We start from the raw sequence: 288,358 nt of genomic DNA, 5'->3' as shown, positions 1-288,358 counted from the left end.
AACACCACTCCCAGATCTGTCACTCTCCTCTCTCGAATATCATGCAGTATCTGTCTCTTATCCTTTCAATCTCACCATTGTTACACTCTATCACCCTCCAGGTCCCCTCGATCACTTCACAGTTGAGCTGGACATGCTTCTAAGCTCCTTACTGGAAGATGGTACCCCTCTCCTTCTATTGGGCGACTTCAACCTGCCTGACTCATCTCAGTCGGTCCCAGTGGTCTCCCTCCTACAATCGTTTGACCTGACTCCCACTGCCATGCCTCCCACCCACAAAGCAGGCAACTCCTTGGATCTCATATTTTCCCATAACTCCAGCATCATTAACACCACGGTAACTCCCCTACATGTATCTGACCATTCCTTCATATCCTTCTCACTAACTCTCATGCTTAACCGAAAGGTCTTCACCCCAACTCAAACTGTCTCACTCAGACGCAACCTGCCCTCCCTATCCCCCTCCACCCTCTCCTCTGACATACTATCCGCTCTACCTTTGAGTGACACCTTCTCTGCTCTCCCCACAGAGATGGCAACCTCCACCCTCCTCTCAGCCCTTGCAACCTCCTTCGACAAGCTCTGTCGCCTCGTTGAGAAACCTGCCCGCTGTTCCCCACCCAGTCCATGGCTGACAGATCCAGTGAGAGAACAAAGACAGGTCCTGAGAGCGGCTGAGAGGAAGTATAGAAAGTCACGCCTCACTGCTGACATCGACACATATCACAACCTCTTGTTAACATTCTCCAAAACCATTACTAATGTCAAAGCTTCCTTCTTTCACCATAGGATCGAGGCCTCTGCCAAGAATCTTCGCAGACTGCATGCTACCATGTCCTCCCTCCTCACTCCCCTCCCACCCCCTCCCCCCTCATCTTTCTCTGCCGAGACTTCGCGATCTTCTTTGAGGAAAAAGTGAACATCCGCAGCTCCTTCTCCCAACCCCCACCCATTCCAAATGCTGAATCGAGAACCTCATCCTTCACTCTGTCATCTTTCCCTCTCATTACAGAAGCCGAGACCCTGACACTGGTAACGTCGAACCGTCCGACTACATGCCAGCTGGACCGGCTACCCTCCCCACTCCTCCAGACCATAGCACCAGACATCCTCCCATTCCTAACTGCAACCATCAACTCCTCACTCAACTCGGGGTGGTCCCCACCTCCCTAAAACAAGCCAGAGTCACGCCGCTCATAAAAAAACCAACCCTGAACCCCACCGTCATAGGCAACTATCGTCCTGTCTCTCTTCTCTCCTTCCTTTCTAAAACACTTGAACGTGCTGTATCCAACCAACTTACTGCTTATCTCTTACAGAATTACCTCCTAGACCCTAATCAGTCTGGCTTCCGGACTGGCCACTCCACAGAAACGGCCCTCATTGCGGTCACAGAGGCACTTCACTTAGCAAAAGCGAAAGGCCTCTCTTCTGTCCTGATTTTCTAGATCTATCTGCAGCCTTCGACACAGTCAACCATCAGATCCTCCTCGCGGCCCTCACAGGAATGGGAGTGGCTGGCTCTGCGCTGACATGGCTGACATCATACCTCAATGACCGCTCCTACCAAGTGTCATGGAGAGGGACCCTGTCGGCCACCCGCCCCCTGCGTACGGGTGTCCCCCAGGGCTCGGTCCTAGGATCCCTTCTTCAAACTCACGGCCTGCGGGCCATTTGCGGCCCGCAGGATGATATTTTGCGGCCCCCTACTTGACATCAAAGTTTAGTGTTAGTGCGGCCCGCGCGCAACCTTTTGCCGACCCGTTGCGCAAGTTGGGCGTTTTATTTATTTTATCACTTGTAGGCTACCATAGCGCAGGCTCATGGCAGCAACGTTAGTGGTTGAAACGTGATTCCGGAGTGATACCAAGTGGAAGGAAATATATCCTGTCATCATCAGTGCGTATAGCAGGTATCCTCGACATTCTCCCCTATCTCCTCTGCAAGCTCCTGTGCGGCTGCACTGCTCCAACTGTCTGTGTCTGTCTACTGCTTTGGTCCAATCATATTCAGCGTCCCGTCACCATTCCCCCCCCCACCCACAGTCTGCGAATCAGAGGCAGAGTAGGGCGGGTCTTCACGGAATGCATGTTGTCTCTTTCAACGGGTCGGAGTCAGAGCGAGAGTTGACAACGCATCTACAGTAGTCTAATCTGCAGGTACTGTAGCTAGTAGCATAGTTTTGCCAGCAGGCAGCTAGTAGAAAATGTTCAAAGATGGCCAGTAAAATAAAAGTCAACAGTGAAAATCGCTGCAATTCAAAGGTGAATGGTCAATGGACTGAAAAATATGCGTTCATCCTCCCTCCAACCAGCACAATGTGCCAAGAAACGGTAGCTCTTGTGAAGAGTGGCAATTTGAAACGCAATTTGAAACGCCAATACGAAACAAAACACAGTTATTTTGATGCAACCTTTCAGCACTAAGAACCACAAAAATAAATGGAATGAAATCATCATATCAAGCTGCAAGCAGAATTATTGTTAAAGTTATGTCACAACAATAAAAAGCAACCAAGTCCTCACTCAGTGGCATGGGTGTTGGCTAAACACAAGAAGCCATTCTCTGATGCATACATAATAAAATAATGTATGACTGAAGTGATGGAGACCATGTTTGAAGGCAAACAAAAGCAAATCCTCCTCAGATCGCACAGCAACCAGAATAACTGAAATACTGGCTGATGATTTCATTAAACAGCTTTGTGATAGAATAAAAAAAATGCACAGTGCATTTCCATAGCTGTGGATGAGTCCACTGACACCACTGAGAATGCTCAGTTGCTGGTGTTTGTGAGGTTTTATGATGAGGCAAAGGGGTAGTTTGTTGATGTATTAATACATTTTTGGAATACTTGAAACCCTTTTTTTGTGGAATATTTGATGCGGCCCAGCCTCACCCAGACTCTACCTCCAGCGGCCCCCAGGTAAATTGAGTTTGAGACCCCTGCTCTACAACAAATCACTGGGTAACATTATCACGTCTCATGGCTTCTCGTATCATTGTTATGTTCAAGTTCAAGTTCAAGTTTCTTTATTAGTTGTCATACATCTTTCTGTTTCGCTCCAGAGACTGTGCTAGGCAAAAATAGATAATAAAATAAGTATAGCAAGAATAAAATAGAAGTCAAGTACGTAGACAAAAATGTTCAGTATATACATATATACAATGCTCTATGTAGAGTAGAAGTAACTGAGTTACCATACAATATACTATACAGTGCAAATCAGAAGTGGGATGAGGTACAATTTAGGTACAATATAATTTACAGTAAGGTGTAATGAGGTATGGGTTGTAGTGCAAATTCTTTACCGATAAATATAAAGTGTGCTTAGCAGGGGCGGATTTAGGATTGTAGGAGATCTGGGGCTTAGCCCAGATCGGTGCCTGTTTTTTTATTTTTTTTATATTTTTTATTTGTATTTATTATTTTTATTTTGTATTTTTTGGCAGGCAAGGGGTGGTTTGGAGGGGGTCAGGCACAACCCCCTCCACGGCAGTTTTTTTTTATTTTATTTAATGAACCTGTACGTGCAATTTCCTGCAATATAGAGCCTTCAATCTTGACCAATAAAGCTGCTCTTTTCACTATAAAACTCAGTTAACCATAACGTAGTTATGGTTAGATTTATATATTGGGGGGGATATATCATATTTTTCATATGATCAAAAAGTGGTGGAGCAAGAGCATACCTTTGCTCCCCCAAGTTCAATAGTGGGAGAGCAGAGATGCTCCGAATGCTCTTATGGCCAGGCGTCTATGATTCACTGATACAAAGTAAAATAGTGCAGTGCAATAAAATAGTTAGTAAAATAGAATAAAATAATGCAATAGTGCATTGCAATAAAATAGTTATCATCGTATTCTTTCGGGAGGCCGGTAAGGAGTGCATTACAGTAGTCGAGTTGGCTTGAGATAAAGGCATGGATCTGGTTTTCAGCGTCCTTTTGATTTATAAATGGCCGTACTTTAGCTATGTTTCTAAGGTGGAAGAATTAAGTTTTTGTCAACTTGTTGATTGTGATTTAAAGCTTAGGTCTGAGTCTACCATAACACCAAGACTTAACTCACTCAAATACAGTTAGCAGCTGGATAGACCACAGATGGAAATTAGCTTCTGATAAATCTGGTGCAAAATAATATTTTTTTTATAGATTCCCAGAAAACATTCGGGCTTGAGCCCAAGTAGCCACCCCCTAGCCCCGCCCCTGGTGCTTAGGTGTGCTAAAGTGGTTAAAGTGGGTGCTGCAGTGAGTTGTATGTTTAAAGTGAGTGTGTGCATGTGGATGTGTGTGCTGTGAGTGCATTTGATGGTTGTTACATAGTGTTATTGTTCGTTGAGCATCCTGATGGCCTGGGGATAGACGCTTCTTCTGAGTCTTTCTGTGCTTGCCATGAGACTCCTGTATCGCTTGCCTGACCGCAGCAGTTCAAAGAGGCAGTTGTTTGGGTGGCTCGAGTCTTTGATAATTCTCAATGCAGACGATACTCAACTCTTCCTCTCCTTCCCTCCCTCAGATATCCACGTCTCTGAGCGGATCTCGGCCTGTCTGTCTGACATCTCCGCCTGGATGACGACCAACCACCTCAATCTGAACCTAAGCAAAACAGAATTGCTCCACCTGCCGGCCAAATCCTCCCCCCTGACCGACCTTTCCATCACAGTCGAGAATGCAGCTGTGACCGCGTCCCCGACCGCCAATAACCTTGGTGTTGTCCTCGACGACCAGTTGAACTTCTCTGCTCACATCGCAGCGAGAAGCAGAACCTGCAGATTCCTCCTGAGCAACGTCAGAAGGATCCGCCCCTTCCTGACAAAAGAAGCCACCCAACTCCTCGTCCAATCAACAGTAATCTCCCACCTCGACTACTGCAACGCACTGCTCGCTGGCCTCCCGGCCACTGCCACCAAGCCTCTTCAACTCATTCAGAATGCAGCGTCCCGCCTGATCTCAAACCTACCGAAGTCGGCCCATGTCACCCCACTTCTTAGGGACCTGCACTGGCTCCCCATCAGTGGCGTCGTTAGCCCTGGGCTTCCGGGGCTTTAGCCCCGGATGTTTTTCTCCTAGCCCCGGATCTAAAAAAAAAAAAAAAAAAAAAAAATGTTTACATTTTTTTTTTTTTTTTTTTTTTTTTTTATGTCAGCATCCCCATTGTCTTTGCTGAATGTTTGTTAGTGTTTGGTATTTTTTGTTGGTTTTTAGTACTTTTAAACATTTTTAGTAAGTAGTTTTCATTTGATCCTATAATTTTTCATTCACCGATTTGTGGACTTTTTTTTAGTGTCCTGAAAGGCGCCTTATAAATCAAATGCATTATTATTATTATTATTATTATTATTATTATTATTATTATTATTATTATTATTATTATTATTATTATTATTATTATTATTATTATTATTATTATTATTATTATTATTATTATTATTATTATTATTATTATTATTATTATTATTATTATTATTATTATTATTATCATCATCATCCAGGAGGGAAAAGACACTTTGGATAGTAGGGACTGCATCTCTGCCTGTCCTGACCAGGAAACACTTTGCAACTGTGATCTCCTCTGGCAATAGTTGGATATTGTAATGTGTGGCGAGGGGTTGCAGCAATTCCACTGAGAGAAACTGGTCTGAGGCTGGATAACATGCCTGTATGCCTCTCATAAGTTGTTATCCAACTCATGAGAACCTGCTCTCAAGCTCTGGATAGAACAGTCTCTGTCTCAGCTGATCTCCTGAGCTGAGGTCTGAGCTTGTGCCACAAGATGCCATTACATATGGCCTTTGTCCTGTCATACATGTCCACTGCCATCTCTGAGGTGCGATAACCTTTGAGTGTGTCCTGCACTGTGCTTTTAAATAGTACAGATAGGTATTGAAGATGTGCACTTTAACGCAGCAGCACCTGGAGCCTCCATACCCATGTCCAGTGTCCACTGACAAAGACATGCTCATGATACTGTGATAAACTATAATAAGCTTTAATCGAACCCTGGTTCATTTCCTCGGATAGTCCGGTTGGTTTGGGGTGGTGTGAAAGCTCATTCACTCTTGCAAGTGAACCCTGCATTTGAGATGTGAATGCAAAGCGGACCAAAGGCAGGAAAATACCCAAAAATCTAATATCTTTTTTATGAGACTTTTTTTTTCGATTGCTTAAGCATGATTTTTAAAACGGGGCCCGGTGTTTCAAAACACACAATTAGCACAACCACACACACAATTATCAGAACACCTCAGATCCTTTGCTAAATTAAACACTTGTCAAAACCATACACTAATTTAAAAAAACTACATTTTGTTACTATATGAAACACACGTTTTATATGACTTAATTCTGTTTGAACCAGTTACTCACACTGCTGTGCTTAACCTAAAACACATTTAGCTATTCTACTTCTCAGTGATTAGAGTACTGTAAGTGAAGTACGCAGAGAATGTGCAAATATACAATAAATTCACCAAACACTACACAAGACCAATGCTGTAGACTGATGAAAATATTATTTATTTATCTACATATACCCAAATCAATGATGCAGACTGCTGGAAAAAAAACATTTTCTCTCCATATACCCAAATCAATGATGCAGACTGATGAAAATATAAATTTGCTCGCCATATAACCAAATCAGTCAACATTTCAACATGGAGAATCACAACAAAACATGTCCCAGTTTTCATGCTACTATGTGCATAACACTGTAAGCTCAGCAAATATCAGACAAACATAAAATACTGTATCCAGTAGGCCTACAGGTTAAAATTACAGTAAAACAAAAACAATTTTGAAAAAAATTAAATAGAGTACAGAAAATACTAGACATTATCTCTTTGCCTAGCTGGATCTGGCAAGATACTTTTTTGCTCTGTGTATTGTTTTGCAAAAAGTGTGAGGCTGACATTGTGCTTATAGAGGTGCAAATCTGGGCCTATGTTTTGCTCCTTGAGTGTAATGTTTTGATAATTGTGTAATACTTTTGATTTGAGTGTTTATGCAATTGAAGAAAACTGTAAAGACTAGAGATTAACTGTTTATTTCTTTTGTACATAGGCTGTGCATATGTTTGTTTGTTTGTTTATTTGCTTATGTGTATGATTCTTAACTGTTTTTATTTTGTTATTGGTGTATATGTGTGTATGTATGTACAGTATATGTATATATATATATGTGTATATATGTATATTTGTACTCCTGTTGGGGCCTCTTGGACCAGATCAATGTTTTATCTGGCTAAATAAAGGTTAAATAAATAAATAAGAAACTGATGATTTGGTCCTGTTAACTTTGAATTTTCTATGGGGACTGCCCAGATCCCTCTCATGGACATGGACCTCACTTTGAGAACCTCTAATGATTCTAGTTCTTCAGTATTCATCTCTAATTACTCTAAAATTGCGTATTACTGTGTTTAAAAAAAAAAAGAAAAAAAAAAGGGGGGGGGGGGGGGGGAAACCCCCCTCCACCCCCCTGGGCTGAAGCCCCCAATGTTTTCTAACCCTAAAAACGCCCCTGCTCCCCATTGCTGCACGAATCCGCTTCAAGGCCCTCGACCTAGCATACCGCGCGGCAAAGGGAACTGCTCCCACCTACCTCCGGTCAATGGTCTCCAACTACACACCCTCAAGACCCCTACGCTCTGCATCTTCTGGCCGCCTCAGACCTACTCCTATCCGAGCTCCGGGAGGGTCATCAAGGAGAAGCCGCCTATTCTCAGTCCTTGCCCCACAATGGTGGAATGAACTACCCACCCCAGTTAGAACAGCCGAAACCCCTCCAATCTTTCGCCGTCGACTAAAGACGCACTTCTTCAACCATTATCTGAAATAATTTTTTTTATAAAAAAGATATCTAACCCTAACTAACCTTACTGTCATGCACTTGTCCTAATAAACTAACCTACACTGTAGCACTCAACACTTTGATGAACATTGTTACTCAGCTGATAGAGTTGTGCCCTTCCTGATGACTTGTCGTACAGAACTTGTAAGTCGCTTTGGATAAAAGCGTCAGCTAAATGACTAAATGTAAAAATGTAAATGTAGTCGATTCCCCAAGTGAGCGGCACGAGGATGCAAGTATGTGAAACAATGGGCTCGGGAGGGCTGTCCCGGTCAGAGCGGTCAAAGCGACGGGAGAGAGCGTCAGCCTTCAAATTCTTAGAACCTGGACGATAAGACAGACTGAAGTCGAACCTGTTAAAAAAGAGCGCCCACTGGGCTTGGCGAGGGTTCAGGCGTTTGGCCTCCTGGATATAAGCCAGATTTTTGTGGTCTGTCCAAACCACAAATGGATGCTCTGACCCCTCCAACCAGTGACGCCACTCTTCTAAGGCTAATTTCACTGCTAAGAGCTCCTTGTTACCCACAAGGCCACATCATAATTTCTCTCTGCCGGCAGGAGTCACAGAGAGAAGAATGCACATGGGTGCAGCTTCTAGTCGTGAGGAGATTGTTGGGATAACACTGCCCCAACCCCTACATCTGAGGCGTCCACCTCGACAATAAAAGGCAGAGATGGGTCTGGATGGATGAGGATAGGTGCAGTGGTGAACCTTCTCTTGAGCTCCGTGAAGGCCTCTTCAGCCTGCTGGGACCACCTAAATCGAGGGGAGGTTCACTTAGTCAATGCCGAGAGAGGGGCGGCGACGGAACTGAACAGTCCCTGCAGTACCTGTTTGACATGACCCACATGCTCCTGATAGCTCTTATATAATATCAGGATGTCATCCAGATACACGTAAACAAACATCTCAAGCATGTCCCTGAGAACGTTGTTTTCAAGTGCCTGGAAGACCGCAGGGGAGTTGGAAAGGCCAAAAGGCATGACGAGATATTCATAGTGTCCTCTGGGGGTATTAAAGGCTGTCTTCCACTCATCCCCCTCCCGTATACGCATCAGGTTGTAGGCATTTCTAATATCCGCCCCCTGCAGGCGTTCAAATGCCGTGGACATGAGAGGGAGAGGGTAGCGGTTTTTAACAGTGATCTTGTTCAGGCCAGGCCCCTATAGTCAATACAGGGTCTGAGCCCTCAGTTTTTTTTCCCCACAAAGAAAAACCCAGCTCCTGCCGGAGATGAAACCAGCCTCGAGAGCCTCCTCGATATAGCTATTCATAGCGATGGTTTCAGGCCCGACAGGGAAAACAACTGACCCCTGGGGGGGTGTCGTTCCCGGGAGGAGGTCAATGGCACAATCATAGGATATATGGGGGGCAGGACGGAGGCACTTGCTGAAGACCGCGTTCAGTTCAGTATACTCCACTGGCACCCCAATGGGACTGGGGTTGCAGATGTCGTCTGCGGTCTTCCCTATGGAACAGGAGGACCCACGAGTGGAAATGTCAGTAGCCATTGAGGCCTGGAACAAGGACCTAGTGGAACTGGGTTGGGTGTTACACAGTGAGATGCACACGTGGGACCCCACTTCTGTACCCCTCCCAAAATCCAATCCATATGGGGATTGTGTTTAGCAAGCCATGGTTGCCCTAAAATGAGAGGTAATTCGGGGGAGTCGATAGGGAAAAACGCAATTATTTCAAATTGTGTGCCAATGCACATTGTTACGAAGGATCAGATTAAACCGAGTATATATATTTATTTGTTGATATATATTGAATAGTATTTGTATATCGTTTGATATCCCTTGTATATTCCTTGTACATATACACGGAATATCCCTTTAGCCTACTATAGCCCATAATAGTTCATTCTCCTATTGGACAAAGGACCAGGCGCCAGGGGACCAGCCCCCGGAGTCAAGTTCAAAGTTACCGACAAGACATGTCTGTACTAGCCCCGGCCCTGCCCAGGGATACGGCGACAGAAATGAGAGTGGCACTATTTGTTCACCGTGCATATAAATATGGCGTAAGTGAATACAGAGGCACTTAGTCAGAAACTTAGTAACCAAAGTGAAGCCTCACCCACGATACGACGTGCGGTGAAGTATGGCCTGTTTGGCCCCAGAATAGCATTGAGACCGCGTGCGAATTAATAACTGAATTGTCAGAGTTTGGCACTGTACCGTCGAGTGCGACGTATTTCTATTAAGTTAATAATAGTCTATTGTGTATGGTGCATCGTGCGGTTAGAGTTCTAGAGTGACCAGCATCTCCAACGCTTCCTCGTGTTAGCTAGATTCTTATCCAGGCTGGGCCGACCACATGGCGCTTTCATCCGAGGAGATCTAGGCGAGGACCGAATGGACATGTACACTGGATTACCTACCCGACGTCTGCATAGCCCTGTGCGGCTGGAATATATATTTGCTTTGGTACTGTGATTTGTGGAGCGGATAATCGCCGACGCCTGTGAGTGTTGGATTTACCCCCGAGAGGAGTCAAGGTCGAGTCGGCGCTCAGAGAGCCTGAGGCCGCCTAGCTTTCTTCACTGTGGAGCTACAGCCTACAAGAGAACCAAGCTGTATTCGTCTGCGGATCAAGAGTCTATCGCACTGTCTTCTGTACTCGAAGTCTCCCTAGATATCGTTGACCAGACGTTCTACTACCGACAGCTCTCCTACCCCCCCTGCCGGCTTACAACCGGGAGGACCCCTTCCAGTATATCCCGCTATATCATTAAGTGTACCATAGATATAATTCCCTAAGAACCAGGTTGTATACTTGCCTCCTGCGTAACCAGAGAATGGACATTCAGTGTTGATTTGCCTACGAGTACTCATTTGCCTTACAAGTGCAATCAAATGTAATATAAGTATCATATGTACCTTTTGCTCCATTAAATACTTGATTAATACCTTTGACTGGAACCGATTTCATTGTGGGAAGTGTTCATCATATTCATATATTGTGTACTGTATGGCCAGTAGTTAAAGTACATAAAGCGGTAGTGGTTTAATGATACCATACTTATCAATACAGTCAGGGAATTGTACCCCTCAGTTACAATTGGTCCTTCGAGCCGGAGGGTAACTAGTGTAATATTAATATAGTGGTATTAATATTGAAATGGCCTATGATGAACACTCCACAAAACGGTCCTCCTAAAGTAGATCGCCCGCAGCGTAGACGGCAGCCACCTCAGTACTTAGAGGATTACGCTGCCAGTATACTACCTAGCCTTCTACAGACGGTAAACGCGGTAAAAGTAGAAAGTTAAATTATGTCCGACCCTATCAACCAGGATACCCCGACCACAGAGGCCCTAGTGGGTTCTAATGTAACTGACCAAGCTCACGGTGGGGACCAGGAGGGAACCGACACGACTTTACCCCCCGCCAAGACCGAAGAAGTAGTCCCCGGAGAGCTCCGGGAGGAAGACAACCCTCCAGAGATGGAACTCTGCACGGTACAAGATGAGGAGAGCGCCGCGGAGATAGAGCTCCAGGACTCCCCGCAGGAGAACGCATCTCCAACGAGTACTGCCAGGAGCGGATCACCTCAACCAGCGTCTTCCCCCAGCGAGGCGGACAAGATGCTGGCACAGGCGTTCCTCGCCAGCCTAGCAGCCTCAACAGAGCGCGATCGACTCCAAGCACAGACGCTTAGTGAGCGCGAACATTCTTCCATGGAAAGAGAACGCATTCAAGCGCAGCAACGGAGCGACGAAGATCGTATACGTCTAGAGATTAGACGCCTTCAGACGGAAGAGAATATGGCAAGAGACCGGGCCGACACCCAGCGTGCCGCTGCCGGTGCCCAAAGAGAAGCAGAGCGCGACAGAATACAAGCGCAGCTAATGGAGCAGCTGATCGCCAGGGCAACACCCCCTCCCTCCGCACGGGGTTCCAGGGCCTCGTCAAGACACGGGTCAAGGGCACCCTCCCCTAACCGATCAAGCGACCCTGAACTCGACCACCAGAGAGAGCCTATACCCCCCTCCGAACCCCTTCCCCGACCGGTCCCAGTGAGACCCAGCTACAAGGAAGGAACGGTGTACACCGCGGAGAGGCTAAATAGACGACTACAGGATCTAGATGACCTGACAGAAGAAGAAGAGGGAGAGGAGGAGAGTCAAGCCCGACAGCAGCACAGTACTCCACAGGACCAGGAGGTCCAGTACAGCCCAGGCTCTACCCCCGCGGCTCTGCGCTACAGACCCCCGACTCTATTCACGGGTGAGCATGACGCACGACCAGTCCCGAGGAATAGCACCTGGATACGCGGGCCATGGTACCCTGCCGGTACCAGCCCACCGAGAGGCGTAAGAGGAGACTCGCCTAGGAGGCCTCTCTTCCAACGCTCACCGATGTGCCAGCCATCTACGGCGTCATACATTGGCACACCGACGTTTCCAGACTTCACCCATGAGAACCGAGCACAGTACACGGAGTTACGGATGTGCTTAGAGACAATGATGGTTGACGTAGCTGATGAACGCCACAAGTATGCTATCCTATTGAAGCACCTCAAGGTGCCCCGAGCGCACAACATAGCGCTGGCCTATGCCACCTCTACTACCCCATACACAGCGGCTCTAGCAGCGCTCGACCAAAGATATGGACGCATATGGGATTACGTAATACAAGAGATAAGGAATATTGACCGCCTACCCCCAGCAACAGACAATCGCTCACTAGACGACCTGTCTATCAAAGTACAATCCCTGGTAGGGATGCTGGGGGCGCAACGAGAAAAGGGTATGCACAAACTATACGCAAACTCTAATGTCGAGAGGATTTTAGAGAAGCTGCCGCCCGCCCGACAAGAGCGCTTCAGGCGGCAAAGAGACCACCGTGATCCTAACGGTCCCGAGCCATCCCTCCTAGACCTAGCCGACTTCCTGGCGAGAGAAGTCAGCAGCCTACGATTGGATACGTTTGTGCGGAGCACACCAAGCTCCAGAGAGGGACCTAGGAGAGCAAACGATGGCCGAAGATTGGTGACTGTCATGCACCAATCAGAATCAGTACCGAGCAGCAAGAACCACAGTACCCCCTCGATGAAAGAGAAGTGGAAGATGGTGTGCCCGTACTGCGAAAAGGAACACTGGTTGTCACAATGTGACATGTTCAAGAAGATGACCGCTGAAGAAGTGAGTCAATGGATAAAGTCCAACCGACGCTGTTACCGATGTGCGCGCAGTCACATGGCAGCCGATTGCCGCTTGAAGAAGAGGTGTAGTCGGTGTGACGGAGCCCACCTAGATGTCCTACACGACAGTAACAGAAGAAAGCCTGCACCTTCCAGCAGCACAAAGGCAAGTGTTATGTACATTGACCCCGCTAGCAGCGGGGGCGCCCAGGTGCTCTTAAAGGTGGTCCGCGTAACACTGAGTTACCAAGATAAGGTCATGGACACTTACGCCGTCCTTGACGACGGGTCAGAGAAGACCCTTCTCCTCGCGTCCGTTGCGGCCCAGCTGGGGCTGCGGGGGAGCGAAAACCAGATGACGATTCGGACAATAAGAAGAGATCTAAAGACGATAAAGGGCGAGAATGTCTCCTTCACTATCGCAGCAAGCGGGCAGCCAGAGAGACGGTATAGGATTACTAATGCTTTCACCAGCCAAGAAATAGGCCTATCACAGTACACCTACCCCATCGCCAAGCTGATGGATAAATATGTGCACCTGCGCCAACTACCTATCCCGCTCATAGACGGTGCCACCCCGACCCTGCTGATAGGCTCCGACCATGCAGACCTCATAGTCCCGATAGACCGGGTCCACACAGGACCCAGAGGCTGTCCTGCAGCAGTCGAGACCCGCCTAGGATGGACATTACAAGGCCCCCTCGCTAAGTCTCTTAACCGAACAGCAGCCACTAACTGCCTCCACTCCAGAGTGACAGAAGAAGACACCACTCTCCTACAGCACGTCGAGAGGCTATGGACACTAGAGACAATGCCCTTTAAGAACGAAAAGAAAGACATTCGTTCCAAGGAAGACATTTACGCTATAGCCCTCCTCGAGCAAGGGACAAAGAGAGTCAACGTCAACGGAGTGATGAGATACGCAACTCCACTCCTGAGGCGAGAGGGTATGCCTACCTTTCACGCCACAAAAGAAGCGACGGAGCGGTATCTATTGAACACAGAGCGGCGCCTAGCCAGAGACCCCGCTCAAGAGACTGTGTACCGCGCTGAGATTAACAAGCTAATCACAGCGGGACACATAAAGAAAATTGACATTAAAGAGGCCGATCAGACGACCGAATCATGGTACGTGCCGCACCACAAAGTCCACCACAGCGGCAAGGATCGTATTGTGTTCAACTGCAGCTACCAGATCGGATCACAAAATCTGAATAAAGAGCTCTTGCCCGGCCCAACACTCGGCCCCTCTCTACTAGGCGTGTTACTACGTTTCCGCCAGGACCAGGTGGCCATCAGCGGCGACATCAAAGGGATGTTCCTGCAGGTGAGACTAGTGGAGGAGGACAAGCCCCTGCTGCGGTTCCTATGGAGAGAGAGGATCGGGGATGAGCAACCAGCCATCTATCAATGGGAAGTCCTCCCTTTCGGAACCACATGCAGCCCATGCTGTGCTACGTTTGCACTGCAAAAACACGTCGCAGAGGACCCAGCAGCAGATGAAGAGGTCCGACAAAGTGTAGGAAACAGTTTCTACGTGGACAACTGTTTGCAAAGCGTCTCGACGCCAGAAGAAGCCGAGGCTCTTCTACTCAAGCTCCGCGCCTCCCTGATCAAAAGCAGCGACCCGCAAGTATTGCGCAGCCTCTCCCCCGAGGACAAGGCAGCGAGCAGCGAGACCTGGATGGCGACCATCCCAAGAGAAGCCCAAGAAATGACACTAGGACTAGTCTGGCGCTTCAAAACAGACTCGCTCCATTATAGACACAAACCCCTGACCAAGGAGCAGGGAAGGTCGACGGCACTACCGACCACCAGACGGAGTGTATACAGAACACTCGCCAGACAATATGACCCGTTGGGATGTATTCTACCTTACACCACCAGGGCAAAGATGATTGTAAGAGCGTTATGGGACAAGGACCAGGGCTGGGACGACCCCATACCCGAACACCTTGCATCCACATGGAGAGAGTGGGAGACGGAACTCCGCTCACTCCCAGGTGTTAACATACGCCGCAGCTACTTCCCACCCACAGTGAGGCCAGAGACATGCAAGATGGATCTACACGTCTTCAGCGACGCCTCCGAAGTAGCCTACGGTTCGGTGGCTTACTTGCGTGCCCGAGAGGAGGGAGGAAAAATACATACTGCTTTCATCCTGGCTCGCTCAAGAATAGCCCCACGAAAGCAACAATCTATCCCGCGTCTAGAGCTCTGCGCAGCCCTAGCAGGAGCGCAGCTCGCCACGTTAATCCAACGTGAACTCACCATTCCGGTGCAAAGAACAATCTCGTGGTCAGACTCCACGACAGTACTCACATGGATCCGGTCTGATTCGTGCAGATACAAGGTCCTCGTGGGAGTCAGAGTCACAGAGATTCAAGAGTTAACAGAAGTAGCGAGCTGGAGGTATGTGGACACAAAACACAACCCAGCTGACGTCATCACCCGGGGAATGTCCCTGGATGACCTCACCCGTCACAACCTATACAGTGACGGACCAGAGTTTCTCAAGCTCCCGGAAGAAGAGTGGCCTACACCCACCCCACGGGAGGCGAGTAAAGAGGAGGCCGAAAACAAGAAATCTATGTTCTGTGGATTGAACACACTCGTCTCCACAGACCCCGACATAGACGATTGCCTCACCCTAGAGAGTGCGCAGCTAAAGACATTTCTGTGGCACCACCCAGAGGTTCAGCCCACTACTGACATTTCAGCAGCTGACTACGAAGAAGCAGAACTTCTTCTACTACAACGAGCCCAGAGAGACTCGTTCCCCGATGAGCTAGACTGTCTACAGGGAGCAAAGCCCGTCCCATCAGACAGCAGACTGCTCCACCTAGCACCCGAGAGCGACGCCCATAGTCTCATCAGAGTGGGTGGTCGTCTGCGGAGAGCCCCAGACTTACCGGATGACGTCAAGTACCCGATAGTCTTGAACAGCCGACACAAGGTCACAGAGCTGATCATAAAGAAATACGACGAGGATGTGCACCACGCAGGGGCAGAGAGAGTCTTCGCGGAGATCAGACGTCGTTATTGGATACTGCAAGGGAGAGAAGCAGTGCGGCGCTTCCAGCGAACCTGTCTAGACTGTCGTAAGTGGCGAGCACAGCCCAGTATACCCCGGATGGCAGACCTACCTCCCTGTCGCCTCCGACTCGGCGACAAGCCCTTTCACTCCACCGGTATGGACTGTTTCGGCCCGCTGTATATAAAGAAAGGAAGAGGAACCGAGAAGCGGTGGGGTATTGTATTCAAATGCATGACCACCCGAGCGATACATATCGAACTCCTTCCAACCATGAGCACAGACTCATTCCTTATGGCCTTCCGAAGATTCACATCACGGAAAGGAAAACCGTCTACATTATTGTCTGATCACGGGACAAACTTCAAAGGCGGAGAAAGAGAGCTGAGAGAGAGCTTCCAAGCTATGGGCCCAGAACTTAAGACCCACCTCGCTCCATCCCAGATTGACTTCCAGTTTAATCCCCCGAACGCACCTCACTTCGGTGGAACCTGGGAACGAGAAGTACGTTCCATCAAGACAGCCCTGTACGCCGTGCTTGGGGCCCAGACCGTAGCGGAAGAAGTCTTAATGACAGTCCTCACGGAGATCGAGGGAGTATTGAACTCAAAGCCCCTCGGTTACGTCTCAAGTGATGTAGCAGATGTCGACCCAGTCACCCCCAACACACTCTTGATGGGGCGGCTGGACCCCGCGCTACCCCAGACAATGTACAGGCCTGAAGAAGCGAACGGCCGAAGAATGTGGAGGTACAGTCAAGTATTGGCTGACAAGTTTTGGAACAGCTTCCTACTCCACTACCTACCGTCTCTACAGACCCGCCAGAAATGGGTAAAAGAGAGAGACAATTTGACAGAAGGAACAGTCGTCATGATTATCGACCAGTCACTACCCCGAGCTATGTGGCCGGCTGGCCGCGTAAGCAAAGTGATCACCGGTGCCGACGGAAAGGTCCGAGCAGCTGAAGTGCTCGTCCAAGGGCGGACCTACACCCGACCCGTGGCGAGGCTAATAGAACTGCCAAGGCTCCCCGATACCATCGATGACGACCATGACCCCATGACTTTGTGAATTGACTGACCCTCACAGCAGACATTGAGTAGTGGACAGTGCGGTTAATCTGTCTCTGCTTAGCTAATTAGGTGGGACTAATTAGGGGGCGGCTGTTACGAAGGATCAGATTAAACCGAGTATATATATTTATTTGTTGATATATATTGAATAGTATTTGTATATCGTTTGATATCCCTTGTATATTCCTTGTACATATACACGGAATATCCCTTTAGCCTACTATAGCCCATAATAGTTCATTCTCCTATTGGACAAAGGACCAGGCGCCAGGGGACCAGCCCCCGGAGTCAAGTTCAAAGTTACCGACAAGACATGTCTGTACTAGCCCCGGCCCTGCCCAGGGATACGGCGACAGAAATGAGAGTGGCACTATTTGTTCACTGTGCATATAAATATGGCGTAAGTGAATACAGAGGCACTTAGTCAGAAACTTAGTAACCAAAGTGAAGCCTCACCCACGATACGACGTGCGGTGAAGTATGGCCTGTTTGGCCCCAGAATAGCATTGAGACCGCGTGCGAATTAATAACTGAATTGTCAGAGTTTGGCACTGTACCGTCGAGTGCGACGTATTTCTATTAAGTTAATAATAGTCTATTGTGTATGGTGCATCGTGCGGTTAGAGTTCTAGAGTGACCAGCATCTCCAACGCTTCCTCGTGTTAGCTAGATTCTTATCCAGGCTGGGCCGACCACATGGCGCTTTCATCCGAGGAGATCTAGGCGAGGACCGAATGGACATGTACACTGGATTACCTACCCGACGTCTGCATAGCCCTGTGCGGCTGGAATATATATTTGCTTTGGTACTGTGATTTGTGGAGCGGATAATCGCCGACGCCTGTGAGTGTTGGATTTACCCCCGAGAGGAGTCAAGGTCGAGTCGGCGCTCAGAGAGCCTGAGGCCGCCTAGCTTTCTTCACTGTGGAGCTACAGCCTACAAGAGAACCAAGCTGTATTCGTCTGCGGATCAAGAGTCTATCGCACTGTCTTCTGTACTCGAAGTCTCCCTAGATATCGTTGACCAGACGTTCTACTACCGACAGCTCTCCTACCCCCCCTGCCGGCTTACAACCGGGAGGACCCCTTCCAGTATATCCCGCTATATCATTAAGTGTACCATAGATATAATTCCCTAAGAACCAGGTTGTATACTTGCCTCCTGCGTAACCAGAGAATGGACATTCAGTGTTGATTTGCCTACGAGTACTCATTTGCCTTACAAGTGCAATCAAATGTAATATAAGTATCATATGTACCTTTTGCTCCATTAAATACTTGATTAATACCTTTGACTGGAACCGATTTCATTGTGGGAAGTGTTCATCATATTCATATATTGTGTACTGTATGGCCAGTAGTTAAAGTACATAAAGCGGTAGTGGTTTAATGATACCATACTTATCAATACAGTCAGGGAATTGTACCCCTCAGTTACACACATCTTAATGTGACCCATAGTTTCCTCCACTTTCCTGGAAACCAAAGGATGACCATCCAACGCAGTGATGTCAAGGGGAACAGGTAGGTAAAATAAAGGTATGTGAAGATTACGGGCCAGGGTCAAGTCAATGAAACAACCAACCGCTCCCGAGTCCACGAAAGCAGGGAGGCTGTATTTATTTCTACCTAAGGACAGTTCGACTGATACGAATGTGCGGTTATCGCTTGCTGTGGGGATATGATTCTGCCTCAGCAGAACCTCCCCAAGTTCTGACGAGTTCACTAATTTCCCTGGACGGGTCTTCCCTGCATTGTGGGGCATCTGTGAAGATAGTGACCTGTCTCTCCACAATTCAAACAAGCCCCACTGCTCATCCGCTTCTCTCTCTCTGCTCGAGAGAGCCATGAACATCCCAACTGCATGGGCTTGTCACTCCCAGGAGAGACGCGGAGCAATTCGGTGACTTCCTGAGAGCCGGTAAACTCCACTCCCGATGTGAAGCCTGTGAGCATGCTCTTTCTCTCTCGGTTGTGTTCACGGATTCGGCTATCTATCTTAATAGCCAACGAAATTAACTCCTAAAGCGTGTCGGGAACGTCCTGAGAGGATCATTCATCTTTGACTCTCTCTGATAAGGCATGGGTAAAAGTTGCCATCAGGGCCTTGCTATTCCACCCTGATTCAGTGGCTAGGGTACGGAATCGAATAGAGAATTCTGCCACACTGACTGAGCCCTGACGTAAACCCATCAGACGCTTAGCCGCATTGTGGCCACTTACATCATGGTCAAAAACTGTCTTCATCTCTGCTATGAAAAGATTGGCATCGGCACAGGCCAGAGTCTGCCTATCCCACATGGCTGTAGCCCACGAGAGGGCTTCAGTAGAGAGAAGATAAATGATATAGGCTACTCTGGCTCTCTCTCTGCTGAACATAGAGGGTTGTAATTCAAAAACCAGAGTGCACTGGGTGATAAACCCTTTACATCTCCCTGGAAGCCCATCATAACGGGCCGGTGTAGGCATCCTCGGCTCGGTACTAGGACTATGGAGTGGGACCAGAGGTGCTTGTGGAACCGGAAGAGTAGGAGTTTGTACTATTGGTGGAATCTGGATATGGTTGAGTATTTGTTTCAACATCTCAGCATGTGTGTTCTCTTGTTCTGTGATAGTGCAAAGAATATGCTCATGACAGCCTAACATGGTTCCCTGTGCATTAATAGCACGTCCCTGTGCTGATATTTGGGAACCAAGTGCAAGGGTATCTGCTGTGTCCTGTGATGGCTTGTCCATTCTGTCAGGATTGGGGGGGGGGGGGTGTAGGACACACACGCAGACACACAAAAAGGGGAATCTTAAAGTTACCCCAGAGGGGCAACCACTGGAATCGCTGAGCGATGAGAGAGGGTGGGGGAAAACACAAGAATAAAATTTAAAAAAAATGTAACACAGGACAGTATTTCTTATTGTGGCAATAAATAAACATGCATTTTTTGCATAAAGCAAGCATTTGATAAGAGTATTAAAACTTGAAAAAATATCAGTTTAAGGTAGATTTAGAACATATTAAAAAGATGCGATTAATTTGCGATTAACTGGACAATCATGCGATTAATCAGATTAAATATTTTAATAGATTGACAGCCTTAGTGTAACGATGCATCGATTAATCGAAATGCATCGATTCTAATGTGTTCGATTCGATGCATCGATTTGATGTTAGAATCGATTATAATCGAAATAAAAAATAAAGAATTTGAAATGTCATGCTGAGTGAATCAGTTCCCCAGCCACATTTGTGTATTAAAAATTATTTGGGGAATTAACTGATAAAAAAGTTATCGAAAATGTATCGAATAGAATCGTGGTCAAATGAAGATATTTCATGATGCATTGAATCGTTGCCTGAAGAATCGTAATCGAATCGTGTAACACCGGTTCCTGACAGGCAGCGAGCGAGCGAACTGGAGACAAAATCGCGCGCGACACTGTCCTGATATGACACGGCGTGTGTCCGAGTGTGTCTGTGTGTGTGTGTTACCTGGAAGAACAGGGGGCAAAGCAGCCTGCGATTCTTGACCAATAAAAAGTGTTTAGGGGCGGGACTCGGCCGCGTAATCGCTCAACTAGAGACACAGCGAGCGAATATTTGAGGGGGGAACGACATCGCCGCTCAGTTCGCTGTCGCTCGCGGCAGATCAGGATAGTCTGATTGAAACTAATAAATTTTAATCATTTTCGCAATCACGCTCGCTCGCGTCGGTGCCTGGAAGGGGTGTTGCTTCCCAAAGCTTGAGGACTTCTTCATGGACCGCCTCCTACCAGAGCTCATCTGTCAGCACCCTCTGCTGGCTGAGGAAACTTTAATGTGGAAAAAGCAAGCGGCCCAGCTTTGGCAAAATTATCACATGCATTGACTACTGCCAACACTTTCATTATCCCTCGTGTAAATGTCACCAGAAAATCCAAAAACTGGAAATGTGGATGTAATGTATGAAATATAATGCACATCCATCTTATTTGACTGTGCCCCGATAGCGATAGGAATACCAGAACTGAAACAGTTCACCACAATAACCATCCTTTCAAAAACATGAAAACATCTTGGTCCGGACTATCGGACCAGAATTCGATAGTCCGGTTTTTCGGGTTTGTGTGAATGCGCGTCGAACTCGGTCCGCGGACCAAACACACGAACTCTGGTCCGCCCAAAAACATAGGTCTCGGTTCGCTTCATCGGACCAAACGCGGACCAAATATAGGAAGTGCTTATTATTATTATTACCACTGCGCGCGGCATTCACTGCAAAACAAGCACACTGCATCTATCTATCTATCTATCTATCTATCTATCTATCTATCTATCTATCTATCTATCTATCTATCTATCTATCTATCTATCTATCTATCTATCTATCTATCTATCTATCTATCTATCTAACTGTGCATCTTGGGTAGAAGGAAGAAAAAAGCGGCTTATTATTATTATTATTATTATTACAGAGGCACGCTGCATTCACTGCAAAACAAGCACACTGTACACATATAGGCAGAAGACCAAATAAAACAGCTACTTGTGGGCACTCATAAAAACAACGCGGTGTACAAGTTGTTTAGCGAGAGGATGGTAATGGGCTTCAATAGAACAATGGATCAATGCCATGTCAAAATAAAAAACTCCACCTCCGCTGATCTGGAGGGCTCGCAGTCCACACACACATTTCCACTCTCTATTGTCCAATAGACAAGCGCCATTTTCGACCGCGTGACATTGTTCAGAAAGTTTTGGTGCGCCTGACAAATTGCTGTGTGAATGCAGACGAACCAAATGATGAATGCAACAATGTTGCAACTTCACCACCAGAACCGCACAGAGTCCACCAAAACTATATGTGAAAGCACCCTAAATAATTCATCTCAAGACAGAATTTATTGAGTAAATAGATTAATTTAATATCAATTTTTTTTTAATTGTTTGTAGGGTTGAACAATATATCACAAAACTATGACACTATAAAAAAGAAATTCGATATCGTGCAGCCCTAATTGTCAGTGAAAATTCAAACTTGTTACATGTATACATTTCATTAAGTTATTAACTTTGTCCCTCTTCCTAAATCACAAGCACACTATTAGAGTTGTTTTAAGTCACTTATACAATTCTGGGAAGCTTTGCAAGCATTGCAAGTATTGTTGATTGTTGATTTTTTTGTTTGTTCGTTTTATTTTGCAAACTTTAACTTTTTTGAATTTGTTTTTGAATTAGGGGTAGGTTGCTCTATAAGCCTTTTGGCTTCAAACCTATCCTTTTCGCTTGTTTATTTGTAAAAAAAAAAACATTCGAAATAAAATAATTCATTCATTCAGAAGCAGTCACGTATCTCCTATGCACCACAGTGTTCCTGAGGTTGGTGATGCCTGCACATATGGTGTCACCGAGCATATCAACTTGGGTGATGGATACAATGGCTGCATTTATAGGGTGCTTTTATCCAAAGCGCTTTACAATTTGTTCCTCACGTTTTACCCATTCACTCACACATTCACACCACCGACGGCGGAGGCAACCATGCAAGGTGCCAACCTGCTCATCGGGAGCAGTTAGGGGTTAAGTGTCTTGCTCAAGGACACTTCTAACACGCTGCCCAGGAGGAGCGGGAATCGAACCGGGAACCTCCAGATTACCAGACGGGCCGGGTATTACAGCGTTCAGGTTTTTGCATTGTTGTCCACTGTCCAATTACCATTTCCATGTGAATTATTACCCTCGACAACTGACGTGAAGTCTCCACATTACAACCCGACAGTTGCTTCTTCCCCTTTGTGACGCTTGGTATTATTATAATTTTTTATTTTTGTCCCCCTCCTTTTTCCTCCAATTTTCGCCCATCCCAATGTTAGTCGTTATGCCAATTCCCAATCCCCTTCCTGGTCGCTGCGCACCTACCCCCTACAGTCGGTCTGGGAGAGTGGAGGCTATCACATGCTTCCTCCGTCACATGTGTAGCCAATCAACCGCTTCTTTTCACCTGGCAGCGCGGACTCTCACTGAGAGGGTGTAACGTGTGGAAGGATCACACTACCCCCCTTAGATCCTTTCCTCGCTGAGCAGGCGCCCCGACCGAACTGTAGGAGTTGCTGTTTACAACGACCAGGACCCACCCACCAGCTTTCCCACCCCGAACACTGCCAATTGTGTTAGTATGAACGACCAACCAAGCTGGTAGTGGTAGCAACACCGAGAGCTGGGCTCGAACCCAGCGTCTCCTGCGTTGGTGGCGAGTGCCTTGCCCACTACACCACCTAGCCGCCCCGGAAGCTTGGCATTATTAATGTTGCGCCAACAGCAGCCATATATCCTCCCGCACAAGAATCCGCAAGAAGAACTCATCCCCATGTTCTAATTTGAACAAAAAGCCAGACTCTAATGTGCTCAACTTGTCCCCATCCCTTTGACAATAAAGATATTGATCCTGCTGGGGTTACGCCTATCAAATATTTTATCGTGTTTTGGTGTTTGACCAAGTTTCAACCCTTGCATTTAGATCGACAGGTCGCTCTATGAACACTTCCGTACAGTCTAATACAACAACAATTCTTAAATGTAGGTTTAAATGAGTTTGGCATGTTAGCTCGAATTGCTAACCGTCGGTAGTGTGATAGTAAAGGGTTAACCTTCTGTAGTGTGGCAGTGAAAGGGTTAACAATTGTTTGTATTGAGCCGTACTGTATTGTACCCATTCTGCAATCTGTTAATAAAGTTTTCAATCAATCAATCAAACCACCCACGTTCTTTACAGTTCAGTCAGTATTTGTGAACACGTACCACTCTTTCCTAAAGCTACAAATCTGAGAGAATCCTCCAATCGGTGATGTCACTGGGATGTAATATCTGGGGCTGCTCCAGAGACAATAAATGGGGCTGACTTTATGAGGCCATAACATGTTAACACTATCACACATTTGGTCAACTTATCATTCAAGCACTCAGTTGTCCCAACGGCCTGGAAGGTGGCAGTTGTGACCCCAATCTTTAAATCTGGGAACAAAACCGACATGTGTAACTATCGCCCAATCAGCATCCTTCCCATTATATCCAGAATAGCTGAGAAATGGGTTGCTAAATTACTGGTTGACCATCTGAGCCAGGGTTCAACCCCCCTGCACCCCATGCAGTTTGGGTTTCGTGCCCATAATTCCACTGAAACAGCCATAAGTGTGTTCTTGGAAAAAGTCAAGGGTCTGCTGGACAGAAATTAGTGTGTTGGTGCCGTATTTTTAGACCTTAAAGGGATATTTCATTTTAGTAGAACATGTCAAACATCTGCAGTCTTACCTTTATTTAAAGAGTCGTTCATTTTCACAAATACTGACTTGAATTGTCCCGGGACACAGGGAGAAAAGCCCCCAGGGTAAAACCCCCCCGGACTTATTTTCTCCCAAAACACTGTTTCAATGCTTTCACAGTATGACACTAATCTACACCACCAAGCATTTATTTGCGGAGTTTGGGTGTACTTTGTTGGAAAATAGTTCCTAAACTGCTCACAAGGTCTGTGGATTATCTTGTGTAACCATGTCCTGATTTCTGAAAATTAAGATTGCTTTGTGGTTTTTTGGGGGTTATTTGAAAAAATATATATAAAAAGGTCATATACTGCGACAAACATTGACATACTGAGTGTATACCAAGCAGGGCTTCTGCCTAGACGTTGCCGTTTATGACAGCATTATAGATTACATCTTTAACTAATGTAACCTGGAAAATCCTCAGAAAGTAGACAACTACATCTACCTACATTCAAAAAGAAAATCCATACCACTTCCAGTTTTTCCAGAAACATAGCTATAACCTTCCAGGCTTGGAAAACAGTATTTTCCAAATGCATGATTGTTACACAGTTAAGTCTGATATATATAATAGGCTACTCTTAATAGCATGTAGTCATTGTGTTCTGTACTGGTTAGGTTACACAACTCTGAACCACTGAATCTTGAACAACTCAAAATGTAAAATCACGACTCCTGGTGGATAGCTACATGACAATCTTGCATCTTAAAACAAGCCCTCAAAACAGTATTTGAAAAGATTACAAATAGGAATCCTATTAACTGTCAACAAAGGCTTTCTTTATTGAGAGAAAGTGTTTACTGAGCTCGAAAACACGAAGATCTTCATGTTCTCGGCGTCCTCCTCACCCAGTAGATGAAGACCTGGTGGACAGCGCCGAATCTGACACACTCTGCCATGGGAAAAAATCGATACGTAATAGTATCGCGATACTTTGCGTGGCGATACTGTATCGATACAGGGACGCCAAGTATCGATATTAAATTATTCATAAAAAAATATATATATATATTTGTATAAGGAAGTTGCATTGTTCATTTCAATACCTGTAATAGTACAGTCGTCTACACACACACACGTGTGCATTCAGTTAAGTTGGAATATGACTGTAATACAAACAGTTCAGTTTGTCAGGTACATGCAACACAGATTACAGTGTTTACATCTGTCTGCTTGAGAAAATACCATGTTCTGCAATAAAAATGATTGAAGTGAGATGAACAGACTGAACTTTATTTTATTAGATAAAACATGTTGACAAAGTTTTACTTTGCAGTTGAAAAAGAGTAATAAATTAAATTCGATAAAAAAAATAAAAATAAAAACAATTTGCAATACTCAGCGTATCGTATGGTGATGCAAGTATCGCAATAGTATCGTATCGTGAGGTCTCTGGCGATTCCAACCCCAGTCTGCCATCACCTCACCCTCCAGGTCGGCGTCGATGCCCTCAGGGCCCACCATGTTGCGGACTCTCTGGAAGAGATCTTGTATCTCAATGGGATATTCCTGGATAAATAAAGGATAAATAAATAAAAATCACTGCGGACTGGGAGGAAAGCAAGGCAAGGATTCAGTTACCATCACTTACTTAACGCTTTCACTACCACACTACAAAGGGTTAACAACCTTCAACAGCCTATTTTAATTTAACCCAACATAAATACAATAATTTCACATAGGAAGGGCTTTAAAAAGAATGGGCCATGGAAACGGAATGAGAAACAACCATATTGAATGAAGTAGCACCATGACAATAACACCATAAATATTGTTATATTTTCAAATATGGTATGGTATTTTCAGTTACACACCCTAGCCGTACCCAGTATTTAATCACATATACCATTGCCATTTGCTGGGTGCCTTTTATGGTGTGGGAGGAAACCTATACAAACATGAGGAAAACATGCAAACTTGAACCAAAGAAGCAAAAGGCCTTCTTGCTGTGAACCAACTGTGTCTGTGGTAAATGGTGCGTTTATATAGCGCCTTTATCCAAAGCGCATTACAATTTGTTCCTCACATTTTTTTACCCATTCACGCACACATTCTCTCAAGGACACTTCCGACACGCTGCCTGGAAGGAGCGGGAATCGAACCGGCAACCTCCGGATTACCAGACGACTGCTCTACCTCCCGAGCCACTACCCTAACAACCAGCAGGTAGAACACGGTGCCTCGTTCTACCCACAGGACCGTCCCCAACACAGCTTACCTCCATCAGAGCCATATCCTCCATCACCTTTCTGACCACGTGACCACGTGATCTAGCACTGCCTGCCATTTTTTTTTTTTTTTTTTTTGCCCAAGTAGCTGGGGCGCGGCTGACACCCCCAGGACCGACGGCCCGGCCACAGCCTCCTGTCCCGTCCCGGCCTGCAGACCCTCCTCCTCCTCCTCCTCCTCCTCCTGCTGCTGGTGGTTGAGGACACCGGCCATGATTTGGTAAGTTCTAGTAAGACAATGTGCCAAGCTCATAAGTTAAGTTAGCTGTTAGCTTAGCTACCATACCAGGCAGAGATGGACACATTACCCGTCAACCGTTGAACAGCTCGTTTTCTAGGATATGGAATTTCGCGACATAAAACGTTAACACGATTTACTACAATGAAAACACATGTATAGTAAGTTATAGTAAGAGGTAAGACAATGTGGCACAAACATATAGAGAACCAGGGGCGGTTCTAGCATCAGACCTTTAGGGGGGCTCAGCTCCTAGAGCAGTAGCATAATGTCACTGTTACGACCCTGGCTCAAAGGCCTGCAACCTATGTGCAAACCAACACCAAAACCCCGTGCTCAAACTCAAAATGCTATTCTATCAAGGAATTACTGGTGTAAACTAAAGTACAAGGAAAGAAGACCGTGATAGCTATCTGTTACCCAACACTCCTCTAAGCACAGACCCTGCATGTGTGTTACCAGGGCTGGTTTTAAAGCTGCCAGCAGGTAGCCAATCAGCAGCAATTAGCTAATTGGCAGCCCTCACCTGCATGCCCCGTGACACAGGAGTGATCAGGCCTGCATGCACAGTGACACAGGAGTGATCAGGCTCCTAGTACATAACACCTCCCCCACCAAACTGGTTGCCCAAGAGGCAACCACTACACAACAACCCATAAACAAAACAAAAAAACAACTGTGACCCATTAGTTGTCAAGGCCACTACCACAACAGCGATAACGGGTACCACAAACACCGGTACTATGACCGTGAGAGGGCGTCTGCTAGCACGTTGTCCCTCCCACGAATGTGGCGAATATCCAGGTTATACGCTTGGAGGAACAAACTCCATCGCATCAAACGATGGTTCGAGTTCACCATACTGCGAAGAAAAACCAAAGGGTTATGGTCTGTATACACAACAAGGGGTAAACTGGAGGATCCAACGTAAACATCAAAATGGTTCAAGGCAAGAACCAAAGCGAGCGCCTCCTTCTCTATAGTAGAGTAGTGCAGTCTGGCTTATCAACAAGCAAGCAGGGGGAGTTCCACGCACTAGAACTGGGCTCCGCAATGCCATGTCTCACCATATAGTCTACTTCCTTACTCAAGATCCGTCGTTTTTCCGGATTCACCCTGTAGGCATGTTGCTTAATTGGCCCTGCACTACCAACATCAATGTCATGCTTGAGTACATTAGTACGACTAGGGACATCCCACCCTGTAGGCGCACCACATCCGTACGCTCAGGAAGTGGCAAGTACGACAGGTGTGAGTCCAAGTCACCTAGTATCTGGGTGTTTGGCAACCTGCCCTGAGAAATCTCCTTCGACACAGAACAGTCGGCTACAATAGGAGATGCAGAAACTGTTAGAACAGCCACAGGCTTGACCCCTGACTGGTCAATCTGAGCCCTATCATTGTACGCCTTCAACATATTGACGTGACATAATCTACTCTTGCGCCTGCGGTCGGGAGTCTTAATCAAGTAGTCGACCTCACCAACTTTGCGCTCAATGGAGTATGGCCCACTGTATTTAGCCTGTAATGCAGACCCAAGAATAGGCGAGAGAACCAACACCTTGTCTCCCGGTGAGAACACCCTATGTCGGGCCCGCCTATCATACCACACCTTCATTTTTCCTTGGGCTACCTTTAGGTTCTCTTTCGCTAGTTCACATGCTCTACTAAGCTTAAGCCTGAAGTTACACACATAGTCCAACAAATTAGTAGAGGAAGGAGTCTGGTCAGCCAACCACTTTTCCTTCAGCAGTTTCAAAGGACCCCTCACTGTGTGTCCGAACACCAGCTCAGCCGGGCTGAATCCAAGAGACTCCTGGGTTACCTCCCTAGCAGCAAACAGAAGCAAAGGGATTCCATCATCCCAGTCTTTTTCGAACTCCGTACAATATGCCCGCAGCATTGTTTTGATAGTCTGGTGAAATCTCTCCAGCGCCCCCTGGGACTCTGGATGATAGGCAGAGGAAGGGCAATGCTGGATAGACAACTGCTGGAGGACCTGAGCAAAGAGACGGGACATGAAGTTAGACCCTTGATCTGATTGAATAACCTTTGGTAAGCCAAACGTCGAAAATAAACCTAACCAGAGCTTTGGATATAACTGGGGCTGTGATCTTGCGTAAAGGAATGGCTTCAGGGAAACGGGTCGCTGCACACATAATAGTCAAAAGGTACTGGTTCCCTGTCTTAGTTCGAGGGAGGGGACCAACACAGTCAATGAGGATCCGCTCAAAAGGTTCCCCAACGGCAGGAATAGGCTGCAGAGGAGCCTGAGGGATCTTCTGGTTTGGTTTACCAACAACCTGACACACATGGCACGAGCTGCAATATTGTGCCACATCTGACTTCAAACCAGGCCAACAAAAATGTCTCAGCACACGGTCATAAGTCTTCCTGACTCCCATGTGACCAGCAAGATCGTGATCATGTGCTAGATGCAGTATATCAGGACGATACATGGCTGGAACAACAATCTGAAACACACTGCCCCAGTCATCCAGACTGGACAGGTTAGGTGGTGTCCACTTTCTCATGAGCACGTCATTGCTAACAAAGTATCCTTGAGACGTATCTATCATTGCATCCTCTAAAACCGCCTCTTCAAAGAGGGACGACAAGGAGACATCCTTGTTTTGCTCTAGTACCAACTGCTCATGAGACGGTATCACCTTACCAAAACCCTCATCAGGGCCACTTCTCAACTCAACAAAGAACGTGTCACTAAGTGTCATATCACAATCTGAGTTAACAACATCCTGGGTGTCACATTTGACCTTTGACATTGCGCGTGTCACAGCACACACAGGAAACACTCCTGGATGCTTCTGTGCGAGCTCATCAGGAACCTCAGAAACTACAGGGACGGGAATTACAACTGGAGTAGCCAGCACTTTGCCACCGGCCAAATCGTTCCCTAGAATGAAGGACACCCCCTTTATGGGAATGTGAGAACACACTCCTACAACAACATTGCCTGATATTAAGGGAGAGTTTATCGAGACCTCATGCAAAGGAGTATTCACAAAGCCTCCTCCAAAGCCCTGAACAATGGCACCGGAATGCAATGAAGAATCTTCCGGAAATGGCAAAATCCCATCCAGAATGAGAGACTGGAAAGCTCCTGTATATCTCCATATTGTAATAGCCTGCTTTGATCCTAATGCACCAACCAGTGAAACAAATCCATCCATCATAAACGTTGAGGAGCCCTCTAGCTCCCTGTCTGCACCTTTGATACTTCGCACCCCACCCTCTAATGTCGGCATAGGTGTCCTGTCCATGATTTCTACCAGAGCCACAGTTTTTAAATTTTTTTGCTTAAGCACAGGGCACCCAGCAACGATATGACCAGGCTCCTTACAGTAAAAACAGATAACCCCCTCTGGGAATGCACTAGCAGAGCCACCTTGCCTAGGAGTCGAAGTAAACCGACCAGCAGACACGGGTGCCGGGAACCGGCTCCCCTGAAAAGGACGCCTACTACTCCTGGACTCCACACGGCCCTCCTCTACAAAGACAGATTTGTGTGTCAACAGCGTCGCCTATCTTTGATACCTTATGCTCATTTAGATGTGTGGAAACGTTATCAGGAACACACCTTTTAAATTCCTCTAGGAGAACCAACTGCTCGCCGACAACAAACTATCATTACACATGGGCAAAACAGAGTCCATTCTCTTCGGTTCAAATAACAAACTCAGCAAAACCGACGGCTTCTCAGTTACAGTGGGTGACAATATTGTCACAAGGAAAGATGAAATTACCTACCTGGGTTCCATCCTAGAGGCTAATCTTTCCTGTGACAAAATGGCATCCAATGTAATAAAAAAAGTCAATCAACAAACTCGATTCTTGTACCGGATCTCCTCCCTGGTAAACAAGAATACCCTGAAGACTCTGGCAGGAGCACTCATTCAAGGGTACTACGACTATGCTTGCACCTCATGGTACCAAAGCACCTCAAAGGCACTAAAAACCAAATTACAAACATCTCAAAACAAACTAGTCAGACTACTGCTTGACCTGACTCCTAGAACCCACCTCACCCCTGCACACTTTGCCAACCTAGGATGGCTTAGAGTAGACGACAGAGTACAGCAACTTGCAATGGGCCTGGTCTACAAGATACACTACACGACCAAGGTACCCATGTACATGTCAAAATACTTCCCAAAGGTCAGTGAATACCACGATCACAACACCAGAGGGAGCTCCACAAATCATGTAAAACCCAGATTCGGCTCAAACAAGGGACTAAACACGTTTCGCAATTATGCCACAACAATGTGGAACGCCCTACCCAAAGCTGTAAAGGAATGTGAATCACTACCCACCTTCAAAAACACTCTCAAAGAACACCTACGGGAGACTGCAATTCAAAACTGGCCCCTACAAATGTCCTAACCCAGTTGTACAATAAAGACCAAGCATGGCTTTGTCAGTATTCCACAGCCCCACCCAACCCCACCCCACCTACCCAACCTCCTCCAATGTACAGTTTCTATGTCAAATGCATGTCAGTATTCCAATGTACAGTGCCCCCCCCCCCCCACCTCCAATGTACAGCCCCACCCCACCTACCCAACCTCCCCCAATGCACAGTTTCTATGTCAAATGTATATACACTCTTTTTCTGGATTTTTTTAGTATCACAAACAGTACTGTATTTGAAAATCTGGTATGTCATAAATGTATAGATGTAGCAGTACTGAATCTAGAACATCTAAAGCATTCTTTGATATAGGGAACATTCTGGAATAACAGCAATACGTGGCCAGACATTCTACCAGAAGCCCTTCGGGGGAATAATCAACAGCATCTAGCTGCAGAACCGCAGAACCATCATAGCAGCGGCCGGCTGAAATAACATTCTACACAACGGATCATCGCCCACCCCTGGTCAGGGGAAATGCTGCGTATACGTATTTAAAAACTGCTTTTTAAGATCTAAGTTAATGTTCTCTTCCTTTTACTTATTTTTTTTTCATCCGTTTTCTCTGATTTATTGAGGCTCTCTCTTCAGTTCAATACCTCCATATTATTCATGGGTTACTATAAATTACACAAGTTCATATAAAATGTAAGTGATTAGGGCATGATAATTGAAGCTTATTTTTGGTCTTTATTTTTAGTTTTATCTTATTTAAATTTTTATTTTACGGGAAAGTGGCCAAGCCACAGTCGACATTCTACTTATGGTAGAATTTAGAGTGTTAGATCCTATGGTATACATAGGAATGTTAAGGATAATTGGATCATTCTGGGATATCCGGTGGTGCAAGGGAGGGAGTCATACGCAAAGGTTGTGTTCATGGAACACAATCCTGTACGACTCTCGGTGGGAGGGAAGGGAAGGGGATTTTTATTTGTATATATGTATGTTTTAAGCTCGGCTCTCAACGGGACCTCACTAGTGGGATGTATATCTATTATTGCCTCGCACTCCAGAAGCATTACCAAAAATTACACTACAACATGTATAGATTATGGCTAGTTTGAATATAATGATATGGAACACCGGGGGAATAAATAACCAACTCAAACGCAAAAGCGTGCTCACACTGATGAAAAAAGTACATGTGGACATTGCTCTGCTAAGCGAAACGCACATTCTAGAGAAAGACATAGATAAATTAGCGGACAACACATATCATAATATTAGTCACTCTTCTATTGGTACGAGAACTCGGGGTGTAGCCATAGTCGTTAAACGTAAGTTGAATATTGTACTAAAGGGAGTATGGTCTGATGTAGAAGGTCGGATAACTATAGCTAAGATTGTACATAAGAACAGGAAAATAGCGTTGGTAGCGGTATACGCCCCAAATTTGTACGAAGAGGATTTCTTCACTACACTAACCAATGCAATGTTAGACATTCCCGATTACTCATTTATAATAGGTGCGGATTTTAATGCCATCTGGAACCCAAGGATGGACAAATCTTACCTCGCCTTTTCCAGCGAACAAAATAATTCATCTAAGGCATTAAAGGATTGGTCGAAGATTACAGGTGTAAATGACTTATGGCGATTACTTAATCCCACGACCCGAAAGTACTCTTGTCGATCTGCGAGACATAATACATTATCCAGAATAGATTATGTCTTTGCATCACAGAGAATATTTGATAATTATGAAGTGGAAATGATACCCAACGCACTATCAGATCACTGTTATTTACTCCTTAAAGGTACATTTGGTATACTATCCTCCCAAGCCCCAAGATGGCGATTTAACTCGATGCTGCTTAATAACAAGGAATTCATTAAACAACTCAAAGAAGCTCTTATAGTATTCCAACGGGAGAATGCAAACTCGGTGCAAGACCCCAGAATATTATGGATGTCGGTAAAGGGAATGATCAAAGATTTCACGGATAGCTTTTCCTCCAAAATGCGCAAGAATCAATGCACAAAACTGGCTGAGCTGGAAACGCTTTACTCAACGTTATTTAATTCTCTAAAATACAACAACTCAACTCGACTAGAGAATCAAGTTAACGTACTAAAAATAGAGATCAATGCCATATACAGACAACAATCGGAAATACAAATACGCAGCACAAGACAACAGCAGTACTCCCATGGTTCCAAACCTAGTCACCTATTAGCCATGCGATTAAGAATTAATGCAAAATTTGCAGATATAACTACCATTAGAGCACAACAAGTACTTGAAACAGACCCTGTAAAAATAAACGATACATTCAAAGAATTCTACTCCGACTTATATAAATCAGAAACGACCTTCGATCAAAACAAAATGGACACATATCTTAATCAAATTATTCTCCCTAAACTTTCAGAGGATGACGCTAAACAGTTAGAAACACCGATCACACTAGAGGAACTCAAGAAGGCCATAACCGCAATGCAAAGTGGTAAGGCCCCTGGAAGAGACGGTATCCCATCAGAAATGTACCTTTCCTGTTGGGACATAATTGGACCCTTATTACTAAATATGATCTTATACTCAGTCAAGGAGGGGAACTTCCATAAGAATGACAATATTGCACTCATAACAGTCCTCCTTAAAAAAGACAAAGACCCCAACGAGTGCGGTAGTTATAGACCTTTAAGCCTCCTCGGAACCGATATCAAACTGTACTCTAAGGTATTAGCCATCAGATTACAAAAGCATATGACGTCTTTAGTTCACCCGGACCAAACTGGCTTCATAAGAGGCCGCCTGATCACTGATAACATAAGACGAATACTGCACGTACTAGATGCCGACAAGGATGACACCATACCTAAGGCGATGCTGTCCCTGGATGCTATGAAAGCCTTTGACAGGCTGGAATGGTCGTATCTATGGGCAGTATTAGAAAGGATGGGGTTAGGAAAAGGATTCATTGATATGATTAAAGTATTATACAAAGACCCATCGGCCATGATTACAACAGGCACAATCATCTCCAAAATCTTTCCGGTATCACGCTCTGCCAGACAGGGTTGCCCTCTTAGTCCCGGACTATTCAATCTATCATTAGAGCCTTTAGCACAATATATAAGACAATCCCAATCCATAGAACCAATCGTAATCAAGGGCACACAACAAAAAATTTGTTTATATGCGGACGACGTAATATTGTTCATGCAAAACCCCAACACCACATTGCCTCATCTGCTCAAGGTGATTGAGGACTTTGGTGATTTATCGGGATTTAAGATAAATTGGCCGAAGTCGGCTTTCCTTCCACTTAACACCCCTGCAAAAAAAGATATAACCCTCCCAGGAGAGATACCGATGGTAAAACATTTTAGATGCTTGGGAGTGGAAATATTCCCCACCATAAGACAAACGGTGAAGCACAATTACACAAAAATCCAAAACAAAATCAAAGACGACCTTGATAGATGGGCAAAACTTAAAAACACAGTACAAGCACGGATATCAATAGTTAAGATGGATGTACTACCTAGAATCAACTTCTTCAGTTCAATGCTACCGTTACCCCCTCCAGAGGGTTACTGGAAAAGATTACACTCCTCCACATACAAATTTATTTGGAATAACAAACCACCACGTATAAAAAGATCCACCGCACAGAGAAATAAAGCAGATGGTGGCATGGCATTTCCAGATTTTTTCCAATATTTTAAGGCGTACACATTAAGACCATTGACAACATGGTTTGACCCCCAAGCATTAGTATCCTGGAGAAAATTAGAAGAAAACATAGTAGCCCCACATAGACTGAAGGACATAGCATACACTAAACTACCAATCAAGCACTGTGAACGAAAATTTGACCCCATAATTACTCATGCGATCCGGATATGGCGTGAATCACAAAAGAAAAATCCTAACCCACATAAATGGCACAATCATACTCCCTTATTCAATAACAATGCACTCTTAATTGAAAAACGACCTATAAGATTCCCTATATGGGAAGAGCAAGGCATACACTCATTAGGGGATGTTTTTAACAAACAGGGTTTTTGTAGTGATAAAGAAATACACAAAAAAAATTATCTCACCAAGTCCACATGGCTTTTTTACAACCAGTTACAGCTATGTTTGAAGTCTCACGGTGTTCCATTAGACATACCAATTGAACACCACAGATACCACAAATTCTTCTACGAAAGAGAGACATCGAGAGGTTTTGTTTCAGAATTTTATCATCAATTACTAACGTCCTCGTATGAAACCCTCCAACTAGACTCTGTCTGGAGGAGGGATATACCAGACCTGGAAAATGACTTTGATTGGCAAGGAGCCTGGGCAAATGTCCGACTTACATCAAGGAACCCGGATCATCAACAAATCAATCTTAACTATATTCACAGGACATACTTGACTCCTATAAGACTGTGCAGAATGGGGCTTAAACAAGACTCCAAATGCTCCCAATGTACAAATGGGGACGAAGGGACATTTATGCACATGTATTGGGACTGCCCACCAGTTAAGGCATTCTGGAAAGATGTGACCCAACAATTATCAAAACTCGTATCTTGGAATATACCTGTACACCCCTCGGTATTACTATTGAATGATGTTTTTGAGTTTGCAGTGAATCCACAGCTAAAGAGATTGGTTTTATCGGGTATCACAGTAGCTAAAAAGCTGATCGCATCACGCTGGTTTCAACCGGAAAAAATTTGCCAGAAAGTTTGGTTTCTTACATATCTCGATGTGATTTATCAAGAAATATCTACAGCAAGAATTCTGGGTCTCAATGAATCCAAAATGTCAATGTGGTTAGAAGTGGTGGAGAGAATAAAAGCTAGCTTATAATGGTAGTGTCTGGTTAGGTGCGAGGGATAGTGGAGGTACTTCCCAAGGTGGGGTCCGGGAGGGGGGGGGTTCGAGCTGGAGCATATGTGTGTAGGTTTTTAGATAACAGGTATTAGGCGTATATCTTATATAAGACAATTAACTAAAATGTGATCTCATTGGATGTGCTCTGACAATTAATGCTTGTATATCTTATCGTGTGTTGTCATGTTTGTTTATGTGTTTGTTTAAAAAATAATAAAAAAAATAAAATACAAGATGTAGCAGTACTGTCTATCTGTATGTCGTGTGTGTCATATGATGAATTGAAAATGGGGGACCCTGATGGAAACAAGACGAAAGTCTTTCTCAGGTCTGCATCCTCTTAACAATTGTATGTATTGAGCTGTACTGTAATGTACCCATTCTGCAATCTGTTAATAAACTTTTCAATCAATCAATCAATGCTCCCTTGACTCTGCTTTTTGCGAGGTGCACCACCGGTCAAACAGGTTCTCCTTCTCTTTTCCGAATTCAACATACGACTGTCCCTCCGACCTGCGATAGCCTCTAAAACGCTGACGATAGGCCTCGGGGACCAACTCATAAGCCCTCAATATGGAAGCTTTAACAAGCTCATAATCAGCGCTTTGTTCAAGGGACAGAGCAGTATAGGCTTCTTGTGCCCTACCAACTAAAACACATTGCAGCAGCAGTGTCCAGGCTGTATCAGGCCACTTCAATGTGGTTGCCACCCGTTCAAAAAGGGGAAAATATCTTTCCACGTCTTTCTCAAAAAATGGAGGCACCATCCTAATATTCCTGCCTACATCAAAACCGGAACGTGACTCTGAATGATGAGCACCCGCCTGTAATGCAGCATGCTTATACTCAAGCTCCTTCTGCGCACGCTCGTGCTCCAGCAACATTTGTCTCTCCTTAAACTCATGCTCCTTAAATTTAAACTCATGCTCCTTAAGCTCACGCTCATGCTCACGCTCCTCTCTCCTCTCTCTCCCCTTAAGCTCACGCTCCTTAAGCTCACGCTCCTCTCTCCTCTCCTCACGCTCTTGGTGTAGCTGCCTTTCCTTAAACTCCAACTCTCTAATCCTCCACTCACCCTCTGCACCAGGTAATAGCGGAGACGCGTCAGACAAAGGAGGCTCCTCCACCCTCGCCACAAGCACCTGCTCTCTAATGAGTAACACCCTTAAAGCACTCAAGGCAGTTGGCTTCAAACGTTTCTCACTTGCAGTAAGTTCTACCCTGTAGTGTACAGCAAGTTCTAGAAGTTGTTCCTTGGAAAACTTCTCCAACATGTCATGAGACGGGTGATCAACAAAGTCCTTGATGGAAGCCATCGTTACTGTACCAGTCACCACAAGCTACCCACTTTACTTTACAATCACTAAGAACCACTAACGAACCACGAAGAACCATGAAGAACCACAAAGAACCATAAAGAACCACTGAAGAACCACTGAAGAACCACTGAAGAATGCTAATGCCAATAATAACAACCAGAAGGGAACGCGGTGGAAATGTGAGCTCTACGGAGCGCACCTTTCTAGTTTGCAAAAAAAAAAAAAAAAAAACACAACCACCCTGAAATAAATAGACGTGTCATACACGCAGGAGGTCAGGTGCTAACAGGTATGCTCACCAAACACTCAAACAAACAAAATAAATTCAACAAACAAATCCAAACAGGTGCGCCTTCTAACCTGATATGACTACATATGCTTCTACATCTAAACTGCAGTCAAAACCGGCCCACCACATGTCTACCCTAAGAAACACTAAATCAGGCCCTACCACACTACCTGTGTTTTCTGGCCCCCTAATCTACCTACCCTTAAACTAATGCCCTGTAGACCTAACCATCTTCAACCACACCTGCTACCAGTCAAAGATCATACTTGACCATCCACCCGTCCAGTACATGGTACGGTACCAGACAAGTAGATGGTGCTAATCACTTCCCTGACTGCCCCAGGAGTATGTGGTGCACAGGAAGCTAACCAACAACCAGAAAATAATGTCCCTATCTACATGTGGTGCCCACTAAACTATATATTTTAACAGCATAAGTAGTCACATCAAATTACAAACAAATAAGGCATACTCACCTGTTTGATGAAATGGCTCAAGCCCCCACGTTACACAATATGTAACGAACACCACCCAAACCATAGCACCATGACACCCCGTGTAACACAAAAAAAAACCACCAAACAAATTTCTAGGGGTAAATATCCCGGACGAGCGCCCAACTGTTACGACCCTGGCTCAAAGGCCTGCAACCTATGTGCAAACCAACACCAAAACCCCGTGCTCAAACTCAAAATGCTATTCTATCAAGGAATTACTGGTGTAAACTAAAGTACAAGGAAAGAAGACCGTGATAGCTATCTGTTACCCAACACTCCTCTAAGCACAGACCCTGCATGTGTGTTACCAGGACTGGTTTTAAAGCTGCCAGCAGGTAGCCAATCAGCAGCAATTAGCTAATTGGCAGCCCTCACCTGCATGCCCCGTGACACAGGAGTGATCAGGCCTGCATGCACAGTGACACAGGGGTGATCAGGCTCCTAGTACATAACAGTCACTAAATGCCATGGTCAGGCAAGGGAGGGTGCAGGGGGTAAAGGGGGGTTCCCCCCACCTTGGTGGATTTTTGTGTCAAATCAGTTATGCAATAGTCAATTTTGGTGAGTTGTTTCTATATAATTCACTTATGACATTTAGGTAACATTAATGAACAACTACAGTATTAAGGAGACTATTTTTTTTTTTTTTTTTTTATTCCAGTCGATCATAATGATCATGATCATATTACGGAGTGCTCAGTGCGTTCGAGAGAGAGAGAGAGAGAGAGAGAGAGGGAGAGAAAGATAGGGAGAGAGCAGTAGCGGCTGGTACAATCGCAGCCTGGTGGGTCGCAACCCACGTTAGGTCGAGTTGAAAATGTAATGCTCTGAGATGCTCTGGAGCAATCTCTCTCTCTCTGTCTCTCGGATCAATCCAATAAAATAATTAACACATGTATGTTGTCATTTTAAACAACTCACCATTCATTCATTATGCATTAAGCAGCTAAATTAATGTTATAGTTCACAACACAGCAGCGCGTTTTGAATCGCTAGCCTATTATCATCTCAGCAAGCACAGTCAATAATTTCCGTAGCCGCATTTCTCGGAGACAGCTGTGTAGCGAGAGCGAGAGAGAGAGAGAGAGCGAGAGAGACTTACTGTTTAGTCAAACGTCCAGGGCAGGAGGGCTTGATAAAGTGTATAATCCACTGTTGATGTATTCCAGACCACTGTCCACTGTCCAGACTGCATCCGCCATATAGCTTGTTAGCCAAGTGTTAGCTGTTAGCACCACACAACACAAGTACTTGATTTCTTTGTCCATTTCCGCGTCGAACAGACTGCAAACTACCTGGCGTTCTATCGCCATGCTCTAAGACAAACTCTAACCTTAACCAACTTTGAAAGAGTGCCTAAGCTTAACCGTCGAAAGAACTTGCAGTCACGCTCTAAGACAAATAGCTGCATCTCACAACAACACAACTATCTACCAACCTAGAAACTGGCGTCGGCCAATCAGAGAGCGTCTCCGCGAAATGCGGCTACGAAAAAAATAACTGACGTCGGCCAATCAGAGAGCGTCTCCGCGAAATGCGGCTACGGAAATTATTGACGCTGCTATGGCTGCTGGCTTAGACCGCTTCAAATCGCGCTCGGTTTCCAACATAATACATCATATTTCAACGCACAGTGCGTTACGCACTGATTGGCTGCGACGGATACAGCGATGACGCACTCAGAGCGTTATTGCGTCTAGCCCGGGCGAGAAATACGGCTAGGAGCCGCTAGGAGAAATGCGGCTATGCTCAGTGAGTCACTTCCTGTTCAGGAAAACGAAAAAAAATTATTTGATATATTAACGTTATATTGTGCATTGGAAACACAAACATACTTAAAATGAGTAAATATTATTCATTTTAAACATGTTTATATTATTTATAGGGCTATAAAACAAAAAACAAAAACAAATATCTTGTTCTTCTCTCATTTAACCAGGGTTCACCAGGGGGGTCGGCGCCCGAGCGCCCCTAGTGGCCAGCCGCCACTGGGAGAGAGAGAGATAGAGAGGGAGAGAGAGACTCACATTTTCGTGACATTACACACACTTCTGCAGTACCTCCCGCCGTCCCTCTCTCTCTCTCTCTCTCTCTCTCTCTCTCTCTCTCTCTCTCTCTCTCTCTCTCTCTCTCTCTCTCTCTCTCTATCTATCTCTCTCTCTCCCTCCCTCTCCTCGCTAGTTCTCTGCCTGTCAAACCCCGTTTGAGGAAGTGTTGGGTTACACTATGCCTACGTCCCCGACACACACGCAGTCAAGTTTGTGTGTCCCCGACGAGGGAGGGAGATGGCGCACACACATTACACACACTTCTGCAGTCCCTCTCTCTCTCTCTCTCTCTCTCTCTCTCTCTCTCTCTCTCTCTCTCTCTCTCTCTCTCTCTCTCTCTCTCTCTCTCTCTCTCTCTCTCTCTCCCTCTCCCTCTCGCTCGTTCTCTGCCTGTGAAAACCTGTTTGAGGAAGTGTCGGGTTACACTGCACTACAACCATAGAGGGGGCGTTACTGCAGATCATGCTATGTGGATGTCACAGAAACCGTCAAATCAGAACAGTTTAGTTGAGTGAGGGAAGATCTCGTGAACTCGAGACTAGACTGATGAGTCAATATGGTAATTAGAGACACAATGAATGAATGAATGAATGAATGAATTATTTTATTTCGAATGTTTACAAATAAATAAACAAACAAATAATTTTTCGAACATTTTCACAAATAAACAAACGAAAAGGATAGGTTTGAAGCCGAAGGCTTATAGAGCAACCTACCCCTAATAAAAAAAATTCAAAAAAGTTAGTTTTCAAAATATAAAAAAAAAAATCAACAATCAAAAATCAACATAAAACGATCCAGAAAAGAACAAAAAAAAGTTAAAGTTTGCAAGATAAAACAAACAAACAAACAAACAAAAAATCAACAATCAACAAAAAAAAACGTTCCTGAAATGAACAGACCCATTGATACTAACCTGTATTACTATAAAACCATGCTAAACACAGAAAAAAGGCATTTATAATGCATGTCTCCTTTAAATCAACTTTCCAGCCCCCTGTCAACTGGCAAATGATGTCAACTGTCAACCTGAATTAACATTCAGTATTCAATATGGTCTGATATTAACATTCAGTATTCAATATTGTCTGATTCAATATTAACATTCAGTATTCAAGTAGAACAGCTAGCTAGCTGTTGTGGACACTCACCTTTCCACAGCAAAACGGCAAGGCAAGGCACCTTGGTTGAGAAATGCAGGCTTCAATCTATGTTGTTTAGTCTATCTGTTCAGTACTGTTCAGTACTGTTCAAAGATGGACAATGAGATCTTCTTCTTCTTCTTCTTTAGAATTTCCGGCAGTGTAGACGCATCGTGGCGTATTACTGCCCTCCGCAGTTCTTTTGACGAGCTCTTCTTCTTCTTCTTCTTCTTCTTCTTCTTCTTCTTCTTCTTCTTCTTCTTCTTCTTCTTCTTCTTCTTCTTCTTCTTCTTCTTCTTCTTTCTTCTTTTGAATTTCCCGCAGTGTAGATGCAACATGGCGTATTACTGCCCTCCTCAGTTCTTATACTACGCTAGTGGTTTGGTTAGGCCTCTGGTAAATCAACTTTTGATTATTTACACTCTTCTTCTTCTCATCTAACTTCTGAGAGAATTGTATTATATAGAACACAAATGTTCCAGAATGTCCTATTATGAGATCATACTGTGACATTACAAATGTTCTAGAATGTTCTATTATGACATCATACTGTGACATCTCAAATTTCTAGAATGTTCTATTATGACATCATATTGTGACATCACAAATGTTCTAGAATGTTCTATTATGACATCATACTGTGACATCACAACGGAACATGTTTGAAGTACCATTTGAATAATATAAATAATGTTTGGTAAGGCTGTCCCCGAAGCCTGTTTTTGGGATTCAAACTTCATCAGGGTTCTTCGAACGGGCGTTCGAACCTTCGTTTTTAATTAAAAAAGTTTAAAAAAAAGAAAAGAAAAATATATATATATATATTTATATCCTCAAACTAAATCCTAAATTTGAATAAAGTGATTCAAACTTCGTCAGGGTTTTTCGAACGGACGTTCGAACCTTCATTTTTAGTTTAAAAATTTTAATTAAAAAAGAAGGTTTGAACTTCTTCTTTTATTATTTTGTTAGTGATGTAATCAAAAATAACACTTGGACCAAAAAAAACGATAATATACGATAATATGTGGGTGGCACTTTATCGTTGCTATTGTAGATAACTGTGGCAATTCTAGTTAATACATGTAAAAAAAATTATTCATCGATAACCCAAAAAAAAACATTATCTACTTGAGGAGAGAATGTGTATATCTGTGTTTTAACTTTGTGTACACACTTACCGCCCATAATGGGAGTAGGTATGCGTTAAATAGTTTCTGCTTGGGGACAAGTCTTGGTTTTGGGGAGAGTAATACTTAGGGTTTCCAACTTGCTCTACTTCTAGAAACAAAACAGTGAACAAAATGTGTATTTTAGCAGCTTTAGGGGCTACAGGCGTGTAGTTCACCAAGATAAGAATAGATAAGAATCTATTATTTGGGAAACAGAAAATACTCTGTTACACTATAACCACTTGTAGGGCTGGGCGATATGGCCAAAAATGATATTGCGATAACGATATCGATAACAATATCATATCACGCGATATCCATAATTATCGATATTGTTATAAGTATTAATTTTTTTAAACAACAGATGTATGTTTATTTTGCAGCAATTCTTTGTCGTTGCCGCCATCTTTAGTGTTACAGCCCCTCACACTCCAGTTCTCAGGCTGCAGCTGGTTTGAAAGCGAAAGTAAACAGGCTTCTCTGCTGGCTGTGGCACCACAGGAGTTGAATAGTACTGGCTCTGCTAGTTTCTTTTCTATCTTTTGGCGCTTTTTTGGTGGACAAACCACCGCACATGTGCACCGTGACTCGTGACTGGAGACTAGCTCTGCTAGCACACATAGCCTACTGTGTACAGACGGTTTCAAACTGTATTTTACATTAGAAAGCAAACAAAATAAATGGACAAGAGAAAAATAAATCTCAATTTGGTCAGTATTGTCATTTGGACAAGCAAAGCCATTACTTTAAGTTGCAGGCAAGAAAGACAAGTCTGTCCACTGTCTCTGGGTTTAACAAAAAAAAATAAAAAAATCCAATTTCCCCAAGTCCCCAGCCCTTCTGTGGGTGAATGTATGTAACAAGTTCCCAAATTCTTCTTTCCCCTATTATTCCATGCACACTTTATTCATTGTTTTAAATTATTATTATCTTTTAAGTTATTTTGTGCATCACTCTGTTTGTTTTGAATTTAATGCAAATTTGCAATGCATGAGGGTCATCCTTTTGTGTTAAATGGCTGCTCAAACAAAAAAATGGGGATGAATCAAGTGTAAAGTTCAACACACTACTGTGTTAGTAATCATTACTATGTAATGTTACAGTTAGTAAATTGGTATGCGCATCTGTTATTTAAAAAGAAAAATTACAATGCAGTTTGCACATCTTAGTTGAAGATTCTGGACAGTATTTCTTATTGTGGCAATAAATAAACATGCATTTTTTGCATAAAGCAAGCATTTGATAAGAGTATTAAAACTTGAAAAAGATCCGTTTAAGGTAGATTTAGAACATATTAAAAAGATGCGATTAATTTGCGATTAACTGGACAATCATGCGATTAATCAGATTACATATTTTAATAGATTGACAGCCTTAATATATAAATATAAATTAAAAAATATATATTTTTTAGTCCATTCATGCTGAGCGAATCAGTTCCCCAGCCACATTTGTGTATTCAAAAATTTTTGGGGAATTAACTGATAGAAAATGTATCGAATCGAATCTTGGTCAAATGAAGATATTTCATGATGCATTGAATCGTTGCCTGAAGAATCGTAATCGAATCGTTGTGAGGTCGAATCGTTACACCCCTAATATGACATTGACAAGGTTAGAAATAATGATTTTTATTTTGAAATAAAGATTACAGACAGAACACCAGCTGCCTGCTTCTTCCCTAAATAGTTCTTGCATAATTTGGAGGTGTGCTTTGGGTCATTGTCCTGTAGGAGGAAATTGGCTCCAACCAAGCACTGTCCACAGGGTATGGCATGGTGTTGCAACATTGAGTGATAGCCTTCCTTATTCAAAATCCCTTTTATCTTGTACAGATCTACCACTTTACCAGCACCAAAGCAGCCCCAGACCATCACATTACCTCCACCATGCTTGACAGATGGTGTCAGGCACTCTTCCAGCATCTTTTCACTTGTTCTGCGTCTCACAAATGTTCTTCTGTGTGATCCAAAAACCTCAAACTTCGATTCGTCTGTCCATAACACTTTTTTCCAATCTTCCTCTGTCCAATGTCTGTGTTCTTTTGCCCATATTCATATTTTCCTTTTATTGGCCAGTCTCCGATATGGCTTTTAATTTGCCACTCTGCCTAGAAGGCCAGCATCCCAGAGTCGCCTCTTCACTGTAGACGTTGACACTGGCGTTTTGCGGGTACCATTTAATGAAACTGCCAGTTCAGCACCTGTGAGGCGTCTATTTCTCAAACTAGAAACTCTACTTGTCTTCTTGCTCAGTTGTGCACTGGGGCCTGCCACTTCTCTTTCTGGCAATCTTTCTGGCAATTCCTCACATGGAATAGCCTTAATTTCTAAGAACAAGAATAGACTGTCGAGTTTCATATGAAAGTTCTCTTTTTCTGGCCATTTTGAGAGTATAATCGAACCCACAAATGGGATGCTCCAGATACTCAACTAGCTCAAAGGAAGGCCAGTTTGATAGCTTCTCTAACCAGCAAACCCATTTTCAGCTGTGCTAACGTAATTGCACAAGGGTTTTCAAGGTTTTTCTAATCCCCATTAGCTTTCCAACGCGATTAGCGAACACAATGTACCATTAGAACACTGGAGTGATGGTTGCTAGAAATGGGCCTCTATACACCTATGTAGATCATTCCATTAAAAGCCAGACGTTTGCAGCTAGAATAGTCATTTACCACATTAACAATGTATAGAGTGTATTTCAGATTCATTTAATGTTATCTTCATTGAAAAAAACAGTGCTTTTCTTTAAAAAAAAAGGACATTTCGAAGTGACCCCCAAACTTTTGAACGGTATAGTGTATACAGCCAGGTGCAGCTCAATAAATTAGAATATCGTGGAAAAGTCAACATATTTCGCTGTATTGATGCAGTCATTTGTCCAAAAGGAATGAATGAATGAATGAATGAATGAATGAATGAACACTTTATTTAACAGATTGCCGAATGGGTACAATACAGTACGGCTCAATACACACAATTGTTAAGGGGATGCAGACCTGAGAAAGACGTTTGTCTTGTTTCCATCAGGGTCCCCCATTTTCAATTCATATAGACATTTATGACATACACAACATACATGACATTTATGGCATAGGGACATATAGGTATTTAGTACTGATACATTTGTGACATAAACGGTATTCAAATATACAGTACTGTTACCCCTAGATCCTGACAGAGTATATACATATGATGGGGAGGGGACTGTACATTAGGAGGGGGTGGGTGGGTGGGTGGGAGAGAAATATATATACGGCGGGGAGGGAATATATACATGCAGTGGGGAGGAGACTGTCTATTAGGAGGTGGTGGGGGTTTGGGGCATTTACGGTGGCCAGTTTCGAATTGCAGCCTCCCGTAGGTGCTCTTTAAGAGCGGTTTTGAATGTGGGTAGGGATTCACATTCCTTTACAGCTTTATAGGAGCCCCAACCAAGTAATGAGTGAACATACATGAACATACTTTTCAGAAGGCAGACATTTCTATATATATATATATATATATATATATATATATATATATATATATATATATATATATATATATATATATATATATATATATATATATATATATATATATATATATATATATAAAATGTATTTTTTATTGGTGATACAGAAGTTTGGGCTTTCATGAGCTGTAAGACATAATCATCAAAATTAAAACAAATAAAGGCTTGACATATTTCACTTTGTGTGTAATGAATCTATAATCTACAAGAGTTTCGCTTTTTGAATTGAATTACTGAAATAAAATAACTTTTCCACGATATTCTAATTTATCGAGCTGCACCTGTACTGTATGTGTGTAAATGTGTCAGAACCAGCTGGTCCTTTCCAGGCATGTATATTACAGTGTGTTGTGGTTTCGCACCACGCCCTAGACACCTTGTCTTGTCTTGCCTGCTGGCCTGCAGCTCCACGCCCAGCCCCGCCCCCCTCCGCCTCCTCCATTGTTGAGTGACGCAGCCTGGCTGGGAGGGACACCGAAACAATACTATCCAAACTTTCAGGGAAGCTAGTTGTTGGGAATACTTCAGCCATTTATCTTCTGTTGTTTATCAACTTGACTTCTCGTTTCCATTCGGTTTAAAACAGGATCTAAAGAAGGGCTACTTTATAGAACAGCTAGTAGTAGTAGCCGTTGTTACCGAAGGAGTAAACTTTTGAGCCAAAGAAGGAAGGAATTCTCTCCATTCCACCATTTTGAACTTTTAAAAAACTCCCCGTTTCCAGTGGATTGTTTTTTTTGGGTAAGTTTACACAATGCGTGTTTTCTTTTCGTGAAACTGGGACACGTATAGTGTTCTGGGAAATAATAAAAAGTTCAACCGGACTTCCAAATATAATAAATTCCAGTGCCAACTTTGTTAGCTATGTTGCGTTAGCTTAGCAACCGTTGTTTGGCTAAATTAGCTTGGGTGGCTAACGCTAGTAAAGAAGCGTAGTTCAGTTTTCGAATGGGGCCAAGTTAGCTGACGTTAGTAACGTTAATGAGTCATTAATGGCATATGAGTGTCGAGCGTTTAATCCGCGGCTCCGCTTACTGTTACTGAGCTACAGTGCTTATTTGTTAAGCTAGTTAATCACTAGGTTAGTTGCCGTTAGCGTTAGCCAGCTAGCTGTAGTCGTCGTACCACACTACGTCATGTCGGGTTCGATTGCGATCGGAGATGGGGAAACGCGTGGTCTCCGACCTACTTGTTTTCGAGCTCCAAAGTCAGTAAAAACACGAATGCTTCACTGGTAAACCTTTTGGCAGGTTTTCCTAGAGTTGTGGTGTTTTATTTTTGATTGTATTATATAGTTTTGCGACTAGGAACTCCCCGAGTTGACGCGCCGTCGTATTTGATTGTGTCACAGTAGGAAGGCGGAATTTCCCGACATGTAGTGGATCTGTAACTTAATGTAACTGAGGATTCCGTCCCAGTAGCTGCTGGTCGGCTGAACAGGTCAGGTGTGTTCAGGCCCAGAGACACCACTGTCGGCTCATTCTCCACTGGACGACGGATAGACTATTTAATACTGTTTTATTTTTATTTATAGATGTAGCAGTACTGTCTATATGTAAGTCGTGTATGTCATATATGTTATGATGAATTGAAAATGGGGGACCCTGATGTAAACAAGACGAAAGTCTTTCTCTGGTCTGCCTCCCCTTAACAGTTGTGTATTGAGCTGTACTGTACACATTCTGCAATCTGTTAATAAAGTTTTCAATCAATCAGCGGTTGCGAGTCTGAAACTCCGACCAAGTTAATAGCATAATAACAAGATCGCGTAATCTGTACGCTGCGTTACATCCGCTATCCTCCTGATGATGGGAACTGTCCCGTTCCCAATAAGTAGTAGTGGCGTCGTAGTTTCGGCGTTTTAATCATTTTAAAGTATACGATAACTTCATAATCCTTTTAATTGTGGCATGTATGTATGTTTTTTTTTTTTAATGTCAACAATCGACCATGTCCATGTTAAATATTAAAATAAAACAGGGCGTATACTTTTTTTTGCCACACCCTCCTCCACTCACACTGGTGGTTGGCAATACTTTTTTTTTTTTTTTTTTTTTTTTTTTTTTTTAATAAATCCTCAGCGACTATACTTTGTTAATAAATCAAGTAACGATATACAAAAAACAACAAAAGTCCCAAAAGTGTTTATCTATATCTGTACATATCCCTTACCTACTTGTACTAGTTATGACTGTTATGTCGCCACAGTGGCTCAGGAGGTAGAGCAGTCGTCTAGTAATCGAAAGGTTCTGGGTTCGATTCCGGCTCCTGGCTGTATGTCGAAGTATCCTTGAGCAAGACACCACTAAACTGCTCCCGATGAGCAGGTTGGCACCTTGCATGGTTGCCTCCCCCATCTTTGTGTGAATGTGAGGCATACGTTGTAGTGCTTTGGATAAAAGCACTATATAAATGCAGTCCATTTGCCATAGTGTCTTTATACCTGTATCACTGTACTGTACATATTAATACTACAACTCTACATCTCTGATTAGCACTATTACTCAGTAGTACTAATTTGTGTATTTTATATCTAGTTTAATCACATGTACATTGTATATTACTATTGCACTTTACTGTCCCATTTGCATTCTGGTTGAATGCCAAACATCTTTTTGTTGTACTGTACTTGTGCTGTATAATGACCGTGCATTACAATCTAATCCAAACCGCTCACACTGGTTGGCAATCCTTTATTTTTTGTAATATTCAGCAATTATACTTCATTCACAAATCAAGAAGGAACTGTTCAAAACAAAAAAACACTAAAGTCCCGAAAGTTTTTGAAAGAAAAGTTCCGGTCTCTTGTCAGATTTCTTTTCAGCATTTCCAGGAAATGCAGTAGCTTTGTTAACACAACTCATCTCCTCAGCTGAAGTGGCTGAACCCTGCGGGCCTGATGATTATCCCGCTCCTTCATGTGTGATGGCTAATCAATAGAGCTGCAGTCACTGTGTGAAAAGAGAAATGGAAAATGGGCCACTGTTGCTTTGCTTATGGCCGTCAATCTCATGGTATTGGAAGGACCTCTTAACAACTGATACATATGGCTACAGCACTGTCCACCTCTGAGAACGCTGGGGACAGAGAGAGCCTGGCTGGTCTGATCTGTTGTTTGTTGTAAATATCTACCACTTGCCCTTTTGCTGAGTCGGAATCTGGTGTAAAGAGGGTGGGGGGGTCATTGAGGACGCCTATCGTGATGTGCCGTCAAAGCCATTTTACAGCAAGTACTGTTTTTTCTGAGGCCATTAAACATTATTTAGTCTGTGTTCATTTTACTTCTGAAGAGGAACTTGACTTGAGTCATGGGTCCTATTGTGTCTTTGTCTCATGCATAATATTTCCCATTTCATTCTGCCCAGATTCAGTGAGAACATGTCGACCATCAACACGGCCAACATCAACTTCAAATGGGACCCGAAGAGCCTGGAGATTCGTACTCTGGCTGTGGAGAGGCTGCTGGAGCCCCTGGTCACCCAGGTAATGTGATGTAACGTACCATTCAGTTCAGTTGTTATTTTTTATTTCGGGCTTTGGACACATAACAACGGTCATTCCATAAATCGTCAGTTTTACCAGCTGCTATTGCAGCATTGTCCGAAAAGGGCTAGGGAGAAGCACTAGGCTTGTCAGGCCCTACCCCTACCCCATTACAGCACCACAAGGACCATTTTGCGCATGTCTTTGTGTTCATTGGAGAGGATGTTCCCTCTGGTCAGAGCCGTGCAGCATGCATGGCTCAAAAGCAGGGCTCTACGCTAACCTTTTTGTGCTCCAAAATAAAAAAACAATTAGGAGCACACAAAGAAATTTAGGACCACAGTGAAAATGTTTCAAGTAATACAGTTTATTAAAGGTCCTGTGTCTTATAAATGGCCTTTTCCAGTGTTTAGCATTGTTTTATAGCAATGGGGGGTTAGTATCAATGGGTCTGTGTCTCTAATGACCATTTTGGCGGATTGCTCTAATTCAGTTGAGACAATCTCCTCCCCCAGTGAATTAGGTCATTCTGATTTGACTGTTTTGCGGATGTGAATAAGGCACTGATCTGCATAACTAACGCCCCCTCTATGGTTGTAGCGCAACCATGCAAGTGGAAATACCTGCACTTCCTCAAGCGGGTGCAGACAGAGAGAGGCAGAGAAAGAGCGAGTGAGAGAGAGATAGAGAGGGACAGGAGCTTCTGTCGGGGAAACAAACACACACGCATTTACACACACAACCTGACCAGCGTGCGGGGAAACACAAACACACACGCATTTACACACACACAACCTGACCGGCGCGCAGGGAAACACAAACACACACGCAGAGATGTTCCGATACCATTTTTTTCCTTTCCGAACCGATTCCGATACCTAAGCTTTGGGTATCTGCCGATACCGATACTGATCCGATACCAGTGCATACATTAAAAAATTAAAAAAGAATTATATAAATTATTATTTTTTTTATACAGCTACTGTTTTTTTTAGTAATAACTAGAAAGTAATGGTATTTATTCAACAACAGGTGATTGTATAGATTTGTATTGTATCATTAATCAATGAGTATGGGGCTGCAGCACTGCAGATATACCCTACTCCAATGATCCACATGGACATTATTCGTTGCTGCACTTGCTTCCAGAAGGCTCCGTTGAAGTAGCAGAGGATCTGTTGTGATTTGTGCACAATAAATATTCAACATTCTCTTTTGAGACTCCGCCTCAGACTCTTATCATTTGGCACTAAAAGCTAAACATTGTCACCGATATGGCTGTCCGCAACATGTCATTAATTGTGTACGCGAGGTGGTTCAGTGACGACGCTAGGTTAGCTAGCATGAGCTACCGGGAGATGGAAAGACTAACATTACTGGTGAAAATGTGATTTACGTTGGAATACTCCTTTGCCAACTTGCTATACTTTGCTTGCAGGTCTGCAGCCATTATTGCTGGATTATGAATAGCCCCAACTTTAGCCAAGGTAACGTTATGGCTAAACCTTTAATGCTAGCTTTCGGTTAGCTGTTCAATGCTAATAACACAACCAAGCGAGCCCATCAGAGCTCCCCGTCAACACTGCTCTGTTGGGAGGATGGCATTTAAGAAAGTATCTGCTGTTAAAATGACAAACAGCATTGACACTTTAATTCACGGTCGGTTAAACACACGTTTGTTTTATAATGCTCACAGCAGGCCCCAGTGTTGTTGATAAATTACGTGGTATCGGATCCCAAAATTAGAGGGTATTTGCCGATACCGATACCAGCATTTTAGGCAGTATCGGCGGCATTTCCGATACTGGTATCGGTATCGGAACAACTCTAATTTACACACACACACAACCTGACCGGCGCGCTGGGAAACACAAACGCACACTCATTTTACACACAACCTGACCGGCGTTCATGGAGGGTCTTCTTCCTGGTAGAGAGAGAGAGAGAGGGGCCACACGCAGGAGTGTGTGTAAATGTGTGTGAGCGAGCGGCTGGTGGAGGGTCTTCTCCCTGGGATATCACTATCAAAATATTAGGGGTGTAACGATTCGACCTCACAACGATTCGATTACGATTATTCTGGCAACGATTCAATGCATCATGAAATCTCTTCATTTGACCACGATTCGATAAATTTCCCCCCCAAAAAGGTTGAATACACAAATGTGGCTGGGGGAACTGATTCACTCAGCATGAATGGACTATAGGCCAATAAAAACAATACACACACAAAAAAAACATAAAAAAAAAAAAAAATTCCCCCCTGATAAATTTCGATTATAATCGGTTCTAACAAATTCAAAAATCATCGTTACACCCCTACAACATATCTTTGACTCCCACACGCATGCCCATATTCCGATCCGTGCAATAATATTCACAGCGGTATATATTGTCATTTGAAACAAGTTACCAATGCATTGTCCCCTCAATCTTTCTACCTCTCTCTGTGCCAGTCGCAGACTGTGGGCGACTGTCACTCAAAACGTTTATGGGCGGAGCCCACCCCAAACAGCTTGGAATCTTGAAGTCGAATTTTTTTGCTTTTGAGTAATTGATTAAAAATATAAAACAATGAATTTTTTTTTTGAAAATAACTTTACAGATGTGTTACATAGACTCACAGGAATTGTGTAAAGTTGCCCAAATAGTGAAAGGAATAGCAATGCATGTCCCCTTTAACACTTTGATCGCCATGGTTAAATTCATAATTTACCATCCCTAGCCAGCTCTATTTGTCTATGGAGAAGTTCCCCTTCTTTGCAGGGCTATAACTTTTTAAATTCTATTGCTAAATTGACATTATTATGGCCCATTCAATGTCCTATATCCATTGTTCAGGGTGTAGCAACGTTATACTTTTTCATTCACATATTCATACTAAAATATGGTCTAAAGTATAAGTATGTTTTTATCGTTTTCTGCAGCTTTCTCCAGAACTTGATTTATAGCCCCAAATGCATTATATTGATGATCAAATACAGTTTGGTAGCGATCGGTGCCAGATGAAAAATTTCAACTGGAGGTACTTCTAGAAGTTACTACGTATCATCTGATATTGACTGGATGGGCAGGGGGTCGTTTATAATTCCGTGGGCAACGTTATATCATTAGTCTAGTGTGGGTCATATGGTCATCAGAGCAGTTTATATGGAACACGTTAGAAATTAACGCTGGATCTTACAGGGCTGTACACTGCGATGATCTCGTCGCAAATTGCCCCTTAATTTGGCCGTTGCGAGTTGGAAATATTATTTGGGAGCAACGTTGCGAGTTGTGATTTCAACCCTTCATTCGCATTTCACTCCTAAATTAATCCATACAAATTGGATACATTTTTTAAAAAACATTAGCCTACAACCAAGGCTGTACAGTGTGACACAATGTCGTGGTGCTATGAAAGAATCTGTCGGCAATGAATGAACTTACTGCGATCACCGATAGCCTGAGTGAAAAAAAAGATTTGCGTGTGGAGTGAATCTGGGTCACGCTATATACTTGGTACTTGTAGTCTATCGTGCGATTAAAGACCATGTCCCTATCTGCGTAGTCTATACATCCAACACCAAATCCCATAATTCCTAGCAAAACTAAACTGAATGTGGCCTCTCTTCCTTTCAATATGGGCTATTGCATCGCCAAAGAAGCACCTCATTTCAATACATTTAAGACGCAAATTTTGCTCTGCAAGAACAACGGAGTGGATATCAGTCCATCTTATGACAACCACGTCCGATGTGGAGAGATGATAAGATGATGATGATTGACGTGATGATGTGATGATTGATGGACGGGGACACTTCTAACGTTCAGGTTCAGCTATGCATTAGGTGAGTAGTCCTACCGTAAGAGCCTCATACGGGTCAATTAAACCTTTTTGATTAGTCTTTCCTTCCAGCTAAGTTGGACTGAACATTTCACTGTCAAAAGCGCAAATGTAAATAATGTTGCGTCGCAACACGGTTTTCAAAATAAAGGTCACATATACAAATACCTCTCAATTCTTATTAAAAAAAGTCCTGGATATACATAAACATTAACATTAGGCAGGAGGAACATATTTTTTTAATAATGGTAAAATAGTTATTTAAAAATGTGCCCCTAAAAAATATTTTTTGCCCCTAAATTTCTCATTTAGGGGCAAGTGTGCCCCTAGTGAAAAAGCTTAGCGTACAGCCCTGTCTTACCGTATCTTCCTCGCGCCGTTGGACGATCAGCTTGGAGTAGACAGTTTTCGATTATGGGATGTTGATATAGATGAACCATTTCCAGGTTGTATAATACTATATACGTCCAAATAACGTTGTTTATTGAGTTAGGGCGAGCGATTGATTATCCAGTGTGTTGAGATGGAGTCCGGCTAACGATCGCGAGTGCCCGGACGAAATATGGATGAGCACTTCCTGTTGGCCGATCTGCCGATCGGCCACCAGATGGCGCTCTTGAACCATTATACAGTTGAGTGGAGCTCACCAGTACATCTCATGTCTCCGGAGGAGAAATATGATTTCGATCACAGATTTTTGAAATATTGATATCAAAGACGAGTTACGGCGTCTTCAGCAGAATGAGCATGGCGAGCAAAGACGAGTTACGGCGTTCCCGGCGATTAAAGTGTTAACAAACAATTTATTATATGCATAATATACTGTGCGCAGGGAACAAAATAACTAGACGCCATTCGCCAAATGCGTGTAGATTTACCGTCTGGCGTCTAAAAATAATAGTCTGCCCGCCAGCTGGCGTGTAGTTCATATCGATACTCTTATTTTGAAAATCCTGTGCGGGTCTCATTGCCGCCCCAAGCGCAGCTCCAGTCATAATATCTGGGCTCCGGCAGCTAGCAACGTTCAGGTTCATATGATACTCTTATTTTGAAAAACCCTTAGCAACTCCGCGAGTCATATGATATCCGCCCACTCCGTGTTGTTTCTTGAAAACAGAGCAGCAGCGTTAAACACAGCAGTGCGCCTACAGACACGAAATAAGTCCGTGGTGTTTTTTTTCTTCTCACGAGTCCAATGCAGCTACATGCTTTGCACCGTCGCCATTCCTTTATGCCCACATCGCCCGAAATTAACGTTTATGTACCAATCACTACAACCAACGTAAGCTAACAAGCTAATCCTGATGATCAGACGAGACAGAGCCATAGTGAACAGCACTGAGGAAAGGAAAATGGGGGGGGGGCACTCTCCCCTTCCCTGTGTGTGTGTGTGTGCGTTTGGAAAGACGACGGAGTCACTAGTCAGGACTAGTCAGGACTAGTAAACTGAGGATTACTGAGGATGGACAGATAATGTTGATATTCAAATTAGGGGTGGACGGTATGGTCTAAAATGTATATCACGGTATAATTTGAAGCATAGACGGTAACAGTATATATCACGGTATCATCGTTTTTGATAAAACATTTTTTTATATTTTATTTTATAATTTTTTTTTTTATAAAATATATATATTATATAATTAGACTTGTACTTGTATTATCTGCGAGACATCGCCACCACGCAACAAGCTCCACTGTCTGTGTGTACTCTAGTAGCCTCCAGCTACGGCCAGGATTCTCCGGAGCTGCACCTGGACCTATACTCGAGTAGCCTCGAGCAGAGCTACGGCCAGGATTCTCCGGCGCTGCACCTGGACCCTATTGGTATAACGTTACTTAACTGTGCTCAGCAAGCCCTCAGCTCGAATACGCATCGAATCAGTGTTATAAGACATTGATATCAGGAGCTATCTGTAGCTACTGCTAGCCGGATATATAACGTTAATACAACGCCTCAGTGAATTATTTAGTTCAATGGGACATTTCGTTTTGAACAGTGAACTAACTTGCGCTAACTTGAGCTAACAGCTAACAGGTAGCATACACGTCTCTACTAGACATTGTGGAGCGTTTGTTGATGTCAGGAGCTATCGGTAGCTGGCCGACTAGATACCGTTCGGTTAGACAATGCCTCATCATGTATTAAACTAAAAGTGAATAGTTGACTGGGTCATTTTGTAACGGTAGCTAAGCTAACGTTAGCTCAGGGAGACGCCGCCGTCCTCCCGTGTCCCGTCCCACTAGACTACTAGACCCGTGTTTACATGCGTGCGGTAGGGGCTGGCACGCCCACTGCGCGAAGCCTCCTAAATAACTTTTTCCAGTTCGCACATATCTATTATCTATGACTAATTCTATCTATTTTTAGGGGCAAATGCGAGTGAAATAGTCGCGCTGTGGTTACATGACGTCATTGCTATTTTAGAGCTGCCCTACCGGTTACACGGTATAGTCAAAATCCATACCGTAGAGCAAATTCATACCGTTTATACCGTTTATACCGTCCACCCCTAATTCAAATATAAAAAAGTTTTGAGAGGAGTGGAAGTTTGAAGACAGACTACAATATGATGCGGGGGTGGTGAGTTGAAACACAGTGTGTATGTGTGTGTGTCCCAACCCCACTTCTATGTTTCAATAAATTATTTGCATTTAAAACTATTAACGCTGACTCATTCCTTCAGTCCACTCAAAATTATGCTAATATTCCTTATGTTGTTCATGATATTAATTGAAAATAGCATAGAGTATTATATGTAATAATAACACATGGCGATATACTAAAAAGCTATTTATAATTTTTGGCTGGTAAAAAATCTGCCCGGCTGGTACTTTTAAAAATCTACCAGCCAAATGGCTGCTAAGTCAAAAAGTTAAGTTTGTTCCCTGACTGTGCGTGTGCATACTAAGGGACAAACATCTGTGCAAATAGCACATACCACCAAAATCACATTAGTGGCTAATGATTAGCCCATGCCTACTAGACGCAAAGGATATTGGTTGTCAAGCTGCTTGTGTATGTTGTAGTGTTGTCACAATACCAACATTTTTACTTTGATACAGATAGGAAAGATAATGGAATATATTATTAGATGACGGAACATGGACAATTCTTTATACAATTATTTAATTCATTATAATTTAAACGCTATTGAATAATAGTTAATTAATAGTAATTAATACAATTATTCTCTTACAGCTACTGAGCTATATACTATAGCTACTGTCCATCAATATCTTCCTTTTGAATGAAATAGGTTCAGGAGATGTAGAGAGAGGGAGAGAGCGAGACACACACACACACACACACACACACACTCATATATTATTAGATGACAGAACATGGAAAATTCTTTATATAATTCTTTAATTCATTATAATAAAGAGAGGGAGAGAGACTTTCCTATTGGACCTGTTGCTTGCGTGTTCTGAGCTAACAGTACAGCTTCAGGCAGGAGTCTGACTGTGTTCTTTTTTTTATATTTTATTTATAGCATTTTCAGCTTTTTTGGTCAATGCAGGACCTTTTGGCCACGCAGGACAGACAGAGGAGAGAGGGTGAAACCGGAGGAGAAGAGGGGAAGACATGCGGCATATGGCCACCGGGTCGGGGAATCGAACCCGGGGCGACCGCTTTGCGACTCGGCACGCTATGTGGTGTGCTACTGGAGCGCCCAGTCTGACTGTGTTCTGAGCTACAGCTTAATCTTAAAGTCGCCAGATGTCTACTGTCTTCCAGGCTTTATTGAGTATGCTTAGCATGGTTACTTTCAGGAAGTGGATTTATACTCCCAAAAATTACAATAAAAGGCGTGACAGGCCTTCACAGGCATACTCTTCAACCATGGAAGAGGTACATTTAAACCCCCATGTGGACTGCGCTGTTTACTTTTGTCTGTTCTCATCACAAATGATGTAACACCCAACCAAGTTATATGCGGCATATTGCTGCTGTTGACACTAATAATACACAATGTGCTTTTTACCCCCATGACAAGGGGCCATCGCATTTTACTTACTGAGGGTAGTAGGGTTAGTAGCTTCTGTCTGATTGTGTAGAACTGAGGGTAGTAGGGTTAGTAGCTAAATCTGTTGAAGTCCGACATATTTAATCTCTCCAGTCATAATGTCCGGTGAAAATTATTCCCTCTAAGCACAATTTGATTATTTGAATTGTATTAAAATTGGCTAAAATTAAATAGCCTATGCGATGAACGAAACAATCATTACATTTGTTTCATCGTTGCTTCACCAAGCAGGTCTAATAATGACAACGATGTGTCAGCGGGAGCTTGGTGCTGGATTTGCGAGAGCATGCAGCTGCAGAGCCGCAGAGCCCAAGTGCTGTGCCCACACAGTGCAATACTCCAATTCAGCCATTGGCAATTCAGCTGTTGGGTGGGGGGCGCTGCTGAGCGGTCCCCAGACCGTACCTGAAAACACTGCTGGCTCTGCAGCTGCATGCTCTCGCAAATCCAGCACCAAGTCGTTGGGAGGTGGAGATGGTCATCACGCAAACCCACGATAATGTTGCTGTCTCTCTCTGCCAAATTTCTCAGTTCTTCGCTTGATATAATTAATACAAATGTCCAATATAACGGAATTCGTTAGCTCATAAAAATGTGATTATAACAGACTGCTGTTTATTAATGTCGGGCAGACTGCCCACCGACACCTCAAGTCGGCAGCAGCACGAGGGAGTCTCGAGGGACTTATTTTATTTGGAATATATTAATGACTGTATATACGCAAAAGTAGCCTAGTTTTAAGTTAAAATATTATAAATCTACATGCCTTGAGGATGTCATTCTTTATATAGCCTGCCTATCAATTGTTTTTAAGCTCAATAAACTCTGACCGGAATTGACCCCATTTGTCCGGTAGATTGAAATCTACCGGACACTGAGACCGGCAACAATTTCTTTCTAACGGAAACCCTGGTTGGGTGAATATGCGTATTATATATATATGTTCTGGCCGATACCGATATTTACAGATGTCGATATCTCTGTATAGAAAACACTTTTTTATGATAATCAAATAAAGAGCTAAATATACATTCCCTGAGATCCATAGATGTCCCTAGATACCAAGAACATGCAAATAGACCTTGTAGATGTGGAGCAATCTTCCATTTACTTGGGTATGTACTTTTAGGTGAATATTCAGAAAATATGGCTAGGGCTTAAGAGGACTGTTGGAGTTGATTCCATGAGCTACGGGCATCATGGTGAAATGCCATTTTTAAGGCAAAGATCTCCTTTGGGTCGCCTGTCTAGAATACTGGTATCATCATTTGATGTAAACTAAGATAAGATATTACTTTATGGTCTGTTGGTACAGACATTTGGAACATAACAACCATGTTACAGAGTAAACAGACATACAGACCAGACATCAGAGAAACAATGTGATGTTTCTGATCTTTTGGCTCAACTATGACCAGAAAGTCAGTGGCATGATTTCAACCTGGGGTCGGTCTATTAGACTCTGAATCAGCTGTGTGTTTTTTATGAAATTTGACTGTTTGCGCTTGTATCCTTCAATAGGTCACGACTCTGGTGAACTCCAGCAACAAAGGCCCGTCTAACAAGAAGAAGGGGCGCTCCAAGAAGGCTCATGTTCTGGCCGCCTCGGTGGAGACCGCCACCATGAACTTCCTGGACAAAGGAGAGAAGATCGCCAAAGAGAGCCAGTTCCTGAAAGACGAACTGACTGCCGCTGTGGAGGATGTCCGCAAGCAAGGTACTGGAAAATACTTATTTTAAGTTAGACGTGTGCACGGAGTACATTTTGATATGAGGGTTTTATTTCACGTCATAAATAGATCAATACAGTCTGTGTTAATTAATGTTGTTTCTTTTTCAAATGTAGAGTAAAGACCCTAACCCTGTCAAAGCAGCAGTCAAAGTGTATATTTTCAGCACTACGTTTGTTTACCAAGGATTTTAAGAAAATGTTTATATATTTAACAAAATGAGTTTATAAAAATCTCAGTGCATTGCATTGGAAACCGGATGATTTATACGCGAGGAAACGACTCCGTCATGAAATCGTAGTAGTCCTAAGAAAGAGGAGACCTAGGGCTTTCGATGGATGTCGCAATCTTGTGAAAAATGGCGGCGCTATGGACATTATACAAAAGTAACTGTACTTATAGTATATTTCATTCCGTTTTTGCTGCCCTGTAACGGGTGCCTGGTGGTACTAAATCCAGATTTAACTCTGCCATTGGAAAGAGGAGATTTGGCACGATCCATAGATGTATGACATGGCCATAATAAGGTCATTTATAGGCCTGATATTCTATATTCATATTTCAAATTGCATGTGTCCGGATGGCAAAATTCAGTACTGTTGTATCTACTAAACCCCCTGTAAATCATTTGCCCTTCATTAATTTGCTTAGATCTTTTGTACACTTGATCTCAAGAAGGTGCTGAATGAGCTCAGTGGCAATTTTTCACGTCTGGTCAATGACGTGTTAGCGTGGTGTTATTCACTGTCAAAGATGGAAACAAAATTAATAATAATTTATATTCTCCTTTGGTTCATTACAATTTACTCAAGCATAGTAACAGACACAATATCTCCGATACTGGCAATACATTCCTGAGGTTCATAGATGTCTCTAGATACTAAGAACATGCAAATGGACCTTGTAGAAGTGGAGTAATTTTCCATTTACTTGGGTATGTACTTTTAGGTGCATTTTCTGAAAATATGGCTAGGGCTTAAGAGGTTAAAGATAATGGCATGCAATATTACATCATATTGCATCATCATACCTGCAAACTAGTGACCCTTAGGTGACCTTTTTGATCCAACATTAGGTGAATGTTTTCTGAGTTTTTTGTGTGTTTGTCACTTTTTTCACTCCATGAGTATGCATCTATGTATCATAAATTGTACCGGAACTGGGGGACCCTGATGTAAACAAGATGAAAGGCTTTCTCTTGTCTGCATCCCCCTTAACACTTTCAGTGCCCACCACGTGATGAGACATTTTATCAGCCCAATGCCTGAATGCCCACCACGACAATTAGCGTTACATTTTTTAATAGCGATCTGAATTCATATTTCATCAACCGAGTCTCCCGTTGGTATGCAGCCCCTGTAGGAGCTCAGATGTGAAAAAACCGCCCCTATCGTCTCCCAGATGGTAATGCACCCTTTTGGAATCGACTCAATGAAAATGGATGACAAAAGAAAAATCCGGAATCCACATTTTACTTCTCAGGCATGTAACCCGAGTTGATCGGATTCATTGTGGAGCCTCAGAACAGCGTGGAATACATGTGTACAGTATGTAGCGTTGGATCAATAAAACCGCTAGATTTTTGGAATGGCGATCAGGAATTGGAATGATATTTTTGGAGAACATCTGATCTGAGGTAAATAATCTATTTGACAAGTCTTGGGATAATCAGAGTTGTATTCGCTGAGATCTCAGCGTTTGCCCTATGTGTGATCTGTCTGTGTGTGCGCGATCGCTTTAAGGAAATCAGAGAATCGATTTTTTAGATCGCCTATATAGCGTGCATACGTACACATTAGGGGTGGACGGTATGGTCTAAAATGTATATCACGGTATAATTTGAAGCATAGACGGTAACGGTATATATCGCGGTATCAGGTTTTTCTTTTTGCCTGATAGGCAGGCTATATAAAGAATTACATCCTCAAGGCATGTCGATTTATAATATTTTAACTTAAAACTAGGCTACTTTTGCGTATACAGTCATTATATTCCAAATAAAATAAGTCCCGAGTCGAGACTCCGTGCTGCTCCCAACGAATCCCAATAGTATGCAACTGCAGAGCCGCAGAGCAGGGGCGCTTTCAGGTCCGGTCACAGGCCCGCTCAACAGCGCCCCCCACCCAACGGCTGAAATGCCAATGGCTGAATTGGAGTATTGCACTGTGCAGGCACAGCTGTCCAGCTCTGCAGCTGCATGCTTCTCGCAAAATCCAGCATCCAGCTCCCGCTGCCCAGCCGTCGTTATCAGAACACTACACACATATCATAATGTTCACAGGAAACTGTAGTTGATCACCAGGTATGTTTTATTAACGTAGAATAATTCATATAAGAATTAGATTTTTTCCTTACCGCACAAATTTGCGAAATATTTCCTACCGCCGCGGTTACCAAAAAAAACTAAAAAATTTGAATGCATTTTTTTTATTATTTTTTTATTTTTTTAGTAGTCTACTCTTTATAGCATATAGCCTGCCTCTAGTCTAAATGTCTATCTTTAGAGGATGACTTTGCAGCATGAATATTGTTTGGGATTCGGCAAGCACGCATTCGTTATTGAAAGTGAAACACGGATTCGAAGTCTCCCCTCTGGTCGTGCGCCGTTCACTCGATGTTGCGGGCAGCGGTGCTAGCGCCCGGCGGTTACCCCCCCCCCCCCGACCCTTTCTTCTTCTTATTATAAAGTTACTACTTATGATTAACAAAGGCATTCGATGTGTGTTCTATTATGATATGTGTAGTGTTCTGATAACGACTATTGGTGAAGCGATGTCGAGATTCATTTGGTTTGGCAGTGGGAGCTAGATTTGCGAGAAGCATGCAACTGCAGAGCCGCAGAGCTGACAGTTGTGCATGCACAGTGCAATACTTCAATTCAGCCATTGGCAATTCAGCTGTTGGGTGGGTGGCGCTGCTGAGCGGTCCCCAGACCGGACCTGAGAGTGCCGCTGACTCTGCGGCTCTGCAGTTGCATGCTTCTCGCAAATCTATGTATGTTCTTCATTGGGAGGCGGGAGATATAATAGTCATCACGCAACGTTTATATTTCACGATAATGTTGCGGTCTCTCTCTGCCAAATTTCTCAGTTCTTCGCTTGATATAATTAATACAAATGTCCAATATAACGGAATTCGTTAGCTCATAAAAATGTGATTATATAACACACTGCTGTATTTAATGTTGGGCCGACTGCCGCGCATTGCTTTGGTTGAGAGTATTATTATAAAAAACAGCAGTGATGCGGTATTCAGCTAAACTCGGTAATGCGGTAACCGCGGCAGCTCAGCCTCCTTAGCCAAATTGAAATTACCAAACTATATGGCAAGGTCCATGAGCAAGTGGAGAACAACTCGGTACAATTAAACACTATGCAACGACCACTGCAAACGTCGATTGAATCGTCAAGTAACGTTAACATCATTGCTACTGCTGTGACTAGCTGCTCTACCGGTCATAAGGTATGAAGGTATAGTCAAAATCCATACCGTAGCGCAAATTCATACCGTTTATACCGTTTATACCGTCCACCCCTATGTGACATCATCAACTACGGCAACTTAGGACGCTCAAACCTCAAACTCAAACCTATTACTCATCACGCTATCTCGCTCTCTCTCTCTATGTTGTCAAACATGTACACTAAAGTTAAGTTATGTTGGAGTTTTATTGTGTTTGCGTTGTTTGAGGGAAAGAAACCTCCTGTCCTGCTGTAGTTTTTATTTTCACTTTGTGCCCCTTGATTTTATTGTATTGTATTAAGTGTTTTTCAGAGATGGAACTAACTTGAGAAAAGGGTTTGCATTTTTCTATTGCAGTTTTGCACAATAAATGTTCTTAAAATACTTAAAATACCTCTGTACAGTAATAGCTGCCATACCAGTGTTTTACCCCTGCAGAAGCACCGTTACGTCTATCCTTCAAATTATACTGTGATATACATTTGAGACCATACCGTCCAGCCCTGTGTTGTAGTACTCCAGTCCGAGTCCTGGACTGATTTTCAGGACTCGTGACTTGACTTGAGCACTGATGACTTGGACTCAAGCATTGGCTGCATTCAGACTGAAGGTGCAGACTCGGACTCGGACGTGTTAATTGATAAATACAATATAATAATATGCCCTAATCAGACTAAGGTAATGGGGACTCGACTCAGGCTCTTCTTTGGTGACTCGGACTCCAGATTTAGTGACTCAACTACAACACTGCTAGGATGGATGCGAACCTAGGGCATTGCCATGTGTCCTATCATGGTGAGCCACCAGGACGCCACTACCTTGGATATTTTTCACAGTAATCTAAAGCCTCAAACTATCAATCCCTTGCATGTTTCTAGGGACCAGTCTGGCCTCGGCCACCTCTCCCAAGTGCGTCTGCTCTTGTAGCTCATTGAGTGGCATCCGGGTCTTGTGTGTCACGAACCCCAATTTTTCTACTGTAGCTGTTGGAACGTCCTCATTACCTCGTGGCGGTGGAGTGCTTTCCTATTGTCTTCCTCCGCACTGAGTGTCGTGAAGTGCAGCAGGTTAATCAGGGGGTTTAACCCTGTCAAGTTGTTCAGCGCCTCATTCTACAGATCCCCCCCCCCACCTTTTGCATGTATTTTCTTAAAGGCGTGTTGATATTGATGAATACCTAATGAGTCGTTCTGATGGGAATTCTTCATTTAAATAATGTTGAGTGTCTTCCTCCGTCATTTAAATTGGAAGCCCTGCAGGTAAATGTGCAGGGACGGCAGTTCCAGCGAGCGGGCACAGCGTTTTATGTAAATCGTTATCCGTCAGGCTGCTACTCCTAGGTATAGTACTTGCTTACTGTGAGCTTAAAGTGGGAAATAGACTTGGAAAGAAGAACTTGAAGGGGGAAGAAACGCCACTAGATGGCAGAGTAGTATCACAAGCTAGCTCTAACCGGAACCAAACCCTCTGTTACATATGTGTGCTTTTTGACCAAAACTGGACATTTGGAGGTGGTTGTCATGTAGCTATTTAGAAATGAAGTCGATGGACAATGCAATTATTTTTATTGTATCTGTGTACCCATTTAAATGGCTCATTTCCACCTGTGCTGTAGGATGGTACAGTATGGGTTAGAGCTGCCGCGGTATTGATTATTTCCTTACCGCACAAATTTGCAAAATATTTCCTACCGCCGCGGTTATTACCGCATGCACAAAAAAAAAAAAAAAAAAAAAAGTTTGAATGCATTTTTTTTTTTAGTAGTAGTCTACTCTTTATAGCATATAGCCTGCCTCTAGTCTAAATGTCTATTTTTAGAGGATGACTTTGCAGCATGAATATTGTTTGGGATTCGGCAAGCACGCATTAGTTATTGAAAGTGAAACACGGATTCGAAGTTTACCCTCTGGTCGTGCGCCGTTCACTCGGTGTCGCGGGCAGGGGTGGTTACCCCTAACCCCCCCGACCCTTTCTTATTATTATTACTATAAAGTTACTACTTTATAATAAAGGCATTCGTTTTGTGGCATTAACATTATATAGTTATACGTTCAATAACATCAGCGTATTTACCGGACAATAGCAAGGCAAGCAATACTCTATTCATATCTCAGTTCCTTTCTTTGCTCAGAGCGTGCTGAGTTGTCCCATTCTGCGGTCTGTTAATAAAGTTTTCAATCAGACAAGTGTATAGAACGAAGGGCTTTTATTATAACATTCGTTGCAGACAGTAAAATCATTATGTCTCGTTTAGTACTCCTTAGGAGCGATCGTAGTCCTCTCCGGCGGAGAGTTAAAGCTAACGTTATTAGCCGTGTTGTGATGATCTGACATTCAGGAAGTAAAAACCTAATACGCGCTTGCCGATTAGTGGTAACACACTGCATGACGCTACAACGTGTGACGCGTCTCTCTTCTGACCAATCAGTGGTCTGCAATGTTTCACGTGACTTTTCTGGTACCCAATAGGGTCGCTTGGAACCTCGATAGATGAGTAGGGTATATCTGCAGAGCCGCAAGCCCAACGAGAGGAGGGTAATTTATTATTATTATTATAAAAAACAGCGGTGACGCGGTATTCAGCCTACTCTGCGGTGGCCGTGATGTAACAGCGATACCGCGGTAATGCGGTAATCGCGGCAGCTCTAGTATGGGTAGGCCGTTTGCCAAACTGTACCTGGCTGTTTTACCGGTGTTGTATTTCCAGTACACACATACACTCGTGTTAGTAGGAGGAGCTGAGACAATAGAGGGAGGGGTTACCCTGGCGTACACTTTAATATTTCATGTGAGACACAACAGATGGAGTTGAGGCTATGCTGTACTTTCTTGTCAGCATGTGGTTTTGGACTAACCGTAGCTATTTAGTCAAATGCAAAAAGAGTGGACGCGATTGAGTGAATGTCTGTTCGCCTCCGTTCATTTCGATGCGACTCAATTGCAGATCAAATTTGAATTAGCAATTGCATGTCTTATTTCTAGCCTAAAATGTTGACATTTGAGGTGATGGGTTGTCACATTCCCCATAGGCTCATTCTCTGGAGACGGGATTTTAATGAGTTTCAAAGCCTTCTTGATGACGAGATGAAAGCATGCATAAGGATCGTTAAATACGTGACCTGCAAACATTTCACTTGCTTAGTTCATACAATCGAATTGTAACTAAGATATTTGCTGGAAAAACGCTTGTGTACAGATCACTAGGTTTATCGGTTTATAATTTGCTGCATTTCATGTTGCGGAGCTGTTAACATCAACATGGGGTGACACCATTGAAAGTGGAAAAAGGTAAACGAAGCGAGAGCATAGATTTTGGCATGGTACGGCAGGGTAGTGGGAATGAGCCATAATATGTGACAAAGATAAAGCCAGGTAGCTATCCAGCATCACCACAGTATATGTAAACATAGCAACAGGCTTATGAAAGTTGGCAGCACCTTTCACTTTAGAAAAGTAACATACGATAAAACTCTAATTAGCCCAGGCTTTTAACCACTGAACTCAACAGGCCTATATTTGCGACAGGCCTGGGACATGCCTTTTAATTCCTGTTGCACAATACCCTTGCTCGGAAAAGATGGGAAATACTACAATTTTTTATTTAAACCAGTATGAATATTACTTGTATAAAACCGACATACCAATTACAAATCATTAATTTGATTTAGCTCTAAGCCACCACGCTAGTAAATGTAGAGAGAAATGAGACTTTGTTTTCAGTTGCCTCTTGCTGTCCAGTTCAGCACTGGACAGCGCTCAGCCCCCACACACGCACAGGAGCTAAGTTAACAATATACTCGTTATCACCATACATAACGCTTATATTGAAACACGTTGACATTAGGGCCGTTCTTTCAACCTAAAAGTGCACTTTCTTCAACCTCGAACCTAAATTCCTTAGCGACCCGTGTTACCAACGTAAACAAATTGTACAGTGCGCATATTCGAGACACAGATATGAAACGAGTCATACAGAACAAATAATGTATAACGGAGACTGAAATTAGACCAATGTGACTCACAAACTCACGACAGTAGTACACAACTACACATACAGACGCACACAATTTTATTTGCATTGATTAACTGATAATCAAAACCCAGCTTAAGCCGTTAAACCCCTGTAGTGAATCACCGAAGCCAATACGCACACGCAGTCGAACTGGAACGGTTTACCAAACATACACTCCCGGCATTCATAACTTGTACGTTCATCTTCCATACGCTTAACCATAACATAACTTACTTACCCAAACAACGTGTCCCCGGGTTCACATTCATGCACGAATCCATTTCAAAACGTTAGAAAAACGATACCCGAATCCACAATCATCCAATGTCTGGAAGTGGACCCATGGTCCATTCCAACTTAATAAATGGACGGCCACCGGTCCATAACCGCATTCTATAGAAGAATAAGTCTTTATTTGTCGTGCAGATTAACACACACATGCGAGATGGAAGACTCACAGGAACATGCGCGTGGCTCTGCTGAGCTCTGACTGAGAGGGGAAAGACAGACTGCCCTGCCCTGCCCTCTGCTGGCACGTGCTGTGCACTACAAGCAACACATCTGTGATTTGGCGCACAGTCTGTGACGTCACGGTATTGAAAATCATACCGACGGGATTTCGAAATACCCTGGTATACCGTAATACCGCCATACCGCCCAAGCCTAACTCACACACTAGTTGTCATTTACTTTGACTTGTAATACTTCCATCCCTCACCACACAGTCTGTCCCCTTTACCATCAGGTTGTACTTTTTTCTGTGTGCTGCCATGATGATCAGCAAATGTAACTGACATTTGAATACAAGGACAAAAAAGTTAAATCTGCTTTGCAGCATCAATGGCAACCAGATAAACCATGTATACCCAGCTTCTAATTGAGACCAGCCTTTATTTGTCAAAACGTGTAGCCACACCCGGCCAGTTATTTTACTTTTATAAAAAGTTTATTTATTTGTATCTCGAAGCTTCGAATTAAAATCGAATCTTGACCCCGAAGCTTCGAATTCAAAAAAAATAAAAATCGAAGGTCAGCCCTACTAATGAGCCCCACTTGGTTTGAAAGATCTACTAATAACCGAGCTAGCCTACCTACCCCTGTCCTAAACTAGCGTAGTCTTATACCGTACTTTTCGGACTATAAGCCGCGGCTTTTTTCCCCATTTTTCGACCCTGCGGCTTATATAACGGTGCGGCTTATATGTGACTCAACGTGACCAAACTCGAAAATGTAAACATCTAAATATTGCTTTTTTGACTGCATTGAAATGTTATTTATCTGTTCCCTTATTTGCTAAACTTAATACAACTTGTAAATGAGTTAATGCTTGTTATTTGTCCGACAGTATTGTGTCCCAATGCTAATTACATATGGTAATTAAACATTAAAACACCTGCGGCTTATAGTCCAGTGCGGCTTATATATGTACACATCATTCAATTTAGCTGCTGCGGCTTATAGTCAGGTGCGGCTTATAGTGCGAAAAGTACGGTATACGCTATACGCTTTTAAAGTGACCAACGTCATGCTACTGTAAATGAAGAGTACTCTTGTGGTTTGGTTTCCAATGCAATGCTAGATTAATGTTGATACCAATTCCCCAAGCTCTTTTTTTTTTTTTTTTTTTTTTTTTGGAAAACAACAAAAGTCCATCCAATTACTTGGCCCTGGGGTGTCCAACCAACCACCTCCAGATGATAACGTGGCCAGACCTCAGAATCGTTTGAAATTAATAATATAATTATGAAATCTGTAAAGGGCAGACATGCGTGATTCAACAGGACTGAGATGCTACTGCAGGAAGTGCATGCTACCTCAGTCACTGAGGGAATGAGAAAAAGGTCAAGTCAAGTGTTCCTTTATTAAAACCCTTGGGGAAATACAGGTGTCGTAGCACGGGGAGTGGGGAGGGGTTAATAATGGTAATGGAATGAATTCAATCAGTTAGTGATAATAGTAAGTATACATGGTGGTACACAATGTAGTAGCACACTGCCAGGGTCCGTGCAGTGTTAAGAGTCAGACGGTCCTAACAGTTCTCAAGTTCTCCAGCCGTTAGCTCTCCAACTCTTGGCAGCAGCCCATACCCACCGCCTTGGAGCCCGGTGGCTACTGGCATGAAGGACTGGCCGAAGCGGGTGGTTCACAGCCAATTGACCATGTCGTAAAGGCGCAACCAACCATGTGATATTTGGGCCGATTGCATACAGGGGCAGGTCTGAACAGCTGCAAACAACGGTGAACTGCCGCCTTGAATTGGTGCTGGAAGGCTGCGCACACTGCAACAAAATAACTGTTTGAAAAACGCAAACAGTTCTACTTTGCCGTGATACTTCCTGCTTAGAGAGGAATTACCACACATGTTAGTGAACAGCTTGTGCATACCCTTTTGCCAGTCCCTTGACTACCAGAATTACGATGTTTCTATTTTCTGCTGTTTCCAAGGAAATTACAAAGGAGAGCATAACACCTCCGTAAAGGGACGGGGGAGGAAAGTGTACAGATGTCATTGATGATCTCAGATGTATTTAAATGGCTCTATCCACCGGCCTGGTGGGACTTAACTGACACACATTCAATTTCAAATTTAATTTCATGCCTCCTACGACTCAGGAGTCAGGGAGCCAACCGTCAAATCGGCATCCAGTGAAAACATCATTTAGCCATAGCCTCATCCCATATCCCCACCTGCCCAGGTCCCATTTGTTCCCCTCTGACCCGATATCAGGTTATCCTTTTCACAGTCCTAGGCCACCGAGCGTAGCGGCAGTGACTCGAGGCTGGCTGTTATCACACGTTTGAAGTGATATCTTTGTCGCTGTGTCTGTTTCTTTCCCAGACATTCAGCGTTTGAGATGTGCAGTGCATGTCTGCGCTCTGGGGTTAAGTTTGGAGGTAGACAAGGTGTCAGGAGATGGACAGTACTTTGTTCCCTGCCCGGGAATGTCACAGTGGCTTTGGTATGCTGTCATTGGGCAGGAATCCAGTGACTGTTGTTAGCTGGTGCCGAGGCCTCGCTGTCCGTTATGCCACGCTGCTCAGCCGAGCGTGCCTAGACTGATAATGCTGCCATTGAGTAGGACTAAACCCTCCCCTGGATTCAGAAGGCATTTTCCAGCCAGCTACGGCTTACCAGCTGTTTAAATGGGAGAGAAAGAGAAGAGAAAAAAAGGCTGATATAATTGTTTGGGGAGGACTATGCCTGCGTATTAAAGCTGCATGTTAAATGCTGTTTGTATGGGTTTTCTCCTGAATGGATTTCGATTTTATTAGGTTTCCCGCGCCTGTCGACATCTTTTCCCTGATTATCATGATATCTCATTTATTTTTAGATTTATTTTTAACTTTGGGCACCAGTAGGCAAACTAGGCATTTTGCCTAGGAGAGGTACTCGGAATGCTAATGGCGTCTTCCTCTCATTCATTTCCCCCACTCTATTTTGACAGTTGTATCTAGCTCTTGTCCTCTTATTTTCTCTGTATCCATGTTGTCCTGCTGCTTGTGTGCCCTCTTTCCTCCTCTCCCATCATCCACATCCTTCGGTGACCTCACCACCCGGCCCATTGTGGGAGAATCCTTTTAGGGTTGGCCTAAAACACTGGTCCTTTGGCGGACCAATTTTTTTTTGTGCAACCACCTAACAATAACATTCTACATCAGTAACAATAACCACAAACTGAGGAAAGAAATTATGAAATTGTCCATTTCCCTTTGCTAGAACAATAACATTACATACCAATACAGTTCAATAGACAGACTGTGCTTTTTCAAAGATGGTGAGAAATGATAATTGCGTGTCAATTAAGGTCCGTGCTGGTCTGTCTATTATGAAATGACAATTGCACGTCATTGGAATTCAGGTTATTTTCTAACTGGCGGGTCTTAAGGTACCGAAATGTGGCATCAAATCGATCTAACGTGAATCGGTACTCTGTAGTACCGATGTAATTCGGTCGGTACTCTGTAGTACCGATGTAATTCGGTCGGTACTCTGTAGTACCGATGTAATTCGGTCGGTACTCTGTAGTACCGATGTAATTCAGTCGGTACTCTGTAGTACCGATGTAATTCAGTCGGTACTCTGTTGTACCGATGTAATTCGGTCGATACCCTTAAAAGTACTCTGGGTTCCGTACACAACCCTAGACTTGACGCCAACATTTTTAAAGCATCTACCTCCAATAATGTCTCAGCTGAGTAACAATGTCCTCTCCCAGCAAATTACCTTTTTGCTATAGGTTTCTAACCAGAAAATGTAGCAACCATCCCCAGAGGAGCGTCCTGCAAGGCGTTAGTCATCCTTACTCATCTCACTTTCCTGTACATCAGTGTAACCTCACAGATTTACTGGGCAGAACAAGCAGCTTCCTCGTCTTTGGCCGCGGCAGACAGTGATAAATAAGACTGTAATGGCCTAATAGGACACATGAATGACACATTTCAAAGTTGTAAATCCAGTGTTCCCTTTCAAGAAAGCTGTCTGGGTGTTTACTCTGTTTCATATTGTGAGGCTACAAACCTAATTTGTGTGCTCAGTGAACTGTGTAGGCCTGTCCACTATAGGACAAAGAGTGGTGCTGGACAAACCAGACAGCGAGGCTTTGTCATGGATTTGACCTCTTTTCGGAAGGGTGTGTGTGGATGGGTGGGTGCCTCGGTGGGTGCATTGCTAGAAGCAGTAGTCACTGGGTGTTGGAAATAGAAAAAATGTATGCAGCATAGTATCGCAATAGTATTGACATAAAAACAATAACTATGTTTTATATTTAATATTTCTATATATTAATGATTTAATATTTGTATATGATTTAATATCTTAATATTTAATCATATTTGTAACAATTATTTTTATATTTTCTTGACTGCTTGACAATCTCATTTTGCTGCAATAAATTTGTGAGCAGACCTGAAAACCTAATGTTATTAGAAGCAGCAGATTTATATATATTTGTATTGCAGATGTTGAAATGGTTTGGGGAATTTGCAGTTGGAAAAATTATTTGCAATATAATGCAAAATCGTAACTATCATAATTATTATGACTCGTATTATGATATGTCATCGTGGGGCCTCTGGTGAATTCCACCCCTAGTCGGAAGTGTGTGCGCGATTTCTTATATATATATGTGACACGCTGACCCCATCCAGGCAGGGGGAATGCGTCAGATTTCCCCTTTCCCTCGCTTCTCAAACGAAGACTTTCTAATGCAATTAACTTGAAGCCTGCAACCAACTGTGGCTGCTCACGGGCATTATGAGTCCCCGCACTGGGTCGAGAGTGGCCCACGCTCGGGAGGAGGAATATGAAGATAAAGGAGGACACAGCGTTTCTTTGGTAATGTAGTTGTGGCAGACTCCCAGGCCTGACAGATTAGCTGTAGCATGGCAGACTCCCAGGCCTGACAGATTAGCTGTAGCATGGCTAAGTTTGCGTGTTGCGTCTCGCCGGGGAACCGAGTGTCACTACTAGAAATAATTTATGGCGTTTGCAGATGGATGGATGGAAGGAGTTTTTAGTTGGTTTATAGATGACACGAGGGAAAACTGGTTATGGTGCAGGTATGTTGATGTGTGAATATGAACCCTCCGACGTGGAACCAAATGCAAGGATTTAGCCCCGTGTTGTAGGGGGACACCCGTCAGAAAGGTGGTCATGACTGGTCACTGTTGGATCGTAGAACAGGTGTAGGGCATGGAGTATACTTTATATTATCAAGGTCGTCATCTACGCCGGGCCCTCACGTCTGATGGTACAGTTCTGAGTAAAACACTCTTCTTCACTACTTGCTCGACCCACTGAGTGCAACACCTACTGTCGGAGTGCAGCTCGATCACCGTGAAGGGAACCATCGCAGCACTCCACCAGCAGTCGTGTCGCTGCACTAAGGTGTTCGTGGACACAGTCCTGTCAGACATTTCTCTCCCCCTCTGTTTATTACTGGCGAGACATTTCACACTAACCTTAAAGGAATAAGCCAAAATGATCAGACAAGAAGATGGACACCAATTTCCCCCTCTGTGTGTTAAGTAGAAAGCTATCCGCCCGCAAGCTAGTCTATCTTAGCTTAAATGAGTGGAAGCAGATACGGACCAGCTAGCCTAGCTGTTGGCCAAAAACACCTATTGCAGAGTTCTAAGCTAGGCTGGTCGTTTGTATCCACTTCATTTAATTTGCGTTAGGCTAGCTTGCAGCCCGATAACTTTCTATTGAACACACAGAGATGAAATTGGTATCTATCTTCTTGTCTGACTCTGGAGAAGGCGGTAAGTGCATTTCCCATAATGTTGGCGTGTTCCTTTAACCTGTCTAAACTCATGAAGAAGTTGGGATGTGATATGACACAGCTTTGTCTGTTTCCTTCTGGTTTCCCTACTTGGAGGACACCTCACAAAGTTTGCAGACATGCAGCATTAGGGATGGGAATCGAGAATCGAATCGATTGGGAACCGGTTCCTAATTGTCAGATTCCTGGAATCGCATGCCTCCGTGACTATGCCATGATGTTTTTCCGACAGTTGCGCATTTAAAAACAATAACGTTAGCGCCACGCATGCAGCCATAGCGGACTCTTTGATTCCTTGACTAGGAAAACCTAAAGGGCTCGATATTGTTATTTATACAGGTAGGTTATTGCTAACAAATTCTCTTTTGCAATAACGACCAGTTCAATAGATCAAATAGTTCTCAAATACATTATTACACATAAGTGTATAGTTAATTTATTTTTTACAGTTTTTGTATTTTTCTGACATGGGGGCTCAACAATAAATGATAAATGACGATCAGAAATGTCAAGTTGCATGTTGTTACGCTAATCAGCTTAGTTCTGTTGCATTTCCAATTTATTTATTGAAATGATAAATGTATCAGAAAGCGATAAGGGAATCGATAAAGAATCGGATCGATAAGCAGAATCGATAATGGAATCCTATCGATAAAATCTTATCAATTCCCATCCCTATGCAGCATTGATTGTTTTGTTGCTCATCAAGACTAGTGTAGAGTAAGATTGTGGTTTATTTAGCTAACATTTTCAGGTTAATGTTGTCTGGTTCTACCTGTGGTGCTGCTCAACTGTATTTATTTATTCAAATTCAAAATGGTACTAAGGCTGGACAATATGGCCAACATATATCACCATATTTCTCTTACTTTTTAAGGTGTAACAGTATTTGACAGCACTTCGTCTTCCAGTCCAAATTACAATGATTTTTGTCATGGTGCAATAATTCCATTTAAAATGGTCTATTTACTTTTACTTTTTTCAATACTCGCTGCAAGAACATTTCTTTTATGAACAGTATCTTTTTTTACATTGGGTCCATTGCATGGATCCACGATGGTATACCTTCATATTTGGTCTACCTCCAGTCCAAGTTGGTTCCTGAAAGTGTAGAGAAACAGGAGCTGGACAGTTTTAATTAGCACGGCCACTTGGTACTGAACAAGGTTCTCTTAAAACGTCTTACATTTTATATCAGGATTTTAGGCCATAAAAAGTCTTAAATATGATTTTCATAGGTCTTAAAATTAACTGTATTAGGAAGTTACTTCTATGTTGTGGTAACTTTTGTATCACGTTTAAATGTGTTTACTTTAGGGGTGGAAATGTCCAGGCTGCAAAGTAAGCAGTATGGTAATAGTCTCATCAGTTCCCCCCCCAACAATTCACATGGAATGACTTTTTTTATTTTTACCTACTTTTTCTCCTCCTTTTTCTGTGATTGCTCCTTTTTCTCCCTCCCCTGTCCTGGTCGTTGCTCGCGTGTGCCCCCCACTGGCCGGTCGTAGGGAGGATAGAAGCCCATCACATGTCCCCTCTGATGCATGTGGAGGCAGCCTAGGGCTGACCTTCAAAGCTTTTTTTGGCAATCGAAGCTTCGGGGCCGAGCTTCGATTTTAATTCGAAGCTTCGAAAAAATAAAATAATAAAATAAATAAATAATTAATTATAATATTATTTTCTTATTTTTTTATCTTATGTTGTGGGACTTGTACAGCACTTTGGTAAACTTTGTTGTTTTTAAATGTGCTCTATAAATAAAGTGGATTGGATTAATTAATTAAGTAGCCTCTTTCGTGACTGACGTAGCCAGTGCTGCCTGGGTGCAGTGGGGCTGCTCTCACAGCCAACGACATGACATTACATAATTATGTTGCAACCTTCGTCTATCAAGCAAACAATTATATAAATATTTATATGTAGTTGATGGAGACAAAGGCAGAATTCGACTTAATTAAGCACGTTTTATTAAGACATATTTTTATATGGGTCGGGACACTTTAAAAAAGCAGCACAATGAACACATCTGTCCCACATAGTCTTAAATAACAAACGGCATTGCTTCGCTTCTTCGTCGACATGTCTGCTGCACATGTCCTTGTTGTTTTCAACACAGATAATCTCCACGTGCTTGTTGTAGAGAGGTGGAGTCGATGCTCCGCTTACTTTCGTTTCATTGGAATGGAGGCGGGAAGGCGCCGCTTACTTTCGTTTCATTGGAATGGAGGCGCAAGATTTTTTGGAGGGGGGAAACTAAATCACTTTTTTTTAAATAAACTTCGATATTTTTTTTAATGTTCGAAGCTCGTGCCATCGAACGAAGCTTCGAAGTATTTAAGACAGCCCTAAGGCCAGTCACTTCTTTTCACCTGCCAGCGCGAACTCTCATTTGGCGAGGTGTAACGTGTGGGAGGCTCACACTGCCCCCGCCATTTTCCTGTCTTTGCTGTGCAGGCGCCCTGACCGACCTGTAGGAGTCGCTGTTTACAATGACTAGACTACCACCCATCGACTCCCCTCCCACTCACTCTGCCAATTGCCAATTGAGTCAGTATGACGGCCGGTCCAAGCCGGAGGCAACGCTGACAGCCGGATTCGAGACCGGTGTCTCTTGCGTTGGTGACGAGCGCAATGTCAGCTGCGCCACCCAGCCGCACTTATGGAATTACTTCTTTCAGTCATTTTCCTTAATACATTTTTTGCAGGTATAGCTATATGTAGAAACCGGTATTACATTGTATTCAAAGTGGTCTTAAAAAGCTCTTTAAAGTTTTACATTTTACTTGCTGAAGTATTGGTTTTTCTGACATCTCTAATTATTTGGTGTCAAAGTTCACTGTTCACATGTTTTGTTCTTTTGTTTTAGTTTCTTTAAAAGGTTGAGAATCGCTGGTGGACTGCTATCTATCTTCGGTTCACATAAAATGCCACACCTCATTACAAGAGAACTTTATTATCAATTTGGGAAAATATTGTAGTGGAAGATCAGGCTTCACACAATGTGCTCTGAAGATGTAAAGTAATGTAAATGTGATATATATATATATATATATATATATATATATATATATATACAGTGCAGCTGTTGCTGTTCATAAAGAATTTTCATTAATTTGTCAGTTTATTTAATTGAACCCCCCTCCCTGTATTCTTTGACTGGCTTGTTGTAACCAGTTGCTTTATTCGGTTAGGTGTGTTTTAAACACAGGCTAATTGTGTAGAACCACAAATTGGCAAGAGCAACCAGAGATCGCCGCCAAACTGTCTCCTCAGTGAGAACTCAGCCAGTCCCAGGAATACTGCTGGATACATTTAAATGATATGTTTAACAAGCAAATGACAGTGAAAATGTATGAATATTTGGTGCAGAGCCAGGCAAGCAACAATCACCATTCTTCTACCAAACTATTTTTAATAATCACTCAGTCCTGTCTTCCAACACTGCTTCTACCAAACTAATGTTTTAATAGAGAATCAAGCCTGTCCTCCAACACTGCAGTTAATATGGTAATTATAAGGCCCCCTTGAATTTCCCCAAGGGGATTGATGAAGGAACACTTGACTTGTAACACATGTGATGTTTCTGACCTGTGAATTGGGACATCTTCTCTCTGTCTCAGGTGACTCAATGAAGTTGGCTTCTGCAGAGTTCGCGGAGGACCCCTGCTCCTCTGTGAAGAGGGGCAACATGGTCCGTGCCGCCAGGGCCCTCCTCTCAGCCGTCACTCATCTGCTGGTGCTGGCGGACATGTCGGATGTGTACAAGCTGTTGCTGCAGCTCAAACTGGTGAGGGAGATGTCCTGCTCTGTGAACGGGCCTTAGAGGTGCTATTCTCTTGTTAAAATAAGTGTTAAATAGCTCTTCATTCCAACAGCCATCACTGATGTTTTCTACAGAACATTTTTTTTCTGGTATCCCGTTCCCATTTTTATTCAAATCAGGAGAGAGAACCCTAGCTATTTTCTTTACTTATTTAGAGAAATCTTGCCAAGCCAGATGTGCTTACTGCACTGGCAGATTATTTTACTTGTTTCAAGCACATATTAGCTTACAACTAGGGCTGTCAGTTTATCGCGTTAATTAGATTAATTAATTACACAGCCAATTATGAAAATGAACTCAAAATTAATAAAAAAGAAAATAAAATTTCTTTAACCCATTCCGTGCCAATCACTATGATAGTCTGGTTTAACTCGCCATCGCTTGCGTGCCAATCACGAGTATAGTCGGGTTTTAATCGTTATTTCTTTTATTAGCGATATCTATTCATTTTCATCCATCCAACCTGACGTTATCATTGGGAATGGGTCTGAGCTCGCAAAAGGGCAAATACGCCACCTATCGTCTCCCGGATGGTATTGCACATCATTGGATTGGATTGGCTGGGGATGTGCATCAGAAAAAAAACTCCGGTCTGGGTTTCCCTTCTCGGGCATGCAGTATCGTGTTACCACATTGACTGGGGAGGCTGGGAGCAGCGTGGATTATGTGTTTTGGACTATAACGTTGGATCAATGGACGCAATCGATATTTGGAATGGCGATCAGGAATTGGATTAATCTTTTTGCAGAACATCTGAGGTAAGGACTCTATGTTACCAGTCTTGGGTTAATCAGATGTTCCTTTCACCTCCATCGGAGCGTGTGTGTGTGCATGCCATTAGCGCGGAGCAAGACACGGATAAGCGATTTTCAGCCCGCTTCTCTAGCGTGCATAAGGAGTCAGGACACATATACTATCGATAATCTAGCGTTTATTTGAAAACGATTCATAAATCAGCCGGAAAATTACGACGTGTTTTGTGTATTCCACTAAAGGGCTATTATCGTGTCTTTCTCTGGATTTATTTTATAAAATTTCTTTATAAATGTCATTCATTCCATAAGAATGTAGAATAAACATTTACAAACCTTTTTTTTAAATGGTCCATTTGCATGTTCTTGGTATCTGATTCTAGGGACATCTATGGATCTCAGGGAATGTATTCCCAGTGTCAGAAATACTGTGTCTGTTACTAGGCTTCAGTAAATTGTAATGAACCAAATGAGAATATCAATTAAATTCTTTTTTTATTGAATTATTTTTGACTGTGAATAACACCATGCTAAAATTGACCAGACCTGACAAATCTAAGCAAATGAATAAAGGGAAGATGATTAAACAGAATGTTTTGTAGATACAGTAATGAATTCTGCCATCCGGACACATGCAATTTGAAATATGATTATAGAATATAAAATATCAGGCCTAAAATGGTTATGCGATAAAAATGTGATTAACACATAGGGTGCCACGCCCCTTCCGGGAAGTGCATCTGGCCTTGCCGTCCATTAACTCCATGTAAACGCTCACATTGTTTGTAGAGCTAAACCTATATTTTATATTATAGCTATGGATCTAATAACACTGTCGATTGTCAGTGAGTTGCTTCTGGTCAACATGCAAAAAATTGATAATTTTTTCATCCGTACATTTCCGTTTTATACCGTTTTGAATATGAATATAGTTTGGGTGATTCTTAGTAATCCCAGGAAAAATACGCGATAATAGCGTTCTAATGGAGTGCAGTAGCTGCCACAAGGCGTTAGGCGGCGGTATTGACCGTCTGCAATCTCAGACACACTCAGAACAGCATGCACAAGGTGCCCTGCTGAATTATGAATGGCAATAGCGAATAAAAGAAATACCATGAGAAAAACGTAGATCTATGTTTTCGGCACTCAACCGTCGGGCCACAGAAACGTAGATCTACGTGAACGGCACCCAAAGTGTTAATTACAAATCCTGTAATTAATTAGATATATTTTTTTTATCGCCTGGCAGCACTACTTACAACTATTATTAGCTTTTTTATTTCTTGTTTTTTTTATTACCATTATTTGCAGTGCATGTAGTTCTCTCTCCTGATTGGATAAAGTGGGATGTGGATAAAACGGGACGCCAGAAAATGTGTTTTGTGTTTACTGTAGAGTGGAGGGACTGAGAGGCCATGTTACTGACCAAACACTCTCAGTGATGGCTGTCGGAATGTAGAGCTATTATTTTAACATGTAGACTACTTATTTTAACAAAAGAAAACACTTGCAGCGCCTTTTAAACCTTGAAGTTCTTCTTACCACGACCCTCAACTAATCAAGTCGCATGGATTCAGTTCTATTTATATTACCCCAAGAGCAAATTCTTTCTTCTAATTGTTGAACATGTTTGTAAATGGAAAAGGTTGTCCTCGCTATTGAGAACAATCACCTCGCTCTTCCTCTCAAGTTTAGCTTTGCACGTTGACTTTACAAGGCGACCTTGAACAGGGAAGTTATGTGGTCCATGAGCCAACAGAAAATGGCCTTTGCTGTTCGCCAGAGTTTTGGCGTAACTCTTTATCGCAGTGAGTAACATGTTGTTGATGCAATCGCACGGCCACAGATAGTGAGGTCATTATGTGAACTGTATCACCAGAAAATACAAGCCTGTCAAGAAAGGGTCAGAATGATTGTGTACTGCTCAAGTTTTGATAACATCCAGCTCGCTGACCATATAGAGAAACCAGAGTCGAAAACTAGAAAGCGTTGGGCTACTCCCCCATACTTGAGGTTTCCAAACGTCCACAAATATGCCTGGTATTATAGGGCCCTCCCTGCCATCCAGTTATTTTTTAAACGTTCGCACACAGGCTCAGCTCCTCACATGAAGCACTCTTTCACTTTGCCTCCTTATCTTATCAGAATGCTGTTTATAGCCGCAGACTTCATTATCTTCATGTCCCACTGTTCCCCGTCAGTCAGTCAGTAGAGCAAGAACACTGATGCCACAGGGAACCAAATTGGCAAATGTCCAGATGGACTTGAGTTGTTTGAGATGAGCTGAGAAAGTGTTGAGTGTGTAGCTGCTCCCTCTGTTGTTTAACAGAGATAGTGTGTGAATGTTGAATTCTCCACGGTGACATTGAATACGGCTGGACACGTTTTGGCTTAATTGACTAGCCCTAAAGGCAATTATTCCTCATGTTCCTATCTTGCTGAAGGAATTTAGCTGCTGGTCTGACATGAATTTTGACAACATTGTTAATAAAATATGTTTCGTGATCCTCTAAATGGTTGAAATACAGGATGGTGTTGCAGTAACGTCATGCTTCCTGGTGGCTGGTTCCACACATGTTATGTTCTGCTGTGCAGGCTGTGCGTTTTATGGCACATTTTAGGGATCCTGCATTCAATCAAATTCGTTGTCCAAAATTAAGTCTGACGTATGAACTAGGACCGTTGAACTAAAACATCCGCACTGTATTGCTCCACTCGCATGCATCACGCTCTGCTTTTTAAGATAAGATGTTCCTTTATTGATCCCCTTGGGGAAATTCAGGCGTTATAGCAGCATGGGGGATGGGAGGTACACGTATGGGCAGGGTAATGGAAGAAAGACATAAATATATAGGCAATAAAATGAAATCAGAATTTAGTAATATGAGACAAATAAACGGTCTAAACAATATAATTTAAAATCTGAATATAAAAATACGAGATCCATCTACCATGGCTGTGTAAACAGTATGCATGGTGTGACTGGACGTATTCTATAATACGTATGTGCACAGCCACAATCTATGTGGCCAAATAAATGACGTGTCAGGCCATTAATGATTTTGTAATCAAGAGAAATACTATCTGTATTTTATTACCCGTTGCCAGATTTATTTGTAGCAACCCAACGCAATGTCACACAGACCCACTGCAAATGAACATGTTTCCTTCTTCTTACCCACTCAGGTGGAGGAAAACCTGGTGAAAGTGCGCAACGCGGGAACGGAGCAGGACCTGGGGATGCAATACAAGGCCCTGAAGCCAGAGGTGGACAAGCTCAACATCATGGCTGCCAAGAGACAGCAGGTAAACGTACAGTCCATCCATAAGGGAGGCGGAGACTGAGCCGTGACAGGTTGGGCGGACGAGGAGAGTTGTGGTTTAGATGCTGGGGCTTTGTTAAGAGGAGCGCTGGGATGCGTAGCCGGGGTTTTACCTGAATAGGTGTTATCTGGTAGCTTACGTGATGTGCATCACAGAGGAATGCACTATTCAACCCACGGAGTGAGCGAGAGAGAGCGGGGAGGTAGGGGGGATCGTGTCCCATGCTTTCACTAGAAGATTAGATGCTATAAGCATGAACAATCTCCTTATTACCAGTCGGGGAGAGGGGGGGGGCGTGAGGGCAGGAAGGGCAGTATACGGTCTGGATGCTGCACGGGTGACAAAACCCATTACCTTGAGATGAGAATTGGTTCCTGTTTTTCCCTACTATGGTGTAAAGCAGTCGTCAACAGTGAAGTGCATTTCGTGATGAATTTTCCAGGTGACATAACTGAGTAATGGGAGGAGCGTCACTTTGTGGTACAGATACAGCAGAAATGCAGCCTCACAATGCTAATTATTGAGGAGATAAGAGGCGCCGTGAGCGGCTTTGTTCTACAGTTTCCTCTTACAAGCAAATTACCAGACCGTGAAACCAAGATTAAGGATTGGTAGGCTGTAGGATGAGCGAGACGCCAAGAGACGGCGACTGCTACGTACACAGAACGGGAAGAGGATATTCTTTTCTCCGTAATTTTTTTAATAAGGATATCAACCATGCTGATGAAGAAGAAGATTACTTTATTGTCATTGTACACGAGGCAATTTAAATTTGTCGCATATCCCTCCACATAACACACAGTCCTCATATCCCTCCTAGTTACACATACACACAGTCCTCATATTCCGCCTAGTTACACATAACACACAGTCCTCATATCCCTTCTAGTTTCATACACACAGTCCTCATATCCCTTCTAGTTTCATATACACACAGTCCTCATATCCCTTCTAGTTTCATATACACACAGTCCTCATATCCCTTCTAGTTACACATACACACAGTCCTCATATCCCTTCTAGTTACACATACACACAGTCCTCATATCCCGCCTAGTTACACATACACACAGTCCACATATCCCTTCTAGTTACACATACACACAGTCCTCATATCCCTTCTAGTTACACATACACACAGTCCTCATATCCCGCCTAGTTACACATACACACAGTCCTCATACTCCTCCTAGTTACACATACACACAGTCCTCATATCCCTCGTAGTTACACATACACACAGTCCTCATATCCCTTCTAATTACATATACACACAGTCCTCATATCCCTCCTAGTTACACATAACACAGTCCTCATCCTTTCTAGTTTCATATACACACAGTCCTCATATCCCTCCTAGTTACACATAACATACACGTTTCAAGTTTCTTTAATAGTTGTCATACAGAAGTCATACAGTCCTCATATCCCTCGTTACACATACACACAGTCCTCATACCCCTTCTAGTTTCATATACACACAGTCCTCATATCCCTTCTAGTTTCATATACACACAGTCCTCATCCCTTCTAGTTTCATATACACACAGTCCTCATATCCCTTCTAGTTACATATTATACACAGTCCCCCACACATGCATTTTATCAGAGGTGAGAGTGCATGGTCGCCCACAGTGCAGCACCTCTGGAGCAGTTTTTTGTGTTCAGTGTCTTGCTCAAGGACACTTAAGCAGAGATGGTGGACACCGTAGATGTAATACCAGCCACCCTTCATTCACCAGCTCAGAGCTGGAATACACCCTCCTGTTGGGGACGCGTCTATGCCAAATACAACGCAGTTCGGTTTCCGGTTTCCTCTGATTGGCCACTAAGCCCACGTGACCGCACGCTAGCACGCCCCCCTTATCGCCCACTGCCGCGCTGTGAAGCGGAAGAGCCAGCGGGGCGACGCGAGGCGGTGGTTTCTCCCCGGCTCCAGCTCCAGCAGCAGCGGCCGTCTTCTCTCCAAGGCGGCTCGTTCTTATTAATCCCCCATTGTTCAGGTCGACATGGTCGCACAAACACCCGTTGGAGGAGTAGTGGGGGAGAAGAAGAGGAATATTTTTAAATAGCAAGAATTATCGACTGGCAACTCTGTGCTCGTCAGACATGTTAATGTCATGTATATTGTGTATGTCATAAATGTCGATATGAATTGAAAATGGGGGACCCTGATGTAAACAAGACAAACTTCTTTCTCTGGTCTGCATCCCCTTAACAATTGTGTGTATTGCGCCGTACTGTTTTGTACCCATTCTGCAATCTGTTAAATAAAGTTTTCATTCATTCATTTATTTCTCCCCCACTACTCCTCCAACGGGTGTTTGTGCGACCATGTCGACCTGAACAATGGGGGATTAATAAGAACGAGCCGCCTCGGAGAGAAGACGGCCGCTGCTGCTGGAGCTGGACCGAGTCAGCGGCGCACGGAGCCGGGGAGAAACCACCGCCTCGCGTCGCCCCGCTGGCTCTTCCGCTTCACAGCGCGGCAGTGGGCGATAAGGGGGGCGTGCTAGCGCGCGGTCACGTGGGCTTAGTGGCCAATCAGAGGAACCCGGAAACCGAACTGCGTTGTATTTGGCATAGACGCGTTGGGGACGGGGATCGAACTAGTGACCTTTCGGTTACTGGCTGGCCTCTTTAGTGCGCAAGCTACCTCTAGGTCAGGGGTGCCCAACCATTTTTGAACCAAGATCTACTTTTTAATTTACCACCTAGCCGAGAGCTACCAGCCAAAATTGTATATTGTAAGCCGTCATTTAAGGCTTTATAAAAGCAGCATAATGAATACAAATCTGTCAGTGCCGAGTCCGACCTCATCTTAAATAACAAACAGCATTGCTTGTTGTAGTTAACAAGGAGAGGCAGAGTTGATTTTGCAAAAAAAAAAAAAAAAAAAAAAAAAATATTATAATCTAATTTTATTAATCAAGATCTACTTGAAATCAGCCCGCAATCTACCCATCGATCGCGATCGACTGGTTGGGCACCACTGCTCTAGGTGGTGCGTGACATGAAAAGGCTAATGGCGTTATTTTACTAATAAATATATAACTAATATACATTATTTCAAATGGGGATTTTCACTGTGTAAATCATGAAATTCAAGAAACGTTTTAATAAAAAACGTACGTTTTAATAATAATAATAAACAATGTCTCGGGCGAGGTGCGCTTCGTCTGTGCTGATGCGCTCCGCTCTGCCTGGAGTCTGTCTCCTCAGGTCTCCTATATGCAGGCTTAAAAGCGGGCCGATGACAGTAGCGAGCGCAAGCCAGTGCGCGAGCCAGTGCATTAATAACTTCCTGCCAAAAGCGCGGGACCAGCGCGGGATTGTGGCACTTACAACATGCAGAGCTGGCTAAAAACAGGGAAACTGTCAGGTGAATCTAAAGTCAATAAAAGTAATGAAAGAGGACAGGAGGAATTGGAGGCGAGAGCACCGTTAGAGTGGAGACGGAGAGTGATGATGACAGCTGGAGCACAGACACAACAGCCCGGCCCTCCACCAAGAAAACAGGGTAATAATGACAACGATTATGATATGTGTGTAGTGTTCTGATAACGACTATTGGTGAAGCGATGTCGAGATTCATTTGGTTTGGCAGCGAGAGCTAGATTTGCGAGAAGCATGCAGCCGCAGAGCAGACAATTGTGCGCGCACAGTGCAATACTCCAATTCAGCCATTGGCAATTCAGCTGTTGGGTGGGGCGCGCTGCTGAGCTTCCCCAGACCGGGATGAGAGCGCTGCTGGCTCTGCAGTTGCATACTATTGGTATGTGCTTCGTTGGGACTGGGAGGCGGAGATATAATAGTCATCACGCAACGTTTATATTTCACGATAATGTTGCCGTCTCTCTCTGCCAAATTTCTCAGTTATTCGCTTGATATAATTAATACAAATGTCGAATATAACTGAATTCGTTAGCTCATAAAAATTTGATTATAACACACTGCTGTTTATTAATGTCGGCCGACTGCCCACAGACACCTATTTGATTTAAAGTCAGCAGCAGCACGGAGTCTCTGGACTTATTTATTATTTTTAATGTTTGCATTCGGGGGTGCGCGAGCTAGGTCGGCAGGTGACAGGGGGTGCACGGCCAAAAAAGTTTGGGAACCGCTGCTCTAGGCCATCCTGCCATCAAAGACATTGAACACGTTCTATTCGGGCACAAGCGGGAGAGGAAGCTGTCCGTGCGCTCATGGAGGAGAGGGAAGGTTGCCAGCTGTCCTACATAATAAGCAAAGTGTTGTTTTCCTTCTGAGTCAACACTGAGCAGCACCATGTGTTCTGCAGGCACTACTTGAGTGAGAATAACAGTATTATGGCACAGGCACAGTAAGCGTGTGAAATTCACTACGGCGTTGAATTTACCGCTTGCGTACTGCACGGCTGGAGCTCTCCAGTTGTTGTCTGTTGTAGCAGCGACGCCAGGCACACTGGTGTGATCACGTTGCGAGGGCCTTGCCCATGCTTGCAGTAAAACAGGAATGGAGTCCAGGCAGGCTTTCCCTAGGATTTTCAAACAAGATGGCGCTGAGTCGCAACTAGAGGGTGGTCCGGAGGGGGGCTGTTCCCACCCCTCCGGGAGGCAAAATAATTGGCCATAAAGAATGCCGTTTTCTGTCATTTGCTGCAACTTAAAAACATAATTTCAATAAAATGGCGAACACAAGGTTAAGTTCCAAATAAGTTGTTTATTTAAGTACTGTGTATAATGGTTGTACAATAGTTTAACGTTGGACACGAGAACACACGCATACACGCATGCACACACACACTCACACTCACACACAGAGGACCGAGCAATCACAATGCTGCATCTGTTTTTAAGCTGGCCCCAAGCTTTCACGGCAAAAAATACTAAAACATAAAAAAGAAAACGCATGGTGGCGCTGCTCTATTTTCCCCAGATGCTTATTCTGTGTCCAGAATTGCATTGCAGCTGTACTGGGAGAAAGCGAGGAACAGGTATGTTTACAAAGTTGGGTGTTCCACCACTGCACTTTGAAAACACATTTCTTCAACAACAAATAAAGTAAACTTTACCATAGCATAGAATTGCAGGTTTTCAAGATGGTACATTTCTATACGACAATGTGTACGGTGGTTATCTGATTTGTTGATTATTTTATCTACCAAATGCGTAGACGATGTCAACAACAGATGCTAGTAACGTCCCATCAGAGTTTCCGTTATCAATACGGCCGATGTGATGTAGGCAGCATACAATAGACCCACCCGTATTCACACGGACGAGATGATATTCTCCTGCGATTCGCTCGCACAATTGTTCCTGGTATAGCCGGTAGAATCTTCACGGGCTGCACACACGCGTCACGCACGCAGACCTTAGTGTGGCCCCGGTGCTGGGTTCCGTACAGACCAGGAGCCTTGATGCTCGCCCAGTCTCTCAGCCAGATCCTTTTATCGCTCCATGTCTCTGACGCACTGTTGCTGCCTTATGCAGAAATCATAACTGGTTTAATCATACATTGTTACTAGAGAGCAAAGGGTTGTAAAAAATAAAAATAAAAAAAAGCATCTCTCTCCCTCCTTTTCTGGCGTGTCTGCTGTGTGTGTGTTTGTGTGTGCATCACTTGTTAGCTGTAATTCTGTAGAAAAATTGTCTCTTCAAGTCAGAAGGAAAATCCTTGTCTTGACAGTATGACGGATCATTTGAAGGCATAGCAGTTGAATTGCTAAAAGTGTGTCACATGGTTTTCATGCCTCTTGTGTGGCTGTGACCAGAGGCGTTATCTTGCCATGTTGTCTGTCCGCCTGTATGTACGTTTTCTCGTGAAGGTGATGTGTTGGGAACGCCTTGGGGGGATCTCTTAAAATTTGCCACAAACTTGCACTTGGACTCGAGGATAAACTGAAAAGATTTTGGTGGTTCGATGTCACTGACCTCGCGTCCGTCCCATTATCTTGGTACGCGATGTCTCAGGAACGCAAAATAGTATGAATTTAGTTTACACATTATTATTAATATTATATTATTATATATATATTAATATAAAAATATTGACAAATTCTATGTTGGCATTATTATAATTAGCCAGGCTATGATGAGACTTAGTGACGAATGAGTGCAACATTTAGTGTGAAGTTGATTGGATGAACGGTTCTCGAGAAAGCTGCAAGCAGCGATACTGGGGGCCAAGCAAACAGCCAGTTCCGAACAGGCACGCCAAGTGTACTGCACTGGTTTAATATAACTATAGATATACTAAGCCTGATGAAACGCATGACGACACTGGTTTAATATAACTAGATACTGAGCACACAATGAAGATGAAGACATCTACTGGTCCTGCCTGATGATGAAGACTGGCTGCTGCTCAGGCAGATTTATGGCTATTGGAGATTTAGGGCTTCTAGGGGCCTAAATACAAGCTTAAGAAACCCTGCCAACTCAAATATTGAATATAGAGAGAATGAAAATGTATATTACATTGTGTCCCAGCTCTGGAAGAGCTTGCGCTTGTTCAATTATGTATATGACGTTGTTGTGCCAAGTTTCGGCCTGACAGCCCAGTTCATTGCAGTTGACAGCATATGTTAGGCAGGCAAAAATGGCCCAAAAATATTCTGGATGTCCTGAAGTCATTTAAGAACCTTTGGAAATTATTGTTCTAATCAACATATATCCAGAAATAATTTATATGTAGCAGAGTAATGAATTCTTATAACAGAAATGTATGGTTATGGTACGTAGACTCATGTCCTGAACATAGATGACGTGTTGTATATGTTATGGTACGTAGACTCATGTCCTGAACCTAGAGGACGTGTTGTATATGTTATGGTACGTAGACACATGTCCTGAACCTAGAGGACGTGTTGTATATGTTATGGTATGTACTATGTAGACTCATGTCCTGAACCTAGAGGACGTGTTGTATATGTTATGGTATGTAGACTCATGTCCTGAACCTAGAGGACGTGTTGTATATGTTATGGTACGTAGACTCATGTCCTGAACCTAGAGGACGTGTTGTATATGTTATGGTACGTAGACACATGTCCTGAACCTAGAGGACGTGTTGTATTTGTTATGGTACGTAGACTCATGTCCTGAACCTAGAGGACGTGTTGTATATGTTATGGTACGTAGACTCATGTCCTGAACCTAGAGGACTTGTTGTATATGTTATGGTATGTAGACTCATGTCCTGAACCTAGAGGACGTGTTGTATATGTTATGGTATGTAGACTCATGTCCTGAACCTAGAGGACGTGTTGTATATGTTATGGTATGTAGACGCATGTCCTGAAGCTAGAGGACGTGTTGTATATGTTATGGTATGTAGACTCATGTCCTGAACCTAGAGGACGTGTTGTATATGTTATGGTACGTAGACTCATGTCCTGGATGTGTTGTATATGTTATGGTATGTAGACTCATGTCCTGAACCTAGAGGACGTGTTGTATATGTTATGGTACGTAGTAGGGTTGCACGATTCTTGCTCAAATGTGAATTGTGATTTTTCTTTAAGAATTGAGATCACGAGGCGGTTAGGTGGCCGAGCGGAGATTGCGTTCGTCACCATCCCCGGAGCTGTGAGCTGGATTCGCCTGTTCGAATCCAGCTCACAGCTCCGGGGTTGTCACCAGCTTGGCTGGCCGTCTGCACTAATACAATTGGCTGTATTAGAGGGTGGGAGAAGCTGGCGGGGTGGGTCCGGGTCGTTGTAAACAGCGACTCCTACAGTTCGGTCGGGGCGCCTGCTAAGCGCGGATAGGACTCGAGGGGGATAGTGTGGTCCTCCCACACGCTACGCCCTCTCGATGAGAATCCGCGCTGCCAGGTGAAAAGAAGCGGTGATTGGCTGGACGTGTGTCGGAGGAAGCACGTGGTAGCCTCCACTCTCCCAGATGATCTGACTGTGGGGGGTAAGTGCGCAGCGACCAGGAAGGGACTGGGAATTGGCACACGACTAACATTGGGATGGGAGAAAATCGGAGGAAAATGGAGGGGGAAAAAAGACCAAAAAAAAAAAAAAAAAATTGAGATCACGATTCTCTCACACGATTCTTATTTTTTTAATAAAATCATTTATTGCGCTCTTTCTTAAACAGACAACATAACATATATCAAAGTGCTTGACTTAAACTTAAGTATCTTGTAACATACAAAATAACAAGTCAGAGTTGTCATCATTTAAAAAAGTTAAGTAAAAAAAGACAAAAAGGCGTCACAATTTAGAAATGAGATTGCATAGGTCTATGAATCGAGATCGCGATTTTTTTCTGATTAATTGTGCAGCCTTAGTACGTAGACACATGTCCTGAACCTAGTGTTGTATGTTATGGTAAATGTGGGGAAATGGCAGATCTGTATGTTAACCGACCGTGGCTAACCTGGCATGGAGTTTGTAGTTGAGCCTTATTAACAGATTATTAACAGATTATTATCTCTGCCAGGTGGAAGCCTGGAGCAGGTCATGTGTTTGGTCGCATGCAAATAGATTATCAATGGTAAATTGACTGTGTAACTTGAGGACCAGGGGAGTGCAGTGGAAAATTTGTTGACATTTGCCAAAATGGTGGCTCTGTAACAACAAACTATGTTTTATATCTCGAACTGTTCATCCAATCAGTTTCACACTTTGCGGGTGTATTACTGAGGACCCTAAGTAGTGCAGTAAATTATTTTTAGAATGGGAGCTATTCATTATCTATGTGCCGGCCACCTCTTTATACACACATGTATGTTCATTGACGACTACTGCATCCCGTCCTCTCTATGAAAAGGTAATAATGTAACACTGGGACCCGTACGACAATGCATTAGATCGCGATGGTGTTAGTAATAGCCTGATTATGACTTTGTGGCCTGTTACCGCAGGGGACAGAAACAAATCTAGGTCATCCAGTGCAGGCTCTGTCACACTTAAGTGTCTCCATAACAGGCCCCCTTTGTTCCATCCCCCACCCTGTTTTTCTTCCTTGTATAAATGATGCCCCTCCTGCTTCCTTCTTGTGCTCCCTACTTGTGTTCCCTTCTTTTGCGCCCTTCTTGTGCTCCCTTCTCTTGCCCCCTACCGCACCCCCCTTTTTCTATATCTGTTCCACCATCTTCATCTTACCGCTCTCTCTGTCTCCCCCTCTCCCCCTCAACCCCTAAACAATAGGAGCTGAAGGATGTCCACCACAAGGACCAAATGGCGGCGGCGCGTGGGGTCCTGCAGAGAAACATCCCCATGCTGTACACGGCGTCCCGTGCCTGCTTGCAGCACCCTGACGTGGCGGCCTACAAGGCCAACCGTGACCTGATCTACAAGCATTTGCAGCATGCCGTCTCAGGCATCTCCGACGCCGCCCAGGCGACCGCCAGCGATGACTCTGCCCTGAGCCAGCCAGCTGGAGAGCTCGCCTACGCCCTCAACAACTTCGATGTAAGTCAGGTGGCCGAATGGCTACTAGGGGTGGGGGGTGGAATCCATACAGAAATATATAGGAAATATGTTGTGTTCCGATATAATATCGATACAGTGATGGCAAGTATCTATATTTAAGAAAATAAATAATAACAATAAAATAAATACATGATATGGTAACGTGTGGTCTCTGGTGATTCTAGTATGGTAATAATATGGTATCGTGATCTCTGGTGACTAGTATGGTGATAATATGGTATTGTCGGTCCTCTGGTGACTAGTATGGTGATACTATGTTGTCGTCTGCCCTCTGGTGACTCATGGTGATAATATGGTATCGTCGGTCCTCTGGTGACTAGTATGGTGATAATATTGTATCGTCGGTCCTCTGGTGACTAGTATGGTGATAATATTGTATCGTCGGTCCTCTGGTGACTAGTATGGTGATAATATGGTATCGTGATCTCTGGTGACTAGTATGGTGATAATATGGTATCGTGATCTCTGGTGACTAGTATGGTGATAATATGGTATCGTCGGTCCTCTGGTGACTAGGCCTAAAAGAAACGATGGTTTGGTTCCGGTTGCCGACCGACCCTGCCGATTTAGGTGCGACCCAATTTATTTCATGAGTTTAAACATTTTCTTTTTAAATACATTTTTTTTTTATACACAATAAAGTTTCATAAAAATCTTAGTCAAACCTTTAGTATTATGGGTATTAAACATGCTGGCAGAGTACATGCATCCATGTTGTTGTGAACATTTTAATTAAATAAAGAAATTCCCTATCCATAGTCGCCGTGGGAAAAAATAAAATAAAATAAATTCCCTACCTACCTACCCATGGCCTTAACTGACAACCAACAGGAACCAAACAATATTTTCTTTTATGCCCTAGTATGGTGATAATATGGTATTGTGGTCGGCCGCTGGTGACTAGTATGGTGATAATATGGTATTGTCGGTCCTCTGGTGACTAGTATGGTGATAATTTGGTATTGTGGTCGGCCGCTGGTGACTAGTATGGTGATAATATGGTATTGTCGGTCCTCTGGTGACTAGTATGGTGATAATATAGTATTGTGGTCTCTGGTGACTCATATGGTGATAATATAGTATTGTGGTCTCTGGTGACTCATATGGTGATAATATTGTATATAGTCAGGCCTCTAGTGACTCCCAATCCTAGTGGCTACTTAACAACCAACTGCTCTTATCCCACATGTCCCCATTCCCATATCTAGCAGATAATTGGATGAGTTCAGAGGAAACCCTATTAACCAACAATCAACCCTCTCGCTAGGCTTGGAGATCAGTTTAGCCCCACAAGGCCAGTAGAGGTCATGCTTCAATTGAATGACTTGAGGACGTTCATTGAATTGGTTGAAATAGAAGTGGGTTTATTCCAAAAAAATATTTAAAGCTCTTGATTTGAAACGATTAAACTAAATTAAACATGAGATGACCCATCCCCTGGAAGGATCCTTGTTGGAAGTAGGGCAAGATGTTTTAATTTGATTTTTTATATATAATCTTTTTGAAAGGGAGTGGGCTGTTCATTTGGATGCATCAGAAGGCCCAGCAGTGGTTTGTTAAAGGGAATCATGCTGTAATCAAAACTATTCACCTTCTATATGGAATATTTTCGCTTGACTTTCTATTGAAGGCAGCTACCATGCAGTACCATCTTTGGCCACAGTATCGATGGCAATGAAATGAGAGTTTGTTGGGTTAGTGGGGGCAGAAGAAGAATTCTCAAAACTGGGCTGCCAGTGAGGAAAAGAAACATGGCAACCTTGTAATAAACGTTTCTCTTATTTCTGAGTTTATGTCGGAGCTGTATATAATGTGAGTCCCTCTGTCAAAGCCTATTTATGGCCACTCTGCATGCAGCAGGTAAACATGGCCTGGAGGGTAACAAGTCCTACTTTTCATTTAGTGTTCTAATCATTACTTAATGATGAGATAAGACCTTCAGAGATTAACCAGCTTTCCACGTAATCCTTAACACCCCTAATTACCACTCGCCCATTAGTGTTCTGTGGTCATAGCAACATCCCTCTGCTGTGATAGGATGTATGGGACCTTTACATCACAGCTAATGGTCTTTTCTAATTTGGGAAAATAAAGCACATAGGTGATATGTCCTGCTTGATATACTATTTGCTTCAGCTTACTGCAGATAATGCACCTCTTCGTACCAGGTTGTGTGGGTCCCTGCATGATAAAAGTGGGATCCGGCTGAGACATTTTGGTTTTGTGTCAAGGCTACCTGTGTTGATCTTTAGTCTCAAGTGTAGTCAGCCAGTATAGTCTCCATTAAGAGCACTCTTTGAACCTCTTAGGCTAAATGGATTTGTTTAGGATAAACCCCTTGAGATGTACCACCTCGTTTTCAAGTGAAGAACAGACGACAACAAATGAAATAACAGCATTAACTCAATCAGCGCCAGAGGGCGCTGTGTACTGTGTGGTAAGAAGGCCAACGCTTTAAAGTATGGGAATACATGGTGGTGTTTGCAGGGCTAAAACTATATTATATATTATAGCTATGGATATAATACTATAGTCATTTGACATTGAGTTTCTTCCGGTCAAGATGCAAAAAATAGATAATTTTTCCATCCATACATTCCCGTTTTATACCGTCGTGAATATGAGTATAGTTTTAGGGCGGTCTAGGGTAATTTTCAAAAGGCTGAGGAATAGCCTTTAGCGTGTATTCTACTCGAAGCGTTGTCATTTCTTGCCTGGACTAGCTACTGTTCTCAAATCAAATCTAGATTATCGGTATTATGTTTCGTTTTTTTATGCTTTGATCGTCACCAACGGAATACGTTACACACACCAATTACACACATACGCTCGGATCGTAGTGAAGGAATTCTTGGATCAACGCAAGATTGATACCATATAGCCCTTACCTTGACTAGGATGGACTCCAAAAAGAATATTCCAATGATCTGATCGCCATTCCAAGTATTGATGTCTATCGTGTTGCCAACATAATCCACCAAAGAACATGAACCGGGAGTACTTGATTCTCCTCAATCCATGCGTTATAAACGCTTGTCCTGCCCGACAAGGAAAACTCTGCTTTAGATCGACGCACAGCCCAAGACAGAGAGTTTCAAAGGATGTGCAATACCGGCCGCAAGGCGGCAGGTGGCAATATTGGACGTTTGCGATCTCAGACTCATTCCCAATGATAACACAGGCTCCCTTGATGGATTATGAATGGGAATATCAAATAAAAGAAATAACGATAGAAAACCCGGCTTTTCTCGGGTTTGGCGATAGCGTTGGCGCGTTAACCCGACTTTATTAGTGAGTGGCGTCCAATGAGTTAACAATAAAATAACGTTGACAAAAAAGGAAAGTAAAAATATATTTAAAAGGAAACATTCAATCTGTCAGACTTTACTGTTGTTTTTCCAGATATTCTATTGATGGGTGGTAAAGGGGAAGCCATTTCTTAAAGGTTTTATGATGACACAAACACTCATCCTTTTTATTCGCCTATCACTCAATCTCCAGGAGCCCCCTGGGATCCCAATAAAGAACCACTTATTATTTATGAGGTTACATTGTCTCAATTGGCTCTCGTCTCAATTGGTCTGCCCATTGGAAGTTCATGATATAATAATATTAGATGCGCTGCATTGATTATACCATTGCATTATTTTTTGCTTCATAGGTAAGTGGTTTTTCCCAAATCTCTTGATGTTAGCAGATGCAATGGTATAATATCCAGATGGTATAACCAGATGCCTTCCTGGTTCCTGGAGTAAAAAGCTCCTCTTAATAAAATTAAAGCGTAGATATTAGGGGTGTAACGTGACACACAATTATAAGGGGTGTAACCCTACATAAAATGAAAGTTGCATATCTTAAATAAAAACCAAGACTGTCGGTTGATACAATTTTGAAGTGCACGATAGGCTTGCGTTAACACTAATACAAATAAATATAACAAAATGTCTCTGCAGGGGCTATGGTCATAAACCAATGCATGAAAAAATGGTTAGCGAAATTAATCATAAGTGCATCTTCAATAACAAACCCATGGGACAATCTCTGTCTACCTAATATCAGCATAATTAGCAAGCATAGTGTAGCTCAACCTGTGTACTTCATGAAACTTGACTTCATGACACGGAACGCTGTGAAAGACTTCATCAGTTCAGTTATTCTTATTTGTACTTTATTTTACCGCAGGAGTCAATTAAGGGTCACCCTCATCTTCAATGATGCTGAGGATACACGATGGCATCATCAATTACAGAACTATCTTTGATTTTAATGATAAGAAAATGATTATGATGCTTCTGATGCCAAGCAAGAAGCTATCACAAGAAGATGGTTAAAACCAGAGGTACCCACAGTGGACGAATGGATGGACGTAATTCATGACATATACATAATTTTAGTTGAACTGTTAAAAGAACATTATGTGAACTTTATTATTGCACGATAACCTAAGAATTCTATTCTAACCTTTGTGATACATGTGACGAAATCTCCCCAAGTTCACTCGCTAGCTTGTTGACTTATTTTCAAATATAAAAAAAAAAACATTGGGTCATAGGAAAGGACTTGATGGACATTTTCACATTCCACAAACAAGTGGAGAATTGATGGACATTCTCCCATTTCACAAACGTGAAGGATGTGAAAGGATAAAAGGACTTGATTGTTTTTAAGAAGAATTTATGTATTGTGAATGTAATAACTGAATGAAGAATGCAGAAACCAATGACTACTTAAAAAAAAGAAGAAAAAAATAAAGAATTACAGAACAATCGCTCATTTAGTGTAAACAGTAAAACAAGAGCATTTGTACATTCAAAAACACAACAATATAGTACAAATAAATAAGACGATGAGACGGTAGTAGGTCAAGGAAAACAATTACAAGTTGACAATGGTTAAACTACTTGGTTTAATCCAAAAGTTTGTTAGAGAACTTTGTATAATAAAATAAGATATTCAGAGAATGTCTGGTCACTCGTTATTCTCCCAGTTTCCCTGTCAGGGGTGATCTGGAACATAAACGCACCAGGCTGGATGTCGAAGCTTTGGAAGGGTTGGGGTCAAAAAGAGTAATGTCATTTAATTGTGTTAAAATAAATACCGGTATCTGTGTTAAAGGGGAACAATAGCAATTCAGTAGGTACTACAACATGCACTGTACTCATGCCTTTTACTGAGAACGCACTTCAAAGCCTTGTGGACCAGAGGCAATAAAGCATCTCACAGAAATGACACTTCCATCACCATAATGATAGGTATGGTATTATAATGGTCGATGACCATGTGAATAACACGCCTCTTGTTATGGCCAAAACTATCAAGTTTCGACTCGCATGTCTATTCAAAATTAATTCAGTAGTCCACTGGAAGAACATTTTCGGGACCAGCATATCAGAAATCTTAGATCAAACGTTGGATCAAAAAGGGTGTATTTCTTGGCCAAAAAAAACATTATTATTATTAACCCCGCATCACACCGCCCAGCTCAAAAAAGCCCACCTTTTTAAAAGTAGCCTAAGCATAAAAGTAATTCGAAATGATCTGCATTTATAATCACAACTATGGTTACATTTCTGCTTTTTATTTATATCTCACAATGATGATGGTCACCAATGTTGCACATTATATAGAATATGGCTAAATCAACCACTCAATAGATTAACTTTCTATTGTTTCAATACCATCGATATACACCTTCAACCTGGGGATTGATTGATGGCTGTCTGCACATCCTGAGAGGATGACAGCCATGGGGGTTTATGTTAAACAGCTTAGCTTTATAAAATATAGAGGAGTTTTTTTCTCCAGCCAGACAGATGGTATGTGTTATAAAAAGCATAAAAAGATGAAGATGAATAAATGTACGCAGAGTGAAAGCATTACAGCATGTCGGATCTCTTGCATGGCTAATGTCCTGGTGACTGTGCAGAACACTTTCAAGACCTGCTTAGTTTCAAGTGCAAGGCAAATTTAAGGAATGAGTCACACTATTTTCTCTATCTTGCTCTCTGTCGTGCGCTCTCTCTCTTTCTCTCTCTCCCCCTCTATCTCGGGTGCCTGTTGCCATGGTGATGTGACACGCAAGCAGAGGAGGTCAGGCGAGATGGAACGGAGGGGGCTGGTGGTGGCTGTGATGGAGGGTTGGCCGCCTAATAACCCGGAATTCAACAACTGAATTGTTGAATATTTTAGCGGCAATATGGCATTGATGGTAATGCAGAGTTCTTTTTTTTTGTCACCGGGGGGAAAATATTGCTTTTCTTTCTCTCGGTGACGCCAGCGTCACCGTGACACCGCACTGCTGCAGTGCTTCCTCGGCATGTCAACGAGCTCCCTCCCTCGGCGAGCTTTGCCCCCGTGAATTCAGACGCAAACAAGTGTTCTCTCTCCCTCTCATCCCGGAGACGTAGCAGATGAGAGCAGGTTACCGTGCGCCAGACTACGGCACTCCTGTGATTCTCACGAGAGACTGCAGAGGCTGTGGAATCTAATGCCTCCACAATAGAGTTATATATTCATAGGCTCATCTGTTGAACTCCTCGAGTCCACGGTCGGACCGCGAAGCCGCCTCTCTAGTTTTTCACTCTGGTCTTTGTTCATTATGTCCTTTTGACTGGTGATGGAAAGAGCCGGGGGTTGAGACATCAGGCTCATCGGCTAGATAAACCTCCCCGACACACAATCTGCTTCCCCCTATGGATCCCCCACTGATGGGAGCAAACGAACCGACGGGCAAGCACTCAACAGAGCCTGGAAGCATCCTTTCATTTTTTTTATTTTTTATTTTTTTATATATGTATATATATATATATATATATATATATATATATATATATATATATATATATATAACCGGTCATCTCATTAGCAGTGCCAAGCATTCCCTGACTGAAACAAGTCCTCTCCCTCGGAGACCTGTACAACTTAAGTCCATCTAATTTCCCCTGGTTTAATTGATTGTGCCAGGAAATGAAAGAGTGTGGTTTCACGCTCCCCTCGTTTTGTCAAATCTATTTAATTGTGTTACCCCCTCAAAACCGCCATCCTGGTTTTGCTGAAAGTACAGGCCAAGGTATTGCCTGTAGGCCTTGGGGCTCAGACAATAACGCCAGTTTAGCCATCAAACTTTTTCCTTCTAGGATTTTACAGCCGGCCTGTCAGAGTCTGTCAGCTCAGCTCTCCTTCTGCTCCCAGACCCCTCTCTCCATGGGCCATAGATGGAGAGCCTGGTATACTTGGATGTTTTTTTTTAGCAGGCTTTCTTCTCTCCTCCTGTGTAATTTCCCCTCCTGTCCCTCTTCTCCTTCCAGAAACAAATCATTGTGGACCCCCTGGCGTTCAACGAGGAGCGTTTCCGCCCCTCCCTGGAGGAGCGCCTTGAGAGCATCATCAGCGGTGCTGCCCTCATGGCTGACTCATCCTGCACGCGCGACGACCGCAGGGAGCGCATCGTCGCCGAGTGCAACTCCGTCCGCCAGGCTCTCCAGGACCTGCTCTCTGAGTATATGGGCAACGTAAGTACCTCGCCGCCTTCACGTCTCCTTCCCTCCTCAGCACTGTGTGTGGGAGAGGTCAATGGCCCAAACCACTCACTCCAGCCGTGTCTTTCGTATGTTTTAACGGCTTTCTCACTGTCGGCTTAGTCTGTTGAGCTCAAGTCTTGGAATTGATTATTTTATTTTCACACCAGAGAGCAAACATAGGCCCAGGCCTTCTGTGAAATTAATCTGAAATCATTTGTCCCAAGACATCTGAAACAGGTGATTAGACCACATGTGCTTTTGGATGCAGACGTTGGCACTACAGGTTGCAAAACCCTGCATTGTTAGTGTTGGTTTCATTAAGTAGCTTTGACTCCTTCGAGTTAAAATAAAGGTTACAAACAGACTGTAAAGGAGGTGGCATTAAGTGACATTTTTTATTTAGGAGACCATTTAGGTTTACCATGACTAGCTTTTACTACCTGAAAGATAGGGATGGATGGATAGATAGAGGATGGATGGATGGATACAGTGGATTGATGGATGGATAAATGGATCAATAATTTAAAAAAACAAGTTACAATTGTTGCTTTTATTGCTATAAATATCATTACTACTTCACCTAACGAATATTAAAGAATGATAACAGGTGTTCTAATTAACAGTGCTTAATATTAGAGATGAAATTACTTTAAAATGGAACATCTGGTTTTGGCAGGACATACTGGTGTCAATTTTGAAAAAAAACATTGGCAAATATTCAAACCTAGTTCCCACCCCTTAGCAAGTACATCACCTTCTTTTTCTCAACCCCATACATGAGTGATAGATGCTGAGTGCACACCTCCATCCTTCCCTCCCTTTCTGCCTCTCTCACTTCTCATTCCACTTCCATCCTACTGTGCAAGTACAGTGTATTTATTCCTCCTTTCAGAATCACTACATGTAAGGAATGTGTCTCAGTGAAAACGGTGCAGAGTCACAGTACAGACACGCATTGTACAGAAACAAGACCACAACTCTAACACAGCGCACAGGGACAAACAAAGACTTACACATACAGTATGGCTTCCCATACATACATATTGGGTACATCCGTTTTGCCATAGCTTGCGGCTGTGCTATGTTACAAGACAAGCACACCTTACAACTGGCTCGCTAAATAAAGTCAATCTGACTGTCGGCAACACATGTTAGCCCTTAGGGCTTCGAACAGTACAAGGACATGTGACGGAACAGGCTTACCTCCAAGTAATGGCCGGCACACACCGGCGTAGGATGATTGAAGCCCCCTTTGTGGCGTCCAGCGTCCTGGGGCTGCTGTTTCTAATGCGGCAGGGAGGTCTGTCAAACAGCTCTGATGCACAATAGTTTAACATTGAACACAAACACACACATTATGCACACACACACACACACACACATTGGAGGACGGATCGATGCATCCGTTCCTAAGCTGGCCCCAAGCTTTCACTGCAAAAAGCAAACGTTTAACTTTTTTTTAACACATGGTGGTGCTGGCGGATTGTCATAGTGGTGCCGCGCCCCTTAGGGAAGTCCATGTCCACTGCCCTCGTACAATTACTACTTCACTAACTTAGGCTACTTTTTATTTGATGCTTTACAACAATGCAGTGAAGCATAGAGAAAAGGAAAGAGAGATGAGAGAGTGACTATAGCGCAAGATTCATAATGGGTGTTGAATGTGGTTATTTGGCACACGTGAGGACCGTTGCCACGGTACGTAAATGGTCGTCATATCAAGCCTACGTCTGCTGTTCTTTTATTTACTAGTTTAATCCTTAATACATTATGGAGACGTTGGCTTAATGCATTTATCTTTTGAGGGTTCTTGGCAGGAGAAGCTTTAAGAACCGTTGGCATTGATATGAATTGGAGACGACGGAAACGGTGTCTCTGGCAGCACTCGCAGTGGTAATGGTAAATGGACTGCATTTATATAACGGCTTTTATCCAAAGCGCTTCATAACTTACTCACATTCACACACTGACATCGGAGGCGACCATGCGAGGTGCCAACCCGCTCATCAGCAGCGGTTAGGGGTTAAGTGTCTTGCTCGAAGACACTTGTGTGCGCTGCTCGGGAGGAGCCGGAATCGAACCGGGAACTAGGGTTGCTGCAGCGATGTGAAATTTCCCATGACTTATAAACTCACAACACCGGTGACACCAGACATTTTACAAAATGACGCTCAATATCCGTAGAGCACTTACTTTGATGTTGAGCGTTATGTGGCTACATTGCACCACCATGGCACCATCACATCTTTTCAGACGTGTACGGTCTATCTGTCTTTTTCTCGATTCCTGTCCCTCTTGCCACTCTCTCTTCGTATGATAGATATATTGTGGTCCAGCTAATTCACACTTGAACACATGAACACAGAACCAAAATTTGGTTTAGAGTGCTATTTTATTATTAACCTCTGTTTTAGATTTGAATATAATCCTGAAGGGGTATGCTTTTGAATTGTGTGAACAAAGCAACAGAAGTCCTCTGAACTGTGTTTTAACCCCTTTAGACATACAACGCCTGCTAATAATGCGTTATATTATAGCTTCTATGTACACACAAATGTGTTTCCCAGTTTCAATGGGTTAACAATCTGAATTGATATATGTACAGTACATCACTGCCTTCTTTAAATCCACGTATCAATCTAAATAGATCTATAATTTCACCCCTAGTTATTTCTCCGTTTTGACGTCCTCGTTATGTTTCTCTGGGTTTACTTTTCTCTCTCTAAACCCTGTCGTCCTCTCCCCGTTTAGCACTCGCCCCCGAAACCACCTCCTCCTCTGTTTTCCACTTTTTCCACACCGCTGGGTGTCAATGCAGTACAGGCACCTGCTGCCAGTGCTTAAACAATCCTGTGGAGAGCACATGACTTTTCTTCCCAGCGCTGTTTTATTATTATGCTCCTCGGCTCAAAAACAGCCACCCACACATTCACATAGTTAGACCGTCAATTCAGCATGTCTTTTCCCCACACACATTTGTAATGCATTTATCAAGCCATTAAGGAACAAGAATTTTCCAGTCTCACACTAATTGCCCACCAAAAATCTATTAATCATTAAGTAGGCATCATTATTCTCTGAAAAGGACACATCTACAAAGTTAGATAACATGTGATCAATCTCTGAAGAAATGTGCTTTGTTCAATCAATTAACCTGGTCTCCTGCCAAGCCCCACCTAAACTTGTAAGGACGGACGCTTTCAATAAAGAAAAGGCGAGGTCTGCATGCTGAACGTCTTATCCCCCGTATTCCTTTTGAGTTCAGCATTACTTCTTGACTAGGCACACGCTAGTTCACAGGGTTAAGTGAATCGCCTGTTCCGCACACAGTATTTCTCGTTTGTGTATTCGACCAAGTGTGTGGCCGTACGGACAGTGATGTCGCGAGAACTTAACTCCCGAAGCTGCTCGACTCGCAGGACTAACTTTACTTCAAACCTCCCTGGGTTTGTTTTGTTTTTTACCTGATCACAATTGATTTGTTTCCCACCAGACCAAGTGCACTTGTAATCACTGTATAAAAGAATCTTGGCTAATCCTTTTAAATAAGCCAGTGGAATCTTTTAAGCTGTCAAGGGGAGTGAAAGGCGATGTTCCTCATAATGAAAAGTTGGAATGTGTCACAGCCTCCCTAAGGGATCCCTGCCAGTAGAGCACAGGCTGTTGTCAGAGGCAAGGGTTGGTTGTGCTCTGGGAGGAAGCGATGTACCTTGGCACCATCACATCTTTTCAGACGTGTACTCTGTGGCTGTCTATCTGTCTTTTTCTCTTCCTGTCCCTCTTGCCACTCTCCCTCTGCCTATAATGGAAGACTTGAATTGTAATCCCTGTTCCTGAAAAACCACACCCATACCAAACCATTACAGGGCTGTAGCTCTAACTTCTTGTTATAATGGAATGATTTATTTGAGAGACTGGTCCAAAGCGGCATCCTTCCATTCGTTTTACTGTTCCTGGATCCCCTCCAATTTGCATATAAGCAAATGAGTGGTGCAGATGATGCAGTGGCCTCTCCTGCTACAACACCTGGCAAACATGGATTTTAACTCCACCTTTTAACACAATCCAGCATCATCGGGTAATCAAGAAACCACAGCACCTCTAAGTTCTATCACCACTAACCCACTGGATCCATGACTTCCTCTCCAACAGACCACAAGCAGTAAGGATTGACAGTTCACTCAACACTGGTGCACTACAGAGGTGCTTACTCAGTCCATTTATCTATGTCCTCTATACAAACGACAATCCATCCACCACTACCCTCTACTTCAAATATGCAGATGACGCAACCATCCTCACACTGCTCCGTAACAATGACTCTCTGCTTACCAACACTCCATGTCCCAGTCTATAGACAATGACTTTCTCCACCTTACCATCTCAAAAACGAAAGAACTGGTCCATCCCGCCAGTCTCGCCATCAAATGAGAGGAGGTGGAGGTGCTTCTATCAGCATACCATGGACATTTACAAATGCTGTCAACAGAGACTCACAGCCATCTGTAAACCAGGGTTTCCGTTAGAAAATATTGTTGCCGGTCTCCGTGTCCTGGAAGATTTCAATCTCCCGGACAAATGTGAGAAATTCTGGTCAGTTTATTGAGCTTAAAAACAATTAATAGGCAGGCTATATAAAGAATGACATCCTCAAGGCATGTAGATTTATAATATTTTTACTTAAAACTAGGCTACTTTTGCGTCATTATATTCCAAATAAAATAAGTCCCTCGAGACTCCGTGCTGCTGCTGACTTGAAATCAAATAGTTGTCGGTGGGCAGTCGGCCCGACATTAAACAGCAGTCTGTTATAATCACATTTTTATGAGCTAACGAATTCCGTTATATTGGACATTTGTATTAATTATATCAAGCGAAGAACTGAGAAATTTGGCAGAGAGAGACGGCAACATTATCGTGGGGTCCGGTTCACTGAAACGTTCAACGAAGCGATAAACGAATCCCAATAGTATGCAACTGCAGAGCCGCAGAGCCAGCGGCGCTCTCAGGTCCGCTCTGAGGACCGCTCAGCAGCGCCACCCACCCAGTGGCTGAATTGCCAATGGCTGAATTGGAGTATTGCACTGTGCGGGCACAACTGTGAGCTCTGCGGCTCTGCAGTTGCATGCTTCTCGCTAATCCAGCATTAAGCTCCCGCTCCGCCATTCTCATCAGCAAACCACAGGTCGCGCTGCAAACTTGCTGTGCGCGTGATATGATATAGGAAGTTAGGAACACACATCGTTGTTATTATTAGACCTGCTTGGTGAAGCAACAATGAAACAAATGTAACTATTTTAATACAATTCAAATTGTGCTTAGAGGGAATTATTTTCACAGGACATTATGACCGGAGATATTTAAATATGTCTGACTTCAACAGATTTCCCCGGGAAAAAAAACGGTAATTACCGGACAACGGAAACCCTGCTGTAAACTACGATACTGGTCTGTCCAACCCTCCAATCTTCTTCCCCTCCTGTAATTGTAGCATTATTGAACCAGTTCTTCAGTTTGGTGCCGTCTGTTTTTCCCATATGCTTACCGTCACCAATAAAAAAGAAACTCTTAAAAATAACTAATTTAGCCAGCAAACTCATTGGTATTCCCACCCACAATTTATCGGATTGTGTCACCTTATCCCTGATCCGCAAAGCACTCACAATCATTCATGACCCAGACCACCCACTCTACCAGCACTTTATCCCCCTTCCTTCTGGCCGTAGGTATAGACTACTCCTATGCGGAAAGACCCGTTTAAGCTTTAAATAAGTAACTCCTAAGTGTTCCTGTAAATCCTGTATTTTGTATAATTGTGTCTTACCTGTTTGTGTTATGTATGCACCTACTGTGACATTTGTTTCCTCCTTGTGGACAGAATAAACAGTCTCTCCCCTTTTCCCTTCTATCTTTCATTCACGTTCACCCTTTGGCCTGCAACATCTGTGTTTTAACCACCCCCTGACTCCTCCCTGTAATTTAACAGTGGAATTGCTTTTTCGTTTGATGCCAGACAATGATATCCAGCGAGCCAGAGAGTTTTTATTGCTCTGGTAATGCCTTATTTCTTACCATCTATGCACTTAAACTTTTTTTATTTCATCTTCTGCTGTCATGGGGTGACTTTTGGGCCTTTTCTTTTTTTTGTATTTCTTTTTTACATCTGAAGTGCACAGCTTGCCTATTTCCTATGTGAAATGTTAAAAATGGAGCTGTGACTGCGTTGGATGACAGTGGGAGGTTTGATGGTACACACTATGCTAACCTACTATTGGAGCGTGTTTATTTGTGGGCAGGGCCACACATACAGGAATATTCTATTAGGCTAATTGTTTCATTCACGGAAATGGTGATACTCGGTGCATGTAAACTTTAACGTTTGTCATATTGCAGTTAACACTTTGATTGCCACGAGTATGCCCATCCTTATACCCAGTCTGCCACCGCTGTAAGCCTATGGAGATGTTTACCTTCTTTGCAGGGCTATAACTTTTGAAATATTATAGCTATATTGACATTACTATGGCCCATTCAACATCGGGTATCTATCGTTCCGGATGTGGGAACGTTATATTTTTTCATTCATACATTGTTGTGTTAATACTGTCGATAATATAAGTATGTTTTTAAGCTTTTCTGCTGTAATTCCAAAAACGCAAGTTATAGGCCCTGAAGCATATGATAGATTATCGATTGGCGTTTCTTTCCTATACACGCTATATTAAAAAATTCAAATGTATATGATCGGTATACATTATGCTTCATCATGCGTGAAGGAAAGGGGGGGGGGGGTCGTTTATAATTCCTTGATCGTCAGTAACGGCTTTATTTAGTATGGGTTGATACATTGATCAGATGGATTGCAAACAAAGAAATGGACAATCAAGCTGAAAATAACGTTAGATTCCTCTTACCGTTCGCCGATGAGACTGGAGGAAAAATATTCCAATTATTTGACATCGATCTGCTAGATCCATTTCCCGTTTGTATGACGCAATAAATGCCGAAATCATATAGATTATTGCGTTTTGAAAGCAATCCCAATGCACTCGATTGTGTCTCTTGATCCACATTACAAGATATTACTGCCTGAGGAATTTCCTCGATGCACCAGCGCCACTTCCGGTTTGGCTTGGAGTGTTAACTCGCCCGATCATCCACCAGGCGGTGGTATTGAGGCGTTGCAATATCAGACGGGGTGCAGCTGCAGTCCCGCAGGGAGGCTGGATGAATTATGAATGCCATGGCGAAAAAATGAAATATTGATCCCAACAACAAATTATCACGTTGTTGGCGTTCAACGCATGGCGGGCAATAACGAATTATGACGTTGTTGGCGTCCAATGTGTTAAGCTCTTATTCCATTTTTTTTTTAAATGTGGAGTAATCATTAAAATAATTATACATCCACAGATGTATTTTAGAAAGGTGCTGAATAAAAGCATTGCTTTTCATAAAAAAAAACATTGATTAATGAATTTATCATTTAAAAAAAAAATTGGCACGTCGAGATGAATGTTGTTTACTTGTTGCAGGCATGTATCCCCTCCCTACTCCATCTCCCCACATGGTTGGATTGGCTTGAATGAATGACATGCTGGTGCTCTAGTGCAACATCTAGTGGCTGAATGTTATCTATAGCACCTTTAAACAAAACTAAAGACATTTAACCAAAAAGAAAGACAAAGAAGAAAGCAATTATTATATAAATATTACATAGTACCTTTATATATATAAATAAAAAAGCCCAAATCTGCCAATTGTGATTGTCTATATGGGTGCATCCTTACTGACTGTACCTGTGGTAAAACACACCTCAAACCAGCGTGACGTGTGTGCAATCATCACGAGAAACAGCTGTCAATAAAAAGTGTTTATAATTTAACCCCAATCGGCCTTCATGCAGGCAGACCATAATATGGCCTTATAGAATGTAGTGATTATATCTGGGGGAATGTTTGCAGCTTGATTGGAAAGATTGGTTGGTGAGTTGTGTTAATTGTAGAGAGGGCAGCATAGTGTTATACGATGATGGCTGTTAGAATCACAGCTGAGGCTCCTGAGCCTTTTCTCTCTTCCTTCTGCTTTCCTGTTCCCTTTTGCTACTAAGTCACGCTTAAAGGGGCAGCTCACCCAAAATAACAAAACCCACATATTTCCCTCCTTACCTGAAGCGCTGTCTATCCATCCAGATTGCTTTGGATCAGTTTTGTTGATATCTGCCATGGAGACGTCTGCCGTCACTCAAGTACAATAGAGCTGAATGGCACAAAGCACCAACATACATTGTGTAGTTCATTTTCATTTTGGTACTATTTTCTTCTGTGGAATACGGACCAGCTAGCCTAGCTGTTGGCCAAAAACGCCTCACCCGGAATTACGCTAGTCTAGAGGTCCGTATCCGCTTCCATTCATTTGTGCTAAGTGAGGCTAGTTTACAGCCGAATACCTTTTTACTGAACCCACAGAGAGGAAATTGGTACTTATCTTCTCATCGCGTCTTAGTGCATTTCCAATAATGTTGACATGTTCCTCTAAGCCAGGAGTTCTCAACCTTTCTGTTGCCAAGGCACCCCTGTGTTCAATAAAATATTCAAGGGCACCCCTACATACGATAAAGACTTTTCCAGTCCTGTCTTTTTTGCTACAATGATGACAAGTGCTTGCTTTCAAAATAATGTTTATTTAAGAAACCGGGAAACACATTTGTGTGTATATGCCTATATAATGCATTATTAACAGGTGTTTCAGGTCTAAATGGCTTAGTACTGTTGACATTACACTGCTTGTAGTAGTAAATCAAATAGCATATTTCTTTAAATAAAATTACAGAAAATTATCACAAGTGCTATCTGTTGCAGCTGCACACTTTTCCATAAAAATAGCATATTTTGATAAGTGTGACCATTTCTCAAACTGAAAATCATGTATTTTTTTTTAAATACAGAAAAGGATCACTAAAGTGCTATCTGTTGCAGCTGCACTGTTCTCCATTAAAAATAGCATATTTGGATACGTTTGACCATTTCTCAAAAACAGAAAATCATGTATTTTTTTTTAAATACAGAAAAGGATCACCAGGTTACCATTTCTCAAAAAATATAAATAAATACAGAAAATAAGCACTTGTTCACTCAGTGGACATTTCTAGCTCAATGCGAGGTCTGCTGCTGCTGGCTAATAATACGGTCAATATACGTGGGGAGATCTTTGACAAGGCAACACGCATGTCATCCTCAAGGCTCAACTTGGCCCTATATTTTGTTTTCAGAGCTGTCATGGATGAAAAGCCAGCTTCACACAGATATGTGGTGCTGAATGGTATCAACACCTTAACTTCTGCATCATGAGATACTTGGTACTCAGCACCACACTCTGAAACGAGCTCTCCAGGTGGTATCAGATGAGATTTCAATTAGTTCTTCCAAGAGTTTGGATGGAGATGTCAGGAAGCTTTGTCTCAATGTTGTCTGTAAAGCTTTTTTTTTTTATCCAGAGTAACTTGGTGATCCTTTTCTGTGTTTTATTAAATAACGATTTTCAGATTTTGAGAAATGGTCAAACTTATCCAAATATGGTATTTTCATGGAAAACAGTGCAGCTGCAACAGATAGCACTTTAGTGATAAGTGGTAATCTAAAAAGAATAATAAAAAATTAAAATTTTTATTTTTTTTTTATAAATCTCAAGGCACCCCTGGCAGCTCTCTGCGGCACCCTAGGGTGCCGCGGCACCCCTGTTGAGCACTGCTGCTCTAAGCTATTGGCCATTTACATACCTTCAAATTGCAATTGAGAGAACCTCTGGATGGACCCGTCATCCCACTGCTGGCAGTGTCTCAGGGGGTAGAGTGGTCTTCTGGTAATCTGAATCTTAGGGTTAGCAGCAGTGTCTCAGGAGGTAAAGCGGTTGTCTGGTAATCTGAAGGTTAGGTCTAGCAGTGTCTCAGGAGGTAGAGTGACCGTCTGGTCATCTGAAGGTTAGAGTTAGCAGTGTCTAGGGAAGTAAAGCGGTTGTCTGAAGGTTCTTGGTTTGATTCAGTCCCCTCACGACTTCATGAGGAAGTCTCATAACATCTTGACTGTTCCCAACAAGCTGGTTGTCGCCTTGCATGGCTGCCTTCGCCATCGGTGTGAGTGAATGGGTGAATGTGAGGCATAAAATGCAAAGCGCTTGTTAAAATGCACTATATAAATGCAGTCTATTTACCATTCATCATCCCTGACCACTGCAACCTTGTCAGAACTCATTCATGAAAGGACCTGAATCTGCTCCTATTCACCAATTCCAACTTTTTTCCGCCCTGCAATTCTTCCCCATCTTGATATTCCCCTCCCTCTGTGTTCTCTCGACACCATCGCACACACTTTGCTTTCTCCCTGCTGAATCCAGTCTCCCGCATTCCCCTCCTCTACCGTCTCCTTCCCTCCCTCTTGCGTCCTCCTCGCTCCACGGCTCACTCTGCCCCCCTCCTCTCACTCTGCCTTTTTGCCTTGGGCATCTACAGTGACTTGAGTCCTGTTTTTATCCCCGTTTCTCTCTGCTGGCACAGTTGTGTCTCTCGTTGAGCCTGTTTTAGCCTGAGTGGATTATCTATTGTGCCTTGCATACCTGAACCCGTTATCTGAGTCCAAACCCCACTGAATGAAAAGATGATGGTTCTCAAGTTGCCATAACTGATCAGTCTTTCCTTCGTTAAGACAGACATCGCTTTACGAGTATCTGCCATGTCTTGTATTAGGGATGTCCCGATTGCATTTTTTTGAATTTTTTTCAGAAACTGGCGAAGCGAGACCAGCCCCTCTGAGAATGTGCTTCGTACGAGAAATATTCAAAGTTTCAATCTGTTTGCACATTAGTATACATTCAGGGGCGGTCGGGTGGCGTAGCGGAGATTGCGCTCGTCACCAATGCAAGAGGCTGCGGTCTCGACCCCTGGAGTCAGCATTGCCTGCGGCTTGGGCCGATCGTCATACTAACTCGTTTGGCTGAGTTAGCGGGAGGGAAGTCGTGGGTGGGAATCTGGCGTTGTGGACAGTGACGCCTACAGGTCAGATCTGGGCACCTGCTCAGCGAAAGGCAGGAAGTGGTGAAGACAGTGTGACCTCCCACGTGTTACACTTCACCAATGAGAGTCCTCGCTGCCAGGTGAAAAGAGAGCCGCTGGCTGTCTCCGCATGTGTCTGAGGAAGCATGTGGTAGACTTCATGCGCACAACAACCAGGTAGGGGAGGGGGGGAATTGGCATAACGACTAAATTGGGATGGGGAGAAAAGCATAGAAAAATCAGGCGGAGAAAAAGAGGATTAAAAAAAAAAACATTAGTATACATTCACAGTGTTTGACTTACGTAATGACGTTTGCTCCATTTTGGTCTGAAACGCAGACAATAATCCTCACAAAGCGAATGTTGACGTTATCCAGGTGAATGTTCTTCATTCAAGCGAGGCATTGCAATCAATACAGCTGTTTGGCAAAGCACCAGCCGCGAGTCCCCCATTCCTTTGCTCGCTCTAGTCACATAACGTGACGTATTAGATTGGTCGTGTTGAACGTAAGCTCTGTTCTTTCCTCCATGCGGAACGTCCACCTTGCAAACATTGCAACTGGCTATTGGACTGGCTTCGGTTTCCAAACTTCTGACATTTTGTGTAGCTGCTCCGAGTCATCAGGTGGACCTGCCGGTGTTGCGGGAGCGACGCGTTGTGAGGTCTGCTATTTTCGGCATACGTCACTGTCGTGTGACAGTTTGTTTTGGCAAATTATTCTGCTCTGTGTGACGATAAATAAATGAATGATATGTAATTTAAAACAAACTAAGGCATCAGTATGAGTTTAAGACGTGAACATGGTCATGTTTGTTGTATAAAAGAAATATATATATATTTTTTTTTCTTACTCCCTACTTGATGGAGCGCCGAGTGCCAGGCGGATGCAGATAGGCTACATTAATTATGATAAATAAATTATTAAAACTATTCGGTACAGCCCTAATTATTTGGTACTAAACTCCCATGGCCTGAGGGATGGACTAGGTCCATGGCCAGGTTAGAAACATGAGGAACGTTTAGTACAGTGGCTCCAAATTGATTTTAGCCATTGTTTTCTGTTTGCTTGTCACGTGAAATGGGGATAGGCCTATTATACAACCAAAGTGAGAGTGGGTGAATTTATCTAGTTGTAATCTCATCTAAATGTATAATTAAAACAAATTACACCACACACAATGTATCAAGGGAAAGATTTAATGTCCCTGAGGCTTTCTGTATATTTACGGCCTCCATAAATCACTGGTCTGTCACTAACAGGCTGTCCGACCGCTTTCCCCAGACCTGGTCCTGATCTCTTGCTGTTGAAGTCTTGCCTTTTTGATTGGCTTTGCTGGTAGGTAGATGAGATATGGGCCCCTGTGCTGTGGTAATTATACCAGCTAAAGCCAAATTTATGGTTCTGCGTCAAACTGTCCCCAGAGCACCGTTGGAGGTGTCTTCTGTCCCTGTGTAGACCCAAGGAGCCGACAGGCACCTCTCCAAAAATGTAATTGCGAGTACGGCAACGCAGCACCGCAAGCTCTATGATTGGCCTGCTCACCATGAGCCTCCAATCTCCATATTTACCTTGATATGCAAGGACAGCATTGCTCTCTTGTGGACAAGATTAGCAAGGACTGTCCACACACACGTGTGTGTGTATATATATATATATATATTAGCTGAGAACGAAATAATAAAGTAAGATAAAATAATAAACAAAACTCTCTTGTCTGAAAATGAATGGGAAGAAGCAAGATGCTTATCAGGTCCTACCTCTTATTACTATAATCCCTTGACTGTTTTTTTTTTTTTTCAGTCTTTCGATATAGCAACCACTTCATTAGTCCTACATAATCAAGTGCACCTTCAAACAGTGTTCAAATGTCTTCCAAAAAATATGAATATAATATTAACGTTATTAAACACCAGGACATGGATTACAATTAAGATGATGGTGACAAGGCAATAATATCTAGCTATGATCAGTCCTCTAGCTGTCACAATGTTACGGCTGTCCAAATTTACTACATACTTCACACGGAGCTATGAATGCTCACACCCCCGCAACCACAGCCCAGAGAATACCAGCGATAGTTAAATGTGGAAGCATCTTGGCCTTGAGGGATGTTTTGGCACCCGAATCAGGGAAATGAGTGGTGCTGTGGCTGTCAACCGGTCCACCCTTTCTCAATCATACTGAGCTTGTATCGTACAAATGCAACAATTATCGTACATCTAACACTAGTGTGTGAGCCTGTAACATCGGAATGAAATTCAGATCCAACTTTCAGACCAGACGTTGCAAATCAAATATGACTTAAGATCCAGCAATAGTATAGCAATCTTACCACTAGAAATATTTTAGGTTCAACTTTAACACATTGAGAGCCACACCCCTATGCCCAGATAACACCTTCCGTGCCAGCGCTTTAGTCAATGGGAGGTCGGGGATATCTTACATTATGGCTATGGGTCTAAAACACCCCTCGCTTATCAATGACTTGCTTGCAGTCAACATGTACGAAACTGATTGTTTTTTCATTGGTACATTTCCGTTTTATACCGTTTTGAGTATAGTTTCGGAGAGTTCTAGTAATTTCAGAGACATTTCGGGATAATAGCCCTTTAGTGGAATACACAAAACATGTTGTAATTTTTTGGCTGATTTATGAATCGTTTTCAAATAAACGCTAGATTATCGATAGCATAACAGTGTACTTATGCACACTAGAGAAGCAGGCTGAAAAATCGATTATCTATGCCGTGCTTAGCGTTAACGTCACACACACACACACACGCACACACACACACACACACACACACACGTTGTGAAAAAACGCATGGCGAGTTAAGATGACTAATCTCGTCATTGGCACTGAATGGGTTAATGACAATGTGTCACATAGTCATATTTTTCTTCTCATGACACAGGATGCAATCTGCCCTGCAGCCAAACAAGGCTCTGTTTCTTTTCCTGGCTCACTTGCTTATTCCTAAACAGCCTTTTGTGCGCACGTGAGCAGATGTAATTCTGCAGCACAGTGTTCCCGTTAGTCTGCATACGTCTTTTTTGCGTTGGGAGTTTTTGTTCCTCTTGAGCAGTGAAAAGTTGGAATTTCTGAAATGGACCCTTAAATCGGTTAGGGCAAAACTTTTTGGTTTCTTTTAGAACAGAGGGAAGCAAACTATCTCTACTTCGATTAAATTGTTCACTTGCACAATGTGCCAAGTACATTAAGGTGGCAGCATACTAGATTAAAATCGCTTTCAATAAACATCTCAAAGCGGTCAAGACAGCTTGCCAACGGCTCTCATTTCCTGAGGGGACAAAGGAGGTTTGGCATGAACGCCAGCATCCTATCAAACTTCTATAGGGGCACCATTGAGAGCTTGCTGATGGGCTGCATCGCGGCCTGGTACGGGAACTGTTCTGCCCACAGCAGCAAATCACTACAGAGAGTAGTGTGGGTGGCACACTGGCACAGCACATCACTGGCAACAGACTCCCGGCCACCCAGGATATCATTCACCAGTGGTGCCTGCAGAAGGCCCACGGCATCAAGGACCACAGCCACCCAGCATGCAGACTGTTCTCCCTGGCAGACGATTCGGGAGAATGGCAGCACGTACCACCAGACTTTTATTTCCATCAGGCATCTCGACTCATAAACCTAAATATTCCACTTTGCATTTCTGCTTACCTACCGTCTACACAGTTTACATAATGATGCACTATTGCTGAGGGTAGGCAGAGATGGTGGAATGACGGGCCGGGAGTCGACCATCTTTATGCTCCTGATCCATCATAACTTTGATAATCGGCTATAGATTACTTCCTCTTGCTACAAAGAAATTTGATTACTTAGTGAATGGGTGACAGACATTCACACACAATGAGCATCACTTCCTGTGTGGCATTTCACAGCCCTTGGTAGTTATCGTCTATGGGTCTGACCTTATTGAAATTTACTGAGGTGCTGATGATATGCGTAGCTGGAAAGGGTCGCTGAGCTGCACTGGAGATTTATGTCCTGTCGCTCCGGCCTGCCTCCCTGTGGGGAGGAGTGTATGCAGCTAAGAGAATAGGCAAGATCCCAGCCGTTTGTTTTGTTGATATATGAGGCAGTCACTTTCATTTTGCATTTGCCATTGGTGTTCACCGTCAAAGATAAAAAAAAACATTTATATTCTCTTTTTTTGGTTCATTACAATTTAGTCTGCATAGTAACACAATATTTCTGACAGGGAATACATTCCCCGAGGTCCATAGATGTCCCTAGATACCAAGAACATGCAAATGGACCTTGTAGAAGTGGAGCAATCTTCCATTTACTTGGGTATGTACTTTTAGGCACATTTTCTGAACATATGGCTATGGCTAGGGCTTAAGAGGTTAAGCATGGGGGTGTGGTTAACACAGACCAATGCAAGAGTTCATTGACATAAGTCTTTACGACAATTCTTTTTCAAATGTATACCGGTAGTCTGATTTGTGTTATGCCACGCCCCTTTTTCTTTCATTTGTAAATGTCCCCCCTAAACTTCCAGGATTTATGCCAGGTACTTATGTGGACATAGCCCACACGTTTTATGATTAACGGCTATTTCTATTTATGTGCTGAGCCACATATCTTCAAAACACAAGCGCGTCTGATAAGCTTATTCCAATATTGATCCACAGAAAATTTGGTAGCATCAGACTTGTAAAAAAATAAAATAAATAATAATAATAATGTAGATATATATATTGGACAGTAAAGACAGATGGATGAATGTACCGAGTTTCGTGTAAATCAGACTTACGGCGTTGGAGTTATGCCCTTTCAAAGTTCCACATTTTGACCTTTAATTATAGCACCCCCCATCTAGCCAATTGGGGTAATATTCCAGGACTCTGTTTCATCCACCACAGCCTTTTCCTTGGGGAGTTATGCTCAGCACGCGCACACAAAACAAAAAGGTGTTCCACCTGGTGGAGATAACACGTTACTGCTCCACGGAAACCTGTAACCTGTCAGTTGTCCATCATTGAAAAGTTGAGGGCGGTGGGACACAGAACATGGCTGTGCATAAACGCTGGCCAGTAAAGCTGAGCATGAACTAAGCGCATACAGAGACGGGTGCCAGATAAGATACACTGTAGGAAATCATACAATCAAACTCCAAATAAAAGCCTCTTTTATTTATTAATACATTTATTTGATTCCTGCTTTTGTAGAGGGGCGCCCACTCATCTTGCAGGACTCTGACACAAACAAAACCATCATCTGTAGTCCAATACCTACATTGAAATAACCACTCTCGTTCCTATTAGCATCACAATCCTCAATGTAAATTCAGTTTCTCCCCTTGTAGATGGACTTAGATAAGTGGTAAGACTGCTGATTTTTTACAATTTCCCTTTAAAGGGTGCCTGCCAATGTTCCAGACCTCTTCCACAGCAGCCAAGAGAAGCTATTTTTAACTACAGTCTGATCTCCATATAAATGTGTTGCTCATTGCTGTTGTGTAAGATGCCAGTTCTCAGGCTGACTTGAAACGGTAGGGGAAATTATAGATAAGCCCAGCATTACCCTCTGCCCTGAGCGGTCCGTCCACACTGAGGCGGTCCTGTAGGTAAAATAACAACCCTTCCATGTAGGGCTGCACGATTTTGGGAAATAATCTAATTGCGATTATTCTGACAGATATTGCGATGCGATTATAACGTATTTAAAAAAAAAATTACAAGAAGAATGTTGCTGCTTTCTGTAGTCGGGTCCCAACTGCAAAATTACTGTATTACCCTGTATTATACACTTTTACTATCATGTAGACTATTCTGCTTTGTGTTTACATGTGATGTATTGTATACATGCACATTTATTATGTTCTTGTGTGATGTATCGCACATTTTATTGCTGTGTGATGTATTGCAAATGTTATTGCTGTCATCTTGGCCAGGTCTACCTTGCAAAGGAGATCTTGTATCTCAATGGGACTTCCTGGTTAAAAAAAAAAAAAAAATTTAATTGCAGGCTTGGCGATTTGATAATTGCATCATTCCAAATCGCGATTTCGATTAAAAAACGATTAATCGTGCAGCCCTATGTACTTGTTTTGAGTTACCACTTACCAGTTAATGCTACTACTATGCAGGTGTAGTCGTATTTAGTTCAGTCTCTTATCACACCCATTAACAGGTTGCAGGAAATATGTCGGAGCCTTATGTCAATGACGAGTGTTTGTGTTATGTTATATATGACCATATGCGAGTAGAACTGAAGGAGTGGGTGTGTGTGAAAGGAGAGGTGTGTTAATTTAAAGCCATGTGGAGGCACATTGGAAATATATTTTTCTTATTTCATGTTTTATGTGATTTATGGTAACAATGGAGTTAGGCCAAACCATAACTGCCTTGGGGTTGAGCCCAGGCATACAATGACACCTGCTTTGTAAAGAAAATTCAAGAGAAACATTTGCTTTTTAAAATATAAACTTTACTAAAATGACATCAAATTTATAATTGCATATTTCCTCCCAGATTCAAGCATTTTCCCTGCCCCAATTTCATATTCATATAAGGATTTATGTGACCTTTACAGGCAATCAATAACTGGCTGTGTGCTGCAGCTTCTAGTATTTTGCCGTGGTTCTCAAAAGGTTGAGCATATCCATTGCCTTTTCAATATCCTCCAGCATTCCAAAACTTTAATTTGTTTAGACGAGTGGTGACGAGATCTCTTGGATATAAACCGGGCCGTTGCATTATTGAGTGAGACTGTGAATGGTCCCGCATCAGCTCTTAGCGTTGCGTCACTGGTGTATGGATAATGCATTGATAATGTGTTTCCTACCCTGCACAATCCGTTTCTCTGTTTCCTGTGTGTCATAATGGAATATCCACTGACATTTCACCAAGTCCACTGCTGTTTGTTTTATCTAGGCTGGGATCTAACATTAAGGAGAGACTGAAAGACATGAGAAAAGAGGAGGGGGTGATGATGGGGAAGGAAACAGTTTGGAGACGGAGTGAGTCTTATATAGAAACAGACGATGAGCAGCCGGTTAGTTAATCACAGAGCCAGGTCAGAGGTTTAGTCACAGAGCCAGGTCAAAGGTTTAGTCAGAGGTTTAGTCACAGAGCCAGGTCAGAGGTTTAGTCTAGGGCTGGGCGATATAACGATAACGGTAAATATTGCGATATATTTTAATAATCGATATCGTTTTTTTATTTATTTATTTTATAACGTTTAATTTAACGAATTTTACATTATCAAACATTTGATGGCAAGATTTGATCACTTGAAGAAATTATGCAATGAGTCAATAATTTGACAAATGTTTCTTCTTAAAATTCTTAAAATTACTTCTTTCTAGGGACTTTGAACAAGAGAGGCAGTATGTTTGGTAAAATATACATTTAATAATTTCGGGGGTGGGGGGGGGTGTTCAATTTCCCTGATGACATCACTGGTGGCCATATTCAAACTAATTTACTCTCAATAACTGGCAAACTAATGAATGTGTGCAAGTCCATGTAAAATAAAATGTTTTTATCTTTTTTTAATATATATATAAAAAAAAAGATTTACAATAAAGTTTCATTAAATCTTAGTAAAAAAAGTGCAGTCCATGTCAATAATGAATATATAAAAAGCAAGTATTTCACAATATTTGCACAGCTCTCTGACGTCAGGATATTTAGTGAGTAGTTTAGGGGTGGCATTTTTAATACTACTACCATTGTACTTTTGTAGTACAGTGTCTTTGTATTTTAAGTAACCTTTCGTATATGGATATTAAACAGTAAACACACCTCAATAGCTGGTGATAATACTAGTAGTCTATTACCCATATATTACCTCAATAGCTGGTGATAATACTAGTAGTCTATTACCCATATATTACATCAATAGCTGGTGATAATACTAGTAGTCCATTACCCATATATTACCTTAATAGCTGGTGATAATACTAGTAGTCTATTACCTGAATAGCTGGTGATAATACTAGTACTCAAATACCCATATATACCAGAATAGCTGGTTATAATACTAGTACGCTATTACCCATATATTACCCGAATAGCTGGTGATGATACTAGTACGCTATTATCCGAATAGCTGGTGATAATACTAGTACTCTATCAAGTCAAGAGTTCTATTACCCGTGCCTTTCCTTAACTGCTAACTACTGTCAACCAAATTCTTGACTGTCACTTTATCAAATGTGACTTTGACTTTCAGCTAAATGTAACGGTTTAATAGTTTTTGCAGCCTATTCTGTAGAGGCTCGTCTGTAGGGGCTTGCTTGTCTGCGCCTCTGTTGCCAAATGACACGATCATCCTTTGCAATCATGAAAAGACACAAGAGAGAAGATTCTGACGACATAAATTGGGTATATTTATGGCGGAGGCCCGAAGGGCTTCAAGTGGGGTGTGCATGCATGTCCCCACAAAAGTAGACCAATCACAGCTGATGTTTTCACTGACATCACATCTTGAAATGTTGACCAATTAGAGCGGATGATGTCACTGACATCACATGTGAAAATGACTAGCCCCGCCAGCCAGACAGCAATTTAGAGCTGCCTATCAGGCCATGACAAGAATCCATTCCATTCATGGAAATAAATGGGATAAAAATGTGTCAGACAATCGTTTTGTCTGCCAGAAACTAAGCTACATTCACCAGCAACACACGGGAGCTTTGCCATGTCCCCTTTGACAATAGAAGTAGATATAATTTAGCCATGCGCTAATCACAATTAGCATTGCCTGTCGGTGAATGTTTGCCACTCAATATTTAGGCTACACGTGTTGTCTTGTATAAAAGATTTCACAAACCAATACAATAATTAGCATGGCATGCAGATTAATTCACGACAGCTACTGTAACTAAAATCTGTAACTGAAATATTGCACTAACGTTTTTCCTATTTCTATTTTGGATTTCAGAGGAACGCGGCAGCTAGCGAGTTTATTTAATGTTAGCTGCTTCCTCACGGCGATTGCTGCCTACGCCGTCATTAGACTATTGGTCTTGTTTTGTGAAAAGTGACTGCGCTCTGTGGCAACGTTACCTGCGATGATGTACTCGACAGCAATGTGGGTGCCATCCCTCTCAGCCACCGATATATATATATTTTCTGTAAAACCCAGTATTGCCGGGTCTGCATCTAGACATTGTTTTCCTCCTCCCCATGAGGTGGGTACTATCAGCCTGACTTAAAGTGAGTCTGAAGGTCAATGATTGCTACACAGTTGGCAGGCCGTGCATGGAGTGAGACATAAAGCACCCCTGACAAAAGGTTATATAAAGAGAGATGGCAGAGTTCTCCATCGATTGGGAGGGAAAAAGTGAAAGTAGCTTTATATTCATTTGTGGAGTAATTCACTCTTTTCCAGAGGTTGGCGGATCCCTTGTTGCTCTAGTGCTCAGTACAAATGTCACCTCGGGTCTCTTGATGCGAGGTGGAATATATTTCAAGTTTGTTTTGGCTCGGCTCATTGGTTCCCTGATTGGTGTCTGAAAGACTGGCTGGTTTGGTTTTAGAGCATGTTTTTTGTTCTGGTTTACTTTAACTTTAGCAGCTGGTAATATTTTTTTTCTGCGATCTGTCGGTCGTTTGGCCCACAAACATTTCCTCACAATTGGGACCTGGCTGTTCTAGGGGGAGATGTGAATATTTAGGCTGTTCTAGGTAATCCTAGTAAGATGTGAATATTTAGGCTGTTCTAGGTAATACTAGTAAGATGTGAATATTTAGGCTGTTCTAGGTAATCCTACTAAGATGTGAATATTTCAGAGTCAGATGTTCCCCTTTAAAGCCATACTTCTATATTTCGAACACATAATGTGCAGGTTTGAAAAATGACATAAAAGCCACGAGCAGTGTGTTTTTAGGATGTGGGTGTTAAGATAAATTACATTGTGCTTGAAGGTGAGACGGACTCAATGAATTGATTGTGTTACCGTGAAGAGACATCACTGGGAAGCAAGCTACATCTATGCATGCCACACACACACACACACACACACACACACACACACACACACACACACACACACACACACACACACACACACACACACACACACACACACACACACACACACACACACACACACACACACACACACACACACACACACACACACACACACACACACACACACACACACACACACACACACACACACACACACACACACACACACACACACACACACACACACACACACACACACACACAGAGATGTGTGTGGACGTGCTGTATTCCCATGTCCCTGACCTTGCCTACAGGGAATTACTATGTTCAAAAGGAAAGGATTAAATGACAAAAAAAAGAAGAGATTTCTTCACCTTCATAATTGCAGTAAACAAAGACTGCACAGTGAAAATACCTCAAAAGTAAACGTCCTTTTATTGAGAGCCTGCTTGTTTTATCCTCCCAAGGGCAACGCCTGATTGGAATAAGAATAGCTTTTGGGGGCCATTGTTGAGGATGTTCACCACATACTTAAAACATTTAGCATCAGCGTTTGGTGCAGGGTTGTTCTTTTGAGACTCCAGATTGCATGACCCACAGGGACAAAGAAGATGACAAACATTAAGATCTCTTGAGAGAAGCAATTTCATCATTTACCTGGTCGACATATATACCGTAATTCCTCTAATAGTAACCCCGGCTTGTATTTGTTTCAACTGTAGCGGGTACCAGGCTTGTATTAGGAGGAGGCCTGTATAAGAGGGAGGCCTATATTTAAAATTTTCAAACGGATCATAATGAATAAATCAACATTTTGTGTCAGTTTGAACCCAGTAAAATGTACTGGGTTCATTTATTGAAACCAAGTACTGTATGAAATAGTGCAATTACAGGTGGTCACTGGTCATTTCAACGTTTTCAAAGTGAAATCAAGTAACTAGCTCAGTATGCAGCTCAGTATATTAGTAAGGCCGGCTTATAATTGCTTAGCTCAAGAGCGCACCCGGCCATTAATAGAGACCCGGCTTGTATTTGAGACCTGGTTACTATTAGAGGAATTACGGTATATATATATATATATATATATATATATATATATATATATATATTGGGGCTGTCAAAGCAATTATTTAAAAGGAAAAATAAAGGCTCACAAAAACAACCCCTTCTATGTGGAATCAAAACAGTGTCACAACTCCAAGCCAACTGAATTGAGTCCAATATTAATCTCTTGCCAACCATTTACCGACTAATATACTTTAGTACAGTACAACTGAAGTTTTGTCTCCCCCTCTCACACAGTACCATGTGAGAGGTTATTTTCATTGTCTGGGCCAGGGTTTCCGTTAGAAAATATTGGTGCCGGTCTCCGTGTCCTCCAAGATTTCAATCTCCCGGACAAATGGGAGAAATTCCGGTCAGAGTTTATTGAGCTTAAAAACAATTGATAGGCAGGCTATATAAAGAATGACATCACCAAGGCATGTAGATTTATAATATTTTAACTTAAAACTAGGCTACTTTTGCGTATACATTATATTCCAAATAAAATAATTCCCGTCGATAGACTCACGTGCTGCTGCTGACTTGAAATCAAATAGGCGAATTTCCTTCTGTGGGCAGTCAGCCTGACATTAAACAGCAGTCTGTTATAATCACATTTTTATGAGCTAACGAATTCTGTTATATTGGACATTTGTATTAATTATATCAAGCGAATAACTGAGAAATGTGGCACTACTGACTAGAGAGAGAGCGAGACGGCAACATTATCGTGTGGGGTTCACTGAAATCTAAATGTTGCGTGATTTGCCGAATCCAATGACTATCTCCGCCTCCCAACTCAGCGATACGCTAATCCAGCTGCAGCTCCTGCCCACCATTCTGATCAGCAAACCACAGGTCGCGCTGCAGCAGCGTCACACCCCAAATTAATCTCGACATCGCTTCACCAATACTCGTATCAGAACACTACACATATAATGTTCACAGCAAACTGTAGTTTATCACCAGGTATGTTTTATTAACGTAGGTTGAATAATTCATATAAGAAACACGATAGCGGAATCTCTCTTACCTTTCTCCACATGTTAAAAATGCCAGGAACTGGTGATACTTGCTGTGCGCGTGAACATATCCCTTGCTGACGGTACGTTTTTATTGATATATCATTGGGATCCCCCTCCGAAATTGGTCAACACGTCACCACGCATTTTGGCCGGAGCTTAAAAAAAAGTGTTGATAGAATTTGACGTTCTGAGCGCGGTGGACACCTTACGTCTGTGTTTATAATGAATGAATGGTAAAACGGATTATATTGAAACATAGTGCGAGTACTCACAACAACTATTCACACGATTTAAAATAGCCCATATTTATTTTGTCATACACAATGTTTGTATCCATTGGTTTATCTAATGAAGACCGTTGTGCTTAGAGGGAATTATTTTCACAGGACATTATGACCGGAGATATTTAAATATGTCGGACTTCAACAGATTTTCCCGGTAAAAAAAACGGTAATTACCGGACAACGGAAACCCTGGTCTGGGCATATATATATATATATTGGGGGACACGCATACATACAACAAATACATGTCAATACGTAAAATGTTTTCAGAAATGTTTGTCTGAAGTCTGTCACCAAAATGGCATTTATTTTTCTTGATATATAATATGAACTGGTATGACTGAAAAAATTATATATATTATAGTTAAACGTGCAGTAAGTGAGGTGATTTAGCTTCTCTAGTCACTTGGATGAACATATGCCAATATATGTATAACGTTAGTACTTACATGTTTTGATGATAAGTCAAGTCACGACGTATGATTTTGCCTGCAGATCTCTGGCAGAGTTTGTGTACTGTCTTGGGGTCGTCCTTTACCCTCTCGAGATGATCCCACACTGGATTTCCTTCCCAATTACTAACGTTACCAGAAGCCTTTTAAACGCCAGTGTCTGTCCCTGAATGACTGACTTGACTGTCGCTTCAAATAAAAATTCCTCTACCATTTCATACATGGTGACGTTCTTTTTTATGTTCCCTGCTATCAAACAGCCAACGAAAACGCTTGGTCGACTATATGGGGGAAGCCCTAATTGGTACATTGTATTAAAGGCCCCATATCACCCTTGGATGTGATTTATGTGGATGTTATTATATGTCAAACTATTATTGGACTCATTTTACAGTGTCTTGACAACAAAGGGTTTGGAAATACTGGAGAGACGATATCTAATGATAAACAGAACATTGATGGTACATACGTGTGCACACACACACACACACACACACACACACACACACACACGGTGCTTGATACTGTCACAACAAAACATCTTGCTCCTGAATTGCAGTGATTTATCCGTTGGCTCATCTTGTATTGTGACACTCGCCCTCATTTAAAATACCAGTTCCTGCTCGGTTATTAGTAAATATTACTGTTGTGTTGTTCATTTGTAATACAATTCATGTATTTTATTATGTGTAAGTGATACACAACAGTCATATTTACTAACAATATGATTGCATCATATGATAATATGCAATTTCTGTAGCACTTAAGAATTTATGTGCACTGTTTCACTGTATGCATGAAATGGAATTTTGCCCAGTGTTTAATGAATAATGTTTGCTTTCAGTATAGCTTCAGGTTACATAATCTTAGTAGGTTTGAAATACAGTGTTTTATTTATGACTCATAACAAAATGTGGATAGGCTTCAAATCTTTCAGATGGTCCTGACTTGAATTCTCTGAGTAGCATTATTTCTAGGGGTGGGACGATACATCGATCCAGATCGATATATCGATCCATTATCAATGATCCAATAGGATCGATGAAACGTGAAAAGATCGATTCATATTGCGATACTCTTATTTTGAAAATCCCCTGGCGAGCATATCCGCCCGGCCCCAACAACAGTCAAATGTATCTAACATGCTTTGCATCCTCGCCATTCCTTTATGCCCACGTCACGTTAAAGACCGGAATTAACGTTACGTTAGCGTAAGCTAACTAAGCTAAGCTGATCAGAGCCATAGAGAGAACAGCAAAGGTCCATTAGTGGGGACTGGGGAAGGGGGGAGGGGCATTCTCCCTTTCTGTGTTTGTGCGTTTGGAAAGAGGGGCTTTAGGTTGCGTGTTGTGAGTTCCAAAAATGTTTACTTAAAGTTTAAAGCTTAATATATCAAAACGTGGCACTTTACAGTGAACAGGTCTATTTGTATTAAAAACAATGGATTGTTTTGTTTTTCATTTAAATGTCTGGAAGAGCTCAAAAATAAAAATGTCATGATATTGCCGTTGCCTTTTTTGAGTTGATGTAACTGATTGTGTTAAATGGGCATATAATATCGTCTCATATCAAACGCAGGCACCTGAATCGAATCGTATCATGGCAGACTTTGTGATATCGGCAAATATCGTATCATTGTCCAAATAATCGATATTGTATCGTGATGAAACTGTTGATTCCCACCCCTAATTATTTCTATAATGTCCTGCCTGGGCAACATACAATTTTAACAAATGTACTATTGTTGCATAGAATATGATATTTTTGAAGATGCAAATGCACTTTTAGACAAAAATGCACATTTCTAAAAATAATAATTACTCTGTTGGATTTCTTAAGTGAGATCTTGGTACAGTGTTAGGGCAACAACACCGTATATCAACCATCCCTTTTGGTACAAAATGTCTGCCTCTGAAAATACAAAACACGGATCTGAGATAACGTTACAGTCATCACCAAAGTAATAGTATATTTATCATATAGCACTTTTTGTGACTTAATTTTAGATGATGGCAGAAGAGAAGTGTGGTGACTTGTGGTTTCAGAACCGTCCTACAGTAAGTACCTATTCAAATGTTTCTGTTAAAATAAGCAGAAATTCCTCGTTTGGCCAAATGCTCTCACTGCAAAGCCTGCTAGTGCAAAGACTGGAAAGAAATTGTTCAAACTATTGAGAGGACAAATATATTTTCCTACTTCACATCATATGTGCGTAATGGAAGCAACTGTGTCACATGAGACTGCTTACCATTCTGGCAAATGGATGTTTATCTCACCGAAGGCTCTTTGCTCATTTATCCAAATGGTTTAAATTAACTTATTGCAAGTGTTTATTTCTGCATTCAACACTTTATCATGTTTATCACTTTCTTACTCGGCTGTGAATCCCACTGGTAATTTATTATAAATGGCTCAGAACATCTTCCCTCTTGTTTTGCTCTAAAAGCTGTTATTGTTTCAAACAGTGCCACTGATTTGAACAACAACTGTAATTTAAGCTTTATCATCTAAAATGGTTAGATTACGAATGATCTTGTGACATAGATTCCTGGTCAACATGGGGATATTAGTAATTTGGCTCTCTATTCTTTGTGTGGGTTATTATCATGCAATAATAATGACTCCCAGGTTGCCTTTGTTTGGACACACTTGTCTGGCTTGTTTTGAGAGCCACCATTCAGGAAATAAACTACACCAACTGCTGGTTCTAGGCCTACCAGTGCATATCTTGTGGTGCACGCACACACGCACGCACGCACACACGCACACTAGCAAGTCAATGATTTCCTCCACATTTAGCATCTATGCTAAGATTTTCAAATGGCTTGATCATATTTTCCAGTGAAACAACTTAAACTGTGCAAGAGTTCTCCTTATCCTGATGTGAAACACCTTAAACTTTACAAGACTTCTCCTTATCCTGACGTGATACACCTTAAACTGTACAAGACTTCTCCTTATTCTGATGTGAAACGCCTCCTTCAATAGGCTTCTCTTGTGTTCATTATATGTTGAGTTCCAATATGCTTTTGTGTTTCCTAGCATTAGTAAGAGGCTTTACTGAAATTATACTTTGAAGTTCTGTTGTACAATATCCAAAACTATATATATATAATTGCTATATAAAATTTAATAATTTAATAATAATTTATCATTCATTACCACCCGCACTTTGTAGGATTTGGCAAATGGAATATTTAGGTTATAATTAATGGCTGTTCTCCGTCCTTCATTTCTTGCACTTAATACAATTTTGCTGTATCAACAAATGCTTAAATATTCCTTGCTCTGCTGGGTTTTCTTCAAGGTGCCCTGTAGGCCATTAGGCACAGTTCAAGGCATTATATCCATACAGGTTTACAATGAACCAGTTAAAATGTATTAATGCATAACACGCCCACACCATATCTCCTTTCAATATTGATACAGTGGCACTTAGTTACTCCTACCCATCTACGGCTAATTACTAACCTGAGCTAAGTCGTATGTTAATGCTTTCCACTGTAAGTGCTATTTCAGATCTTCTGAATAATATAGTTTGCTCCTGGGTGGGAGTTTTCATTACACTGATATATCATGAACATGGGCGGTTTTGATAAAAACAAATACAAAAAAAGAAGATACTGAATGTGACTCTGATGCCATTCAAGTCACACTATTTGAATTTGGCATCATATTGTATTGACTGTTATGGGCTCGACAGACAGTAAGTAGGCCCCATGCACCGGGGGAACAACATGTCTCAAGGCAACAGCAACTTTGAAGCTCCAAAAGCAACAATCAAAAGAAAGCATTTTCTACTCTGCAGTCGCGTCACAAGCGTGCATGTAAACATGTACAAGCACAGAAATCACAATCGCTACTGAAAACGATGGGCACACTTGCCATGTGGTCTATTGTCTGTCGAGCCCATTACATTAGGGGTCATCTGTTCATTTCCTGGAGGCCTAGTGTCTAGTGACGGGAGGACGGTGTGGGAGAGAGTAGTTATTTTACAGATCAAATTGACTGGAAGGCAATAGTTTGCGGAAATGTCGAAACAAATGGTGCAATTTTCCACTTCGCCATGCATAGTGTTATGATTGACACAGCGGCAAATCAGGTAGTGGCTGTGCAGTTGGACGACGCCCAACAACACCGGCTCTGGACTTTGAGGCATAAGGTAGAGATTTTGAGGACACTTTCCAGACACGGCATTGCCTGCAATCTTAGATGTGCCATTGGCTTTTGTAAGAGCAAGGGACCCAGGGTACAATAGATTCATAGCCAGACCACGAACACAGTGGCTCACCCTTAACACTTTAATCGCCAAAAACGCCGTAGGACGTCTTTCCCCGCCATGCACATTCTGCCAAAGACGCCGTACCACGTCTTTGATATCAATATTTCAAAAATCTGTGATCGAAATCATATTTCTCCCCCGGAGACATGAGATGTACTGTTGAGCCCCTCTCAACTCTCCAACGGTTCAAGAGCGCCATCTGGTGGCCGATCGGCGGATCGCCCAGGGCGGAAACAGGAAATGGAAGCTGGTGCTCATTTCAATTCGGTCCGATCACTCGGTAATAGTCTCAGGACTCGAGCTGATCACAACGGATAGCAATCCGTTACCAATAACTCGATAAACAACATGATTTGGACGTATATACTATTATACAACCTGGAAATGGATCGCATATTTCTACATCCCATAATAGGAAAATTTCTGTTCCATGCTCATCGCCCAACGGCGCGAGGAAGCTACGGTAAGAGTCAGCGTTTTTTTTTTTTAACGTGTTCGATACTAACTGCTCTAATGATCATATCACCCACACTAGATGAATCATCTAACGTTCATCTAACATCAAATGATCCGTAGTAACTTCTAGATGCACGTCCATTTGAAGATTTTTATCTCGCGCAGATTCCTATCAAACTATTTCATCATCAATATAATGCATTTGGGGCTATAAATCACGTTCTGGAGAAAGCTGCAGAAAACGATAAAAACATACTTATACTTTAGACCGTATTTTAGTATGAATATGTGAATGAAAAAGTATAACGTTGCTACACCCTACAACAATAGATATAGGACGTTGAATGGGCCATAGTAATGTCAATTTAGCAATGCAATTTAAAAAGTTATAGCCCTGCAAAGAAGGGGAACTTCTCCATAGTAAATAGAGCTGGCGGAGGATGGTAAATTATGAATTTAACCCTGGCGATCAAAGTGTTAACACTATCAGTGCCGACCTTGTTTACCTTTTTTTACCCCGTTGAATGCCATCACCCACTTCAATGTTAGCGTTAAAAACGCCTGATCTATGTTTTAAATTATGGCTGTGTCTAATCTGCCCGTCGCTTATCAATGACTTGTTTGCAGTCAACATTGTCGAAACGGATTGTTTTTTTAATCGGTTCATATCCTTTTTATAGCATTTCGAAAAGCTATTGTTCTCTCCAAAATTTTCGGAACATTTTAAGATTCCGTCATAAACGACATTTATTGGAATATTGTCATTTGTCTGCCTATTTATGAATAGTTTTCAAATAAACGCTAGATTATCGATAGTATATGTGTACTTATGCACGCTATAGAGGCGAGCTGAAAATCTATTCTCTCGTTTCCTCAAGATCACGCACACACACACAGACACACACACATGGGGCAAACGCTGTTATCTCAGTGAATACAGCTCCGATTACCCCAAGACTGGTAACATAGACTCCTTACCTTAGATCAGATGTTCTCCAAAAAGATTATTCCAATTCCTGATCGCCATTCCAAATATCGATCGCATTTATTGATTGATTATTGGCTGCTGTAAATATATATTCCAGGCTGCTTTCCGTCTCGTGATCAGATCCCTCATCATCAGATCCATCGCCAGCACAATGGAGCCAGTTGGCTCCACCTCTACAGATCCCACAGGGATCTCCCAGTCTAATGGACTGACCTGCAGTTACACAGGGATAGACGATAGGGGGTGCTTTTTTCCCATCTGAGCTCCTGGAGGGGCTGCTGTACCAACGGGAGACTCTGTTGATGAAATATCAGATCGCTAATAAAAAAATAAAACCACAAATCGCGTCGTCGACACTCGCCGGGGGGCATGAAATAACGAGTTATGTCGTCGCTGGCATCCAAAGTGTTAAGTGAGGGTGAGATTAGATTGACATTGACACACTTTAAATTTAAATCATGATCATGTCAAATAGTCTTCACTCCCAAACTGTTTAAAATGTCACATGTAAGCCTGTATAGGAGTTAAGTAAGTGGCTTCTGGATTTGAGGTAACCATACTTTATTATTATAAGTAAGTCATGGCATGCTGATTCCTTTTTAACATGGATAATCAAAGCTGTGACCTCTCACTTTTCCCTTTTTTGGAGGAAGGCAATAACATTTTTTTAAAACATTATTTTTGTAAGTTGTTGATTTTGTCATAAACGTCTGCCTCGCTGCGATCAAGACAGATATTACCCATTGTTTATTAAGTGCTCGGTTTTTAGCGAGCTATCACCACTGGTCCAGGGTTGGCACTTGCAAGGGGATTTCTCGGTGGAAGATGGATGAACCACGCCAGAATTGGCACCCTCCTCACACACTCAGGAGGAGTTCAGTAAAGAGCTGATGGACAAGCATTGTGCCTTCGCTGCGAGTGTTGGGAGACATTTGCCCTTCAGGAGTCTCCATGGGTATCCTTTTATTAGCTGTGCAGTGTGCAAAGGCAGCCAAAATAACTTCTTTGTGTAATCAATTCAGATTCTCAACTTTACAGACTCGAGCTGTGTGTGTTTCAGTTCAGATACAAATTAAAAAAATATATATTATAAACATAATGCAAACGAGAAGCAAGCTAAACGAACCAAATTGCAATATGATCGTACATATTCTCCAGGTCAGTTCATTCTGTCCTTTGCCCAGCATGTCTGTGCATATGCTGCCCTTACTTTATGGCCATAAATGGCTTTGGCATTTCCAAAGGATCAATAACTCTACGTGACATGGGTTTTTGTGACTTGCAGGATATGTGCTGTGGTTCAGAAAAAGGATGAGAACCACTTAATTTAAAGATACATTTCACCGTAGTAGAACATCTAGTGCCACAAATTTAGCAGAAACATTTTAATATATGTTCATGGTGGGGATGTTAACAATTAATCGAAGATCGATTGATTGATCATTAAGGATTTACTTGAACACGTGCCATTTACTCTATCTACTATCAAACAATGATATGTTACAATGTTGTCTGTCTATTATTATTCCATTGTAGCAGTCAGTCGAATGGTGTATTTTCAAAGCATGTTTCAATAAACAGATATATAACTATGCGCAATATAACTATGATGAGGATGCAACTACCTGGAAAATAAGCGAGGGAAGAAAACAACAGCAACTGGCAACATTAACACAATAATTGCCAAGAACGAGTATACTCGTTATTGCCCGCCATGTGAATATCGCCAAAAACAAGCTCGTTTTTGGGATCGTTATTCATGGGTTAAAGCGCTCCGTCTTGTGACGGATTTTCCGTCAATTGGCTACCTGGTATAATATGATTTGTAGATGCAGGGAACAAAATAAGCAAGCGCCAATGGCGTGTAGATTGACCTTGTTGGCTGGTAAATTACGGAGGCTACTGCCACCCTGGCGTATAAAAAAATTGGGAGCCAACTTTCTGAATTTTCATAAAAGAAATCGCTTCTGTTGTCGGCAGTCACTTCTATACGCGACATGTCCGTGTGTGTGTCCATTAGGGCTGCACGATTTTGGGAAATAATCTAATTGCGATTTTTCTGACGGATATTGCGATTGCGATTACATTTCCGATTATTATAATAAATAAATAAAGCAGCATGCCCAAAACAGATTGTTTTTTCAGCCGTACATTTCCGTTTTATACCGTTTTGAATAGTGTGGTTTGGGTGCTTTTGAGTAAATCCAGAAAAAATACATTTTAGTGTAATCCAGTCATCACGTTGTATGGCCATTCCGCCCCCCCCCCCCCCCCACCACCACCGCAGTCAACGGTAATAAGCACATACACCTACACACAGATAGCTTTGATCGCGGTAGAAATAAATATCAGATCAACGCAAGGTTTCATATATAGTGTTTTTACCTTGTCTCTGATGTTTTCTGGCGCTGAACGCATGGCGGGCAATAACTAGTATACTCGTTTTTGGCGCAGAACCAGTTAAAGTTGACACAAATGCGTTTTAATGTCATTGTCTAGGCCTCTACATTTCTATGTTTCATATGCCATGCAATGTTGTGAGAATGCAATATGCCGCTGCTGTGGAAATAAACCTTTTGATTGAGGAAACGAATACATTTGTTATTGTTTTGTAAATTGGGTATTTTTAGTTACTATTAATTGATCGTTAACGTTATCAATTATCAAGTAAGGAACATGCTTACATTTTGCAACCCTAGTTCATGGCCATTTGATCCAACAAGCTATATATGAACTGCTTTACTAACCTGCCCCCACCCACTCCCTTCAGTGCAACAAGCAAAGTTACATGAAAATAATTTCAGATAAAAACAAAAACAAATGTTATCTCATACACATGCATACTGTAGTTTGTTTGTCAGAAGTATGACTTTTGGGTGACATTTTCAAAATGGAATCTTTGTAATCACTATGGATACCCACTACCCAGTGCTGACAGCATTTTCTCCAATACACTTCAATGACCTTATGCCTCACTGAAGATTGTATGCCATATTTCCTGGTGTAGTATAGATTACTTACCATAGTGTCTTCCATAGAAATAAATAATACAATTTAATCTATTCTAATGAGCCACCCTCTTGTCATTCTTCCTATGAGAATAGATGTTGCACTTTTCAACGTCTTCTCTTAAGTCACAGTTCTGAAGGTTATTCAACCCATAATTCAGCCCTGTAACTGACTTTGAATGAATTGGCACATTCCTAGTTTATATAAATGCTCTGATTGAGGTGTCCATCACCAACATGTAATTTCTTTAGAGGTGGGAATCAACAATTCCTTTTTATTCTTCCATCCAATGATTTGACAAGATAATATATTTCTTTATTGATCCCCTTGGGGAAATTCTAATTCAATTTGATTATGAAATTATTCTCCATGCATCATGATTTTTTATTAGATCCCATTCAATATGTTATAATTTGTATTTTTACATTTAGTTCACTGCATAATATCTTTGAAGAATTGTTGTTACATGTCATGGTTAAAAAACAATAATTGTTCAATATAATATAATTTTACCTGTTTCTGTTGGAGAATTTGAATAAGCACAGTGCCAAGAAAAATAACTCATCAAATCCAGACAATTGGACAAAGGAAATTGATTATGGAATTGTGTGCATCAATGTAGAATTGCCTAAAGTAAAATTGTGATTATTACATAAATGTATTATTTCTCCCACCCCTATTATTTTTCTTATCTTCTGAATAAACCTTTTTAATGTAGAGTGGCAATTATCTGTCACTAGGATATTTTTCCAACGTACAAGCAAAGATGCAGTTGGTATCGTCCCTGGTTGTCTGACAATGTCTAAAAGATATCCAGTTGGCTAAACCAAAGGTACAGGGCTTTTTGAATCCCCCAATGACCTGGTGAGGAATGGCGTTAAATGTCTTAGGCAGTAAATACATTAGTGAGGTATTTGCTGATGAGAGCTCAGATCAATATGTCCTTCCTAGTAAGCATTTTCTAGATTTATTGGAGGTCTCATAATGAATACCTGAGGCATACTTGGCCTCTAAGTCCTTGAACCCTCTAGGCTGCCGGGGACATGGGAGTCAGACTCATCAGTTCAGTGCCTTCCCTGTCTTGGTGCAGACTGCAGGTTTATTGCCAAAGCTAGCCTCCCATTGGTCTGATGAAAAAACAGCAATTCAAATAGACATGGTCCTTACAGGTAGGCAGCTGTGTGGCTCTCAGATTTATCTTGTACTCCTCACACCTCGGTCTTATTACTCCAGACAGCTGCAAATAAATTGCCTTCAAGTAAATCTTGTTTCTTAGGAAGCTTGTCTGTCTGAAGGTTAGGGGTTTTCATCTGCTCCACTTCCCAACGTTGATGGTTAGATCTTTGGACTCAATTCTCCTTGAGTAATTGGAAAATGAAGAATTCACTTATTTTAAGGACATCCTGATCTGGCTTCTTTTGGGCTGATATCAATCACAAATGTCTTGAAAACAACAATTGCATGATTCCGAACACTGATCTACAGCAAAGAACTACAAGATTTAGAGTGCTACTTTGGTACTTTAGGTGTAGACACTTTGCTTATGTAGTGTGAATTAGGCTAATAAACTACAATCAGGTTTGCTAAATACAATTGTTACAGTTAAACTCTAATGAGATAAACGTATTTTGCAAACATGAAGTAGTTGAACCATGTGCTGCCCATTAACATCATTATCTGCTGTGCGAATGTAAGCCTGCACTTTCATTCTGTCTTCAATACATGTTCCAAATGTAAACCGGAAATGTTGGAGGCATTAAGGTAATTTCATGACAACTAGCGAGCTCGGTACTCTTAAGCTTTGTTATTGTAGCAAGGTCGAGACTGCGCTGTGCCTGTGTAGGCATTTGGGACATCTTCAAAGCCAATTACCATGCAAAGCCAATCACAATGCTACACTGCAGCCCAGATACAATACATTGAATAGATTAACACTCCAGACCAGACATTGCCTGCACAATTTGGGTTTGGCTTTGCAAAACAACTCTGAGACCACCGATCTAAGAATCTCTGGTAATGAACAGCAACTGATTTCCAATCGGCAGCCAATCAATTGAAGAATCCCTGCTCCTTTTGCTTTGGATCATATCCCACTTGTGATGTAATTGGGTGCAATTAAGATGGTTTTATATTGCTGGCTGGCAACAGTGCATCATTCATAATTTTGGAACATACAACCCTGCTTGGACAGAGGTCATAAAGGGACAGTTCAGATGTTTGGAGCACTGGCTCTATTTGATACTTACCAGTGATGTTGTTGATCGTCAGAGTCCTTTCTCAGCGCAATCCATGCTTTCATGCTCCCATCTAGTTGGCCTCAAACCAATGCGAAGTCAATGGGGTCAAGTTCCTGTCTGTACAAGCTGCACAAAATTAATTCTACTGTACTCTGCTTGTACAGACCGGAGCTTGACCCCATTGACTTCGCATCGGTGTGTGGCTAACTAACTGGAGCACGTAAAGAGCTGAGAAAGTACTTTAACGATCAGCAACATCACGTAGCAAATAGGGCTAGGATCGCAAAATATCAGAACTGTCCCTTTTTCAGTAGTTAAAGGATAGGAATTCTTCTTGCTTCAATGAAGAACTATAACAGTCCTTCCAATATTGATGAATGAATTATAACAATCGATTTGTCAGACAGACCGAAGATGGCTAATGAACATTATTCTTAATGTGCCTCAATGCCCTTTCCTTGGCAACAGTGCAACAGATGAGCGTGGCATTTCAGTGTTTATTAAATGTTAAAAACTTTGTAGAAAGTTTCAAGTTTCTTTAATAGTTGTCATACAGAAGTACAGAATACTTTCATACAAAATGCTTCTTACTGTTACGCTCCAGAGACTGTGCTAGACAAGATAGTATCAAATAACATAGTATAGCATGTAGTTTAGAAAGGTGGTATCCTCCTGTTGACCGAGGTATCTTTTTTCCCCATGCTCAAAGGGACTGAACACACAACTGATGGTTGGGTAGGATTAGAGACCTATAAAAGAAAATGCATGATTTAATATACTCTCAGGCCACTATGCATCAGGCTGTATCTGTTATTTTATAGGCTATATATTATAGCCAGATTCTAAACGTTGTTTCATATTCAAAGAAATTAGATCTCTGTAGGGCACCACAAGGTCAAAGCTCCTTTTCATATAGTTATAGGTGTGAAGTCCAGCAATGAACCATAATGATGTGCAAAGATGGTGGCCTCCAACAGTTAAATATTTCCAAACACCAGTTCAGAAACGCCTTATGCCTGCTGCTGAGTCGCAATATGCTGGTGTGGGAGCGTCAAATTTCATTCAGTCAAATTACATTCAGTCACTCAAATTACATTCATTGCTGAGGCTTTTTTTTTTAATATATATATAATTATATATATCTTGTCCCTGAACAAGGCACTGAAAATAATTTATTATCTGAACAATGGTCTCTTAGAAAATATTCATGACTTTTGTACTTTGATTGTACGGGTAGATAGATTTGTCCCTAAAGCTACATTCATGTGGCCTGGATCACCCACGTCACCCATATGAATACAAATATTTGAATAACAATACTAATACCATTCAGTTGAGTCTTCTCTGGTGTAATGATGTCAGATGTAATCTGCCAGCTACACTCATTTATAAACATAGAGTAGCCTAGCAACTAAAAGCACCACCTTTATTCACCCTTTAAAAATAAATATACATTCAATGCATTTTGGGAAATACTGGCCGCTGTTAGCCTAGTTTAGCACAAGAACTGGAAGCAGGGGAAATCTGTTTAAAGCCTATTTAAAATGTTGTCTGTCCAGGAGTCATCATCCTAATCATTTTACAAAGTTGGCCATGATTACATAAGCAGCAGTTCTATGTTTTGTTGATGAAAGTTATGACAGGGCTTTTGAGATGCTGCGTGCAATCATTACGCCCAGCAGTTGTTCATCAAGAAAATATAATAACTTATAAGTTGTAAATACACAAGATACAATGTGTAAATAAGACAGTTTGGGAGTTGTTGGAAGGTGTATTTCTGCACTTTTGACATAACTAGGCTAACACAAACACATACCCCCTGCCTCCAGTTCTTGTGCTAAGATAGACTAGCATGCAACTGGATCTCTTTCTGTACCAGTTGTACAGAGATGGAAGTCCCCAAATGTAAGGTTCATCTGCATTCCCCCCCCCCTTGCACTACTGCTAACAGACCAGGTAGTTCACTACAGTAGAAGCTAGCCCTCTATGATACAGTGCTAAATGTGTCTATAGTTACAGACAATAAAACAAAGTCCAATCAGATTCCTTGGCTTGGGTGTCCGACCAACCTGTGCAGATGATCACAGGTCCAGACAATCACTTTAATTTAATCATTGAATTATGGAATACAAAACTTAATAAAAACATAACCTTTATGCATTTTTTATGGCACTGCTCAGTTTGTGAACAGTCAGTCACTGATGATACCTGCCCATATAATTAGTAGTCTGCACAAGCATGTTTTTTTTTATCCAACGTGCGTTATTGCTAATTGTAAATAGACTAAATCTATCATAGCAAAATGCTCTACTGAAATAAAAAACATTACTCGCATAAAACATGTCAAGCAAAGGTTGAATCATTTTGGGTGCCATGGTGGCTTTGCAGGCTAAAGCCCTACCGTGCTGTGCCACTGGTTTGAATCTGCCTCGTGACCTTAGTTGAATGTCACTCACACCTACTCTTTGCTCCATCTTTCCCATACTGTACGATGAAGCAGATACGCCTTAAAAATAGCCTTGGAGTTACCAGTTGTGTTGTGATTTAGTAATAGATGCCGTAACAAATAGCCTTGGGTTACCAGTTGTGATTTAGTAATATATGCCTTAACAAATAGCCTTGGAGTTACCAGTTGTGATTTAGTAATATATGCCTTAACAAATAGCCTTGGAGTTACCAGTTGTGATTTAGTAATATATGCCTTAACAAATAGCCTTGAAGTTACTAGTTGTATAGTGATTTATAACCAATGAGTGCACAAGGGGGAACAAGGACACAGAAAATAGATTTAGTAACATGGTAGTGAATGTAATTGAAAGATTCCATCCCTACATTGAATCAACTGAAGTTGCCTTTGTCCTGTTCAAGGTAACATTGATTTATCAGTAGGATAAATGGCAATAAAATGGTTGCACTGCAGAAACCTAAAGTCAATACCATTTCTTTGTTATTTTGGCTCAATATGAAATTACTATGAAGAGCAGATGTTTTTTCTTGTCTGTTCCATTAGAGCAGTGTTGCAACCCTAACCATTTGCATCCTTTGTCAAATCCTTTGATCAGCGAGAATGAAAGATGACTACCTTGGGCCGGCTAATGAAAGGAAATGCTGCTTCCTTAATACACTTGTGTTCTTAGAATGCTGGGGAAGATTTAGTCTCCTAAGCTCCCGTCTCGGGGCATTTCATCAAACACTGAAAACAATTAAAAATTTTAAAATAAAAACAATGAAAGAAAGACACTTTCATCTCGTGCTAACATAACTGCCAAATTGACTTCCGGAGAAAAATGAGCTGAGCTTAAAATTCAGTTTTTCTTTGACAGCTTTTTTGGCTTTGCTTCTGTGGCCTCCCTGGTGGATATCACCATAGCTTTTAATTGGAAAATACGCTGGATGGCAGATGACAAATGTGGAACTGCTTATAGGATAGAGGAATCTTATCAATCCTCCTTTCAGAACTCACAAAACCCCTTCTCTTTCCATTATGTCACAATGGGAAACCCATTTCAATCGAGAGGCGCCAGTCAGTTCAGAAAAGAGCCCTCGATAGTGGATGGGGATGAAGTGGCTTAAGAAAAGGTCGAAGGTTTATCAGCAGCAATAGAGGGACTTAAAGAAGCGGTTGTTCTAGAAAGTGGTCAAAGCCCATTCTTTTGTTAGGTTTTTATCCCAATTTAATACGTAAAAATATATTAATAATGTTAATGTATTGTTATTTAAAATACTGTCATAATTTGAACAAGGCATACATAGTGTTCATAAAGCTGTTTAGTTAGTGCCTATGTTTTACTGCTATAATGTTAGGAGTCAGATAAAAAATTTATACTTTAAAAAAAATGTCAAATGATTATTTTTGATGAAATTGTGCATTTTTAAGGGGACATATATATATATATATAATATAGTTTTACAACTTCATCAAATCTGTGGAACATGTTGTGTTTTGAATAAGAAGCAAGTCTATATCTAGGTCATTTTAGCTCTTTCTTTCCTTGTATTGAACACCATTTTTGGTGTGTGTAGCAACACACCGCATTTCTTTTTATTAATGATTTCCTTCCCTGCCTGGCTTCCCCGCACCAAAAAGTAAAATACTTTCACAAAACAAACTGTACTTTAGGTAGGCAGTGTTCCTGACTACAAAAAGCACAGCTAATTGATGAATTAAAGTTAATGTATTGCAACAACACACATGTGCAATATGTAGTAGTTTGTTAAAATGTGTTAATCAGATGATTTCAAACCCTGGCCAAATGGCAAGGAGTACCTATGTAATTTCCCCCCAGTGCCTAAATCAAATCAAATCAAATCAAATTTATTTGTAAGGCCCGACAAGTAAATGTCTCCATGGGCCGGACACGTCTTCTTTAACACTTTGAGGACCGTTCGTCGCTGTCCAATATGGTGCTGGAGGACAGAGGTTTGTCAACAATAATATTTCAGACTCTCATACAAAGCCAATATATGTCTCCTTTAAATGACTGCCTGCAGCACTGACCGGAACTGTAATGCCCATAATTTCTTATGTATAACATGTCTTTGCCCTTTCACCAATGAGACAGGTTGCACTAGTCGCTGCACTTAGCAGTGTCTTTCAAACCTCTACGTCTAAATTGGGGCAGTGGTATGTGCACATTCTGAAAGGTCTTCATTCACAGTACCACGCAGAAATGCACAACAAATAGGACAAGTCAGCCTCTAGCAAGAAATGTGAGGTAATTCCTCCCATCTCTATTTTGTTTAAATCATGAGTCAGTGGCTTAGATACTCATTTTCATCCAGTGTCAATCATTGTGTGGTTATCGGGTCTAGCAGCACCATTGAACCCCTTGGGCTTGCGATGGTTCTTACAAATGTCCCTACATTTGATGGAAATTATTCAGGCATCATCTAATCTTGGTTTATACAGACAGGAAAGTGCCAGAGCTGGATTGGAATCCAGATTCCTGAATATTTACTTGGAAAATATTTTCAAGCCCCACCCGTTTACCCCTGTGTCCTAAAATGTAGTAAACCCATTTTAGGACACATTGGTAAGGCTGTGAGAAGATGCAAATGTATTTTTTTGCAGTAAATAAATATACCACCTGCTAGGATTGGAATGAGTCATTCATTTTCTAATTATCCAGTTAAAATAGAGCATTAAGTTGGCTGGTGCATTATGGTTGGTCTAATGATGAATATGTTGACATACATAACTTGCAATTACAAGGCAAATCCCTCAACTCATGATACCTTCAATACCAAACCCATCATTATTAATGGGATCTACAAGTTGGAGGTCATTATGCCTAGACGCACAGCTCGCAGGTGGATGCCTCCTTTGTGACCTGGGTTATTGATTACCTGGCAGGAATACCACAGTTTGTCAGGTTACGTGTTTCTGAGACGGTAGTGAGTAGCACAGGGGCCGCGCAGGGGACTGTTCACAATTTATACCAAGTACTACTCTTGAGTCATGCCACATGCAGAAGTTATTGGGTGACACTGCTATTGTGGGATATGTTAGTGGTGGACAGGAGGGAGTACAGCGGCCTGGTGGTCAAGGACTCGGTTGGAGTGGAAGAACCCACCTCTGACTGAACACCACTAAGACCAAGGAGATGGTGGTGGACTTCTGTATGCCCAAGGCCAGGTCTCTCCTGTTTCCGCTTGCCATTGTGGCGGGTGGAGGTTGTGTAGCCATTTGAATTCCTCAGTGTACACTTGGATGACAAGCTGGACTGGTCGTGGACGCTGTTTACAGGAAAGGGCAGAGCCGGCTCTTTCTCTTGTGGAGGCTCAGGTCGTTCAACTTCTGCGGCAAGATGCTGTGGATGTTCTGTCGGTCTGTGGTGGCCAGTGTCCTCCTGTCGGTTTGTGGTGGCCAGTGTCGTTCTGTGGTGGCCAGTGTCCCTCTGTCGGTCTGTGGTTGCCAGTGTCCCTCTGTCGGTCTGTGGTGGCCAGTGTCCCTCTGTCGGTCTGTGGTGGCCAGTGTCCCTCTGTCGGTCTGTGGTGGCTAGGGTTGGGCATCGTTGGGATTTGAACGGTTCCGGTTCCGATTCCGATTCTCCATATCGATTCCTGTTCTGAACGATTCTCGATTCCGATTCTTTGAGGTGCAGGTCACAGCTTATTTCGCAGGAGTTTTATTTTTTTTGTAAAACTTTACATTTTTTTCATACTATTCACATTTTCAGTTGACTTGATACAGTTTAATTTGGTTGCTGTACTGTAACTAGGGTATTAATTTTTTTAAGAATCGAAATGCAGGTATGTTACTTCCGGTTCCAGAACCGGAAGTTAGGAACCGGTTCCTAATTAGAACCGGTTTTCGGTGCCCAACCCTAGTGGTGGCCAGTGTCCCTCTGTGGGTCTGTGGTGGCCAGTGTCCTTTTCGGCAACGTGGAGGATGCTTGGCGCTTGGGACTGTGGCAGAGAGAAGGATACTGAACAAAGTTCAACCACCCCACCCCCACAGCACACTGGGCCTAACAAAAATAATGGTTGGTTTCAGGTTGCCGACCGACCCTGCCGATTTAGGTGCGACCCAATATATTTTATGAGTTTTTAAAAAAAATTATATATTAAAAAAAAAAAAAAAGAAAAAAAATCTGTTTTTTTTTTTTTTTTTTTTTTTTTTTTTTTTAGAATAAAGTTTCATAGAAATCTTAGTCAAACATTTAGTATTATGGATATTAAACATGCTGGCAGAGTACATGCATCCATGTTGTTGTGAACATTTTAATTAAATAAAGAAATTCCCTATCCATAGTCGCCGTGGGAAAGAATAAAATAAAAAAATAAAATAAAATAAATTCCCTACCTACCCATGGCCAAACTGACAACCAACCTGAAACCAACTATTATTTTTGTTAGGCCCTGGCCAATCAGAGAAGCTGTTTTAGTCATAAATGTATCTCCCTGGAAGGGAAGGAACGCCTCAAGAACTCTTTTGTTCCCAGAACAGTCGACACACAGTAGGGGGTTGTCCCTCGACCTGGGTCACTGAGCACCATGGACACTGTCTGATAGTGTGGCTAAAGGTCACTCAATGTTTTGCACCATGGACTTATTTTCCATACTGGTACCTGTATTGTCGTACCTTGCTGTTTTTGCACATGTACTACTGTTTTATCCAACTGTTAACGGCTTGATTCAGTATTCAGTCTCCAGTATCTGTCAGTGCTTGTATTTATATTTGGCTCATGCTGAACTTCTCTTCTCATCTCAGCCATTCCCATTATTTATTTAGCTACCTGTTTATATATCACGACTGTATACTCTATATAATATGAACTGAGCTGTTGTTATAGTTTTGTTTATGGCTCCGTTTCATAGGCCTTCGTCTTGTTTATTACCTCAACTCTACTTCTGGTGCATTGTTGTACTATACCTTTGCTATGAGAGCTACTGGACATCTGAATTTCCTTCAGGATGAATACTATTGTCCCCATAGAATATCGACTTTACCAATACTTCATACTTTTGGTATGAATATGGAAGTCCCCCCCCCCCCCACACACAACTCCTCTAAAGTTTTACAAATCTAACCAAAGATGGAGGCGTCAAGAGATTGCTATCATTTGAAGGATCAAACAGAGTCGGGAGCATCCATCAGTTAACAAACACTCAATAAATTGTAACCGTTTTATTTAAAAAATATATGTTTTAAGGGGGGAAAAAGATTATTTTTTTTGTTTTCAGTTTGCCACATCTTATCCACTATACATATATGAAATTGTACATATTACAATACAAAAAGAACAGGGAGCAGAAAAAGCATTCATTTTGCACAAAGAGTTTCGGGTAAGAAGAAAGAGGGGTAAGAGTTTTTTTTCGTTTTTTTTTCTTTTTCGACAGAGGGGGAACAGGGCTTAGAGTATGACAAGAGGAACCAAAAAACAGTTGACAAAGAGCCAGAGTGCAAAGGGATGCATATTTCTACAAATTGTGTGGATCTTTCAGTCACTTGGTACACGGTTTGTATCTTTAACAGTGAGATGTCAAAAGATTTGACAGAACTTTCATAAAAAGAAATGTAATCCATACCTAACCCCCTCATTCTTTGCCTTGATCAGAAAATGAGGCTTAGTCACAACGTCCGCTCAATGAAATTAAGAAATATTCAACTCAGTTCTGACTTTTGAACATGCAAGACAGATTGGAAGGGCAATAGTAAAAGCAGTATGAATCCATTAAGTGAACTGTGCCGACCGATTTAATGGATCGCCTATTTTTGTTCTTGAATCGTTGCGATGTAGTTTTAACAGTTGGTATTTTTGTATTTAATGGTTACACTTATTCAATCGTTACACCAACTTTTTCCTTTTTAAAATGTTGTGTGTCTTTCCTATCGTTTTATCTCACAAATGTCAAGATGCCAAGTTTCTTCCGGCTGTATTTCTAGGAAGCTGTGGTCACGTGAGGAATGTGGAGAGAGATGCCTTGACAGTTACTAGATTATAGATGCTGCACAGAGAGGCTTCTGTAGAAAAGGCCTGCTTACCACAGATGGTGCCACACTCCTACGCAGAGCTGCCTCTATGCCTGTACGTCACACAGCCTGCAAAACAGCTCTGCCCCAAAGTGCTGTGTAACTACCAAATCTGGACAACTACGACCAAATCAATTTTGAAAGAAAAATGTGGCTATAACTTTTAATCCAGGCGTAGTATCGCAAATAACCGAAAATGAAGCTTGTCTGAGCATTTATGAATTATGCAGTGACGTGATGTTATCAGAAAAGTAAACAGACCATCTTTTCTGCATGAGGAAACCATACTTTTATGGCTGCGTTTCACACGGTTGACACGGTGAATAAACAATGCTGCACAGATGCTGTGAATTGTAATTATTAACCCCCCCCCAACTATTTTTCAGTTATTTATAAAAGAGACACAAATTATTGGGAGTAATATACTAGTATTTACTCAATACGGTTAAGAGGAAATTATACAAGTATCGGTAGCACCGGTTTGTTTACTTCCTCTTTGGGCAGAGATGTTTTACAGTGGAACGCCGTCCAGCTCCGTGCGCAGGAGTGTAAGATGGTGCTTCATAGCGCCCTCTAGGGGCCGCCAGCCCTTGCCTTGCATCCCAAAACTTCTCAAAAAGGACATTTCAACTCTGCCTCCCAAGGTGCCCACATATCTAAAATGTCTTTCAGCTACGTGGATGAGTTAAAATGCTCCCCTTGCTCATAAAATACAGCCTTAACAGGATGTCGGCATATCATAGCAATTCTAGTATTTTGCCCTGTATTTATCATTGAACTTGTTGTGTTTTGTAGTTCGACTCGTCTTGAGGGCTACCAGATAAACGAGTGCCACTGCTACATTGTTAGTGTGATGTTGAGCTCCCTGTGTTTCAAGACCAAGGTGCCGTCTGTCTCTATTTGTCATCACACCTCCTTCCTCTCTCGCCTCTTATGGAATACTTTACTCCGAATTACTTGGCCGGAAGGATTCCCGTTGGCTTAGATAAGCCGAGACTATTACCCCGTGCTTGCCCCTCTCCCGCGCCCCCATCAGCTCTCCTCCTCCCCCTCTCTCACCCTGCCCCCCATCAGCTCTCCTCCTCCCCCTCTCTCACCCTGCCCCCCATCAGCTCTCCTCCTCCCCCTCTCTCACCCTGCCCCCCATCAGCTCTCCTCCTCCCCCCTCTCACCCTGCCCCCCATCAGCTCTCCTCCCCCTCTCTCACCCTGCCCCCCATCAGCTCTCCTCCTCCCCCCTCTCACCCTGCCCCCATCAGCTCTCCTCCTCCCCCTCTCTCACCCTGCCCCCCCATCAGCTCTCCTCCTCCCCCTCTCTCACCCTGCCCCCATCAGCTCTCCTCTCCCCCTCTCTCACCCTGCCCCCCATCAGCTCTCCCCCTCCCCCTCTCTCACCCTGCCCCCCATCAGCTCTCCTCCCCCTCTCTCACCCTGCCCCCCATCAGCTCTCCTCCCCCTCTCTCACCCTGCCCCCCATCAGCTCTCCTCCTCCCCCTCTCTCACCCTGCCCCCCATCAGCTCTCCTCCCCCTCTCTCACCCTGCCCCCCATCAGCTCTCCTCCCCCTCTCTCACCCTGCCCCCCATCAGCTCTCCTCCCCCTCTCTCACCCTGCCCCCCATCAGCTCTCCTCCTCCCCCTCTCTCACCCTGCCCCCCATCAGCTCTCCTCCCCCTCTCTCACCCTGCCCCCCATCAGCTCTCCTCCCCCTCTCTCACTCTGCCCCCCCATCAGCTCTCCTCCTCCCCCTCTCTCACCCTGCCCCCCATCAGCTCTCCTCCCCCTCTCTCACCCTGCCCCCCATCAGCTCTCCTCCTCCCCCTCTCTCACCCTGCCCCCCATCAGCTCTCCTCCTCCCCCTCTCTCACCCTGCCCCCCATCAGCTCTCCTCCTCCTCTCTCACCCTGCCCCCATCAGCTCTCCTCCCCCTCTCTCACCCTGCCCCCATCAGCTCTCCTCCTCCCCCTCTCTCACCCTGCCCCCCATCAGCTCTCCTCCCCCTCTCTCACCCTGCCCCCCATCAGCTCTCCTCCCCCTCTCTCACCCTGCCCCCCATCAGCTCTCCTCCTCCCCCTCTCTCACCCTGCCCCCATCAGCTCTCCTCCTCCCCCTCTCTCACCCTGCCCCCATCAGCTCTCCTCCTCCCCCTCTCTCACCCCCCCCCCCCCCCCCCCCCCCCCCCCCCACCACCAGCGGACTGAGCACAAAGCACTGCGGAGCTGCAGCAGCGGCTCCAGTCTGATGCTAATGCACATCCTCTCCCTGCTGCATACCAATGTGTTCTGACCCAGGCTGGCTGTTTGCTTATCACAGGAGCCACTCTCGGGGGGGATCCTCTCCACAGTTTCACTCTGTACTCTTTGCTCGTTACCCTGGAGTTTTCACGAGATTCCTTTTGCCATCGGCGTCTCCCTCCCTTTTTGTTTTCATCAGAGACGAGAGACGTCAACTTGACGCCTCTGAAAAGAACAGGATGATGATACAGTCGTTGATGTTCTTTGCTCTGTGTGTGTGTGGAGGATGATTCCGCTGGCACTATTTTTGAGTGGCCGAGCAGAGCTAAATCTTGCTGGATCACTGGTGTGGGTGACAGCATATTAGATTCTTCTTGCCTGGCCTTAATTGGTTCAATCTTGAGCCTGCCAGACCTGATTAGAGTCTGTGCAGTAAAGAGGCTGCTCCACGACTGGGCTCCTGGGGAAAGATTTATTTTCAGTGTAAAACGGTCTCCTTTCTGGCCTTTCTGAGTTCATTACCCTTCACGTGAAACCTCCACGTTTTCAGACATTTCTGTGTTATGCTGTGTATGACGTTCCCTGGCATCTTGCATTGTGATTAGGTAAACATGGTTAACTAGGTTAAGCTGTGAGGACTACGGTCACAGTGTGGATGGCATTTCAGAGCTGAGGGAACCATGTGCAGGTCATCTTATCCCTTCAGCCATACATACGTGTGACGATGGTGAATACATTTAAAGAGTGTATACATTTAAGAGTCTTAATAAATGTCCTCTTTGAAGTCCCAGGTGAGGGAAACAGCTAGACATTTTTGCCAAGTGAGGACTGCAGTGTATTGAACATCAACCATTCCATGGATGGTGCTTAACGGAAGGTGTGGACTCGATGGAACCTAATTTGTAAACTTATGAATACCATCATGGGTGTTTTTACTGACAGAATTTCAGGGCCCTGCTTTTATTTTTATTTATTTTTTAACATGACTACCAAACAACATTGACACATGATTTGAATTTTATGTTAACCTTTTCTTCAACATTTCATTGTATTTGCATAACATGTTGGGTCAAAACATGAAGAAAAAAACAAAACATTTGATTTAGGCATCCAATTTATTTGCCCAAAAGTGATTTTGTGACGTGATCTAGTGTATAGTTTTTACATTTTTTCTTTATCGGCAACAAGACATTATAAATCAAATTTCTCCACTATTAATTAGTCCCTTTCCTAGATTCCTTTACCAGAGGGCATTTTGGATAAATATTTATCTGTGCTGCTTGAATATAGTGACAATGTGGAGACAAAATCTCACAGTTTACAATTTTCCTGTTGAGAATGATTGCCCCTGGCTGACATGAACAACTTTGCATTCATAGAAAAATAAATGTGTGAATGTCTCTCTACATCATCCCTAAAACACTGTCCTAGTCCACCACCAGTCATCTCAGCATTCAACAGCTCTCATATATTCTTGCAGCTCTCACTTGTAGAAATTATGCTTTTTATATAAACTTGGGGAGGGGGGAGAGAAAAAAAAACCCTGTATCATCTGAAATGGTGGAATGGCAAAACCATAAGCTGTAGGAATAAATAGGAGTTCATACTTCACACTCTTTATAAGGCAGCTGCTGACACTTGCACTGCCCATAGCCGTTGATGATGACGAGTGCCCCCTCTTCGTGACTGGGCTCGTACTCATTATAGGGTACCTGTGTAGCCAGGTCTGCCATAGGCTGCCGCTGCTGGGTCCTCATCTGTCTACGGTTCTGGATCGCTGAGCAGTGGCGTATCCGGCGCAGCGTGGGAGGGCAGCACCTCCGCGAGATGTACACAACGAAAATGATGAGAAAGAAGGAAAAGAGCAGGGCCATAGTTCCAATGATAACCCTATGCGTGAGGACGGTATTGTCTGTTTCAGTAGAGAAGTCGTCTGTGACGGCCGGTCCCTCCGGCGTAGCGGTGCTAGCGGCTGGAGCGGTGCGCGGCGTTTGAGTGGTGGTTGTCGTCGTTGTGACCATCGTAAAGCTCCCAGAATCCTCTGCATAGTCCTGCGTGGGGGTCTGCTGTATAATTCCAAACATGGAGCTGGTGACCTCTGGGGTCGTAGTGGCGTCTGTGGTCGCGCTAATCGTCTGTACGACCGGTGCCGAAAAATTCTGACAAAGTTGGAATCCGTAAACGGCGTCCAGTATCTCCTCGCCCTGGGCGTACTCAGGACTGTGGCACAGGATGGAATGTTCCCACCTTCCCTTAAAGGTGCTCAGCCAAGTGGCCAGGGAGCAGATCCTTTTGGTACATTCCCAAAGGTTGCTGGACAGCCCAACGGTGCCCAGGGACCGCCACATATCCATGACCTGTGGATCCAGGCTGCTCAGTTTGTTGTTATCCAGCAGCAGGATCTTTAAGTTCGGCAGCGTTTCAAACACGTCCGGTGTCAGGACACGGATTTCGTTCCCCGTTAGGTCCAGCTTCTCCAAGGTGCTCCAGCTCCACTCCATGCCACATGTCAGGTTGTTGATCTTGTTCCACTGCAGATAGAGAAACTGGAGGGCAACCAGGCGAGGGAAATGGGCCAAGTTTATCTTGGTGAGCTGGTTGTGTTCCAAGTGGAGTTCTCTGAGCTTAATGAGCCCAGCGAAGCCGTTCCGAGCCAGGCTCCGGAGGCGGTTGTTGCTCAGGCCCAGATACTCCAGGCTGCGGCAGTCCCAGAAGGCCCTGACCGGGGTGGTGCGCAGCGAGTTGGAGCGCAGGTGTAGAATCTGGAGCTTCCTCAGCCCGTGGAACAGTTCTGGTTCCAACGCAGTCATCTGGTTGAAGGACAGGTCCAGTATCTGGAGGTTGATGAGGTGGATGAAGGTTGTGTTGGGCAGCTTGGTGATGCGATTGGAGCTTAGGTTGAGGTCCTTGAGCTTGTAGAGTCCTTGAAAGGCATCCTCCTGTACCGTGGTGATCTGGTTATGGTCCAGGTGCAGCCAGGTGAGCTGGCTGAAGCCGTAGAACTGGTCGGGGCTGAGCTCGGTGATGCTGTTGTGGCGCAGCGACAGCCCCAGCGCGCCTTTGTCCACGCCGTCTGGGGGCGCCTGGAGCCCCTGGGTGTCGCAGTAGAACTGCAGGTCCTCGCAGCGGCATTTCTGGGGGCAGGTTGTGCACGAGGCAGGCGGCAGCAGGCACAGCAGCATGCCGATCACACACAGACACAGTGCCGCTGGTGCAGGTACCACCAATGGCCACCTCGAATGGAAACCTGGGTGGGTTCAAAGATACAGAAATAAACTGTGGAGGAAAAACCTAATTTCGGAGCACTTATTACTGATGCCTTGTAGCATGTTGCCGTTTCTATGTGCACTCTCCTCTCACTCACACTCACACACACACACACACACACACACACACACACACACACACACACACACACACACCACACGGACACACACACGGACACGCACACACACACACACGGACACTCTTTCTCTCTCTTTATCTCTCTATACCATATACATCCTCTCAGTATGTGTTTCGTGTCAACTTCGTTCACATTGCATATGAGCATGATTGCCTGAGCGTTGGTAATCGAGAGGTCGTGGGTACATACAGTGCTAATAATAAGCACAGTCATTAACACGCAAATATATAAATTACTTGTCTCGCACTCGCCCTGTATGCACAGCAGATTGTCTTTGACACGCAACGGTATGTAATTGGGTTTTTATCAAATGCCTTCTGCAGGTCCCTCATTTTGCCGCTGTCTTGTCGTTTTTCGTGCTTTGGCAGTGAGATGCTTTTCCGTTTTCGGACTAAAACAATTTTCTGAGTCTGTCAATTAAAACCGGCAGCGTACCGTCACTTAAAAGCTTATATTCTTCTAGTTTGAAATACATATTCCTATGAATTCATGAATGCATAACTCAATTCTCAGTGGGTAAAGGGAAAATTATGGACAGTTGGAAGTAAATAGACACGACTGCATACCCTTTTAGCTTTCGGCTTCCTCCCCTACTCGCTCTTAATCCCTATTCAGGTCCGGACCCCCCCATTCCTCAACCACCCCCCCCCCCCCCAGATAAAGAGGCTAACTTACCCATTCTTTTGTGCACATCGGAGGCTGCATTCAACTGTCCTTTTCCGCAGACTCTTGGAGCAGCCAGATGGAACAGAAATCCAAAGGGAGAAAGCCCTTTTGAGTAAACACTAAAGGAATCGGGCTCCTCTGAAATAAAGCGGTACTCAGCCCTCCCAATTGAAAAAAAATCAGAAATTCCATGTCCTAGGTTGTTGTTGATTCCTATTAGTCCCCCTTTTTTGTCCTTTCTTTAATCCCAGATTAAAAGACAGATTGCATCTTTTTCCTCCCTCCCAGGAATCCTTAAAAAATTATTTTAAGTTGATAATTTGCATCCAAAACAACCCTGGTGAGGCGAGCCCCCCCCCCCTTCTTCTTCCTCTCTCTCTCGTGTTCTTTTCCTCCGCAATGATGTCAGCTCAGTCGGTTAATTGAAGACTGAGCCTTTTGCCTTTCATGGCTTGGGGTCCTCCGACCCTAACTTGTTGATGGCAGCCAGAAGCCCCCGCTCCCGTCGCCCGGCTCTCCGTCTCAGTGTGGACCCTCTGCAGCACGGCGCCACGGAGCCGCTCGTCTGCTGGCGGAGACGCAGGGGAAGAGGGGGAGAAAACGGAGCAGAGAGTCAAGGATGTTATTCTGTGCTTTTGTTGCAGCCACTCACCGCTACAGAGTGGTGGCAGCCTGGCGTCGATCATCAGTGCTGTTTCTCTCTCTCTCTCTCGCTCCCTCTTCCTATCTCGCTCTCGCCCTCCCTCTCCCTCTCTCTCTCTCTCTCTCTCTCTCTCTCTCTCTCTCTCGCTGTCCTCTCTCGCACCCCCCCTCTCGTTCTCTCTTTCTCTCTCTCCCCACTCTTTCTTCTCTCGTTCTTTTTTTTCCCCTCTCTCACTCTCACATTCTTTCTCACTCTTCGGCTCTCGTACACACACACATTCTCACTCTCTATCTATCTCTATCTCTCTCCCTCTATCTCCCTCTCCCTCTACCTCTACCTCTATCACTCTCTATCACTCTCTCTTGCTCGCTCGCTGCCTTGTACACAGTGCTTGTGAGCTTCTCCTCCCACTGGCTCGTCAGCATCAGAATATTGATATGTCCAACGTGTTGCGGCAGCAGCCCTACTGTTGAAATGAACCATGGCTGTAAATCTCCGCATCGCCTTCTGCTGTCTCTGTGGTCTGCTGTGTACACGTGTAAACCAGGCACCCAAAAAATAACATTAGCAAAGAAAATAGCCCCTTTCACGAGCCCCCAGACAACATTAAGATAGGGGGTACTTCCAGCGCCATACGCCAGGAGCCAGGTATGTTATAGAAATGCTAACAGGGGGGTCTCTGGCTGTTTTTCCATAATTCATGGATCTTGAGTGCAATGCTTTAATTCTTGAGCAGAGTCATGTGATGAATCACAGCTGCTCCCCTCGTTACATTAAAGTAGCTGTGAATCTTTCATATCTTGGTGGCGAAGCTCTAAGGTAAAAATCCAAGTCATCAGCATAATATTCAGCACTTTAGTTGACAACGTATGGCGATGTCCTTGTTGCTAGGCTAAACGAGGAGGGAGGTGGATTTTGATTTGTGGTGTTATTAAGACATGATTTGACTATCGACACTTTACACATAATTATGTTAAGTGTAACATCTTAAGTTCATTGTTTTTTCATCTGTCAAGAATTAACATTTATGTTTCTTTCATCCGTTATATATACACACACACACACACACACACACACACACACACACACACACACACACACACACACATACACACAAAAGAGTGTGGGGTTAAATACTGTCCGACTTGCCTTAATGGAGAATTTTATGGGAATGTGTTCAGAGTGGACCGGAATTCAAAGTGTCAATAGACTAGATTGTAGAAAGAGACGGAGGTGTTTCATTCCACTATGGAAGCCAACCCCCACCCCTCCCTGCCGCTATTACACACAACACACACACAACACACAGAGGAGATTGAAATCAGGCGGTAGTTTATCGTTTCGGACGACACAACAGGGTTCATGACCTACATGATACTTGAACTTGATTTGTTGTGATTGTTGGAGGAGGAGTTTCCCGCCCCCGCTCCACCCCCCGCCCACTCCCACCCCCGTTTTCATTTCATCTGTTATTGCGGAGTTGTAATGATTATCACTTTGCGTTAATGCCATGTACTAAATTAATATTTCAACCAGTTCCTTCTTGGCATTGGCTCGTAGACGCAGCTTCTGCCTCATGCAAACCTTGGATTAGAATCTCATCTGAATTGGCAATAGGTTGCATTGAAAACTTCCCTTGCATAATGTGCCTGCTGAATATCGAGTGAGTAATTTTTCAGCCCAAGCTTTTTATGTGAAATATGTAACACTATTTTCTAGGGATGTTCGATATTGGCATTTTTTTTTTACAGATATACCGATATTGTCAAACTCTTAATTTCCGATACCAATATATGCAGGGTTTCCCCCCCAAAACTGTTTAATAATTTCAGGCAATTAACATTACATATCTCTTGTCATGGAATTAACACATTATGTATACTTTTGACAATAAATTAAATAAGAATTTGTTCTTACTTGCTTGCCTGTGTAAATAAAGGTTAAATAAATGTTTAAACATTTGTTATTTTTTGTTGTTGAAAACTGATACAGATAATTTCCGATATTACATTTTAATGCCAATATCGGACGATAATATCGGTAGGTCGATAATATCAGACATCCCTACTATTTTCTTTTCTTAGTATCAATGTTACTATGTTTTGAAATTGTTTGGGAAACTTACTATACTATATTCAGGGGTGCAAACATTTAATGGTGAAATTCACTATTTTGAATCCAGTGGGATTGTTTACAGCGTGCATGCACTTGACACACAGACGACGCAACAGAGCATCGCACAACTATAAGGTAGCGAATAGTGACGGAGTGACGGATCAAACGTCAGAATTTGACATGACCGAATAACGACTGTAAGATTTGTATTATTAAATCAGTGAAAATGAGTAACATAAACGATGGACAGATAGATAACAGTTTGCTGGTTAGCTGGCCAGCTACTTACGTCCCAGGTGGTAGCTGGCTGAATCAGAGCTAACGTTAGCCTACCAATTGAAAGAAAATATAGAACCAAACACAAATAACCATGCAGTATAGTTAGTTAGTTAGGACTGACCTGTGGAAATCTGAGACCCCCCTCCCTCTCCTCCATCTGAGTGAACTACCAATATTTATCTTGAGTTGGCATCTGTGTACACTCATCATGTCGGGAAGCTAACGTGGAGCTATACGGGCAAAACTAAATTATGAAAATGCAAGTATGAAGAAGAGTAGGCTACAGGACATTCAAAGATGAGTAGCATTTGCATTTGTTCCAGACATTATCTCTATCTCTACACCCTGTGTGTGTGTGTGTGTGTGTGTGTACGTGTGTGTACGTGTGTGTACGTGTATGTGTATGCACGCGTGGCCTAGGATGATAAAATGGCTATTTGAGGCATTTTAATTGCCAGGGGAAACCATTAATGGTAATAATTATACATTGCTTGTGATTTTTGCCATATGTATCAATAGCTATGGTTGCCATGGTAACAGTAATACATTTCAGTGCCCTACTGGTACATCATATGCAGTACATTATCATGCTTTTTCATAGCTTGTAAATCTCCTATTGGTATATTGATTTTGGTTTGGTTGAGGAAAATAGTGATTTTGTGAAAAACTATTTTGTGTTAATGTGGGTGAGCCTCTCTCTCACTCTCACTGTCACTCTCACACTCACACCCACACTCACTCACACTCCGAGAGCTGGATAGTTGATGTTAATGAACATTTAACTTCATAAGCTGAAATATTGTAAAAATATGGCCAGATAATGTTGGAACGGTTTGGGAGATGGAAGTATGGAAGTAGGGATGGTTTTTAGTTTGTGTGGTGTGATAACAATGTTGAAATGGAGAAGTTTAGACTTTAATTCAGTTTTACAACTGAAATAACATTTTCGTTATTACAGAGATTAAAGTACCGAAAAAAGGTACAGTCGGGTATCGATTCCCAGGTACCGGTATTGGTTCCAATGTGAACGGTACCCTAATATTAACATAGTATATTACTAACACTATACTAGAAACAATATAATAGTTTTCATTGTGTTCATCTATTATGTCATCCTCAGTTGGAAGCGCTCAGAACTTTCTAAAACTACCAACATGTCTCATTGTCACTCCTTTACTTAATACACAACATAATTGCTGGGTCTTTAATGGAGCTGGAACACACATCTGGCTGTGACTTTCTGGGTCACTTGACTCTGGCACGCTGCCCTCGTCTCTCCCGTTTTACTGTGATCGGCTCCACGTTCCCCTGGGACTCCTCTGCAGAAGGGGGGGCACGGGTTATGTCTCAATCGGCCCCTGATGTATATTTCCCAGAATTGGCTTCCTGTACGCTCCTGATCTGAATCTCACAGCACCATTAAAGAGGAAAAAAATACATGTTGAGTGAAGATATTTATTTGACATCCAATTAAGTTAACTGGCCATGGTAGGATCAATACCAGAGCTCCACTGTCTTTTAGTACATTTTTAATAAACGTGATCTGCCCACTGAGGCTGGGCAGTATATCCATATATACACACACATATATATATATACATATATATATATGGCATGCTATCCTATTTTGAGATACTTTTTTTATTTAGTGAATCATGTTTTTAATTTTTTTCTCTGAAATATTTGATATATATATATATACACAAATGCACTATATACAATACACGGTTAATACAAGTTGTTGCGGATGTTGGTCTCCTTCTTGGTGAGTTACTTTCATCAGTTTGCAGAGAAATCACTCAAACTGCTACATTTTACACAAATTGAAGGGATGTAGAAAAATGGGGCTTGAGGTTTCGCCCATGATGGTTGTGATGTTTCCTGTGGCAGTTTTTCTCAACAACCAAACCACCTTTTAACCCACACATCTGCCAACAAGCACACACACACACACACACACACACACACACACACACACACACACACACACACACACACACACACACACACACGTACATACGTACTAGTGGTTAGGATGGGTACCGTTCGCATTTGAACCGATACGTGAATACTTTCCCTAAGGGGTTTGTACTTTTGCGCAATCTGATTGGCCACTGACGTTTCTGGTTATGTGACATGTGCGCCAATCGTGTGACGGCAAGTTCTTTCGCCGGTTAAACTTAGGCACTCTTTCGAAGTTGGTTATGGTTAGAGTTTGTCTTAGAGCAGGACGATAGAACACCAGCCCTGATTCCAAACTCTAACCGTAACCAACTTCAAAAGAGTCGCCTAAGCTTAACCAGTGATAAACTAGGCGTTAGGTAGTTTGCAGGCTGTTATACCCGGAAATAGGCGCAGAACTTGCCGTCACTCTATTGGCGCACATGTCACATGACCAGAAACGTCAGTGGCCAATCAGATTGCGCAAACCGAACGCGGAAGTACAAACCCCTTAGGGAAAGTATTCATGCTACAGGTACCTGTGAATCGATACCGGTACCCAACGGTACCCTTTTTCGGTACTTTAGTCTCTAAAAATGTAATCTACCTACCTCAGTCGTAAAAAAAAAAATCCAACTTCAAATAACTACACTTTCGACCGTTTTCGGCTTGCCATTGCCCCGACTGCTTTGTTGTTGAATCAAGTCAAATCCTAGGTAAGCGTATTGTAGAGGAGCCAAAGCTTTAGGAGGTCACGCTGCCTTCATCAAGTCCTGTCTCTCGCTGAGCAAGCGCCCAGACCAGACCTGTAGGCGTCGCTGTCCACAACCCCAGATCCCCACCCGTGACTTCCCTCCCCCTAACCCAGCCAAATGGGTTAGTATAGCGATCAGCCCAAGCCAGAGGCAATGCTGACTCCAGGAGTCTAGACCACAGCCTCTTGCATTGGTGACGAGCGCAATCTCCGCTACACCACCTGACCGCCCCCCCTATCGCAATATATTTTGAATCTCAATACTATCATATTGTGACTTAACACTGTCAAGTGTCGAAAACGAGATATTACGTTTTTGCTCGACAAGCGTTGAGTGCCAAAAACTAGATATTACGTTTTTGGGTCGTTTGATCTTTTTACTTTGATCCCTGCTCTACAGACTTGCTGGGAGCGATCTGCATCATTTTGGCACATCCCCACACACTAGAACTGCAATGCTGATCGACTATCACCAGGTGGCAGTATCGTCCGTGTCTGAACGGCAATGGCTTGGCCTTGATACTCGGCATCACTTTCATTTCTCCTTGGTTAGTGGCCCCTCCTCCTCCTGCTGGAACAGAAATTCACACTCCTCGAAATTCCGTTGCCTAAGCGTATTTGACCATCGAAGCGTGTATAGACATACACTGGTAATCACGATGACGGTGCGATCACTTGGAATTCTTCTTCTTGGAATACCTTCTGGCTACATTCTATGTCTATTTTACCGAATCTGAAATGTGTTTTTCTAACGATCACAGTTCTGTGTTTAACCGGACGAAAAACATGGTCGGCAAACACGATCACAGCTTTGAGTTAAAACGACCCCCCCCCCTTGATGATTTTGTGAAGGTACATATATACATGTCATATACCTTTTTATTTGGGGTTTCAGGGGATCAGCCAGAACGGTTTGGGCTTATTGCACATACCACCTTTTATCTTGCGATCAATGAAAAAAGACTGGATTATCTTGGAAATGCGCGATGTTTAGCGTGTAATAAACTACAAACTACAGCGTGTGAAACAAACTATTCCCATCTTGCACTACAAGTAATGTTTGTCAAAATGAGCCACACCATGTCTCAACAGCTATAATAAAGCTGGCATTCTAGGGGTAAAGATAAGCAATACGCGTGGCACTCAAAGTGTTAAGTATCGTGATAATATCGTATCGTGAGGCCTCTGGTGATTCCCACCCCTAATACGTACATATATATTATATATGGCGTGGGAGGTCCATATTGTGGTATTTCTTTTTTCCCTACTGCCCACAATCAGTGGTCTACTTCAGTGGTAGAAAAGTGATGTTCTCAAATTTGCCCCAAGGGAGACTAGTAGAGAAGAGAGACTCGAGAGAAAACCACCTCCATAATAATAAGCTGGTGAAGAAGTGCTTCAGAACCTCCGGCATGAACATGAAATGAAATACAGGCATGAATGAAATGAGATTGAGCGCGCAGAGCCGGGGAAGGACTAGAGCACGGCCACACGACTGCAACCAAGCGGCACCAATATCAGAAGGGATTAGTAGCGATGGAGCTCTCTGGCCTCCAACCATGTGCACCCCCCCCTATGGGTAAAGGATAGTGGGGGTGGGGGCAGGTCAATGCCAACAACATGGTTCACATGCTGCCATGTTGCCAGTCACATTGGCAGCATGCTGGGCACGGGATGGCCTAGAGTCCGCCCACTTTCTTCCTTTTCCTTAGTCTCTGTTACCCGCAATCCTTTTCGCTGAAAGCTTTACCCTTCAGTGGCACATGAGCCGTTTGGGGGGTGACTGAACTGGTCTTCCCACACAGCACTCTGTAGCTGGCGAGGAGGACTTGGGCGGCTGCTTAGCTATGTTACTCGGGGAAAGGCCCAGGAATCCGTGGCATCTCTGCCAACGGTGGCACAGCTTTACTGTACATAATTAACAGTGTAAGCCGTGTGCAGCCAATGTAACCCTTTGCTTGCCTCCCACTTCTTGTCATGGCTGAGTGGGATGATGAGGGGGTTAGGGTGAAAGAGTGTAAATATGACCGGTCGTGTTGCCACAGTGTCCTGCTTGACGTTGATAAAAGTATCTGTCACTCCGTTATCTTCTTCACTAACTGCTCTCTAATTGGTTATTTTGTTTATTGTTAGTTTGGCTGTTTGCTACTATGCGAGCGGTGACTCTTCCTGGGATCCTGTTTTTCTATCTATGATCCCTAATGGCCCTTTTCCACTAGGAACACGCTAACATTATGTGCTTACGTCTTCTCCACAGTTAGACGAGGAGATGCATACCAATTTCCTCTCTGTGCATTCAGTAGAAAATCTATCCAGCTGCAAGCCAGCCTAGCTTAGCACAAATGAATGGAAGCGGATACAGTCCACTAGCCTAGCTTACTACTCAGGGAGAGGTGTTTTTGGCCAAGAGCTAGTCTAGCTGGTCTGTATCCCGATTCCATTGATTTGTGCTAAGCTAGGCTAGCTTGCAGTCGGATAGCTCTACTGAACACACGGAGAGGAAATTGGTATCTATCTTCGTTTCTGAAAAATAAATGTTGGAGTGTTCCTTTAACATGTCCAGTGTTCTTTGCAAATTCCGCGCAACATATTTATTTTATGTTGCTTTTCATTTTCAAGTCTGCTGTACCTCTCAACACTGAGAAACATTGAAACGCTGTATAACATTACTGCCGATTACATTTTGACAGCTTATGATCACAACAGAACCGTGGGAAGACGGTACTGTCACATATTGACAGTACATGCAAAATGATGTAAGCAGCATAACTGTAATTTTTTCTTTGCTTTTCCAAACTTATGACTTGAAAAAACGGAAACGACAACCCATTTCGGAACTTGAGGTTCTGAAAGCTTTCTTTTATGGAAAGTTCCTAACGTTCCTTTTGTCAATAGAAAAGTAACTTAATTTCTCCTCTCGTTTACCATAACCTGAGGCTCTTAAACCGTCCCAGCCCAGGACCCAAATGTTACAAATGTAGTCTTGCACTACGGATCATAAAGAAACGGTGCTGTTCTCATTTGGGGGAGTCCACAAAAAAAATTGCTACAGGCCATTCAGAGTCCTGACACAGTTAAAGAAAAGCTGCACAACAACAGACCTATAACTCTGTTGGTAGAAAAATACAGTTCCGATTTTGAGTGTAGCGGGTGTAGTGGAGAGCTACATTTTGGGGATCTATTTTCAAAAGAATGTAAGCCGTCCACTCTGCATCCAGCAGCCAGTCGGCGCCTGGGAAACGCATCAAACGCCTCCCTGGCTTTTTTGCCACCTGTGAGCATGATTAGAAAATGAGGAAGGGCCAGAAAGAGAAGCTTCTCATGTCTGGAGTGCTGAAAACTCCACAAAGGGAATCAATAAAACCATTTTGATATGCATATATGAAACCTGCTGGAACAAAGAACTAACAGGGATTATCTTGTAGCCTTCAGACTTTGTTGACACTTTTTGGAAATATTGTTGAATGAATTCCCGGATGAATATAGCATATTTAATCGAGTAGATGCGGTTGTACGGCCATGCATTAAACTACATAATAACGGGAGCGCAGCAAGCAGAATGGCGGAGTGCTGTGCCAAGCGCAAAGCGTGGCAGATCATGAATGGATCCTCACTCTGAATTTGCACATCAGAGAGGTCGTATCTGGTGCGTTTACGTCCACATGGCACTTTGCCTTCTTTTGAAAATCTACCTGTGAATGTTTTTTTTATTCAGACATCGTTGAATACACCCCAGTGGCTTTGACTTCTCTCTAAAGGAAATGGGAAATGGCAGTGTTGTCTGGGCCACCACTTACCCCACATATCTCCACAAACTCCATACAACTCCAAAAAGCTTTCTTAGACTAGTCACATCTTCAAAGTCGAGAGAACCATCTGCATCTTTATTTCATACACCTACAATATTGACTATTCTGATGTTGGCATCCTACCTACACACATGTATTTTTATTTATAAGGTGACATTTCAGAACATCAATTTACCAGAATGTTTACAACAATATTTCTGTAAGACATTTTTATTTTATTTATTCTTGCCAAACGAGACAATTGAACAATCTACATCTTCCTTTCTATCATACCAACAAGGGGTAGTATTCAATTACATATAGCGGTGTACAACTGTGGAACAACTGTGGTAGACAGCTCAACCTACACCTAGTAGACGGCTCAACCTACACCTGGTAGCAGAGCATGTGAGCGGGAGCGGAGCAGGGAGTGGAGCGGGTGGTTTTGAAGTGAGCGACAGAGTGGGTTTTAAAATGGGTCTGCGCGACTTCCGGAGCGAGAGCTCTCCTCCGCTCCAAGCCGCTCCGGGCCGCTCAGTGCACACGATCACACAGAAACTGATGTAATATACATGTAGTACAATGCCAAAGCAACAGGTGGCGATGTACAAACATGAAGGCCATTTTCAACCAATGAGAAGGGTGAACCGTCACTCACATCCTGCTAAGTCCAAAGTAGAATCTGCCATCTTTAAATCACCTCGGGTGACTGAACGCAACATTTATTCTCAGTGAGAAACAAACAGGTCAACTCCTGAAAAGGGGGTCAATGTCAGACCTTGCAATCAAAAGTTAGGGGGCGCACTGAAATTATGGCAAGGGTTATTAGCCCCCTAACTTTTGATTGCAAAGTCTGACATTGACCCCCTTTTCAGGAGTTGACCTAGAGCCCACCAAGGTCATGCATATCAAGTTTGGTCAATGTCAGACCTTGCAATACACTGTAAGGCACTGTAAGGCTACTGTCCTGCCTCACTTCCAGTGATGAAGCTAAGCTATGCTAACGGAGTGTCTATTCCCAAAGCTAAAATGCACGCACAGTCCAGAGACAAAAAAGGTATGTATCTTCTTGTCTAACTCCAGGGAAGATGTTAAATAAGCTAATTTCCCAAAATGTTGGAGTTCCCCTTTAAGGGGGGGGTGCAGAGTCATCAACACAATGTACCACCAAGAGCGGAGTTTAGTCTCACAAAAAGCGAGAGACTAAAGCTACCGCTGTTGTTAGCTTACATGCTAACGTGAATGGGATCGACCATATCATTGCGGCTAGGCTAGCTACCATATCTTAGTACTGTACAGCTAGTTGAATGGATAAACGTTATTTAACATTGCAGAATGGGTACAATACAATACGGCTCAATACAAACAATTGTTAAGGGCCCAGGGGGTGCAGACTGTTGTAGTTTGGTCAAATCAAGCTAATTTACATCATGCTCCCAAAAAAATTAAAAAATCTGCTCTGTTGAGTGGGGAGCGCTTGATTCGTAAATGAAGGTGAGCGGTGAGCGACTTGGGCCGGCGGGCCAACATGTGCGAATGAGAGCGGAACCAGACGTCTAGAGCGAAGAGCGGATTTCTCGGGCGCTCCGCTCACATGCTCTGCCTGGTAGACAGCTCAACCTACACCTGGTAGACAGCTCAACCTACACCTGGTAGACAGCTCAACCTACACCTGGTAGACAGCTCAACCTACACCTGGTAGACGGCTCAACCTACACCTGGTAGACGGCTCAACCTACACCTGGTAGACAGCTCAACCTACACCTGGTAGACGGTTCAACCTACACATAGTAGACAGCTCAACCTACACCTGGTAGACAGCTCAACCTACACCTGGTAGACAGCTCAACCTACACCTGGTAGACAGCTCAACCTACACCTGGTAGACAGCTCAACCTACACATAGTAGACAGCTCAACCTACACCTGGTAGACAGCTCAACCTACACCTGGTAGACAGCTCAACCTACACATAGTAGACAGCTCAACCTACACCTGGTAGACGGCTCAACCTACACCTGGTAGACAGCTCAACCTACACCTGGTAGACGGCTCAACCTACACCTGGTAGACGGGTCAACCTACACCTGGTAGACGGGTCAACCTACACCTGGTAGACACCCGGTAGACAGGTCAACCTACACCTGGTAGACACCTGGTAGACGGGTCAACCTACACCTGGTAGACAGGTCAACCTACACCTGGTAGACGGGTCAACCTACACCTGGTAGACACCTAGTAGACGGGTCAACATAGGGTTCGAATGTTCGCCAGGGTTTTCCGAACGGACGTTTGAACGTTCGTTTTTTTTATTAATACATTTTATTATTATAGATTTTACGGGGGGCGGCATTGCATAGTCTATCTGTGAAACTTTTTTTTTTACAGTGGTGGCTGTTCATGTAAACATGTAAACAAAGCACTCAGAAGAAAATAAAGGGAAAAGACAGCAGTCAAACATAATATCATATAACGCACTCACTTTTTGTTGGGTATGCCATACGCGCCAGCCACTTCACCCAGGCGTTGCGCGATGTTTACTCCAGAATGTTTTATCTCCAGTTCTTTTGTTTCCAAGACATATCCCAGTAGTTCCCACTCGTTGGAAATAAAATGACAGGTGACTGCCATGTACGCCTCCATCGCCACATACGTTGTGGCATGGTCAATGTAAAAGGAGACTTTCTCCCGCATGGCCCCGTACTTCAGAGTTAGGTTGTTGGAAACGGTGAATCTTTTGGGCATGGTGTAATGGGCATGGTGCTTGAGCACTGCTGTGTTGTGTGTAACCTGCTCTAGCGTCCCCACCTCCCCGGTCGCGTGTGCACCAAACGTTCCACCCAAAAACGGAATTTCAGTCCAGATTAGGCCAAATTCTGCAATATTCCACGTTTTGCAGTTGATTTAATTTTTATACGTTAATTCCGCGATTCCGTCTGTGATTCCGTGAACGCGGATTTCATATGGCTCTAAATAACTCCTTCTTTCTCTTCTCGCTCATTGGTTTGGTATCAAATTGCAGTAGTGTCTGCATGGTTCAGGAGGTGGGGCCGCCGTCCAGATCCAGTTTACAATGTGCCACCGTGGAATGCCAAGTGCTTGTCGCACATTTGACACACAGCCTTTGCCTTATCCTCCGTTAATTTAAAGTGTTTCCACACAGGTGACTTCTTTCCACTTCTTGCAGCTGCCATGATTGAATAATTGAGCGAGCGCCGCGGGGACGCGCCTCCTCACCTCGACTCAACCTGTGAACGTTCTTACCCATTCATTAAAATCCGAATGCCAGCGTAACGAACGAACGAACGTTCGGTCTCAGCCTTAATCCCTACACCTGGTAGACACCTGGTAGACGGCTCAACCTACACCTGGTAGACACCTGGTAGACGGCTCAACCTACACCTGGTAGACAGCTCAACCTACCTACACCTGGTAGACAGCTCGCCATCACTACCTGTTTTTAAAATAAAACTAAACGAACCACCCATAGAGGAAACAAGGTAGACTAATTGTGTTTGTTGTCGGGCTGATTGGTTAATTTAAATTCTTGCATTCTGTCCACTTCATATAGTGTTGTTTTGCTGTTACCTTTTATTTGATTGTTGTTTCCCCTCTTTTCTTATGATTAAAATGTTCTCACCAACCCCTCTCCTACGACTCACCAACCCCTCTCCTATGACTCACCAACCCCTCTCCTATGACTCACCAACCCCTCTCTCCCATGTGTGTTTCAGGCGGGACGGAAGGACAGGAGTGATGCTCTCAACACAGCCATCGACCGGATGACCAAGAAGACCAGGGACCTGCGGAGACAGGTTGGTTCAGTCTTCTTCCTCTTCACTGTCTCCATCTCTCGTCCTCCCCGCCTCTCTGCCATTAAAGGGGAACCAAATCTAAATAATTCACATGCTATTTCTGTGGTCTTAAGACGGTCCAGATATATTAGTGAACATGAACAGCTCACTTCCAAATACAAAAACTAGTGTCAAAATTTAAAGTTGTGATGTCATCAAGTATGGAGTCTGGAGCTGCTCCATAGACGATGAATTGGGAGAGATGTTATAGGTGACACTGAGCGCACCCAGGGGAATGTTCTGAGTTCATAGGTACCTTTTCTGTTTCAGAACTGAGGACACTACTATAGAATACATCTAATTCCACAACCAGTATCCCAGTCATTGCCAATGGAGCAGCTCCAGACATTATACCTGATGACATCACACTCTTGAGTCGTGATTCTCCAGTTTCTGGAGATGGCAGCTTGTGTTCACAACAAGTATTGATTGAACTTTCCTAGGTCAAGGAAATATCATATCGGGAGTTCTTAAATTGAGCGGCTTTCCCCTTTTAGTGTCAAATGTCAATATATTTTGTTTTCCTCACAGGATCAGATGAGCCTTTTATAACGTTTTTCTGTTGTGCAGCCAATATTTCAGGCCAGCTGTCCCCATAGTATATAATTGCCCATCCTGCTGTATTATTGACTGTATTCCTATATTGTGTTATTGACTTTGTTCACATTCCATATTACTGACCATAGCATTTTATATGGAGTGTGTACGTACCTTTTATAGCATGTTATATGGAGTGTGTACATCCCATATAGATCACAGAGAATACATGTGGATGGTACAGTCAGCTGTGACACGTATATGTGCAGGGGGTGGGCGTTGTATTTTAACGGTGCGTTTTCACTGTCCACAGCTGCGTAAAGCCGTAATGGACCACGTGTCCGACTCCTTCCTGGAGACCAACGTTCCCCTCCTGGTCCTGATCGAAGCCGCTAAGAACGGCAACGAGAAGGAGGTGAAGGAGTACGCCCAGGTGTTCCGCGAGCACGCCAACAAGCTGATCGAGGTAGGTCCATCTGTGTTTTTGAAATGGGGGGAAATTAGGACGGTTGATAACGTTCATAAAGTAGCCTTCAATCCTACGATTTGTAGGTTTAACAGACGCCAGAATAAGCGTCTGTTCTGAAACCAGTTCCCTCTTGAGATGCAGCCTTTAGTTTATAGTGTCAGAAAACGGTTGCAAAGCTGTGGTTTTGTTTGTGTTTCTTTCTTTCTTTGTACATCAATGGGCTTGCATTTCATAGTGTCATTCTGTAAATTGAAAGGTGGCTATTGCTGCTGGTTTGAGCAGACACACGTTACATTGGTATGGACAGTCACAAGCACAAATCACATTTTAAACCTAGCCAGAGGAGAGAAACTACCCCACGCTCAAGGTTAAGTGCTGCCTAGCCAGAGGAGAGAAACTACCCTGTGCCCGAGGTTAAAGGTTAAGTGCTGCCTCGGGGTGGAAATGTATTAATCGTCTCAACAGCAGGCTATTATTTCATGTGTCTTTTTGCCACCATGATGTTTAGATTTTCAGGGGTGTTTTTCCTCTCTTCACTGACATTTTAATATCCTAAATAGAGGAGCCTCTTGACTTGGACTGTATTAATTCATGCTTGCAGTAGTTACTGAAAAGCTGCATCACATACATGCATTACATCATATTAGATCATAGACATAAACAAAGAAATTACACATGGACTCGAGACGAGATGAAACATTTTCACATCTTAAGATCACTACTAAGATAAATAAATGTTATACTTTAAATTAAATACAAATTAGTTGCTTCGTACACAAATTCAAACATCGTCGTTTAGGATCCTTGCTTGAGCCTAACCACAGTGTGCAGAGTTGAGTTTCTCAGTCTGTTTGTATTGGCCTTAAGCTCCACCGCTCTTGTGGAAAAGCCACGGCTTTTAAATCTCTAGTGCTGAGGAAGAGCGGAGAGGGAGAGAGAGAGAGAAAAGAGTGAGAATGCAGACCGAGGGGACAGGGGATGTCTCAGGCCAGTGACAACACTTGACAGAAACATTAGTTTGTCCTCATTAGTGGTCTCGCAGTCTGTCCCCCGAGTGTCTCTGTGAGAGCGTCGCAGGCTGACATTTGGAAGTGACCTCTCCCCACAGGCGGCCTGTGCTAGTGGTCGGTGTAGCCGAGGCCGAGCGGCTTCCGGGGAGGCCGGATTAGCCGCTAAAGCCTCACTGGGAACCAGGGCCCTGGAGTGGTTCCTGAGGACCGGGGGGTCAGAACTGGCATTAGATGATGTCACAAGAGGCTTCTCCTGACGCTCGGCTGCTTAGTACAACTGGCGCTGACACACTGCACGCTGGGGAGAGAAGAGTAGGACATAACATCTGTTCAATTAGCCCCGAGATGGATCACATTAAATATGTCAACTGCAGCAGCAGCAGCGATTGTTTTTAGCGATAGAATTATCTGACATATTCCTGCCCCATAAACCTTGGATACTGCTTGGCTGAGTGAGAGACGGTTGCAATGCGTGCTTTCTGTCCATCTGAGCATGCATTACAACATAAAGATCTTCACATGCAACTGATTGGATTGGGTTTTAGCAGAATAAATAATGAAATACATATAATTGAGATATCCTTATGTGCTAATAGTCCAATCAAATATGTTGAGTGGTTTGTTGTTTATGTTGCATAGAATCTAAGAAGTGTTAGGGGTGTTAACTATCTATAATAAATTGTATGATGGAAAAGCATGTAGCCAATTCAATAGAAAATGCGTAAACATAATCCGTTCTTAAAAATAAAATCATTACACACATGATTCACAGCAGGTTGCCTCAGTGTATATTACATACATGATGCACAGCAGGGTGCCTCAGTGTATATTACATACATGATGCACAGCAGGGTGCCTCAGTGTATATTACATACATGATGCACAGCAGGGTGCCTCAGTGTATTTCTCTTATCAGAGAATGCTATTAAAGTCATGTCCTCGCCTACGCAAACCAGCTAGCTAATTAGCCGTCTAACGAACTGCATTCAGCCTCTGGCCAGTTGCATTGTGGAAGACAGAGCGAGCAAGAGAGGGAGCGTTTTGCCAGTAGGGTTCTGTGACGAACACTATGCAGTGAGAATGTGCATTTTAGATTTCTTGACTATTATAACTGATTGGTAGCAGTGAAGTGCTCTCCAGTTATATATAATTTGTGTCTATCCCAACTGAAAACACAATTTCTGCCATTTCAAACGGCTTCAATCTCTTTAAAACATTACTTCTAGTTGCTGGTTCCCTGTTTGCCGGTCAAATTAACAATGACTGAAATTAACTTTCGATCTCCTGGTATGTCTTGTAATTTTATTTGACTTAAAAGCATTTTATATTACATAAACATACAAATCTGGCGACTTATTTGTCAAACACTTAACCCCAAAGTAGTTGAAATGGTCCAACTTCCTTTGTCTGTTTACTGGGCGCATGACAAACCATCGCCCAGGAGATCAAAGGTTTGTTTCGGTCTCTGTTAATTGGACCAGATGTGATATGAAGCAAGAAAAGCGTAGTGCACTGCACATATACAGCCGGGAACCAGCAACTCTTCTGGTTACTAGTAATAAGGTTAGCTGACGGTATATTGTCGTCATGTGCTCTGCCTAGCTAAACTGCAGGGGTTACACAAATTTGTGCAAACCTCAATAATTTAAGTGAATGTGGTGAATTCCATAAACGAATGATGACCACCGTTGATTGAAGAAAATATATACATTATGTCACATCTGCCGTCACCGTTCCTTTGCATAACCTGTACCCATGAGAATCAAAAGATCTGTCGCACCTTTGTCCTTCAAGCAAGATACATGAACTGCATGAAAATCAAGGGAGAAAAAATTCGGCAACTCTTTGGAGGCCGATGGATGTTGATGTAAAAAATAGTGTTCTGTATTCATACAATTAAAACCAAAGTGATGCAGCAACATGCCTTCATCAGGGTTACATGACAAAGAAAGACTAACGATGAATCTTAACCATATAAAATGACTGCACAGGGAAAACGGCCCCCCAATTGACAATGGACCAATCAGAAAACGGGTTACATTTCTAGACTCATCAATGAAATGTCCACATATACGCCCATGAGTCTGTACCCATGAAAGAGCATCTGTTATCACCGGTCCATTGCATTGCCTGTACCCATGAAAGACCATAGCCGTTTAACACATTGGGCGCCAATAACGTTGTACAACGTGTTTCAAGGTCATGCTAAATCTGCCAAACCACTGTGTACGACGTTATTGATATAATATTTCATTTTTTCGCCATGGTATTCCCTACCATTCCCTCACCCAGCCTCGGCTGATACAGTGGGAGCCTGCACAACTCTGCAACGCTTCAATACTGCCGCCTGGTGGATGATCGGGCGAGTTACAACCGGAAATGGATCTCTGGTGATCTCTGTGCATCTGGGAAATGCGTCCGGCACTCACATATTGTTGCGGGACTCTAGACACACATCCGTGTATATGGATCGCTGCCATAACTCAATAATCGATATGATTTGGGTGTTTATTATTATTATACAAACCGGAAATGGATCTAGTAGATCGCCGTCAAATAAGTGGGATCTTTTTCCTCCAGTCTCATCGGCGAACGGTAAGAGGACAGTAACATTACTTTCAGCGTGAATGTTTATTATTATTAATGCAAACTGCTCTGATCAATATATCACCCATACTACATAAAGCATTTACTGACGATCACGGAATTATAAACGACCCCCCCCCCCCCCCCCCCCCCGTTCATCCGCGCATGATGAGTCATAACGGTTTAGGATCATGTACAGTTGAAATTTTTTATATAGCGTGTATCGGCAACAAACGGCAGTTGATAATCTATATATGCGTTTATGCCTATAACTCACGTTCTAGGAATTACTGCAGAAAACGATAAAAACATATTTATATTCTAGATGGTATTTTCGTATGAATCTATGAATGAAAAAGTAACGTTCCTACATCCTGAACGATAGATAATTGATGTTGAATGGGCCATAGTAATGTCAATTTAGCAATACAATTTAAAAAGTTATAGCCCTGCAAAGAAGGTGAACATCTCCATAGGCTTAGAGTGGTGGCAGAGAGTGGTATGAGACGGGCAAACTCCGTGGCAGTTAATGTGTTAACAGTGTGCGAAAGGATTTTAACATTTAAGATTTTCCTGACATCTTCAACACTAATGTAAGAAAAATGGACACACTCTGTAGGCAGGAGGCTGTGTGCTTTGCATAGGAACCCCTTGATCTGCCTCGAGTCAAGATGGCTTTTCGTTAAAATAACGTTTCCTTTTCAAATGAAGAAGGAATGCACTCTGGCGTTTTCCGGTGTCATGCGTACAGTGCAACACTATTTCCTTCAGCTTCAATCTCCTCTCTGTGCAATTAGAGGCTCTTTATGAAGCTGAAGGTTTTCATGTCTGGACCTCATGCTGAAGTATGTCACAGCTCTTCCCTCATGGTATCATGGTTATCATGGTACATTTGGTTCAACTGCGAGAGGCTTTGTTCCAGTGCCCAGATTCCACATCACACAGCAGAATGCATCAGTGGGTTTTACACACCGTTGGGAAACTGTAAAGTAAAACCACATACCTTTTAACATTTTTTTTATTTCTTTATTCCGTTTTTCGTCCATAAAATTATCACATTGTGGGGGGTACTATTTTCTTCTTCTTTCACTTGGCCTTCTTAGCCTTGTCAGTGCCCTTCACTGAAACACTCTTAACAAGCTAGATTGAGGCTAACGGCACCAAATGTTTTATGAGGATCACCAACAATGCATTTGTCTGGTTAACTAGAGTGCAGATCCTGATGAAGACTAATGACCATATGAATCAATGCAACACTCAAACCTACCATCTTTGGATAATTAGGCTTATTATAAGTCAGTTTGAAGTGTTCACTCGAACAATGTTTTCAAGCCTAATTATCTAAAGATGGCAGGTTTGAGTGTTGCATTCATTCATAGTTCATACTTAGACAGTAGAGGTTGAGTACATTCATAGTTGGACAGTAGAGATTGATGCATCACATTCACACTTGACTACAAAACTGTACTTAAATGGTCATTTGTCTTCAGGGATTATATTAACATACTACAGTGTATATTATAGGCCTGTCACATTATTTTCAAATTTAATTCTGAATTTACATAAAAACACAAGATTGGAACTTGAAGGGAGAAAGAAAAAAGAAAAAGAATTTGAGAAAAAAAGAATTATTGATTATTATAATATTATTATATATATATATAAACAAACGGTCAGGTCATATAGGTGAGACTGGTGAAAAGAATGATACCAAACATACCATGGTAAAAAAAAGAAAAGTTGCCAACACTTTGAAAATAGCTTAGACTTTTTTTTAGGTTTAGGTTATTTAAAAAAAAAATTTACACTGAAATTCACATTCTAACTTGTCTACAATTTCGAATTAGACTTTTTGTTAAAGTGACGGCCCTAGTATATTATCATGGTATCTTTCTGTGGACACTCCAACCCACATACGTGTATTTATATCGGTCTGTGGACACAACTCTTGCCAAAACATTTAGCTGTGAAGCTCAGTTTTTAACATGTTTTATATCTAAACCTAAGTAATCCTGTGCTATTGTACCATGCATGCATGTACAGAATGCCACCATAATCAATAATGAAACCTTGTTTCTCAAACTCCCATCAACATCATTCAGTCTCTTAAAGGGATATTTAACTTTTAGTAGACTCATCAAATGCCAAATCAAATGCATACCCTTGACTCAGAATTGTTTGTTTGATTGGAATCTGTACAGCAGTTTATACTTCAGTAGTATTATATTTAGACTTGGTCCTCAAAATGAATAGAAGCGAATGAGGAGCCTGACAGCGGAAGACAGGGACAGCAGTGATCACTAGCTTACTAGTAGATGACTTTAGATAGAGCTTTGTCAAATTCTACTAAAGTGAAATATCCCCTTTTTTTTTTAAGTGTGAGAGTTGAGATCAGTGTAGTAGTGGGAGGGAAGTGTACTTTAGTTGCATCACAATGGAGCACTCGGCAGTAAGCGAGATAGAATATGTGCCAAGTCTCTGCTTTGCCTTTAGACATTGTGTTGATTGAGAAGCGTGAAATCTCTTCACTCAAAAGGGGGCAGGAAATGTGCCAGTATGGAAGTTATTCTGGTAAAACATTTTCCGAGATCGTTGTACCTCGTTGTGATTTACTTACGTTAAAAAGCAATTACAGCGCCATTTCACTTGGTAGCCGAAGCCGCGTGCTGGCAGGGGAGTATGCAACTGAAATACTACACGTTGCTGTGATGGTTAATTCACCTTTTTATTGCTAATCTTGTTGCGCTGCCTCGGCTTTGTGGGGGAACATTAAAGCAACATCTTAAAACTGTGCCAGTGTTTCTTTCTCTCTCTCTCTCTGCATTCCCGCTTTTTTTTTTTTTTTTTTTTTCTTAATCATATTTGTTTTTTTTTAACTTTCTTTTATTTTGTGTCATAATGAACATCACATTGCAATAATCATACAGTATAATATACTTGATTCACATATTCAATGACATTTGTTACTCAGGCTCTTCCCTCTTATTCAATTTGTTTTCAAAGTATTCAGCATAATCAAAATAAGCTGTATAATCCGAGTACACCTCTTAAACAACCCAGTGGGGAGGGATTTTTACAATTTTTTTTTTGATTTTTTGTAGGATAAGAAACGAAAAAATAAATAGAAAAATAAATTTAGCAAAAGAAAAAAAAAAAAGAAAAAAGAACAACAAAAAAAGAAAAGAAGAGAGAGAGGGCGTCAGACTCATGCTAGTGTATCTCCAGGTACAAGGTTACATGTGACCATCTCTGCATAAACATATCTTTTTTCAGTTGCAATTGTGCAGTCATTTCTTCCATTGTATACATCTGTCTCAGTCTCTTGGTCCATTGTTTGATTGACGGTGGTTGATTTTGTAGCCATGCCATAGTTATCATTTTCCTTGCTATTAACAGTATCACTCTCAAGATGTATAACGTATCTCCATAGTATGTGCCTTTCGGTATACATCCCAAGATATAGTATGATGGATTCAGAGGTAAGTCAAGATCTAGAATGGTTTTAATCTCATTTTTGATATTCACCAAAAATGTCTGCACCCTTGGACAGTCCCAGAAAATATGTGTATGATCTCCGATCAATCCACATCCTCTCCAACATAGTGGTGAGGACCCACCAGCAAATCCGGAGAGAACTTGAGGAGTCCTAAAGTACCTGACCTTGACCTTCCAGTCAAACTCCTTCCACATTGGACTATTTGTGATTTTATGATTGCTTGAATGGCTGTCCTCCCATTCTTCATTTTCTATGATCACATTAGCTTCCAACTCCCATTTTTCTTTAATATAGGTGGTGTCTCCTGGATCGTCTAGTTGTAACATGTTGTAAATATTGGATATCTGCTTTCTTTCCATCAAGTTTTTTTCTATTGTGTTAATAAAGTACCGCTCCACATTTGTTGGTGGTCTCTTAATTGCTTCCCACTCACTGTGAGTCATTACATAGTGTCTTATTTGAAAGTATCTAAACATGTCTTTCGAAGGTAGATCAAAACATTGCTGTAGCTGTGCAAACGATTTAAAACAGTCTCCTTCCATTAATTGATTGATAGTAACCAGGCCCAAATCCGCCCATTTTTTAAAACCCCCATCCTCCATAGCTGGTCGGAATTCTGTATTGTCTGCTATTGGCATGGCCCTAGATATTGATCGAGGACCTCCCCCCTTTTTCCTTACACTTTCCCATACCTTTAATGTATTTGTAATCCATTTGTTACCAATCTTAATTTTTTTCCAGTATGCTTTCCCCAGGAATATTATGGATCTGAGAGGGGTCTTTGGAATTGAGTTTTGCTCAATCTGTACCCATCCTGAATCTAGGTCCTTTTGTATCCAATGCACAAGTATGCGTAATTGAGCTGCCCAGTAGTAGTTTCTTAGGTTTGGTAGACCAAGACCACCCTTGTTCTTTGGCAAACATAGTGTTTTAAGCCTTACTCTAGGTTTTTTCTTCTGCCAGATAAATTTGGATAGGAGTTTATCTAACATTTTAAAGGTAGTGGCAGGTATTGGTATAGGTAGAGACTGGAAGAGAAAAATAAGTCTAGGTAGCACATTCATTCGAATTGATTCTATTCTTCCCACTAGGGAGAGAGGTAAAATGTCCCATCTGGCCATGTCTGATTTGATTTGTACAATCAACTTTTCGTAGTTTGCTTGATATAACTGATTGCTGCTGGGAGTCAAAATGATTCCTAAATACCTGAATCCGTCTCTAGCCCAATGGAAGGGTGCTATACTATTCAGATGTGTTGGCCATATTCCCACTATCATCATGGCTTCTGATTTGGTCTCATTTATCTTATAACCCGACAGTTCGCCGTAATTTCTTAAATCCATCATTATGTTTGGAATTGATTCTAACGGGTTTTTGATATAAAGTAAAATGTCATCAGCAAATAGCGAGATCTTGTGTGTAATGCCTTTTTGGTCATCTATTCCCTGTATCTGAGGGTTTGATCTAATCATCTCCGCTAGTGGCTCTATGCCAATCGCGAATAGTAACGGAGACAAAACGTCTCCTTGGCGTGTCCCTCTCTGTATCTCAAAGAAGTGAGAGCAGTGACCATTCACCCTTACTCTAGACTTAGGATTTTTATATAAACATTTTATCCAATCTATAAATGTGTTATTGAATCCCATACCTTTCAATGTTAGTTCAAGGTACAGCCAATCAACTCTATCAAATGCCTTCTCGGCATCTAAGCCGAGAAGCATTGATGGTTCTTTTCGAGATCCAGCCACTGTTTGCAGATTTAAAGTTCTTCTGATGTTGTTAGCACCCTGTCGACCAGTGATAAAGCCAGTCTGGTCTGGGTGTATCAGTTTTATTATATGTTTCTGTATTCTTTTTTTAAGTATAGATGTCAATATCTTGAAATCGTTGCAAAGGAGACTTATGGGCCTATAGGAACTACATCTTGTGGGGTCTTTACCTTCTTTATGTATTACCGAGACAATAGCTTCTGACCAGCTTCCTGGTGGATCTCTCTCAGATAGGGCATAGTTATAAACTACACTTAATACTGGTGTTAATTGTTCAGTGAAATGTTTATAAAATTCATTTGAAAACCCATCTGTACCTGGTGATTTATTGTTCTTAAGCATCTGAATAGTTTCCCCTATCTCCTTCTCCGTAATAGGGGAGGTTAGCTCATCCGCCTCATCTGGGGATAGTTTAGAAAGTTTAAGGTTATCTAAGAAGTTGTTGATTTTTTCTTTCTTGTTTTCCAATTGCTGTGCTTTGTAGAGGTCGGTATAGTAATCTGCAAATGCATTAGCAATTTCTTGCGTTTGCATTACTTCCATGTGTGTGCTGGGGTGTTTAATCTTTGGAACTATCCGACTTGACTGTATTTTGTGGAGCTGGAATGACAGTAGCTTGCTTGCCCTATTTCCCATCTCATAGTAATTCCTACCAGCAAATCTAAGGCCTCCTTCCGCTTTGTATGTCAACAGGTCATCTAGTTTTTGTTTGCAGGTTAGTAGAGCTTTTAAATCTTCCTCATCTCTGTTCAATTTATGTTTCCTTTCTAGTATTTTTAACTCATTTTCTAGGTTCTGTTGTTTTTCATTTCGCTGTTTCTTTAGTGCACTTGAAATTGAGATAATTTTACCTCTCATTACAGCCTTTGCCGCGTCCCATAAAATTGATGGTGAGACATCCCCCTTATTGTTGAGATCAAAATAACTCTTCAGTTCTTCACTTATCCTCTCCCGTGTGTGAGAGTCAGACAGCATGGATACATTGAGCCTCCAATATTTAAAGATTTTATTGGTACTGAGGTTAAGTTGAAGAGTTAGAGGTCCATGATCTGAGATGGTCGCTGGTTCAATGATACATGATACAACTTTGTCAATATCTTGCTTGGAAATACAGAAGTAATCTATCCGAGAGTAGCTACCATGGACCCCAGACCTAAAGGTAAAGTCTTTCTGCCTAGGATGGTGGAAACGCCATGCATCTATAAGTCCAAATTCTTTTATCATTGCATTCAGTGATCTAGATTTTTTTGAAATGGGTCCACAATCTACAGGCAGTTTGTCTACTTTTGGATTTAGTACACAGTTGAAATCACCGGCCATAAGGATAATTCCTTTGGCGTTACCAGCCAAAAGTGAGGCTATACCTTTAAAGAAATTGGGGCAGTCTTCATTTGGTGCATATATATTTAGAAAGGTTATGATTGATCCTCCTATTGACCCCAGGACCATAACATATCTGCCCTGGTCATCTGCAATTTCCTTTTCTTTGGTGAAGTATACTGATTTGTTAAATAGAATAGCCACTCCTCTCTTTTTCCCTGTTTGACAGGACGCACTATACACCTGGCCCACCCATTCTCTCTTCAGTTTCTGGTGTTCGTTCATTGATAAATGCGTTTCTTGAATGAATGCTATAGAGCACTGCATTTTCTTAAGTTCAAAAAGTTTTTTCCTCTTTATTGGGTTGTTAAGACCATTTATATTGTAACTAATACATTTAAGGCTTGTCATAATGTCATTGTATTTCGTATGTACAACATAGATCTATCTTCCATAGTATATGAGCTTGAGGCATTTGTCAAAGAGTATACAACATAAAAAACAAAACAAAATGGTCCCCTATTCACTTGTAAGGGAAAACCTAGGGCTTCCAATTTTCCAGTAAGCTGTCTTACATAAATCACAAATGAAATAATCTCCCGATGTTCTAGAGAGGTGTAGCTTTCTCTCTCAGGGAGCATATTGCACTAAGTGCAGAGAAGTTAACCACGAACGTATAGGGTTAACCTTTGCCTGATAACACAGGCTAAGTGTGATCCGTCTATGGCTCAGTCTCTGGCCTCAGAACCACATATAAATTAAAGTAGATTTGATATATTTAAATTTTCCCAACAGGTAATTAATACTCAGGGTAAATGATAATCATATTAGTCAGCAGCATGTCCATTTTTTCTTGTGTTTTACACTTATTGTAAACATTTCGTTAGTCTACTATTACTATATCTAACTGGTTTACTCATCTTTATCGTCCATGAATGATCTTAGGTCTGCGGCAGATAGTGACGTCATGGCTCCTTTCGTTCGCTGCTCTCGCCCTCTTCTTTGTGTTCGCCACCTGTCCCTTGTCAGTTCTCTTTGTAGTTGCTCTCTTTCGTCGATTTGGACATGAATTCCCAGTTCTTTTAGTGTGGGAATTGCATCCACCAGCGAGTCAAACACCTTCGTTCCCGATTCTGTTGTCATCCTGAGTCGTGCCGGGTATGGACAATTAGCGCGTATCCCTTTTTCCTTCAGCTGTTTGATGACGTGACGCACCTGACCCCTCTTCTTTTGCAGGTCTGGGGAGTAATCGTGATCAAAATAGATCCTTTTCCCTTGAAGTGTGACGGATTGTCCCCATGCGAGCTTTTTAAGCGGTGAAATGCGTCATCTTAAAAGCGGAATGAAAAATAGGCTGAGCTTATAGTGTGTCGCCTCCTCAAGACCATGGTGTTCTTTTTTTTATTATCTACTTTTTCTCCTCCTATTGTTCTGTATTTTTCTCCTATCCCAATTTAGTCGTTATGCCAATTCCCCCCTCCCCTTCCTGGTTGTTGTGCGCATTTGCCCCCTACTTGCCGGTCTAGGGAGCCCTGAAGTCTATCTCTAACAATGACGAGAAGGCCTATCGGGAGGAGGTTGATGAACTGGCAAGCTGGTGCCGGGACAACAGCCTACTCCTGAACATTGGTAAAACCACAGAGCTGATCGTGGATTTTAGGAGAATACAGCAGGTGACACACACGACGTTGTGGATAAACGGAGCTATCATGGACAGGGTGAGCAGTTTCAAGTACCTGGGAGTCCACATCACAGAGGACCTGACATGGTCTACACACATATATTCTGTGGTGAAAAAGGCGAAACAGCGCCTCTATCACCTGAGACACGGAAGCCCGCTTTCTACTCCACGGTATTAGGTGGAGACGCACACAGTCATCCAGGCTGGGACGCGTGAATATTAAAGGCAACCAACTTGTGTTCAGCTTTTCGTTCAGCGTTTCTCTGATTGGCCACGTGAGCGCCCTAGCACACGCCCTTTTCCGCTGAGAGACACGGCAGAAGCGCTGGTCGAACCAACGCGCTGGTCGAACCAGTTCAGACAGAGGTGTTTATTTATATTAATAAACATATCTACTAGAAACACTGGTGTTCTGTTGTGTGACTGTACTAAACTCTTCCACCACATGACCGACATTTGACATACAGTACACCTCCTATCTATGTTGGGATTATGTTTGGTCATAACAAAACAATAAAAATCGCTACTGTTAGTAACGCTGCCACCACCCACTTCAATGACAGAGCTCTCATATTTGCGAACTGTACTAAACTCTTCCACCACATGACCGACATTTGACATACAGTACACCTCCTATCTATCTTGGGATTATGTTTGGTCATGACAAAACAATAAAAATCGCTACTGTTAGTAACGCTGCCACCACCCATATCAATGACAGAGCTCTCATATTTGCGAATGCATAAACTATATCTTAAATTATGGCGATGTGTCTAATATGGCTGTCGCGAAGTCATTGATAAGCGACAGCCATATTAGACACATAGCCATAATTTAAGATATAGTTTATGCATTCGCAAAATATGAGAGCGCTGTCATTGAAGGGCTTCCTACAACGGAGCCCGCTGCTGCTGCTGCTGCTGCTGCTGCTGGAGCTGAAGTGATGTACAGTGACGAGTGAATCTGGTAGTTTGTTGTTAAAAACGCTAAACATAATAACGTTACGCTTTCTAGTTCAGCGCATTTCATAACTGTATGGGCTTTGTTTATACTTCAGAGGTGATGTACAGTGACGAGTGAATCTGGTAGTTGGTTGTTAAAAACGCGAAACATAATAATCAGTCAGCAGCGCTCCACTGCTACCGCAGCTGAACACAAGTTGGTTGGTACAGCAGCTGAATACAAGTTGGTTGGTACACAAGTTGGTTGCTCGCGCTGCCACTAGCTCCTTGGATTTCATTTGGGACGTGGGACGGCTGCCGCTTGCCTGCGTGTGGGGGCGGGGGGGTCGCGGCCAATCAGAGAAAAGCCGAACACAAGTTGGTTGCCTTTAATATTCACGCGGCTGGGCCACAGTGTGACTCCTGTCTCTCTCTCTGACATTTCACTGCAAATGAGTTGTGTGCAGAGTGAACGGAGCTCACCGTGGCGGTGCTTGTCTTGTTGCCACAGTGAGAATAAGCCCTGCTGTGTTCTGTGGATCCTGTTGTCTGTCTCGTTCGACGAGCCCAACGGATATGGTGCAAGTGCGGTCGGGGAGCCGGTAGCATGTCAAATGTGAGTGTGCCACACATGGAATGTAAAGAAATGAAAGTAATGGTCTTTGAATGATCAATATTTGTATTATGCTGTTTTTCTATGTGTTTTTGGGTTAGGGTTAGGCTTATACTGTAGCAATCGCCTTATATTGATGCATTTTCAGAGTTCTCAATTTGAATTGCTATTTACACGTAAAATTAATGATGCAATCCCAAGATATTGATAGTTTGGTATTTGTCAGGTAACCGGTGATTTCCTAACTAATACAATATTGTATTACCGCAACGGGTTTACAAGCATGAATGACTGTGTTCAAATTAACTAAATTCGTTTAGAGTGACTGAGAGACGTGTTTTGTTAATTATTAATAGAATTCCAGACCTACCTCCAACTCCAACGTTAGTCGTTATTCACCTACTTAAAAGGTAGAAATAATTATGGAACAAATAGATTTTCGTTTGCAGTAAATACCACTGATGCCCCATTACCAGCCATGTGTTAATTTAAATGGAGTGTTTTGATTAGGGCTGGGTTAAAAAAAATCTATTTCCGGATTTTGAATCCAGCTTCATTTTAATGAGCGATTATCAATTCATAATCCCAACGGATCAAAAAAAATAAAAGATATAATTTTTTTTCATCCCCCAATTTACTCGTTATGCCAATTCCCTTCCTGGTCGTTGTGCGCATTGCCCCACTGTTGGTCTGGGGAGGACCAGAGGTTCGGCAATTAAGTTTGGCCTTGGAATAGGAATTTTCCATTGGTTATCCCAGCCCACGTGACCATTTCTAGCATTTCACTTGGCTATAGTGACACGCATAGATAATGATTGTGGAAATACAACAAATCTACGAAACCACTTACTGAGACCAGACGTGACGTATGCAAAAGCCAATGTTCCAATAAAAAGTACATTCATGTAAATAACTGCTTGAGAGTCAATTCTTAACACATTGGTTGTCAGCCGGATATGACGATTTATCGCTTGGATGCCAGCACGTTAATCAATGGGAGGACGAGCACATTTGCGAGCGATTAAACTATTATGGCTGTCTAATACACCTGTCGCATATCAATTACTTGCTTGCAGTCAACATGTACGAAAAGGATTGTTTTTCATCAGTACATTTCCATTTTATACCGTTTTGAATACGAGTATAGTTTTGGAGATTTCTAGTAATTCCAGAGAAATCTGCGATAATCGCCCTTTACTGGAATACACAAAACACGTTGTCATTTTCCGGCTGATTTATGAATCGTTTTCAAATAAACGCTAGATTATCGAGAGTATTTGTGTTCTTATGCACGATAAAAAAGCGGGCTGAAAAATCATTTATTTGTGCCGAGCCTAACGCCACACACACACACGTTGTGAACGCTGTGAAAAACAACTCTGATTAACCCAAAACTGGTAACATAGATTCCTTACCTCAGATCAAATTTTCTGCAAAAAGATGAATCCAATTCCTGATCGCCATTCCAAATATTGATGACGTTTATTGATCCAACGTTATAGTCCGAAACGCATAATCGAAAGCTGCTCCGAGCCTCGCCAGTGAATCTGGCAACAGACGATGCTTGCCAGAGATGGGGAAACCATGGACCGGAGTTTTTCTCTGATGCACTTTTTCACTCAATCCAATCCAATGATGTGCATTACCATCCGGGAGACGATAGGGGGCGGTATTTGCCCTTTTTGAGCCGAGAGCCATTCCCAATGATAACGTCAGGCTGGATGGATGAAAAATTAATGGATATCGCTAATAAAAGAAATAACGATTAAAACCTGACTATACTGGTGGTTGGCAATGAATGGGTTAAAGAAGACGTGTCCGGCCCATGGGGACATTAACGTGTGTTGTCGCGCCTTACAAATACATTTTATTTGATTTGATTGACAAAGGTTGGAGATAAAGGTTTTAATTTAAACTAAACAAGGTTTTAAACTGAAGGGAGTTGTTGGGACTGTTGGAGTGCATCCCATGAGCTAGGGCAGGGGTCAGCAACCTTTACTATCAAAAGAGCCACTTTTCCCCCGTCCCACAAAATAAAATGCTCAGGGAGCCGCACAACCTATTTACCCTTAAAATGAAGATAACACAGTGTATAACGTTTTATATATCCCCAAGCATACCCCACATTTAGCATAAAACGCCTGACAATTGCATACCCAAAGTAATTTGCGATTTATTATACTTTATACTTATAGCACACAGTTTGTTGCATTAATGGGATTATAAAGCAACAAAAAGATTTTTATTTTTATTTTTATAACAAAGGAAAACCCCAAACTCTTATGAAGAGGAGAAAAAATACTGGCTGTGTAGACCTATTTTTAAATAAAACACAGAAGAGGAGACAAAACACTGGTGTCTGTAGACCGACTTTGAAATAAAACCCTGAACTATTCAGGTATATTTGAGTCCTTCCCTTATTTGTGGAACATTTATAAAATAAAAAGTAGTCTACTTTGAAAAAAGACTACCATGTGGTCTTACTTTGAAATAAAACACTGAAAAGGTGAAAAAACAATGGCATCTGTAGACCTACTTTGAAATAAAACCCTGAACTATGCAGCTATTAGAGTCCTTCCCTTATTTGTGGAAAATCTATAAAATAAAAAGATTTTTTTTTGTTGTTCGCAAATTTCGCACCACATATCAGGCATACAGGTACGCCTTTTGTTCAGTAAATATCTTAGTTAACCCATTCTCTGCCACCACTTTGATCATCCTAAACCATCCTCTGCCAGCGCTATTTGTCTATGGAGATGTTCACCTTCTTTGCAGGGCTATAACTTTTTAAATTGTATTGCTAAATTGACATTACTATGGCCCATTCAACATCAATTATCTATCGTTCAGGATGTAGGAACGTTTTACTTTTTCATTTACACATTCATACTAAAATACCGTCTAGAGCAGTGGTCACCAACCTTTTTAAGCCCAAGATCACTTTTTTTTTTTTGGTGAAGGCAAGATCTACCTATTGAAGCGTTGAAAGAAAAAGACAGCCAAGATTGTACTTTAAACTAAATTACTTTTATTTGCCTGTATTCTAATTACATGCAATGCTTTGGTCCAACATTAAAACGTCAAAGTAGAACTATTATGTACTTTCTCAGTCAGTGCTAAGTGCAGTCATCTTATGCAGCATCACTTTTCACATCAAAACAAAAGTAGAACTGTAATGTGGACTTTCTCATATTATTAACATTGACAAACATATTTACAATTAGCATTTTATAAAGTAGAACTGTAATGTGTACTTTCTCAGTCAGTGCTAAGTGCAGTCAGTGCTAAGTGCAGCATCAGTTTTCACATCAGAACAAAAGTAGAACTGTAATGTGGACTTTCTCATATTATTAACATTGACAAACATATTTACAATTAGCATTTTATAAAGTAGAACTGTAATGTGTACTTTCTCAGTCAGTGCTAAGTGCAGCATCACTTTTCACATCTAAACAAAAGTAGAACTGTAATGTGGACTCTCGGGGTAAGATAATTTTTTTTTTTCTTTTTTTTTTTTTTTTTTTTTTTCATGGAAAGATCTACAGGGACAGTCTCAAAGATCGACCAGTCGATCAAGATCGACGGGTTGGTGACCACTGGTCTAGAGTATAAATATGTTTTTATCGCTTTCTGCAGTATTTCATAGAACGTGAGATATAGGCATAAATGCATATATTAGATTATCAAATGCAGTTTGATACCGATCCATGCTATATTAACAACTGTACATGGTCCTAAACGTCATGACTGATCATCTGCGGGTGAACGGAGGGGGGGGGGGGGGTCGTTTATAATTCAATGACCGACGTTAAATGATTTATGTAGTGTGGGCGGCTAGGTGGTGTAGTGGGCAAGGCACTCGCCACCAGTGTGGAGACGCTAGGATTCGCGTGTTCGAATCCAGCTCTCCACATTGTTTTCAGTTTAGCTGGTCGTCCGCAGTAATACACATTGGCCGTATTACGGGGAGGGAAAACTGAAGGGTGGGGATCGAACGTTGTGAACAAGCGACTCCTACAAGTCGGTTGGTGCGCCTGCGCAGTAGAATCAGGAAGTGTCGGGGGCAGCGTGAGCCTCCCACGCGTTACTCCTCGACAACTGAGAGATCGAGCTGCGCAGGTGAAAAGATGCGACTGCTGTTACCTCAAGTACCGGAGGGGACTTGTGCTATGTATGACTTAGTCCACATTGCAGCCGGCTTGTGGGAGGCAAGAAACAGCGTTCGTGACAGGGGAGGGTTGAATTGGATGATACGAAATTGGGATGGGAGAAAATATAGAAAAATGGGAGAAAAAGTGGATCAAAAAAAAAAATGATTTATGTAGTATGGGTGATATATTGATCAGATCAGTTTGTATCGAAAATGATAAAGAAAAACGCTGAAATTCACGTCAGTCTCCTCGTAGCGTTGGGCGATGAGAGTGGAGTAAACCGATCCCAATTATGGGATGTTGATCGATGCGATCCATTTCCGGTTTGTATATTACTAATACACGTCCAAATCATGTTGATTATTGAGTTATGGCAAATATCCATATCCACGGTGTCTGTATTGAGCCCCGGGACGATAAACGAGTGGCCGGACGAAATTAGGGGACGGACCGAGCTCCCAACGGGCACTTCCGGTTTGGCAACTCGCCGATCGGCCACCAGGTGGCGGTATTGAAGCGTTGCAGAGTTGTGATGGCTCCCGCAGCATATGGCAAGGCTCCGTGAGTGAAATATGAATACCATGACGAAAATATGAAATATGAACTTGAAACACATCGTACGCCGTTATTGGCAGAATTTGCATGAACTTGAAACCCGTCGTACGACGTGAATGGCGCAAGATGTGTTAAGGACCAGCCAGTCACTAGAACTGGCTCCATACATAGGTTCCAAAATGCCATTCCGATAATGATGTAGTATAAGGAGGTAGCTTTCCAGTAAGGGCCTTAAAAATGAACTAATACCAGTGTTTGTTGCGCCTCTCTCCATAAAGGTTGAGAAAACTTCTGATATTTTGTCACATTGTGAGTAGGTCTGTGTATACACGCTACCCACCCCCAGCTCACTGTAGATGTGTTCCCCACAGCCCCTGCAAGTCCGTTTGCATGGTTATGTAGGCTATGTTTACATCAATGCTTTACTAGCACACTGGCATAAGTGCTTGTCATCCCAGCCAAGATATAGGGTTTTAACATTTCAGCAGAATTCTCTAAAGGAGCTATGCTTGTTGTAGGAGGAGCAGGAGTAGTGTCTTCACTACCACTGCTATAATACTATAATTAACTATTAATATTAATAGTGCATTCACTACCATTGCTCTAATAATATAATCTATTGCTATTTGTAGTGCGTCCGCTACCACTTCTTTAATAATACTAATATTATTAATAATAAAAATAATGGTGCGTTCACTACCTGCTCCAGTCCCTTTAACTTCACACTTAAGTCCTATTCCCTGCTTGTTAGCTTTGTTAGCCAATTCCATTTTTATTTCGGTCTTATCAAGATGTGTCTGTTTTGTCTCTCTTGTAATTATTGAGCACATATTGTAACCATCTGGGGCACAGTACCTTAAAATCCCAGGCATCCTGGCGCTGCCTTTCTGCCAGAACACACCCTGACCAACAAATGGCAACATTAAAATGCTCTGATCTGAATTTGGTGACCATGAGTAGATTCATAATGTTACCCGCTCTCTCTCTCTGTCTCTATCTATCTCTCTCTCTCTCTCTCTCTCTCTCTCTCTCTCTCTCTCTCTCTCTCTCTCTCTCTCTCTCTCTCTCTCTCTCTCTCTCTCTCTCTCTCTCTCTCTCTCTCTCTCTCTCTCTCTCTCTCTTTCTCTCTCTGGCGAACGCAAACATGTTTAGAAATTGCAGTGTTGGGGGAGCTTGATTTGTGGTCAGTACAACAAAATTTACTCTGGAACTATAAATGTTGGCAGCGGGGGAACGACTCCCGCTTAGCTCAGCACTCTGGCTTCTCACCGGGCAGCTGGGTTTTTGAGAGTGTCAGGAATATTTGCCTCTGTGATTCCAGTAGGGTAATGGCAGTGTGGCAGCGCGGCGGCACTGGTGATTTAATCATAGGGAAGAACCTTCCTCCCCTTGACCTGTCAGCCGCCACCGCCGTAGGAATTCTGAGAAATTAACTGTTCTTAAAAGAAAAGAAAAAGGCTTTTATCCACCCAGCAGTTTAGCTTAGAGTTTCCCTCCCTCTTCTCTTCTCTTCTCTTCTCTTCTCTTCTCTTCTCTTCTCTTCTCTTCTCTTCTCTTCTCTTCTCTTCTCTTCTCTTCTCTTCTCTCCTCTCCTCTCCTCTCCTCTTATCTTATCCTCTTCTCTCCTCTCCTCTCCTCTCCTCTCCTCTCTGCCGTATCATTCTAGCGGCGTTATGAATTAATCCCTGTCTATGGGTTTTGTGTTCTGCAGGGATTGATAGCGTTGCAGAGCTGCCTCCCATTTCTGATGAATAGGAAGGCGTCAGAGTCAGACCGCTGTACTGTACTCGCCGAGATGTGTTCTGTATTTATGTGCTTAAGTTTGTCTTTGCCTCGCTCACTCATTCACACGCACATGAAGCACACACACACAAGTTTCAGTGATTTATGTATCTCCACATAAATTACAAACAGGCATGGGACATAAACATTGTAATTGCAGTCGGATATTCCGAGACCTTTCAATTACATGCGCTCAATTGACAATCGGGTTGTCACACGTACAGTGCGCGCACACTGTCATCTAATCTGTGTGAAACTAGAGTGTGTCAGACTCCCTTACTGTGTTTAAGCAGTGTGATGTGTCTATTTGTGTTTTAGGTGGCCAACCTGGCGTGCTCCATCTCCAACAACGAGGAGGGGGTGAAGCTGGTCCGTATGGCAGCCTCCCAGCTGGAGATCCTCTGCCCCCAGGTACCTGACTCTACGCCCAACCCCCACTCACTCACTCACTCACTCGCTGACGTTTCTCTCCCCCCCCCCCCACCGTCCCCCGCCCTGGACTCTTTCAAACCTCAGCCTTTCATTCAGTCAATGCCCAGCGCCCATCCCCCAGTTTCAGAGCGCTGCCAACCTTCCCATTCCTCAGCCAGGCCTCTCCAGTCTGCTTACATCTCCTGCCAGCTCTCATCCTCGCATCAGTGCCGCCCGCTGCCATTCATACTTTCTGTCGTTGCAAAGTTCTTTGTCTCGACCCTGGCCCTATAATTCTTGATTCCTTGACCATGGGATTATAGCCCTGTAAGATTGTTGTAAACTGAAAGGTGTCGGTCCGTGATGCTCGTGTTACACTTCACCCATCTCATCCCTAGCCTTGCCAACCCCCCATCTTCTCTATACCCCTCTCTCCCGCTAGTCTCTCTACCCCTCTCTCCTGTCAGTCTCCTTACCCCTCTCTCCCGTCAGTCTCTTTACCCCTCTCTCCCGTCAGTCTCTCTACCCATCTCTCCTGTCAGTCTCTCTACCCATCTCTCCTGTCAGTCCCTCATTTCTCTACCCCTCTCTCCTGTCAGTCCCTCGTTTCTCTACCCATCTCTCCTGTCAGTCCCTCGTTTCTCTACCCCTCTCTCCTGTCAGTCCCTCATTTCTCTACCCCTCTCTCCTGTCAGTCCCTCGTTTCTCTACCCCTCTCTCCTGTCAGTCCCTTGTTTCTCTACCCCTCTCTCCTGTCAGTCCCTCGTTTCTCTACCCCTCTCTCCTGTCAGTCCCTCGTTTCTCTACCCCTCTCTCCTGTCAGTCCCTCGTTTCTCTACCCCTCTCTCCTGTCAGTCCCTCGTTTCTCTAGTCCTCTCCTGTCAGTCCCTGGTTTCTCTAGTCTATATTGCAGAATTTGGCCTAATCTGGACTGAAATTCCGTTTTCAGGAGGAGATTGAACGTTTGGTGCAAAGCAAACATGACCGGGGAGTCCCCCCGGCGGGGACGCTACAGCGTGTTACACACCACACGCAGCAGTGTCCAAGCGTCTCGCTGCTTCGGTGTTAACGTTGTCAAGAAGCTAAGAAATTCCACAATAAGCCCTAAATTCAGAGCAGATCAGTATCCTAATGACTTTTATGCCTCCGATAAGCGATAAGGTGTTTTGCAAATTCTGTCAACGTACCGTGGACTGGACCCGCAAAAACACGTGCGAAGATCACTCGCTAATCACTGACACTATTGTGATTAAATAGCTATGTAACGTTACAGTACATGGGACTATAGATGGAAATTATAGCTTCTTGCTAAATCTGGTGCACCAATCCATTTGTTTAATGCAAATGATTGTCAGTACACACTGTCCTTTATAAACGAAATAAACTAAAGGCCTAAATTATGCATTACTATATTTCATCACAATACAATAGATATAGCTAGGCTACTGACATTGTCATTGTGATAATGTCAGTAGTAGCTAGCTGTATCTATTGTTTACACTTGAAATGTGTATTTGTATTTTGTGTGCATTTTTATTTTGTCACAATATTATTTGAAAAATATTGTGTAAAATCGAACTGTATTTCTGAGTTGCAGCACTTAAAAACATTAAATGGACTGTTGTATCTTATTCAATTGTGGACATTTATTCATTCCCACTTATTAGACACAATTTCTGATGGTAAAATGAGCATAAAAAGCAAAATACCGAATTCTGAAATATTAAAACGGAAAAAACTGAATTTGGGAAAAAATAAAACAGATTTCATATGGCTCTACTCTCCTAACGACTCCTATTCATCCAAAGCTTTGATATCCCACAGATGTATCGCTCCACACACCCAAAGAGCAGCCTTTCATTCATTCCTTCAAAATGCTCTGTCCCCCCTAATGACTCCCAGCGATGAATCAGCCTTGCACTGTAGTCCAAATACGGGGGGGGTCAGGCAATCAACCTATGCTAATATTGTGGCTGAGGGCTCCGCTGTAATGGGGCTTTAATGGTTGTAATTGGGTGATTGCAGGTGATTAATGCAGCGTTGGCCCTGGCTGCCAAGCCCAACAGTAAGGTGGCCCAGGACAACATGGATCTCTTCAAAGAGCAGTGGGAGAAGCAGGTCCGTGTCCTCACTGACGCCGTGGATGACATAACATCCATTGACGACTTCCTCTGTGTTTCTGGTAAGTGGGACTCACCATATACGGGAAAGGGGACTCCTTCTTGATTTGCAGAGCTTAACACTTTCGCGGCCACTGGGATCCGTCTAATCTCACTCTATACGCCCAGCATATCATAACAACCTTTCATTGTGCGTGAGGCTGTTTGTAGAGCTAAATCTATACTTTATATTATTGCTATCTTTCCATTGTCATTGTCAGTTGACACTATAAACCGTCCCTTCAATATGCCTTAAATAAATAATTTTTTCATCAATACGTTTACATTTTATAGCGTCGTGAATATGAACTATATACCGCAATGTTCTGGGGTATTTCCTGGAAGGCGAGATACAGAGCGCTAAGCTAATCACGTTAAATCGAATGGCGTTTTGGCTATACACAAGCTAGAGCTAAAACTTAAAATGCATATTATCGGTATCATGGTCCACCATGAATGCATGAAAGGGGGGGGGGGGGGGGGGGGGACGTCGTTTCTGATGATTGATTACCAATAATGGCATTAGCCTCATACGCTGACTGGGTGGTTGGCTATCAAAGCAAGGCCAGATCGGGCTGTAATTTACATGAAAAAGCTCTTACCGTGGGCCGGTTGGATCCCAAAACAGATTTCCCAGTTATCGATCGATATCTGGTAGATCGATATGTCCATTGGCTGATGCTATATTCCTTTACTGCATACTGAATTCAGCGTCCCAAAAAGTATTCCAGGCTACATGCTAGAGGCATAGCTTCAGGCTAACAAAAAAAAAAAAAAAACACCGGTCTGTAACAGGGAACACTGCATTATCGAGACAGCGCCCCTACGAGGATCTGGCCGGTAATGCACTTTTCCGAATTCCAAGAGTAGGGTAAATCTGCAGTGCCGCTCGGTGACATTGAGTAGGATATTACAATGGAATAAAAGCCAAAACAACCTTGCTACGTATATATATACGTGGTTGGCCCTCAAGCGTTGGATCCGAAACATGTATATATATGTGGTTGACCACGAATGTGTTAACAGATAATCATCCATTTATTTTTTAAAGGATAAAGCGGCAGCCAAACTCTTCATTGGAAGGCTGCCTGAGTCGTTGGACACGATTTAGATAAATATGTGGCAAAGTATTTAAGAGCATTGTTAAGAGGTGGTGAGACGGAGCTCTCACTCTGCGGGCAGGGTGTTAGTCTTCCCTGGCGGGAGCCATATGTAGAAAAGCCTGATTGGGCTCTACGAGAGCTTGAGCATCAGCGAGAACTGCCTGAAATTGGCATCCTGTCACATGTGTGAAGACACACAATCGGCCCGTCAGGCCTTTAAAGAGTTCTCATTAAGCATGACTCCTCTCACCTCCAAACCCAAGGACGCACGTTTACACAGTGGACATTTGCATTTTACAGGCTCCCCATTAATAATGTCTCCTGCCCTTGTCCTTCTTATTAGTCTTCTTAAGCCAGGGACAATACAAACATGGCGTGAAGGATGAGGATCTCCCACCTTATTTCACCGCTTCATCCCGCCCTTGGAGCGTAGGTCACAGAGTGAAAACACCCCCGCTTTTTTATTCTGAGTCAGGCTCGACTGACATGCCGCTTGCATCTTTCCCCACGCAAACATTGCAGTAGGGTTAGTTTGTACTTGTTGTTCGTAGTATCCGGTTAACTCTTCACCACGGACATGTTGGTAGGCAAACAACAGGTGACCGTAATCAAACGGATGAAGGTGATTTATAATTTAATAACAACCATGGCCAGCGAGCTGAAGGGCATTGTGTCCTTTTGGTAGGGAATGCATGACATGTTATGAGAATAACATCTAGGTAGTTCTGTGGAATATGTTGTCGACTGCTTAATTGTGTATTTCAGATGCAAAGCACCTCATGGACCGGCAGGGCACTTATGCTATGTTCACACTGCAGGCAAAAGTGGACCAGATTTATTTTGCTCATAATGTGACTCGGATCAGTTTGAACAGCACAAATCACATGGATTTCGGCCACTTTCATAATGTGGTCCTAAATCGGATACAAATCATGCAACAATTACGTCACAATTGTTTACATCCAACTTTATTATTAATTTGCACATGCAGATGAGTTCAGGAGAGTGATCAGTTCACACTGGAATCTGGTATTGGCCACATTTGTGAACAGCCAAACAAAACAAAAGAAATCTGCATTGAGCTCTAAGGCTTGCTGTTTGTACATAGGTAAGACTGGCTTCACACCTATGACACTGCGTGTCCTTCTTTTTCTTTGTGACTCCCAGAGAACCACATCCTGGAGGATGTGAATAAGTGCGTGATCGCTCTGCAGGAGAAGGATGTCGACGGCCTGGATCGCACAGCCGGGGCCATCCGTGGCCGCGCCGCCAGAGTCGTCCACGTGGTCACGTCCGAGATGGACAACTACGAGCCGGGCTTGTACACAGAGAAAGTCCTGGAGGCCACCAAGCTCCTCACCAACACAGGTACCCCAGAAAACCCATATCTCACTAATGGGATCACTGGTACAAGTGCCACAGTTAACTGTGCTGCTGCCCATTTTGTGGTTCAGTTCATTTCCTTTGGGTTTTAACTTGAGGCATGATCGAAGCCAAAAACACTGGTCTCGCTAATTGGAAAGTTGACACGAAAATCCAAATGGCTTTTGGGATTGTGGCGTGTGTACAACATGCTCATTTAACGGAATGTGAAATGTAATGAGAAACAACATGGCTTCAAAGGGCTATACCCACAAATAATGCACTCAGAAGTGTTTATTTTATTTTATTTTCTATTTAACAAATCATTTTTACCCTGCAAATAGTGTGTGGTCTTAAGCACAACAGAAGAGGAGGGGGCAGCTTGTGCTTTTACTTTTGTTTTCTAGGAGTTTTCTTTTATTTCTTTTATTTATTCTACTTTGTATAGATCTCTTTTGCACTTAAGGCTAATAGGTCTGTAGGTTACTAAGTGAATTAAATGGTCTGTCAAATGCAATGCTAGAATCGGATGGATTACAACAGACGAAACAATACGATAATGGGATCTCCAAGGATGTCAAGTATCACCTCTGCTAGATGAATGGTGAACAGGGGGACTTGGTTCTGAATTGCCCCCCTCTTTCTTGCTCTCCCTGATCAAGTACAGTGTGAGGCTCTTGGTGCTGCTCTTGGTGCTGCGGCGCAGCCTGACGGGGGTGCAGGTCTCACAGTGCGTTTGGCTATGATATAGAGGGAATCTGAATGACTTTTGATAAGACGGATTTAATTTGTAGAAGCGGCCGCCCCATTTAGTTCAGTTACAAGAACAAGATAAATGACCCAAGAATGTGACTCACACATTCAGAACAGTAGCCAAGCGCTGTCCTGGCCGGCAGCCTGATGCCAGTCGATTGAATAGTCGTCTATGAGTAAGGCTTTATTTTCCATAAAACTATGCACATAAAACTTAAACAAGTTTTTAAAAAGATGAGGTAGTTGTAAATCCATCACAGCAATGTTTTGTAATGGATTTACTGTTTATCGCACAAAAACGTAGCATATTTAATGTACAGCTGGTCAGAAACTCATTGTCAGGAGAAAATACTGTGTGTTGGCACGTGGACATCTTAGTGATGTTTTATGGCAATTGGCAAGTGATGACAAATCCTTGCCCTATTTGATTTGATATAATCATAGTAAGTTTATTTATTTTCTATGTAGAAAAGAATACACACAATTAATTCCTTGAGCTTGACTCATGATAGTTATGAATAAATAATTTTACTGAAATTGTCAGTGAATGTCATACCCATAACTGATTCATTCACCCCCTCCTCCAAGGTAGCCCAATAGAAGTAAGACCATTTATTCGGTGTAACTGTATAATGACAAATTAACATTTTTGTTTAAAAGACAAAAGAAATGTGATCACTAATGAGATTTACAGCTTTTAATAATGTACAGTTTTTCTAAATTACATTTTGTTCGTAACCTGCCTTGATGAATAATTGAATATATTAAAATATGACTGCATTTTCTTCTTGCCAGCCATTTAAAAAGAGAACATGAACAGTGATAGGAACACAATGTTAAACTAATGCTATTTAAGTGCATACATTTTCCAGGTTTTTGATATTATGATTACAGGACATTTATTGTGGAAATGGGCCTCGCCGGAGTCCTAATCGACGCTTAAAATGCACTACCAGATCCTTTCCATTTTTTTCTGTTTTAATAAAGTGAATTAATTCTAAAAGCTCATCCAGGGTAGTTAACATGAGGAAATTGGAAAACGGTGTGTTGTGACTGCAAATGCTTTCCTTGAATTTCTTTTAAACATAATTTTTCTCAAAGCCCAGAGCCTGGCCTAAATGCATCGTCTTTCCCCAGATGCACAAAATATTCGAGACAAGAGAGACAAAGGACAATGACAAGTTTATTGTCATCATACAAGTACAGTACAACGAAAATAAGTTTGGCATCCAACCAGAGTGCAAATGTAACAGTAAAGTGCAATAGTAATATACAATGTACAGATGATTAAACTAGATATAAAATATATAAATGAGTACTACTGAATTATAGTGCTAATCAGATGCATGTACATGGTTGTGGTATTAATATGTACATTGATATAGGTATAAAGACACTGGTAGTAAGTCATACTGGCCAGCAGCGTAACTAGTAATAGTAGGTCAGGGATATGTACAGATATAGATTACTATCTACAGATATGTAACAAGAGTTATATGCAGCTATGTACAGACAGGATAAAAAACGGTAAGAATAAATAATATATATATATATATATATATATATATATATATATATATATATACAGCATTATTGTACATGCCATCATACAGAGTTATATGGGTAGACTATAGTTGAGGTAGGTAGTTAAGATTATATGAAGACATGTCACACGACCCTCTCTTTTCCTACCAGTCCTATTCTTATTCCTGCTTCTCTGCATCCTCGCTTGCACCACAAAGGCCCTGGTTCAATCCTGAATGAGAATGCGGTATTAATGCAAATGCATCTAGGCACCCATGGGAGGAACCATTACATCATAGATGGGGACAAATATGTGTCTGCTGGGACAGCTTTGTGGAAAGCTGTTATGGATCAAGCTAAATCAAGGATCCTAACTCCCCTCGCGGTCTGGCTAGTGGGCTTGTCCTCTCTTGTCCTAGCATTCTCCTCTCTGTTCCCCAGGTGACCCTCAGTGCTGACGACGTAACAATTATGTACAAGTCGACAAGTAGCCAGACGGCGCAAAGCATGTTCTGACTGTCGACGTTGTCTGTACTCTCCACACGTGTTAACCATTCGGAGGCCCGGTCTGTTTTAGTTTTTTGGAATCATTTATTTTCAAGACTGCAGAATTAAGGCTGTCGCTGGTTCTCTGAGAGAGGGGCATGTTGATATTAATTAGAAATGCGTATTTGTGGTTTTTGTCAAAAAGCCTTTGATGGCCTCTGGGCAAGTATGGATCTGAGAGGAACTGGGGCATCACTGCTTCAATAAGCTCTCAACACAGCACTGGAGCTGTCAAGAGTGTGTGATTGGGAGGTTTATACTGTACATTGTTTGTTTCACCATACACAAATTAGGCTTGGCTGACAGCCTTCGACCCAGAACTCAGCATTGTTAAAATATAAATATACTGGTACATTCTGCAGTTACATCACTACGACAAATGTAAATTAAAATAGTTCAAATATTCTTTATAATGGGACGGAAAGTCCTGGAGAGGACATGATGGTATTGTGCTCAAACGACACCCTCTTGAGGTTCACACTGACCTTGTCAAACAGTGCCTTTTATGTCCGCTGCCCTTGCAGCCAGGAAGCACTTGCAGACAGATTTGCAGCTAGATGAGCTGATTCCGATTAGGACATAAACAAATGTAGTGAAGGGTTTGGAGTAGGGATGTCCGATATTATCGGCCTACTGATATTATCGGCCGATATCGGCATTAAAATGTGATATCGGAAAATATCAGTATCGGTTTAAATTTTTTATTTTTTATTTTTTTTTACATTTCTATAACCTTTATTTACCCAGGCAAGCAAGTAAGAACAAATTCTGATTTTATTTATTGTCAAAAGTATGCATAATGTTGTGTTAATTCCACAACAAGAGATATGTAATGTTAATTACCTGAAATTATTCAATTTTTTGGGAGGGGAAACCCTGCATATATCGGTATCTGTTGATATCGGTTGATATCGGAGATTAAGAGTTGGACAATATCGGTATATCGGTATCGGTAAAAAAGCCAATATCGAGCATCCCTGGTTTGGAGGCAGATTCAATTGGAATTTGTAATTGCTTATGTATGTAAATATGTATATAGCCTATATATAAAAACATGTGTAATCATATCTCCTGTGCTGGCACAAGCACTACCATAGTGTGGAGTGGAGAGATAACACACAATACATATAATAAATTTTTTAAAGCTAAAAAGTCAGCTACAAGCATGGGTACATTGTTTGTAATGATAAACAATGTCAAAGTAACGGGCGGGTGTATTATTTCAAGATAATAAAGTAGCGGGCGGCTAGGTGGTGCAGTGGGCAAGGCGCTCGTCAACCCCCAATGCAGGAGACGCTGGGTTCGAGCCCAGCTCTCCGCATTGCTATCAGCTTGGCTGGTCGTTCATACTAATATAATTGGCAGTATTAGGGGGTGGGAAGCTGATGGGTGGGGATCGGACGTTGTGGACAGCAACTCCTACAGGTCGGTTGGTGCGCCTGCACAGCAGAATCAGGAAGCGACAGGGGCGGTGTGCCCTCCAAACGCAGACCCCCGACGCTGAGAGATCGCGCTGTGCAGGTGAAAAGATGCGACGGCTGCCTCCTCGAGTACCAGAGGGGACACGTGATGTAAGGCTTCGTCCACATTACAGCCGGCTTGTGGGAGGCATGGCCTAACTACGTTCGAGACAGGAGAGGGTAGAATGGACCTGTCTCAAAACCCTGCCCTCTTTTCTTGATCCTCCAATCACAGCTGTTTGTACGAGGAAGTCCGAGGTAAGAGACAGCTGTGATTGGAGGATCAAGAAAAGGGGGCAGGGTTTGAGATAGGTCTATTGGACGATACGAAATTGGGATGGGAGAAAAATAGAAAATGGGAGAAAAAGTAGATTAAAAAAAGATTAAAAAGTAGCTATAATGTAGCTATAATGAGTTAATAGATCAAAAGCAGTACTGGCATGTACCGTAGGTTACTTCATGGCTCATCTCCTACTCTGGGTATTCAGTAGATGGTGTCAAAGAGGCAACTACCCATGTGACCTCCGGATACTAGTAAAACATTTAGAAATATTAAATTACCAATTATCTGGTAAATTAATTGTGTACATTAATCGACTACTTGATACAATTATCAACAGATAAATCGATAACAAAATAATCGCTAGTTGTCTAGTTCTAGTTTCATAACAGTGTGTGTTTCATGCTAATGTTACACGAGAGGAAAACAACAACGTAGTTGGGCGAGGGTGCCGTAGTTGGGCACCAACGTCCACGTTCACGTCACTGAGGGAAAATAAACTATTTTAACTAGGGATGCTCGATATTGGCTTTTTTACATATACCGATATTGTCCAACTCTTAATTTCCGATACCGATATCAACCGATACCGATATATGCAGGGCCCCCCCCCCCCCCCCCCCCCAAAAACGGAATAATTTCAGGTAATTAACATTACATATCTCTTGTTGTGGAATTAACACATTATGCATACTTTTGACAATAAATAAAATCAGAATTTGTTCTTACTTGCTTGCCTGGGTAAATAAAGGTTATAGAAATGTAATTTTTTTTATTTTATTTGAAAACCGATACCACATTTTAATGCCGATATCGGGCGATAATATCGGTAGGCCGATAATATCGGACATCCCTAATTTTAACTTAACCGTTCTGCTATCGTTACTCGAGAAATTATATATTTTTTTCAGAGGAATTTAAACGTCGCAAACTAATCTTGTTTTGCCGTTTTCTCTATCTCCTCTCTTGTCTCTCTCTCTGTCTGCACGAGGAGTGGGGCTGTGCTTTTACACACACTCGCGACTCGAGTCGTTCACACACGCACGCACGCTCTGTGTTTATAGCTCTGCTCGTGACGAGAATACCTGCCTGCGCATGCTCAGTGTTGAATTCAGTGATGACATCGTTGTCGTCTGACCCTGCCTAGGCTTCTGGCAACGAGAGCTCAGGAGACAACACGTCGTCTAACCTGACTGCCATTTTCACGAGTGAAAATGCAACGTTATGTTTTCCTCTCGTGTAACCCTGGCCTCAGTCTAGTTCAACAGTATAATATATATTATGTGGTCTCCTTGTGTCTGTGCTTCTTTTGGTTCTGCAGCCACCTACACTCACTGAGCTAGAGTGACATTTAGATTTGAATGTCCTTATCTACCTCCCTGTCTCTTTCATTTTCTATCCCTCTTCCCACTTTCTCTCTCCTCTCTCTCTCTCTCTCTCTCTCTCTCTCTCTCTCTCTCTCTCTCTCTCTCTCTCTCTCTCTCTGTATCCCTCTCTCTCTCTCTTTGTACCCCTCTATATCTCTATCTATCTCTCTATCTCTCCATCTATCTCTCTCTCCCCTCTCTCTATCTCTCGCTCGCTCGCTCGCTCTCCTCCCTCTCTCTATCTCTCTCTCTATCTCTATATCTCCCTCTCTATCGCTATATATCTCTATCTCGCTATATCTCTATCCTCCCTCTCTCTATCTCTCTCCTCCCTCTCTATCTCTCCTCCCTCTCTCTATATCCTCTCTCTCCTCTCTCTCCTACAGTCATGCCACGGTTCACTGAGCAGGTTGAGGCTGCAGTGGAGGCCCTCAGTGCCAACCCCACCCTGCCTGTGGACGAGAACGAGTTCATCGATGCATCCCGCCTGGTATATGATGGTGTCCGTGACATCCGCAAGGCTGTCCTGATGATCAGGGTGAGTCAACACAGAAGTATTTATGGGCTGCTAACTTTCCCTTGTCTCCTCTTCCCTCTTCTTCTTCCAAGACACTTCCTGATGATACGGTTAAAATATTAGATAACCACATATTATTAAAAGACCCAACGTGAGTCACTCACGCCATACACCAGCTCTGCACCTGCTAGAGAAAGAGGAAGCAACAAAGACAAAAAGTACCTTCTAGACAAGTCGAGAGTGAAGTCTGGCTGTACCTTGTAGACAACTCCAGAGTGAAGTCTTGCACGGTACAAAACTCTTAATAGGATGATGATTGATTTTCTTACCGAGGATCAATGGGACAACAATTAAAGACGTAGCCAACTTCTAGCTGCTGTCAAAGGAGAGAATTGAATGTATATTATGCAGGTAAGCACATTTTGTTGGAATAACATTACACACATCGTCTGTCTCCCTCTAGCTTAGCCCAGGTCCAACATGTTGGTTGTGTGTGTGTGACGGGTTGTTTTGATTGCTCAGATTGTTGTAACTTAGCTAGGACTCATAGCTTCTCTCTAGTTAGTTAGTTGTAATTATTTATAGTGACTGATGGTGCCTATTATTGATAAAGATGGCAAAATGTCAGCTGGTGACGTTATGTATTCAATGGCTTGCTAGCTAGCGTTGGCTTTATCAAGGTGCCAAAGCTATTTTATACTTGTGGATCTGGGGGGGGGGTTCTGACGCTGGGATCATCACAAATGCATGTTTTATGATGGGGTTTGGTAAAATAGACGTTACCTTTGTCAGCAGGTGCACCAAAACCCAGTCCACTCTTGCTCCGAAGTATCTGAGTCAGAACAGGAACAATTTAAATAAATAAATAACGTTAGTTGGCTCTAGGCGATCGCCATTGCCGAACGTTAGTTGGTTCTAGTCTGGAGATAACATTACATCCAAACAGCCTGTTTGAAAATACTAGAATCCAACATAGTCTGGTGAAAACGCACCTTATGGATGGATCGCCACCGTTTGTCCTCTTCATAATAATCTCCCATAGTTCGCTCTAGCCGATTGCCATTGCCGAACGTTAGTTGGCTCTAGTCTGGGGTGCTCTAAACTCTCTAAACGACAGATAATGTTTCATCCTCGGCGGATTTGACTATAGTATTTTTATGATTTGCCAGAAGTGCTGAGTCCAATGTAGTCTGGTGAAAACGCACCTTATCATCCATAAGTGTGATAGTTTTGTCCTCTTCATAATAATCTCCAATAGTTCGCTCGCCATTGCATATAGGCAGTTCGCAGGCTAGTGGCTACTACTGTGCCCAGCAGTGAGTGAGAACCCCCCCCCCTGCAGTAAACATGCCCAGTTCAAAAGGTAGGCGATACTGCCACCTATCAGGATTCGATCGTTATTTCAATTTGAATTCACTCGGAGGTACCAGGATCACACAACAAGCTCCGGCTGACTGTTTAGTATAATAATAATAATAATAATAATAATAATAATAATAATAATAATAATAATAATAATAATAATAATAAAAAATTAAACGAGTATACTTGTTTTTGGCATTCAATGAGTTAATGTTTGTTGTTTACAAGAGTAGAGGAGAGATACTGTACATCCATTTTCATATCCGGAATAGTCTTGCGTAGCCATACCCAGGGAGCGAAATAAACTTTTTGACTCACCGGCCAGTGGCGGGTAGATTATCTACCCGCCAAGCATATTTCTTACCTGCCAAATTTTTTTTGATTAAAAAAAGAATATATATATTTTATATAAAAAAATTTTTTTTAAATAAAATATATATTATACAATCATACTTGTAGTTGTATTATCTGCGAGACATCGCCACCACGCAATAAGTCAAAATGCTCGCTATCTGCAAACAGCTCCACTGTCTGTGTGTATACTTGAGTAGCCTCCAGCTCCAGCAAGGATTCTCCGGCGCTGCAGCTAGACCCTATATTCATCTAGACCCTACATTCAGCATGCAAGGATTCTCCGGCGATGCAGCTGGACCCTATTGGTATAATGTTACGGTTCTTTGGTCAAATCACATTCAACATGCCCTCAGCTAGAATACGCATTGAATCAATGTTATAAGACATTGATATCAGGAGCTATCTGTAGCTACTGCTAGCCCGCTAGATAACGTTGACAATTTAGTTTACTGGGACATATAGATCTAACATGAGCTAGCTAACGTGAGCTAGCTAACGTGAGCTAGCTAACGAGGGAACGGAGGTATTATGCACTAGAGTCGACTATTGCTGGAGCATTTGTTGATATCAGCAGCTATCAGTAGCTAGCCAGCTAGATACCGTTAGACAATGCCTCGTCATGTATTAAACTAAAAGTGAATAGTTGACTGGGTCATTGTTTAAACAGTAACGGTAGCTCATGGAGGTCCGCTCTTCTAGACTAGAGCAGACTGCCTCTGTGTTGATACGAGCAGAAGCCCTTAGCCAATAGTATCCCGCTGCAGGGCTGGGCGGATATGACTCGTTGCCACGGTTTTTTTCAAAATAAGAGTATCATACGAACCGAATGTTGCTAACTGCCGGAGCCATCGATATTATGACTGGAGATGCGCTTGGGGCGGAAATGAGACCTGCACAGATTTTCAAAATAAGAGTATTGTTATGAACTTGATTGATTGATTACACGCCACACGGCGGGCAGACCTCTCAGTGGGAGGCGCCAAACGTAAAAACTGAGCACCAATGGCGGGTGGCGGGCTCTAAATTCGCCCCCTGGCCATACCCCTCTCCACACTACGTTAGCTCTGTGTCAGGATAGAGGTCTGACTGAACCTATTATCTCTACGCTATAGAAGGAAAAAACACTCTGGCTTTTTTGTATTTCTTTAAACCAATCATAATCCGGGGCGGTGCCAAGCGGAAGGGGACGAGAATTCCGACTGAAATAGTTGGCCAATGGCTTGCTTATAGCCACAGTCTATATCCTGTGATTCAGAATATAAGCGGAATAGCGTTTTACCACACATTTGCACATGTACCACACATTTATTTGTTTTACTCTGAAGTAATTGTAGATCTTTCTCATTCGTTCTTGATAACCAAGTCACCAGTCACTTGAAACCCTTCATTCACAGTTAGATGTTTTTGTACGTTCGGAGCGTCGGAAACACCAACAAATGTCTGAAGCCTAAAAAAAGAATCGGGTCGGCGGTCGAGCCCTGGTGTGAGAACGATGGTCTCTTCCTCTCCCTCCTCTGGACACGAGCCAAACTGTCGGCTGTAAATAATGTTCTTCCACTTTCATATGTGTAACATGCTGTAGCAACTCATGTAAATGTCAGTGTTTGTTTAAGAGAGCTGTTCAGGGGGCATGAGCTTTGGGGTCTCACACAAGAATGCTGGATAGTTTTTTGTGAGTTTTTGGCAGAGTTCTGGAATAACAGAAAAGAGAAGGAGAGCTAATTTCCTCAAGTTTTGTACCAAAGTATCCCAGCTGACGTTAAGGATATCATTACCCTGGCCGCTCGCCGTTGTAATTGTGTATTGGTATGGAGGAATAAATACCCACCATGAAGTTATAATGGATCTCTCTTAGGCTTTCTTGTAGCTCAGCTAAAATAATCCAGGAGTAGATGATGGCTGTCGTTATAACGCTGTGCATAGGAAGGTTTACCTTGAGCATTACTTACCCTGCATTGCATTAAACAACATCTTTCTGAGAGCCACACAAGCTGTGTTTAGCTGTAAAGATATATTCTCTCCTCCTCCTTTGGGCTAATTTAATGAATATAACCTCTTTCCACCCCGGCGTTGAGTTGGTCGGTGTGTCTACTGTTGCATATAGTTCTAATATCTCTACGGCTCATGCTTTCATGTGCCTTTTTCTTTAATGGCATGTGGGTGACTGACTGTATGTGGCTCCAGAAACTAATGATTAACTTGTCTCAGGCAAGTGCCGACCTAATTGACCAGACTCTCCAATATGGTGGAGCAGCAGCCTCGGTTGTCTTTGGGTTAATGGCCTTCGCCTGAGAAGAAGTCTAACCGACGCAGACCGTAGTGTGGTGCCATTGACTCACAATGACCTGGAAGCAGACTCATTCCACCTTTTTAAAGGGAACCAGTTAGCCCTTAAATGCTACATGGTGAAACTAGATTAAAGACTGTACACAAAGTTCAGACGAGAGTCAGACGAGAATATGTATACCAATTTCCTCTCTGAGCGTTCTGGAGAAATCTATCTGGTTGCAAGCTATCCTAGCTTAGCACATATTGATGGAAGTGGATACAGAAGACTAGCCTACCTTAAAACTCCAGGAGAGTTGTTTTTGGCCAAACTAGTGGTCCGTATCCACTAGGGGTGTAACGGTATGCGGATACGTACTGTACCGCCTCAATGTGGTCCTCCGGTACAATACGGGCTGTGCACCGAGCGATTGCAACTGTATGGACACTTTTTTTGCGGAACATAAATCCCCCCGGCCCTAATATAACGTGCACAACTAACCGGACATGTGGGGAGGCGGGCCGCTGACGTTACTAGAGCACAGCACGGGAGCTCCTGTGAGCACATAGCTTAACTACATTTCTCAATAGTGTTGCTTCTTTTAACCAAGTAGCGTTATGTGTAATGTAGGCTAGCTATTTTTAGACCCAAGTAGTTACCCGCTACTGCCCGGAGAAACTGGACTGCTAAATAAAGATTAAAGATCTAGCGTCGTTGATGCTATTCACTAATAGCTAAATAGCTAACAAACGAAATACAATGTATAGCATAGCTGCCTACAACACACAATAACGTTAATACAATTACATGCATCATTGTTTACAATGAACGGGTGGGGCTAGTCAAAGGACTGGATACGGGGACAAGTTAAACATGAATTAATTTATTATAACAGGTAGTTTCGAGTCGTGCCTAAGTACGCACTAGGGATGGGTACCGAATTCGGTACTTTTGAGGTACCGAACCGAAACACGTCGGTACTACCGAGTATCGAATCAAGTGAGAAACCGGAAAAAAAAAATAAAAAAAAGATTTTATTCATTTTTTTTTTTTACTTTTTTTTTTTTTTTTTTTAACTTTTTTTCTTTTCATGTCAACGTTCACACGCACAATATATGCTTACCTAGTATTTGACTTGATTCAACAACAAAGCAGTCGGAGCAATGACAAGCTGAAAACTGTCGAAATTGTAGTTATTTAAAGTTTGGATTTTTTTTTACGACTGAGGTAGGTAAATAAAATTTCTTGAGACTAAAGTACCAAAAAAAAGGTACCGTTAGGTACCGGTATCGATTCACAGGTACCGGTACCGATATCGGTTCAAATGTGAAAGGTACCCATCCCTAGTACGCACACAGGGCTATTCTATACGGCTTTGACGCTTCCTCCTCATCGTTTATTGCCTGTAGTAGCTGCATCTAACGTTAGTAGCTAACGTTAAAACTAACCTAAAGTTAGTTGTTCACCAACAATCAACATTTGTTTTATCATTAGCTCAAAAACACAGAACCGACGAGACAAGTTGTTGTCAATACGTTCTGCTAGGCAGCTAGGATAATAACAACAATACTTCCGCTCCGGTCGGCGGGCTTCAAAATAAGTCTAAAACACCGGAAAAGCTCCGGTCGGTGGACTTCAAAATAAAAGTCTAAAACACCGGAAAAGACGTTTATTTTGTACAGCGTTTTCCTCCACGAGTACTCGAGTACATCGTGTGATCAACCTCAGCTCAGTCAATTATGGCCAATTCGTTTTATATTGTTTAATACAGTTAAATAAATAGATAAATGAAAAGCAATTTTTTTTTACCATTTACCTGTGACAGTATGTTAGTTTGTTGTATTATGTCATCTTCCATTATTTTCACCTCCTTTAATCTATTGGAGTGGAGCCATTATCCTTGACAATGCGTTGTGTGCAGACAATGGCATTCACAACTCGGCTTGGGCTCATTAATAATGCTGCTCAGACGTGAGGCAAACACCAAATGAGAGAGGAACCATTATGCCGTATTTGCATTATAATAAGTAATTGATTTAAGGTGGAGGTTTTTAATTAGCATTCTTAAGTTGGAGTGAGAGCCAGAGAACTATATTCAATTTCCCCTCTGCCCCGCTCCACTCTTGTTATCCAGATTGATTAAGCCGTTAACACAGGGGCCCGGGTGGGGGTGGGGGGTGGATGGATGCTACCTGGCTGTGGGTATGTGTGTTGGTTTAACTTAGCATCGGATTTATGAGAAGCCTCGCTACTTATAAATCTGTCTGTGGTCCAATCTCGCGGAGACTGAGTGCAGATCAATGTTGATCCCAGATATTTGAGCACATTCCAAAAAGCTTCACACAGTCCCCCTCGATCTCCTCTCTGACTCCAGGATCAGGTGTGAGAGGTAAACCACCACAGGCTCCGTGTTAATATTCAGCAGGAAGGAGCCCTGGGGCTTCAGCAGCTAACTAGTGCAATTCCAACAGGCTCTGTGCGGCTGTCAGGCGAGGCTGACTCGTGTTTGCTGCTGGGTGGCTAATATTGTTACCCGCTGTTGTGCATGTATCACACTAGGGCTGTCACTTCTTCCAAAAATCTAGTTGGGATAAAGTTTGGTCCAATAAAGTTGGGACTTTTTACGTAATCGTAGCTCTCTCTGATATAATGTGCCTTTGCCGCTCCTCCTTCGGCAGCGCAGTGCCTGTTCATAACCGCAGACTATCTCAAAACAATTATTAATGTCATCGATTTGGCTTGGGTAGTTTTCAGTGGTGAGCTTGCGTGAGTGAGAGATGGAGCTGTAGCCACAGGCAGACAAAATGCAGTTTCTGGTTTAAAAGATCACGAGTACAGTGCGTGATATCTTCCAGTTCTCATCAATACAGCCTGTGATGTCTCCCAGCTCTCATTGGTACGACACATGATTTTGGAGGCTGGGGAAGTGCAAAATTGTTTTGGGGACTTGTTACTAAACACAAATGCCATGTTCAAACATGTTCTTTTTTTTTTTTTTTTTTTTTTCCTCCATTTTCCTCCGATTTTCTCCCATCCCAATGTTAGTCGTATGCCAATTCCCAGTCCCTTCCTGGTCGCTGCGCACTTACCCCCCACAGTCAGATCATCTGGGAGAGTGGAGGCTACCACGTGCTTCCTCCGACACACGTCCAGCCAATCACCGCTTCTTTTCACCTGGCAGCGCGGATTCTCATTGAGAGGGCGTAGCGTGTGGGAGGACCACACTATCCCCCTCACGTCCAATCCGCGCTTAGCAGGCGCCCCGACCGAACTGTAGGAGTCGCTGTTTACAACGACCCGGACCCACCCCGCCAGCTTCTCCCACCCTCTGATACAGCCAATTGTATCAGTGCAGACGGCCAGCCAAGCTGGTGACAACCCCGGAGCTGTGAGCTGGATTCGAACAGGCGAATCAAGCTCACAGCTCCGGGGCTGGTGACGAACGCAATCTCCGCTCGACCACCTAACCGCCCTTGTTCAAACATGTTCTAACTATAATTTGATTGTATGAACAAAAACATAATGTAATGACATGTTGAAGTTCAAAATGGGGACTGCAGTCAACCGTTTTAGCAGTCTGGCTTTCCAGTGCCCCAGATTAATGTTATTATGCTTAAAGTAATGTGCCTTGACATTTGTGTTTGTAGATTTAATTACAAACATGTACAAAGTGTTTAAGATTTAAGTAGGACATTCACAATTCACTGCCTGGTGAGAGAGGGTCTCAGTCCTGCCTGGTGAGAGAGAGAGCTGCCTGGTGAGAGAGAGAGCTGCCTGGTGAGAGAGAGAGCTGCCTGGTGAGAGAGAGCTGCCTGGTGAGAGAGGGTCTCAGTCCTGGTGAGAGAGGGTCTCAGTCCTGCCTGGTGAGAGAGAGAGAGCTGCCTGGTGAGAGAGAGAGCTGCCTGGTGAGAGAGAGAGCTGCCTGGTGAGAGAGAGCTGCCTGGTGAGAGAGGGTCTCAGTCCTGGTGAGAGAGGGCCTCAGTCCTGTCTGGTGAGAGAGGGTCTCAGTCCTGTCTGGTGAGAGAGGGTCTCAGTCCTGTCTGGTGAGAGAGGGTCTCAGTCCTGTCTGGTGAGAGAGGGTCTCAGTCCTGGTGAGAGAGGGCCTCAGTCCTGTCTGGTGAGAGAGGGTCTCAGTCCTGTCTGGTGAGAGAGGGTCTCAGTCCTGTCTGGTGAGAGAGGGTCTCAGTCCTGTCTGGTGAGAGAGGGTCTCAGTCCTGTCTGGTGAGAGAGGGTCTCAGTCCTGTCTGGTGAGAGAGGGTCTCAGTCCTGTCTGGTGAGAGAGGGTCTCAGTCCCGTCTGGTGATAGAGCGTCTCAGTCCTGCCTGGTGAGAGGGTGGTCTGGTGAGAGAGAGAGGGCTGTCTGATGAGAGAGAGAGCTGCAACACGGCAGGACTCGATAAAATCTCAAATCTATCCAAACTAAATCTTTACGACACATAACCTGCCAGAGGGGAGTATTCCACCATTATTAATAAAAGGAGGACTGTGACCTTGTTTCACCAGAAATTAATGTCCTTGTCATTTTTGTCTGTGTACGGACTTGACTGGCTTTCTGTTCTGAAGGGAGAGCTCTTTACCTCTCAACCTCTATCTGAAGTGGTTTCTTTTGGAGGAGTTTGTGATTATGAAAAGGCACTGGGCTGCAGATGGGGAGATGGGTGAGAGGACGGTATAATAGAGGATTCTCACTACATGAAATGTTCAAATTAATTCCATCAAATCATATTAGTTGTATGCTTTTTGTTGCGTTAAAAAAGAAATTATAAAAAAAAGAAGAATATCCTATATAATAATTTCTCTCGATTCCATGGCTCGTCTACATATTTGTACTTCGTTGTGAGTTTTTTTAATGGACAGTTTTTTTCATACGGCACAATTAATGTGGACAAAAAGCCTCTTGGCGTTGTTAGCGTCATCATTAGTTTGGTTTCCTCAGGTCCCTCTGCGGGGCAGCCCGGCTTCTGCTGTTCTGTGTCTAATCACTTTACAAGCCTTAGACCCATTTCTATTATTCATCTTGAAAATAAATTCAGAAAAATTCCCAAAAAAAAACAATTGCTTTAAATTTGATGTGTGATTATTATCAGTATAGCAGCATCTTGTTATTCTACCAGTCATATCACATTAGATCACAACAGCAACAATGTAACCAGTGATATGACATTCGATCACACAGGTCCTGGCAGAGCTAAGTAGAGCTTTTTACAACCCGTTAAAATCCTCAGTGCGGTTCAGTCACACGAGGTGCACGACGGAATGAATGAGCAGATTTGAAACTCACGTTTCTTATCAACTCCACAGTTATTTTCCAACCCTATTGAAGTATTTGAAATTGAGCGTGGAAGGTGTAAAGGAAACATTAACTTTTATCTAGAGACTCAAATTCAGCCGGCCTCACTGAATTGGCATTCGACACCAGTGTGGCCACGTCCAGCTCCCCGAGACTGACGGAATATCAAGGCCTGCAGATCAGCAGACAAACGGCTCCAGAGGGCACGTCTGGACACACACACACACACACACACACACACACACACACACACACACACACACACACACACACACACACATACACATACACATACACACACACACACTTCTCTCACTCACTCACAGTGGGCTACTCTTGAATTGGAACAGACAGTGTGTGTGGTTGGGGCTACTTAAGATGGACAGAGTCTTTAACCTCTGTAAGTGGAGCACTGGCAGCCCTCGTTGGGACGTCCTCCGGGTACGTGACAAGCGGGACAGGCCCCTCACCGCCCCGAGGGGACGTCACCGGAGGACATGCCTCCCGGACATCAAACGAGACCCGTCTGTCACAGACTCACGCGGGAGCTGCCGACGACAGGAACTCTGGACCTTATCACGCTCGCTCTGGTGGTTGGTTTTTGCTCTTAAGGTCCCCAGAGTTTGCACTCAATTAGGAAAATCTGCTTTTAGCTTCTGTGCCCCCGACACGTGGAATGTTTTGCAATGCACTCTTAAGACTCACTAGTACTGTCCATTGGTCAGTTATATCTATAATAGGTAACCATTTCACCTAAGTCTGTAGTTGTTTTAATTCATTGAAATTGTTTAATTTGTTGACTGTATTCTATATTGTGTTCACACTAGGGCTGTCACTTCTTCATTGACTGCCAGCTATTATCCTCATCCTGTAGTAGCTACCGCCACCGCTGTAAACGGTGGGAGTCGCTCACCTTGTTTGCAGGGCTATAACTATTTAAATATTATAGCTATATATGCAATACTATGGCCCATTTTCGTTCAAGATGTGAAAAAGGAATATTTTTTCCATCCATACATTCTCGTTTTATACCGTGGTGAATATAAGTATGGTTTTAGAGTGGTCTGGGGTAATTCCTGGAAGGCTAGTAATAGCCCACAACGCATATTATACTTAATCCATTGGCATTTCGTCCCTATACACGCTACAATAAAAAATTCAAATGCATATGATCGGTATATTATGTCCCATCATGCATGAAGGAAGGGGGGGGGGGGTCATTTCTGATTAATTGATTGTCAATAACGGCATTCGTTAGTACAACAGCATAGGGCTGGGCGATATGGCCTAAATATGATATCACGATATTTTCTGACCTTTCGGCGATACACGATACACATCACGATGTTTTTCTTTTTTACCCCAAACAATTCATTATGAGGCTTACCAAGACAGTATTTGATTTTGCAAGCTAACATTAAAGACAAAATAAAATACCCATGCATTTAGCATTTTTATATTATATATTAGATTTAGATTATATATTGCATATATTTAGCAATGAGATATTATATGATTTAGATATGAAATATGATGCATTGAAAATGGGGGACCCTGATGTAAACAAGACTAAAGTCTTTCTCTGGTCTGCATCCCCTTAACAATTGTATGTATTGAGCTGTACTGTACCCATTCTGCAATATGTTAATAAAGTTTTAAATCAATCAATCAATCAATCAATCAATAGCATTTTAATGAAACTACTGTATATATGTATGTCTCTAAATGTTTTGATGAATTGAAAATGGAGGACCCTTATGTAAAAAAGTCGAAAGTCTTTTTCTGGTCTTCATCCTCCTGTACTGTATTGTACCCATTCTGCAACCCTTTAACAAAGTCTTCACTCATTCATTCTGACGGAAACATATAATTTTGATTGACAGTCGAGTCTGCCAATTACGTCACAGCGCTTGCACCCGCCCTGCTGTTCTTAGCACCAATCGGCAAGCTCCTAGCTTTTTACTTCCTGAATGTCCTGTGGCTGAACAACGTCAACAAGGCTACTAACGTTAGCTCCCCGCGGCCGTCGAGTAGGAGACCAGTGCTAAACAGGATGACTAAATGAGGCATAATGATTTTACTACAACGAATGTTATAATAAAAGCCTTTCCATACATCTGTCTGATTGAAAACTTTATTAACAGACCGCGGAATGGGCATATCTCAGCACGGGCTGAGATATGAACGAGTAACGTGTGGACAGATTGACGCGACACAATCCTCTTGGGCAAAACATCACGATATCCACGATACGTTGAAAAAGTGTATCGTTAATGAACTGTACCCGATATTTATATAATATCGTCATATCGCCCAGCCCTACAACAGCATACGTTGATCAGGACGATGGCTATGAAAACAATGGACAACCAAGCTGAAATGGACGTTAAATTGCTCTTACCTGTGGCCGATGATAATCCAAAAAGAATATTCCAATTATTTGATTGCCATCTGCTAGATCGTATGTCCATTTGGCCCACGGGCATAACGAATCCGGCGTCCTGAAAGCGATTCAATGCGATCGAGTGAAGATCTTGATCCACGTTACAAGAAAACTCCGCCCAACTTTCAATGACGCACAGCCACATACAGAGTCAGAAAGGAAGTGCGACATCGGCCGCATACCACCAGGCGGTGGTATCGGACCGTTGCGATCTCAGACACATTGCCACACAGTAGACAGTACCACAGCATGCCTGGATGATTTATGAATGGAAATGGCGAATAAAAGAAATAACGATCCAATAACGAGTATACTCGTTCTTGCCGTTATTCGATTGGCGGGCTATAACGAGTAGGGATGGGTACCGAATTCGGTACTTTTAAGGTACCGAACCGAAACACGCCGGTACTACCGAGTATCGATTCAAGTGAGATACCAAAAAAAAAATCTTATTTTAATTTAATTTAATTTTTTTACTTTTTTTCTTTTCATGTCAACGTTCACACGCACAATATACGCTTACCTAGGATTTGACTTGATTCAACAACAAAGCAGTCAGAGCAATGGCAAGCCGAAAACGGTCGAAATTGTAGTTATTTGAAGTTTGGATTTTTTTTTACGACTGAGGTAGGTAAATTAAAATTTGAGACTAAAGTACCGAAAAAAGGTACCGTTGGGTACCGGTATCGATTCACAGGTACCGGTACCGTATCGGTTCAAATGTGAAAGGTACCCATCCCTAATAACGAGTATACTCGTTGTTGGCAGCCATTGAGTTAACGTCATTGTAAACAAGAGCTTGCTCTCACTGATCTTTCAAGATTAAATAATGATTGAATTAATTAATTAATATAATGGAGTGGGGGAGCTGTAGCTGCCTTGGTTCACGTAACAAGCCCAAGGTGATTAAAACCACTGCTCTACTGCCACTCTACTGCCACTCTACTGCTCTAATGCCACTCTACTGCTCTACTGCCACTCTACTGCTCTAATGCCACTCTACTGCTCTACTGCCACTCTACTGCTCTACTGCTCTAATGCCACTCTACTGCTCTACTGCCACTCTACTGCTATAATGCCACTCTACTGCTATAATGCCACTCTACTGCTATAATGCCACTCTACTGCTCTAATGCCACTCTACTGCTCTACTGCCACTCTACTGCTCTAATGCCACTCTACTGCTCTACTGCCACTCTACTGCTCTACTGCTCTAATGCCACTCTACTGCTCTACTGCCACTCTACTGCTATAATGCCACTCTACTGCTCTACTGCCACTCTACTGCTATAATGCCACTCTACTGCTCTACTGCACTCTACTGCCACTCTACTGCTCTACTGCTCTACTGCTCTAATGCCACTCTACTGCCACTCTACTGCCACTCTACTGCTCTACTGCTCTACTGCCACTCTACTGCTCTACTGCCACTCTACTGCCACTCTACTGCTCTAATGCCACTACTGCTCTACTGCCACTCTACTGCTCTACTGCCACTCTACTGCTCTACTGCCAATCTACTGCTCTACTGCCACTCTACTGCCACTCTACTGCTCTACTGCCACTCTACTGCTCTACTGCCACTCTACTGCTCTACTACTCTACTGCTCTACTGCTCTACTGCCACTCTACTGCTCTACTGCCACTCTACTGCTCTACTGCTCTACTGCTCTACTGCTCTACTGCCACTCTACTGCTCTACTGCCACTCTACTGCTCTACTGCTCTACTGCCACTCTACTGCTCTACTGCCACTCTACTGCTCTACTGCTCTACTGCCACTCTACTGCTCTACTGCTCTACTGCTCTACTGCTCTACTGCTCTACTGCTCTACTGCTCTAATGCCACTCTACTGCTCTACTGCCACTCTACTGCTCTACTGCCACTCTACTGCTCTACTGCCACTCTACTACTCTACTGCTCTACTGCCACTCTACTGCTCTACTGCCACTCTACTGCTCTACTGCTCTACTGCCACTCTACTGCTCTACTGCTCTACTGCCACTATACTGCTCTACTGCTCTACTGCTCTACTGCTCTACTGCTCTACTGCTCTACTGCTCTAATGCCACTCTACTGCTCTACTGCCACTCTACTGCTCTACTGCCACTCTACTGCTCTACTGCCACTCTACTACTCTACTGCTCTACTGCCACTCTACTGCTCTACTGCCACTCTACTACTCTACTGCTCTACTGCCACTCTAATGCCACTCTACTGCTCTACTGCTCTACTGCTCTACTGCTCTACTGCACTCTACTGCTCTACTGCTCTACTGCCACTCTAATGCCACTCTACTGCTCTACTGCTCTACTGCTCTACTGCACTCTACTGCTCTACTGCTCTACTGCTCTACTGCTCTAATGCCACTCTACTGCTCTACTGCCACTCTACTGCTCTACTGCCACTCTACTACTCTACTGCTCTACTGCCACTCTAATGCTCTACTGCTCTACTGCCACTCTACTACTCTACTGCTCTACTGCTCTACTGCCACTCTACTACTCTACTGCTCTACTGCTCTACTGCACTCTACTGCTCTACTGCTCTACTGCTCTACTGCTCTACTGCACTCTACTGCTCTACTGCTCTACTGCTCTACTGCTCTAATGCCACTCTACTGCTCTACTGCCACTCTACTGCTCTACTGCCACTCTACTACTCTACTGCTCTACTGCCACTCTAATGCTCTACTGCTCTACTGCCACTCTACTGCTCTACTGCTCTACTGCTCTACTGCTCTAATGCCACTCTACTGCTCTAATGCCACTCTACTGCTCTACTGCTCTAATGCCACTCTACTGCTCTACTGCCACTCTACTGCTATAATGCCACTCTACTGCTCTACTGCCACTCTACTGCTATAATGCCACTCTACTGCTCTACTGCACTCTACTGCCACTCTACTGCTCTACTGCTCTAATGCCACTCTACTGCACTCTACTGCCACTCTACTGCTCTACTGCTCTAATGCCACTCTACTGCCACTCTACTGCCACTCTACTGCTCTACTGCCAATCTACTGCTCTACTGCCACTCTACTGCCACTCTACTGCTCTACTGCCAATCTACTGCTCTACTGCCACTCTACTGCCACTCTACTGCCACTCTACTGCTCTACTGCCACTCTACTGCCACTCTACTGCCACTCTACTGCTCTACTGCCACTCTACTGCTCTACTGCTCTACTGCCACTCTACTGCTCTACTGCCACTCTACTGCTCTACTGCTCTACTGCCACTATACTGCTCTACTGCCACTCTACTGCTCTACTGCTCTACTGCCACTCTACTGCTCTACTGCCACTCTACTGCTCTACTGCTCTACTGCCACTCTACTGCTCTACTGCCACTCTACTGCCACTCTACTGCTCTACTGCCACTCTACTGCTCTACTGCTCTACTGCCACTCTACTGCTCTACTGCCACTCTACTGCTCTACTGCTCTACTGCCACTCTACTGCTCTACTGCTCTACTGCTCTACTGCTCTACTGCTCTACTGCTCTAATGCCACTCTACTGCCACTCTACTGCCACTCTACTGCTCTACTGCCACTCTACTGCTCTACTGCCAATCTACTGCTCTACTGCCACTCTACTGCCACTCTACTGCTCTACTGCCAATCTACTGCTCTACTGCCACTCTACTGCCACTCTACTGCTCTACTGCCAATCTACTGCTCTACTGCCACTCTACTGCCACTCTACTGCTCTACTGCCACTCTACTGCCACTCTACTGCCACTCTACTGCTCTACTGCCACTCTACTGCTCTACTGCCACTCTACTGCTCTACTGCCACTCTACTGCTCTACTGCTCTACTGCCACTCTACTGCTCTACTGCCACTCTACTGCTCTACTGCTCTACTGCCACTATACTGCTCTACTGCCACTCTACTGCTCTACTGCTCTACTGCCACTCTACTGCTCTACTGCCACTCTACTGCTCTACTGCTCTACTGCCACTCTACTGCTCTACTGCTCTACTGCCACTCTACTGCCACTCTACTGCTCTACTGCCACTCTACTGCTCTACTGCTCTACTGCCACTCTACTGCTCTACTGCCACTCTACTGCTCTACTGCTCTACTGCCACTCTACTGCTCTACTGCTCTACTGCCACTCTACTGCCACTCTACTGCTCTACTGCCACTCTACTGCCACTCTACTGCTCTACTGCCACTCTACTGCTCTACTGCTCTACTGCCACTCTACTGCTCTACTGCTCTACTGCCACTCTACTGCCACTCTACTGCTCTACTGCCACTCTACTGCTCTACTGCCACTCTACTGCTCTACTGCTCTACTGCCACTCTACTGCCACTCTACTGCTCTACTGCCACTCTACTGCTCTACTGCCACTCTACTGCTCTACTGCTCTACTGCCACTCTACTGCTCTACTGCTCTACTGCTCTACTGCTCTACTGCTCTACTGCTCTAATGCCACTCTACTGCTCTACTGCCACTCTACTGCTCTACTGCCACTCTACTGCTCTACTGCCACTCTACTACTCTACTGCTCTACTGCCACTCTACTGCTCTACTGCCACTCTACTGCTCTACTGCTCTACTGCCACTCTACTGCTCTACTGCTCTACTGCTCTACTGCTCTACTGCTCTACTGCTCTACTGCTCTACTGCTCTAATGCCACTCTACTGCTCTACTGCCACTCTACTGCTCTACTGCCACTCTACTGCTCTACTGCCACTCTACTACTCTACTGCTCTACTGCCACTCTACTGCTCTACTGCCACTCTACTACTCTACTGCTCTACTGCCACTCTAATGCCACTCTACTGCTCTACTGCTCTACTGCCACTCTAATGCCACTCTACTGCTCTACTGCTCTACTGCACTCTACTGCTCTACTGCTCTACTGCCACTCTAATGCCACTCTACTGCTCTACTGCTCTACTGCTCTACTGCACTCTACTGCTCTACTGCTCTACTGCTCTACTGCTCTAATGCCACTCTACTGCTCTACTGCCACTCTACTGCTCTACTGCCACTCTACTGCTCTACTGCTCTACTGCCACTCTACTACTCTACTGCTCTACTGCTCTACTGCCACTCTACTACTCTACTGCTCTACTGCTCTACTGCACTCTACTGCTCTACTGCTCTACTGCTCTACTGCTCTACTGCACTCTACTGCTCTACTGCTCTACTGCTCTACTGCTCTACTGCCACTCTACTGCTCTACTGCCACTCTACTGCTCTACTGCTCTACTGCCACTCTACTGCTCTACTGCTCTACTGCTCTACTGCTCTAATGCCACTCTACTGCTCTAATGCCACTCTACTGCTCTACTGCCACTCTACTGCTATAATGCCACTCTACTGCTCTACTGCCACTCTACTGCTATAATGCCACTCTACTGCTCTACTGCACTATACTGCCACTCTACTGCTCTACTGCTCTAATGCCACTCTACTGCCACTCTACTGCCACTCTACTGCTATAATGCCACTCTACTGCTCTACTGCACTATACTGCCACTCTACTGCTCTACTGCTCTACTGCCACTCTACTGCTCTACTGCCAATCTACTGCTCTACTGCCACTCTACTGCCACTCTACTGCTCTACTGCCAATCTACTGCTCTACTGCCACTCTACTGCCACTCTACTGCCACTCTACTGCTCTACTGCCACTCTACTGCCACTCTACTGCCACTCTACTGCTCTACTGCCACTCTACTGCTCTACTGCTCTACTGCCACTCTACTGCTCTACTGCCACTCTACTGCTCTACTGCTCTACTGCCACTCTACTGCTCTACTGCCACTCTACTGCTCTACTGCTCTACTGCCACTCTACTGCTCTACTGCTCTACTGCCACTCTAATGCCACTCTACTGCTCTACTGCCACTCTACTGCTCTACTGCTCTACTGCCACTCTACTGCTCTACTGCTCTAATGCCACTCTACTGCTCTACTGCTCTACTGCTCTACTGCTCTACTGCCACTCTACTGCTCTACTGCTCTAATGCCACTCTACTGCTCTACTGCCACTCTACTGCTCTACTGCTCTAATGCCACTCTACTGCTCTATAATGCCACTCTACTGCTCTACTGCCACTCTACTGCTCTACTGCCACTCTACTACTCTACTGCTCTACTGCCACTCTAATGCCACTCTACTGCTCTACTGCCACTCTACTGCTCTACTGCCACTCTACTGCTCTACTGCTCTACTGCCACTCTACTGCTCTACTGCTCTACTGCTCTACTGCTCTACTGCCACTCTACTGCTCTACTGCTCTACTGCCACTCTACTGCTCTACTGCTCTACTGCCACTCTACTGCTCTACTGCTCTACTGCTCTACTGCCACTCTACTGCTCTACTGCTCTACTGCTCTACTGCTCTACTGCTCTACTGCTCTACTGCTCTACTGCTCTACTGCCACTCTACTGCTCTACTGCTCTAATGCCACTCTACTGCTCTACTGCCACTCTACTGCTCTACTGCTCTAATGCCACTCTACTGCTCTAATGCCACTCTACTGCTCTATAATGCCACTCTACTGCTCTACTGCCACTCTACTGCTCTACTGCTCTACTGCCACTCTACTGCTCTACTGCCACTCTACTGCTCTACTGCTCTACTGCCACTCTACTGCTCTAATGCCACTCTACTGCTCTATAATGCCACTCTACTGCTCTACTGCCACTCTACTACTCTACTGCTCTACTGCCACTCTAATGCCACTCTACTGCTCTACTGCCACTCTACTGCTCTACTGCCACTCTACTGCTCTACTGCTCTACTGCTCTACTGCTCTACTGCCACTCTACTGCTCTACTGCCACTCTACTGCCACTCTACTGCTCTAATGCCACTCTACTGCTCTACTGCCACTCTACTGCTCTACTGCCACTCTACTGCCACTCTACTGCTCTACTGCCACTCTACTGCCACTCTAATGCCACTCTACTGCTCTACTGCCACTCTACTGCCACTCTACTGCTCTACTGCCACTCTACTGCCACTCTAATGCCACTCTACTGCTCTACTGCCACTCTACTGCCACTCTAATGCCACTCTACTGCTCTACTGCCACTCTACTGCTCTACTGCCACTCTACTGCTCTACTGCCACTCTACTGCTCTACTGCTCTAATGCCACTCTACTGCTCTACTGCCACTCTACTGCTCTACTGCCACTCTACTGCCACTCTACTGCCACTCTACTGCTATAATGCCACTCTACTGCTCTACTGCCACTCTACTGCCACTCTACTGCTCTACTGCTCTACTGCTCCAATGCCACTCTACTGCTCTACTGCCACTCTACTGCTCTACTGCCACTCTACTGTTCTACTGCCACTCTAATGCCACTCTACTGCTCTACTGCCGCTCTACTGCCACTCTACTGCTCTAATGCCACTCTACTGCCACTCTACTGCTCTAATGCCGCTCTACTGCCACTCTACTGCCACTCTACTTGTATGGGTTCAGAATGCCACAGGAAGAAGATATATCACCGCTGGTCTCGAGCAACTGACAATTAGAAGACTTTTTAAGATAAGGACGGAGGCCTACACTTTATTTAACCTGAGGCTATCTATGCCACCTGCTTGTTCCCCTGCGAGGCGCCCGACCAGACCTGTCATTCCTGAGCCTCCCACAGCCACAGGTTATCTCTGCAGCGCCGCGCCGCTCGGTCTGTGGTCGGAAGACGTGCCTGTGATTCACTGTATCCTCACACTGCACCCCTCTCTCCCCCCGGAGGTCTGGCCATCTCTGTATCCCATGAAGTAGGACGGGGTTGTTCAGAGACCTTCGGCTGAGTTTAGACGCAAGGGGTCCAAATCCATTACAGAAGGGAGACATGGAGACAGTTGGATAAGCACAAGTAGTGGCATGGCCGTTATAATGCAGAGCTATCTACGTGCTGCATCTCCCTCTTTCACCCGTATCGCTGCCAAATGCTTTTTCCTGTCGGTCACTTTTGTATTTTGCTATGAGCATGACCCACTATAGCCACTTTAATCTTTTTGTCGTATCATTTACTCCCATCCCCCAATTGAGTCGTTATGCCAATTCCATTCCTGGTCATCTCGCTGCCCTACTGCTTGTCTGGGGAGGGTGTAGACCACCACATGCTGCCCTACTGCTTGTCTGGGGAGGGTGTAGACCACCACATGCTGCCCTACTGCTTGTCTGGGGAGGGTGTAGACCACCACATGCTGCCCTACTGTCTGTCTGGGGAGGGTGTAGACCACCACATGCTGCCCTAGTGTCGGTCTGGGGAGGGTGTAGAGTAGACCACCGCATGCTGCCCTAGTGTCGGTCTGGGGAGGGTGTAGACCACCACGCTGCCCTACTGTCGGTCTGGGGAGGGTGTAGACCACCACATGCTGCCCTACTGTCGGTCTGGGGAGGGTGTAGACCACCACGCTGCCCTACTGTCGGTCTGGGGAGGGTGTAGACCACCACATGCTGCCCTACTGTCGGTCTGGAGAGGGTGTAAACTACCATATGCTGCCCTACTGTCTGTCTGGGTTTCACTGGAAGAGCATAACACATGCAGATGTTCACACTGTCACCCCCCTCCGCTGACCAGACTGACCAGTAGGGGTCACTGTTGCAACAACCAGCACTGATATCTCCACCGGGTTCCTACACGCAAACTTTTCTGACGACTGAACATGCCGGAGGTACCGCTGCCGGGAGTTGGCCCGGGTCTCTGCGGTGGCAGGCGAGTGCTCGGACCTCTACACTACCCAGCTGCTGCCCTGCATCAACATGTCTACTGCATACTAATATTATGAGGGAAAAGGCGTTCATGGCTTGTTTTGCATGCAGCACAGGACTGGGGGAGGGGCTAGCTTCAGGGACGAGGCAGCAGTCCACCCTATAAGAGCACCACTTATGTCTCCCTCCTCCTCGTACAGATAGCAACGACAGATGGGACTCTGATTGAAACGTTTTACTCCCAATATGCTTCCTACCAGCCCGTAGCTCCATTTTCCTTCTCAAAATGCACAGGCAGCACATTACACTTGATTTACAAATTAATTTAGAGTTTACAGTTTCCCATACCAGCCCGTGGGGAAGAAGACATTCATCTGATGCTGCCATAGCTGGCAGCGCCAGAGCATTTGTCATAGATCATAAGCAGGCTGGTTATTTAACGGTGCTCAAATGGCTCTCACACTTAACACCCCTCTGTATCACCCCTACCCACCACACCAACCCCAGCCAACACACAAACACTCTAACCTGTCTTCTCCTCTCCTCCCTCCATCTCTACCTTTCACTCCACCTCTATCCTCTTCTCTCTCTCTCTCTCTCTCTCTCTCTCTCTCTCTCTCTCTCTCTCTCTCTCTCTCCTCCAGACTCCAGAGGAGCTTGACGACTCTGACTTTGAGACGGAGGACTTTGATGTCCATAGCAGGACCAGCGTGCAGACGGACAGCGACCAGCTTATCATCGGCCAGAGTGCCCGGGTGAGTTGTTAGCCAGAGCCCCCAGTCCTCTCCTGGACCCCGGTGTAAACAAATGCCATTACTACTGGTCCATGTCCTGCCTTGACCCACAGATGGACACTACATTACCACTGGTCTATAGATACATTACCACTGGTCTATAGATGCATTACCACTGGTCTATTGATACTCTCTTATCTACTGAAAAAAAAAGCTACTGAAAGAAAACGTTCACTAAAAGAAAGGATGAATGGAAAATATACTTTCCTCTCACCAAAAGCATAAAACGCCCTCAAATAGAGAGAATCCGGGGTCTCTGTCACATAGGAAACTAGATTTGATTCCTAAATGGACCAATGAGCAGATTAGTACTTGCACTAAGTGGTTAAACATTTACTCACATGCTTGCCTCACATCACCGACTTATTGAGTAGAATATTCCATATTGAACTCGTATGCAATGCATTCTTTTGGCATGTTTGGAATTTGGGTAGATTGAATAACTTGCCTCTTTGCTAATATAGCCTAACCCCCCCCCCCCCCCCCCCCCCCCCACACACACACACACACACACATATCAGCGTAGTAAGCTGACGCAGCATTTTGCAAATGCATATGTATGGTATTATTAAATGCTTTCAGGAAAATTATTGTTAATGCATTATCTTTTATAGCCATAAGATGTCTCCTTCCCTGCCGTACCGTTCTAGATGAGAAGGAACACAATTGAGTATTTCTGCCACAGTGCATTAAGATTCAGCCATGGCTCTTGTCAACAAAACACTCAGGTTAATGTGGTCTCTCTCTCTCTCTCTCACTCTCTCTCTTGCTCTCTCGCTCTCTCTGTCTCTCTCTCTCTCTCTCGCTATCTCTCTCTCGCTCTCTCTCTCTCTCTCTCTCTCACACACACACATTAGTATTTACAACCCACGTTCATTTGGCCTCGAAGTTAATGTGACCCTGGGATTCACGAGAGGCCTCCCCTCATCTGTGTGCTACATCTTGACGTCTGCACACCTGTACTGTAGGACCTAGATCATGCTGTACTGCGGCGGAGTCAGCAGCTCATTCAGCTCAACGCCGTATTAATTCACTCCACTCCATTGGACTTGACCTTAACCTTTGCTCTAGTTTTAAAATGGAATGTTTGTAAGCAGGGAGCGAACGTCACACCAGCCGTATACACTGTTACATTTTAGCCGTGGTGAGGTAAGAGGTTACTATTGATCTCTGAGAGGCTGTGTTTTGTTCTAAAGTAGTGGACGTGATGTACCAGTCACTGTGGCCTGTAGACACACTTATATCAGCACAGTCCTCGTAAATCAAATCAAATGTATTTGTAAGGCCCGACAACACACGTTAATGTCCCCATGGGCCGGACACGTCTTCTTTAAACAAGTCAAGAAGAAACATCACAATAAATCAAAGACAAAAACACCAGGAAAACCAAAATAGAATGTAAAATGAATAAATTAAATCAATGCAACACTCCCAGACATACCCTACGTGAAGGTAAGGAAAAACTCACAAAAAACCTAGCCATAGGAAAAAGAACACCACAGGCAATGTGGAGGGGAGAAACCTTAGAAGGGCCGTTCAAGGGGGGATCTCCCTTCTTAGATGTCGGTGATAGTAGTGTTGCAATAAAACAGGCGATAAAGTTGATAAGCATGTACATTATACTTGTAATGATGAAACACATAAGTACAGGCAATAGCAACTGGGGTACATAAGAACATTTTGAAAGATTGAAAATAGAGCTGATGGCGGATCCATTTGAGGTATGGTGGCGGCGTAGAGAGGGTCGCATCCGCCCGAGTCATCATATAAATAATATAATATGCAAGTAACGCATATCTTACAAGCATAATTATAACGACTCGTATCTTACAAGCATATTATAATAACGACTCGTATCTTACAAGCATAATTTATAACGACTCGTATCTTACAAGCATATTATTATAACGACTCATATCTTACAAGCATTATAACGACTCGTATCTTACAAGCATAATTTATAACGACTCGTATCTTACAAGCATATTATTATAACGACTCGTATCTTGCAAGCATATTATAACGACTTGTATCTTACAAGCATAATTTATAACTACTCATATCTTACAAGCATATTATTATAACTACTCGTATCTTGCAAGCATATTATAACGACTCGTATCTTACAAGCATAATTTATAACGACTCATATCTTACAAGCATATTATTATAACGACTCGTATCTTGCAAGCATAACGACTCGTATCTTACCAGCATAATTTATAACGACTCATATCTTACAAGCATATTATTATAACGACTCGTATCTTGCAAGCATATTATAACGACTCGTATCTTACAAGCAAGGTACAACTAGGGCTAAAAACCCAATGAAAAAAATATAATATATATATGCTTCTTAGCAGACGCTTTTATCCATAGCAACCTACAGTACATGAGTGCATAGATTTTCAGTATATGTAGCCCCATGGGATCGAACCCATAACCTCAGCATTGTTACTGCCATGCTTTACCAAGTGAGCTACAGAGAACTACAGAAGGCAGATTTATCTTGAATTACAGGAATATATGCTTTTTAAACAAGTTTAAACTGGTGATGCTCATCATGATTCAATAATCTAAATTGAACTGTATGAAATATGAAATAAAAAGGCTGACTTTTATTGTATTAAATAAAAAGGCAGACTTATCTTGAATTACAGGCATATATGCTTTTTAAACAAGTTTAAACTGGTGATGCTCATCAAGTTTCAAGAATCTAAATTGAACTGTAGCAGAGATTACCCTATCAGGGGATACTGAACAGTATTGTATTATGAAGAATATTCATTGTTGATGGCTTCATGCTTTCATGTGCTAGCACGTCACTGCACACAACAGGTTTTGGTCCCTCTCTTTTGTCCTCAATGTAAGAAAACCCATATTTAATGTAGTCAGTGTCGTATTTGCGCTTTGCCATGTTTACAAATGCACGAATCAATGAGCGCTAACTGATGTGACGACGTTAGTGTTACTGTCATGACAACGCTAGCAGCAAACAGCTACTGCACGCGCGCTGCGTCATGCGAAACGTATGTCCTTCAAAATAAAAGCTCAGCATAAAGAAACATTTAAGAAAATGTTTTGCACACATCCGCGACCCACTCAACAACGGCCCCGCGACCCACCAGTTGAGAACCACTGATCTATATAGCACCTTTAAGTTGTGTCCTCCTGGTGGAGAACGCCAACAAGTGGAGTTGGGATCGAGGAGGCAGACGGCGTGTGTCTCTAATGGAAATGACACCCTGTCGTTCCTAGTGTCTTGAGATCCTTATAAAGTATCTCTACATCGAGCTTCTCTTAAGAGCTCCCGCTGCTCGTCCTTCAAGAGGCCTGGCTGGAGTGTGACTCTTCTCACAGAGCCTTGCTCTCGTTACTCTTGTTGTCCCGAGTGGTTTATGTTATACAGGCGGTCGGGTTAATGAGCCGCCATTGTCTTTGGAGCTGTGCTCCAATTATCTAGAAGATCTGTGGTCCCTTGTTGCCTTGTAGCCTGAACCACCTGTACGGAGATTAACTCCACAGGGGGGGGGGGGGCATCCATACTTGTAGCCTGAACCACCTGTACGGAGATGAACTCCACAGGGGGGGGGGGGGCATCCATACGGCAATATATTGCAATATTTTGCTTGCCGATATTATATCCAGTGAAGCAAAGTATCGATATTTTTTAAAATGATAAATAGATAGTGTAATAATAATTGTGTATACCGTAATTCCTCTAATAGTAACCGGGTCTCAAATACAAGCCGGGTCTCTATTAATGGCCGGGTGCGCTCTTGAGCTAAGCAATTATAAGCCGGCCTCCTAATACAAGCCGGGTTACTAATATACTGAGCTGCATACTGAGCTAGTTACTTGATTTCACTTTGAAAACGTTGAAATGACCAGTGACCACCTGTAATTGCACTGTTTACTATTTCATACAGTACTTGGTTTCAATAAATGAACCCAGTACATTTTACTGGGTTCAAACTTACACAAAATGTTGATTTATTCATTATGATCCGTTTGAAAATGTGAAATATAGGCCTCCCTCTTATACAGGCCTCCTCCTAATACAAGCCTGGTACCCGCTACAGTTGAAACAAATACAAGCCGGGGTTACTATTAGAGGAATTACGGTATATATATATATTTCTTTTTTATCAATTATTTATTTAGCTTGACGATCCCATTTTACTGCAATATAATTATTAGAATCAGGTGAACAGGCTGAAGACAGATGATATATGTACGGTATATATTTTGCAGTTGAAAAAATATATATTACAATATCGTGACTCTAGGATCGTGATAATGTGGTATCGTGCGGCCACCCCTACACCCATCCCTACAGGATTCCCACCCCTACAGGATTCCCAGCCCTACACCCATCCCTACACCCATCCCTACAGGATTCCCATCCCTACAGGCTAACGGCCAAAATGTCTGTTTAAAGAATACGCTGGAAACGTTTCCTCAAATACTCCTCCCTTGTTAAATTTTTTTATAGAAATTAAATACTAAACGACAATGACAAAGCTTGTTACTTTAGTATATCTTTGTTGTTTGTTCCCTCAGCATTGCAAAGAGACTTTTTTTTAAATTAAATTTCTCCTACGCTAACAGCCTTATTTAGGCTTAAGGAGGTTCTAGGAGAGAGTCCCTATTTACCACTAATGGCAAGAATGTTTGATTCCCTACACTTCAGTACGTGTGCAGCTTCCCAGTCCCATTCACTAAAAGTCCCAAGTTGGGGGCGGAGTGCCCTTTAGTCGCCGCCCTCAGCGAGATGAATTGAAATAAAGTGATAAACACATTTGCACAGGATATTAAGTACCGCTAAATAAATGCCCTTCTATTGATCCCTCCTAATGGCCAGAGGCACAGAGTGAAATAAATGTACATTTCTCTTCACCCAGCTGAGCGACCTCCTCACTCTGGCGCTGGCAGGAGACGCTGCATCATATAATATGCTGCTCAGCAGCTCTGGAGGAAGGGGTTGTGAACCCAGTGCTCGCACTAGGAAATGGAACCCCTAATGATTTCACAGCCCCCACTTAACCAGGGCCAATCAGCAGAATGTCCGCCGGAGGGCTGCTGTTGATGACTGGTTATCTAGCAGGAAAACAGAGACACGCAGCAGCTTGCCGTCTTCACTACTTTACCCCCGGAATTAACTAGGAAAAGCAATATAATCCTACACCAGTATTGTTTTATAGCTCCATTACTCAGTGCTCACTTAAAGGGGCACTTCACCGAACAACAATGCTGATTTATGTTGCATATAATCCCACACACACACACACACACACACACACACACACATCTAAAAACACACGTTCATTTAGTTAATTTAGTTTAGTTTACGGCACTGTGAAATTGTGTAGATGAGAAAATACCTTTGTCTCATAGGGACCTTATCATTTCATGGAGCTGTATTTAACACAACACAATGCCAATGTCCCAGATGACATTACTGTTGGCCATATTCAAGCATATTTTCTCTCAATTACTGTCAAACTAAATGAATGTGTAAAAACCGTTGGATTTGTGAGATTATGTGCAAAATTTGTAAATCAAATAAGGCATTGTTTTAAACCAAATAAAGCAAGTGCTCCTACTATCGACAACAATGAAAGCTGGTGTAGGTTATTGCATGTTGTGTTTGACACATGACTCCCACAGCAGTACAATAGTGAAACGCAACACTATACATGTCCAGGGGCAATAACGGCCCAGGATCCTTGGAAACGCCAGAGGCTATGATTTAGCCTCCTGCACGGCCTCCACACACCTGTGGTGTTGTGGTGCTGCTGTGCACTTCTCTTACCTTCTCCCCCTCATGCTCCCCTGCAGGCGATCATGGCCCAGCTTCCCCAGGAGCAGAAGGCAAAGATCGCGGAGCAGGTGGCCTCCTTCCAAGAGGATAAGAGCAAGCTGGACGCCGAGCTGTCCAAGTGGGACGACAGCGGCAACGACATCATCGTGCTGGCCAAGCAGATGTGCATGATCATGATGGAGATGACGGACTTCACCAGGTGAGCTCTAGAGAGGGACGGCTTGGCTCTCGCGTTGACACCCGCTCTGTCTTAATAGCTTACGGATTGCTTTCATCCAAAGCAATTTACAGGTTCTGTACAAGTCAGCAAGAAGGGTACAACTCTGACAGCTAAGGGTAAGTAAGATTGTTTGTCAAACAGTTGTCAAACCTGAGTATAGAAGAGTCTGTCCCCAAAAGTTTGTTGTCTGTGTGGGGGATGGAGAGCAAATCCGGGAGGGGGTGGAGGAGGTCAGATAGGTAGGTATTGGGGGGGGGGGGGGGGGGGGGGCTGCAAGGGCATGGAGGGATTTGTAGGGAAGAAGTATTATCTATATATATATATATATATATATATATATATATATATATTAGAGCTGGGCCGTTAACGTGCTGCGTTAACCCGAGACTAGTATCGCACGATAATATAATTGACGCCGTTAATCTTTTTCTCAACATTGGGTCTGTATTGTCCTTAAATACTTGCCGTAGTTCCCAGCTGTGGTACCCGGAAGTGATTGCACAAGTATGTACCGGAGCTGTAGTCAGAATAATGTGTCAAGTAGTGGTCCGGTAATCATTGTTATACAGGTGAGGTTAAGAAGTCCTCAGGATATAACACAATTCGGCGATGAGGACGTCTGAATCTGCACAATGCAAGAAATACGTCCGTCGCAAGCTTTGTTTACATTATTAACGTTAGCTTAGCGAGTTAGCATGTTAGCTCACGTTGCTCTGGGCGGCACTTGGAAACATCTACAAGAGGAGGAAATCCACTTTACACACTAAAGGAAAGATCGACTGGACTATCGTGAGTGTTTACAACAGAAATGGCTTGGGTTATTGGAAATATTGGACCGTTTGATGACAATGTGGAGCAATATGAAATGAAAATGGGGGACCCTGATGTAAACAAGACAAACGTCTTTCTCTGGTCTGCATCCCCTTAACAATTGTGTGTATTGAGCCGTACTGTATTTTACCCATTCTGCAATCTGTTAAATAAAGTTTTCATTCATTCATTCATGGAACTGTTACACTGAGCTTGCACTGAATTTGTTGAGAAACCTGCTTCTGCAGCAGTCTGTGTGTGAGCAACCAGTCAGCAGCATTGTGAATTTAGAGATTCACTAAAAGACACATTGAGAGACAGGTTTGTGTGTGGATTAAGAAATGAAGGTGCACAGAAGAAACTACTGACAGAGTGATTTGACACTGGAGAGAGCTGTCAATATCAGTGTAACAATGTTAATGGCATCAAAGGAAGGGCACAGAAAATTACGATAAATCTGGTTTTAAAAGAAACACTGGAAATTGCTAAAAGAAGAGACATGTTCATGCTGTTGAACAAGGAGATAGAACAGATAGTGACTCCTCAGATGAAGAGGAGAGGATAAATCTCCTCCTCTGGTCATTATTTGGGTAGAACACACATATTTTGAATGCCTTCGGCAGTTTTTTTTTATTTTTATTTTTAGCCATTTTAATTAGATTAATCTAGATTAATTCCAGGATTGCAGGTAGATTAATAATATATAGATAACAAAATGTAATCTATGCCCAGCTCTATATATATATAGTCCCATCTTGGTCTGTCTCAGGAGTCGGCACAGGATGAGGGGTTCTGTGTGTTCCATGAGGATATCTGCGTGTGTCGTTAGTCTCTCCTCACATTGATATTCCCAGGCTTGTTGCAGCAGAGAAGCCTCCAGACAGAACACTCTCTGCTCCGCCTGCCTCAAACACAATGAACCAATAAGACCCTCTTTTGTTTCCCAACATTTGTCCATATCTGCAATATTTTATGCACCCAGTCGAACGACCACACTGTTCACGCATCGACGCTCTTTATCTTCCCCAGCAGCAGGACTGTAGGTGAGACCGTGTTTAGATTCTCTCTGCTTCCCTTGTTCTTTTTCAGCAGAGCCATAAGCAATATGTGAAATCCCTATCTCTCTGTGTGTCTCTCTCTGTGTGTCTCTCTCTGTGTGTCTCTCTCTGTGTGTCTCTCTCTGTGTGTGTCTCTCTCTCTCTCTCTCTCTCTCTCTCTCTCTCTCTCTCTCTCTCTCTCTCTCTATATATATATATCTGTCTCTGTCAGTCTCTCTCTCTCTGTGTCTCTCTCTCTCTCTCTCTGTAAATGTTAAATGACAGGCTCTCCACCAGGTGACTGGATTCACCTCATTTCACTGTAGTTTGTACAGAGCAACTCACATTAGAATGTCAATTTATACAGCCTTGCCCCACTGTCTCCTTATTTGAACTTAATCTGACTTGTAAATATGTTAATTATTGTTAGATAGTCCAGCTGTATTATTTCCCAGGCTGTGTGGGGGAAAAACTACAGTTTTGTCGGAGGGGAGTTGCTAGCTACTTTCGGTCTCAAGTTTTGATGACGGAGACGGGCAGAAATGACAGCTGGCACCAAAATCCATTCCGAAGAGACAACAGACGTGGCGGTGTGAAATATGCAGTGAAACCGCCATTGTTGTTATAACGTGTGCCAGCATTTATGCTGAAGAAAGGTGTGTGAACTCCATAGCACACTGTTACAGTAGGGGGATTTAACTCACTTTAAACACTTGTATTTTTTACATTTGCACTACCTCTTCTACCTCATTTTAGCATTTTGTACATTTTAGTTTTGTATATCGCTGCTGTCGGGACAAAACCTCATAACTCCATTTTTTTTAATTTTTTTTTATATAAATCAACCCCGTAGATCATCCTCCATATGTGTGTGTGGGTTTTACAAAGTTTAAACAATGGGAAAGCATTAAACCGATCATCTGTCTAAACCTCCTAACTCTATTCACCCTCAAATCTGTGTTCGTTTTTTTCATCTGCTGAAAAGTTGGGTTTTTGTAGTTATGAGGTTTTGTCCCGACAGCAGCGATATTTTGTTTTGATAGTGTTTGGTCTTTTCATGTTTTACTCTTTTATGGTAGGAATAATCTGAGCTAGTGTTAATACAGGTCGTATTTGTTTTATGTTATAATATGAGCCAGCTCTCTATTATGTGTATTGCAATGGCCCTCGGCTCAGCATGCACTCTTTACAGAAACGGCTCCAGCTCTTTGAAGGTCTGTGGCTCAAAAAGAGCTATAATAATGTTGAAGATTGCTCAACAAGACCATACAGTCTGGTCACATATCTCTATCTATATATCTATATCTCTGTCTATATATACGTATATCCCCATCTCCCCTACCTCTATCCCTCCTTCTTTCTCCACTCTCACCCCACCACTCACTCACTTATATCTATGTGTGTGTCTTTCTTTATCTCTCTCTATGGGTCTAATAACGCCGTCGGGTCTCAGTGAGCTGCTTCTAGTCAACATTGCAGAGACAGATTGTTTTTTCATTCGTACATTTCCGTTTTATACCGTTTTGAATAGAGTATGGTTTGGGTGTTTTTCAGTAATTCCAGGAAAAGGCGAGAAAAATGCATTTACTGTAATCCAGTCATCACATTGTAATTTTTCGGCTGATTATATAATCATCCTGAAATCAACGCTAGATTATCACTATTATGTCTCCTCGTCCATACATGAAATTACCGTCGTAGCGGGGCGCAGCCAACGGTAAACGGGGTCGAAATAAATGTCAGATCAACGATCAAATTCATATATGATGTTCTTACCTTGTATCTGATGTATTGCTAAAGAGATAATCCACATATCTTATCGCAATTCCAAATAATGCTCGTGGAGGTCTGCACCACACTACCGACCGTTTCACAATGACGGGCGGGTGGAGTTACTGATGCCATCGTTGTATAGAAGTGGCTCGTCTGAATATTTAAACCCCGCCCGCCCGGCTCAGATCGCCTCCTAAAAGACACAAGCCCATTTTCAATGAGATGCAATAGCTCCGCCTGGCAGTAGAGGGCGGTGTTGACCGTCTGCCAGCTCAGACAGGGTCTGAAGACTATACCAGAGGCTGCAGCTATGAATTATGAATAGATATAGCGAATAAATGATATAACGATCCCAAAAACTAGTAAACTCGTTTGTAACTGAGGGGTACAATTCCCTGACTGTATTGATAAGTATGGTATCATTAAACCACTACTGAGTTATGTACTTTACTACTGGCCATACAGTACACAGGTATATGTGATGAACACCCACACAATAACACGGCTTAACAAAGAAAGTCCTGTTTGGAATATTTATTAGAAGAGCAGCAATATTATATTACAGTATTGAGAATTAGAGTCGCGCTTGTAAGGCGAAGAATGTGCATGAATAGGTCAAGAGCGTAAGTCCATGAGCATATTACGATGGGGATAATTAATACCACCTGTAGCATAAGAATTATATAAGGCAGGGGTTCCCAAACTTTTCAGGCCGGGGCCCAGAAAATAAGGCGTCAGAGAGCCGCGGCCCAATGCACATCGTCTGGCTTTTTTTTTCTTTTTTTTGCCAGGCGACCGATTTTTTAAGCCAAATATCACTTCAATCCTATTAAGTTAGTTCAAGTTAGTTATTCATTTATATGTGCTATTTATGAGAGGGCTAACTTGTTGCAAAATAATAATGATAATAATAATAGCCTCATTAAAATACTATTGTTGCTTCGGTTGTTTTCAGCGTTTTATGTGCATAATCTGTTATTTAGTTTGAAATGTTCGTTGAAATAAGTAGATTTTTCGTTTTTGTTTATTTATTAAGTTAATATAAAACCATATAGTCACATTTTAGAATACAATAGAATAGAATTTTAGAATACAACTAGAAACACTGTCCTGGCCTGCTTCTAAGTTCAGTGGCCTGAAAAAAAAAATTTAAATTAAAAAATTAAAAATAAAAAAATGTAAAATTAAAAAAAAAAAAAAATTTTTTTTTTTTATTTTTTATTTTTATTTTTTTAAATCATCTCGCGGCCCACCCGTGGCTGCTCGCGGCCCACATTTGGGTCGCGACCCCGACTTTGGGAACCACTGATATAAGGTACACTCGTAGGTCAGCTGGAGATACTAGGGGGGTTCCCTCCGGTTGTAAGCCAGCAGGGGAGAGGAATTGTCGGGAGCAAAAGTCTGGATCAACGAGGAATAAAGAGACTCCAGGTACAGGAGACGGTGCAATAATCCCTTGGTCCTTAGACAAAGCAACAGCTATACTCCGGTATGCATTGCAGCATGGATGAATGCTAGCCAGCCTCTGAGTCCTAGAGGCGGGCTCGACGGGGCTCCTCACAGGGTAAATCCCACACGGTAGTGGGGGTAGACGGTTCTCTGCTCCAGCAGCCACAGGACCAAAGCAATATAATCCAGCCGAAAAGGGCTCTGCATTCGTCGGTGTAGGTTATCCAGTGTACATATCCACACGGTTCTCGTCTAGGGCTCCTCGGATGGCGGCACAAGGTTAGGCCGCCCAGCCTGGATAAGCACACTAGCTCGGTACGATGAAACGTTGGTAATGCTGGTCACTGTAGAACGGTAGCCGCACGATACACTATACATAATAGACTATTACTTGATAATAGAATAAGTCGAACTCGACGATACAGCGTTAAACTCTGACACTTTAGCTATCAATTCGCACGCGGTCTCAAGGCTCTATTTAGGGGCAAAACGGGCCCACTTCACAGCACGTTGTATCGTGGTGAAGGCTTCAACTTGTTGGGGTAACTAACTGCTGTATCCACCTGCAACGTATTTATACGTAAGGTGAATAATCTAGTGCCAGCCTTATTTCTGTCTCGTATTACTGCGCAAACCTGGGCATGTTGAGACATGTCTTAGCGGTGACTTTGAACTAGACATTGGGGGTATGGCCGTGGCGCCTAGGGGGTCGCTGTCCAATAGGAGAACGAATATTATGGTCTGGTCTGTACCTAGGTAAAGGGATATTCCGTGTATATGTACAAAGAATATACAAGGGATATCAGACGATATACAAATACTATACAATATATCTCAAGTAATAAATATATATATTCGGTTTAATCTGACCCTTTGTAACATCGTTATTGGCGTTATTCGATTGGCGGCCAATAACGAGTAAACTCGTTTTTGGCGGGGAATGTGTTAACTGATGAATCACACATTTATTAAAAAATATACCATAAATGGATATTTTTCAAATGTGATACTCTTATCAACATGGGAGTTGACATATATGCTTGCATTATCCAAATGTATGTTTATTTAATCAAATAAATAACCAAAATGACAAATATTGTCCAGAAAAACAAAGGTACTGCATTTAGCATACACTGTATATGCTGCTAATAATCATTACATGGCAAAGCCCAATAGGCAACAACAGATGGTTATATTGACCTGCTAAATGTAACATTACTGTAGTGTCCAGCTTTACTCTTTTTAAGGTTCACTAAAACATCCCCATGACACATTGTACAGGTGCATTGGTAAGCAAAATGTTCCATTACTCAAAGATCATTCTCTGGATATGTCACACTTCTAAAGCAAATCAGTCATTGTAAATAAAAATGTGTTCTTAATTTTTTTAATAAAGAAAATGGGCAGGGTAATAGAAGAAAGACATACATATAGCCAATACAATTAACTCTGAATATAAAAATATGAGTATATATATATACAGTATATATCTCAATGTATACATATTATATATACCATGATTAAAAGTAAACCGTATTTACATTGTGCAGTATACACAAGGTACCCTAACTGGCCTGTGGTTAAGAGTCAGACATTCCTCATAATTCTTGAGTTCTTCAGCCATTAGTTCTCCAACTGCTTGTGTGTGTGTGTGTGTATAATCTCCCCCTTCCCCTATTCCTCTCACCCCCCACTCACTCATTGGCTGAGTCACTTACTCCCTTCCTGCATTATTTGTATGTGTGTCTCTCTCTTTTAACATTTTTATTAGGGATGCTCGATATTGGCTTTTTTACCGATACCGATATACCGATATTGTCCAACTCTTAATTTCCGATACCGATATCAACCGATACCGATATATGCAGTTTCCCCCCCCCCCCCCAAAAACTGAATCATTTCAGGTAATTAACATTACATATCTCTTGTCGTGTAATTAACACATTATGCATACTTTGACAATAAATAAAATAATCATTTGTTCTTACTTGCTTGCCTGGGTAAATAAAGGATAAATAAATGTAAAAATATATATATATATATTGAAAACCGATAGCGATATTTTCCGATATCACATTTTTATGCCAATATCGGCCGATAATATCGGACATCCCTAATTTGTATTATTATACTTTTTTACAAATATAAATATACCTGTTATTATCTGGTCAGTGGACTCTGTCTCTCCAGGTTTTCTAAAGTAACTTAGGCTTCTTCTGCAGAAAAGCAGGGAAAAGGCTCTAAGACAGAAGGAGCTAAAAAGGCCAAGCTGCAGAGGAGTTCTCGACAGCAAGAAAAGGTCACTTCCCATTTTCTGGCTGTCTGGCAGAGCAGTGCAGAAACTATACTGTCTAAATGTGACAGGAACTAAGCTCATCACCTGAGAATCTCTGCCACCTGGTGTGTGCGAGTTTGTGTGTGTGTGTGCGCACTGCGCATGTGCGTGTGTCCTGATGCATTTGAATGCCTGGCCCTGTGTGTTAATTGTGATGTTTCTCTGGGGTATATTTGTGTGTGTGAGAGAGCGAGAATATGTCTTTCTCTGCATGCTAGTCTGGCTAACTGTATGTGTGTGTGTGTGTGTGTGTATATTAGTGTCTATATGATCTCTTTTTAAATGAGACCGCCCCGTCTCCTCTCAGCCACGTGGGCACGGCGTCAGGCGGCCTCAGCAGGGTTCAGAGTGCCGGGACGGCCAGTGATGTACCGACGTCCCGCTGAATCCTCTACCAGCTCCGGTTTGATCCGTCCTCCCGTTAAAGATCAAGGGGAAATAATTGCACTGCAGCTTTTTCCTCCAGACATATTGCGCTGCATGTTAATGGAATGCAAATGACACCACCTCAGACACCACGCAGCAGGCTGCACGTGTGTTGATTAAAATGCACATGTTTTTTTTAAGGGGGCTTCTTGAATATAGCGGTGGCATCTTTTTTTTGCTAAGGCACTGACTGTCACTTTTTTATAGCCTTTGCCATGTAAAGCAGGCCCGAGGTATTCAAATATAGTCGTTTCAAATGTAAAATAAGATGGAACTAGAAGCTACCCATCTGGGTTACGTCGGCTACACACACGTACTATGAAGATGTTATTACTGTAGGACGGGGCTATATTTCATTCCTGCCGTGAAGCAAGACACCCTCACTAGAATTTACCTCAACTTTGGAACCGCTGTCGTGGCGGCTGTCACACTGCTCGCTCGCTCGCCACTCGCGAACCACCAGAACGGATCCGTTTATGACACATACCGCTCCACATCCAATTCTACTGTCATGAATGGTCTCTTAAAATCCACACACGTCTTTATTTGACTTGTAAAAGAAAGGTTTGGATTCTCTATCTCCAGGAGGCTGTGCGTTCTGCCCCTAACTTTAGACCAGCCCTCTTGTTTGACCAAATAGCAAACATTACTAAATACTTTTAAACACAACGTTGTCTAGCGAACGCAATCTTGTTGAAACTGAGATTTTACTTGCTGAAAAAATAATGGATTCGGTGCATAAATCACTCGGATTTCTCTATGTATATTACGTATTTCACGTGCGTATTTCCTGATTATAACGAGATGACCGAGGACAGTTGGCCAATAGCGAACATGAAATACCTACAAACATGGTCTGACATCATAATATTCGTCTAATTAGAGGCAGATCCAGGCAAGTTCCATAGAACTGTGTCTGAATTGCCATTCAGAAGCCCGCAGGTCGCAAAAGTCGCTGGTCTGAAACTGTCTCGGCGGGACAGACTGGGGGACGAGTGAGGTCTGAGGGACAGACTGGGGGACGAGTGAGGTCTGAGGGACAGACTGGGGGACGAGTGAGGTCTGAGGGACAGACTGGGGGACGAGTGAGGTCTGAGGGACAGACTGGAGGACGAGTGAGGTCTGAGGGACAGACTGGGGGACGAGAGGTCTGAGGGACAGACTGGGGGACGAGTGAGGTCTGAGGGACAGACTGGAGGGACGAGTGAGGTCTGAGGGACAGACTGGGGGACGAGTGAGGTCTGAGGGACAGACTGGAGGGACGGGGACAACAGGCGAACAAGCTGGAGTTAACCCTTTCATTCACAACCATTTCCGGCAAGCTGCAGAGCAGTACAGTGTCTCTCACCCAAATCGATTTTTAAGCAATCGAGATAACTTTTTCCACCAAATATCTTAGTTACAATTTACATTATATGAACTAAGCAGGTGCAGGTCAAGTATTTAAAGATGGCTATTCGCTGGGGATCTATTATATATTTTTTTCATGCATAGGTATTTCACCTGCTACAATACAAGGCTGCAGAGGCATGTTGTAAAGTGTTGTCAAACAGCTGATACAGGAGTCCAGGTGATGCTCTGTTACCCTCTTGCATTTATGTTTACCCTCATTATTGATTTCAATGGAAATGGGGAGGGGGGGGGGGGGGGGGGAGGGAGAGAGAAAATCTATATTTAAGTGGAGGATAGAAATTGGAGGTAGAATGAATGCCATCGCTTACTGCATTACTAAAATAGCTTTATTTTTGGTCCCGGACGCATTGTCTCTAACCATTACAATTTAGTTGCACAAATTTGAGAAATATGAATCCCAATATTTATTTTAAATGAATCACAGCGTTTGGGTGGAACACTATGATGTAAGCACAACCAGGCATCCAATCATCATCCAGGCCCAGGGTTTTTGCTTTGGTTGAATTAACTCGTTCTTATTGTGATACGCTTGAATTCTGCCCCATCAAATCAACTTGACGTCAATTAAATCTTGAGGGCAGGTGCCAGGTAACGAGTATCTCATAATCTGTGTCCAATACTGTTACCACAACTAGTTAACGCCTGCCTGCATCTGAACGAACGGAATGAATTAATGAAAACAAGGCGGAGCAAGACTTCCCAGTGGCTTTAAAGCATGAATATGGATATTTACACAGTGAGGAGAATTGTTTCTCTATCGTCAGTGCTTCGTATGGTTATTGTTGAATTGGTGTGTGTGTGTGAGTGAGCGGGAACACGCGCACGTTACCGCTGTAGCGCACGTGTGATTACATACTCACATTATGGCTTCAGCCTCGCACGCCGCTGTCGCACACGGAAGGTCGCTCGCTCACTAATTCAACCCACACCCAAATGATCGCCCCCTCAACCTTGAGTGGGCACACCGCTTCACCAAGGTTAATGCTGCACAGGGAAATTGATCTGCGCCTCTCCCCTGACTTATTATCTGTAGAGAGAGAGAGGGAGGGAGGGAGGCGGGAGAGATTCCTGTTGCCCTCCACTCTGTGTGACTGTAGTGGCTCTCATGAATAACGCATGTGAAGCTTGGATGCATGCTCCGTATTTGAGAGCCACCTGTCTGAGCTCTCTGTGCGGTCGGGTGTGGAACGCTCGGTCCCGACGCGACTTGCTTGTTTTTAGAGGCAGTCAGCAGCGTGGACCCCGTTCCCCCACAACCCCCAGTCGGAGAAATATTGATATGGTTTAGTATGATGATACTTCCTGTCATGATATTGTGGTTTGTGTGTGATAACTACTACATTGTGGCCCAAGACAAGTATCGTATTGTGTATTCAATATTTCTCATAATGTAGATGTATTTGTGGCAGCCCACCACAATATGAAACAGACCCACCACAAATGGATCTCCCCAAGGTGATGGAGTAATACATGAGCAGCTGTCTTAATGCGTGTTGTTTACACGGCTCCCTCTGCGGCTCAGTTGTGTTGTCTTACCCTCCCCAGCCTCCTGCCACCACAGACAACCTAAGACCCCGGGGGACGCGCTGCAGTCAAGTAGGGTGGGTGGGGGGGAAATCGTACATAGTAATAATAGGACATAGAACAAAGTGTCCGTGCAGTGTTTATTACAATATTGTGACTGTATTATGGTGATCGTATCGTGTGGGGTCTCTGGTGATTCCCACTCCTACAATCAAGTGAATTTAGTGCGTTTGATATGGCTGTCAATATTAACACGTTAATTTTGGTGGCTAATTTGAAAACCTTAATGCGTAAAAAAAAAAAAAATCTAGGGATGTTCGATATTGGCTTTTTTACTGATATTGTCCAACTTTTAATTTCCGATACCGATATCAACCGATACCGATATATGCGGGGTTAATATCGGACATCTCTAGTTTAATCACGTTAACACTTTTGACCCCAGCTGCCTCCCGTAGCTTCAGAGGCGCAGGCCGCAGCGGGAAATGTCTCCTGACAGATAGACGTTTGTGACTAAACCAAGTTCTGGGGACGTTCTTTCAGGAGTTTTGGAGCGAGGCCAGGATCCAACTAGTGCCTCTCACCTTAGGGCCATTTCATATTTGCTAATGATTCTAGTGCCGTTATCCTTGTCCCACAAAAGAACCGTCCGTCAACAAGCATCTGAGAACAAATGGTTCACAAAATGACAATAGGGTTTTTTATTTTTTTTTTACACAAAAAAAGCACATTTTCCATGAATAAAATTATAAATTAAAATAAACCTAGAAATCGAAAACAAAATATCAAATAAACAAAAACCATCCTCACTCCACAGATAACCCACCCTCAACCCTATCCAGGAGTGCTGCCTCTTATTATTGGCAGGATTAAGTTATTTTACCATTTCAGGTAGGAGATTACGGGGTGCCAAATCTTCTCAAATTCCCCATGTTTAAATGTAATTCTCTATGAACCCTAGTCAGGGTTTAGCCATGCCGTGGCCTGTCTGGCACATGGTGCCCAAACCTGGCTGGACCCTGGCTGAGACACCTGGCCAAAGCCCGCTGGGACTGTTAATCATGTATCATCACGGTTTAGCTTGTGTACCACAGTTGGTGGTGTGCATTTTGAAAGGTTGCCTAGCAACTGGAGAGTTTACAAGAAACTCAATTGAGACGCACACCCAACCATACCGTACCATGCTAGACCATGGCTAGCCCTAACCAGGCTGAACATAGATAATTGTTTATTAAAAAGGATCCCCATTAGCTGATGCCAATGGCACCAGCTAGTCTTCCTGGGGGCGTCTTTCCGCAACGGAGCTCGGTTTCCGGGTTCCTCTGATTGGCCGCGACCCCCACGTGACCCGCGCTAGCACGCCCCCTTATCTGCCGCTGCCGCTCTGCTGTGTGTTGTGTTGCAGCGCGCACCAGAGCGGCAGAGGTCCCTGCCTTCCTCAATTTATACGCATGGAAGTATTGACTACGCCGTAACGAATCATTAAAAAAATATGCCGTTAACTGGAATATGTTGTGCCTTTACACATATGTTGGATTATGTAATTGGTTTGTCATGACAAACTAATAAAATAATCGCGATTTACCCGCTGGCTACAACAACACACAGTGACTGCATGTAGTTGTTGTAGCCACCTCCTCAGAGGCAGGAATACTAAGCTCCCCCTTAAGCTCCAGGAGAGAGGAGAGAGGCTGAAAACCCGCAGTTCTTGCCCGACTGATGGGAGCCGAATCCCCGGATCCGATTTGTCTGATGAATACCCCCAAAACATGGAGGTCCCGAATGCATGGAAGTATTGATTGCGCCGTAACGAATCATTAAAAAAAGATACCGTTAACTGGAATATGTTGTGCCTTTACACATATGTTTGATTATGTAATTGGTTTGTCATGACAAACAAATAAAATATCGCATCGCCGGCTGTCTCTGGCTTGCTCCAGCGGACACCAGAGCTCAGCCAGCGGCGAGAATATGCTGCCGCGAGCGGCATCGCTGAGCTCTGGTGTCCGCTGGAGCAAGCCGGCGATGCGATATTTTATTGGTTTGTCATGACAAACCATATTATGCCATATGTGTAAAGGCACAACATATTCCAGTTAACGGTATATTTTTTTAATGATTCGTTACGGCGTAGTCAATACTTCCATGCGTATAAATTGAGGAAGGCAGCGACCTCTGCCGCTCTGGTGCGCGCTGCAACACAACACACAGAGCGAGGGCGGCAGGCATGGATAAGGGGGCGTGCTAGCGCGGGTCACGTGGGGGTCGCGGCCAATCAGAGGAACCCGGAAACTGAGCTCTGTTGCGGAAAGTATAGACGCTTCCTGGGGTCCGAAGTCCCACATATCAATATATACACATCCAAATATACATACCGGTATACACACCCACACGTGCACATACAGGTGCAGGCCATACATTTGAATATCGTGGAAAAGTCTATATTTCGCTGTATTGATGCAGTAATTTGTGCAAAAGGAGCCCCAACCAAGTACTGAGTACATGAACATACTTTTCAGAAGGCCGACATTTCTATATAATTTATTTTCAAACTTTCTGAGATACTGAATTTTGGGCTTTCATGAGCTGTAAGCCATAATCATCTAAATTAAAACAAATAAAGGCTTGAAATATTTCACTTTGTGTGTAATGAATCTATAATCTGAGAGTTTCGCTTTTTGAATTGAATGACTGAAATAAAAATAACTTTCCCACGATATTCAAATGCATTGAGCTGCACCTGTATATACATGCAGGGGCGTAGCTGGGGGGGGGGGGGAGCTTAGGATGATTCCAAGGGCCCAGCACTGGGGGGGGGGGGCCCAGATTTTTTTTTTTTTTTTTTTTTTTTAACTAGACATCACTCAGGTGTATTTATTGATGCTCTCATTGATACTATGTTTGAAGCGTGTGTGTGTGTGTGCAAGATATATATAGAGAGAGGGGGGGCTTTGGTAGAATATTGCATTGGTCCATTCATTGAAGATTAACGCAATGCGACATCCTTTACTAGGCTCACCCACCAACAGTGCAGGTGCTGAACTGCTGATCCAAATGTATAGGTAGTAACCATATTATGCGTTTATCAATAAATAAATGGCCAAATTTCTTTTTGCTCGCACGCTTACGCACGCTCGCATTCACTGGGGGCCTACAAATACATTCTTTCATGGGGCCCAGAATCTACACCTACGCCCCTGTATACATGTATACACATACACACTAGGGCTGCAACGATTAGTCGACATAATCGACGACGTCGGATCATAAAAACTCGTCGACGCAGAATGTTTGCGTCGATTAGTCATATTTTTTTTTTTTTATTATACTTTTTTTTTGCACTACCTATCTTTGTGAAAGTGGCTTCTCAGCTCTGGTCCAGCTGAAGACAAAGCAGAGGAACAGATTGGACATTGAGCATGACCTCAGAGTTGCTTTGTCTACCATCACCCCAGACTTTGAGACTCTTGTCAGGAGCAAACAACATCCCCAGTTATCCCATTAGTTCCCTGGGATGTTAAGCTAAGAAGTCTGCTATATATTTTTTTAGTTATTTAAACACTTCCACTTTAATTTGTATTATTTAATTTATTTATCTTATGAGTGATTGTTGTATTGTTCAAATACATTTTGATAGAAAGTTGCTTAAGATCCAAATTCAAATGTTTCATGAATCATTATTTTAATTTGCTATGGGATCATCATTTTATGTTAAGTTAACTGTTAAGGCAGAGGGACTGGACAACAGGGTGACATTCACAGGTGTGCAGACTTGAGCATGTGAGGTAAAACATGCATTGGAGAAGGAGCCATGCCCACAGGAAGCGGAGATTGAGGGTGTGACAAAAATAATCGTTAGATTAGTCGACTAATCGAATGACAAAAATAATCGTTAGATTTATGTTTATGTTTACTAATCGAAAAAATAATCGACAGATTAGTCGATTACCAAAATAATCGTTAGTTGCAGCCCTAATACACACACATACCGGTACATAATAGGGCTGCAACTAACAATTATTTTGGTAGTCGACTAATCTGTCGATTATTTCTGTCACACCCTCCATCTCTGCTTCCTGTGGGCGCGGCTAATTTTCAGGGCTCCAGTGCATGTTTTACCTCACATGCTCAAGTCTGCACACCTGTGAATGTCACCCTCCCTCTGCCTTAACATGATCCCATAGCAAATTTAAATCAGGACTCATGAAACATTTGAATTTGGATCGTAATTAAGCTACTTGCTCAATCAAATGTATTTTAATAACAAATACAATAATCAATCATAATGAGGAACACACCATTTACAAATGACAGCATCCATAAAGGAACCCTGTGATTGCATTGCTATAGCAAACTTATAAATCATCAGATATAAGATAGCTAGCACTAACGTTCCCCGTCTCTGCAGTCTTAGCCCAAAAAGTTCAACTCTTTTCAGCTGAGGAAAAAAAAGCAGCCTAGTCTAGACCATGGCGCTATATAGACAGTGGACGTTGGCACTAGCTATCTAACTTACCTAATTAATACTCCAGTCTGCAAAAATACAACACTTGGTGCTAATTCACGGAGCTGTAAACACCGGTAGCCAAGCTCTAGTGTGCTCTAGTAGGCTGTAAGCTTGGCGCTGTTTAACGTTAGCTAACGTTACATAGTAGTTGGTGGACATGCAGCCTCAACAACATATTAACTGAAATAGCGTTCGCTTAGCAAGCATTATCCATGAGACATTCTGTTTTCCAACATGTAAGCTAAAACGTACCCATGATCCGAGTAGCTGTCATCACGGTTCCAGGGTGCTTGCTCGTGCATCACTGCTTTCTTCTTCTTTGTCGTTAGTACACAGAATGCAGTCATGGCAGACAAGCAAAATTATACTGCCCCAGCACTTCCTGTGGTGCATTTGCGCAGTTTTGAATGAACGTTACCGGCTCTCTGTTTACTTTTTATACGACTCATCAACACTCAAATTCCGCGTCGATGAATTTTTATGATCGACATCGTCGATTATGTAGACTAATCGTTGCAGCCCTAATACATATACATACATACACACACTATATACACAATACAACAACCTAACTTATTACAAACATAAAAAAAAAAAAAAAGACATGGAGACGAGGCATTAGCCAGAGTTTAATAGGGGGCACTTCTCTCTTCTTCCAAAATAGAAGACTGAGTTCACAGTAGGAGTTGTTAAAGTGTCCGTGTATTGAACCGAGGCAGAACCTCGAAGCTCTGGATTGTTTATATATAGCAGCCCAGTGCTTTATATCCGTGTCTCCTGAGATGGACCTGTCCCTAGACGGCTCCCAGGCTGCCGTGAAGCATGGGCTCCTCCACAAGGACACCGAGTCGCTCCACAGCAGGGGAGCGGAGGACAAGGAATGAAGGGAGAGGCTGTAGTTGGGGATGGAGGGCAGAGAACACAAAATTCCATCTGTTCTGGGTTGGATGGCTCATTTTTTTTTGCCTGGAGAGAGCAGCTTTGAATCCAATTTGTGCCTCTTGCCAACTGTGTCCCAGAGTCCCTTGTGGGGGGGGGGGGGGTGCACAAAGCAGGCAAATGGCTGGTGAGCTTCACAAGGGGGCCGGGCCTGGCTGAATCAGGAGGATGGAGGTGTACATTTAGAACTGAGCCAGAACTATTAACTGAGTTGGACTCAAAATTCCCTGCTGCACTCCTTTCTTCTCCCTTCTCTCCTCTCCTCTCTCTCTCTCTCTCTCTCTCTCTCTTGCTCTCTCTCACTCTCTCTGTGTGTGTGAACTGACCAGACAAAGGACGAGTGGGTGGCGTGCGTTGTGCTTTCTGACCATCTGGATCAGCTTGGCCAGCAGCACACGTGCAGCTGGGCCTCCCAGCTTTTTAATGAAGCCTGTGAAGCCAGTTGAAGTGAGAGGCTAACACAGTGGATTGATGGCAGCGCCCCTGAGTTTAAATGGTTTATAAATTGTTCACAACCCTGAGTGATCAAAATGGCACCAGGGGGTCGTGTGTGCCTGCCTGCCTGCCTGCCATGCCTCCTTTCTGAGGTGTTTTCCTGACCTGTAGCCATGTATCACACTTCTATGAGATGTTTTCCTGACCTGTAGCCATGTATCACACTTCTATGAGATGTTTTCCTGACCTGTAGCCATGTATCACACCACTCTGAGGTGTCTTCCTGACCTGTAGCCATGTATCGCACTGCTCTGAGGTGTCTTCCTGACCTGTAGCCATGTATCACACTTATCTGAGGTGTATCCTGACCTGTAGCCATATATCACACTGCTCTGCCCACACACCCTTCTGTCTGACTGAAAGATATTCCTCAGAAACCCACGCCGGCTCGTGGCTGGAAGGCTGCTGGTTGCATATCGAATGAGGCTGCAGTGGATGAGAAGCATTGTGTGATGTTGCCTCTCTTCTCTCCCAGGGGCAAAGGGCCACTGAAGAACACATCTGATGTCATCAGTGCCGCCAAGAAAATCGCAGAGGCCGGATCAAGAATGGACAAGCTGGGCCGCACCATCGCTGACCAAGTAAGAGATTGACCCCCCTTTTAGGCTTTGATCTATTCTAGACGGTGTCATTGGCCAGTAGTGCACCACATTCGTCCTCTCCAAATCCATACATCGAACTGTGATGATGGAGAGAGAAATATACAGCACAGATTAAAACCAGTTTTGTGTTTACTGACAACCTGCCATGTAACAATTACAATAGGGGACCTTGTCCTCCCCACACATTTGGCTCATCATCACTATAAAGAAGATGAAGCTCTTCACCTGTGAGACCACAGGTTCTGCATGGACCTGGTCAAGAATTCACATGACATCATTATTTTACCATGGGAGAAATAAAATATGATGGATCTGTTTTCTCTATCAACTAAATGACACCATTATATTCTGGCTCTCTTGTGTCTACAGGAACATTTATTAGCTGGCTCTCTACAGGAACATTATTAGCTGTCTCTTGTGTCTACAGGAACATTTATTAGCTGGCTTGCTTGTGTCTACAGGAACATTTATTAGCTGGCTCTCTTGTGTCTACAGGAACATTTATTAGCTGGCTTGCTTGTGTCTACAGGAACATTTATTAGCTGGCTCTCTTGTGTTTACAGGAACATTATTAGCTGTCTCTTGTGTTTACAGGAACATTATTAGCTGGCTCTCTTGTCTACAGGAACATATTAGCTGGCTCTCTTGTGTACAGGAACATTAGCTGGCTCTCTTGTCTACAGGAACATTATTATCTGTCTCTCTTGTGTCTACAGGAACATTATTAGCTGTCTCTTGTGTCTACAGGAACATTATTAGCTGTCTCTCTTGTGTCTACAGGAACATTTATTATCTGTCTCTCTTGTGTCTACAGGAACATTATTAGCTGTCTCTCTTGTGTCTACAGGAACATTTATTATCTGGCTCTTGTGTCTACAGGAACATTTATTATCTGGCTCTCTTGTGTTTACAGGAACATTTATTATCTGGCTCTCTTGTGTCTACAGGAACATTTATTATCTGGCTCTCTCGTGTCTACAGGAACATTATTAGCTGTCTCTCTTGTGTCTACAGGAACATTATTAGCTGTCTCTTGTGTGCCTACAGGAACATTCTGTAATTACTATTTAAAAACACTATCTCTCACTTACAACACTTACACCCAGATGAAATATGTTGAGGTGCCGCTACTGGATTTGCAGTCGCTAAGCTTCTTTATTACCTCCAAGATGAGACTGAACTGTTCCCAGTGTTGTAGCTACGCTGACATTTCATTATGCTGTCAACTGCGTTTCAGAATTAGCCAGAGAACCTCAGCTCAGTTATTTTTGCACCGAGCAGAATCGGCTGTCTCTGTGAACTGAACTCTGCAAATGGAACATTCATTGTTTCTGTAAGCCCATTGTTGATAAAGCTTAATCAATACAGTTGCATCATCGAATCAATTTGTCATAGGTTTTTAGATCACAGGCTGAGGCTACCGGAATGACTTTCTATAGGGGATTCAGAAACGCATGTTGGAAGACAATAACAAAATGAATGATCGGGCTATAATAGGTTTCTATCCTGATAGTTAATTCATTATTCATAAAACAAACATTTCCATTGGGGCTTTATTTATTTATTTATTATCTCCACCAGGCGGCAGCCTGGACCTTAATTCTCGAATATTAAATATTGCAATACTATGCTTCATCGATTCCCCCCTTGCCCCTAGAAAACACATTCAATTATCCACGTTCCTATATGTCACTTAGATACTTGGATACACTGCTCCGCCCCCTGGGGAAACCCTGTAACACGATTCCTACCCCAACTTATTCATGTATTTTCCTTCTGCAATGTGTATAGATTTAGTTTGTCCAATCATGAAGGCCTTCCCCTGTGAAGACTACACTGGTGTCAGACTGAGGTTGACATGGCCTTCCCCTGTGAAGAAGACTACGCTCGCCTTTGTGGACGCTAGATCTATCCACTGTGGGTTTCTTCCACTTGTGTCCAAGAACACACACAGGCTCACAGGAAGGCAAGCACTGGCTTCAGATGTTTAAACATTCAGTTCAATGAAAGTCGTGTTTTTTAATCATTGCATTTTTTTTTACAGAAGGTACGGTATGTTGATGTAAAATTATCCAAAATGTTAGACCTGTGAAAATGATGACTAAAGACCTTTGATCTCTCTCCCTCTGGATATCAACACAATCGAACCATTTCTGATATCTAATCGGCCTCCTTGAAGAGATTACATAATTATTTTGTGATTGTTGATCACAACTGTGTTTTATGTGATCTATTTGCAGTAAGTTGTGGGAATTGGCAGAAATTACAAGTTGAGGAAGAATAAGAGGAGTTGTCTTTCTTCATCATGTCGTTTCCATAGTAACCTGACGGTGTGATGCTATGATGTGCAGCGGAGTGCGACAATTGGGGTTATGGGAAATGTGGTCTTATCATGATCAGAAGATGAACGTATTGTGTTCTCTGTGTTTGAGTTGCCATTGATGTTCCCTCCTGCACTTCAGAACTTGCTCTTTCTCACTAAAGTAGTGGAATCTGAGGATAAACGGCCTCAGCCTGGTGTCAGACTGACCCCTCTGTAGCACAGGGTGGGCCCGTGTGATGAGCTCTGTCAAGTACCGGAAGGAGAGGAGAAAAGGTCAGAGCCAAAGATTTAATTGAAGAAATTAAGTGATGAACTGGACCGGGTTTGTCCCTCCACTCCCCCAGGAATCCCGACTACGTGGAGATTACTCCGCCTGGAGCGTCACTCAGGTTCTCGACTCTGAGCCGTTTGTTTTCAGACGTCGGATGGGAACAGGTTGTCTCTCCAGAGCAGTCATCCGGTCGCTGTGGTCTGATGGAGGAGCCATGCGAGGTTTCAGCGCTGCGTCGTTGAGCGAACTCATATCGACAAGCAGATCAGCACAGCTATCCTCCAAGCTCTCGCCATGTTGTGCAGCTAGTGATTTTCTTGGTTAAAGTTTTTAATGCTGAAAGCGACTTGGACCTCAAACAAGCCGGCGTGAAAAGCAATGTAATAAGTGTGGTTATTTGAAAACACAGATTTGAGTGTTTTTCCGGATAAAATTTTTTAGGTAGCCAGCTTAGTTTTGACGGAATAACTCTGAAGCACTCATGCGGACACACACAGACACGCGCGTGTGCTCAAGGGCAGACAAAAGACCTTTCTGCATGTCTGGTAGTCAAGGAGGGACTGTGAAGTTAAGCACCTTTATCCTATTTGCTGCATGACCATAGCTTTTAATTAGGCCTCGGCGTGCTGGACACATCTGCAGTGAGCTTTCAGCAGGAGAGATCTCTTCCTCATAATCTGGCATAATGAGCTGCCGGCCTCCAAGAGCAACCTTTTGATATTTTATTTAAGCTGCCTCTCAGATCCTGATCATGTTGCAGCCCCTTGTCTATCACCGGCTTGGAACCTTTACCTGCTCTGGCCTCATTGCGTCTGAAGTAAAAAAAAAAGAACAAGGTGTTCTTAAAAAGAGATTTCTTTTACATATTTCTTTATGCCTGAATGATGCTGGTGAAAGCTGCGTATTCCTTTTAATGAATACAGTTTTATTCCCCCAAAGAGAACAGATGGGCTATGGTGCTGGTGTGTGTCTATATGTGTCTGTTACACACGTGTAGAAATGTGTTTGTTTTTGTTTTCTTCTCTCTTGTGTCTTGACTATTTGTAGTTATTTTTGTATAATTCTTTCTCTCTGTATGCATATGTATATGTACACTATTAGGGGATTTGGGGGGTTGAAGCACTCAAAATATGAATAAATGAAGAGCTTTTGGCAGTCGGAAGTGCAGGCTTTGCCAATTGTCAAAAGAGCCCTCCACTAGCCTCCGAACCTGGCCAGCTGTCCCTGGTAGCCTCCCTCTCCTCAGCGCTACCAGGCCAGGCCACACACTCCCCCCCCCTAAACACATCAGCCAGGGCAACCAGCGATGGACAGAGGGTAGTGGGGGGGGGGGAGGGAGAGGGAGAGAAAAGAGAAGGCCGTAGGAGACGTATATGTGGTGGAGAAGAAAGTCCCCCCTGAGAGCTGAATCCATTAAGAGTGATTTTCCTTTAATTAGCAGCTTAATTACCAGGTGGCAGCTTTTTTTTTAAATTTATTTACGTAGGTGTCATACTTAGAGGCCTATCTGTAACGAGGCAGGAGACGCCAGAGCCCCCCGCTCCGCCGAACTCACAGGACGGCCTCCACGCTGTTAACGCAACGCCGGAGCGAATCACCGTCTAGATACACACACACTGTCAGGAACCTTACGGGAGGGGGAATGCGTTGCGCGGGATACCTCATTAACCCAGGCATATTAATTACGCACCCTCTACGCTTCTGGCCTGGAGGGGCCTGCAAGGATCGCTTCTTCATTGAAAACACATTGGCAGATGGTCCCAGACCGATAGCACGGTGTCTACCCCCCCCCCCCCACCCCCCTCCTCCTCCTCCACGCTTCCCGGTGCAGGAAGAGAGAGTTTCAGGTGGAAGTAAGTCTAGTGTTTGGATTCTGAAAAAACAGTTTAAATGCGTGTAACGGAGCCTCATTAAAGTTTAAAGACGGGAATGTAGCACAAAGATGAGCGGGAGGATTTAGGTCAGTGCCGTACAAAGGTCTGCACTGCAGTTTATTAAGAATTTATGACCCTCCTCTGCAGGCCACCTTCCATCTGAGCAGGGTGGTAAACAAATAATGCTATGTAATTGAGATTTATAATGTAAATGTGTGAGCCACTGTGTGGCTCATAAATTCTCACCGGCTGCCCCGCTCACACATAGACACACACACACACGCACACACACACACACACACACACACACACACACACACACACACACACACACACGTGCGCTCACACATAGACACACACACACATATTAGACACACACCCACACACACGTGCGCTCACACGCATAAAATAAGACTTGCATATTTAGAGAATGGCATGTGCCTGGCCGTGTGTGTGTGTGTTCGGCACACCAGCTTTATTCTCATGATGTATACCGACATACACAGTGTACTTTTCCAATTTGCATTCAATCAGTGGAGATTTATGGTGATCCATGGGCTCTGGCGCTGGTCGCAGCCTAATCCCGGCTCTGGCCTCAGCCCCGGACGCTTTATGGCAGACAGGGCTGTAAATTTCCCTCTGCGGTATAACGGGGCGAAATCGCCCAGGGAGCACCACAAATTCTCAGCTCGGCAGTTCAAGGGTCAGCCGCCAGCCAACTCCGGCTCAGGGGGCCTCCAGCCCGCAGACCACCTTCTGAGTCCCCCGGCGGGGAGTTGTTTATCCGCTCGCACTTCATTATTGTTTTGTAAAACATGTTGCTACGCTCATTTCATAGCAAAATAGTTTACATTCTTCAGGTTTGCAGCAGGTCGGCGAGAGGTGAGTGGACTTGGCAAAGCACTCTCTGAAGACCTGGCGTGGAGCCCAGGGGCTGGGATGAGATGAGGGGAGGGGTCAGTGCTGGAAGGGCCAGATACGGTGTTGGGCAGACTATATGATGCTCATGGTACCTTGAGAGCTTGGAATGTGTGGCTGGACCTAAATGTTTTGATGCAGGCTTCTTACTTAGCACAGCAGATTGTTGTTGTTTTTTGTCCTTGGAATAGAATAGTTATTTACCACTGCCAATATCTTTTGTCATCTGTTTATGCTTATACGATATATATTTTATAACTATGATGCTCATGGTACCTTTGTAGCAGAAAGATTGGATGTGTGGCTGGCCCTAAATGTTTTCATGCAGGCTTATTACAGCAGATTTATTTTTTTGCGCTTGGAATGGAATAGTTATTTACCGCTGCCAAAATCTTCTGTAATCTGTTTATGCTTAAAGTGTGTTTCTGACTTTTATCCTCGGTATGCAAATGCAGTCTTTTCTGGAAGTGTTGTGCAGCAGATGAGCTATTAGACTGTTAGACATGCTGTGAATACTGACATGCAAAGTGTGAACGCCAAACCGCCTCCATGCTTATACATATTTAAATTCAAATTCTTTAGTCGTCCTGTAAGGTGGTGTTTTTTTGTAAAGTAAAGTTTGTCCTGTAGTCCTGTAAAGTACGAGGTCTTCTGTGAAACGCGTGCCCGACAGCTGCAGTGTGAGAATTCAAACGTAAACGCTGGTCATTGTCAATAGGGTTACCTCCTAAATCCAATATTTTTGGCCCACCCCGGCATGACTCCCTCCCTGTGATATATACCCACTCTGCTCTGCCTGGCCGTTTCACTTGTCACATTAACGGCCCCAAAGTGTCAGCCTGATTGAATTAGTCCCACGCAAATCCGGAGCATCATATTAGCAGATGTGTCGAGGAGAGGGGAGCTGGGTGATAATCGGTCTGTTTCAAATGGGACTTGATTGATCATCATGGACCGCGATGGTCTTATATTTAGCCAGCCGCCGCAACAGGAGCGCTGCCAGACAGATGAAATCTAATGTAAGGCGTGTTAAGTGTAAGAACATTACCCGGCCGATACCCAGAAACTACCGGCGTACTCACTGGAGTTCATTAGAGGCTTCTCCACTAGGAGATCTCCTCTGATCAAGCTGCTGTCCTCCATTAAAGATCCTTTTTTATTCTATTCTAATCAGAGGCTTTTCTGTAATACCCTTCTCTCTCTTACCACTTATGGATCAGTCTGGTGTTCTGTAGCCTTGAGGAGCCGACCCGTCCAAGAAGAGAACGGTCTTAGTCCGCAATGTAAAGACGTGTTCATTAGGGCTGCAGCCAGAGCAACAGCATGAGGAGGTTCAGGCCATAGAGTTGTCAGCACGTCTCTGACGACAGAAACTGGCCTTCGTGGAGTTCCTCTGAACGAAGCCCAGGTATAAGAGGGCTACTTCGACTAGCCCCACCCACCCACGGATAATTACAGTACCACTTTGTTATAATTAGAGCCAGACCGATACTTGATTTTAGGGCTGATATCGATATTAGAGAGTAAAAACCTCTATCGATATATATATATATATTGTCATTATTATTATGATTTTTTATTTTTTTTGTAAATGTTCTAAATACATATATAGTCACACACACTTACTTCTTCCACTCATCTGTTAAAACTGTAAAAAAAAAAAGTGTAATGAATTAGATTTGAGCTGGAACCAAACTAGTTTGCATTGCATGTTCTATTGTATATTATTTAGCTTAATCTTCACTAATGATGAATGTATCTTTATATTTAGGTAATAGTAATTTTGAGTAATTTTCTTCTGCATTATGTTCTGTAAAAAAAAACATATACGCCGCTACCGATATGTCTGTAATAGGACAATATTGGCCGATTAATCGGTCTGGCTCTAGTTATGATGGTCGTCCTCAACTTCATCATATGAAGTACTCACAGAACAACCAGATGGATGTCCCTCTAGTCGTATCTTCAGCCTCTGTTTCTGTCTCAGAATAATAGAGCAGGCTGCAGTGCGTTGTTATCGGTATCTGCCTAAGCTCTGCCATGCGTCTCTGTCACACTGTTCTTCCTGCCGGCGGTAAAGGCAGCGTATCCCCTTAGCGGCTCAGGAGGCGTGATGTCAGATAAAACCTGCCTGGTGCTTTTTGTGTCCAGGAGCAGCTAGTCCCAGGTCGGACACAGTTCATCATGGACCCCCCCACACACACACACACAGCGCCGTCTCTGACACGGTGTCCCTGGCAGATGTCTCGACGCGTGTCGGCACGGTAAAGCCACGCTGTGGAACTTGCCGAATGGCCCCGGCGTTTGGGGGGTTGCTTTCATCTCTCTCGGCTGTGAAACCGCAGCTCCGGCGGTGCTAGAAGGATTCCAGATGGCCCGAATTAAGATGGTTTGGGCTGTCACATGAGCGGGTCTCGTAAACGGCAGAGAGAGGGCAGGCTGGGGTCTTAATAAAATAAGATTCATTGGATGATTAATGTGCGCGTGCTGCCGGCTTCCTGTGGCCAGTTCACCTTGAACATTAAACTCTTTGGAATTCTAGATATCTTTTACGACTATGCGACGGTAACGGCTGTGGCCAGAGCCATTATGTTTTCAGGTTGTTGGTCTGTCGCATTCTCGTGAGCATGATATCTTAGGAACGCGTTGGGGGAATTTCTTACAATTTGGCACAAACGTCCACTTGGACTCGGGGATGAACTGATTCCATTTTGGTGGTCTACGGTTAGGGTCACCTAACCCTAACCACCCCAGCACATCACCTAACCCTAACCACCCCAGCACATCACCTAACCCTAACCACCCAGCACATCACCTAACTCTAACCACCCAGCACATCACCTAACCCTAACCACCCACCACATCACCTAACCCTAACCACCCAACACATCACCTAACTCTAACCACCCAGCACATCACCTGACCCTAACCACCCAGTACATCACCTAACCCTAACCACCCAGCACATCACCTAACCCTAACCACCCAGCACATCACCTAACCCTAACCACCCAACACATCACCTAACTCTAACCACCCAGCACATCACCTAACCCTAACCACCCCAGCACATCACCTAACTCTAACCACCCAGCACATCACCTAACCCTAACCACCCAGCACATCACCTAACTCTAACCACCCAGCACATCACCTAACCCTAACCACCCAGCACATCACCTAACCCTAACCACCGCAGCACATCACCTAACTCTAACCACCCAGCACATCACCTAACCCTAACCACCCAGCACATCACCTAACCCTAACCACCCAGTACATCACCTAACCCTAACCACCCCAGCACATCACCTAACCCTAACCACCCAGTACATCACCTAACCCTAACCACCCCAGCACATCACCTAACCCTAACCACCCAGTACATCACCTAACCCTAACCACCCCAGCACATCACCTAACCCTAACCACCCAGCACATCACCTAACCCTAACCACCCAGCACATCACCTAACTCTAACCACCCAGTACATCACCTAACCCTAACCACCCCAGCACATCACCTAACCCTAACCACCCAACACATCACCTAACTCTAACCACCCAGTACATCACCTAACCCTAACCACCCCAGCACATCACCTAACCCTAACCACCCAGCACATCACCTAACCCTAACCACCCAACACATCACCTAACCCTAACCACCCCAGCACATCACCTAACCCTAACCACCCAGCACATCACCTAACCCTAACCACCCCAGCACATCACCTAACCCTAACCACCCCAGCACATCACCTAACCCTAACCACCCAGTACATCACCTAACCCTAACCACCCAGTACATCACCTAACCCTAACCACCCCAGCACATCACCTAACCCTAACCACCCAGTACATCACCTAACCCTAACCACCCAGCACATCACCTAACCCTAACCACCCAGTGCATCACCTAACCACCCAGCACATCACCGCCAAAAACCACCCTGGCTACTGGTTGGTGGAGTCGTACAACCGTGAGGCTGTATTTTTAGGTATTTTTTTGCCTGGTTTTGTAGGAATGTTAATGGTGCTTTATGGTGTTTGATTCTAGCACAGCTGACCTGAGGACAGTTGAAGCATGCTTTGACCCACCCCCCTGCAACCAAGCTTAGAGCCCAGGAGAGTCACTTTATTTGCCAGCCTAATTAGTTTTATACCAATGTGGTGCGGGAATGCAACCTTGCGCTGGCCCTCTCCAGTGACTTGAAACAGTAGAGTGATGGTCCGCTGTACATCAAAGGGCTCTGGGCAGAGAATGCCACACAGTCCATCACTAACTTTAATCACTGTTTCTCAGACACACATGAGTGAGGCATCACCGACTCTCCGTTTCCCTGTTAGATCTGGGGGAATAGCACAAGTATCAATTTTCTCTCACGACGAGCAGTGGCTGAAACCAAACTGAATCTAACAGGAGAAACACTTGGACACCTCCCCAGCACCCCCGCTGGCTTGCAGGGCATTAGAATGCTGCCGTGTCAGTAAATATTGGAAATTGGCATTTCCTCTGGGTGGCGTAGCCCGAAAGGTCAGGCCTTGGGTGGCTGCAGTCCTCCCCACTGTGTCTAATGGGGTTCAGAAGAGCTGCCTAGCATTTACAATGATGGGAACTGATCATCACTTGTTATCATGGAGTGTCTGACATCCTTCTTCTTCTGTTCAACATTAGACTCTTTAGTTTGTATCTCCTTTGCTCCCTTTGTTTTTTTCCTGTTCTTTTCCACCATTTAGTTTAGTGGATCCCCGCTATTTGACGCAAAGAGCACCAACTAGTCTACCTGGGGTCCGACTTTCAAAACATACAACATACAAAGTATGAGTTCAGAGAAATAAAAACAAGCAAGAATTCTATTCAGACAGAACAAGAGATATGTGAACATAAGCACACTAATAATAAGTCATAGCAAATTTCCACAAAGCAAAACTAAGCACCTAATGGAATTGAATAATATTTTTTTTATAAAGATTAGGGAGATGTCTACTAATTAGGCTAGGTTGGGAGTAGATATGTGATGGCAAGTTGTTCCAGTATGAGGCGGCTCTGTACATGATGGAAGATTGGTTCTTCGTAGTGGATGGTCAAAATGACCTTGCCAGCCACGTCGCTTGACCACACCACCTCCGCGAGAAGTTCCATCATCTGCGGTTTCTTTTGATGGCGGTGGTGGTACTGTTCACCTTGTTGAGTCGCTTGAAACAGACCTCCAGAGTGCTGGGCGGAGGCTGCTAGTCTCCCTCACTGCCGTCTCAACAGTAGCTGACTAAGCAAGCTGAACTCTGGCCCACTGATTAACCAGGCGTGTGCCGCTGCACCACAGGACTATTATCAGGTGTGAGGGACCCCCCCCCCCCCCCCCCCCCCGCCTGGACAGAGAGAGAGAAATGATGGGCTCCCATGATGAAAGTGTCCATTATGACACAGAGGGGTCAGCCATTGTGAGATATCTGAAAGTGATAGTCCCTTTCTTCTCCACACAAGTTCACAGCCTGTGAAAGACGCTTGTTGAAATGGCTAAAAGCCTGATTTATGCGTATGTATTTTTTCTTCTCAGCACGGCTGTTTGCTCTTAGGTATACGTCTGCATGGCCCGCATTACTGCGATTCAGATTAAACATTTGCGTTGAACTGGAGGCGGTCTAGATCACACACGGCGCATCCAGAGATGAATTACACTGTCTTATGATGTTCCTCGGCAATTAACCCTTTACCTGATGAAATACGCCGTGCCTCGTGGGAAATCTGCTTCCTGGGGGGTTGGTATTTATGTAGCACCGGTGAGTGTAGAAGCGGCACGCTACATAAGTCACCTAAACGACCACCGCCGGTTATGACTTGACACCGGGAGGGTGAGCCGTACGAACAGGGGGCTACCATCGGGGGGCGTCTGAGCGGGTGGTGTGGGAGGGGCTGCGGGGCAGTGCTTCCTGCGTGAAGCTAGCAGCTGAGCTGAGCAGCACGAGCACAAGTGATGCTTTCACAGCACCCTGATCCCAAACCCTCATTAGTATGCTGCCTGCTGCATCCAGCCTCTGCTCTGTGCTGCGGCTGCACTCCCTCCCTCTCCTCTCCTCCTGTCTCACACACACACACACTCCCTCCTCTCTCTCAGTCTCACACTCCCCTCCCTCCCTCCTCTCTGTCTCACACACAACACACACTCCCTCCTCCCTCTCTCCCGTCTCACACACAACACACTCTCCCTCCCTCCTCTCCTGTCTCCCCACACAAACACACTGCCCTCCTCCTCTCTGTCACCACACACTCTCCTCCCTCTCTCTCTGTCTCACCACCACACACACTCCCCTCCCTCCCTCCCTCCTCTCCTGTCTCACCACACAACACACACTCCCCTCCCTCCCATCTGCGGTCCTGTCTCACACACAACACACTCCCCTCCCCTCCTCTGGTCCTGTCTCACACACACACACTCCCTCCCTCCTCTCCTGTCTCAACACACTCTCCTCCCTCCCTCCTATGGTCCTGTCTCACCACACAACACCCACCCTCCCTCCTCCTCCTCCTCCTGTCTCACCACACCACACCCTCCTCCCTCCTCCTGTCTACACACACACACACACTCTCCTCCCTCCTCTCCTCCTGTCTCACCACACAACACACTCCTCCCCTCCCTCCTCTCCTCCTGTTCACACACACACACTCTCCCTCCCTCCTCTCCTCCTGTCTCACCACACACACTCCCCTCCTCTCCTCCTGTCTCACCACACAACACACACTCCCTCCCTCCTCTCCTCCTGTCTCACCCACACACTCTCTTCCTCCCTCCTCCTCCTCCTGTCTCACCACACAACACCTCTCTCCCCCTCCTCCTGCTCACCACACAACACCACCCTCCCTCCTCTCTCTGTCTCACACACACACACTCTTCCCCCCTCTCCTCTGTCTCACACAACACACTCCCCTCCATCCCTCCTCTCCTCCTGTCTCACCACACCACACACTCCCTCCCTCCCTCCCTCCTCTCCTCCTGTCTCACCACACAACACACTCTCTTCCCTCCCTCCTCTCCTCCTGTCTCACCACAACACACTCTCTTCTCCTCTCTCTCCTGTCTCACCACACAACCACACCTTATATTTCTCCCCCTTAGTTACTCCAATATACTCCCCGCTCATCATCCCCCTCCTCTGCCCACCACCCCCTCTCTGTTTCTCTGCTTCTCTCTCTCCTCCGCCTCCTCACTACCGCCAGTCTCTCAGCCATGTATTAGTCTATTCTCTATGATCATTACTCTCTTTCTCTCGTTGTTTCTCTCTCTGTCTCTCTATCATTGTCTCTCTTTCTGTCTTTCTTTCTCGATCTACTCTCTATTCTATCTTTAAATCTCTCTACTGCTTGGTTCCTCTCTTATATAATGTAATTTCTCACTTCATCCGTCGTCTCTTCTCTACTCATCCACATCCCTCCAAGTATTGGTGAGAGGTGTAATTGATTTCTGTTTGTATCACTATAGTGTCAGGGCGGCCATAAAGCCCGGTAGGGAGTCTCTATTGTGTGAGACGCTGCTGTGTTTATTTTTTTGGTAGCATCTTGTAGTGGATTGTTTGTTTACATGTGGACCCAGGAGGCCGGGCATGTGCTCAGTGTTGTGTGTGTGTAGGCGTGTGAAGACTCTGTATTTACTGTCTTTTTATATAGAGGCGCATCATCCCTGCAGCCGTCATGTTTGAGATGGAGCTCAGTTGGGCAGGCGGGGGTAGTGTATCCAATCTGACTTGTGTGTCTTGAGTCTGTGTGTGTGTGTGCGTGTGTTTGCCAGCGTGTGCATGTATGTGTTCAGCAGAGCTCTCCAGACTTCCCACCAGTGACTGATGTTCTCAGCAGGTTTAGGAACATCGTAACTCCCAGCCTGTTTTAAGTCCAAAAATCACACCACCAAAAAACATGCCCCCCCCCCCCCCCCCCCCCCCCCCCCCCCTCTTCACATGATGGACATGAATAGTGGAGGCGTTGAAGGCAGGAGAGCATTGGGTATGGTTGTGTGGGGGGGGGGGGGGGGTCTATATGTCCGCTATTTTTATTTATTTTTATACTTCTCTCTCCCCTGGAGTCACTTAAGAGACGCTCACTTATACACAGGCCTTTGGTTTTACAGCTCTGACCTCATCCGAGAGGTGCTTTGTGTCAGCGGACGGCCCACATAGCCCAGCAATTAAATGATTGGCTGCCATTACCCTTCCATCACCTTCCGCTTGCACTTAGAATTAACAGCTACCAGAGGAACACGCCTCCAAGCTGCCCCGTCCCTGCTAATAACACTGTCTTCTCTCTCTCCATCTCTCTCGCTCTCTCAGGCACTCGTTCACATGCATGTCTTCATAGCAGAGGTTCTTGGCGTGTTTGCTGTCAAAGACCCCCAAGTTGAAAATCATTAAACCACGGACCACCATTTGATATAATTTTGTCTTGTCTGATAATATGTTACTTGTTAAATAGGGCTGTACCCAACTCACAATACATTTTATGAAAAAGAAAATATATAATAATTATATATATATAAATAAATAAATACATACATATTTATTAAAGAAAATGTAAGTCTATTCATAAGACATTCTGGCTTGCTCACATACATTAACATAGTCAAGTGCAACAGAGTCGTTTAGAGTCTAATGTTAAAACCTCAATACCCCCATGTTTCCATCCCTCATCTGACCAGCCTCATCCTCAGCCCTGGAGGAGGGCATGTTTGGCTAGTGGGGTTCCCGACCAATTATGACGAGATGAAGTAGCTTGAAAACATCAGCGGTGCTGAATAAGGCAGCCTCTCTGTCTGAGCATTTCTCCAGTCCTTTCTTTGAGACTCTACTACCAAGTTTATTGTGTAATTGGAGAGTTTTCCAAGGTTTCATCTGAATTTAATTTAGAAACAAAGACTGTTCATTAGTAGATGCATACATAGAGCCACAACAAATAAGAATAAACAATACAAAATCCGCCAAGACAGTTACAAGTTTACACACAGTGGCCGGAGATCCTACTTTTAAATGCAGCAAGAGAAGGAAGAACATCCAGCTTCAGTCAGTTGGAGGGCATTCCAGGTGTTGGAAGCATCAAAGGAAAAAGCAGTTTTTCCTAGTTCAGAGCAAACGTGAGGAATCCTAAGAATAGCCCTCGATGATACTGAAGACTGGGGCAGTTGTGTCTAATTGTCCTGAATTCGTTTTGTTTCGATCTTCTTTCTATGAATTGGAATACTAACACCACCTCAAGGCAGCGTTTGTCTTGACAACAGACCTTCCTGGTGTTTCACCTTGTGAATACTAACACCACCTCAAGGCAGGGTTTGTCTTGACAACAGACCTTCCTGGTGCTTCACCTTGTGAATACTAACACCACCTCAAGGCAGGGTTTGTCTTGACAACAGACCTTCCTGGTGCTTCACCTTGTGAATACTAACACCACCTCAAGGCAGCGTTTGTCTTAACAGACCTTCCTGGTGCTTCACCTTGTGAATACTAACACCACCTCAAGGCAGCGTTTGTCTTGACAACAGACCTTCCTGGTGTTTCACCTTGTGAATACTAACACCACCTCAAGGCAGGGTTTGTCTTGACAACAGACCTTCCTGGTGCTTCACCTTGTGAATACTAACACCACCTCAAGGCAGGGTTTGTCTTGACAACAGACCTTCCTGGTGCTTCACCTTGTGAATACTAACACCACCTCAAGGCAGCGTTTGTCTTAACAGACCTTCCTGGTGCTTCACCTTGTGAATACTAACACCACCTCAAGGCAGGGTTTGTCTTGACAACAGACCTTCCTGGTGCTTCACCTTGTGAATACTAACACCACCTCAAGGCAGGGTTTGTCTTGACGATAGACCTCCATGGTACTTCACCTTGTTGTGAACAGGAGTTCTTCATCTGGCGCTGCGTGAGCCCATTAGTCCTGCTGCCTCTGAACGCAGCCCTGACGTGGGCGTGGCCCTCACTTGTCAACGTACCTCTGACTCATCTTGACAAACTGTCTGCAGCTGTGGAAGAAATTAATATTCAGATTGATTTGATATGAACTCTGCTGTGACTGGGAGCCAGCGAATGCATATCAATTAGACTCAAAGGGATATATTGTGTGTGTACTGCATTATACTTACAATAGCATGGCACTTACAGTAGCATTATACTGACAACATTATACTGACAGTAACATTGTACTGACAGTAACATTATACTGACAGTAACATTGTACTGACAGTAACATTATACTGACAGTAACATTATACTGACAGTAACATTATACTGACAGTAACATTATACTGACGGTAACATTATACTGACAGTAACATTATACTGACGGTAACATTATACTGACAGTAACATTATACTGACGGTAACATTAGACTGACAGTAACATTATACTGACGGTAGCATTATACTTTACAGTAGCATTATACTGACAGTAGCATTATACTGACAGTAGCATTATACTGACAGTAACATTATACTGACAGTAACATTATACTGACAGTAGCATTATACTTTACAGTAGCATTATACTGACAGTAGCATTATACTGACAGTAACATTATACTGACAGTAACATTATACTGACAGTAGCATTATACTGACAGTAACATTATACTGACGGTAACATTATACTGATGGTAGCATTATACTTTACAGTAGCATTATACTGACTAGCATTATACTGACATTAACATTATACTGACGGTAGCATTATACTGACGGTAGCATTATACTGATGGTAGCATTATACTGACGGTAGCATTATACTGACGGTAGCATTATACTGACTGTAGCATTATACTGACATTAGCATTATACTGACGGTAGCATTATACTGACAGTAGCATTATACTGACAGTAACATTATACTGACAGTAGCATTATACTGACACTAACATTATACTGACAGTAGAACATGCATCAAGTCCTTCCTCTTCGAGTGCTCCAGGGGGCCACATTGTAGCTGAACCTGACCTCTGTGAAGAAATGCATGTGTGTCTAACTAGGAGGGCTATGCAGAGAGTTTGAATTTGCTCATGTAAACTTAAAGTAAAGGTGCATGTTGTTCTCCTCTGTGTCTCCAGTGTCCAGACTCCACCTGTAAGCAGGACCTGCTGGCCTACCTGCAGCGCATCGCTCTGTACTGCCACCAGCTCAACATCTGCAGCAAGGTCAAGGCCGAGGTCCAGAACCTGGGAGGAGAGCTGGTTGTCTCTGGGGTGAGTTCAGAGTTCAGAATTCTGGTTTATGGACAGTGCTGCTTACATTAATCATGTGGTAAACGAGACCATTTAGCAAGAATATAATTTCCATCTGTAGACCTTTACAGTAAACAAATGGGTACAATAGTCATTCAGTCAAATACAGTGAGTACAGTCATATACAGTAAGAGTACAAGAATAGTCATACTAGGGCTGACCTCTATTAGTCGACTAATCGGTCGAAAGGAGCCGTAGTCGACTGCCAACCTCTTAGTCCAATACAAAAAAATAATAATAATTATAAAAAAAATATATATTTTTTTTATCATTCTTTCCAAAAGAAAAGAGGCCTAGAAGCGTGGCTAACGCTAATGGCACGCATACCAGAGGCTAACTGCCTAAGAAAACAGGCACAGAGGCACTGAAAGAGGATTTCACCCATCTAATGAACACACTAGACAAATAGTAGACAAATATCAAGATGTATCCATCAGTGGACCAATTGCATGCTTTTGCAGAGGACAAAAAGCCTTCAGTCGACTCCTTCAGACATTAAGTACCCCCCACAGCCCAAATGGAATGATACAAAAAGAAAAAAAAATTAAAAAGATTATTGTATTTTTTTTAATTTTTTTTTTTAATTTTTTTTATTATTATTACTAATAGTCTACTAACGGCACATTTTGGCCAATCATAGTCGACTATCCAAATCCTTATTCGGGGACAGCCCTAAGTCATACATACAGTCATATACAGTAAGAATAGTCATATACAGTAAGAGTACAGTCATACAGTAAGAGTACAGCCATAGTTATATACAGTAAGAGTACAGTCATATACAGTAGGAGTACAGTCATATACAGTAGGAGTACAAGAATACAGTAAGAGTACAAGAATAGTCATATCTCAAATGATATTGTTATTGTCTGTTGATAATCTGTTAATTATTATTACTATATTTGATTTATTCCTTACATTATTCTTAACATTATTTATTATTGTGTTATGGTAGGTCTTGTTATATGTTGTGTTATAATGTAAAATATAATTAATGGTTAAATACATCCATTCTTTAACTCATTCAGCGCCACGGGTCGGGGCGTCAGAGGGCGCTAGAGCGCCATCGCTTTAATCAATGGGGGGACTGCGACATTTGCGAGTGCTTAAAATATATCTTATATTATAGCTATGGGTCTAATACACCCGTCGATTGTCAGTGAGTTGCTTCCAGTCAACATGCACAAAACAGATTTTTTCATACATACATTTCCGTTTTATACCGTGGTGAATAAGAGTATATTTCCAGAGCATTCTGTCTAATCTCAAGAAACTTGCGCAAACGGCACTTCAATGTATTTCCTTAGAAATTGTGCCATTTGTCGCTTGATTTATGAATCGTTCTGAAAATAACGCTAGATTATCGGTATTATGTGTCATCATGCGCGAACATAAGCGGGGGCTGAAAAATCGCTTCTCAGTGCTTTGCCTGCAGCCAACGTCAAACACACACACGCTCCGATGGTGGCGAAAGAAACATCGGATTAACCCAAGATTCGTAACATGGAGTCCTTACCTCACATCTGATGTCCTGCAAAAGGATTAATCCAATTCCTGATCGCCATTCCAAATATTGATCGCGTTTATTGATCCAACGTTATATGTCCGAAAGGCATAATCCACGCTGCTCCCAGTCTCCCCAGTCCATGTGTTATAAACGTTACTCATGCCCGAGAAGGAAAACCTGGACCGGACTTGTTAGATCAGCGTACAGCCCAAGGGGAAGGGATTTCAATCATGTGCAATACCGGCTGGAAGGCGTAGGTGGCGGTATTTGCCCTTTTGCGAACTCAGACCCATTCCCAATGATAACATCAGGCTAGATGGATGAAAAATGTATGGATATAGCTAATAAAATAAATAACAATTAAAACCAGAGTTTTCTTGTGTGATTGGCACTGAACGGTTGGCGAGTTAACCCAACTTTTCTCGTGACTGGCGCTGAATGAGTTAAGAGTTTGCTAAGAGATGGAACATTTGCTTTTTGGAACTTTATTAACCCACTGTAAATCATCGAGTACTCATTGTACTCTAATTTGTATCCAAACAATGTATACAACCAGCTATACAAGGTAGAAAACTTGTTAAGTTCTTAGTTGTTGTATCAAGAACTCAACTACTGAAAGAGCACGTCAGCCCTAGCAGTGGAGCTACCCAGATCTCTTTAAAAGACAACAATCATTCTTGACTACATTCATTATTAATGAATGAATGAATGATCATTACATTTATATAGCACTTTTCTACACACTCAAAGCACTCCCCACAATGTAGGGTGGAAATTGCCTCCTTCACCACCACTGGTAGCACCCAACCTTGGGCTACGCAGGCTCAATGGCTGCCATACACTGGCACCAGGCGCACATCACACTACACAATGGCTGAACGGCTCAGGAGACAGGGATTGATATCAGCCAATTAAGGGGGAGGGATGATTAGGTGGCCTTGATGTCAGAGACCTTATTGGGAATTAAATGAATATGTTGAGTTATAAGTTAGAAAACAGGTTTATCTACTGGTGTTGCCCAATTAAATGCAATCCCAATAGTAGCAGCAAAGAGAATTGGTTATGAAGACTTCTGACATGTAATTTGCTGCTTATGTTTCATAAGTGTAGTCTACACTACAGTGTTGCTCAGCTGTTTTCTAATTAGCTCAGCTGCTTAAAATAACTCCAGAATATAACGTTAGGATATTTATATTCAGAACCACTTGCTCTCAATCGGTATTGTTAGCCTGATTGTTGCTTCTTTGAGGAGAACATAATAACATATCGAGTTCTGCATGACCTCTGAGGCTATTCACCTGTTGAGATTGAATTAGAGATGACCTTTTTCCATATTCTCACACCTGGTTGTCCTCGAAGGTCATCCTCCTTCACCGACGGAACCACGAGTCTCTTCTGTAAATTGGACTTCAAGTAGATGGAAGGAAATGTGTTATCTATATCGCTACAATATATTTGCATTTGTTAGCCATGCTAGCATCTAAACAATCAATCCATGCCAAAGCTAGCTATGTAAAAGGTGAAAGACTCACACTCACATCCATGCTGGTTTGGAAAAATTACATCCAGCCATTTCCGTTTGAAACTACTTTTAGTCAAGGGAGTGTCATGGTTTCTCCATAGAAACCTTTTTTTAGCACAGCAGTTCAAAGCAGGTCAGGGACAACTCTGCCTCGTGACTCAGCGGGTGCCGCTCATTGGCTCAAAGACATTGTGTTTTACAAACGTGACAGGCATCGCTGTCACCGTATCGTCAGGTTTATAGCCTCCCGTCTGCTTTTTCACCACTACTGCAGGTGGACAGTGCCATGTCCCTGATCCAGGCCGCCAAGAACCTGATGAACACCGTGGTCTCCACCGTCAAGGCCTCCTACGTGGCCTCCACCAAGTACCAGAAGTCGCTCGGCATGCAGTCGCTCAACATGCCGGCCATCTCCTGGAGGATGAAGGCACCAGAGAAGAAGCCCCTGGTGAAGAGGGAGAAGCAGGACGACGGCGGCCACAACAAGGTCAAGAGGTCGTCCCACAAGAAGCACATCAACCCCGTGCAGGCCCTGAGCGAGTTCAAGGCCATGGATAGCATCTAGACGGGCCCTTAACCGCACCTGAGACGCGGCAGAGATCATTATTTGAGTAGATGAGTCTTTATATATTATATATATAGATTGAGCTTTTATCAGTCTATCAAAAACAGGATTAAATGTATTTGAAGATGTTGTTCCTTCCTCGCATAGTCAACCTGTCCATCTGATGGGGCAGTTGCTTTGCGGAGGCTGCCTGGGGTCGTTCCCACTTTGCCCTACTCTCGCTTTTCATATCTAAAAACAAACGGTGTGATTTGCCCTAGTTTCTAGTGTAAAGTATGATTCCTCTCCTGGGGAACAGTGTAATTAGTGGAAAACAACTGGACAGACTTTTTTTCATTCTTTCTTTTTTTTTACCTTTTTTATTTGTCATTTTCTGTAAGAGAGAGGGAATGGCTTTCATAGATACTGTAAGAACTAATTCCAAGATCCTTTTTGACTAGATTTTCTGTGTATTTTGTATTCTAACCTGTTTTATAATGATACATGAGGGTCTCTCTGATATTCCACGTTGTGTCGTATACAGTACGACACAGTGACTTGTAATGTGTAGTGCAGAATATCAACTATGCAAAATCTCAATCGCCTTACTTTTCGCTCAAGCAATAATTTTAGTTCACCTGACGTGCAGAGCTAACCTGAGTGGTTTTTGGGTGTTTTTGATTTAGCTCTAAGTAACCAAAGTCTATGTGTTTCTAAGCTTTCATGTTTATATCTTAATCTTTTGTTATATCACTACATACAGTACTAGTAATCTTTTTCAGTACTCAATATATAATATTTTTGTGGTCCCCCTCGATATATGAAATAGTGAATGTTCTTGTTTTTCTTTCTTCTTGTTCATGAAAACACATGACGGGTTTTAAACTGTGTCGTCTTCTCGCGTGCGACCGGACGCGGCAAACCAAAGTTAACGGAGAGCGGACGTCTCAACCTCCGGTGTTAAACCTGCACTGTGGAACTTTTACTGCTTCTCTGGGAAAACCCTCCTGGCGGCGGCGATGCGTGAAGCGCGGTGAAATTCCCTGTGCAAGCTTTTCCGGCCGGGTAAGACCAGCACCGTGAACCATAAAAGGGTTATGGTCTCGTTGCTGTAGCATAAAATGTGAACAACACAAAAACGGCGCCCAAAGTTACCTGCGTGAACAAATGTCTGTTTTGTTGTTGTTTTATTATCTGGCATGTTCCTTTTCCACAGTGCAGGTTTAATACATACGACTGCATCCCACGCTTCGTAGAGACGCTGCACACTACACAGTAAACTATGGAACAGCTTGGAGCCCTATTGATGTTAGGAAATGCTGCACACTACACCGTAAACTATGGAACAGCTTGGAGCCCTATTGATGTTAGGAAACGCTGCACACTACACCGTAAACTATGGAACAGCTTGGAGCCCTATTGATGTTAGGAAACGCTGCACACTACACCGTAAACTATGGAACAGCTTGGAGCCCTATTGATGTTAGGAAACGCACACTACACCGTAAACTTGGGTCCATTTATAATATTTATGTTAACCCGTTCACTACCACACTACCAGAGGGTTAACCCTTTCACTGCAACACTACAGAAGGATAACCCTTTCCCTGCCACATGACAAAGGGTTAACCCTTTCACTAGCACACTACAGAAGGTTAACCTTTCACTACCGCACTACAGACGGTGGTAGTGAAAGGTTAACCTTCTGTAGTGTGCTAGTGAAAGGGTTAAGTTGAAACCGTCTCTACTCACTCACATATATACACGGCATGTAAACGAGGAGCGAGAACCCCCGACCCTCCCATCAGTCAGGAGGGAGGACCCGGGGAGGTGAAGAGAGAGAGACCACGCGCCGCCGTTCTCCCAAGCCGACAGGCTCCATTAATTATCATTGAGAGACCAAACATCCCCCGGCGTCCGAGCATGTGTCCAAATTGAAAGATCAATAAGTGGTCTCCCTCCTCGGCCGAGCGCCGGGCAGGACGGAGGGGAGCGTTCCACCAACCGGCTCTAACACCACTTATTGTTAACGTGCTGCGGCTCAATCCTGGAGCGCAGGAACACTAATCAAGATTTGTCTTTATGCGAAGTCATGCGGTTCCCTCTGGGATTCGCAAGGGCTTCCTTTCTACTTATTACCAGAGTCCTTGAGATGACTTCCTGGGTGTCGGGAGCTTTAAACTAGTAAACAGGAGACAGGCTTTTTTAAATATCATCTACAAATGGAACGGAAAGCGTTTGCGTTCGGCTCGTTTTCCACGTCGTACATCAATATCCACTGAGGCCTCTGTTCCTGTAAGGCTTTGAAAACACTTCCACTCTGGGCTTTGGGCTGAAATCCCTTTTGCTTGCTTGACATCTATAAATAATAGTGGCATCTAAGGTTATTTGACAGATGGCTGAAAAATATTGTTTATTGTCGTTTGTCTTTAGGCTTGTAAACATTTGGAGTGTTTTTTTTCCGCTGTGGAGTTTGAAGCTGAAGTGTTTGCTGTGGATATAATTTTATTATCAGGAGTTGACTTTTTACTGCACACTGTTTTACATTTTCTTGTTCCTGCTATATTTCTTGATCAATAAATTGGATGGATCCACGATTTCTTCACGTTTGTGTTCTGAATATATACTGCATATTAAATTAAATTCTATATCTCACTTGAATTCCGGGCTTTCGTGATATGATGCGAGTCTCACTAAGATACACCTATTTGCTCTGAGGCAAAAGCCCTCGAGGGCCGTTTCCACTCTCCAGCATAATAAATTGTGATTGGAAGATCTTCCACCAGAGTCTGTGCTTAATGAAAACCCCTCTGTACATACCTTCCATATAGGCAACCTTATTGACTCCGACTCATGTGCTCTTTGTTGACCATTGTTGCTAGCCAGATATACGCTATGGAATAAAAAGTTATTCCACATGTGACTTGAGTTGCCTTGGAGTAGGTTGGTTCCATCGATCTCGCCGCCAGGCGATCACGTGGTTCACGTAGCTCCCTTAGTTCCAATTTGTTTTTGCACTGAGCGCTGTCGACTTGATTTCAGCGGGACAGAACGGCAGAACTACTACTGTTACAGCAATTTTTGGTACTTATTAACACAATGTGCATTGATCACTTGCGTTATATCATTTACATGTCTGCTACTTTAATATTTACATTATATTACTTTATATCACTAGGTGATGACGGCAATTTTGAATGTTACTATAGCTACTGATGACTTCTTTTACATTAGCCATATCACGGCAGTTGTTAAACACTCAAGCATAATTGTATTAATCAGCCCACATTACAGTTATATGTTGACAACACTTTATATTCAATATATATAATAGCATTTCAGGGGAGTGGCAGAGAGACAGCATTAGTCAGTTTTTCTGTGGACTCCCATAACCTAGGATAAGTTACAAAAAATATTAATGCATAGGCTAACGTTACATACTGTAACATTTACAGTATGTATGCATTCATATTTGTCTTGTGCTTCTATGGTCATAAATACACGCATCTTAATGCTATCTATAAGACATTCATACATGCACAAAGTGAATATGGAAATGCAGTGAATATCATACCTCAAGCTGTTTACTCTGCATTTCTTAGCATTTACATTTCATACTGTAACCATTGATGTATTATAAAAGTTCTTATAATACATCCATGACTAACTTAAACGCTGTTCACACTATATATCTTAGCGTATTTATACTACTCTTTTCATACTGTTCATTCTGTATATCTTAGCACATTCATATACCTACCTTTACCGTTTATTCTATTTATATATCATACATAATATGCAAGTAAAATTACACTGCACTGCACCGCTTCTTTTGCACTTCTGGTTCAATGCTAAACTGGATTAAATGTCTTTCGTTGTTTCAGTACTTGTAGTCTGTGCAAATGACAATACAGTTGAATCTAATCTAATCTAAATATCAATCATGCCAGAAACTACTCAATTAAGCCAAGAAAGAAGTTTGGTCAACAGTAGAAAAAATACAAGGCAAGCAATTGCATTCCACACATTTTTTATTATAGGCCTATAATATGTCCAGGTAGAGGTCCAGTCTTCCACTCCTGTTGTTGGTAGTGCTAGATTCGGGCCTTGCTGTCACGACTGCTGCTCGCAAACCTCAGACTGGACACACGCATTTTAGTATACATATTTTGCTTGCATCTAACTTTTATAGATCGACATCTTACCATGGTTGGCTGTGCAGCATTTGGATGCACCAATCGGTCCGAGAAAGGGATTCGGATGTATGGCTTATTGGCTTCCCAAAAGACACCGAGAGGAGAAGAAAAAGGTTGACTAGTTCATATAGTTTAACTAGTATACAGCTCAGACAACAACTTAAAGGTCAGGCCAGTTTGACTTAGATATGACATGTCCAAGTAAATCACATCTTGTTCTTTTTCTCGTTGTCTTCATATCAATCTTGTGACGGATACGACAAAACCCATAATCTCATCTTTGTTTACCTTTCTTCTCATTATCTGTTATTAATTTATCATCTTAATTTGTCAAATTTTAAACTGTGCATAATCGTTCTATGGCCATAGAAAACAGATAATAATAAACGTTACGCATATAGACTGCCCTTCCAACTGAAAATGTCAGGATAGAATCAAAATATTAGGCAAAGAGAGAGAGATGCCCCATATTCCATTGCAGTTTGTATTCCATTGGTGGACTGTTTCCAACATGGTGGACTTGATCACCTGCAGTGATGTAGACATCCTTGTCATCTGGGAACTGTCCATCTGTTAACAACTTATTTGACAGGAATGAGAAAATGTCTTGTTACACCTGGCGCAACTAACTCCTCGTCAACAGAAATATCTCTACTTGACGTGTATTGTGTCTAGCACAATAAAAGCTTTCCCATAGAGCTCTGCATGATGTTTGAAGTGCTGCATTCTCAGCTTATTTGCTGTCTTCTTCTGTGTTTTCTTCTCATGGAACAACAGTAAGTTATTTCGCTTGATCGGTGCTGTCAGAAGTCTGTCATTTGATTCAAGCACTCTTCCTGAAATTGTTGTACTGCTCTTGTCCCGTAGACTCGAGTTGATGGACAGATAGGGCAGCAGCTGCAGACTCACACACCTTATTGTCTAATGTAACCAGGTCTTTACTGCCCTCCTCAAAGGGATTCCCCCATTGCTCAGCAACACCTCCATCAGGTCTTTGGCATGGCGTTGACATTGGTGCTGAGATGCAGATCCTTTCTTGTGATGAGGACGTTCTTCACACTCATCGTTTGTTCTTCACAATCAACTGTTGTTTACAGTTCTCATATCTAACTCTAGTTCTCCACATTTTTATTGTCTCATTGTGTGAAATATCATATAAGATATGCTCCAATCATGTTTATTTTATTTTTATTCAATTACTCATTCATGGAAACCTAGGTACAGGCACCAACATCACATTTCTAGGTTCAATAGAATAAAAGTTATGAAGCGTAATTCGAAATAAATACAGAAATTGCAGCCATCTTTGATTTTTGCCATACCAGAATATTCCAAACATCAATTTTTCAACTCCAGTTTATTCCTCACACAGTATTAACTTAAAATAGCAATACAAAATTATATTACACAGCAATTGTGTGAACATTAAGATGTTTTTAAAGAATTCATGATTTCGATTGTGGCCATTTTGGATACATTTTTATTAAATTCAATTGGTTTCTTGACACTCAAGCCCAAATTGTTCTATAGATCCTTGTGTCCAGGCACCCCACTATCAGAAAAGTGTGTGGTTTTCTGGTCAGCAGGAGATGTGCATCTCTGGCAGCTTATGGTCAGTGGCATTGTTCGTCAAATAGTGTTGAACTTGAGTGTTACACCCTGAGTGCATAGTATAATAGACATATTAGCATGGTAGGTAGTAGTATACGGATAGTAACATAGTAGTAAGGTACTAGTAAAAGAGTTATTTATATATATATTATACTGTAGAAATCGTCGGAATAGAGAAACGCACAATTTCTATCAGTTGACAACACAAAGCCGTGTGTCATTTATTTCGCAGTCGCACAAGTGACGGCTGTCAGAACTATACCGTGCTAGCTTCTGAAACAAACATTTATCAATGAAACCCCACACAGGGCGTCTCCTCTCAGCCCAACCCCAAAACCAACCTCCTTAAAGTGACAGTGCCCCATCAACACAATACCATGGGGAATTATGTCTCTATAGAACCCACTACAATATAAATATTATATTTATTAAGAAGGTTATTTATTTATTTGCACCGAAGATATTATCACATTGGATTGTATTTTGGACTTCGCTCTCAGTGTCTATTTTTGCACCGAAGATATTTTTCACTTGGGATTGTGTTTTGGAACATTGCTCACTGTGTGTGTTTACACGAAGATTAGTTCACTTGGATAACTTTTGTTTTTGGGTACAAGTCACCTCTCCTGTTCTCCTGCTCGTTCTACCTGCACCCTGTGTTGACTCGCTCCCTCTCTCTCTCTCTCGGTCCCGCATCACCTCGGAGATTCTGCCGAGAGAAGTCTGCAGAGCGGCTCTGACGTCAGCATCTGCTACCCCCTACTACCACCTCGGGAGAAGCTGCAGAGCAGCAGAACATTTCCTCCTTGTTTGTTTTCCAGTCTTGTTTAGACTCTTCCTATTCTATGCTGTTTAATTAGTCTCAATAAACAAGCCCCTGTTTTTGGCAACTCTGAATCCTACCAGTGGAGGTTTCTCTATGACAACACGTGAAACACAAATTCACTCATAATTCATAATTATTATTAATTTACATATACCTATATATATAAAAAAAAAACTATATATATATATATTTGTTTAAATTATTATTATTAATTTTTTTTATTATAAATGTTTTCCTCTGTAAAAAAATGCCAGTGAATTTTTTTTTCTTCAAAAATGGCCAAAATTGACAGCTCTGAGCAGGCCTGCACTGCAGTATTGCCTGCAGTAATTATTCGTGAAGAAAACTTCACAGGTGTGACCCATTGTTAAATAAATAATAAATAACAGCGAATCAAAATAGGCTATTAACTTCATCTAAGAACGGTCTGTGCAGTTAAACTCTTGCCATTGAATGGAGGATTGATTGATTGACAGCCCTTGACATCCAATACACGGAGGTTGAATATGATTGGCAGCCTTGCAAATCCAATCAGAGATTTCTGCATTGCAAAGTCAAAATGGGTCCAGCTGCATGTGAGGAGGATAGGTTTAGCTCGGGCCAATCTCAAGTTTCTCAAGTTTCTTTATTAGTTGTCATACAGAAGTACAGAATACTTTTATACAAAATGTAACATAAAGAAGCATTTTGTATAAAAGTATTCTATACTTCTGTATGACAACTAATAAAGAAACTTGAGAAACTTGAGATTGGCCCGAGCTAAACCTATCCTCCTCACATGCAGCTGGACCCATTTTGACTATGTGAAAGTTGAGACTATGAGAAAGTTGTTGTTTAGTAGTTAGTAAGCTGTACAGCTATAACAAGTCAGGCTAAATTAAACTTTGCGCCAACATTAGGACCGAAGTATAAACCAGCAACTGAGCAACATGAAGAAGTGGATTTATGCATCTGGATCAGAAAAAACGTTGTGGATGAAAAAGTAAGTATAGGCTACAGTGCTTGTATGCTAACAGTAGCTAGGCAGCTTAGCCTACATCACAATGATAATCACCAAGCTAACTTACTGTACACACTGTAGGGCTGGGCAATTAATTGAAACAGAATCGCGATATCGATTCATAGACCTATGCAATCTAATTTATAAGTTATGACTATTTTCTTTTATTAAAAAAAAACGTTTTTTTTTTTTTTTTTTTTTTTTTTATTATTTTATCTGGGTTGAACATGATTTGTGGAACTCCCTCTGGTGTTGTGGTCGTGGTATTCACTGACCTTTGGGAAGTATTTCGACATGCACATGGGTATCTTAGTGGTGTAGTGTATCTTGTAGACCAGGCCCATTGCAAGTTGCTGTACTCTGTCGTCTACTCTAAGCCATCCTAGGTTGTCAAAGTGGACAGGGGTGAGGTGGGTTTTAGGAGTAAGGTCAAGCAGTAGTCTGACCAGTTTGTTTTGTGATGTTTGTAATCTTGTTTTTAGTGCCTTTGAGGTGCTTTGGTACCATGAGGTGCAAGCATAGTCGTAGTACCCTTGAATGAGTGCTCCTGTTAGAGTCTTCAAGGTATTCTTGTTTACCAGAGAGGAGATCCGGTACATGAATCTAGTTCGTTGGTTGACTTAGTTTTATTACATTGGATCCCATTTTGTCACAGGAAAGATTTGCCTCTATAGGATGGAACCCAGGTAGGTAATTTCATCTTTCCTTTTAAGATAAGATAAGATATTCCTTTATTGATCCCCTTGGGGAAATTCAGGCATCATAGCAGCATGGGGGAAGGGGGGGGGTACAGGTAGTGAAAACAACACAAGCAGTGTAAACAAATAGGTCAATATAATTTACTATCTAACTAACTGAAATATACATTATTCATTATTCACAGTATCACAGTATCCACATAAGGTGCAGTATGCATAAGGTAGTGTTATTGTCCTACTTGGGTTCCTATTAGTTCTAGGTCGATGTCTGGCAGCAGTCGCTGCCCACTGTTGTGGAGCCTGATGGCCACTGGTATGAAGGACTGTCCGAGGCGGTTAGTTGAGTGTCGGGGGGGTATGAGTCTGTGGCTTCCTTGTCACCTTCACCTAATATGTTTTGATCTGGTCAGGTGCGCTGTCACCTAAAATGTTTTGATCTGATCAGGTGCGCTGTCACCTAATATGATTTCATCTGGTCAGGTGCGCTGTCACCTAATATGTTTTCATCTGGTCAGGTCCGCTGTCACCTAATGTTAATATGTTTTCATCTGTGTCCACTGACCACTGACACACAGTGGGGGATGTTTTAAAAATATTATTTAATATATAATATAATATAATAATTTGTGCTTCACCTAAAAATTTGGTCAGCAGCCTCCACTGAATCCTACTCTCTTGTGTCGTTGCGTTTGGGGTCGGTGTCAAACCATAACATTACGATCCAACCAATGACGACCCCAGCTGACACAGAGAGAGTAGTCACCTTGGGCATCGAGGGGGTGGTAAGGCGTGCCCTACGCTTCCATCGCGCTCCAGGCAATGTACCGGTTAATCGTCTCTTTGTCCCCAACTCAGTCCGGTCCCGGGTCCTCCAGTGGGGCCATACCAGCCGGTTCGCCTGCCACCCGGGCGTTCATCGCACGTTCTCCTTCCTGGCTCGTCGATTCTGGTGGCCCACCATGAGGAACGACGTCAAGGGGTTCGTACTGGCCTGCGCGGTCTGCGCCCGCAAGAGAGTCAGCACAGCAGCGGCAGTCCAGTTAGAGTCAGCCAAGGAACACAGCCTACAGCTGGATGCGGCTGCAGCTGCTGTACAGGGACTCCGAGAGCAGGTCCTGCTTATTCAAGGGTCCCTGGCCGCTCTGGCAGGACAACAGTCAGGTATTCTCGTTCAGCTTCACACGCTGAGCGACACCGTTAACGCTTTAATTCCCTCACTTCCTTCAGGAGCATTCCCCGCAGTCCCAGCAGTTCCCACGCTTCCCGATCCCGCACCTCGGGAACCCCGTCTCTCCGTCCCACGGCTGTTCGACGGCAATCCCGAGGATTGTGCCACATTCATCATGCAGTGTGAGTTGGTTTTCCATCATCAACCAAGCCGTTTTACTGCTAGAGGGTCCCAAGTGGCCTATATGACGAACTTGCTCTCAGGCCGGGCAGCCCAGTGGGTCACTTCCTCCTGGGCAATGGATGCAGATTTTTGTTTCTCCTATCCAGACTTCGTGGCTGAGCTCCGCAGGGTGTTCCACCATCCAGCCCGTGGTCTGGACCCTGGAGCCCGGTTGGGTACCTTCCGACAGGGGAGCGGCGGGGTAACAGACTACGTCCTGGAGTTTCGACTGGCGGCGGTGGAGAGTGGTTGGAACGACTCAGCACTTCGCCTAACCTTCATGAGTGGGCTCAGTGACGCAGTCAGGGACCAGCTTGCGACCCGGGAGGAACCTGATTCCCTCGAGGACCTGTTCAGCCTCGCCATCCGCATCGACGGACGCCTCCAGGAGAGAAGACGTGAGGGAACCCGACGGGGACCCCCAGACGCACCCCCCGAGGTCCACGACCTCGAGGAGGATTTCAGTACCCCAGACGTACCCCCCGAGGACCACGACCTCGAGGAGGTTTTCTGTACCCCAGACGTACCCCCCGAGTACCACGACCCCGAGGGGGTTTTCAGGGAGTCCAGGGCTCAGGTTTTTCCGCCTCGCCGGCCTTATGACTGTGCCATCGACCTCCGCTTAGGGGCCCCCTTTCCCGGCGGCCGCCTCTACAGTGCTGACCGCCCTGCCCCCTCCGTGACTGGTGGGTTTGTTCCCTCCCGAGCCGTGACCGAGGGGGAACCCATGCAGCTGGGACGCAACCGCCTTAGCCCGGCCGAACGGGAGTCCAGGCTCTTCTCCGGCCGTTGCCTCTACTGTGGCCGGGGTGGACACCGTGTCTCCAATTGCCGTGCCCGGCCAAGAGGACCAGGCTCGCCGAGACCCCGGGAGATCCTGGTGAGCCGTCTTTCCTGTTCCCCCACCCGTGCACCACCCAACCGTCTGGCGGACGTCACCCTAGCCTGGGCGGACCAGCGGGCGACGGTGGGTGCACTCATGGACTCTGGTGCTGATGGGAGTTTCATGGACGTTGGGTTTGCCACCCGGGCCAACATTCCACTTGAGGACCTCGAGAGGCCCTTGGAGGTCTTCGCAATGGATCATCGCCGCCTGGCTGACGTCACTCAACGCACCTGTCCAGTCCTTCTCACCGTTGCTGGTGACCACGTTGAGAGGCTCCAGTTTTTCGTCACCAGCTCTCCTCTTGTCCCTGTGGTCCTGGGCAGGCCCTGGCTCGCGCTGCACGAGCCCCACATCGCCTGGTCCTCCGGTACCATCAAGGGGTGGAGCTCCTCCTGTCGTGCCCGGTGTCTTCAGGTGCCGTCCAGCCCTCTCACCGGGTCCCAGTCCCCGTCTCCGGCCTCCCTCGCCGGTCCTCTGTCCACGTCTCCGGTCCCCCTCTCCGGGCCTCTGTCTTTGTCCCCCTCTCCGGTGCCCCTGATCGCCGGCTTCCTTGGGTCCCGCACAGGAGGCGGAAGTGGCAGTTCCCTCCGTGCAGGACCACCTCGACCGCTGCCGACGAGTTTGGGAGATCACCAGGACCGCGCTGCTCCGGACATCTGAGCGCGCCTGTCGTGGTGCCGACCGGCGCCGGGTTCCCGCGCCGACTTACCGCCCTGGGCAGAGGGTGTGGCTCTCCGCAAGGGACCTCCCGCTACGGTCCTTGGCCAAGAAGCTCAACCCCCGTTTTCGTCGGACCTTTCGAGGTCCTGAAGGTACTCAGTCCGGCGGCCCTGCGCCTGAAGCTTCCTGCGTCCATGCACATCCACCCCGTGTTCCATGTCTCCCGGGTTAAGCCCGTCTCCCTCAGTCCCCTTATGCCTCCAGCTCCTGATCCTCCGCCTCCCGTGTTGGTGGATGGTCACCCCCAGTGGCAGGTCCGCCGGTTGATGGGCGTTCGTCGGCGGGGCCGGGGGTTCCAATACCTGGTAGACTGGGATGGTTACGGTCCTGAGGAGCGTAGCTGGGTCTCCCGGCAGCTCATCGTGGATCCCAGCTTGATCACTGACTTCCATCGTGCCCATCCTGACGAGCCGGGTCGGCCTGGTCGCCGGGTGGCTCCCGTGGAGGAGGGGGTACTGTGAGGTTTCTGTCCTTGCTCACCTACTCGCTCTGTTCCTTTAAACCACCTCGCTCTGTTTTCCATTTGTTTCTGTTAATCATTTCATTCCCCCATTCACACGCTTCTTCCCGGAGACGTCGTTGATTGGTTCTCTCCCGTCCACACGCTTTTCAATCACATCCCCCAGCTGTCACTGCTTGTCAATCAATCAATCCCGTATTATTTATACCCCGTTTCCCCACTCAAGTTTTGGTTGGATCGTTTTGATATTTTTCTGTTTGCATTCGCCGTTCCTGCTGCTGCTGTTGTTCCCTGTGCTTTACCTCCAGGATATCCAAGAAGCCTTCCTCTTGGACACCTTTTTCCCGTGGCGACGCGCTCGCTCCGCTGCTGTTCCAGCGCTCTTTACGCACAACGCCTGGGTGAGTTTTTAATGACTGTCTTTGATCAAATTCCGTTTTCGTGTGTTTTTATAACACTGAAGATTACCACCTTTTTATCAGACAGTCACTCACCCAGCGGTTGCCTTTTTGATTGTTTCTCTGGGATAATATTTTGACCTAACATCTCCCACTGTGTGTTTTTCACACCGAAGATATTATCACATTGGATTGTATTTTGGACTTCGCTCTCAGTGTCTATTTTTGCACCGAAGATATTTTTCACTTGGGATTGTGTTTTGGAACATTGCTCACTGTGTGTGTTTACACGAAGATTAGTTCACTTGGATAACTTTTGTTTTTGGGTACAAGTCACCTCTCCTGTTCTCCTGCTCGTTCTACCTGCACCCTGTGTTGACTCGCTCCCTCTCTCTCTCTCTCGGTCCCGCATCACCTCGGAGATTCTGCCGAGAGAAGTCTGCAGAGCGGCTCTGACGTCAGCATCTGCTACCCCCTACTACCACCTCGGGAGAAGCTGCAGAGCAGCAGAACATTTCCTCCTTGCTTGTTTTCCAGTCTTGTTTAGACTCTTCCTATTCTATGCTGTTTAATTAGTCTCAATAAACAAGCCCCTGTTTTTGGCAACTCTGAATCCTACTCTCTTGTGTCGTTGCGTTTGGGGTCGGTGTCAAACCATAACAATCTATTAACCATTGCAGCCTGGGCAGTGCAAACACTAATAAAGACCGTGCTGGAATATGACTGCCTCTTTCCGTTTTGTTTGATTAATACCCAGGGATTAAAGTTCTCCTCAATTTTATTCCAAATCGCGACGGATTTTCCGTCAATTTTCTACCTGCTGCATATGATTTCTAGAGGCATACAATCTATTTTGATGTCAGTATTGGGTAGCCTATATAAACAATAATACGAGAGCATATTAGTCTAGATGGAAATAGGGGTCCACGCGCACCCCCCGGAACTTTTTATGCCACCTGATTTTTCTTAATCCTTAAAGTGTCTACTTTCAGAATCTGCCAGGTGCCAAGCTGAAATAATGTCCGAAAGGCTCCATTTTAACCCTTTATTGCACCTAACCCAAAACCAAAACATAAAAATTTGATGTAGCAAGAGGCATAACCTTTGAAGTAAACAACATACAGAGACAAATTAATACATTTTTCCATACAATTCTGACCCTAGGAATTCAATGGAATTGTTATTTTTGACATTTGACAACATTTTGACTATTTCTGGACAAAAACAGCAAAAAAATGCAAAATATGTGTGTCTGACCAACTACCTTTTTATTTTTCAAACGCATAGAGTGAATATTTGTTGACAATCAGTTTTTTTTCAATCCTCCAAGTGTTTATTTTAAGATTATATTGGGTACCAAGCTGAAATAATGTCCCAAAGGCTAGTTTTAACCCTTTATAGCACCTAACCCAAAAATCGAAAAATTTAAATAGAATGTACAGTAGAAGAGGCATAACTTTTGAAGTAGACAACTTACAGAGCGAAATTTATACATTTTCCCACACAATTTTGATCCTAGGAATTCAATGGGATGGTTATTGTTGACATTTGACAACAGTTTGACTGTATTTCTGGACAAAAACAGCAAGAAATTGCCAAAAAGAATTGTATGACCAACTACCTTTTCAACACATAGGGTGAATATATGTTCACAATCAGTTTTTCTCTAATCCTTTAAATGAAATGAAATGATTAAATAAAATCTTGTTGGGTTTATTTTTAACTCTTTATTGCACCAAAATCAAACATGAAAGATTATGTAAGTGTGATATAATTACAACTTGAACAATGAATACATTTACTTTTTCATGTCACTACCAACTTGCTGACCTAAACTACTCATCATCCTCATCGTCACTGAAGAGATCTTCTAATTCAATTTCTTTCATCTCTAGCTCTTCATCCTCATGCTCGTACTCTCCATCCACTTCACCCACAGACAAGTTATTGTTGGTGTAATCGGTCACCTTGTCAAGAGCTGCGTGCTCTTCTGACTCTGCTCTCTGAGCCAGTACCTCAACAAGAGAAGGAGGGAGAGCCAGAACATGCCCGTTTTGCCCAGGTGGCCCCTGTGGTGTTATCATAGTTTAGACCATCTATGTGGGCCGGGTCTATTGGTATGACGAACAGGAAGTAAGGTGAGTGCCCGGCCAATAGGAATGGGGCTGGGGACTATGTATAGGAGGGGAGTTCAAGGTAACGGGAGAGTTAACTGACGTGATTGCGATGGTAAATAAATGACCAGGGCCCCGTTCCCCGTACCTGGATAACTGAGTTAGCCGGATAACTTTCGGTTAAGTCTGACTTAAGCCGGACTTTCCGGTTCCCCGTACCTGGATTGTTCAAATCACCATGACAACAGATCCAAAAGTTTGAGCCTGGTCGAAAGCAGAGTTTAAGTTCAAGTTAGCCGGATGAAGCACAGCCACGCCCCCGCAAAGAAAGTGACAGCTCGTTTCCTGAAATTATTCCCACAGTCTAGGATCTGCGTTATACCATTCTGAATTACGTTTTTGTGCTCCATTCTTCCAGAGGGGGCTTTTGAAATGTAAAATAGACCCAAAATGCTGATACTAAATTCACTTTGTCCTAAATAATGCACGTTATATATACCGTGGCGCTCGCTCTGTGCGATGTACACATTATGTGGTTATTTTAATTGTAACTGGGATTAAGATGTCTGATGAGATGCGCTGTTTGACGGATTTGAGAAATTGAATGAGCCGTTGACGTCACATTAATGAATGAGGATAAAGAGATAAAACTTCATTCAAAATAAAGTATATTCTAAACATACTTTCGTTCATTAATGTATAAACAATGAATTTATCCCATCTGGCACAGTGGCGCAGCGGTAGTGCTCAATCCTGGCAACCCAGCGACCGGTGTTCGAAACCCCGTGTTTCCAATATAATTTTTTGGAATATAATATTAATGATTATACGCCAAAGTAGCCTAGTTTTAAGTTAAAATATTATAAATCTACATGCATTGAGGATGTCATTCTTTATATAGCTCTCAACGTGCACCAAATTGAATTATTCCTACATCGCAAAAAGAAGGGAAAGACTAGGTTTCGAACCCCGGTCGTCTGCGTGAAAGTCAAAAGAAGAACCTGTTACACCACAGTGGAGATAAGTAAAAGCTCGACCATACATCAATCAATGGGAAGAGAGCCGTATCGTTATTCTTTATAACAGTTTAACTAATTATTTTCGCTAGCAAGATCTCATTTGATTATTCAATCCAGCAGGCAAGTTTAAAGAAATATAATCTGATTGATTGAGGTAATGAGGGACTTAAAATTAGCCTATAGATAACGCATTTAACTTGTCGGCGAGGCGATTGAGCCGTACTGCAATATGTTAATAAAGTTCTAAATCAATTAATCAATCAATGCCGCTAGAGAATCAGGATCTCTGCTATCGATACGTGCTGGCTTTTCAACTGGAGCGGCCGCGCGCACTTATCCTGGGTCTCAAGTCTGGCTTGAGTTAACGAGACTGAATCCACCTTCGAGGAACAGGAAAATCCCGGCTTCAAACATCGGGTTAACTGAATCTGGATAATGACATCTTGATCGACTTAGTTGAACCAGGTACGGGGAACGGGGCCCTGATCAGTTCACAGTTGTGGTCTCACGTTATTCCAAGAATACGCGACATGGTGTCAGAAGTTCTGTGAAACAGATCAAACGGTCTACCTCGGAGGTGGAATAAAGAGGCTTCATGAGTGACAAGGAGGAGAAAGAGCAGCCAGGTAGAAGCGGAGGTAGCATCATGGCTAACGTACCTGCGGCTACTTTCAACATCCAACCGCCTGAGCCCTTTGATTTCTCCAAGCCGCTCGAGTGGACTAAATGGATCAGGAGATTCGAGAGGTTCCGTCAGGCAAGCAATTTAACTGCAAACTCAGAAGAAAATCAGGTAAACACGTTGATTTACTGTATGGGAGATGAAGCGGATGATGTTTTGAGAGGCTTGAATCTCAGTGCTACAGACCAGCTGGAATACGGTAAAGTGCGAGATGGCTTTCAGTCTTTCTTTGTTGTGAAAAAGAACATTGTGTATGAACGTGCACGTTTTAACATGCGCAAGCAGGAAGCAAACGAGACTGTGGATGCATTTATTACTTCACTGTATGGATTAGCAGAGCACTGCAATTATGGGACGTTGCATGATGAGCTAATTAGGGACAGGATCGTAGTGGGACTGGCTAACACACATCTCTCAGAACGCATGCAGATGGAGAAAAATCGAGACCTGGAAAAAGCCATTAACATGGCTAGACAATCAGAAGAGATTAAAAAACAGCAACACACACTGAGGAGCGATGCCGGTTGTGTAAGACTCATGGATAGTGTTAGCTCTATGGACAGAGTGTTTAAAGGCAGGCAGCAGTATGACAAGCCTAGTTTCACCAAAAATAAGAGTTATGGAGCACACAGCAGCCAGAGTAAAAATCAAAACAGCTCACAGTGTTACAAATGTGGGGGCGGACCCCATCCTAAACACGAGTGCCCTGCAAATGAGGTCAGGTGCCATTCCTGTGGGAAAATGGGTCACTACCAGCGTGTGTGCCGTGCTGGTAAGGCTGTGCATGGTATTGAGGAAGAAGAGGAAAGGGGCTATTTTCTTGGCTCTGTGACATCTGAGCAAGAGGCATGGACTGCTGAGATAGGCATAATGGGGAAAAGCATCGTTTTCAAATTGGACACCGGAGCGGATGTTACGGCTGTGTCACAGACAATGTTTAACAGTATATTTTCCCATGCACAGCAGCCTCTTCTCCAGAAAGCAGAGAGACCCTTATTGGGTCCAGGACGGGTTCCGTTGGATGTGTCGGGTTTCGCCAGACTGCAGCTGAGAAAGGGAGCCAAACATACCACGGAGAAAGTCTATGTGGTCAAAAATCTGAGTACGCCATTGCTCGGGTTGCCAGCCATAATAGCCCTGGGCCTGCTCATCCGTGTCAACAGTGTGGACAAGGGGACCCTCAAGACGAGCTACCCAAAGCTATGCAGTGGGCTGGGTATGGTACGTAGATCATATCACATTAAGCTTACACCCAATGCTGTGCCGATTTCCTAGAAAACCCCCAGGAGAATTCCACTGCCGTTGGTGGGGAAGGTCAAGGAAGAACTCCAACGCATGGAAAGGCTGGGTGTTATCAGCCGCGTGAAGGAGCCGACCGCCTGGTGCGCCGGCATGGTGGTCGTACCCAAGAAAGAGACAGAGAAGGTGCGTTTATGTGTGGACTTGACAGGCTTGAATGAGTATGTGTGCCGTGAAAAGTACATTTTACTGTCAGTAGAGCAGAATCTCGGGACACTTGCGGGAGCGAAGATATTCAGCAAATTGGATGCCAACATGGGGTTCTGGCAGATTCCACTCACGAAGGAATCAGCCAAGTACACCACGTTCATTACACCCTTTGGCCGATTCCACTTTAACCGTCTTCCATTTGGAATCGCCTCAGCACCTGAACACTTCCAGTGCATGATGGCGGAGGTCATAGAGGGGCTAGAAGGGGTGGTCTGCCACATTGATGATCTATTAGTGTGGGGGCGGGACCAGGAAGAGCATGATGCTCGACTACATGCTGTGCTACAAAGAGTGGAAAAAGCTGGCCTCACCCTGAATGTGGACAAATGTGAGTTCTCCAAGAGTGAAATGCTTTTCCTGGGTCACATCATCACATCGGAGGGCATCCGCCCTGACCCGAGGAAGACAGAGGCCATCACAGAGTTGGCGGAGCCTACGAACGTTACTGAATTGAGGAGTTTTCTCGGCATGGTCAATCAGCTGGGAAAGTTCATCCCTCAGCTGGCCGAGACTGATAAGCCGCTTCGGGACCTCCTCTCAAAGAGAAATTGTTTGGTCTGGGACGTGGACCAGGCTATGGCGTTTGAAGCGCTGAAGAAGGCACTGTGTTCTGCTCCTGTGCTGGCTATGTATGACCCGAACAGAGACACTAAAGTGTCAGCTGATGCATCATCATATGGATTGGGAGGCGTTCTTCTCCAGAGAGAGGAGGAGGGATGGAAGCCTGTGGCGTATGCATCACGCTCGCTCAATCCAACTGAGCAGCGTTACGCGCAGGTAGAGAAGGAGGCGCTAGCCCTCACATGGGCCTGTGAAAGGTTCCGGGATTACCTCATAGGGAAACATTTCTGCCTGGAGACCGACCACAAACCCCTACTCAGTCTACTTGGAGCCCAAGCACTGGATCTGCTGCCGCCAAGAATCCAGCGCTTCAGAATGAGGCTCATGCGCTACTCATACTCCATTGTGCATGTACCAGGAAAGTCACTTTGGACAGCAGACATGCTGTCGCGTGCACCTGTGGAGTCACGTATGTCTGCAGGAGATAAAGAGCTGATGGAGAGCACCAACATATACGTGGACTTTGTTCTCGAGAGTCTACCTGTCAGTGCCTCATACGTGGAAAACCTGAAAGAACAGCTGAAAGCTGACAGTGTTTGCTCACGTATTATAACACTGTGCACAGAAGGATGGCCAGCGCATGTAAAAGAGGAACCGCTGTTGAAAAACTACTGGCCAGAGCGAGATACACTCACAGTGGAAGATGGACTACTGTTGAAAGGAGCACGGCTTGTAATACCAGCAACAATGCAAAATGATGTGCACCAAGGCGTGGTGAAATGTAAAGCACGCGCGCATCAGTCCGTGTGGTGGCCAGGACTCGGGCAGCAAATAAATAGCATGGTACTCAACTGCAGGACATGTATACAAGAGCGCCATAACCACAGAGAGCCACTCATGGTGTCTGAACGCCCTGAAAGACCATGGCAGAAGTTGGGGGCAGATCTGTTTGTCTTGGGAAGCAAGACATACCTGCTCGTTGTCGACTACTTCTCCAGGTATGTTGAGATTGCACTATTATCTCACACCAGGTCCACCGACATCATAGTTCACCTCAGCTCAATCTTCGCCCGCCATGGCATTCCAGAGGTCCTGATGTCAGATAATGGGCCACAGTTTTCAGGACAGGCCTTCGCGTCCTTTGCAGCTACATATGGATTCAGGCCTGTCACCAGCAGCCCGAGGTTTCCCCAAAGTAATGGCGAAGCGGAACGCGCAGTCCAGACAGTCAAAAATCTGCTGAAAAAGGCTGGAGATCCTTATCTGGCTCTACTCGCCTACAGAGCCACACCTCTCCAGAGTGGTTACAGCCCGGCTCAACTTCTCATGGGCCGACGTCTCCGCACCACTGTGCCGACCATTCCCTCCCAGCTGGTTCCTGCGCTGCCGGACTGCAGTGCGTTCGCTCGGAAGGAGGAGAAGAGAGGCGTGGCGGATGCGGAAACTTACAACAAACGTCACCGTGCCAAAGCTCTCAGTGACTTGTCACCAGGAGAACAAGTATGGGTCACTGACGCTGAAGAGTCTGGGACAGTGCTCCAGAAACACTCCACTCCAAGGTCATACTTGGTGGATCTACCTCAGGGGGTGGTGAGACGCAACCGCCTGCACCTGATACCTCTTCAGACATTTGAGCAGGACAGAGGTTCCCCACTACAGCACCAAACGCCAGAGCCAACTCTTGAGCAGGCTGAGCCAACTCCTGAGCAGGCTCCCATGTCACCGGGTGTGGTATCCCAAGCCGCACCTAAAGGGACTCTCACTCTCAAAACCCGGTCTGGGAGAACTGTAGTGAAACCTAATAGGCTTGACCTGTGAACTGGGGGGGGAAAGGAAATCTGAAATTGTGTAAAAAAAAAAAAAAAAAAGGGCACAAATGTATAAGACAAATTAAATGTATGTAAATATGGTATGTAGAATGTAAATGGTATAGTCTAGTATAAGGCACTATGAATAATAATGTTTGGTTAACAGGGTTAAACAGGGACAGACCTTTCTACACAAGAGGCAGAATAATCCTCTAAGGTTTGAGGAGACAAAGGCAGTCTACCCTTTTGTTCTCAAGAAAGGGGAGATGTGGTGTTATCATAGTTTAGACCATCTATGTGGGCCGGGTCTATTGGTATGACGAACAGGAAGTAAGGTGAGTGCCCGGCCAATAGGAATGGGGCTGGGGACTATGTATAGGAGGGGAGTTCAAGGTAACGGGAGAGTTAACTGACGTGATTGCGATGGTAAATAAATGATCAGATCAGTTCACAGTTGTGGTCTCACGTTATTCCAAGAATACCTTGTCTTGGTATTGGAGATAGTCACCAATCAGCTTGAGCAGTGTGGGATCCTTCAGAGTGGAGTTGAGGCTCTCAGAAGTGCAAGAGTGGATGAGGTTGAAGAGGATCTCATATGGGATGTCTGGTTTCTCCTCCTCTAGAAAAACATTGAACAGCAACCGTTCGAGTGCCTCTGTGACCGCCTTCAGACTGAAGAGAGCCTTGGCATATGACTTCCCGCTCAGGATATTTTTCAGGCAACCACTGTTTGCGAGGCCAGCTTCTATAAGGATCTCGGCGTAGCCAGCTCCAAGACACTTGCGCCCAGTGAGTCTGCCCATGTAATTCATGGCTGTGTGGAACTTGCCAATGAGGTTCACATGCTTACTGAATTCCTCCTCGTACTTCCATACTATAGGACAGGCTTTCATGATGACTCCCAGGTCAAACGTGTTGATGGTGTATGGCTGTCCAACCTCCTCAGTTGCTGCCTCGGATCTCTTGAGTAGCTCATACACTACTGCGTTGTCTGTAATGGGCTGGTTGATGGGGGTGTAAAAGTCGATGGTAGATTTACTAGGAGGCACTTTCCCTGTGCTTGAAATAAAACCACCAAATCCAGGCACTTGCTGCTTGCCCTGGCTGCTCAACCATCTGCTGAGGAGGTGGGTGTTGTACTGCAACATTGAGGCATCATATGACACTTGGTTCTCAGCAGGAGGGGTAAAGTTGGCATTCTTGGGGAATTTGGGGCCAACTCTTTTGAATGCCAGCTCTGGCAGCGTCTCGGGAGGCGTGATCTTAAGGCTTCTCATCTTGGATGACCTGTCATAGAGAGGAAGGGTCCTTTTCTTGCTACTCACATGGCTCTCCTTCACTTCTTGAATCATGATTCCCCCGGCGCTGTTTACCACATTTGAACCATGAACGTTGGTGGTGATTCTGTTCAGGTTGTCCCACTCGCTGTGAAAAACAGTGTTTCCCTCGCCAGTGATGATTTCAGGGGTCAGGTTGGTGGACATCTCATCAAAAGCCTTGGCCATGGCTGTCTCAAGTTCCATACTGAAGTCATATGTCTCTGAGTGTCCTAGTCGTGAAAGGATGGTTGTGAGCTGTAAAGATAAACAAATGTTTTTTTTTATCAATATCAAATACCTGTATGAAGCATAGTTGAGCAATGACAATATAGGACCTCATAAGCAATACGTTAACTGATCACTCACCTGTTTGCTTCGATAGAGGTGCCGAAGTGTGGCACACAGGAGGATGTGCTTTGGGAGTTTCCACTTGCTGTTAGTTGCTGCTCGACACACATCTTGTGTAATCGAATAGACCAGCCTCTGCGTCTTCTCACACTTTTCTTCATCAAGTGTCCCAGTCACCACTGAGCTCAGAAATTGCACAAGATGCTCTGGGAGCAGTTCATCCATTTTCACAGCATCCAGCTCCTGTGCAGTTGGGGGCCATGGTAGCTCCTTTGACTCTTTGAATGCCTTTTTAATGTGAGAATTGAGGGTGAGTGCTGCTTCTTGTAGCTGATCAGATGTTCCAAGTTTGTACGCACATTTAACTGCTTCATCTACAGTAATGCTTGAGCTGTATATAAGGTTCAACTCAAGACAACCATGGTGTGGTACCTTTGAGAATGTGAGTTCACGAGATATGTCTTTGTCTCCTTGTAAACGTCTTGCCAATTTCTCACTGCGGTATTCAGGATTAGGAAAACCTTCACCTTCCTGTACAAGTTGCACATGGATCTTAGCTGGACAACTTCTTTGTGTTCAACCACATTCCTAAGAATGTAATCCTTTACTACACAATACGACTTGTCATGTGCTGCCATTTTCCGGGCCTGCGGGCTGTCAATGTTGTCTGCTGCCTTTTTCCCTCTCTTCCTTCCACGCTCATGGTTTTGGTACTCATTTTTGAAGTTATTTCTGCATATTGGATGATACTGAGCTTCCATAGCAAAGAGGTCCTTGCCCTGCACCTTGCGATAAAGATCCTCTTTCTTCAATTCCTGTGCCCTAGGTTCGATAACTTTCCAGGCTGGTTCTTTGTGTTTCCAACTCTGAAACTTTTTTAGCTCTTCAGTCTTCCCCTTGAACTTGGATGTTGTTTTGTCACAGAAGATACACTGATCGGGGAACAAGAAGGAACACAGAGCCCCTTCAGTTTGACTTGAGAGACATTTGAGATGGCGTAGGGAGTCCTTTATCGGTGACGATGATTCACCAGATGTAGAAGCCTTTGACACTTGTAAACGATCCAATTTCCCTGTGAAGGTTTTGTAGCAGTTTTGATGATAGCCAGTTTTATCCAAAGGCAAGCCTTCTAATGTCAATGGTATTTGGACACAAATATCCTTCATGCGGTATGGTGAGGTGGCTGTTTCGCAGAGTCTCATATCAGCATTTGCTGAGCGTGATAAAATTACCATACTCAGAAGTTGAGACATGTAAAATACATGTTATCGATCTAATCCTCTTTGGAGGCACTTCAGCTGTGTTACAATGTTTCCTTTTTCCCATTGTCAGCAGTTTATGAAGTAATCAGCCTGAATAAAGAAATTAGAAACATTAGATAGCTACCAACACTCTGAGGAGGACCAAATGATGAAGTATACAATGTTTCCGTTTTCCTATGGTTAGTATGAGTAATCAAACTGAAAATAAAGACAAACATTATCTAGCTACTAACTTAGCTAGCTACCAACACTATAGTCAAGAATACAATGTTTTTTCCTTTTCCCTATTGTTAGTAGTGAGTAATCAGCCTGAAAATGCTGAAAAACATTAGCTAGCTATCAACTCAGCTAGCTACCAACTTAGCTAGCTACCAACACTATAGTCAAGAATACAATGTTTTTTCCTTTTCCCTATTGTTAGTAGTGAGTAATCAGCCTGAAAATGCTGAAAAACATTAGCTAGCTATCAACTCAGCTAGCTACCAACTTAGCTAGCTACCAATTTAGCTAGCTACCAACACTACTTAGTCAAGATTACAGATGTGATTTCTGTAGACCTTTTGTTGAAGAATTACTTGTATATGACTATTAGGTATATCTTAATAATAGTTAATAATAATAATTAATAATACTTACTAAGAAAATCCTTGAGATTGTTCCCAAAGAAAGCAGTGGGAGACTGCCATCTGCAGGTAGCCAGGTACCAGGTAACCAACGGCAACCAACTGTCCAACCAATTGCAGAGCCTCGGTCACCAACATCATCAGCTTGGTACCCAATATTATCCAAAAATAAACACTTCTAAAGTATTAGAAAAAACTGATTGTGAACGAATATTCACTATGCGCTTTTAAAATGTAAAAGGTAGTTGGTCATACACATATTTTTGGCAATTTCTTGCTGTTTTTGTCCAGAAATACAGTCAAACTGTTGTCAAATGTCAACAATAACCATCCCATTGAATTCCTAGGATCGAAATTGTGTGGGACAATGTATAAATTTCGCTCTGTAAGTTGTCTACTTCAAAAGTTATGCCTCTTCTACATTCTATTTAAATTTTTCGATTTTTGGGTTAGGTGCTATAAAGGGTTAAAACTAGCCTTTGGGACATTATTTCAGCTTGGTACCCAATATAATCTTAAAATAAACACTTGGAGGATTGAAAAAAAACTGATTGTCAACAAATATTCACTCTATGCGTTTGAAAAATAAAAAAGTAGTTGGTCAGACACACATGTTTTGCATCTTTTTGCTGTTTTCGTCCAGAAATACAGTCAAAATGTTGTCAAATGTCAAAAATAACCATTCCATTGAATTCCTAGGGTCAGAATTGTATGGAAAAATGTATTCATTTGTCTCTGTATGTTGTTTACTTCAAAGGTTATGCCTCTTGCTACATCAAATTTTTATGTTTAGGTTTTGGGTTAGGTGCAATAAAGGGTTAAAATGGAGCCTTTCGGACATTATTTCAGCTTGGCACCTGGCAGATTCTGAAAGTAGACACTTTAAGGATTAAGAAAAATCAGGTGGCATAAAAAGTTCCGGGGGGTGCGCGTGGACCCCTATTTCCATCTAGACTATATACAAGAACAATGAATCTCACTGCCATGTATGATGTAGCCTGCCTATGTGATCAATACAAACTGAATTCCATCATGTTTGTGTGCGGGAGCTCACAAGGCTGTTGTCACAATGGGTGGTACAGTAATAACAGTCTACACAATATCACGATGGACCATGCCATGTAGCCTATGTTCTATTATGACATGATCTGTGACGACAAATGTTCTAGAATGTTTGATTATGACACCATACTCTGACAGCATGCCTATGATCAATAAAAACGCGAACTTGAATCCCATCATCATATTTACATAGTCTGTCCACTATCTTTATTACTTTGTTATCCCCCCCCCCCCCATCTATGTAAAGCGACCTTGCATGGGTCTCTTGAAAGGCGCTATGTAAAATGAAGCTATTATTATTATGGTTGTTGTTATTATTATTATCATGTCTGTGTGCTGAGCTCAGTGAAGTTTCAACGGAGCGAGGTAATCTATTCTAATCAACAAATTGAAGTAGAAAGCATTCCGTTGTGGCCAATCTTATTTGGAAACATGACACAAAATAATAGTATGTTGCTTTTTATTTGAAACAATATTTAATGGCTGAATGAATGAATGAATGAATGAAAACTTTATTTAACAGATTGCAGAATGGGTACAATACAGTACGGCTCAATACACACAATTGTTAAGGGGATGCAGACCAGAGAAAGACTTTTGTCTTGTTTACATCAGGGTCCCCCAACTCGAGTCCTCGATATCCTCGCGGACGGACCAGTATACCTTTATATCATATCATATTCATATCATAGTTTACTCTATCAGCCTACCAGCATGTAATACGTTCTTTGTTAGAACTCAACTCGTTATTATTTTGCGCATAGATTGCAGAAATACGGGGACGTTTTGATTTAGGCTTTGACACAGAATACAAGTCATGATATCACCCACACGATATATGCTCTGTGTCCAGAGCATGTATGCTTTTCATTAATTTAAGACACATTTATTGCAAGGGTTTTGTATACACATACACTCAACAAATAACCTCTGTCTGTTCTCGTTGCAATGCGTTTATATCGTGGGTGTTCATATGACTTGTATTCTGCTTACAGCTTCGGGGTTCCACTTATTACGTTTAACAATGGCAAAGCCTTTTAAATATAATCAAAACGTTCCCGTATTTCTGCAATATATGCGCAAAATAATAACAAGTTGAGTTACGCGGAGCGCAGTCAGTGCTTATTTCCGCGTTGTAAAAATATTCTACCACCGGGCGCCAACTACGCATGGTCCGACCTGTGCTTAAATATACGCACAAAGTCAAGCACAAGTTCAAATTGATAGATCCCACACTTTGCTTAGAAATGATCGTACGCACGGATTACGCACATATCTGTCAGGTTGATAAATGAGGGCCCAGGTCTCCACCCAATCCAATGCCTATATGGGAGATTACCCACAACCTGTTAAGACGGCACTCTCTTACGTTAAGAGCACTCTGTTACGTACCCCAGTGGGGAGACGCAACACAAGGCCACAGACAGGGTAGGTGAGGGTGCAGTGACACAAAACACAATAAACAATTTGCTAAATAATAATATTTATTTCACAAACACAAACTCGGCAACACAGAGAGCAAGGAGGACTTACCAGTGAGCAGCAAATGAAATATCAAAAAGAAATAAAAGCCCACCCCCCCCTTACAGGCGTGGATGCCCCAAAGTACAGGTGGTGGTGCTCACTTCTAAAGCTGGTGTCTTTAACAGTAGGTGACCTACGTGATTCAAAATGTAGACCCAGGGTATCTTCCTGTCTCAATGTCCCTGTGTGCAAAACAAAAGATTAATACAAAGCAAAGCAATCACCATAGGCTGGGTGACGAGGAATAAACAAATACAAACAGGTTATGGGCAAAACAGAAATGTACAACTACCAAACTAATGCCAAACAGGCCACATCTATACAGAACACAAACAGCACAAAACTATACTAAAGACCTAAACTAACTGACAGCACAAAGTGCCAGAGCCTTCACCAGCTCTATACCGAAGACATACCAAAATGAGCTCCCACACAGATACAGACCAAGTATAATTACCACCACACACAGACCAAGTATAGTTACCACCACACACAGACCAAACGAACCAGGGAGCTAACTAACACTGCACACAAATGGGTATATGAAGGAGTGTGGAGCTTGATTGCCTGACGAGTCTCAGCTGCTGCTGCTGCTGTTGTTGCTGGAACTGAGACACCCGAGAGTGGGGATATGTATACACAAGAGGGAGACAAGACAACAACAAACAAAACATGTCTATATATACAACAGATAACATACATTACTCCCTCTATATACATACATAAGGACACCGTCCGTAACACTCCCCCCCATAAAGAGTCAGCCCATGGCTGGCGACAACACCACATACAATCCAAGTACCCCATTTGTTTTTCCCAAAGAACACACATCATAAGACAAAACAAAACATCCACCACTGCCATCAACCAACCAGACCATCACCTTCCGCTTCTTCATACCTCTCTTGGTAGCATTTGATACGATCAGTCCAGGGGTACAGCAGTCCCAACACCAACATCAAAAAGTATTAAGACCGTGGTCTGAGAAGGCACCTCACAAAAAAAACAGAGGGATGGTCCACGGTCAAAACGCACAATGGCAGACTGCTGCCCTCTTCCTCCTCACAAAGAAGAACACATAATACAATGTGAGAAAGTCCACACAGCACAGCACAAAATGCAGCATCACAATACGCTGAGCAGCAGAGAGACCCCCCTCAGAGACAGCACTAGCCTCATGCAGCCACTTTTTAAGCCTGCACACACAAGACAACAAACCCCTTACCTGAGGTTTGTTGTGAAGAGTATCTCCAATCAGCTGCTTCCTTAACAGCCTCAAAGGGCCGCCTATTGACCGAATTTTATTCACAACAGAACTGACCACCTCTCTGCTTCCAGCTATCCCTGGAGCAGGAGCAGTAACCGAATATGTGGCCAAACCAGCGTCTACACTCTGGGCAACTACCAGCTACCGCGTTGCCTCAGAGGCTAGTGTACCCCGCCGAATCGTCACCCTGTCACTCGTCACAACTACAGGTTGTGGAGCACGGGTGATCGTACACACTGGCAATACTCTTGGGAGAAACGGAGCCAACACATCAGGGTACAAAACAGTTGGGTGATCCAAAACTTTAACACATGGCATAACTCTGCCACCAGCGATGTCATTACCTAACAAAAAGGTGACACCTCCCACTGGTAATGATGGGCACACACCCACCTTGAACACCCCCTTTGCCAACCCTCAGGTTAAATGTATCTGATGGAGGGGCACCGACACAAAGCCCAACACAGTGTGAGAAGAGCATTTATGCAGGTGAACACCAGGAAGGCTGCTGGCCCAGATGGCATAACAGGACGTATACTCAAGACCTGTGCCAACCAGCTGGCCCCTGTGTTCACCGCCATATTTAATCAATCACTGGCGGAGTCAGTGGTCCCTGCCTGCTTCAAGAGGTCTACCATCATCCCTGTGCCGAAGAAACCCTCCCCAGCATGTCCAAATGACTACAGACCGGTGGCACTCACCTCTGTGGTCATGAAATGTTTCGAGAGGCTGGTCAAGGACCACATTTGTGCCTCCCTCCCCAGTGATATGGACCCTATGCAATTTGCATACAGGACAAACAGGTCCACCGACGACGCGGTCTCCCAGGTACTGCACAGCACCCTCTCGCACCTTGACCGTCAGAAGGGGGGCTATGGAAGACTGTTGTTCATTGACTACAGCTCAGCGTTCAACACCATAGTCCCCACCAGACTGGTGGACAAGCTGATCGAGCTAGGTCTGAGCTCCGCCCTGAGCGCCTGGGTACTGGACTTTCTGAGCGAAAGACCCCAGGCGGTCAGGGTGGGGGGTCAGACCTCCAACACCATCACCCTGAGCATCGGGTCCCCCCAGGGCTGTGTTCTGAGCCCCCTGCTGTACTCACTCTACACACACGACTGTGTGGCCAAGTTCAGCTCCAACTCCATAGTGAAGTTCGCAGATGACACGGTGGTGGTGGGGCTGATCTCGGACAACGACGAGAAGGCCTACCGGGAGGAGGTGGAGGTACTGGAACGCTGGTGCCAGGACAACAGCCTGCTCCTGAACATTGGCAAAACCAAGGAACTGATCGTGGATTATAGGAGAGGACAGCAGGAGACACACACACCACTGATGATAAACGGGGCTACCGTGGACAGGGTGAGCAGCTTCAAGTACCTGGGGGTCCACATCTCAGAGGACCTGACATGGTCAACACACATAGGCACAGTAGTAAAGAAGGCGAAACAGCGTCTCTACCACCTGAGACAGTTAAGGAAGTTCAGAGTATCGGGGAAGATACTCCAGTCCTTCTACTCAGGAGCTGTAGAGAGCATCCTGACCGGAAACATCACTGCCTGGTATGGAAACAGCACGGCACAGGACAAGAAGGCCCTACAGAAAGTGGTGCGCTCAGCCGAGCGTACCACGGGTATTGCACTACCCCCCCTGCAGGTTCTATACAACAAGAGGTGCAAATCCAGAGCCTGCAGGATAATGAAAGACCCTCACCACCCCAATAACAGCCTGTTTCAGCTGCTGAGGTCAGGCAGACGCCTGCAAATCCCAGCTACTAGGACAGAGCGGCTTAGGCTCAGCTTCTTCCCCCAGGCCATCAGAGCCATGAACAATGTACATTGAGTGCTCAGAACATTGAACTGTCCACACACAAGCACACATGAACACACACACGACACGCACACTGTGCACGCTCACACACGAGCAGCCACTTAACACTTTAACATGAGCGGGCACACACTCATGTCGCACACACGCACACTTATGGCCAAAGGAAAGGACACTTTAAATTAGAATAACAGGAACAGTGTATTGCACTACCAAAGCTAACTAGCATGTCACACATGCGCTGTAAATAACTATGTACAGATACCGAGATGTCACTCCATGTTACCTGCTATCTGTTACTGCACAATGTTGTTTCTTCTTTTGATTCTATTATATGTACCACTGTATTGCACATCGTTGCGGGCAAGACCACCCGCATTTCATTGTATACCTGTATGCCGTGACAATTAAAACTCTTGACTTGACTTGACTTGATCTCGATCCCCTGCACCAACACACTAGAGCCAGTTGATGACCCATCACAAAACGGCAACATGTCTGATATGATAAATGACTGTGCTGCCCCAGTATCCCGCAGTATGCGTATTGGACGCTGGTCCAACTCACTGCCACTGAGCGAGACCAACCCGTCCGACATAAACGGATCGTAACTGGGACCTGGGATGTCACACACTGTCTGGACCAAACCAACCGCTTTAGGTCGTCCATCTGTCTGAGACTGCTCCTTGTGTCTCAAAACAACACAGTCACTTATAATGTGGCCCACCTGATGACAGTAAAAACACTCCCGCTCCTCCTTGTAGCGGGGAGACACCGAGCGGGGCGGACTAGTCTGTCCAACATAGCCACTGTGGCGGATCTGCGGCGGACTAACGTGTGACCTAGCTGGAGTGTGAGCGTACCAAACGACTGTCGATGAGTTAGCACAAACTCGTCAGAGAGTACTGCAGCCTGAGCCAACGTACCCACTTTTTGCTCATTCAAATATGTAGCCAAACGGTCAGACAGACTACCTTTAAACTCCTCCAGCAACAGTAACTCAGACAGTGCATTAAAATCAGACACGTCACTCGCCTTACACCACCAAAAAAACAGAGACTCCTTCTCACAAGCAAACTCCACAAAATTTCTGCCAGGCAACTTTCTGTGAGTGCGAAATTTCTGCCTGTATGCCTCTGGCACTAACTCATATGCTCTAAGTACAGCCGTCTTGATTATGTCATAAGACAAACTGTCGCTGAGAGGGAGGGCAGACAAAACCTCCTGGGCTTTCCCAGTGAGCTTACATTAAAGCAAGAGAGCCCAGACCTCTTTAAAGAGGTCGCAACTCGCTCAAAAGCATTAAAATAGGAGTCTACCTCCGCCTCCCGA

General features: G+C 43.4%; 2 protein-coding genes across 2 annotated transcripts; one reads left to right on the top strand and one right to left on the bottom strand.

Annotated features, from left to right (window-relative positions):
* Positions 1 to 46,589: 46,589 nt before the first annotated feature.
* On the top strand, positions 46,590 to 260,571 carry ctnna1 (catenin (cadherin-associated protein), alpha 1). The gene is made up of 18 exons (XM_084331643.1): positions 46,590 to 46,872; positions 49,497 to 49,614; positions 58,993 to 59,188; positions 76,580 to 76,746; positions 80,721 to 80,840; positions 90,004 to 90,267; positions 97,596 to 97,799; positions 160,625 to 160,705; positions 161,595 to 161,747; positions 181,973 to 182,065; positions 184,091 to 184,247; positions 186,495 to 186,695; positions 193,006 to 193,157; positions 214,197 to 214,307; positions 220,191 to 220,372; positions 237,577 to 237,682; positions 254,170 to 254,304; positions 257,647 to 260,571. The coding sequence occupies exons 2-18, from the start codon at positions 49,510 to 49,512 to the stop codon at positions 257,935 to 257,937; spliced, it is 2,718 nt and encodes a 905-aa protein (XP_084187769.1). The 5' UTR covers positions 46,590 to 46,872; positions 49,497 to 49,509; the 3' UTR covers positions 257,938 to 260,571.
* On the bottom strand, positions 144,901 to 159,635 carry lrrtm2 (leucine rich repeat transmembrane neuronal 2; the record flags this gene model as incomplete). Its single annotated transcript, XM_084331340.1, has 4 exons — positions 144,901 to 146,546; positions 147,381 to 147,433; positions 147,839 to 147,939; positions 159,516 to 159,635. The coding sequence occupies 4 exons, from the start codon at positions 159,633 to 159,635 to the stop codon at positions 144,901 to 144,903; spliced, it is 1,920 nt and encodes a 639-aa protein (XP_084187466.1).
* Positions 260,572 to 288,358: the final 27,787 nt, after the last annotated feature.

This window comes from Notolepis coatsorum, assembly GCF_963971535.1.
Source record: "Notolepis coatsorum genome assembly, chromosome: 16".
Lineage (NCBI taxonomy): Eukaryota > Metazoa > Chordata > Actinopteri > Aulopiformes > Paralepididae > Notolepis > Notolepis coatsorum.
This window is presented reverse-complemented; position numbering and strand designations above follow the sequence as displayed.

What these genes read in the sequence shown, in the direction of transcription:
- ctnna1 (XM_084331643.1), top strand. Translation starts at nt 49,510, where the DNA reads ATGTCGACCATCAACACGGCCAACATCAACTTCAAATGGGACCCGAAG. An exon ending in AGGCTGTCCTGATGATCAGG is followed by an intron (nt 193,158 to 214,196) that starts GTGAGTCAACAC and finishes TCTCTCCTCCAG; the next exon opens with ACTCCAGAGGAGCTTGACGA. An exon ending in GAGATGACGGACTTCACCAG is followed by an intron (nt 220,373 to 237,576) that starts GTGAGCTCTAGA and finishes CTTCTCTCCCAG; the next exon opens with GGGCAAAGGGCCACTGAAGA.